At 46.3% G+C, this 288,358-nt stretch overlaps 1 long non-coding RNA gene across 2 annotated transcripts; it reads left to right on the plus strand.

The window, feature by feature from the left end:
• The first annotated feature begins 11,576 nt into the window (after positions 1–11,576).
• Positions 11,577–199,330, plus strand: LOC137528023 (uncharacterized). 2 transcript variants are annotated; one of them, XR_011023255.1, is made up of 4 exons: positions 11,577–11,693; positions 40,546–40,656; positions 76,569–76,730; positions 199,095–199,330. It is a non-coding gene; the product is annotated as an uncharacterized lncRNA (long non-coding RNA). The 2 variants fall into 2 exon arrangements; XR_011023256.1 differs by lacking the exon at positions 199,095–199,330 and adding an exon at positions 87,155–87,581.
• The last annotated feature ends 89,028 nt before the right edge of the window (positions 199,331–288,358 follow it).

Genomic DNA, 288,358 nt, shown 5'->3' on the forward strand with positions numbered 1-288,358 from the left:
TCTAATACATTTAGCCATAGCCCCTGAACCAGCATGCAGCAGATCAGGTGTTTCCGACTGAAATGTAATTGGATTAGCCGCATGCTTTTTACAGGTGTGTGATTCAGACACTACTGCAGCCAGAGAGATCAGCAGAACAGCCAGACTACTGGTATTGTGTAACAGGAAATAAATATGGCAGCCTCCATATACGCCTCGCTTCACGTGTACTTTAAGAGAATTTTAAAGAAGCGTTTCACACAGTTCCATTGCACTTAATACTGAATAACATTTGTTATTTATAGTTCTTTTTGTCTAGCAAAAAAAAGTTATGTCATCAAAAGGTCTGTACATCGTTCACGATCTGCTTCTATTCACCGTGCTAAAGCGATTTACCCAATTCAGATTTTATGAGGTCCAAAACATCTTCATGATTGCCACTCCACTCCACATCCACCCACTCTCCATAAAACAATCACCCAAAATGATCAGGAATGATTCTTTACTAATATTCTCTGTTTATGCATCTCTTCTAAGTTCTAATACCTTTGAGTTAGTCAGAGAGATAGTTAAAGCGGAGCTGAACTCAGAACATCCTGTCTGCTCTAAAGTATAAGCAACAGCATAATAACCTTTACAGAAAAAACATTTTTTATTTGTTACAGCTGATACAAATCCTGCAATAGATCTGTATCTGTGTCTACTTCCTGCTTTCATGGAAGCAGACATAGGGTTAACATCCCGTGCTTAGAAAGTAGCTGATCTGCCGAGGCTGCTGAGACTCCTGAGCTGGCACAGCTAAGAGATCAAATCACACTTGTGATTAGTCACACATGAGAGATAATTAGGCAGGCTCTCTAAATAGTGGATTTTTCTCTGTTTTCCTTATGTCCTGTGCAAGAGTTCAGGTCCACTTTAAAGGTTGACAGATGCAAATGTTGTGATCTTGAACAACAATCGACTGCCTGGGAGAAGTTGTGTATCTTTTTTGTACCATGAGATCTTAAAGCTCAGCAGTTTTATAAAATGTTCTGCTTTGTGAGACCTTGTTCACATCATGAATCGCAAAATTTTCAGCGTGTTTTTTTAGCACCTCCCTGCGCTTTCCTGCGCGTTGGGGATTTTTTGTTACGCACTTTTCTAAGCGCTTTTGCAGAGCGAATTGTTTTTTCACTTCCTGGCGTCAGTCAGGAAGTGAACTCTTGCACCCGGAAATGAATAAATACAATGTATTTATTCATGAAAGCGCTGGGGAAATTGCTATACGAAGCGCTTTTTCAAGCACTTTGCGATTTCTCTTTACCTTCCATTGAGGCAAATCGTCCCCAAAAACACTACAGGCAGTGCTTTGGTGAGTGGATTGGAATCGAACCACCCAGATGTGAACTCTCCCATAGGGAATCATTGCACAAGCGCTTTTATGGCGATTTTGAAAATCGCCAGTGCTTAAAAAACCCAAAAGTGCCCTTAGTGTGAAAAAGCCCTGAAATATGGTGTTTGCCAAATAAAGTTTTATGTAATTTTACAAAACATATTATAGGAGAGGCAGGGCTGGATTTGCCATAAGGCAGTGTAGGCATGTGCCTACAGGCGCCTGATTATGGAAAGTCGGCTCAAACCCCTTCCTCCTTATGCAGAGATTTGAGGTGATCGTAAATGAGAGGTCACTTGCCCAGCTCTCGGCATTCTACTGCAAAGATCTCCCTTTAGTCGGGGGCACCTCTACCTACTTAACCCTTAGGGTACCTCAGGCTCTGGATACCTGATACTACGAGGCACCTGTAGCTACCTATGACAGGCAGGGGAAATAAGGAAGTAGTGACAGCTGGGCCAGCCAGCACACTTACGGTTTGGCAGAGGTTTGTAGGTTTATGGAGGGCAAACTCTAGGGTGCCAGACATCTGTGCCTATAGGCTCCTGTGTTGTAAATCTGGGCTTGAGAAGAGGGAAGAATGGTCCTTCAAAATAAATCATAATGAATTATAACAACTGTCACAGGAGCCCTGGTGGCCAGACCGCAAATTGCCTTCCAATCGGTTTCAGCACATAGACCATGCAAACTGGGGTCGCAATCGGTGCATGGAAGTCGACTGAATTTGGGCAGTAGCCCAACCAGAAAGGAGCCTGTGAGGTATGGTAATTACAACTTTACACACTATTTCAGGGTATCTGCCACCACCACTGGTATGGACCAGTGGACCCGACTGACTGACTGGTCCTGCAAATAAAAACGGTTAAAACACGCTGTATTCTGTCTAGCTAGCAACAACAGTAGCGTCTCTTCAGAAGTCTGGGTTCAGTTTGTGTGGCTGAGTAGCAGGGTAGCGGAACAGTGAATGACTTTGATAAAGTCTTTATTCACGTGCAATATAAATAATTAATATATACAGACGATCATTAAAATCAGCAATTATCGAAACATTAATAGCCAGTATGAAATAATACAAAGGAGAAAATACTTAGGGTTTGTGGAAATATGTCCGTTTGTGGGAAAATCATAAAGTCCTTGGTTTCAATTTCAGCAAAATTCTTTGTTTCAGATCACAGCAAAGTTCAGACAAGATGGCCGCCAACCATGCGTCCTCTGGCTGGCAGCAGACCGTTCTCATACAGATGGAATTTAGAGGACTGACTTGCCCGGGCAGCTCTTTTACTTTTAATTGAGCTGTGTTCAAAGGCGGGCTTCCAGAGTCGGCCCCCGGGCCGGACTATGGTAATCACATCTGGGCAGGGGCTTTCACCAGCCCCATAACCCTGACATTTCTCTAGGCCGACCTACGTGGCCGGCACACAAATAATAATTACATATTATCGATCCCCAGAACCTACCGATTAATATGAGACCTTGGATGCGGATGCTAGGGCGTATGGTTACCGAGGGGCCCATAACTCTTTAAAGGATACCACAACTGACATGTGGCATAATGAGATAGACATGGGTATGTACAGTGCCTAGCACACAAACAACTATGCTGTGTTCCTTTTTTTCTTTCTCTGCCTGAAAGAGTTAAATATCAGGTATGTAAGTGGCTGACTCAGTCCTGACTCAGACAGGAAGTGACTACAGTGTGACCCTCACTGATAAGAAATTCTCCCTTTTTTTATCTCTTTCTTGCTCTCAGAAGCCATTTTCTGCTAGGAAAGTGTGTTATAGTTGAAATTTCTTATCAGTGAAGGTCACACTGTAGTCACTTCCTGTCTGAGTCAGGACTGAATCAGCCACTTACATACCTGATATTTACCTCTTTCAGGAAGAGAAAGAAAAAAAGGAACACAGCATAGTTATTTGTGTGTTAGGCACTGTACATACCCATGTCTATCTCATTATGCCACATGTCAGTTGTGGTATCCTTTAACCGAATGAGGTAGGATTATGATTTGTATACCGAGACGTTGGTCCAATTCCAACGGATCAGAATACACTCCTCCCACCTCTGGGTGATACTCGGTTTTCCTTTAATAAGCAGAAATCATAATTCCCATGCTTCATCATTTTAACCCCTGGAGACAGTTTGTCTGGTGAGCAGGAGTAAGCACCATTTGCTAGTCAATTCACATTGAGGTGTGAGCTGTGGGCTCATCCTGTCTTCCCCAAAGGCAGGGCACTGGCCTTGTGGTTCTTAATTAGCATCTGAGTGAGATCAGCTTGGACAACCTGAGTGAAAGCCCAGACCTTAGTCATATGCTAATTAACCACACAGGTCTTTCCAGTGAGCATACTTGCTCTCATGAAAAGAACTGTGCTAACACCTATGAAGACAACTGGGACCTCAGACTGGACTGCAGATGCTCCTACACAACCAATCTAGATTCTAGCACGTCAATGGCAATCGGTGCAATAAACCAATTGCGATCTCGTTTCTCACGGCTGTTCCATGACAATGCTGTAATTTATGGGATACACTGTGAGCATTGTAGAATTCTTCTATAGAAATCAGTCTAAGATTATGTCACCGCTGTTCTTGAGAGTTCCTCTCCGTTCAGTAGAATCTTGGGCAATCAGGAGTGCTGATCACTTTCCCTGTAATATTCAGCATTATTTCATGCCTAGAATGGATGTTTGGCTTGTCCCGTTCAGTCTTGGAATTCCCATAACACATTAGCCTCCATGACCTCGGAATTAACCCGGGCATCTGCTCCATCCAACCGTTCGTGCATCCTTCCTGCATCATAATTCTCCAGCTTGTTACTCCGGCATCTCCTGGCCTCCAGGTATCTCAGTGACCTCATTCGGCGAGATCTATGATTAAGCTGTTGCCAAACCTCGCCCTTGTTTCCCCGCCGCCGACACAGTACACAACGCTCTAGGTTAGAATTCCTAATTATGTCCTTCTCCGAGCCTCCTTCTCTAAGACACAACATATTTCCTAGGCGACAACGAACATGTGCTACTGTACCACTAACACTTTGTTTAGCTAATACATCTCCCCGCACAACAGGGCATCCCGGTGACATTACCTTTGCCGCGACCGCATTCCGCGCCTACTTAAGTCACTTGGAATAATGGCTCCTCTCCCGGCACTGTCGAAACTTTCCTGCCATTAATCCTTCTGAAATACCTTTGTTTTTTTTGTCCCAAATGCATTATTTTGCATTTATTAACATTAATGCGATGTTGCCACAACCTTGCACGTTTGTCTAATTTGCTTAATTCATTCATCATGGTGTTTACACTTCTCTCCCCACTTCATCGCTTTGAGGAAGGCGATGGCGTTACGGATGATAGTGTCAGCTACGGAAGGACGGACAACCCATCTTCTGTCTGTGAGGTCTAAAGATGCATACATTACCCTGTACTTGTAAAGTATCCCCTTCCCCCTGGGGGATTCATCATACAACTAGAAAGCAAAATATATTCGTAGCACTCGCTACAAAGGCCATTTCAGCTCCGTCATATCACTGAGCTTAGTCACTGGATGGGAGCATGGGGATTACACAGCACAGTATGAGTACAAGGTAATGCTTAGTCACTGGATGGGAGCATGGAGATTACACAGCACAGTATGAGTACAAGGTAATGCTTAGTCACTGGAGGGGAGCATGGAGATCACACAGCACAGTATGAGTACAAGGTAATGCTTAGTCAGTCACTGGATGGAGCATGGAGATCACACAGCACAGTATGAGTACAAGGTAATGCTTAGTCACTGGATGGGAGCATGGAGATCACACAGCACAGTATGAGTACAAGGTAATGCTTAGTCACTGGAGGGGAGCATGGAGATCACACAGCACAGTATGAGTACAAGGTAATGCTTAGTCACTGGATGGGAGCATGGAGATCACACAGCACAGTATGAGTACAAGGTAATGCTTAGTCACTGGATGGAGCATGGAGATCACACAGCACAGTATGAGTACAAGGTAATGCTTAGTCACTGGAGGGGAGCATGGAGATCACACAGCACAGTATGAGTACAAGGTAATGCTTAGTCACTGGATGGGAGCATGGAGATCACACAGCACATTATGAGTACAAGGTAATGCTTAGTCACTGGATGGAGCATGGAGATCACACAGCACAGTATGAGTACAAGGTAATGCTTAGTCACTGGAGGGGAGCATGGAGATCACACAGCACAGTATGAGTACAAGGTAATGCTTAGTCACTGGATGGGAGCATGGAGATCACACAGCACAGTATGAGTACAAGGTAATGCTTAGTCACTGGATGGAGCATGGAGATCACACAGCACAGTATGAGTACAAGGTAATGCTTAGTCACTGGAGGGGAGCATGGAGATCACACAGCACAGTATGAGTACAAGGTAATGCTTAGTCACTGGATGGGAGCATGGAGATCACACAGCACAGTATGAGTACAAGGTAATGCTTAGTCACTGGATGGAGCATGGAGATCACACAGCACAGTATGAGTACAAGGTAATGCTTAGTCACTGGATGGGAGCATGGAGATCACACAGCACAGTATGAGTACAAGGTAATGCTTAGTCACTGGATGGAGCATGGAGATCACACAGCACAGTATGAGTACAAGGTAATGCTTAGTCACTGGATGGGAGCATGGAGATCACACAGCACAGTATGAGTACAAGGTAATGCTTAGTCACTGGATGGAGCATGGAGATCACACAGCACAGTATGAGTACAAGGTAATGCTTAGTCACTGGAGGGGAGCATGGAGATCACACAGCACAGTATGAGTACAAGGTAATGCTTAGTCACTGGATGGAGCATGGAGATCACACAGCACAGTATGAGTACAAGGTAATGCTCAGTCACTGGATGGAGCATGGAGATCACACAGCACAGTATGAGTACAAGGTAATGCTTAGTCACTGGATGGAGCATGGAGATCACACAGCACAGTATGAGTACAAGGTAATGCTTAGTCACTGGATGGAGCATGGAGATCACACAGCACAGTATGAGTACAAGGTAATGCTTAGTCACTGGATGGAAGCATGGAGATCACACAGCACAGTATGAGTACAAGGTAATGCTTAGTCACTGGATGGAGCATGGAGATCACACAGCACAGTATGAGTACAAGGTAATGCTTAGTCACTGGATGGAGCATGGAGATCACACAGCACAGTATGAGTACAAGGTAATGCTTAGTCACTGGATGGAGCATGGAGATCACACAGCACAGTATGAGTACAAGGTAATGCTTAGTCACTGAATGGGGCATGGAGATCACACAGCACAGTATGAGTACAAGGTAATGCTTAGTCACTGGATGGAGCATGGAGATCACACAGCACAGTATGAGTACAAGGTAATGCTTAGTCACTGGATGGGGCATGGAGATCACACAGCACAGTATGAGTACAAGGTAATGCTTAGTCACTGGATGGGGCATGGAGATCACACAGCACAGTATGAGTACAAGGTAATGCTTAGTCACTGGATGGAGCATGGAGATTAGGCAAGTTGGGTTCACTCAGATGCATAGCATGGGTGCACAGTAATGGAGGTGCATGATCAGGTAGGACACAAAAGGAGGAGTACCTTGCCCAAAGGCTTACAATCTAGAGGGAGAGATAGGGACATGAAAGGTAGGGGACAAGAGTTCAGCTGTGGGTTTAGAGCAATTGTGAGGGGTGGTAGGCCAGAGTGAAAAGGTGAGTTTTGAGGGCCTTCTTGAAGGTGTTGAAGGATGGGGGCTGCCCTAATGGGTGGAGGTAGGGAGTTCCATAGTGTTGGAGCGGCTCTTGAGAAGTCTTGGAGACGTGCATGGGACTGGGTGATGCGGGGGACAGTCAGACGAAGTTCATTGGAGGAACGGAGGGAGCGACTTGGTGTGTATCTCTGAGCAAGATCAGAAATGTAGGTTGGACAGGTTTTGTGGACGGATTTGTAGGTCAGACACAATATCTTGAATCTGATTCTGGACTGGATAGGAAGCCAGTGGAGGGATTCACGGAGGGGAGCCGCCCTGGTGGAGCGATGGGAGGAGTGGATAATTCTGGCTGCTGCATTCATGCTGGACTGCAGTGGGGCTATTCGGGTCATAGGGAGACCAGACAGAAGGGCATTGCAGTAGTCGAGGCGGGAAATTATGAGGGCATGGATGAGGAGTTTGGTGGTGGCAGAGGTCAGGAAAGGGCGAATCTTACAGATGTTACGAAGGTGGAAGTTGCGGGACTTTGTGAGGTTTTGGATGTGGGGAGTGAAGGAGAGTGCGGAGTCCAGGGTGACACCCAGACAGCGGGCTTGAGAGGTAGGGAGAATGGTAGTGTAGTTAACAGTGACCTGCACATCTGGGAGGTCCAGGAATGACCGGGGTGGGAAGATCATAAATTCCGTTTTGTCTAGATTTAGTTTCAGGAACCTAGCGGACATATCATGTAAATGTTCGCAATTACATCCATACGTAATAATGATTTGTAAATTCAATTGATTTCATGCAATCATTTGTAATTTTGCTTAATTTTTGTGTAATTTTCACGTAATTTCATGACAAATGTAGTAGTGAATAGCAAACCCCCATACATGCTTTTCCCACCAAAATTGTTACATATGTAAAAAAAAATAGTGAGTACAAGTAAAAAAAATATATATATATATATTGATTTTCTCAAAAACTACAATGGCCTTGTAACGATTGGTGTCAGCACGCAGAGAGAATCTGATTATTGGTGATCTGCAGTATCAACAAGAATGCAGATATATACCTGATTATTGATGATCTGCAGAATCACCGATAATACAGATATATTGCTAACCTCTGGACACCTATAGGTATGTGAGTGTCTGGTGTAACAGTAATACTTTGAGTGATGCACCTGCTGAGCAGGTGATCATAGGCAGTAAAGGAATACTGCTCTTGAGGGCACAGGAACCTTCCAGCAGCCTGAGACTCTCCAAGGGGTGGAGTCAGGCTGAAGATAGAGAAGGCCAGAGAGTGAGTGACACCTGAAGGTGGATGTCACTATCTGGTCTGGAGACTATCTCTTAAGAGGAGAGATAGCTCTCGAGGTCGGGCAAGCCAGGTCGGCAACACACGGATAGATAAAGTACAAAGACAGAAGGCTGATTCGGTATCCTAGGCTAGCAGGGTCTGGCAACGGAATATCAGATATGCGAGGTACCGAATCAGAGATCAGAGGGATAGTCAGGAAAGCAATAAGTCATAACAGATATCAACAATGCCTAGTCTGGGTGTGAGGTCCTTGGTCTCTACACCCCGGAACTAGTCTGATGAATATCAGATAGATAACACAAGTTCCCTAGTCTGGGTGTGAGGTCCGTGGTCTCTACACCCTAGAACTAGTCTGATGAATATCAGATAGATAACACAAGTTCCCTAGTCTGGGTGTGAGGTCCGTGGTCTCTACACCCTGGAACTAGTCTGGTGAATATCAGATAGATAACACAAGTTCCCTAGTCTGGGTGTGAGGTCCATGGTCTCTACACCCTGGAACTAGTCTGGAGTATAACAGATGGATAACACAAGTTCCCTAGTCTGGGTGTGAGGTCCGTGGTCTCTACACCCTGGAACTAGTCTGAAGTATAACAGATAGATAACACAAGTTCCCTAGTCTGGGTGTGAAGTCCGTGGTCTCTACACCCTGGAACTAGTCTGGAGTATAACACAGATGATAATACAGTTCCCTAAGCTGGGTGTGAGGTCCGTGGTCTCTACACCCTGGAACTAGTCTAAGCATAAACAGAATAACAGTACAAGTAATCTGGCTCAGTGTGAATTCCCAGGTCCACCTGGTTCAAACACACTGTAGGATCTGACTAAGGTCTGAGTGCTTCCACGTAGTGTTCGCAACGGCAGACAACTTGAGACTGGCCAGCAGTAACTATATATGGAGTAGTGCTCTCCAGCACCACCCCTAATTGATCAACCAATAGTAACCTGCTCTGGAGTCAGCTGATCGGCGTGGTCAGCTGACTCTTCCTGCTTAGTATAAGAGTTCTGCCTCTCAGCGCGCACGCGTGTATTCCTAAGCCTGTGTGCACTAACAGACTCAGCCACACCAGACACACGCTGCCGCGTGGAAACCGCCGCGCTGGACGCGGAACCAGCCACCTTACTGTTGTTGCATGTGGCGACTTTTCCGCGTTCTGCCCTGTTACCAGACGCACGTTTCCGCGTGCAAACCGCCGCACTGGACGCGGAATCAGCCGCCTCGTCAGCACCACACGCGGCGGCTTTTCCGCGTTCTCTCACAGGCCTCAATTCACTAAGATCATGCTGGAGATAATAAGGCAAGAGAAAACTTACCTCCACATAAGAGAGAGTTATCTTATCTCTTCATTCCTTACGTTACCTCCTCTGTAGTTAAGTTACCTCCTCTGTAGTTAAGTTACCTCCTCTGTAGTTAATTTACCTCCTCTGTAGTTATTTTCACAGGCAGTTAATAAACAGCCTGTCTTTAACTCTGGAGTTATTTTAAGGATTGGAGAGTTAACTTAAAGACAGAAGAGTAACTTTAGGTTTGCCTGAGGTAAAATGTTTCCTGAATACGACATGCCTTTATCACCATGGTAACAACTCTAGAAACGTTATTAAACACAGGAGATAAACTTAGTGAATTGAGGCCAATGTATTTTTGAAAAAAATTGACTTGTCCCCACTATTTTCCTTAACATATTTAGCAATTTTAGTGACAATAGTGGGGACTTTGCTATTAACTGCTAAAGTCAGCACAAAATTACGTGAAATTACAAATGGTTACAGACTAAATTAATCATGATTTTTCCCGAAATTTTGCAGTACAATTTGCATCATAATTGCTTATTTGGATCATTTCCTTCAGCTAAATGATCTACCAACAGAGCCCACACATCTACAGACAATGGGCAGTGCTATGGGAAGTAGAATGTCGCCCCAGTATGCAAATTTGTTTATGGCCAGATTGGAGGAAAACTTCCTTTCAACTTGTGAAATTAAACCATGGGCTTACTTCAGATTTATAGACGATATCCTATTAATCTGGACAGCATCACAGGAAGAATTAATCAGATTCCACAAAAAACTTCTCAGAGTACCACAAGAACATCAAGTTAACGCTCAGCTTTTCAACCTCCCATGTCAGTTTCCTGGATACCACAATTTATATACAAGATAGAATTTTACAAACATCCATATACCGTAAACCAACTGACCGGCATATTTACCTAAAATGGAAGAGTTTCCACCCGGAACACACCAAAAAATCTATTGTTTACAGCCAGGCTCTGAGGTATAACCGAATATGTTCTAATTCAGAGGACAGAGACAGACAACTTATGTCACTACGTAAAATATTCATAGATCAGGGATATCATCCACAAATCGTTGATGATCAAATACACAGAGCAACTTTAAAATCTAGAGAGGAACTATTGAACTACACCCCAAAGACTGAAAACAACAGAATCCTAATTGTGGTAACCTACAACCCAAAATTAAAGACACCGAGGAAGATATTGAAAGCCATACAACCGATACTCCATAAAGACAAACGCCTGAAGGATGTTTTTCCTGATTTACCAATGCTTGCTTTCAGACAACCTCCCAATTTGAGACAAATGATTATCAGAAGTGCATTATCTACACCAGAAACTCCAGGCACATTACTCTGCAATATCACAAGGTGTGAGACCTGCCCTTTTATCTTGTGCACAAGCCAAATACAAATACCAAACTCACAGAAATATCATCAAATACAAGACCAATTTTCCTGAGAGTCATCCAATGCTGTATACATGATATGCAGCATAAAATGCTCCTCAAGAGGAATCTATATAGGAGAAACCGGACAAAAACTGCGCACAAGAATGAACCATCACCACTTTAAAATTAATGAAGGTAAAATGGACACACCAGTGGGCCAACACTTCTGTGAACCAGGACACAGCATGCAAGATCTAAAAGTACTTATTCTTAAGGGTAACTTCAAAAATGATCAATCAAGAAAAATTTCTGAGTACAAATTTATGAAAATGTTCAAGACATTAACAGAAGTTTTAAATTGTGGAACAGGATTCATGACACCTTATGTAACATGATTGATTTGGCTTCATGATCTTCAGAAACCTGCTGGATTTCATGTATGGTTGCACTAACTCACTGGCTCCACCCTGCTGATCACCTGACACCTAACGGATAAACAGTAACCAGCACAACTGTCATCTTCGTGTTTACCATTTATCTGCATCAGTGTTTTACTTCAGCTTACATCTGGGAATGTGCCTGAAGAAGGGGACTAGATCCCAGAAAGCTTGCATCTCTTTTAGTTAGCTATTAAAAGGTATTTTTTTTTTTTTTTACAAAACTTTGTTTTTTTTCTACCTATATAATTTGGATGTGAAATAACGACTATGGTAAATTTGTGTTCATCATTACTCCCAGTCCCTGCCCTGCTTAAAAGTATTAGATTTTAAATTGGTGTGATGAAAAAATAAGGCTTTCTCTAAGTTCTGGTGGAGGGCTTTAATTGGCCCTTCGCTGGTCTGATATTTGGGCCCTAAAAAGAGCAGAACAAGCCCAGCCCCTCGTTGTTTGTAGTTACCTCAGGCTTTCGTAGCCTCCATCCATAATGTCATTTTATATAAAGGTAGCTCAGGGGACTTCCTGTTCTACCACGTTGTGGTTGATCATGTGATCTTCATTGGCCAATGATAAAATGAGAAATCCCACTCATTATGTATAAGGCCCAGTTTTTTAGGGGGAAGCCAATTAACTTATCTGTATGTTTTTGGGATGTGGGAGAAAACTGGAGTGCCCGGAGGAAACTGAGGGCAGACACGGGGAGAACATACAAACTCCTTGCAGATGTTGACCTGTCTGGGATTTGAACTGGGGACCCAGCGCTGCAAGGTGAGAGTGCTAACCATTACGCCCCCATGCTGCCCATTTGCATGTCATTGACTATCCCTACTGCTGTCAATTTTCACAGCTAGCTACCAGTTTCCTTACAGAGCAGCTGTCAGCTATACTATCTCAGAAAAAAAAATATATAAGTAGATAAATACTTGCTCTACTTACATAACATATGTATTGCACTGTCCACATTTTGATTTTAGTGATTTTTCTACAGTAAAAAAATAGAGAATCCTTCTTAGCAGTTCCCATTTTAACTGTGGCTATTTTGAAGCCAATCCTGATGTCATTTCCTCCCTTACTCTCCTATGCCTGATTGTGTATGCATTGCCCGCCCTCCACTATAGAAAGTGCATTGTCTCCGCATGAGAAATATTGGCCAATCAGAGAGGCACAGAGGTGTGGGAGGGGGAAACAGGAGGGAAAGAGGCTTCAGCCAATCAGGGTGCATTAGTTAAGTCTGAGGGGAAGTAGAGAAGCAAAAAAAAGACAACCCAGCATGCCTTGCAACTTCCTTTGTGCGGCAATGCACCAAATAAGAGTCAGGTAAACTGGGGAATGATCATTTATCAACAAGAAAAGTAATAGTGATTTTAACTTTTGGATTGCCTGGTTAGCATCCTTATTACTTGTTTACCAGATAAAAATAAAGAATTGATTTTTAATTTTATGCCCGACAGTTACACTTTAATCAAGTTCTGACACTGACTGGGCCTCAGAGGAGCTCACAATGTTATGTCGCTTTGATAGTTTAAAATCAATCTGCAGGGATGGGAAATATCTCACCCATTTGTGTTTGATGGTGGGAAGACACCGGAGTATCCAGCAGAAACTCCCTCAAACTCCATGCATGTAGCATCTTAGCCAAGATTCAAACCTGTGATTCAATTGCTCCAAAGTAAGAGTGGCAATTACTAAACCACACCAAGCCACTATTATGCCCAGCATCAATCATCAAACTGGTTATATGATCATACTTTCCCTGCGCTTCACTAAAAGTTGTAAGCTAGTGATAGGGATGGTGTGTGCAGCCAACAAGCAGCCCCTACATCTGCTTCATGCTGGGAATAGGGCAGGTGCTAGCTCTGGTCTCTAGATGGAGATGCTGAGCTCTGGCTCATAGGGTGCCACCCACTGGTCTTCAGATACTCATTTCCCATAATGCATTGCAGTGTAACAGCAGCATGTCTGATGTACTGCTGGTAAATTCAGCAGTTTTAGAAGTCTGGGCAGTCTTATCAGGTAGCAGTTGAGTTTATTAAGATATGTTAATGGCAACAGAAGAACAGTTGCTCATTTTAAGCTTAATTTTTGCGATCGTTATCAGAATAAAATAATACAGAAGGAAACACTATGTATACATTTTAATCTGTTGTAATTTTGGATGCAAAATGTTTAATCTGATTATTTTATGAAGATAAAATATAAAATTCACAGCTTGTTTTTATTCTATTATTATTGTTATTAATAGAGTGAGATCTTTCGTACTTTCACAGCTCATGAGGGAGATGTGTTTATTTTTTAATACAAATCAAGGCTTCACAAAAAAATGAAAATACAATATTATCCGACGTCTAGCTTCAGGATACTCTGAAAGATTAAAACCGCGTGCGGCTCGAGTCCAATTACTGGAAGTGCGACCGCATATCGTTCCATTCCTATTTCGGATTCCGGATAGCCATTTCTAAAGAACGCACACTGCTTATTTGTTAAAATGACTTTTTAAGCTCAGGATGATAATCTTAGAACTGAATTCCAGGCACACACCTCAATATACGGCAGAGATACAATACATGTCAAATGTATTTCTTGTGAAAAGGCTGGTTATGCGGTTTAACTAGTCCTCTAGTCCAGAAAGCCTAACAACACGGCACAGCCTGTGAAACCAAACATTTACCATTGACTTCCTTAGTTCTGCAGTTGGATAAAACTACCCTCGGCCCAGCCCAAATGGCGGCACAGGACATGGATAGGTGCAGGGTGGGAGGAGGAGGAGGCATGGCAGCACAGGACACTGATAGGTGAAGGCTGGAAGGAGGAGACATGGCAGCACAGAGACACTGATAGGTGTAGGCTGGAGGGAGGAGGCATGGCAGTACAGGACATGGATAGGTGCTGGATGGAAGGAGGAGGCATGGCAGCACAAAGACACTGATAGGTGATGATGGAAGGAGGAGGCATGGCAGCACAAAGACACTGATAGGTGATGATGGAAGGAGGAGGCATGGCAGCACAGGACACTGATAGGGGAAGGCTGGGAGGAGGAGTCATGGCAGCACAGGACACTGATAGATGCAGCCTAGGAGAAGGAGGGATTGCAGCACAGGACACTGATAGGTGCAGGCTGGAAGGAGGAGGCATTGCAGCACAGGACACTGATAGGTGCAGGCTGGAGGGAGGAGACATGGCAGCACAGGACATGGATAGGTGCTGGATGGAAGGAGGAGGCATGGCAGCACAAAGACACTGATAGGTGATGATGGAAGGAGGAGGCATGGCAGCACAGGACACTGATAGGGGAAGGCTGGGAGGAGGAGTCATGGCAGCACAGGACACTGATAGATGCAGCCTAGGAGGAGGAGGGATTGCAGCACAGGACACTGATAGGTGCAGGCTGGAAGGAGGAGGCATTGCAGCACAGGACACTGATAGGTGCAGGCTGGAGGGAGGAGACATGGCAGCACAGGACACTGATAGGGGAAGGCTGGAAGGAGGAGACATGGCAGCACAGGACACTGATAGGGGAAGGCTGGAAGGAGGAGGCATTGCAGCACAGGACACTGATAGGTGCAGGCTGGAGGGAGGAGGCATGGCAGTACAGGACATGGATAGGTGCTGGATGGAAGGAGGAGGCATGGCAGCACAAAGACACTGATAGGTGATGATGGAAGGAGGAGGCATGGCAGCACAGGACACTGATAGGGGAAGGCTGGGAGGAGGAGTCATGGCAGCACAGGACACTGATAGATGCAGCCTAGGAGAAGGAGGGATTGCAGCACAGGACACTGATAGGTGCAGGCTGGAAGGAGGAGGCATTGCAGCACAGGACACTGATAGGTGCAGGCTGGAGGGAGGAGACATGGCAGTACAGGACATGGATAGGTGCTGGATGGAAGGAGGAGGCATGGCAGCACAAAGACACTGATAGGTGATGATGGAAGGAGGAGGCATGGCAGCACAGGACACTGATAGGGGAAGGCTGGGAGGAGGAGTCATGGCAGCACAGGACACTGATAGATGCAGCCTAGGAGGAGGAGGGATTGCAGCACAGGACACTGATAGGTGCAGGCTGGAAGGAGGAGGCATTGCAGCACAGGACACTGATAGGTGCAGGCTGGAGGGAGGAGACATGGCAGCACAGGACACTGATAGGGGAAGGCTGGAAGGAGGAGACATGGCAGCACAGGACACTGATAGGGGAAGGATGGAAGGAGGAGGCATTGCAGCACAGGACACTGATAGGTGCAGGCTGTAAGGAGGAGGCATGGCAGCACAGGACACTGATAGGTGCAGCCTAGGAGGAGGAGGGACTGCAGCACAGGACACTGATAGGTGCAGGCTGGAAGGAGGAGGCATTGCAGCACAGGACACTGATAGCTGCAGGCTGGAGGGAGGAGGCATGGCAGCACAGGATACTGATAGGTGCAGGCTGGAAGGAGGAGGTATTGCAGCACAGGACACTGATAGGTGAAGGCTGGAGGGAGGAGGAGACACGGCAGCACAGGACACTGATAGGTGCAGGCTGGAGGGAGGAGGCATGGCAGCACAGGACACTGATAGGTGCAGGCTGGAGGGAGGAGGCATGGCAGCACAGGACACTGATAGGTGCAGGCTGGAAGGAGGAGGCATAGCAGCTCAGGACACTGATAGGTGCAGGCTGGAGCGAGGAGGCATGGCAGCACAGGACACTGATAGATGCAGGCTAGAAGGAGGGGGCATGGCAGCACAGGACACTGATAGGTGCAGTCTGGAGGGAGGAGGCATGGCAGCACAGGACACTGATAGGTGCAGGCTGGAGGGAGGAGACATGGCAGCACAGGACACTGATAGGGGAAGGCTGGAAGGAGGAGACATGGCAGCACAGGACACTGATAGGGGAAGGATGGAAGGAGGAGGCATTGCAGCACAGGACACTGATAGGTGCAGGCTGTAAGGAGGAGGCATGGCAGCACAGGACACTGATAGGTGCAGCCTAGGAGGAGGAGGGACTGCAGCACAGGACACTGATAGGTGCAGGCTGGAAGGAGGAGGCATTGCAGCACAGGACACTGATAGCTGCAGGCTGGAGGGAGGAGGCATGGCAGCACAGGATACTGATAGGTGCAGGCTGGAAGGAGGAGGTATTGCAGCACAGGACACTGATAGGTGAAGGCTGGAGGGAGGAGGAGACACGGCAGCACAGGACACTGATAGGTGCAGGCTGGAGGGAGGAGGCATGGCAGCACAGGACACTGATAGGTGCAGGCTGGAGGGAGGAGGCATGGCAGCACAGGACACTGATAGGTGCAGGCTGGAAGGATGAGGCATAGCAGCTCAGGACACTGATAGGTGCAGGCTGGAGCGAGGAGGCATGGCAGCACAGGACACTGATAGATGCAGGCTAGAAGGAGGGGGCATGGCAGCACAGGACACTGATAGGTGCAGTCTGGAGGGAGGAGGCATGGCAGCACAGGACACTGATAGGTGCAGGCTGGAGGGAGGAGGCATGGCAGCACAGGACACTGATAGGTGCAGGCTAGAAGGAGGAGGCATGGCAGCACAGGACACTGATAGGTGCAGGCTGGAAGGAGGAGGCATAGCAGCTCAGGACACTGATAGGTGCAGGCTGGAAGGAGGAGGCATTGCAGCACAGGACACTGATAGGTGCAGGCTGGAGGGAGGAGACATGGCAGCACAGGACACTGATAGTTGCAGGCTGGAAGGAGGAGGCATTGCAGCACAGGACACTGATAGGTGCAGGCTGGAGGGAGGAGGCATGGCAGCACAGGACATGGATAGGTGCTGGATGGAAGGAGGAGGCATGGCAGCACAAAGACACTGATAGGTGATGATGGAAGGAGAAGGCATGGCAGCACAGGACACTGATAGGGGAAGGCTGGGAGGAGGAGTCATGGCAGCACAGGACACTGATAGATGCAGCGTAGGAGGAGGAGGGATTGCAGCACAGGACACTGATAGGTGCAGGCTGGAAAGAGGAGGCATTGCAGCACAGGACACTGATAGGTGCAGGCTGGAGGGAGGAGACATGGCAGTACAGGACATGGATAGGTGCTGGATGGAAGGAGGAGGCATGGCAGCACAAAGACACTGATAGGTGATGATGGAAGGAGGAGGCATGGCAGCACAGGACACTGATAGGGGAAGGCTGGGAGGAGGAGTCATGGCAGCACAGGACACTGATAGATGCAGCCTAGGAGGAGGAGGGATTGCAGCACAGGACACTGATAGGTGCAGGCTGGGAGGAGGAGGCATTGCAGCACAGGACACTGATAGGTGCAGGCTGGAGGGAGGAGACATGGCAGCACAGGACACTGATAGTTGCAGGCTGGAAGGAGGAGGCATTGCAGCACAGGACACTGATAGGCGCAGGCTGGAGGGAGGAGGCATGGCAGCACAGGACACTGATAGGTGCAGGCTGGAAGGAGGAGGCATGGCAGCACAGGACACTGATAGGTGCAGTCTGGAGGGAGGAGGCATGGCAGCACAGGACACTGATAGGTGCAGGCTGGAGGGAGGAGGCATGGCAGCACAGGATACTGATAGGTGCAGGCTGGAAGGAGGAGGTATTGCAGCACAGGACACTGATAGGTGAAGGCTGGAGGGAGGAGGAGACACGGCAGCACAGGACACTGATAGGTGCAGGCTGGAGGGAGGAGGCATGGCAGCACAGGACACTGATAGGTGCAGGATGGAGGGAGGAGGCATGGCAGCACAGGACACTGATAGGTGCAGGCTGGAAGGAGGAGGCATAGCAGCTCAGGACACTGATAGGTGCAGGCTGGAGCGAGGAGGCATGGCAGCACAGGACACTGATAGATGCAGGCTAGAAGGAGGGGGCATGGCAGCACAGGACACTGATAGGTGCAGTCTGGAGGGAGGAGGCATGGCAGCACAGGACACTGATAGGTGCAGGCTGGAGGGAGGAGGCATGGCAGCACAGGACACTGATAGGTGCAGGCTAGAAGGAGGAGGCATGGCAGCACAGGACACTGATAGGTGCAGGCTGGAAGGAGGAGGCATAGCAGCTCAGGACACTGATAGGTGCAGGCTGGAAGGAGGAGGCATTGCAGCACAGGACACTGATAGGTGCAGGCTGGAGGGAGGAGACATGGCAGCACAGGACACTGATAGTTGCAGGCTGGAAGGAGGAGGCATTGCAGCACAGGACACTGATAGGTGCAGGCTGGAGGGAGGAGGCATGGCAGCACAGGACACTGATAGGTGCTGGATGGAAGGAGGAGGCATGGCAGCACAAAGACACTGATAGGTGATGATGGAAGGAGGAGGCATGGCAGCACAGGACACTGATAGGGGAAGGCTGGGAGGAGAAGTCATGGCAGCACAGGACACTGATAGATGCAGCCTAGGAGGAGGAGGGATTGCAGCACAGGACACTGATAGGTGCAGGCTGGAAAGAGCAGGCATTGCAGCACAGGACACTGATAGGTGCAGGCTGGAGGGAGGAGACATGGCAGTACAGGACATGGATAGGTGCTGGATGGAAGGAGGAGGCATGGCAGCACAAAGACACTGATAGGTGATGATGGAAGGAGGAGGCACGGCAGCACAGGACACTGATAGGGGAAGGCTGGGAGGAGGAGTCATGGCAGCACAGGACACTGATAGATGCAGCCTAGGAGGAGGAGGGATTGCAGCACAGGACACTGATAGGTGCAGGCTGGAAGGAGAAGGCATTGCAGCACAGGACACTGATAGGTGCAGGCTGGAGGGAGGAGACATGGCAGCACAGGACACTGATAGTTGCAGGCTGGAAGGAGGAGGCATTGCAGCACAGGACACTGATAGGTGCAGGCTGGAGGGAGGAGGCATGGCAGCACAGGACACTGATAGGTGCAGGCTGGAAGGAGGAGGCATGGCAGCACAGGACACTGATAGGTGCAGCCTAGGAGGAGGAGGGATTGCGGCACAGGACACTGATAGGTGCAGGCTGGAAGGAGGAGGCATTGCAGCACAGGACACTGATAGCTGCAGGCTGGAGGGAGGAGGCATGGCAGCACAGGATACTGATAGGTGCAGGCTGGAAGGAGGAGGTATTGCAGCACAGGACACTGATCGGTGAAGGCTGGAGGGAGGAGGAGACACGGCAGCACAGGACACTGATAGGTGCAGGCTGGAGGGAGGAGGCATGGCAGCACAGGACACTGATAGGTGCAGGCTGGAGGGAGGAGGCATGGCAGCACAGGACACTGATAGGTGCAGGCTGGAAGGAGGAGGCATAGCAGCTCAGGACACTGATAGGTGCAGGCTGGAGCGAGGAGGCATGGCAGCACAGGACACTGATAGATGCAGGCTAGAAGGAGGGGGCATGGCAGCACAGGACACTGATAGGTGCAGTCTGGAGGGAGGAGGCATGGCAGCACAGGACACTGATAGGTGCAGGCTGGAGGGAGGAGGCATGGCAGCACAGGACACTGATAGGTGCAGGCTAGAAGGATGAGGCATGGCAGCACAGGACACTGATAGGTGCAGGCTGGAAGGAGGAGGCATAGCAGCTCAGGACACTGATAGGTGTAGGCTGGAGGGAGGAGGCATAGCAGCACAGGACACTGATAGGTGCAGGCTGGGTGGAGGAGGCATGGCAGCACAGGACACTGATAGATGCAGGCTAGAAGGAGGGGGCATGGCAGCACGGGGACACTGATACTGTAGGTGCAGGCTGGAAGGAGGAGGCATGGCAGTACAAGACACTGATAGGTGCAGGCTGGGAGGAGGAGGCATGGCAGCACAGGGACACTGATAGGTGCAGGCTGGGATGAGGAGGCATGGCAGCACAGGACACTGATAGGTGATGATGGAAGGAGGAGGCATGGCAGCACAGGGCACTGATAGATGCTGGATGGAAGGAGGAGGCATGGCAGCACATAGACCCTGATAGGTGCTGGGTGGAAGGATGAGGCATGGCAGCACAGGGACACTGATAGGTGCTGGATGGAAGGTGGAGGCATGGCAGCACAGGACACTGATAGGTGCAGGCTGGAGGGAGAAGGCATGGCAGCACAGAGACACTGATAGGTGTAGGCTGGAAGGAGGAGACATGGCAGCACAGGGACACGGATAGGTGCAGGCTGGAAGGAGGAGGCATGGCAGCACAGGACACTGATAGGTGCGGGCTGGAGGGAGGAGGCATGGCAGCACAGGACACTGATAGGTGCTGGATGGAAGTAAGAGGCATGGCAGCACAAAGACACTGATAGGTGCTAGATGGAAGGAGGAGGCCTGGCAGCACAGGGACACTGATAGGTACAGGCTGGAAGGAGGAGGCATGGCAGCACAGGGACACTGGTAGGTGCAGGCTGGAAGGAGGAGGCATGGCAGAACAGGGACACTGGTAGGTACTGGATGGAAGGAGGAGACATGGCAGCACAGAGACCCTGATAGGTGCAGGCTGGAATGAAGAGGCATGGCAGCACAGGGCACTGATAGGTGCAGGCTGGAAGGAGGAGGCATGGCAGCACAGGGACACTGGTAGGTACTGGATGGAAGGAGGAGACATGGCAGCACAGAGACCCTGATAGGTGCAGGTAAGAAGGAGGAGACATGGCAGCACAGGGACACTGGTAGGTGCAGGCTGGAAGGAGGATGCATGGCAGCACAGGGACACTAGTAGGTGCTGGATGGAAGGAGGAGACATGGCAGCGCAGAGACCCTAATAGGTGCAGGCTGGAGGGAGGAGGCATGGCAGCACAGGACACTGATAGGTGCACGCTGGAAGGAGGAAGCATGGCAGCACAGGGACACTGATAGGTACAGGCTGTAAGGAGGAGGCATGGTAGCACAGGAACACTGATAGGGGCAGGCTGGAGGGAGGGGGCATGGCAGCACAGGACACTGATAGGTGCAGGCTGGAAGGAGGAGGCATGGCAGCACAGGACACTGATAGGTGCAGGCTGGAAGGAGGAGGCATGGCAGCACAGGACACTGATAGGTGCAGGCTGGTAGGAGGAGACACGGCAGCACAGGACACTGATAGGTGCAGGCTGGAAGGAGGAGGAATGGCAGCACAGGACACTGATAGGTGTAGGCTGGAAGGAGGAGGCATGGCAGCACAGGACACTGATAGGTTCAGGCTGGAGGGAGGAGGCATGGCAGCACAGGACACTGATAGGTGCAGGCTGGAAGGAGGAGGCATGGCAGCACAGGACACTGATGTGTGCAGGCTGGAAGGAGGAGGCATGGCAGCACAGGACACTGATAGGTGCAGGCTGGGAGGAGGAGGAGACATGGCGGCACAAGACACTTATAGGTGTAGGCTGGAAGGAGAAGGCATGGCAGCACAGGACACTGATAGATGCAGGCTGGTAGGAGGAGACACGGCAGCACAGGACACTGATAGGTGCAGGCTGGAAGGAGGAGGAATGGCAGCACAGGACACTGATAGGTGTAGGCTGGAAGGAGGAGGCATGGCAGCACAGGACACTGATAGGTTCAGGCTGGAGGGAGGAGGCATGGCAGCACAGGACACTGATAGGTGCAGGCTGGAAGGAGGAGGCATGGCAGCACAGGACACTGATGTGTGCAGGCTGGAAGGAGGGGGCATGGCAGCACAGGACATTGATAGGTGCAGGCTGGGAGGAGGAGGAGACATGGCAGCACAAGACACTTATAGGTGTAGGCTGGAAGGAGAAGGCATGGCAGCACAGGACACTGATAGGTGTAGGCTGGAAGGAGGAGGCATGGCAGCACAGGACACTGATAGGTGCAGGCTGGAAGGAGAAGGCATGGCAGCACAGGACACTGATAGGTGTAGGCTGGAAGGAGGAGGGACTGCAGCACAGGACACTGATAGGTGCAGGCTGGAAGGAGGAGGCATTGCAGCACAGGACACTGATAGCTGCAGGCTGGAGGGAGGAGGCATGGCAGCACAGGATACTGATAGGTGCAGGCTGGAAGGAGGAGGTATTGCAGCACAGGACACTGATAGGTGAAGGCTGGAGGGAGGAGGAGACACGGCAGCACAGGACACTGATAGGTGCAGGCTGGAGGGAGGAGGCATGGCAGCACAGGACACTGATAGGTGCAGGCTGGAGGGAGGAGGCATGGCAGCACAGGACACTGATAGGTGCAGGCTGGAAGGAGGAGGCATAGCAGCTCAGGACACTGATAGGTGCAGGCTGGAGCGAGGAGGCATGGCAGCACAGGACACTGATAGATGCAGGCTAGAAGGAGGGGGCATGGCAGCACAGGACACTGATAGGTGCAGGCTGGAGGGAGGAGACATGGCAGCACAGGACACTGATAGGGGAAGGCTGGAAGGAGGAGACATGGCAGCACAGGACACTGATAGGGGAAGGATGGAAGGAGGAGGCATTGCAGCACAGGACACTGATAGGTGCAGGCTGTAAGGAGGAGGCATGGCAGCACAGGACACTGATAGGTGCAGCCTAGGAGGAGGAGGGACTGCAGCACAGGACACTGATAGGTGCAGGCTGGAAGGAGGAGGCATTGCAGCACAGGACACTGATAGCTGCAGGCTGGAGGGAGGAGGCATGGCAGCACAGGATACTGATAGGTGCAGGCTGGAAGGAGGAGGTATTGCAGCACAGGACACTGATAGGTGAAGGCTGGAGGGAGGAGGAGACACGGCAGCACAGGACACTGATAGGTGCAGGCTGGAGGGAGGAGGCATGGCAGCAGAGGACACTGATAGGTGCAGGCTGGAGGGAGGAGGCATGGCAGCACAGGACACTGATAGGTGCAGGCTGGAAGGATGAGGCATAGCAGTTAAGGACACTGATAGGTGCAGGCTGGAGCGAGGAGGCATGGCAGCACAGGACACTGATAGATGCAGGCTAGAAGGAGGGGGCATGGCAGCACAGGACACTGATAGGTGCAGTCTGGAGGGAGGAGGCATGGCAGCACAGGACACTGATAGGTGCAGGCTGGAGGGAGGAGGCATGGCAGCACAGGACACTGATAGGTGCAGGCTAGAAGGAGGAGGCATGGCAGCACAGGACACTGATAGGTGCAGGCTGGAAGGAGGAGGCATAGCAGCTCAGGACACTGATAGGTGCAGGCTGGAAGGAGGAGGCATTGCAGCACAGGACACTGATAGGTGCAGGCTGGAGGGAGGAGACATGGCAGCACAGGACACTGATAGTTGCAGGCTGGAAGGAGGAGGCATTGCAGCACAGGACACTGATAGGTGCAGGCTGGAGGGAGGAGGCATGGCAGCACAGGACATGGATAGGTGCTGGATGGAAGGAGGAGGCATGGCAGCACAAAGACACTGATAGGTGATGATGGAAGGAGGAGGCATGACAGCACAGGACACTGATAGGGGAAGGCTGGGAGGAGGAGTCATGGCAGCACAGGACACTGATAGATGCAGCGTAGGAGGAGGAGGGATTGCAGCACAGGACACTGATAGGTGCAGGCTGGAAAGAGGAGGCATTGCAGCACAGGACACTGATAGGTGCAGGCTGGAGGGAGGAGACATGGCAGTACAGGACATGGATAGGTGCTGGATGGAAGGAGGAGGCATGGCAGCACAAAGACACTGATAGGTGATGATGGAAGGAGGAGGCATGGCAGCACAGGACACTGATAGGGGAAGGCTGGGAGGAGGAGTCATGGCAGCACAGGACACTGATAGATGCAGCCTAGGAGGAGGAGGGATTGCAGCACAGGACACTGATAGGTGCAGGCTGGAAGGAGGAGGCATTGCAGCACAGGACACTGATAGGTGCAGGCTGGAGGGAGGAGACATGGCAGCACAGGACACTGATAGTTGCAGGCTGGAAGGAGGAGGCATTGCAGCACAGGACACTGATAGGCACAGGCTGGAGGGAGGAGGCATGGCAGCACAGGACACTGATAGGTGCAGGTTGGAAGGAGGAGGCATGGCAGCACAGGACACTGATAGGTGCAGTCTGGAGGGAGGAGGCATGGCAGCACAGGACACTGATAGGTGCAGGCTGGAGGGAGGAGGCATGGCAGCACAGGATACTGATAGGTGCAGGCTGGAAGGAGGAGGTATTGCAGCACAGGACACTGATAGGTGAAGGCTGGAGGGAGGAGGAGACACGGCAGCACAGGACACTGATAGGTGCAGGCTGGAGGGAGGAGGCATGGCAGCACAGGACACTGATAGGTGCAGGATGGAGGGAGGAGGCATGGCAGCACAGGACACTGATAGGTGCAGGCTGGAAGGAGGAGGCATAGCAGCTCAGGACACTGATAGGTGCAGGCTGGAGCGAGGAGGCATGGCAGCACAGGACACTGATAGATGCAGGCTAGAAGGAGGGGGCATGGCAGCACAGGACACTGATAGGTGCAGTCTGGAGGGAGGAGGCATGGCAGCACAGGACACTGATAGGTGCAGGCTGGAGGGAGGAGGCATGGCAGCACAGGACACTGATAGGTGCAGGCTAGAAGGAGGAGGCATGGCAGCACAGGACACTGATAGGTGCAGGCTGGAAGGAGGAGGCATAGCAGCTCAGGACACTGATAGGTGCAGGCTGGAAGGAGGAGGCATTGCAGCACAGGACACTGATAGGTGCAGGCTGGAGGGAGGAGACATGGCAGCACAGGACACTGATAGTTGCAGGCTGGAAGGAGGAGGCATTGCAGCACAGGACACTGATAGGTGCAGGCTGGAGGGAGGAGGCATGGCAGCACAGGACACTGATAGGTGCTGGATGGAAGGAGGAGGCATGGCAGCACAAAGACACTGATAGGTGATGATGGAAGGAGGAGGCATGGCAGCACAGGACACTGATAGGGGAAGGCTGGGAGGAGAGGTCATGGCAGCACAGGACACTGATAGATGCAGCCTAGGAGGAGGAGGGATTGCAGCACAGGACACTGATAGGTGCAGGCTGGAAAGAGCAGGCATTGCAGCACAGGACACTGATAGGTGCAGGCTGGAGGGAGGAGACATGGCAGTACAGGACATGGATAGGTGCTGGATGGAAGGAGGAGGCATGGCAGCACAAAGACACTGATAGGTGATGATGGAAGGAGGAGGCACGGCAGCACAGGACACTGATAGGGGAAGGCTGGGAGGAGGAGTCATGGCAGCACAGGACACTGATAGATGCAGCCTAGGAGGAGGAGGGATTGCAGCACAGGACACTGATAGGTGCAGGCTGGAAGGAGAAGGCATTGCAGCACAGGACACTGATAGGTGCAGGCTGGAGGGAGGAGACATGGCAGCACAGGACACTGATAGTTGCAGGCTGGAAGGAGGAGGCATTGCAGCACAGGACACTGATAGGTGCAGGCTGGAGGGAGGAGGCATGGCAGCACAGGACACTGATAGGTGCAGGCTGGAAGGAGGAGGCATGGCAGCACAGGACACTGATAGGTGCAGCCTAGGAGGAGGAGGGATTGCGGCACAGGACACTGATAGGTGCAGGCTGGAAGGAGGAGGCATTGCAGCACAGGACACTGATAGCTGCAGGCTGGAGGGAGGAGGCATGGCAGCACAGGATACTGATAGGTGCAGGCTGGAAGGAGGAGGTATTGCAGCACAGGACACTGATAGGTGAAGGCTGGAGGGAGGAGGAGACACGGCAGCACAGGACACTGATAGGTGCAGGCTGGAGGGAGGAGGCATGGCAGCACAGGACACTGATAGGTGCAGGCTGGAGGGAGGAGGCATGGCAGCACAGGACACTGATAGGTGCAGGCTGGAAGGAGGAGGCATAGCAGCTCAGGACACTGATAGGTGCAGGCTGGAGCGAGGAGGCATGGCAGCACAGGACACTGATAGATGCAGGCTAGAAGGAGGGGGCATGGCAGCACAGGACACTGATAGGTGCAGTCTGGAGGGAGGAGGCATGGCAGCACAGGACACTGATAGGTGCAGGCTGGAGGGAGGAGGCATGGCAGCACAGGACACTGATAGGTGCAGGCTAGAAGGATGAGGCATGGCAGCACAGGACACTGATAGGTGCAGGCTGGAAGGAGGAGGCATAGCAGCTCAGGACACTGATAGGTGTAGGCTGGAGGGAGGAGGCATAGCAGCACAGGACACTGATAGGTGCAGGCTGGGTGGAGGAGGCATGGCAGCACAGGACACTGATAGATGCAGGCTAGAAGGAGGGGGCATGGCAGCACGGGGACACTGATACTGTAGGTGCAGGCTGGAAGGAGGAGGCATGGCAGTACAAGACACTGATAGGTGCAGGCTGGGAGGAGGAGGCATGGCAGCACAGGGACACTGATAGGTGCAGGCTGGGATGAGGAGGCATGGCAGCACAGGACACTGATAGGTGATGATGGAAGGAGGAGGCATGGCAGCACAGGGCACTGATAGATGCTGGATGGAAGGAGGAGGCATGGCAGCACATAGACCCTGATAGGTGCTGGGTGGAAGGATGAGGCATGGCAGCACAGGGACACTGATAGGTGCTGGATGGAAGGAGGAGGCATGGCAGCACAGGACACTGATAGGTGCAGGCTGGAGGGAGAAGGCATGGCAGCACAGAGACACTGATAGGTGTAGGCTGGAAGGAGGAGACATGGCAGCACAGGGACACGGATAGGTGCAGGCTGGAAGGAGGAGGCATGGCAGCACAGGACACTGATAGGTGCGGGCTGGAGGGAGGAGGCATATCAGCACAGGACACTGATAGGTGCTGGATGGAAGTAAGAGGCATGGCAGCACAAAGACACTGATAGGTGCTAGATGGAAGGAGGAGGCCTGGCAGCACAGGGACACTGATAGGTACAGGCTGGAAGGAGGAGGCATGGCAGCACAGGGACACTGGCAGGTGCAGGCTGGAAGGAGGAGGCATGGCAGAACAGGGACACTGGTAGGTACTAGATGGAAGCAGGATACATGGCAGCACAGAGACCCTGATAGGTGCAGGCTGGAATGAAGAGGCATGGCAGCACAGGGCACTGATAGGTGCAGGCTGGAAGGAGGAGGCATGGCAGCACAGGGACACTGGTAGGTACTGGATGGAAGGAGGAGACATTGCAGCACAGGACACTGATAGGTGCAGGCTGGAGGGAGGAGACATGGCAGTACAGGACATGGATAGGTGCTGGATGGAAGGAGGAAGCATGGCAGCACAAAGACACTGATAGGTGATGATGGAAGGAGGAGGCACGGCAGCACAGGACACTGATAGGGGAAGGCTGGGAGGAGGAGTCATGGCAGCACAGGACACTGATAGATGCAGCCTAGGAGGAGGAGGGATTGCAGCACAGGACACTGATAGGTGCAGGCTGGAAGGAGAAGGCATTGCAGCACAGGACACTGATAGGTGCAGGCTGGAGGGAGGAGACATGGCAGCACAGGACACTGATAGTTGCAGGCTGGAAGGAGGAGGCATTGCAGCTCAGGACACTGATAGGTGCAGGCTGGAGGGAGGAGGCATGGCAGCACAGGACACTGATAGGTGCAGGCTGGAAGGAGGAGGCATGGCAGCACAGGACACTGATAGGTGCAGCCTAGGAGGAGGAGGGATTGCGGCACAGGACACTGATAGGTGCAGGCTGGAAGGAGGAGGCATTGCAGCACAGGACACTGATAGCTGCAGGCTGGAGGGAGGAGGCATGGCAGCACAGGATACTGATAGGTGCAGGCTGGAAGGAGGAGGTATTGCAGCACAGGACACTGATAGGTGAAGGCTGGAGGGAGGAGGAGACACGGCAGCACAGGACACTGATAGGTGCAGGCTGGAGGGAGGAGGCATGGCAGCACAGGACACTGATAGGTGCAGGCTGGAGGGAGGAGGCATGGCAGCACAGGACACTGATAGGTGCAGGCTGGAAGGAGGAGGCATAGCAGCTCAGGACACTGATAGGTGCAGGCTGGAGCGAGGAGGCATGGCAGCACAGGACACTGATAGATGCAGGCTAGAAGGAGGGGGCATGGCAGCACAGGACACTGATAGGTGCAGTCTGGAGGGAGGAGGCATGGCTGCACAGGACACTGATAGGTGCAGGCTGGAGGGAGGAGGCATGGCAGCACAGGACACTGATAGGTGCAGGCTAGAAGGATGAGGCATGGCAGCACAGGACACTAATAGGTGCAGGCTGGAAGGAGGAGGCATAGCAGCTCAGGACACTGATAGGTGTAGGCTGGAGGGAGGAGGCATAGCAGCACAGGACACTGATAGGTGCAGGCTGGGTGGAGGAGGCATGGCAGCACAGGACACTGATAGATGCAGGCTAGAAGGAGGGGGCATGGCAGCACGGGGACACTGATACTGTAGGTGCAGGCTGGAAGGAGGAGGCATGGCAGTACAAGACACTGATAGGTGCAGGCTGGGAGGAGGAGGCATGGCAGCACAGGGACACTGATAGGTGCAGGCTGGGATGAGGAGGCATGGCAGCACAGGACACTGATAGGTGATGATGGAAGGAGGAGGCATGGCAGCACAGGGCACTGATAGATGCTGGATGGAAGGAGGAGGCATGGCAGCACATAGACCCTGATAGGTGCTGGGTGGAAGGATGAGGCATGGCAGCACAGGGACACTGATAGGTGCTGGATGGAAGGAGGAGGCATGGCAGCACAGGACACTGATAGGTGCAGGCTGGAGGGAGAAGGCATGGCAGCACAGAGACACTGATAGGTGTAGGCTGGAAGGAGGAGACATGGCAGCACAGGGACACGGATAGGTGCAGGCTAGAAGGAGGAGGCATGGCAGCACAGGACACTGATAGGTGCGGGCTGGAGGGAGGAGGCATGGCAGCACAGGACACTGATAGGTGCTGGATGGAAGTAAGAGGCATGGCAGCACAAAGACACTGATAGGTGCTAGATGGAAGGAGGAGGCCTGGCAGCACAGGGACACTGATAGGTACAGGCTGGAAGGAGGAGGCATGGCAGCACAGGGACACTGGTAGGTGCAGGCTGGAAGGAGGAGGCATGGCAGAACAGGGACACTGGTAGGTACTGGATGGAAGCAGGATACATGGCAGCACAGAGACCCTGATAGGTGCAGGCTGGAATGAAGAGGCATGGCAGCACAGGGCACTGATAGGTGCAGGCTGGAAGGAGGAGGCATGGCAGCACAGGGACACTGGTAGGTACTGGATGGAAGGAGGAGACATGGCAGCACAGAGACCCTGATAGGTGCAGGTAAGAAGGAGGAGACATGGCAGCACAGGGACACTGGTAGGTGCAGGCTGGAAGGAGGATGCATGGCAGCACAGGGACACTAGTAGGTGCTGGATGGAAGGAGGAGACATGGCAGCGCAGAGACCCTAATAGGTGCAGGCTGGAGGGAGGAGGCATGGCAGCACAGGACACTGATAGGTGCACGCTGGAAGGAGGAAGCATGGCAGCACAGGGACACTGATAGGTACAGGCTGTAAGGAGGAGGCATGGTAGCACAGGAACACTGATAGGGGCAGGCTGGAGGGAGGGGGCATGGCAGCACAGGACACTGATAGGTGCAGGCTGGAAGGAGGAGGCATGGCAGCACAGGACACTGATAGGTGCAGGCTGGAAGGAGGAGGCATGGCAGCACAGGACACTGATAGGTGCAGGCTGGTAGGAGGAGACACGGCAGCACAGGACACTGATAGGTGCAGGCTGGAAGGAGGAGGAATGGCAGCACAGGACACTGATAGGTGTAGGCTGGAAGGAGGAGGCATGGCAGCACAGGACACTGATAGGTTCAGGCTGGAGGGAGGAGGCATGGCAGCACAGGACACTGATAGGTGCAGGCTGGAAGGAGGAGGCATGGCAGCACAGGACACTGATGTGTGCAGGCTGGAAGGAGGAGGCATGGCAGCACAGGACACTGATAGGTGCAGGCTGGGAGGAGGAGGAGACATGGCGGCACAAGACACTTATAGGTGTAGGCTGGAAGGAGAAGGCATGGCAGCACAGGACACTGATAGATGCAGGCTGGTAGGAGGAGACACGGCAGCACAGGACACTGATAGGTGCAGGCTGGAAGGAGGAGGAGACATGGCAGCACAGGACACTGATAGGTGTAGGCTGAAAGGAGGGGGCATGGCAGCACAGGACATTGATAGGTGCAGGCTGGGAGGAGGAGGAGACATGGCAGCACAAGACACTTATAGGTGTAGGCTGGAAGGAGAAGGCATGGCAGCACAGGACACTGATAGGTGTAGGCTGGAAGGAGGAGGCATGGCAGCACAGGACACTGATAGGTGCAGGCTGGAAGGAGAAGGCATGGCAGCACAGGGACACTGATAGGTGTAGGCTGGAAGGAGGGGGCATGGCAGCACAGGACACTGATAGGTGCAGGCTGGGAGGAGGAGGAGACATGGCAGCACAAGACACTTATAGGTGTAGGCTGGAAGGAGAAGGCATGGCAGCACAGGACACTGATAGGTGTAGGCTGGAAGGAGGAGGCATGGCAGCACAGGACACTGATAGGTGCAGGCTGGAAGGAGAAGGCATGGCAGCACAGGGACACTGATAGGTGCAAGCTGGAAGGAGAAGACATGGCGGCACAGGACACTGATAAGTTCTCAGTGCCTTCCTATTAGTGAAAATAATGTTGATTTGTGGAGTAATTGTATATCAAAATACTTCACATCCACCTCCATTCCACCCAGCACAGGAATGTACCAAACAGTTCACTTACACGGCTATTACTATCCCAATTATTCCATTAACTCTGAATATCTGACTATTTAAACTGAATATACTGTGAGTAAAACCATGCAAAAGGTTTATAGAAAACAGTGCCCACAACCTCCTCTCGTTCTCTCTTCCACCCGTCCTCGCAAGGAAGCTGTTTATCTTTAATGGACAGTAAGGCCATACATCATGTGTGAAAGATGGAATGAATGAAATGTCTTATCAGTAAAAAGCCAGTTCTCCAAAGAAAAATACTGTCATGTTTTTGATGTACTGTAGTCTATAAAATTTACGGAATCCTGAAGCGTGAATCTTCTATTTGTCTAAGGGGGCTCAATTTGGCTCCTTCAGTCCCTGCTAAGCACCAAAATAGATTCTCGGCCTCCCGAAAGGCTCGCTGTTAATAGTTATCCGGCATTCGGAACAATATCCCTTTATCCTTCGAGATGATGCTGTTTTTATTTACATGCTAATAACATAAATTGGTGTTTATCTGTCTCATTTTCCCCCCAGTTTCTGTGATTTCGCAAGGTACCGCCACCTATAATTGGAACAGATTTATCGCCATCCATCATATGGAAAATCTCTTCTACAAGGTTGCACGGCAAATAAGGATGGTTCCCTTTGTTGGGGATGTTTTGAATATTGACGGAACGTCAGTAAAATGATTCTGGAGGGTGGTTAAGATGTTGTAAGCATCCCCTACTGATCCTTGTTTCCAGATTATAATGGCAGCCCAATTACCCAAACAGAGCGATGCATAACATAGCGAAGGCTACAATTTTCTCTAGGGAACACAATGCAGAGGTTCGCTCTCGCTGCTACGGTAAGTGACTTAACGTAGGCTTTTGACAGCATGGAGGTAATCTATAATATACCAGCAGATGAAAATGAAATAAACAGGCAGTATTTCAAAATCAAGACCACATTTGTGCAGAAGGCTAGAGATCTTCTTTACTGATGAGGAACATGAGGGACTAGACCGCTCCTATCCCAGTTTCCAGGAGAAGAACATAAGGGCAGTGTAAACACTTGCAGCCCACTTCCAGGCAAACCTGTTGTCCCAGTCTGTGCAGCAGTAAGTTGGTGGGTTGTGGGCTGGATTTGGGTAAAAATCACATTCGCCAAAAATATCAGCCCTTCAGTTTGGGAACAGCTGAACTGAACAATAATGATGTTTGCAGGAAAACTCTGTGGGCCATTCCTTAATTCCCTAGTGGTATTGACGGATATATACGTTAAAACAAAACACGTATTGAACAGTATAGACATTTATACACAGTAATACGCTCCTGCACTATATTACTATACCCTTGCTTGACACATTTTGGCAAGTTACAGAAAAAAAAAAGGTTATAAAATGTAATTCTAGGGTAGTGAGGGAAAGAACACAAACAAGTCCGGGAGCCCAATCTGGTGCAATATCGTTAGTTGGTACGGATATGTTAAAAAACAATTGAGTATATACTCACAAAGCTGGGTTGCAACAAGGCAACCACTCGTATTCGCAGGTGGGGAAAAACCGCCCCCACTCGGCCTTTTGTTCCTTAGACGGTCGCTGCTCCCAGAAAAACAATTTTTTTCGTCGAGGTTCTCAACTAAATCACCCTCGATATAGGAAATATATGAGGGATATCAACTATGTTTGTAGCGAGTAGGAGGCGCCCGGTCTAAGTTATATCGTAATATCAGTTATATTACGATATAACTTAGACCGGGCACCTCCTACTCACTATGAAATTTAATTGGATCACTTTTTGCACAGAAATGCTGGGGAATATGAATGCCAGGGAGGTTAATAGAAGCAGCTGATTTTAAGTGTCTCCAATCCACCTGGTAATTTGGACGCCACATAGACCTCAATGTTTATAGTGCCTATAGAGGCACGCAGTGTATAATTTGTTAACTCTCAGCACTCAAATGCACGCAGCAAGCTGGAACTGTAATAATAATAAAAACAACTAGAGTGCACATTTTATTTGGTTGCCCAAATGGAGTATATTTGCTTCCAAAATGGTTTGCATGCAAACCATTCTGTACTAAACCCTTCCACCAGCGTTGAGGTTTCCTTGGTTTGAAAGAGTCCCTACTCTATCCACACTGGCCAGCAACTGTTTATTGCCTTTCCCCTTTAATCCTGAGCCCTTCATAGGATAAGCATAGTGTAACGATAGGTGTCAGCAACCAGAGAGAGTATCTGATCCTTGGCGATCTGCAGTATCCCCAAGAATACAGATATACCTGATTATTGGGGATCTGCAGAATCGCCAATAATCAACTATGTCTAACCTCTAGACACCTGAGTGTGTAAGTGTTTTTGTGCAACAGTAACCTTTGGACCACCGGGGTAGCAGGTGGTCCAATAAGTAGAGAAGACTCTACTGCAGTCAAGGACACCTGGAGAGGGAGTCCCTGACCGATAAGGAGCAGTGTCCCCTCTGAAGAGCAGGGGACCCCTGCGGAAAGGCTGGACACCCTGCGGGGGTGACAGCCAGAAAGTCAGACAGGCTGGGTCGGCAACAGAGTATCAGATATGCAAAGTACCAAATCAGAAATCAGAAGAATAGTCAGGAAAGCTACAGGTCATAACAGATATCAGAACAAGGCCTAGTCTGGGGTGTGAGGTCCGTGATCTCAACACCCTGGAACTATGCTAGAGAACAACACAGATGATATACAGTATTCCTAGTCTGGGGTGTGAGGGCCGTGATCTCAACACCCTGGAACTATGCTAGAGAATAACACAGATGATATACAGTATTCCTAGTCTGGGGTGTGAGGGCCGTGATCTCAACACCCTGGAACTATGCTAGAGAATAACACAGATAATATACAGTAACTGGCTAAGTGTGGATTCCCAGGTCCTCCTGGTTCCACCACACTAAAGGATCTGACTAAAGGTCTGAGTGCTAACATATAGGCATTCGCAACGCCAGACAACCAGTAACTGAACAGCAGGAGATATATATAGTAAAGCGCTCCACAGCGCCGCCCAGCTCCCATCAACCAATCACTGACTAAGCAGGGATCAGCTGACCGCCCTGATCAGCTGATCTTCCTCCTATTGGTATAAAGAGCTTGTCTTGCAGAGCGTGCGCGCGTAGCTCTCCATCTGTGTGCACTACTAGGTCCAGACAGCCCAGACACATGTTGCTGCAGGGAAACCGCCGCACTGGACGCGGAATCCGCCGCCTTACCGTCAGAACATGCGGCGGCCCCCACGCCATTCCTCCCATGTGCACCACCAGTTCCAGACAACCCAGACGCATGCTGACGCGGACAAACCGCCGCATCAGACTCGGAATCAGCCGCCTTACTGTCAGAACACGCGGCGGCTTTTCCGCTATTCCTCACACATAGCTTATCTTGCTTGTTAGTGCACAATTGGGCTATAAACAAAAATGTGCCGGCGGCAAATAGCGGTGGAGGGCAGATACTGTATCAGCTTGGGGACAGTTTAGGGACAGATACTGTGGCACAGATATTGAAGGTAGGGGGAAGGTAAGATTAGATATAGAAATACTGTAGGTAGAGGGAGGGTTAGTGTTAGCAGAAAGTTAGGTAAAGAATATCAGTAAAATTGTTAATATTCTACTTTACTTATTAGCCAGAGCTCAATAGTAGAATATCTGTATTTTACATTGCAAACTTTATGCCGGTTCGACCCGCCCCTATACTACATCATTGGGCTAAACTTTGACCCTCTACATCACAGTCAGCAGACACAGGGTTGCCAATCAGGCTGCACTCCCTCCTGGAGCCCCTCCTGCCCTACAGTATATAAGGCAGCAGCATCGGCCATGTTCTTACTCTGTGTGCTGCTGTATTAGTGAGAGAAGGCAGAGAGGTTGCTGCAGACATAGGGAAAGCTTAGTTAGGCTCTTGTTAGATTATTCCTTGCTGAAAAGCACCACCAAAACAGCTCTTTTAAGAGCTAATGTTCTTGTGAAGTATTTTTTTTTGTTTGGCCCATGACAGTGCATATACAGCCCTGTCTGTCGCAGCTGGCATTGCTAATTGCTATACTGTGCCAGGCCCAGCACATTCAGTGCCTAGTGTGACTGCTGCACATTGTATTATAATACCAGTCACTGCATACCTTTCACTGCACCTGTGTGACTGCACACTGTTTAATATTCCAGTCCATGCATACCTTTTACTGCACCTGTGTGACTGCCGCTGTTTTATATACCAGTCCATGCATACCTTTTACTGCACCTGTGTGACTGCCGCTGTTTTATATACCAGTCCATGCATACCTTTTAATTGCACCTGTGTGACTGCCGCTGTTTTTTATACCAGTCCATGCATACCTTTCACTGCACCTGTGTGACTGCACGCTGTTTTATATACCAGTCCATGCATACCTTTCACTGCACCTGTGTGACTGCCGCTGTTTTATATACCAGTCCATGCATACCTTTTCACTGCACCTGTGTGACTGCCGCTGTTTTATATACCAGTCCATGCATACCTTTTCACTGCACCTGTGTGACCACACGCTGTTTTATATACCAGTCCATGCATACCTTTTCACTGCACCTGTGTGACCGCATGCTGTTTTATATACCAGTCCATGCATACCTTTTCACTGCACCTGTGTGACTGCCGCTGTTTTAAATACCAGTCCATGCATACCTTTTCACTGCACCTGTGTGACCGCATGCTGTTTTATATACCAGTCCATGCATACCTTTTCACTGCATCTGTGTGACCGCACGCTGTTTTATATACCAGTCCATGCATACCTTTTCACTGCATCTGTGTGACCGCGTGCTGTTTTATATACCAGTCCATGCATACCTTTTCACTGCACCTGTGCGACCGCACACTGTTTTATATACCAGTCCATGCATACTTTTTCACTGCACCTGTGTGACCACACGCTGTTTTATATACCAGCAGTCAGTGCATCCATTTTCACTGCACCTGTGTGACTGCACATTGTTATACCAGCAGTCACTGCAACCTTTTCACTGCACCTGTGTGACTGCACATTGTTATACCAGCAGTCAGTGCATACCTTTCACTGTACCTGTGTGACTGCACACTGTATTAGTCCAGTCAATGCATGCCTTTCACTGCGTCTGTGACTGCACATTGTATTATACCTGGCAGTCAGTGCATACCTTTCACTTGAATGGATGGCAGACTTGCCCTCCATAACAGATTCTCGTTAAAGGATTTCAAGTGTATTTGTCTCATCATTATACAGCAGGGCCTTTAAAGAGTCCTCCTGTATTGTTATTTTTTGTCACTACCTCCCTGAGTCGGGACTTGCGCGCCATGCCTGCTGCCTTCCTTGGATGTGTGGTGGTAGCCATTCCTGCTCCTCTGCCCACAGCAGCCAGGTGTCCATTAAGGAAATCTTTGACCGGAAGAAGCCAATGTCTGCTAGTAGTCACCCCCTTGCCCGGCGTCTGACAGCTGGCTTGGCGGAACTGTTAGCTTGCCAGCTGTTACCATACAAGCTGGTGGACTCTGATACCTTCCGCAAATTTGTGGCGATTTTGACACTGCAGTGTAAGATACCAAGCAGCAATTCTTTTTCTAAAAAGGCGATACTCAAACTGTACCGTGATGTTGAAAGGTAAGTGGTGTCATCTCTGGCACACAGCGTTGGGTCAAGGGTCCATCTAACCACAGATGCCTGGTCTGCAAAGCACGGTCAGGGCAGGTACATTACTTATACAGCACATTGGGTCCTTCCTTGGATGTGTGGTGGTAGCCGTTTCTCAGGCTCCCACTCTGGACCGGAATCGAACTCTGATTCCCCGGCCATTACCCGTGGTCACTATGGTACTGAGAAAATAATATGGAAAGTTTATCACACATTTGAATTAATGGCAGACGTACCCTCCATAACAAATTCTCATTGAGGGAACTGAACAGACAGCAGAAAAAGTAATTTAAAAAAAAATAGATGAAGCAGTAAAGTCAAGTGTTGTACCGTGTTAGCCATGAGTAAAAGCAAGAAGTTTTGAATCAGGATGATACCATTTAATAAATGGTATCATCCTGATAAAAAAAAAATAGATGTAAGCTTTAACAATGGTAGAGAAAGAACCATCGAAAGTTGGTAAGGCAGTCAGACATTACCTGACATCACTGAGGAAAAGCAATCTCGCCATGGTGCGCACCAGTCCAGCACGGCCGTCACTATGCAAACAGCTGTTTTTGGTGCGTTACACAGTGAGTTTGGTCTGTCAGTGTGAAGCAGTACACTAATTACACTACCTGATTGATGTATACACATGCAAGATGTTTTCAAGCACTTTAGGCCTGCAATTTAGCATTCAATGTGATTTCTGCCTTTTAGGGATTATAACCCTGCTATGCGTCAAATCCATAATTTTCCCTGGGACTTTTGGGGTGTATCACACTCCGCCATGCCCCCCTCCAGGTGTTAGACCCCTTGATACATCTTTTTCATCACTTTTGTGGCCAGAATTAGTGTTTATAGTTCTGAAAGTTCACCTGCCCATTGAAGTCTATTGCGGTTTGCGATGATTCACCGGTTCGCAAACTAAAACGCGAGTTCGTGACATCTCTACAGATGGGACCTTTTTAATTTTTGGTCATCCATTTAGATTGATAGTTTTTGTTTTTTTTATAGCTCCGTTAGATTTGCAAGATCTATTGACTCTAGCTATAGAGTCAATTATAAATTACTTTGATTTGTTTCTGGAAAATTGATTAAAAATAGACACACATTTGATCATTTTATCAATCCAGCCTTTTAGTAAAACAAACAAAAAAGTTAAACAGCTTGATCCGTGTCTATCTACTTCTAGAACTCTACAATTCCCCCCCTATCTTTATTTTCCTGTTATGTGTGTTAGAGTCAAGCTTTTATTTGTAACCTGCTCTTCTTCTGCTGTAAAAGACAGTATGAATTTTATAGCCAAATACAATCTAATTTTTATATGCAGGCACTTGGCAAGTGAGACACACGCATTAACGTCATTTTCGCATAATCATTTTCAGTGAATGTACTATGCTGTTGGAAACCAAATAACAATTAATTAGCAATTATCCTCATCGAAGTTTTCAACACTCAACGCACTTTGCATTTCCTTTTTATCAGAGAACATTTTTCCTTTTTGTAATTTTTTTCATTTATTTATCTCTTAATCCGAAGAGAGATGATTATTAATATGAAAAGCAATCATTAAGGCGCCCGGCTGGTAAAGATGAGATTGAATGATCGTCTTGTGCGGTGGGCAGCATCACCTGGCAGCTTCCACCCTCTCCGAGGATCCCCAGAGCCAGAAGTATTTCTTGGATGTAGTAATGTGTGTTGCTGGGCGATGTTCTGTAACACATCTTTCCTACCAATATGCTGTTTTTGCCCTAACACTCCAGATTCCCACACAGATGGCTCTGAGAACAGTGCCTGATTCTTCTTGGAAGCATGTATTAATTTTTAATTTGCATGATTTTTTTTCTATTACTATTATTTAATCCCCAGATTTTCAGTTTAAAGTAAACTTTTAAAAAATGTAATTTCATATAGTTTTGTAATTTAACGTTGCAAAATAACAAAACAAGATCGTCTTTCGAGCAACTACGTCCCTGCAAAATGCTATAACTTTGTGCAGGGACGTAGCTACTATGCCCCTCCCTGTCGCACGTCCCCCCCCCCTTCGCACTCGTTACCGCAGCTCATTACTGTTAATCGGTAGCCGCTAGATCAACGCATTTCCCATTCATTGATCTAAGTCCCCGTGTGAATGAACGCCCGCCATCAATTAGATAGCGCCTTCATTCATAAAGACCATCCACGCAGTCCTTCCGGTTTGCGTACTAATAGTACGCATACTGAAGTCACCTCTCTGAGGACATCTTGCAGTCAAATTGTAAAATTACATCTACATTTTTTTTTCAATAAAGGATCCCTGTTTACTTTATTTTTACATTTTAAATTAACCCATGACCTCCCACACTCCACAATAGTTACCAAATTTTATTTTTTTTAAAATAAAAAAATGTTTACAAATAAAAAAAACATAAATAGTTACCTTAGGGACTGAACTTTTTTAATATGTATGTAAAGAGGGTATATTACCATTACATGGGCTTGTGATTAGTGATGGACGCAAAACTGAAAAAATGCACCTTTATTTCCAAATAAAATATTGGCGCCATATATTGTACTAGGGAAACATTTTAAACATTGCAATAACCGGGACAAATGGGCAAAGAAAATGTATGGCTTTTAATTACGTTAGCATGTATTATTTTAAAACTATAATGGCCAAAAACTGAGAAATAATGAGAAATAATGATTATAAATAGTGATTATAAAAAAGGCGGATAAGGGGGGGAGCGATAGTAGTACAAAATCGCATAGTGAGATCGAAAGGCAACTGAGTGATCAAAGAATGTATAGATGTTTATCTAATGACCCCACAGGACGCTTTAAGGCTGAGATTGATGAACTTTTAAATGATGCAGTAGATACAGGTATAATCAGCAAAGATCTAATGGGGGTCTTGTTAAAGGAGTCACCTAGGATCCCAGTGTTTTACACCTTGCCGAAGGTGCATAAAGATCTGTTTAACCCCCCGGAAGACCGATAGTGTCCGCGGTGGATTCTTTACTTGAGTCACTGGGGATATATGTAGATACGTGGTTGCAACCAATTGTAAAAGCTGATGAAGTGTGTCTTAAAGATACGACTCAATTTCTCAAGATGTTAGACCAGATTAATGCTAATGATGTTGATTTTCTAGTAAGCATGGATGTGGTGAATCTTTATAACAATATTGTTCATCGTGAAGCTCTTACATCTGTAAAAGAACGCTTACAGGGTGATAGCAGGGTATCTAATGAGATGCTTGTTTTTGTGATGTCATTGCTGGAATTCTGCCTCTCCCATTCTTATTTTAGATTTGGGGACAATTTTTACCTGCAGACCCTCGGCGTGCCAATGGGGGCCCCTTATGCACCGAGCGTGGCCAATTTGGTGATGTCTGATTTCGAGAGAACATATTTCATTGGTGCAGGGGCCCCCACTGGCATTAGAGGTTACTGTAGGTTTATTGATGACCTATTTTTTGGGTGGTCAGGTACAGAGGAGGAGTTGTGCCAGTTTTTTAGTGCAGTTAATGAGAAACATGAGACCATCAAATTTAAAATGGACTACAATGCCCACACTCTACACTTTCTTGATGTGGAGGTGAGGAAGAAAGTTTTTTTTTTTTTAAACTGATCTTTATTGGAAAGAAACTGACAAAAATGGCTATTTATTGGCCAACAGCTGTCATCCCAAGCCACTTGTGAATGGGCTCCCTAAGAGCCAGTATGTCAGAGTACGGAGGATTACATCCTCAGATGAACTGTACATGAAACAGGCACGACTTCTTACACAAGATTTTATTAAAAGGGGCTATAGTGAAAAAAGATGTGAGGAAATAGCAGCAGAGGTGGGTGGATTGGATCGAGAAGCATTGAGAACATATAATAGGGAGAAACAGGATGACAGAAATGAAGTTAATTTTGTGACTACATTTTGCAGAGAGTCTGCTGTTTTACGAGACACGATGTTGAAGTTTTGGCCGGTGATTGAGGCGGATGCCCAGCTGTCTCCTATATGTAGGACCCCCCCCAAGATTCGTATATAGAAAGGGTAAGTCCATCAGGGACCATTTGGTCCGTGCAGATATTGGGAGAACGGGTGGACCCGTACAAAGGTTTTATGGACCACCAAAAGTAGGCACCTTTCCTTGTTTACATTGCCAAAATTGTAATGGCATTATTAGGGGGGCAGAGGTCAGACATCCACGGCAGGGAACCCCAATACAACTAAGAGATTATGCCACTTGCGATACTAAGGGGGTGGTTTATTGTATAAAATGCCCCTGTGGGTTAGCCTATGTAGGTCAGACTAAAAGGGATATCAGGTCTCGACTAAACGAACATAGAAGTAACATACAAAACCCCAATAAAAACAAAAGGGGTGAGGAGGATAGAAATCGGGATCCCCTTTAGCAAGACATTTTAAGGATTTGGGTCATAATGTCAGTCAGCTGAGATGGTTGGTTTTGGAGGTAGTGCAATTTCATGAAAGTCAGGACCGCAGGACTGCCCTGCTTAGACGTGAGGCTTGGTGGATGGAGAGGCTGGGCACTCAGTCACCATATGGCTTAAACGAAGATTTCAGTCTCAGATGCTTCTTATGAATATATTTTTTGCTGTTCTCTGACCCTAAAAGGGTTAATGTATCTTTAAGTATGTGCCCGCCCCCCAATGATTTGGGTGTGGTGTGTTAAGGTTTGTTTTATATTCCACATGGTTTTACCAGATTATTTGAGCACTTGAGAAAGGGCCTTTGCCCGAAATGTTGTGCTTATCTGTATGCTGTATGACCGCTATGCACAAATAAATATTTTGTTGGAAATCATTCCTTAAAGGGTTGAGTCCTATATGGATCGTTATTACAAATAATGAGAAATAATGACAGGTGAAAATTGCTCTGGTTTTTTAAGGGGAAAAATCATTTCAGGTAAAGTGGTTAAATAGGAACTGTAGTGAAAATAATATAATGAATACAATTGCTTATATTTTACAATATTAATTTATAAAGTATTTAGTTGGTGTTTGCCCATTGTAAAATCTTTCCTCACCTTCATTTACATTCTGACATTTATCACTCATGGTGTCATCTTTAGTTCTGCCAGGTGATCAGTACAGAATGTTCGTTACTGAGCGTTCTGTGCACAGAGGGAGATACTGGTCTTTTATTTCAGGCTGTAAAGGAACAATGTGTGAATATTTTTGAAGCGATAATTCTTTTCTGTATCCAGTGTAATAACGAGGTACTGGAGACAGAACAGTGTCCTCACTCTCTTAGAATTAATGAGAGGAATGAAATATCACCATAGCATGCAACGGCTAATTACATTTGGATCAAACAAGTTCAAGAATTTGAAAAAGTATGGAACATGTTATCCATAGTCTAATTATTAGGGCTGTTCCAGGGTAATGCAGAGTCAGATAAGGGATTACGTTAATTCCTCACCTCAGTGAGAAAAGAATAGGCTCGTCTATAGAGCAGCGTCTTGTTTATGTTATGGTTCAATTTAATAGAAGTTGAATTAATCATTAGGTTGACTAACGAGTAATGAAAATTAAAGACCGTACTTAAGAATATCACAAGCAACTGTTGAAAAACGAAAGCTTAAAACTTGAAATTGAAATAGTTCAGTATTTTTTATTTATTTTTATATCTAATTAATTCTGGCAGTAAGCGTGTAAACAGGCTTAAGGTATTCACCAATCTGTCTGAACTGTTATAAATTCAACAATATTCAACAATAATTCTGTCTACTTAAAGCAGGAGGATCAGCCATTAGAGTTGGGCCGAACGGTTCGCCGGCGAACCTGGTTCGCGCGAACCTAGGTGGTTCGCGTGCGGGTACCGCACGCGAACTTTATTGCGGAAAAGTTCGCCCCATTGCGGTTCGCCCCATAATGCACTGAGGGTCAACTTTGACCCTCTACATCACAGTCAGCAGGCCCAGTGTAGCCAATTAGGCTACACTAGCCCCTGGAGCCCCACCCCCCCTTATATAGGCAGGCAGCGGCGGCCGTGGCCACTCGTGTGCCTGCATTAGTTAGAGTAGGGCGAGCTACTGCAGTCTCTCATAGGGAAAGATTAGTTAGCCTTAGCTTGTCCCTGGCTGCATACCTGTTCATTGATCCTGCCACTGCATACCTGTTCATTGATCCTGCCACTGCATACCTGTTCAGTGATCCTGCCACTGCATACCTGTTCATTGATCCTGCCACTGCATACCTGTTCTGTGAACCCACCACTGCATACCTGTTCTGTTCAGTGGACCCGCCACTGTATACCTGTTTAGTGAACCCGCCACTGCATACCTGTTCTGTTCAGTGGACCCGCCACTGTATACCTGTTCAGTGGACCCGCCACTGCATACCTGTTCTGTTCAGTGAACCCGCCACTGCATACCTGTTCTGTTCAGTGGAGTTTGGTGTGTCAGTGTGAAGCAGTACCTTAATTACACTCCCTGATTGATGTATACACATGCAAGATGTTTTAAAGCACTTTAGGCCTGTCATTTAGCATTCAATGTGATTTCTGCCCTTAAAACGCTGCTTTGCGTCAAATCCAGATTTTTCCCGGTGACTTTTGGCGTGTATCCCACTCCGCCATGCCCCCCTCCAGGTGTTAGACCCCTTGAAACATCTTTTCCATCACTTTTGTGGCCAGCATAATTTTTTTTTTTTTTCAAAGTTCGCATCCCCATTGAAGTCTATTGCGGTTCGCGAACTTTAACGCGAACCGAACCTTCCGCGAAAGTTCGCGAACCCGGTTCGCGAACCTAAAATCGGAGGTTCGGCCCAACTCTATCAGCCATACTATGCCAGGAAGAAAACCCAAAGACCCACTTATATAGGTAGATATATACTTGCTTTAGTTACATAACAGATGGATTGTACTGTCCACGTTTTGATTTCAGTGAATTTCATATAGTAAATAAAGAGAATTCTGTTTCAGGCAGGATACATTTCTTTTTCCCTTAGTAATTCAGTTATAAGTGAACATTTGTGGTTACCCACAATGCACTGCCACAAAATATGCAAATTATCCCTTTTCGCCCCTGTTAACCTTCCTGGCGGTATGCCACACAGGAGGATATCTCAGCCCCTGGTGGGGCGATTTGCACCATTCAAAGTGCTGTGCGCGCAGCTAGCACTTTGCTAGCCGCACGCACAGCTTGATCGCCACCGCTCTGCGGCGATCGCCCGGACGCAGCGGCGGAAGAGGCTCCCCCGCCAGAGCCCTGCGCTGTCCGGACCAATGAGTTCCAGGCAGCGCTATGGGCTGGATCGGAGGCGTCTGACGTCAGGACGTCGGCCGACATCCAGACGGAAGCCAAACAGGGGAACGCGTTATGTACACGTTCCCCTGTTTGCTATTGATGTCGGCGACGATTGCACTAGAGGGACACATGCGCCCCCTAGTGGTGTTTCATGTAGCTACCACTCTGGTAGCTTTACATGAAACCAAAAAAAAAAAAAAAAAGGGATTTCTGCCTATATGGCAGAAAAAATTAACCGCCAGGAGGGTTAAGCCAAGCAAGCATCCAGAACCGCAAGCCTATAGCTTTACGTTTTACACAAGCTTTTTGGTTCCTTTTTTCCCCTATACATTCCTAGTAGTTTGGGTCACCCTGAGCTGCTTGGTTACTGTGAGAAAACGCGGAAAAGCCGCCGCGAGTACTCAGAGTAAGGCAGCTGATTCCGCGTTCAACATGGCAGCATGGGCCTGCATCCACTAGCCTGACGGAGCGCGGGAAACCGCCGCATGCCCAGTGAACAAGGCGGCGGATTCCGCATGGGCCTACCACTAGCAGTATGGCTGAACGTGGGGAAACCACCGCATGGTCTGACAGCGGTGCGGCTGGCCCTGCGTTCAAACCTACAGATGCATTACAACACATGTCTGGTGTGGCTGGGACTGATAGTCCACACAGGTTCAGAAGAGAGACAGAGCCTTTATGGCAGTCAGAAGGGTGTCAGCTGATCTAGCCAATCAGCTGACAATTCTATCAGTTTTCATTGGTCCAGCACTTAGGGGAGGCACTGGAGAGCGCGTGGGTATATATACTGGGTGCTGGTCATTTCTCTGGTGTCTGGCGTTGCGATCACTATGTGGTAGCACTCAGACCTTGTCAGTATCTGTGATATTATCTGTGTTATTATCTAGACCAGTTCCAGGGTGTTGATGATCAAGGACCTCACACCTCAGTCTAGGGAAAACTGTATATTATCTGTGTTATTATCTAGACCAGTTCCTAGGTGTTGTTGACCAGGGACCTCACACCTCAGACTAGGAATTAGCTTTACCATCTAGTTATACTCAGACCAGTTCCAGGGTGTTGATGATCAAGGAGCTCACACCCAAGACTAGGCATTGTTGATTATTTGTTATGACCTTCTGCTTTCCTGACTACTCTTCTGATCTCTGATTAGGTACTTCGCTATATCTGATACTCTGTTGCCGATCTCGGCTTGTCTTAGGATTCCACATCTGTCTCTTGTCTCTGTCCCTGATCTGTCTGTCTGTTGCCGACCCGGATTGCCCGACCTCAAGAGCTATCTCCTCAGTCAAGAGATAGCTCACAGACCTGGGGGTGACACCCTTCCTTGATGTCACTCACACTCTGTCCTTCCCACTCCTAGCCTGACCCCTCCCTCGGGAGAGTCTCAGGCTTGCGGAAGGAATGTGTTATTGTGCAGTACTCCTTACTGCTGTGCACCTGCTCCTCAGGTGCAGTCCTCAAAGTATTTTTGTTGCACCAAACACTCTTATCACCCAGGTGTCCAGAGGTTAGAGATATATCTGATTATCAGTGATACTGCAGATCATCAATCGGGTATATATCTGTATTCTCGGTGATACTGCAGATCACCGGTAATCAGACCCTCTCTGTGTTACACCGATCGTTACAGTTACTCTGTTGTACTGGTCCAAGCCCTATCTCATACAGCCTTATCAATCCCTGCCATGTACTGATGAGGACCAAAAGTCTGAAACAGGCTGTCTACATGTGGGTTTGATATGGCTGTGTAAAACTTAAAGCTATAGGCTTGCTATACACCAGCGGTTCTGGATGCTTGCTTGGCTTAACAAGGGCGAAAAGGGATAATTTGCATATTTAGTGGTAGTGCATTGTGGGTACCCACAAATGTTCACTTATAGCTGAATTATTACAAATTTCCTTCTGTTTTAAGAATGCAATTACACCAAGCTTTGCTTTTTTAGTAGGAGGTCTTTTTGGTTCCTTTTATCCCCCTATACATTCTGAGTGGTTTGGGTCAGCCTGAGCTGCTTGGTTACTCTGTTTTTCCCTCAGTCTGAGGCTAAATCCCTGATGTCACTTCTTCCCTCAGTCCTGCTCCAATGTGATGAGTCCTTCTGGTTTGCATTGTAACCACATATAAGCACATGCATCAGATTTCAGCCTCAGTCTGCCACAGTGCAGTGTGTTCTGCCCAATCAGAGAGAAGCAGGAAGGTGGGAGGGGAAATGGCAAGCTTCCCACTTTCTCTCTCTCCCTTTGGCGATAAGGAGAGAACAGAGCCTAGATAACTGAGATAAGATAATTACAGCAGAGACATTCCTGGCCAGATTGGAGAGCTTGCAAGGCAGAGTGATATTCCTGGCAGCATTAAAAACACAATGCAGTGTTTAAATGGAATTTGATTTTGTGGCTGACAATCCTAAGCCCTGACAGCTAATGTCCTGTCTACAGGTCACACCAAGGTTGCCTCCTCTCTACACTACATTTTTGCCCTTGCCTTTTGAACTTCCTTTGGAATCTGTCAGACATTCAGAAGATATTGTGGGGCTTATGGCGAGAAATGCTATGAATAAATGTAACGCCATCACTGCTGATCTTCTCTTCACATGTTCCTCCAATACGATTGACTCAAACTTGCTTAGACTTCTCAAAATGTTGAGGTCTTGCCTACTACTTGTGAGAGGGGAGTAGTGGGGAGTCAGACATCGGGGGGCTGCCTTGTTGTGAAAGGGGGACTCCAGATTCCACCATAAGTCATCCTCAGAGGCCTACCAGTACCACCAAATGTGTGACAGTAACTGCTTCCCAAAGGCTAAGCACAAGGTAGGGAAAAGCCTTTTGTCCATAACGTTGGACCTGAGTGCTCGGTAAAGTGGAAGGCAGCTACCTTCTGCTGGTATCTTCCATGCTCAGCAGCTCCACTGTTCCTCCCTTCCATTGCTTGCTCCCCATTCACAGTTTTCCTTATCCATATATGCAGCCTCTTCTGCCCCATGCAGCGACCTCTCTTCCATGTCCAGCCTCCCCTTTAGGCCGCAGCTGCCCTAGGCCTTTGAGGCCTTCCTATAAATCCAGCCTCAACTATCCCACCTATTATTGAGCTGTTCATTTGTCTATGGTGAGACTAAAATAATTAGTACCCATTTGAGCTACTTTGAAAGCATAGAACTATAAAGATGGCCACACACTTGCCAATATTGTCCATCGATATCTGACCTATTCAGTCATTTTTATTTAATCTGCTAGAAACTGAAGACAAAAATGATTCCCGAGTGATCAATTTCTGTCTGAAATGAATCAATTCGGTCAGTTGCGGCAAATGGAAGATTTTGATTGATTGGCAGTGAGATGGGAGCACATAGCTAGATGCGTTCAATTGCAGGCTGACCAAAGCAGCAGCGGAGCTAGTTTCACCTTAATGCCAGCACCTCTTTCTGTGTGTTTTCTCCACTACCAGTGCTTCCTTCCGTGCCTTCCCTCCACTGCAGGGGCTTCCTTCTGTGTCTTCTCTCCTCTGCCAGGGCTTTCTTCCATGTTTTCTCTCCGCCACCAGGGCTTCCTTTCCGTGTCTTCTCTCCGCCACCAGGGCTTCCTTCCGTGTCTTCCCTCCACTGCCTGGGCTTCCTTGCATGTCCTCTTTCCACCACCAGGGCTTCCTTCTGTGTCTTTTCGCCCCCGTTGGGGCTTCCTTCATGTCTTCTCTCCCCCACCAGGGCTTTCTTCCATGTCCTCTCTCCACCACCAGAGCTTCCTTTTAGTGTCTTCTCTCCAACACAGGGGCTTCCTTCCGTGTCTTCTCTCCACCACCCAGGCTTCCTTCCATGTCCTCTCTCCACTGTCGGGGCTTCCTTCCATGTCCTCTCTACACCGCCAGGGCTTACTTCCATGTCCTCTCTACACCGCTGGGGCTTCCTTCCTTGTCTTTTCGCCTCTTCTGGGCTTCCTTTGTGTCTTCTCTCCCTCGCCAGGGCTTTCTTTCTTGCCCTCTCTCCACCATCAGAGCTTCCTTCCATGTCTTCTCTCCACCACCAGGGCTTCCTTCCGTTTCTTCTCTCCACCGCCAGGGCTTCCTTCCGTGTCCTCTCTCTACCACCAGGGCTTCCTTCTATGTCTTCTCTCCACCTCCAGAGCTTCCTTCCATGTCCTCTCTCCACCACCAGGGATTCCTTCTGTGTCTTTTTGCCACTGCCGAGGCTTTTTTCCATGTCTTCTCTTCACCACCAGGACTTCCTTTCTGTGTCTTCTCTCTACTGCCGGGGATTCCTTCCATGTCTTCTCTCCACCGCCAGGGCTTCCTTCCGTGTCTTCTCTCCACCGCTGGGGCTTCCTTTCATGTCTTCTCTCCACCGCCGGGGCTTTCTTTCATGTCCTCTCTCCACCACCAGGGTTTGCTTTCGTGTCTTCTCTCCACCCCCAGGGCTTCCTTCCATGTCTTTTTTCCACCGCCGTGGCTTCCTTCTGTATCTTCTCTCCCCCACCAGTATTTCCTTCCCTATCTTTTCTCTACCGCCTTGGCTTCCTTTCATATCTTCTCTCCAACCACCAGGGCTTCCTCCCATGTAATTTCTCCGCCGCCGGGGCTTCTTCCTGTCTCTTCACTCTCGGGGAGCTGTGTGTCATGTGACAAATACTAGAGGGCAGATACTAGAGGCCTCTAGTGGTCACCTAGGGTACTTGCCATGCTGCTCCTAGTGTTTGGTCTCTAGTGTTTAGTCAGGTGACACATCTCCCCTGGAATGAAGAGACAGGGAGAAGTACCAGTGGTGGAGAGAAGCCCTTCTGCCTCTACACTCTGCATGGCCCAGAGGGGTTTACTAGGAGACCTGGAGACCCAACAGGCAGTGCATACAGATTTTTAATAGACTCCATGCTGCAATTTTTTGAATATCAGAGGGCAGTGTGTGGAGGGATTCAATCAGATAGATCCCCCAATCAGATAATGACCTGAGAGGGATCTATCTGATGGACACATCCATCAGTGTATGGCCAGCTTAATGAGGAACTGTAACCAAGGCTGATACCCCCTTTCCCATGATACATCTTTAACTTTTCTTGAATAGATCCTGAGGGAGGGTCTGTATGGCTGATATTGTGGTAAAACACTTCCTACAGTGGGATGTCACCACCTAGTCCTGACTGTTTCCTGTCTGTGAGCCTTGTTGCATTGTGGGAAATAACAGCTGTTCCCAAGCAACCAGTCTCTCCCTCTGTGCACAACCTTTTAGCATATCACATTGTTGGGGGTCTGGCTATAGATAATGGCAATTGGTGCTGTGTTTTTTTTTACTTGTCTGCCAGTAGTAAAGATGATGACATGCAGGCTCATTGTGGATCAAACAATATGAACAAATTACCTGGCGAATATCAATTATTTCCTGATCTCTCTTTAGTTTAGTTTTTTAACTTCTCACTTTGCAATTTATTTTTTTACCTCTTTTTGCTAAAGTTCCTTTTTAAATCTCTCCATATAAATTTAGTTTTTACTTTCCAAAACATACAAGTACAAATAACAATCAATGTAACAGTTGGTTTGCTGTTGATTTTCAAGCCAATCTACCTTTTTAAGCAGTTCTCATTCCTATGGATACAACAGAGAGGTTTTCACTTAACTGTGGCACCTCTTCTGACCTCTGCCGCTTTTGTTAGTGTTACTGTGTGACCTCCACGAAGGTGCAGACATAGCTTATGCCACTAATACAAATAAAGGCTCATCTGAGGTCCTCACAGCCACTTCCTTACAAATCATGCCTGTTTCTATTCACTCCCAGGGTTCATTCCGTTCAATCTCGATTGTCTTTTTGTACAATGAAGGCATCCTCACATCACATAGCAAAGACTGATGAATTGTTCTGTTTAATTTAACCAGAGAGGAAAAAATGATATTATAAATGCCTCTTTTGGCAGTCTCGACTAAAAGAAAAACACAAAAAAGAATTTTACTTTTATTTAGTTACATTTAATCTAAATGTGTTTATCTAGTCTACTTGTTGTGCAAAGAAAGTTGTAAAGCAGACAATAGACTTAAAGAGGACCTGTAACCAAGGATTAAACGTCATCCCAATCAGTAGCTGATACCCCCTTTTCCATGAGAAATCTATTATTTTTCTCATATAGATCATCAGGGGGCGCTGTATGGCTGATATTGTGGTGAAACCCCTCCCACAGTGTGATGTCAGCACCTAGGTACTGACATCACACTGTGGGAGCCTTGTTGCATTGTGGGAAATAACAGCTGTTTACAACTGCCAAAAAAGCAAGCAGCATCTCCTTCCACTGATATCACCTGCCAGCAGTAAAAATGTCGCCATGTGATAAATGTCAGAATGTAAATCAGGGAGAGGAAAGCTCTTACAATGGCCAAACACTGACTAAATCATGTATACATAATTATTGTAAAAAATAAGCACTTTTTTTCATTACGTTATTTTCACCGGAGTTCCTCTTTAAAGTTGTACAACGATTGTACAATCTTCTCTCATTTTAGCACACCTGTCTAGTATAAAGGCCAGTACACACAATCAATGTCACCTGGCAGAGGTCGGAACCAGTCCCTTGGTACACATTACAGGGCCGAGGCTATGCAAACACATCACTTGATTGCAAGCGAGTGACGTGTTCTGTTCAATGCAGGTGGGCGGAGCAGTTTGTGAGTGACGCCGCGAGGGAAGGGGGGAGAACAATGCTATTGGCTGTTGCTTAGCCAACGTGATCCGCCAGGACTGATCACTGACCATACACATTGTGGGCTGTCATACACATTCTGCATTCTCAGCAGAGGCGGTTGTTACTGGCCACCTCAGACAAGTTTTATCTCACGTGTGTAGAAGTTTTAACCTCCCTGGCGGTAAGCCCGTACTGAGCTCGAACTATGCCGCACAGGAGGATTTCTCAGGCCCTGCTGGGCCGATTTGCATACTTTCTTTTTTGCAACACACAGCTAGCACTTTGCTAGCTGCGTGTGCACGCTGATCGCCGCCGCTACGCGCCGATTAGCCGCCGCCGCTTGTCGCGCGCGTCCCCCCCCCCAGACCCCGTGCGCTGCCTGGCCAATCAGACGGGGGAAGCCCTCCAGGCAATCACATTCTTTGAACGGGATTTCCTGATCGGAGATCGCCGGAGGCAATCGAAGAGGGTGGGGGGATGCCGCTGCACAGCTGCTATCATGTAGCGAGCCCTACATGATTAAAAAATAAAAAATTAAAAAACTGCTCTGCTGCCCCCTGGAGGTTTTTAATAGACCGCCAGGGGGGTTAAGAGTCAATTGTTCAAGTCAAGTTCTTCATGAATTCGCAGAACTTTTACAAAATTTCTTGTACCAGGTATTTTGCATTGAGGTCTGTGCTGCCGAGTTTGGGGCTATTTGCAAGGCCCCCATACATTCTGCCATCACCAAGTTCTGTACCTACCTTAGGGACAATCTGAAAAGACATTGTACTTTTTGAGAAAACTGATTTTCATAATCCAGATCTGGAGTGAGATTGTGAAATTGCGATTTTAATTGATGTTGTTTTGGACTTTATTTTTTTCTTGTTTGCACCTGACAAATGTTTTATTTACCTTATACAGACGAGGATGGAAATAAAGTAGAAAAAGATTGGAAATTGTGTAAAGACGTAACAGAGAATGGCCAGAAACTTTATCTCCTGATCATCATCCGCTGCTTGTTCCATACCCAAAAAATTTAAATTATGGTAAACTGTCACTAAATGCAATGGGGCATAAAAAAATAAGGGAAAACATGTTCATGCAAATGTCTCCCTTAAACTCATCTTGGTATTTGTAACAAGTATTATTCTGTGGGTTTTATGAGGTCAGAACCTATGAAATCTATGCTATCCAGCCACAATAATTTCCAGGAATATCTATTGATGAGATGTCCCCAATGTGGAGGAAATACTGAGAAATATTCTCTCTAGTACAGAGAAAAAACTGAAAACCACCATTAATGAGATCTCCCCAGTATGGTTAACCCCCCTCCTTCCTGAACACACACACACAAAACCAAGGATTATTCATTGCTGAGACCTTCCATGCATGGAGGAAATACCAAAGACTATCCATTGGCGAGATCTCCCCAGTGTGGAGGAAATTCCGAGGACTAAATCTCCTCAGTGTGGGGGAAAAACTATGGCCTATCCATTGGTGAGACCTTCCCAGTGTAGAGGAAAACTATAAACTATCCATTGGTGAGACCTTCCCAGTGTAGAGGAAAACTATGGCCTATCCATTGGTGAGACCTTCCCAGTGTAGAGGAAAACTATGGACTATCCATTGGTGAGACCTATCCATGTGTAGAGGAAAACTATGGACTATCCATTGGTGAGACCTTCCCAGTGTAGAGGAAAACTATAGACTATCCATTGGTGAGATCTTCCCAGTGTAGAGGAAAACTATAGACTATCCATTGGTGAGATGTCCCCAGTGGGGAGAAAATACTGAGAAATCATTCTTAATGAGCTATCCAATACAGAGAAAAAAATATGAACCATCCATAATTGAGACCTCCCCAGTATGGAGAATAAAACGAGGACTATCCGTTGGTGAATCCTTCCCATTGTGGAGGAGATATAGAGGACTATCCACTGAGTAGATCTCCCCAGTGTGGAGGACATTCTGAGAACTATCCACTGATGAGATCTCCCCAGTGTGGAGGACATTCTGAGGACTATCAACCGATGAGATCTCCCCAGTGTGGAGGACATTCTGAGGACTATCAACTGATGAGATCTCCCCAGTGTGGAGTAAAAACAGAGGGCTGTCCACTGGTGAGATCTGCCCAATGTGCGGACATCATCAGTTCCATGGGGACATGTGATTTTGATCACTGGAATTGGTTTGTTTACAGTAATTACGATGACCAGACTGTGTTGTAGGACCTGTAGCTATGACTTGCACCTTTCTCTACACAGCTGCAAATGAATAATACCATTTTCTGGTTTGCAGTTGATAATGTTGCAGCTGGAACTGAATGTGGTTGAAATTTATTAGCACAAGCAATAGTGGGCCACAAGCAAGAAATAAAGTTACCTTACCAGAACCGGTTATTCCAGGCCGATCCTCGCAATCTGGTGTGCGTAGGCAAAGAGAGGTGGAAGCTATTAAGATTGGATCAAGCGTATTTATTGTAGAACTTTCGACTTCTCGCATATGCTTTATTTGCATTTACATCCTCGGAGTTTGCTGAGCTCTTGCCAGATACCTGGTGTGTGTACGATGCGTTTGCCAGCTGCTGGGGGGATTTTAGTTCAACATTAAACTTTTCATGTAAGATGTGGGCGTTATGGTAACTAACACTCTATGGATGTATTATATAACAAATACTGAGAGTTTGCATGAGTTATACTTTGGTTGCCCTCGTACATTTCAAGAGCTTGGCTAAACAACATGTGGTTATGATGGGTGCTCCTCCTTTATATTAAAGAGACACTGAAGCGAAAAAAAAAATATGATATAATGAATTGGTTGTGTACTATGAATAATTACTAGAAGATTAGCAGCAAAGAAAATATTCTCATCCTTTTATTTTCAGGTATATAGTGTTTTTTCTAACATTGCATTATTCTATAATATGTGCAGATTACACAACACTCAGCATTCAAAATGATTCTTTCAGAGCAGTCTGTGAAGTAATGACCTCTCCTCTAGCAGAGAAAAAGTAAACAGTTCACTTACAGTTGAGATAATAAAAGTCAGATAACAGCCCTCTCCACGACTAACTTAGTCGGAGAGCTTAATGGCTTGTTTGCATAGAGATAACAACTGGAGTTTCTCAACTCTTCCTGTACTGAAAACAATTAGACTGATGTGTCTGATCTTAATGTTTTATTTCTTAGCTGTACTACACATACAAATCATAATATCATAATTTTTTTTTCGCTTCAGTGTCTCTTTAAGAATGCAGGACATTCAATAAATGAACTTTAAATGAACCTGAAATGAATAAAACAAACAAACAAAGAAAAAAAAACTGATGAGATAAACAAGTGTATTTATCCTCCGACTCCTAAAAATGACTAAAAATTACATTTTGTTTTAGTTATCCCATGGTTTTATTTTATATTTAAACATTTACAAAGCAGATGGAGTGTTTTGTTGTACCTGCTCAGTGGCAGCCTATTAAGTGTCCCTAAATGAAAATACATGAACTATTTACCTTTTTTTTTTAGCTCCCTCTGCTCTCAGGGCTGGTGCACACCGAGCGGCTTTTTCAGCGTTTCTGCAGCCGCTTGCGGCTGCGGATACGCTTGGTCAATGTATCTCAATGGGGTGGGTCATACCAGAGCGGGAGGCGTTTTGCAGAAACGCATACTCCCGGGGTGAGGCATTTTTTGCATTGTGGATGCGTTTTTGCCTCAATGTTAAGTATAGAAAAAACGCAAACCGCTCTGAAAAACAGCACTTCAGAGCGGTTTGCCAGGCGTTTTTTGTTACAGTAGCTGTTCAGTAACAGCTTTACTGTAACAATACATGAAATCTACTACACCAAAAACGCTTCCCAAAACCGCAAAATGCTAGCTGAAACGCTACAGAAAAAGAAGAAAAAGCGTTTCAAAATCTGCTAGCATTTTGCGGATCTGCTAGTGGATTTTGGTGTGCACCAGGCCTCAGTTGTATTCTGCCTGGAAAACATTTATGGCTGTAATTTGCTTATCAGTGGTGTTTACTATATTCCCGACAAGCTATCGACAAGACAGAAGCTGTCACTTGCAGGCCTGAAAATAAACTCTTTCAGGCAGCAAAATAAAACAAGTAAAACAATCTGGTTATCCATATGTTTGGCACTGTACATACACGTCTATCTCATCATGTCACATATCGCCTTGTGTACACTTTAATAGGTTAATGGACACAATCATGTAATAATGTCAAATGTAAAATACACGTGTACACATACTTATAAGACTGTTATGATCACGTCTGCAGCATGTACTGCAGTTTTACTGAAGACAAGCAGTTTTTTACTTCTTTACATGCTTTTGCTCACATAGTTTTGCCTGCAAACACACTGAGGCCTAGTGCACACCAGAGCGGTTCGGCAGCGTTTTGCGATCCGCTTGCGGGTGCGGATCCGCTAGGGTAATGTATTTCAATGGGCTGGTGCACACCAGAGCGGGAGGCGTTTTGCAGAAACACATACTCCCGGGCTGCTGCAGATTTTGGATTGCGGATGCGTTTCTGCCTCAATGTTAAGTATAGGAAAAACACAAACCACTCTGAAAAACTGCACTTCAGAGCGGTTTGCCAGGCGTTTTTGTTACAGAAGCTGTTCAGTAACAGCTTTACTGTAACAATACATGAAATCTACTACACCAAAAACGCTTCACAAAACCGCAAAATGCTAGCTGAAACGCTACAGAAAAAGAAGAAAAGCGTTTCAAAATCTGCTAGCATTTTGCGGATCTGCTAGCGGTTTTTGGTGTGCACCAGGCCTGAGTGTTGATTCCTTCTGCAATCCTTTTCATGCAGGATGCAATGCTTTGTCTGCCTTTTCCTGCTGTCAGCTTGTGACTAATTACCATTCACCTGTGTGGAAATCTGCATGTCTGCTCCCATTGGATGACCTCAGTATAAAGATCTGCTTCCTGCAGGGCTCCACGGGCTATCATGGTTTCAGATCAGTCTGTTACTCTGCCTGGGCCCCTTCGCTCCTAGATCTCGTGTGGACTGCACTGACTCCTGCGCAGGGGTCAGTGAGTCCTTCCAGTCCTGCTCTTGTTATCAGTAATTGTTACCTTGCTAGTCTTGCATCATATATTGGTTCATCGCCGATATATACGCATACTAGCGTGTTTGTTATTTTCCTTGTATTTGTGTTACGTTAATATATCAGTGTTGCTGATCTATACGTACACAAACTGTTTATATCCTGTGTTCAGTCAGTCAGTATCGAGCACGTTTCGGTAGGTTGCGCGTATCGTGATCACCCGTGCTTAGTTAGTTCAGTCCTGTTCCTGTTACCTTGTGTGGATTGCGCTCACTTCTGCGTAGAAGTAGCGAATCCTTCCTAGTCCTGTTCCTGTTACCTTGTGTGGATTGCGCTCACTTCTGCGTAGAAGTAACAAATCTTTCTGAGTCCTGTTCCTGTTACCTTGCGTGGATTGCGCTCACTTCTGCGTAGAAGTAGCGAATCCTTCTGAGTCCTGTTTCTTGTATTGTTCCAGTTCCTAGCTAGCGTTCCTTGCTTATGTTATATATTGGTTCATCGCCGATATATACATATGTTAGTCAGTCATTTGTAGCTTCATTGATAGCTGTAATCGTAATACGCTAGGAATATCGTATCCATTGTATTTAAGTATTGTTTGTGGTTGCTCGGATCTATGCCTGCTCTGTGCGCCACATCTCCTACGGGAGTCAGTCCTCTCCTCCACTACACTGGGGATATCCTGGTTCCTTGTGCTTGCGTGTGTGTCTCCTTCACATCAGGTTATGCATGTCGTGCTGACTGTGGAGAATATACCACCAAGTGTAACAAAGACATATATTTCTCCCATAGTAAAAATCTGACAGGTTTTGGTCTAGTCCATCTCATCATGGGGATTCTCTTTTTTTTTTTTTTTTTCAATAACGCTTCCTGAGTGGCAGTTGCTGAGTCACACTGCCAAATAGTGTGCAAAGGAGTAGGGGAGCTGTCTGACATCTTTGTATCGATCCTTGCTAGGGAGTTGTTTTGTAAAGAATAAAGGAGATATTTAGAATTCCCCATGAAGAGATGGACTAGTCCAATACCTGTCAGAATGTAATTGCCTACTGTAAGCGGCAGGGACATAAAAGAAAACTAAGTGCATTTTTTTTGCAGTAGTAATCTTTTAAACTTTTTTTTTATGAAGGGCGAAGTAATGTTTTTAGTAAGGAGAAGTAATGTCTCTCTTCCATTTTGTAAGTATGAAGGACATTTAGGGATCCCCAGAATTAGGAATGCTCAATAAGATTACACAGGATTGAAATTTTCACATTTCCAATCGGACATCGGATTTCCACAGATATGCAATTTACTGCAGCTCTGTAATTGTAACCCAATCCCAGAACTCGGAAGCATTGGACCAATCAGAAAATGCAGAACTTTTCTAAGCAAATTGGATTGCAGCGGGAATAATGGACCAATCACTGGACTAAGATACTACCAATTATTCCTGAGTCTTGCGATTGGCCTAAAATGTCTGCGATCTTCCAATTACAGCAGTAAAATTCTACTGTACATTCTCTGATTCTCAAATACTTCTAAGTCAACTCCGAAGTATTTGGCCGATCAGAGAAAGCAAAAAGTAAAAAAAAAAAGACCCCCTCGGAAATTTACAAAATCAGAAAATTGGTAATGGGCAGTGATAAAAATCGTAATTTCTGTAGAATCAGAAATCAGCATTTGCGACCATCCCTTCCCAGAATTTGTAACATGTACCCCCAGGGGCCAGGAATATGGTAGGTGGGTGGCAGGAAAGGTTATTTAAAGGGAACCCGACATGAGAAGGATATGGAGGCTGCCATATTAATCTCCTTTTAAACAATACCAGTTGCCTGACAGTACAGCTGATCTGGCATGTGTAGTGTCTGAGTCGAAACCCTGGAACAAGCATATAGCTAAACCAGTAAAACCAGTCAGCTGAGTCGGGGCACCTGATCTGCTTCATGCTTATTCAGGGGCTGTGGCTAAAATTATTAGAGACACAGGATTAGGAGGACTGCCAGGGAATTGGTATTGTGTAAAAGGAAATAGATATGGCAGCCTTCATATACCTCTCACCTCGGATTCCCTTTAAAAACATTTTGTTTGATTTTGAAGCAGAGCTGAGAATCTGGCAGCAATAACTTTACAGCTACAGCTTTCTGTAATCTGTAAATAAATAAATAAAAAAAAAAGAAATGGAAAACAAATATGCCGAACATTATACAAGAATGTAACCTCCTGCATTTTATTGTGCTGTTCTTTTATTTTAAATGTTAGGGCTGCTGGTTTATGCATGTGCTTCCCATAGCTGTGACAGTATATTACGTTAATAGTTCATTAAGGCCGATCTCGCCATAAATTGGGTGACACGGCCTGCTGGAGGTTAGAGTGGAAGTGATTTTCTTGTCTCCCGAAAGCTTGGCTTGCAGTTTGTAACCTGTTCTGCATCCACTTGCATAATACAAGGTGACTCGCACATCATGTAAATAATGACAAGGCAGTCAGGGAACGCCAAGACCCACCGAGGCGTCGCCGAGACTTCTTGTCCAAACAACAAAGCATTATGTTTAGCCCGCTAAAATAGTTCACTAAGGAGGACAGCTGTAAAAGTCCGTCCAATCCAGGTGGGGATGATCAATGAAATGCAAATATTTCTGCGGTCATGCAAATTTATGCACATTTTTATGAAAATATATTCAGCTTGAACATGCACCGATCAATTTTAATGCCTACTTGAGAAGAGTGAAAGGTGTGTGTGCTTCTGACCAGCTTCACCTGACTTATATACTGGCTGCCTCAAGTCTAATGAATAATTTAAACTGACTCTCGTCTAATTAAAATGGCAAAGTGTTTGCATGCTGCATTCACCTACCAGATTATGCAGGATCTAAGGCTACCTCCCTGCCACTCCTGCAGGAGTTGGCCCACGCAAATACTTGCATCTCAACAGGGGCACCGCGTGTAGGCCTCCTTGTGCTCCCAAGAGAAGAGCGGCACCGCAAACACCCCCACAATGCAACCATTGCCCGGGAGCGCCGCAACTGCCTCTCTGGCAGTTTCAACTGCCAATCAATTTCAACGTGGGTGGGACTTGTTTGGTCCATTTTCACGCTGCATGTATTAGTATAAGAATTTACATATATCTTCATGAACTCGGAAATATTTGCATTTCATTGATTATACCATTCACAGGTGTCAGGACAACACCCTTTGCCCATCCTCACTGTCAGCCTTTGCCCGTAATAGTGACTGTTGCTCAGCCGGGTACCAGGTACTAATAGAGGTAGTCGCATTTTTATCAACACAAAGTTATGTGATCCACAGGAACATCAGAACTGGACTAACCCAAAGCATGGTCTGCCAATCTTGATTCACCTAATGCCAAGTTGCATACAATTTCACATATGGGGTAACCCAGTAAAAAATTGTTAGGGCACCTTTCCTCATGGTAACGTCCATTGTTGTATAACAAGAGCAGAAAGTATTGTCTTGTGCCTTGATGAAGAGGATCCCCAATGGCCCTGAAAAAGTTACTCTTGAACGGTATGAGTTGTTGTTACTCATGTAAGATTACATGCATGTTTCGGGATACTATAGTGCCGGGTGTGTTTCCGAACACTGAAGAGGAGTCCCACAGGCAGGAGATTTGAGTGGGGGATAGTGGGGGAACGAGGAGATGAAGATGGAACTGGGAAAGTTTTATTGGATCCCCAAACTTTTTCGGTCAAGGGCCGGGTCAACATACTTCCGACTGCTGGGAGGCGGAGTGTACATGAAATGATGTAGAAAACATTACATTGAGCCTAGGAAGTATAAACTTTTACCTGTTAACAGTGTTGCTTGCAAATTTTCATCAGTCATTTCCGCATCGAACATGCTATTTTTAATTTCAAGAAATCTTCATGAAAAACAGGCTTGTATTTTTTGCGGTTTCTGCAAAAACGCGGAAAATCAATATTTTTAAGGCAAAAAAAACAATATTTTTACTTCAAGACAGCAAAAAAATATTTTACATTAACAATTTTTACTGCTGAGTGGGGGGTCTGTGAAAAAGCCTCAGGGGGCCGCATTCGGCCTGTGGGCCTTACTCTGAAGACCACTGATCTAATGCCTTGAGTAACTGACTTTTTTAAAAATCTCATTTCAGGTTGGTTTTTAAGGGAACTTGAGATAAGAGGCTGCCATATTTATTTTGTTTTAAACAATGCAGATTGCCTGGCTGTTCTGCCTCTAATACTTTTAGCCACAGCGTGACTGTGTTAGCTACATGCTTGTTTCAGGCGTATGATTCAGAAACTAATGCAGTCAAAAGATCAACAGGATGCCAGGCAACCAGTAAGGAAATAAACATGAATTAAAAGGAAATGAACATGGAAGCCTCCATATCCCTCTCACCCTGGGTTCACTTTAAATCAGTGGTCAGGGGCTCCTGCATACACCACTTCCTGCGGGACAGTCTTGTAGAGCTGCAATCTCTGATTTCCTCCTGCAGCTTTGTCCATGCCCCGCCCCTTTGCCATTCAAACAACATTACCATGCTGAGCCAATCCCACAGCAGCAGCCCCGCCCACAAAGCCTGCTGGTAAAGCCTTCAGCTGGGCCATGGAAAACCCATATGACCAAATTTCTGAAACAAAAAAAGGTTGTCGTTGAAGATTTATTTGGCACAGAAAGGTAACGTTTGGGTGCACTGCTTACTAAGCCATCAGACCAGACGATATATTTAGATGGCTGGAGATGGGCTTTAATTATACTATCTATTTTTTTTGCATGAAATTCTCCGGCGCCTCGTTTCCTTCTCTCTTTTTTTGTTAATTTTGCTGCTCTGAATTTCTAAACTTTTGAGAAATAATGGCTTGTGTGACATTCAAACTTCCCAGCAGCTGGCAGTGAGAGAAGAAACCATTGCGAGATGCTGATGTAACTTCATTAGCAAGGTAATTCTGGACCGGCTCCAAGCTACGGCAACAGAATATCTGCTTGTTTTATTAAAAATGGATTGCCTCAAATTTTGTTACGTCGATCAATGCCAGCTCGGAAAGTGGCAGCAGTTCCTGGCTTGTCATCATCCTTTTCTCATCATTTTCGAATGATATTCCAAACTTTGCTTTGTCTTCCAGATCCTTTCCCAGCTCTCTCGGAGTTGTTGAACTGTCGCGTGAAAGACAAATACTTGGAGTTATTTTATGACGTGCCAAATTTCACTTATGGAGAATTAGAAATGCCAACATTCATTCCAAAAGTAACCTAAAAGACCTAAAAACCCCTAAGGCCTGGGACCCGCTTGCTATTGCAAAATGCTCTAAAAAAAGTTAGTGTGTCTGCAAGCAATTTTGGCGCTTAGAGAGGAACTTTAGCCTCAGATTTAATGTCATCCCAATCAGTAGTTGATACCTCCTTTCTCATGAGAAATCTTTTTCTCAAATAGATCGTCAGGGAGTCTGTATGGCTGATATTTTGGTGAAACCCCTCCCACAGTGTGATGTCAGGACTATGGTCCTGGCACTTTCCTGTCTGTGAACCTCATTGCATTGTGGGAAATAAGGGTTTTTCCCAACTGCCAAGCAAGCAGTATCTCTCTTTGCGGAATGCTCATTTACTAAGAGTTCTATGCGCAGACATCACCTGGCAGGGCTATAGATGCTGTCCCCTGTGATAAATGTCACAATGTAACTCGGGGTGAAGAAAGATTTTACAATAGGGAAACTAAATTCAATGTTTGCCATAACTACTTCTTCAGGTGAGATATTACAGATTTGAATCACTTTTACTGTTAAGGACTTCTTTCTAAATGGATGGCAGAAACTTTTTCAGATTGGTTTTTGCAGATCATGTCCCCTTGTTTGTTGTACAAGCCTAAGGACAGAAAGCTCATCTGCCAAGCTTTTGTATTGCCCTCTGGTGTATTTATATATGCTAATCAGGTCACCTCTCAGTCGACTTTTTTCTAAGCTAAATAAGCCCAGTTTGTCCAACCTTTGTAAGTGAGATCTTCCATTCCTCTGATTATTTTAGTTGCCCATCTTTGTACCCATTGTAGTATGTTAGTGTACTTCCTATAGTGTGGTGCCCAAAACTTTATCCCATTCTGGCTGGAAAGTGTGCTGGTTAAGGGCTCTGCCTTTGACATGGGAGACCAGGGTTCGAATCCTGGCTATGTCAAGTACCTATTCAGTAAGGAGTTCAAGGCAAGACTCCCTAACACTGCAGGGTGGCCTCTTAAACGCATCCCACTGGCTGCAGATTATGAGCGCTTTGAGTCCGACAGGAGAAAAGCGCTATACAAATGTTCGGATTATTATTCTCGAGTCCAGATGTGGCCTTACAAGTGATTTATACAGAGGGAGTAGTGTATGCCCCTCCCCCTGCATCATGTCCCCTCCTCCTGCATCATGTCCCCTCCCCTTACATTATCGCATAAATCCAGATGTGGCTTCACAAGTGATTTATACAGAGGGAGTAGCGTGTGCCCCTCCCCCTGCATCATGCCCCCTCCCCCACATTATCCCATACTCCAGATGTGGCCTCACCAGTGATTATACAGAGGGGGTAGTGTGTGCCCCTCCCCCTGCATCATGTCCCCTCCCCCTGCATCATGTCCCCTCCCCCGCATTATCCCATACTCCAGATATTGCCTCACCAGTGATTATACAGAGGGAGTAGTGTGTGCCCCTCCCCCTGCATCATGTCCCCTCCCCTTGCATCATGTCCCCTCCCCTCACATTATCCCATACTCCAGATGTGGCCTCACAAGTGATTTATACAGAGGGAGAAGTGTGTGCCCCTCCCCCTGCATCATGTCCCCTCCCCCTGCATCATGTCCCCTCCCCCTGCTCATGTCCCCTCCCCCTGCATCATGTCCCCTCCCCCTGCATCATGTCCCCTCCCCTCACATTATCCTATACTCCAGATGTGGCCTCACAAGTGATTTATACAGAGGGAGTAGTGTGTGTCCCCTCCCCCTGCATCATGTCTCCTCCCCCTGCATCATGTTTCCTCCCCTCACATTATCCCATACTCCAGATGTGGCCTCACAGGTGATTTATACAGAGGGAGTAGTGTGTGCCTCTCCCCCTACATCATGTCCCCTCCCCCTGCATCATGTCCTCTCCCCTCACATTATCCTATACTCCAGATGTGGCCTCACAAGTGATTTATACAGAGGGAGTAGTACACTAGCATCTCAAGATTTTATTTCCCATTTTATAGTCTTCAGAATTGTATTTGCTGTAGTTGCTGCTGCTTGGGATTGTATACAGTTAATTAACTTATTATCAACCAGTATTCCCAAGTTGTTCTCGCAAGTTAATCACGTCGTATGTTTATACTAAATACAGGAATAAAAGTGATTTAAATTAGGAACACTGATTCAGTTAACTTGTCTCTTGAATTTTCTCACAGAGGTGTCCGTATGCAATTCACCTTTTCTCCTGAGTTCTCCCCCTAGGACGTTGTCACACGTTGTAAAAAAAAAAGTCTTTTAAACCACCAGCAAGCGAGAAAATACTCAAAATCATTTGATAGTACTTTTCACCAACTTTTGAGTACTCTTTCAATTGTAAAATGCTGAAACGTTAATATAAAGAGAATATGAATATTATCTCCTAGGAGATAACGCAGGCAACCTTATTCAGTTCACCTTTTTTCCTATGTTTTCTACGAGGTGATATGTCAAAAGAGGAAGTGGGTGATAGACAGTGAAAACAAAGCACAGAGACAACGAGAGCCCAGTAGTGCAATATGTCATTTCTTTCGTAAAGGAAGGCATTTTATATAAAATGTATACTCATAAAAGTGTTTTGTGTAAAGGGCAACCAACCATATACTGTAGATTAGCAGTGAGTCACAGCGCAGGTGTATTCTTCTTCTGGTATGTAACTTTTCCACTTCACCACCTGTGTGCGCTCCAAGTGCAAACAAAGCAAACAGGAATGCTTTTAGTGGAAAAATATACAGTATAGTCTTTTATTTTTGGATAAAAAAAGGGCAAAACAGGTGATTCCAGGTAACACACTTACTTCCAGAGGGTCCTAATCCACGTAGGACCCTCCCTTGGCATTCAACGCTTCCCACCCAATGTGGTACTCAGAACCTCAAAGAATTGACCCTTGTTCAGTGCTGCCCGCTCTTGTCCCTACTAGTTTCGGCGATTGCCGTCCTCAGGGGTTATACAAGAGCGGGGCGGGCATGTTCACTGTATATATTATATCTAAAATATTAAATTACCTGCTGGAAAATATCCCCCGGGCTCTCCGCAACGGTCGCCGCTCTGAGCGCTGTGTGACTTCCGGACTTTTTGGATATAAGGATTCTATCCTAACACAGCTGCAACTTTATTCTATACGACTAAGTGGGGCGCCACAGTTTACACTGCATAGAATAACCAACCACATAGAGCTGGTGATGAAGAACACAAGCCCATCTCCACTCGGGCACCTCCAGGAGTATCCAGATGTAAGGTGGTCGCACTCTTTAGAAAAAACAAACAGTACCAAACAGTAGTAAAACCACTGTAGACTATAACGTCCTCCCCTTTCTAAGAACAGGGGGAGGGGGAGCACATATAATTGAAGAGGAGCCCAGCAGGAATATAACTAAGTTAAAACTAAGACAAAAGTAAAAAGAATAAGAGGTGGCTTACCTCTCAGACGACACAATCAATTTTTAGAAAAAATATTCAGATTATTTTGCACAGGCAACGCACTTTGTGGGTACATAGCCACTTCATCAGGCCAGTAAAAGTGCAGCAAAATATCAACCTTTAAAGCTAGAGACGATTGTGTCATCCAAAAGGTAAGCCACCTCTCATTCTTTTTTCTTCTGTCTTGGTTTTAACTTAGTTTTTACCTTGTATGTCCTAGGTGATATGTTCTTGTTCACACCATATCCAAAAAAATCCTACTAAGCTACCAACAAGCAAGAACATACTCAGAATAATTTTGACAATACATTTCCAGCTACTTTTTGGTACTTATTAGTCCAAAGTGCTGAAAATTTATGTTAGCCTTCTGCCGCCCGCGTCATGCCAGGAGGCGTGGCCGCGGCGGCAGCGCCAGGACCGCCTAACGCCAATTGGCGTAAAGTCCTGGGGCTCTGTTTTGCATGAGATCGCGCGCATGGTGCGCGCGCATCTCATGCTCGGAGGGCGGAGCTCCGCCCCACCTTCGGTCTCCGAGCGGCTATTGCCGCTCGGGAGACTGTTAGACGGCGATCACGCCGTCTATTTACTAGGTGCAGCGCTGCAATGAGCAGCAGCGCTGCACTGGGGACAGCCGTGTGCCACGGCTGTCCCCATGGGGGACAAGAGAGCGATCGGCTGTCATAGGCAGAAGCCTATGACAGCCGATCGCCATAATTGGCCGGCTGTGGGGAGGGAGGGAGGGAGGGAGGGAAGGGGTTTAAAGCAACAGTTTTTTTTTTTTAAAAAGCAGCTACACAAATATTGATAAAAAAATAAATAAACATGGGGGGAGCGATCAGACCCCACCAACAGAGAGCTCTGTTGGTGGGGAGAAAAGGGGGGGGGGATCACTTGTGTGCTGAGTTGTGCGGCCCTGCAGCTTGGCCTTAAAGCTGCAGTGGCCAATTTAGCTAAAAATTGCCTGGTCACTAGGGGGTTTAGCCGTGCAGTCCTCAAGTGGTTAAACACAAGATAATAAATGATCTCCTAAGAGAAAACTTAGGAGAAAACGTGACGTGGATCGGGCCGTATGTGTGCAAGGCAAACTTTATTGGATTTGCATGATAACAGCACATTAACCCGGCAGCCTACAAAGATAATCTATTGTTTTTTTTTCCTGCAATATTCCAAGCTTTAAAGCAGCATTATTAGAGATAGTGCAGAAGCTGGGAGTTATCAGGTGAGCGCATCAGTGATTTCCCCTTTGACTTGTTAGCACCTTGCCTTCCTATTGCTGGTGACAGGCAGAGTGTTGGGACGGTTCCTCTTTAGGGTTGCTGTGTGGCTGCATAATTGCATCTCCAAAGGCTTTCCTCGGAGTCGGAGCTGAACAGTAATTGGTAATTAGGGTTTCATATGTGAGACACACTACATTAGCAAGAGGCATTGCTTCTTCCACGTATAGAACCCTGACAGGGAGCTACTAATAACGACATCAGCACTCCTGAAAAGTCTCACCTGTAACAACCACCCTGAACTACAATACTAATAATAATAACAATATAATGCCCTTATCTGTAATCATAATTATATCTATATATATATTCCCCCATATCTGTTGTAATAATAATAAAAATAACAATAATAATAATAATAATAATAATAATAATAATAATAATAATAATAATAATAATAATAATAATAATAATAATAATAATAATAATAATAATAATACAATATAATTTCCATAATAATAATAATAATAATAATAATAATAATAATAATAATAATAATAATAATAATAATAATAATAATAATAATAATACAATATAATTTCAATAATAATAATAATAATAATAATAATAATAATAATAATAATAATAATAATAATAATAATAATAATAATAATAATAATACAATATAATTTCCATAATAATAATAATAATAATAATAATAATAATAATAATAATAATAATAATAATAATAATAATAATAATAATAATAATACAATATAATTTCTATAATAATAATAATAATAATAATAATAATAATAATAATAATAATAATAATAATAATAATAATAATAATAATAATACAATATAATTCCCATAATAATAATAATAATAATAATAATAATAATAATAATAATAATAATAATAATAATAATAATAATAATAATACAATATAATTTCCATATTAATAATAATAATACCGGTAATAATAATAATAATAATAATAATAATAATAATAAACATTTGCAATATATTTGTTAAGGTTTTTTTTATTTTTTTGTATGTACTAAGTGTTTATAAGTTACTCTTGCACACTGTGAAGTCTATTGATTAATCCCTGTGGGAACCTGAAACAGATACCTCAATCTTTAATGCTTATAAAGTATAATTATTGTAATTATATATTTTGTCAAATATAAACATCTCCCGCAACATTATACAGGGAGAACAAAATGGGACTGATCAGTGGGATTTTAAGAGAGTCAATATATTTGTATATACACTGAGAAGTAGGTCATTTACAGGTCATCCATTGACTTCGTTAAGGTGAACAAATTTGCAGATGACACAACTATCATCAGCCTCATCGACAGCAATGAAGAGCATGCTTACCGCAGCGAGATCGGGAGACTATGCAGATGGAAGGACCTTAAGCTTGTCCTCAACGCGGCAAGAACTGTTGAGCTGTTTGTTGATTTCAGGAAACATCCCTCCACACTCTCCCCAGTCCTCAATGATGAGACCAAAGTCTCCAGGGTATCTGACATTTGGTTCCTTGGCACAACCATAACTAATGACTTAAGATGCAGGCAGAACACCACCACAATACAGAAGAAAGTTCAGCAGAGATTATATTTCTTATTCCAAATGAAGAAATGTGGTGTGTCACGAGAGCTGCTGACCAGCTTTTACACTGCTATTATCTAATCCATCCTCTGCTCCTCCGTCATCGTCTGGGACACAGGTGCAACGCCATTGACAAGTACAAATGCCAAAGAGTAACTAGCGCTGTGAAGCACCTTCCATCGGGCCAGCATTACAGAACCATCCCTTCCAGAACCACCAGGTGCAGGAACACCTTCTTCTCGCAAGCAGTCCTCCAACTGAACTCCAGTTCCTCCTGCTAGACCTGTCCACTTGCAGCACTCTAGCCATACTGGTCAGCAAAAATTTCCTTGCCACTCACTTTGAACTTAAGGGCATTCTTGTGTAGTACTTCTCCACACTCTATTCATTTAGAGTTCTCAATGATTGTCCCCCATACCCCAATGTATGGTTCTATGCATGTCTCAGTGCATATCTCCCATGTTTGTCAATGCTATGTCTGTCATGCTACCAATGCCATGTGAACCACAATTAATGGAGGGTTTTCAAGAATTCTGAATATATTTTTGTATCCCCTATTTATTGCTATAGCTGCTACAAACGCTTGCTGTAGTCACAATTGCACATATTTCTATCTTGATGCCCAGTTGCTGCTGATGAATATTATTATTATTATTATTATTATTATTATTTATTGTATGTATAAAGCGCCAACATATTACGCAGCGCTGAACATTAATTTAGGTATTATACTCAACAGCGATGCCCACGTTGTCCGGTATCCTTATAAGCCCAGGTTGTCTGCTTTCACCTGCTCCTCTGAGGTTGGGCACTGCTCTGCTCCTCTGAGGCTGGGGACTGCTCTGCTGCTCTGAGGCTGGGCACTGCTCTGCTGCTCTGAGGCTGGACACTGCTCTGCTGCTCTGAGGCTGGGTACTGCTCTGCTGCTCTGAGGCTGGGCACTGCTCTGCTGCTCTGAGGCTGGACACTGCTCTGCTGCTCTGAGGCTGGGGACTGCTCTGCTGCTCTGAGGCTGGGTACTGCTCTGCTCCTCTGAGGTTGAACACTGCTCTGCTGCTCTGAGGCTGGACTCTGCTCCTCTGAGGCTGAACACTGCTCTGCTACTTTGTGGCTGGACTCTGCTCTGCTGCTCTGAGGCTGGGTACTGCTCTGCTGCTCTGAGGCTGGGTACTGCTCTGCTGCTCTGAGGCTGGACACTGCTCTGCTGCTCTGAGGCTGGACTCTGCTCCTCTGAGGCTGAACACTGCTCTGCTCCTTTGTGGCTGGACTCTGCTCTGCTGCTCTGAAGCTTTACAATGCTTTGCTTCTCTGAGGATGGACATTGCTCTGCCACTCTGAAGCTGGAAACTGCTCTGCTCCTCTGAGGCTGGATTTTGCACTGCCCCTCTGAAGCCAGACACTGCTCTGCTCCTCTGAGGCTGGGCACTGCTCTGCTCCTCTGAGGCTGGGTACTGCTCTGCCACTCTGAAGCTAGACACTGCTCTGCTCCTCTGAGACTGAATTCTGCTATGCTCCCCTGAAGCCGGACACTGCTCTGCTCCTCTGAGACCGGATTCTGCTCTGCTCTTCTGAGGCTGAACATTGCTCTTCTCCTTTGAGGCTGGATTTTGCAATGCTCCTCTGAAGCTGGACACTGCTATGCTCCTCTGAGGCTGGGCACTGCTCTGCTTCTCTGAGGCTGGGCACTGCTCTGCTTCTCTGAGGCTGGGTACTGCTCTGCCACTCTGAACCTGGTCACTGCTCTGCCACTCTGAGGCTGGATTCTGCTATGCTCCTCTGAAGCCGGACACTGCTCTGCCACTCTGATGCTGAACTTTGCTCTTCCACTCTGAGGCTGGACATTGTTTCACTGTTCTGACATTGGTTGCTGTTATACTGCTCTGTTGCTCTTTTGTTGAGTTTTCTCCTGAAGTAGTGACACTTGCACATATTTCTGCTCTCAAAGCAAAAGAAGCAAAGAAAAAAAAGCAGCTCTGTGTCTCGCAGAAGATTTGTTGTGTCCCAGCTGTGCGCCGTTAACAGACTTACACTAACTACATCTCCACCTACGCGTTTCACATTACCGGCATTGACAGGAAAAATGCAGCTGTGTGATTCACGTTCTATTATTTAGCTTAGAAAATATGTCTAAATACATTACTTACAACTAAATAGATTTTAGTCAATACAGTTGTATGTCATATTTGTAAAGTGTGTCACATAAGAGGCTGCGTTTTCTTCTTTACAGATGCACAAAACAAAATGATATGAGTTTAAATGGCAACCAAGTTAAAGAGCCCAATTTTGGTAAAACTTGTATTGGAGAAAATGACTTCCTGTAATTAACGTTTTCTCCAGACTTTTCTCTTAAGAGATATTTTTTTCAACTTCTTTTTAAAATAATTTGTCAGCAGTTTGCAATTGGAAAAGTAACAAAAAGTAGACGACAAAGTAACAATTACAATTATTTTGAGTATTTTCCAAACTTTTAAAAGGCCATTTATTTGCAAGGTGTGAAGATATCCCCTAGGAGAAGCATATTATGAAATTGATGAGGGTTCCCGAGGAAAAAACAGCAGCTCTCAACTTTTCTTTTAGAAGCTGAAAAACTTTGTGAAGACCACAAAGGATTGCAGCAAATGAATTGATCTGGATTTTAGTTAGAAGGAGTAGAGTTAAGCTGAAATGAAAGGAATATGGGGGCAGCCATATGTATTTCCTGTTAAACAATACCAGTTGCCTGGCTGTCCTGCTGATATCTCTGGCTGCAGTAGTGTCTGAATCACACACCTGAAACAAGCATGCAGCTAATCAAGTCTGACTTCAGTCAGAGCACCTTATCTGTTGCATGCTTGTTCAGGGGCTGTGGGTAAAAGTATCAGGGGCAGAGGAAGGATGAACAGGACAGCCAGGCAACTGACATTGTTTTAAAGTAAATACATATGGCAGCCTCCATATCCCTCTTAATTCAGATCAACAGGACAGCCAGGCCACTAGACACCAGGGAACTGTATAGGGGAGGATGGGGGCCACTAGACAGCAGATAATTGTATAGGGGAGGAGGGCCACTAGACACCAGGGAACTGTATAGGAGAGGAAGGAGGGCCACTAGACACCAGGGAACTGTATAGGGGAGGGTGGGGACCACTAGACACCAGAGAACTGTATAGGGGAGGGTGGGGGCCACTAGACACCAGGGAACTGTATAGGATAGGGAGGAGGGCCACTAGACACCAGGGAACTGTATAGGGGAGGGTGGGGGCCACTAGATACCAGGGAACTGTATAGGGGAGGGAGGGGGGCCAATAGACACCAGGGTACTGTATAGGAGAGGGAGGAGGCCACTAGCCACCAGGGAACTGTATAGGATAGGGAGGATGGCCACTAGACACCAGGGAACTGTATAGGGGAGGGTGGGGGCCACTAGACACTAGGGAACTGTATAGGGGAGGGAGGGGGCCACTAGACACCAGGGAACTGTATAGGAGAGGGAGGAGGGCCACTAAACACCAGGGAACTGTATAGGGGAGGGTGGGGGCCACTAGACACCAGGGAACTGTATAGGATGGAGGAGGCATTAAACACCAGGGAACTGTATAGGGGAGGGAGGACCACTAGACACCAGGGAACTGTATAGGGAAGGGAGGGCCAGCAGACACCAGGGAACTGTATAGGGGAGGGTGGGGGCCACTAGACACCAGGGAACTGTATAGGAGAGGGTGGGGACCACTAGACACCAGGGAACTGTATAGGGGAGGGAAGACCACTAAACACCAGGGAACTGTTTAGGAGTTGGAGGGGGGCAATTAGACACCAGGGAGCTTTATAAGATGGCCAGTAGACATTGAGGTTGGCCCACGACTTGGTCCCAATGTTCAATTTCAGCTCACTTTGTATTTGAGTTTGACACCCCTGGCGTAGGGTATACTATGACCTCTATAGTTATTCACTTTGGTTGGATGAATATTTGAGGGCCCTCTTGTTGCTAAAAGGTTCTTCTAGATTCCAACATAAGTCTTTCCCATTTTACTGTTTCCCTTACCTTTCATGAGGAGTTATGAAAAGATGGAAGAGGCCCTTGTCCTTTAACCAGTTCACCCCCAAGGGTTTTTATCCTAACGGACCAGAGCAATTTTCAGTTGTCAGCGCTCCTCCCTTTTATTCCCTAATAACTTTATTACTACTTATCACAAGAAAATGATCTATACCTCGTTTTTTTCGCCACCAATTAGGCTTTCTGTGGATAGTACATTTTGCTAAGAATTTTTTTATTCTAAATGCATTTTAATGAGAAAAACAGAAAAAAAAGAAAAAAAATCATTATTTCTCAGTGTTCAGCCATTATAGTTTTAAAATTAAACATTCTCCTGTGGATAAAACAAACACGTTTTATTTGCCCAGTGGTCCCGATAATTAAACCGTTTAAATTATGTCCCTATCTCAATGTATGGCGACAGTATATTATTTTGAAATATAAGTGGTTATTTTTCTGTTTGTTCTGGCCATAATTACAAGCCCCTATGTAATAATTTCCCCCCATAAAATATAGAATAAAAAAAGCTGAGTCCCTAAGGCAACTATTTATTTATTTTTTTTAAGCTGATTTTTTTTTTTACAAGTGTTTTTTTTTGGGGGGGAGGGTTGGAAGTGTAATTTTATTAATGATGTGTATATACTTGAAAATGTATGTATTTTGTAGGTGTAATATACTTTTTGGCCACAAGATGGCGCTAGTGAACACTCATAGGACGTGTTTATGTGAATGGACGTAGCCGCTGTTCGCGGTCACGTCCATTCACTCCAGGCACTGCGATTGGGTAGAGGACCGTTCGGTCTTCTTCCCCAATCACCCAGCACGGGATCCTGACGGTAATGGCGGCGGTAGCGGCGCGCACACGGCGGTAACAGCGGCGGGAATGCGCGACGTATTAAAACGTCATGTTGCCGTTAATAGCGGTAAGCATGACGTTTTAATACGATAGGATGTCGGTAAATGGTTAAAGGGGAACTGAAGAGAGAGGTATATGGAGGCTGCCATATTTATTTCCTTTTAAGCAATACCAGTTGCCTGGCTTTCCTGCTGATCCTCTGCCTCTAATACTATTAGCCATAGCCCCTGAACAAGCATGCAGCAGATCAGGTGTTTCAGACTTTAAAGTCAGATCTGACAAGATTAGCTGCATGCTTGTTCTGGTGTCATTCAGATACTACTGCAGAGAAATAGACCAGCAGGGCTGCCAGGCAACTGGTATTGATTAAAAGGAAATAAATATGACAGCCTCCGTATACCTCTTACTTCAGTTCCCCTTTAAAGGACTTCTATCGTGAAAATAGTAAGCAGTTAAAATCTGACAGAACCAACAGGTTTGGGGCCAGTCAATCTCCAAGTGGGGGAATCTTAAGCTGGCCATACACTGGCCCGATTTGCCGCCGTTTCGACAGCAGATTCGATCACTGGGATCGAATCTGCTGCCAATCGTTCTCGCTACATGCCGAATTTCGATCCTTTTCGTCCGATCCCGTCGATCGCTCCGTGCGGAAAATTAGCGTCGATCGCCCGCGGGTAGGGAGCGCGTCACTAGCGGCGTTCGAGTACCCGACGACCGACGCAATAGAGCGGCAATACATTACCTGCTCCGCCGGTCACCGCTGCTCCGTGTCCACGCTGGTCTCTGGCATGCTTCAGTTCCTCCTGCCCGGCAGGTAATGTATGCGGGCGGGGGCAGCAGCAGCAGCACCACCACAACAGATTGTGATCAGTTTCAGGCTGAAATCTGTTCACAATCTGTTTGCAGTAAAGGTGGCCATACGATCCCTCTCTGATCAGATTCAATCAGATAGGGATCTGTCAGTTGGTCGAATCTGATGGCAAATCGACCAGTGTATGGCTACCTTTAGGGCCCGTTTCCACTGTAGCGGTACGAAATCGCCGGCGAATCACCGCAGGCAAATCGCATGCGAGTGCGATTCCGCATGCGTTTTTTGCCGCGATTTCGCATGCGATTTCGCATAGGTAAGGCTGTATGCGATTTTAACCATGTCACTGCCTGTGTGAATTAACATGGGTACCTATGCGAAATCGCATGCGAAATCGCGGCAAAAAACGCATGGGGAAAACGCATGCGATTTCCCTATTAAATACATTGTGTGCGATTCGCCTGCATTCCACACGCAGGCGAATTCTGAGGCCCCTACCCTGCAGATTTTTTCTGCACAGAAAAACGTGCGGGGAAACGCACAAGTGGAAACAGTCCCATCCACTTGTACTGACTGTGCGGATCCGCATGCGTTGCCCGCATGCGGATTCGCGATAGTGGAAACGGGCCCTTCGGGTTGTATTTCCTGAACAGCAGTTGCAAAATCTAACTGACAAAATAGTGTGCAAGGAAGTAGGAGAGCTTGCTGGTATCTATTTTCGCAGTTAAACTGTTGTTCAGAAAATGCTGTTGAAAACAAAGAAAGCTTTTGACTGCTTACTTTTAAAGGGAACCTGAACTGAGTAAAATTGTTTAAAATAAACACATGAGGTAACTTCAACTGAACATTACATAGTTACCTTGCCATCAGTTCCTCTCAGAAGCTCACCATTTTCTTCTGACAATTATCTTTTCCAGTTCTGACAACATTTTGTGAGAACTGAAATAAATCAGTTGCTGTCCGTTATATATCAGTTGCTGTCAGTTACAGCTGAGAGGAAAGCTGATGTACCAGATGATGTCCATGTTTTCCCATGTCTGAAGTGGGTGATGTTACAGTGTAACAGTGTGGTGACCAGAAAGCTGTTATGGGTAATGGACATTTTCAAAATGGAGGACGGAGAATTCCCTTGATCACAGGGGACAAACAGGATGCAGGAGAGGAGAAAGAGATTGAGGAGTAGACTACACGGGAGGTAAGTATGACTTGTGTATGGTTATTTTGACTTTTAATTTTCAGTTCAGGTTCTCTTTAAACTGTGTAAGGGAACTTGGAGGAGATGAGAGCTTTTCAGCTACTTCCCTTGCAAAGCACATGTCTAATGCCAAGAGGCTCGTAGCCTAAGCTAGTACAGGAAGAGAATGCCGCGCACTTCCTGTGGTCTCTTTCCTGGCCACACAGACTGCCGAGAGAGATAAAGGACGCCACATTATAGTTTGTCTCTTTAATAAATGTGCTCTGTCACTTTAAGTTTTTAAACTTTCCCACAATGACTGGGGGTAAAAAACTGTGGTAGGTAAGGATAGCAGCTCATCGAGTTGAATGGGTTTTCATGGACGGAGGGATTTGTGGGTTTAGAAACCTGAACGTTTGATGCAGGTTTGCCATTTGCCCACCAAACTGCATTGCAGAATGTAGACAAGGCACATACCTTTAAATTAAGCTTTTCTTCCGGTAGACTCAAAGCACTTCAGAAATGCAGCCACTTAGGGCGAGCTCCAAAGGCAAGCAAGAGCATTGGGAGACTTGCCCAAAGATTCCTTGCTATATGTCTAATTAACAGGTATAAATACATCGGAGGGCAATATAAAAGGTTGGCAGATGAGCTTTTTGTCCCTAGACTTTTACAAAGGACATGGAGGAAAAAACATTTTGGCCCTTTATTAATGAAAGGGTTCTTTACGGTAAGAGTGATTAAGATGTAAAAATGCATTGCCACACGAAGTAGATATGGCAAACTCTATATCTGCATTTAAATGGGGCTTAGATGCTTTCCTTGCGTTGAAAGACACCTATGGCTATAATTACTAGGTAATTTCTGGTGGTGTTGATCCAGGGATTTTATCTCATTGCCATCACCATTTTAGCCTTTTTGCATTGAAGAACTTGATGTAACAGCAACAAAATCTCTTTCAAAAATGAAAAGGACGTCCAGTTGAGATTATCAGGTATTCTCAAGTTTTTCTTTTTTATTATTATTACTATTGTTTTAGTTTTAAAGTAAACCTAAGAGGGGGTCAGCAATGTGCATATGAGATTTTTTCTTGTAGAAGACTTGATGCTCAGTTTATCTAGCAGTCTTTTGGTGCGGCTCTGGTGATATCCTGACAATGGCCTCTATTCATAAAGCATTCCCGCATGCAGTAATGCTCAAAACAGCTGACTTTACCGAGCACTCAGCAAAGTGTCCATTCATAAAAGCTTTTTTTTCCGCATGAAAAGCTGCAATTACCCAGCAGTGCGGGAAATTACCGCCTTGTGCGGAGATTATCACAACACGTCACTACATGTCAATTCATAAAGATTAGAGCAGGCGGAATAGGAATGGAGAATACCGACTGTTTAGATAATGCGATAACGGGCAAGATAACAGGCAAGCTAATGGAGAGACAGACCTCCCGGGCAGCAGCAGTGAGAGCAGAACAAACAAGGCATCCCAGAATACCCAGGCTGTGTTTTTTAACCCCTTGGGTACCTGTTTTCAGATATATTTCACATCAGAAAGCCTGCCATGTGTAACATTTCTTGAAGTTCCTCTAAGCTGTGGCAATTAAATAGATTGTTTAGAAAGACTAATAGACAGATTCAGGCCTGGTGCACACCAAAAACCGCTAGCAGATCCGCAAAACACGAGAGGTTTTTGAAACGCTTTTTCTTATTTTTATGAAGCATTTCACCTAGCGTTTTGCGGTTCTGGGAAGCGTTTTTGGTGTAGTAGATTTCATATATTGTTACAGTAAAGCTGTTATTGAACAGCTTCTGTAACAAAAACACCTGCAAAACCGCTCTGAACTGCCATTTTTCAGAGCGGTTTGCATTTTTCGTATACTTTACATTAGAGGCAGAAACGCCTCAGAAATCCAAAAAATGCCTCACCCCGGGAGTATGCGTTTCAGCAAAACGCCTCCCGCTCTGGTGTGCACCAGCCCATTGAAATACATTACCCACGCGTTTCCACAGCTGCAAGTGGCTGTAAAAACTCAACAAAACCCGTTCGGTGTGCCCCAGCCCTCAGAGAAGATTCAGGGCAAGGAGAGGCAGTTTTATAAAAAATGCACATCTAAAGGGAAGTTGGGGCTGCCTCCTTTATAGTAACTCTGTATCTGCACAGAGAAAATATAACAACTCAGCAGCACCGCCAGTTTAGTGCGGGAATTCCCGGACCTCTCATCGCAAGAGGCGCTATTCGTGACCTTGAGACTGTACTGTGTACTCCTGTCTGTTTATTGCCTGAGGAAGCGGGAATATACCCCTAAAACGCGTTGCGGTTCTGTTCATGGAGTATGTGAATAAATTGTCTTTATCTTAAGCGACAGCATCGAGTCTATTTCTGAGTGGCCAGTCCACTGCCGCCACCTGAATATTTTAAACATTTTAGCATACTTTATCCTTTTGGCGCCTCTGTACATCTACTTTTTTATGAATTAGCACACAAAACTCTAAAATACCGATGCAGTGTTTTCCCTCCAAGATTTTGTTTCCCGAAAATGTTTTATGAATAGAGCCCAATGTGTCTCTTGCCTTAATGCTAGCTGCTTTACTCATGGCCATGTGTGACACTGCATTTGTGTCTATTTTTCAGGCCTTTGCTGTCAGAGAGGGTTTATTCTACCCAAGGTTTATTCGGATGGTATACTGACCCGATCCATTGCTTTTTGTCATATTCAGGGAAATTAATCTGCTCATTCCTAGAAAGGAGCGTTTTCTGGCATCCTCTTCCTCATCCTTCTTCTGCTGCTCTGCAGTTCTGGAGTTAAAAGGATTTATTCCTGAAGTCTTCCAGACAAGACAGAATTTGGATATGCAGAAAGAAATTGAAACTACCAATGAGTAAGTCTAGCTTCACATTTTGTTGCATTACAATGTACATACGATGCAATAAAAAATAACATTTGTGGTAGCATTCAATTTAACCACTTTTTTCTACCACTACAGTATTTCTACATCCTCTGTGACTTCATCTAAGCCAAGAGGACGTAGATATACTATAAGTCGTGTAGCTGAAGCACAGCTGTGCACGATTGGGCATGGCTCCTGTGCAAAACCTCCAGCACTATCTAATGCAGCACTAATTGGTGAAAGGGAATCTATGTTCCCTGAGTCAATAAGATTGATTTTTACCATCAAAAATACTTTAATTTTCTAAGTTCATAGTGAAAAATGCCCACTGTAGCATTATTTCAGAATCAAATATCTTCACCGTAAATTGTGTCAGGAACGGAATTTAAATTTTGGGATAAACAGTAGAAATAGCCAAATAAAATTTGTGTTTTTATTATCTACAATAGCACTTTTTATTTTTAAAATAGAATTGGTAAAACTGAGAAATAATGTGTTTTTTACTATTTTTTTTTCTATTTTTCCTATTAAAATGCATTGTTGATGATTAAATAGGGACATAGCTAAAATTACAAAACTGCTCTAGTCCTTAAAGAGACACTGAAGGATTTTTACTAGAACATTAGTAGTAAAGAAAATATTCTCATTTTTATTTTCAGTTATATAGTGTTTTTTATAACATTGCATCATTCTCTAATATTTGCAGTTTATACTCTACTCAGTACTCTAAATGATTTTACAGAGCAGGCCAGGGAACTTTTGAACTGTCCTCTGCAGAGAAAAAGAAAATACAGTCACTGACAGTTGAGATAAAAAGCTTCAGAAGACAGAGCTCTCTGCGACTTTGAAAGTCGTGGAGCTCAGTGGCTCTTTTGCATAGATAACAACTGGAGGTTCTTAACTCTTCCTGGACTGGAAACAATATTAGTCTTATGTCTCTGCTCCTAATGTTTTATTTCTGAGCTGTACTACACATACACATCATTATATCATAAAAAAAACATTTGGCTTCAGTGTCTCTTTAAGGGGGAAACAAGGTCTGGATGCAAAGTGGTTAAAGGAGTTATCAGGGTAATTTTTACAAAATAGGTGCTACTTACCCGGGGCTTCCTTCAGTCCCAAGCTCCCAGCATGTCCCTCGCCGCAGCTTCGTCCCGGTCCCCGGCGATAACGTCAGGCCGACCTCCAGATCCAGAACTACTGCACCTGCGCAGTCTGCTTTGGTCCACGTGGTGGTGATTGACAGCACAAGCGCTCGCGCAGGCACAGTACAGGCTGACCTGGAGGTCGCTCTGACGTCATTGCTGGGGACCGGGAGGGAGCTGCGGCGAACGGCTGCGGGGAGAGCTGCGGCGAGGGACATGCTGGGAGCGTGGGGCTGGAGGAACCCCAGGTAAGTAGCACCTATTTTGTAAAAATTACCCTGATAACTCCTTTACGACAGACAAAGAAGCACACTACCCAAAGATGGATTAAGAGGAAAAGGAAGTCACTTTAGCTCATCCTTATGGTCATTTTGGTAATCTGAGGTGGGGGAGGAGTCAGCCCTAGGCAAGGTAGTGGCTTTGGCTTATCCTTGTGGTCTTTTCTGGTAATTTGAGGTGGGAAAGGGGTCAGTCATAGGTAAGGTTGTGATTCTGGCTCATACTTATGGCGAGAGAGGGGTCAGAGAAAGTGGCAGTTGGGCCACTTAACACCCAGTAGGTGACAGGCACCTGCCTGGGTTGCCTTGTGGGTGATCCTGCTTTGACCTTTCCTATGTGCACCTTGATTGACAAACATTTTGTGCGGCAATGCGTGTAATTGCATGTTTAGGATTCTAAAATTGGAAGAGAGTTTGGAGCAAGTTCAGGATTGTAAAATTGGAAGAGAGTTTGGAGCTAGTTCAGGATTGTAAAATTGGAAGAGAGTTTGGAGCTAGTTCAGGATTGTACAATTGGAAGAGCGTTCGGAGCAAGTTCAGGATTGTAAAATTGGAAGAGAGTTTGGAGCAAGTTCAGGATTGTACAATTGGAAGAGCGTTCGGAGCAAGTTCAGGATTGTAAAATTGGAAGAGAGTTTGGAGCTAGTTCAGGATTGTAAAATTGGAAGAGAGTTCGGAGCAAGGTCAGGATTGTAAAATTGGAAGAGAGTTTGGAGCAAGTTCAGGGTGGTAAAATTGGAAGAGAGTTTGGAGCTAGTTCAGGATTGTACAATTGGAAGAGAGTTTGGAGCAAGTTCAGGATTGTAAAATTGGAAGAGAGTTTGGAGCAAGTTCAGGATTGTACAATTGGAAGAGAGTTTGGAGCAAGTTCAGGATTGTAAAATTGGAAGAGAGTTTAGAGCAAGTTCAGGATGGTAAAATTGGAAGATAGTTTAGAGCAAGTTCAGGATTGTAAAATTGGAAGAGAGTTTGGAGCAAGTTCAGGGTGGTAAAATTGGAAGAGAGTTTGGAGCAAGTTCAGGATGGTAAAATTGGAAGAGAGTTTGGAGCTAGTTCAGGATTGTGCAATTGGAAGAGAGTTTGGAGCTAGTTCAGGATTTTAAAATTGGAAGAAAGTTTGGAGCAAGTTCAGGATTGTAGAATTGGAATCAGTTAAATTGCACGGCAACTAATGAGATATGAACTGTTAATAGATTTTAAACATAAACACGTTACCGTGCACAAAATAGGGTCTATCCCAACGCACTGCCATGTATCATTGTGTCAGTACCTTAGCAATTGCAAAACCACTTTGCACCTACACCTTGTTTCCTCCTAATGGACCAGAGCAGTTTTGACATTATAGCTATGTTCCTTTTTAATCTGCAATAACTTTATCCCTACTTATGACACCTAAATGAAACATATATCTTGTTTTTGTTTTGTTTCGTTCTTTCAAAACAAACTGGACTTTCATTGTAAAGCATTTTTTTCCCTAGAACAATTTTGTTTTCTATGCATTTTAATAGGAAAAAAAGAGGAAAAAAAATTAAAAAAACACATTATTCCTCAGTTTTACCAATTCCATTTGCACTACTGTAGATAAAAACACAAATTTTGTTTGGCTATTTCTACCGTATATCGAAAAATTTAGATTATGTTCCTGTCACAATTTATAATGAGGATATTTGATTCTGAAATAATGCTACAGTGGGTATTTTTCACTATAAACTGAGATAATAAAAGTATTTTTTAATGGTAAATGTCAATTTGTTTGGCTTAGGGAGCATATATTCCCTTTCACCAATAATTAGCGTTGCAGCAGATAGTGCCGGAGGTTTGCAGTGCACAGGAGCAATGCCCAATCATGCACAGTTGTGCTTCAGCTACGAGACGTATATCTACATCCTCTTGGCTTCGGATGAAGTCACAGAGGACGGAGATATACTGTAACTGAGGCTAAAGTGGTTAAGAAACGTTACCAAACACGGTGTAGGCATTTGGGATTTAAATAATCTAATACAGCAACAGCAACTAAGACCCTCCCTAAAATCACCCTCTAGCCAAAATGCTCGTTTTGTTTGGGAGACCGGAGAGGAAATTGTAATATTTATTAAAAACTCAAATAGATTATTCGAATATACAAAGAAATGAGTGAGATTAATGCCGTCACCTCTATTATATATTGGTAAATTTAATTTTCCAATTAACACAGTAGCTTCTTTTTTTAAAAACAAGCTAGGAGCGGATAATTATGCAGAATTTAATAAGTTTTTCTCCAAAGTTGTTTTGAACTCTTGGAAGTGTACAAAAGGGCACCTGCCTGATCTCATAAATATAATTTATTAAGACGCTCACATCCCTTCCGGAGGAAAACAGAATGAGCCATGATGAATTTATGTTTGCCTAAAGGGAGGGACGAGATATTTTTTACTTATTGGGCAAGTGATTGCGGATCTATTAAAAATGAGTTTTCTATTAAACTTTCACGGCATTCTTTCCTTATAATGATATTGCCGTCGGAGCCTCAGCTGCACGCGCCAGATGGAATTCTCTGCAAGCCTTTAGGGGCTCGCGCCTCAAAGACGAACATGCTAAATGTCTATTTAAACATTCATTTTAATTTTCTGAAAATATGAACTTGTTGTTTTGTGCAATGTCACGTCTTTCCACACTTTATCCTCATTTACTGGGGGTTGAAAAGAAGGGGGGAAATGATGGTCATTATGGCATTGAGCTTTATAAGTCATAAAATGTTATTGTGATAAAATTAAGGTGCTTCTCATGATTACCATTACTGTGTATTTACTGTATATAGCACTGAGATCTTCTGCAGCATTTTACAGAGTACACAGTCCTGTCACAGACTGTCCTCAGAGGAGCTCACACTCTAATCCTACCATAGCCATAGTCTAATGTCCTTCCATATTATTATTATGTATTTATATAGCACTGACATCTTCTGCAGCACATTACAGAGTACATAGTCATGTCACTGACTGTCCTCAGAGGAGCTCACAATCTAATCCTACCATAGTCATAGTCTAATATCCTACCATATTATTATTATGTATTTATATAGCACTGACATCTTCTGCAGCACTATACAGAGTACATATTCATGTCACTGACTGTCCTCAGAGGAGCTCACACTCTAATCTTACCATAGTCATAGTCTAATGTCCTACCATATTATTATTATGTATTATATAGCACTGACATCTTCTGCAGCACATTACAGAGTACAGTCATATCACTGACTGTCCTCAGAGGAGCTCACAATCTAATCCTACCATAGTCATAGTCTAATGTCCTACCATATTATTATTATGTATTTATATAGCACTGACATCTCCTGCAGCACTATACAGAGTACATAGTCATGTCACTGACTGTCCTCAGAGGAGCTCACAATCTAATCTTACCATAGTCATAGTCTAATGTCCCACCATATTATTATTATGTATTTATATAGCACTGACATCTTCTGCAGCACATTACAGAGTACATAGACATGTCACTGACTGTCCTCAGAGGAGCTCACAATCTAATTCTACCATAGTCATAGTCTAATGTCCTACCATATTATTATTATGTATTTATATAGCACTGACATCTCCTGCAGCACTTTACAGAGTACATCGTCATGTCACTGACTGTCCTCAGAGGAGCTCACAATCTAATCCTACCATAGTCATAGTGTAATGCCCTACCATATTATTATTATGTATTTATATAGCACTGACATCTCCTGCAGCACATTACAGAGTACATAGTCATGTTACTGACTGTCCTCAGAGGAGCTCACAATCTAATCCTACCATAGTCATAGTCTAATGTCCCACCATATTATTATTATGTATTTATATAGCAGTGACATCTTCTGCAGCACATTACAGAGTACATAGTCATGTCACTGACTGTCCTCAGAGGAGCTCACACTCTAATCTTACCATAGTCATAGTCTAATGTCCTACCATATTATTATTATGCATTTATATAGCAGTGACATCTTCTGCAGCACATTACAGAGTACATAGTCATGTCACTGACTGTCCTCAGAGGAGCTCACACTCTAATCCTACCATAGTCATAGCCTAATGTCCTACCATATTATTATTATGTATTTATATAGCACTGACATCTTCTGCAGCACTTTACAGCGTACATAGTCATGTCACTGACTGTCCTCAGAGGAGCTCACACTCTAATCCTACCATAGTCATAGTCTAATGTCCTACCATATTATTATTATGTATTTATATAGCACTGACATCTTCTGCAGCACATTACAGAGTACATAGTCATGTCACTGACTGTCCTCAGAGGAGCTCACACTGTAATCCTACCATAGTCATAGTCTAATGTCCTACCATATTATTATTATGTATTTATATAGCACTGACATCTTCTGCAGCACATTACAGAGTACATTGTCATGTCACTAGCTGTCCTCAGAGGAGCTCACAGTGTAATCCTACCATAGTCATAGTCTAATGTCCTACCATATTATTATTATGTATTTATATAGCACTGACATCTCCTGCAGCACATTACAGAGTACATAGTCATGTCACTGACTGTCCTCAAAGGAGCTCATAATCTAATCCTACCATAGTCATAGTGTATTGTCCTACCATATTATTATTATGTATTTATATAGCACTGACATCTCCTGCAGCACATTACAGAGTACATAGACATGTCACTGACTGTCCTCAGAGGAGCTCACACTCTAATCCTACCATAGTCATAGTCTAATGTCCTACCATATTATTATTATGTATTTATATAGCACTGACATCTCCTGCAGCACATTACAGAGTACATAGTCATGTCACTGACTGTCCTCAAAGGAGCTCATAATCTAATCCTACCATAGTCATAGTGTATTGTCCTACCATATTATTATTATGTATTTATATAGCACTGACATCTTCTGCAGCACATTACAGAGTACATAGTCATGTCACTGACTGTCCTCAGAGGAGCTCACACTCTAATCCTACCATAGTCATAGTCTAATGTCCTACCATATTATTATTATGTATTTATATAGCACTGACATCTTCTGCAGCACATTACAGAGTACATAGTCATGTCACTGACTGTCCTCAGAAGAGCTCACAATCTAATCCCAACATAGTTCAGTTCAGGATTTCTGAATCAATCCAACTTTCACCAGTGGAGATCTGTGAAAATGTGTAAAGGACACCCTAGGCGGGAGAGTGGAGATGTACTTACCCAAGGCTTCTTTCTGCCCCCGAAGTCTATCAGGTCTCTTGGTTTCCTTCCTGTTACCTCCGTTGTGCTGTTGCCCCTCTGAAAGCTTGCCGACCGGGATAGTCATGGGGTACTGCACTTGTGTGGCCCAACCACAGTCCTACTTTATTGCGCTGCCATGGCTGTGATTTTTCTCCGCATGTGCAGTTCTTAAAGACTTAAACTGGGCATGCACAGAACACTTCCAGCCATGGTAGCACCTGAGGAAACGTGCAGACAGGGGAACACACGCACAAGCAGCAAACTTTGAAGGGGGGCTGCAGCTCAACGGAGGGGACCAGAAAAACGCCTCACTGCTCTGCATCTGGTTATCCTCCTGGGCTAAGTTTCCCCCTTCCCTTTGCACCTTATACACTTTATAGGTCGCTCCCTGGCATTTTCCAGGTTTGGTTTAGACCAGTGGTCTTCAAACTACGTCCCGCGGGCCGAATGTGGCCCCCCAAGGCTTTTTCACTGGCCCCCAAACACAAAATGTATAACTTATAATAATGGCAGTATTTGTATAGCGCCTTTCTCCTGTCGGACTCAAAGCGCTTGCAAGGCAGCCACTAGAGCGCACTCAGTAGGCAGCAGCGTTAGGAAGTCTCACCCAAAGAACTCCTTACTGAAATAGGTGCTGGCTTACTGAACAGGCAGAGCCGAGATTTGAACCCAGGTCTCCCGTGTCAGAGGCAGAGCCCTTAACCATTACACTATCCAGCCATTGCTTATAGATGCCGCCCACTGCACTTTTTAATGTCTGCGTCCTGCATATAGAATAGCAGTGCTGGAACCACTCTTCCACATACTGTAGAAGACGGGGAGCAGTCATTCACTGGCATCCAGATCTGCATCAGGTGACACTGCTGTCCAATTGGATGGCAGGTTGTCACCTGGGTATGCTTCCCTGTCTGGTGCACAAAGACGTTCTTCAGAAATCGCATGACTGAACGGCTGCTGCTGGGAGGTCTCCTCCGGGCATGATTGGGGGAAATTAATACCTAGATTCAATATAATGTTTTTCAGCATCATTTTATGTATGTTCCGGCCCCCCAGCAGTCTGAAGTATGTTGACCCCGCCCTTGACCGTAAAACGTTTGGGGACCCCTGGTTTAGACACACAAAGACATATATTTGTACTGTTTGATATCTTGTTTTGCACATTGATTATTTTCTATTTTAGTATCATTATTTCACTATAGCACTTATGCATTGCACTAGCACCTTTACAGAACTGTGAACTTCACCATAAATGAGCCCGGGTTTAATCACACATAGGTTTATTTTGAGCCTCTGATGCTGACAGTACATGGTGGTTGGGCGGTATACAGTAATTATAAAGGTTACTGTTTCATGGCACATTTTTTTATATGTTTTATTTTTATGTGTTTATAAATGTATTGTGGCTGGATAGTGCAATTGTGGCTGGATAGTGCAATTGTGGCTGGATTGTGTAATGGTTAAGGGCTTTGCCTCTGACATGGGAGACCAGGGTTTCAATCTCGGCTCTGCCTGTTCAGTAAACCAGCACCTATTCAGTAGGAGACCTTTGGCAAGTCTCTCTAACACTGCTGCTGCCTATAGAGCGCCCCCTAGTGGCTGCAGCTCTGGCGCTTTGACTCCGCCAGAAGAAAAGCGTGATATAAGTGTTCTGTGTTAGTTTGTTATTGGACTATCATAAGGTATTGAATTAGCATTGATCATGTGATAATAAAGATCCTGTACATAATGTTTGCAAGCTTTACCTGAGTGGTGCTGTTTTCCCCGGGCCTTCTGTTCTTCCCTAGGTGTACATATGTTTCTAGCCCTAGCACACCCTTGATAGGCCAGGCCAGGGTGTGGACACCATTTCTTGTTTAAAGTGGTATGAAACTCAGCATTTCCTCTTTGTTCTAAAAGATTATTTACAGCATAAAATCTACTACCACAAAAAAAAATGGAGCAAAGCAGCATTCAAACAGTTAAACACAGCACTTTGTTCTTCAGTGAAAAACTCCTAAAAGGGAGTCTGAAGCCTAATAAAAAAAAAGAAGAAAAAATTGAAATATTTACCTAAGAAGAGGAAAGGCTTGGGGTCCTATAGAGCCTTCCCAGTTGTCAACTGCTCTCTACTCTCCCGGGTTGGGCTGGCTTCGGGCGGGTCTTTGGAAGCAATCGGGCCACACCATACTGCGCGAGTGCCCTCTCTTGTGCCTCCAAAGACTACCAAAGTCTCCCGCAGCAGGAGATTTAATCCATGAAGCCTGCGGTGGGGGCGAGGAGACTCACAGGAGGAGAGGAGACCAGGATCCAGAGCCTTCCCTCTCCTTAGGTATCTGATTTTTCTTTTAAAATAGCCTTCAGATCCACTTTAAAGGATACCCGAGGTGACATGTGACATGATGAGATAGACATGTGTATGTACAGTGCCTAGCACACAAATAACTATGCTGTGATCCTTTTTTTTATTTCTCTGCCTGAAAGAGTTAAATATCAGGTATGTAAGTGGTTGACTCAGTCCTGACTCATACAGGAAGTGACTACAGTGTGACCCTCACTGATAAGAAATTCCAACTATAAAACACTTTCCTAGCAGAAAATGGCATCTGAGAGCAGGAAAGCGATAAAAAGAGTCAAAAGTTCATAGATTTTAGCTCTGGCATATTTCAATGACGGTGTCATTGAGCAAAAACAATAAAACAGTTAAAGCTTAAACAGTAGATTTAAACATAAAATAAAACTGTGGAATATCTTATAAAGTCATTTTTAGGAGAAAGAAGAAGAAGATAGATACAATTGTTTATTTCATTGGTTTATTTTCACCTCGGGTATCCTTTAAAGGAAACATCAGGGAATAAAAAAAATATCAGATCTACTTATCTGAGGCTTCCTCCAGCCCCTGGAAGCCTATGTGTCCCTGGCTGCAGCTCTGCTCCCAGCTGTTCTCCCAGGGTCCCCTCCATAGCAGCCGCCTACCCGGCCAAGTTGGCAGCCTATGCCAATGCTCAAATGAGCTGCCGTGCTGCTCGCGATCGCGCTCCCATAACCAGGGGCCTTCTGCACAGGAGAAAAAGTACTGATATTTCTTATTACTTCTGGCCTCAACCAAAGAGGTGATAACATTATCTTTTGTTTACATGTCTTTGTTGCTACAATTAGTATCCAGCCAGCAGCGTGCTGACACTGAACTGCACACATTGCAGAACCAGAGAGAGCTGAGATGTGATCACTGGATACAGTATAATATATAAATATAGCAGCTATGCAGTAAAATGCAATAGCATCTTTCAGAGCAGATAAACTGTACTTTAGGAACTTGTAATTTGTAAACGGACAATATTACTTGTGCACAAACAAATACAATAACTGCATGGGTAATAAAAAAATAAGAAAACACATTTTAATTGAATGTTTTGTCAGAGTTTTATCTCACTTTAATATCCCCTGTTTCTTAGTGATGCCTTTGTTTCTCACTACGACTAAATATTGTCCGATGCAAGGTGGGGGGGATGAAGAGGGGGGGGGGGGGACAATGCCTTTGAAAATACCAATTGCTCAACACTGCGTTACGGTTATTCATTTTTATTAAAGACAGGCTGACTTTAGCAAGAAGGGAAATTACTGTGTTCATTAAAAATATAGGTAGGTTAATCTTGAAAATTCAGTCAGAGTTTGGCATTAATTAGTTTAGGGATCCTGGGAGTTTAGGTAGATGGTTTTTAAAATTAATCATAAAAAAAAAACAGAAACACTTTAATTTTTTTTCCAACAGAAATTTGTAAAAACAAAATGGAGAGGGAGACCTTCATTAAGAACTATCAAGGGATCCATTTTCTTCCGCAACTTCTGAATATAAGCAAAATAACAACCAAGGTGACCTTCTGGAGAGTGTTGTTTTAGCTCCTAGTTAAATTCATGACAGCTATTCGATAAGTCAAGATATATGCTGACCTTTATAATTATGACAGAATCAAGATACAAAGGAGACATGACAGAACCGGGGAACGTACAACGTATTGTACATCAGAGACACAACTAACTGTTTTAATTATGCCAGATAATACGTTGTCTGGGGTTGAAGAGGAAAGTTTAGAAGCTTTTTTACAGGAATTTGATGGCAAATTGTTTAGAATTTTGAGCACAGGTCCTCCTTACAGCTGATCATTTGTTGCCATCATTTTAGAAGAAATGTATGAAGGTCCACCAGATTTAGTATTTGTATATATTTTATTTGCTCATTAAAAAGTTGTTTGGCTGCAAAGATTTTTTATGTATATATTCCCCAAATATTCTAGTTGGTAGTATGACTAACTCCCTCAAAGGTACTTGTGTGTCCTGAAAAACTTGACTAAAAGCTTTACGTACATTAGAATAGACAGTGAGCTTCAGACTAAATAATCAGTGATTCCACCTACGATAAATTGCTCATTGTTGTAGAGTCCACTGAGATTGAAAAGAAATTCCGGCCTCGGGGTAAACACTTTGGAAAATTGTGTCTACCTCTACAGCACATGTCTGTAGGAGAATTTTTTTTAAAAAGGTGCTGTAATGCTGGGGGGGGGGGGGGGGGCATACTTTCTGACCACCCAGCGTAACTAGGCTAAGAGCAGGATAACAGAAGAGGCTACACAGGCTGCCCAGAGCGACTGCAGCTCTGGGCTTCCAATAATACGTAATGGCCACACAAGAGTATCACAAGAATTTATAATTACAGCTATCAATGTGATACAATAATCCGCGAACGCAATACGGAAAATAACAAACGCGCTAGTATGCGTATATATTGGCAATGAACCAACATATGACGCAAGACTAGCAAAAATAACAAACGCTGACTAGAATATGTATATATTGGCAATGAACCAATATATAACATAAATCAGGAAGACTAGCTAAATCTGGAGCAATACAGCAAACTGAGCTAGGCAATACAATACACTAGAAGGAGTACGTATATATGTCCCTGTGGGAAATATATAATGTAACTCCACAAGAAACTGAACTACAAAGTAGCAACACAAGGAACTATATTTCACGGTGTTCAGAGACCCAGTAACAGCCTAGTGTGAGCTGAAACTATGGTGGGCGGGGCACGCCTGCAGGAAGCAAACCTTTATACTGAAGTCATCCAATGAGAGCAGAGATGCAAATCTCCACACAGGTGAATGGTAATCAGTCACAAGCAGGCTGGCTTGATTACCATTCCCTAGCTGACAGACTATCACAAGCAATGCATGCAGAACTATGCTAGCAAATGCATGTAAAGGAATCAGGACTACTTGGCTGCAGTACCTCTGCAGGCAGCAGTACATGCTGCAGAAGCGATCATGACAGGTGCAAGTTTATTTTACTTATTCTAATTTACTTAGCCATTTTGCTGCTATGTGGTTCGTTTTGCACTCCCACTTTCCCCTTGAGGTACGTACACACGTGCATATTAATGCATGGCCAACCACCCAACATGACAAACCACACAACTTGTTGTTTGTGAAACCATTACATACACACGCGCTGACCAACTAAACAGTCAACTCATTTAAATACTGCATGCACACCGTATCGGCATTCAAAAAAACCTACAAGTCGTGCAAACAACTTGTACACACGTAGCCAACCTGCACGATAATTGGTCAGTTGATGCGCCGGTTGGATCGGGCAAACCGCCTCTTATCTTTTGCTTCTCTAGTCATTTGCCATGTGTACACACGCCCAACCTATAGTCCAACAGACAAGTTTGGACAATAGTTGGGCAGAAAAGTTGCACGTGTGTACGAGCCTTTAGCATGATGGTGTGTGAATAATAACAAGCTATTACTGGGCCAGAGAGTGTTCACACTGTGATCTGGGTGGTCTAGATATTCGGCTTGCAGAATTTACTGGCTGGATGTTAAAGAGACTCTGTAACAAAATTGTCAGCCTTATTTTTTCTGTTCTATAAGTTCCTATAGTTGTTCTAATGTGCTCTGTCTTACTGCAGCCTTTCCTAGTTGCACAGTGGCTGTGTTATCTCTGTTATATAATCTAATCTTCTTTCCTCTGTCTGGTCTGTCGGGCTCAGACAGTCAGACTGGAATGTGCTGTGCTGCTTGTGATTGGATAAAAGCTATACACACCCTCTCCAGGCCCCCATGCACACTCTGTATGACTCACACACTGAGCTACTCTCAGCCTATCACTTGCTATGTCTTTTGTTTTGTAAACACTGCCTAAAACTGGCAATTACAAGCCAGGATTGCAGAAGGGAGTGGCAGAAACAGCACAGAGGGGCCCAGGAGAACATAATGAATAGAATGGTATGCTTTTTATTGTAGGAATTTTACAGTACAGATTCTCTTTAAGTATTGGTGGGGAAATGTGTAAGTGGCGAGCTATTTGCCGTACAGAGCTAGAATCCTGAGTCAGATTCAGCATGACATTTATAGGCAAGGATAACTGACTTCCCCCATAAACTGTTCTTCGGCTTTTGTAGGAAAATACGATTGTGAGAATCTCTAGAGGTGACAACTGATGATGACATGAATGCTTTCATGTACTCTGTAAAGTGGTATAGAAAATGGGAAGCTCTACTTAAAGCATAATACTAAAAAGGTGTCTCATCCAACACCTTGTGGTGCATTCTCTAAAACAAATATATACTGTATACATCTTTTATTAGGGTTTACATGTGCTTTATAAATGCAGAATACAATAAGTCAGGGGCATAACTAAAAATCATGGGGCTCCCCAGCAAAACGTTGAGTGGCCCTCCCAATCTTCACACCCTTTCTCTTGCCAACCCTTGATGACCCTCACACCCTGGGGGCCATACTGGAAGGATCAGAAACAAATGTGAACCTCATAATACTCACATACATAAAAAGTACAGCCACAAAAACACCAGATCTGAACGATAAACCCCTTTATAGGAGGAATGGAAGGTTAGTTCTTGGGGCCCCCTAACGGCTCTGGACCCCCCTTCAGTCTCGGATGCTGCTCCACTCTCCTCCCCTGAAATAAGTCTGTAATCCCCCCCCCCCTTTGTTTAATTGAAATACAAGTGCTATTAAAAAAGTAACACCTCTGTGTCTCTCATTTGTTTGTATCTATTGAGTGACTGTGGATGTCCATCCATGTACAATGTTATAAAAAAAAACAACCCAAAAAACACTTCTATCGCACTTTTCTCCTGGCAGACTCAAAGCACCAGAGCTGCAGCCACTAGGGTGCGCTCTATAGGCAGTCGTAGTGTTAGGGAGACTTGCCAAAGGTCTCCTACTGAATAGGTGCTGGCTTACTGAACAGACAGAGCTGAGATTCGAACCCTGATCTCCTGTGTCAGAGGCAGAGCCCTTAACCATTACACCTTCCAGCCACTGCTTAACGATATGTAGGCAGGCATGGCCTTAGACAAGACAAATAACACTTATATCACGCTTTTCTCCTGGCGGACTCAAAGCGCCAGAGCTGCAGCCACTAGGGTGCGCTCTATAGGCAGTAGCCGTGTTAGGTAGACTTGCCTAACGTCTCCTACTGAATAGGTGCTTGCTAACTGAACAGACAGAGCCGAGATTCGAACCCTACTCTCCCGTGTCAGAGGCAGAGCCCTTAACCATTACACCCACTGTTCTTACCCACTAGACTCTGTGAATCTAAGACTAAGGGCCCTATGTAATTCACTTTTTCACCTGGGTTTTCCCCTAGGTGATATTGTCAAAACTTGTCATAAAATGCATTTTAAACTATCAGCAAGCAAACAAATACTCAAAATAATGTTGACAGTAGTTTTTCACCTACTTTTTGGTACTTTTCCCACTGCAAAGTGCTTAAAAGTTATTTTATATTGAAGATAAAAATGATCTCTTAGGAGAAAACTCAGGTGAAAAGTGAATTGCATCCGGGCCTAAGTGCCGGTCTCCACTCGTCAGTTTTTCTGCATGAGTTGTCTGGCAGCGCTGCATTGCTGTCAGTTGTGTTTCTGCATGAGTTGTCTGGCAGCGCTGCATTGCTGTCAGTTGTGTTTCTGCACGAGTTGTCTGGCAGCGCTGCATTGCTGTCAGTTGTGTTTTGCATGAGTTGTCTGGCAGCGCTGCATTGCTGTCAGTTGTGTTTCTGCACGAGTTGTCTGGCAGCGCTGCATTGCTGTCAGTTGTGTTTCTGCACGAGTTGTCTGGCAGCGCTGCATTGCTGTCAGTTGTGTTTCTGCACGAGTTGTCTGGCAGCGCTGCATTGCTGTCAGTTGCGTTTCTGCACGAGTTGTCTGGCAGCGCTGCATTGCTGTCAGTTGCGTTTCTGCACGAGTTGTCTGGCAGCGCTGCATTGCTGTCAGTTGTGTTTCTGCACGAGTTGTCTGGCAGCGCTGCATTGCTGTCAGTTGTGTTTCTGCACGAGTTGTCTGGCAGCGCTGCATTGCTGTCAGTTGTGTTTCTGCACGAGTTGTCTGGCAGCGCTGCATTGCTGTCAGTTGTGTTTCTGCACGAGTTGTCTGGCAGCGCTGCATTGCTGTCAGTTGTGTTTCTGCACGAGTTGTCTGGCAGCGCTGCATTGCTGTCAGTTGCGTTTCTGCACGAGTTGTCTGGCAGCGCTGCATTGCTGTCAGTTGCGTTTCTGCACGAGTTGTCTGGCAGCGCTGCATTGCTGTCAGTTGTGTTTCTGCACGAGTTGTCTGGCAGCGCTGCATTGCTGTCAGTTGTGTTTCTGCACGAGTTGTCTGGCAGCGCTGCATTGCTGTCAGTTGTGTTTCTGCACGAGTTGTCTGGCAGCGCTGCATTGCTGTCAGTTGTGTTTCTGCACGAGTTGACTGGCAGCGCTGCATTGCTGTCAGTTGTGTTTCTGCACGAGTTGTCTGGCAGCGCTGCATTGCTGTCAGTTGTGTTTCTGCACGAGTTGTCTGGCAGCGCTGCATTGCTGTCAGTTGTGTTTCTGCACGAGTTGTCTGGCAGCGCTGCATTGCTGTCAGTTGTGTTTCTGCACGAGTTGTCTGGCAGCGCTGCATTGCTGTCAGTTGTGTTTCTGCACGAGTTGTCTGGCAGCGCTGCATTGCTGTCAGTTGCGTTTCTGCATGAGTTGTCTGGCAGCGCTGCATTGCTGTCAGTTGTGTTTCTGCACGAGTTGTCTGGCAGCGCTGCATTGCTGTCAGTTGTGTTTCTGCACGAGTTGTCTGGCAGCGCTGCATTGCTGTCAGTTGTGTTTCTGCACGAGTTGTCTGCCAGCGCTGCATTGCTGTCAGTTGTGTTTCTGCATGAGTTGTCTGGCAGCGCTGCATTGCTGTCAGTTGTGTATCTGCACGAGTTGTCTGGCAGCGCTGCATTGCTGTCAGTTGTGCTTCTGCACGAGTTGTCTGGCAGCGCTGCATTGCTGTCAGTTGTGTTTCTGCACGAGTTGTCTGGCAGCGCTGCATTGCTGTCAGTTGTGTTTCTGCACGAGTTGTCTGGCAGTGCTGCATTGCTGTCAGTTGTGCTTCTGCACGAGTTGTCTGGCAGCGCTGCATTGCTGTCAGTTGTGTTTCTGCACGAGTTGTCTGGCAGCGCTGCATTGCTGTCAGTTGTGTTTCTGCACGAGTTGTCTGGCAGCGCTGCATTGCTGTCAGTTGTGTTTCTGCACGAGTTGTCTGGCAGCGCTGCATTGCTGTCAGTTGTGTATCTGCACGAGTTGTCTGGCAGCGCTGCATTGCTGTCAGTTGTGTTTCTGCACGAGTTGTCTGGCAGCGCTGCATTGCTGTCAGTTGTGTTTCTGCACGAGTTGTCTGGCAGCGCTGCATTGCTGTCAGTTGCGTTTCTGCACGAGTTGTCTGGCAGCGCTGCATTGCTCTCAGTTGTGTTTCTGCACCAGTTGTCTGGCAGCGCTGCATTGCTGTCAGTTGTGTTTCTGCACGAGTTGTCTGGCAGCGCTGCATTGCTGTCAGTTGTGTTTCTGCACCAGTTGTCTGGCAGCGCTGCATTGCTGTCAGTTGTGTTTCTGCACGAGTTGTCTGGCAGCGCTGCATTGCTGTCAGTTGCGTTTCTGCACGAGTTGTCTGGCAGCGCTGCATTGCTGTCAGTTGCGTTTCTGCACCAGTTGTCTGGCAGCGCTGCATTGCTGTCAGTTGTGTATCTGCACGAGTTGTCTGGCAGCGCTGCATTGCTGTCAGTTGCGTTTCTGCACCAGTTGTCTGGCAGCGCTGCATTGCTGTCAGTTGTGTTTCTGCACGAGTTGTCTGGCAGCGCTGCATTGCTGTCAGTTGTGTTTCTGCACGAGTTGTCTGGCAGCGCTGCATTGCTGTCAGTTGTGTATCTGCACGAGTTGTCTGGCAGCGCTGCATTGCTGTCAGTTGCGTTTCTGCACCAGTTGTCTGGCAGCGCTGCATTGCTGTCAGTTGTGTTTCTGCACGAGTTGTCTGGCAGCGCTGCATTGCTGTCAGTTGTGTTTCTGCACGAGTTGTCTGGCAGCGCTGCATTGCTGTCAGTTGTGTTTCTGCACGAGTTGTCTGGCAGCGCTGCATTGCTGTCAGTTGTGTTTCTGCACGAGTTGTCTGGCAGCGCTGCATTGCTGTCAGTTGTGTTTCTGCACGAGTTGTCTGGCAGCGCTGCATTGCTGTCAGTTGTGTTTCTGCACGAGTTGTCTGGCAGCGCTGCATTGCTGTCAGTTGTGTTTCTGCACGAGTTGTCTGGCAGCGCTGCATTGCTGTCAGTTGTGTATCTGCACGAGTTGTCTGGCAGCGCTGCATTGCTGTCAGTTGTGTTTCTGCACGAGTTGTCTGGCAGCGCTGCATTGCTGTCAGTTGTGTTTCTGCACGAGTTGTCTGGCAGCGCTGCATTGCTGTCAGTTGTGTTTCTGCACGAGTTGTCTGGCAGTGATGCATTGCTGTCAGTTGTGTTTCTGCACGAGTTTTCTAGCAGCGCTGCATTGCTGTCAGTTGTGTTTCTGCACGAGTTGTCTGGCAGCGCTGCATTGCTGTCAGTTGTGTTTCTGCACGAGTTGTCTGGCAGCGCTGCATTGCTGTCAGTTGTGTTTCTGCACGAGTTGTCTGGCAGCGCTGCATTGCTGTCAGTTGTGTTTCTGCACGAGTTGTCTGGCAGTGCTGCATTGCTGTCAGTTGTGTTTCTGCACGAGTTGTCTTGCAGCGCTGCATTGCTGTCAGTTGTGTTTCTGCACGAGTTGTCTGGCAGCGCTGCATTGCTGTCAGTTGTGTTTCTGCACGAGTTGTCTGGCAGCGCTGCATTGCTGTCAGTTGTGTTTCTGCACGAGTTGTCTGGCAGGGCTGCATTGCTGTCAGTTGTGTTTCTGCACGAGTTGTCTAGCAGCGCTGCATTGCTGTCAGTTGTGTTTCTGCACGAGTTTTCTAGCAGCGCTGCATTGCTGTCAGTTGTGTTTCTGCACGAGTTGTCTGGCAGGGCTGCATTGCTGTCAGTTGTGTTTCTGCATGAGTTGTCTGGCAGTGCTGCATTGCTGTCAGTTGTGTTTCTGCACGAGTTGTCTGGCAGCGCTGCATTGCTCTCAGTTGTGTTTCTGCACGAGTTGTCTGGCAGCGCTGCATTGCTGTCAGTTGTGTTTCTGCACGAGTTGTCTGGCAGCGCTGCATTGCTGTCAGTTGTGTTTCTGCATGAGTTGTCTGGCAGTGCTGCATTGCTGTCAGTTGTGTTTCTGCACGAGTTGTCTGGCAGCGCTGCATTGCTCTCAGTTGTGTTTCTGCACGAGTTGTCTGGCAGCGCTGCATTGCTGTCAGTTGTGTTTCTGCACGAGTTGTCTGGCAGCGCTGCATTGCTGTCAGTTGTGTTTCTGCATGAGTTGTCTGGCAGTGCTGCATTGCTGTCAGTTGTGTTTCTGCACGAGTTGTCTGGCAGTGCTGCATTGCTGTCAGTTGTGTTTCTGCACGAGTTGTCTGGCAGTGCTGCATTGCTGTCAGTTGTGTTTCTGCACGAGTTGTCTTGCAGCGCTGCATTGCTGTCAGTTGTGTTTCTGCACGAGTTGTCTGGCAGCGCTGCATTGCTGTCAGTTGTGTTTCTGCACGAGTTGTCTGGCAGCGCTGCATTGCTGTCAGTTGTGTTTCTGCACGAGTTGTCTGGCAGCGCTGCATTGCTGTCAGTTGTGTATCTGCACGAGTTGTCTGGCAGCGCTGCATTGCTGTCAGTTGTGTTTCTGCACGAGTTGTCTGGCAGCGCTGCATTGCTGTCAGTTGTGTTTCTGCACGAGTTGTCTGGCAGCGCTGCATTGCTGTCAGTTGTGTTTCTGCACGAGTTGTCTGGCAGTGATGCATTGCTGTCAGTTGTGTTTCTGCACGAGTTTTCTAGCAGCGCTGCATTGCTGTCAGTTGTGTTTCTGCACGAGTTGTCTGGCAGCGCTGCATTGCTGTCAGTTGTGTTTCTGCACGAGTTGTCTGGCAGCGCTGCATTGCTGTCAGTTGTGTTTCTGCACGAGTTGTCTGGCAGCGCTGCATTGCTGTCAGTTGTGTTTCTGCACGAGTTGTCTGGCAGTGCTGCATTGCTGTCAGTTGTGTTTCTGCACGAGTTGTCTTGCAGCGCTGCATTGCTGTCAGTTGTGTTTCTGCACGAGTTGTCTGGCAGCGCTGCATTGCTGTCAGTTGTGTTTCTGCACGAGTTGTCTGGCAGCGCTGCATTGCTGTCAGTTGTGTTTCTGCACGAGTTGTCTGGCAGGGCTGCATTGCTGTCAGTTGTGTTTCTGCACGAGTTGTCTAGCAGCGCTGCATTGCTGTCAGTTGTGTTTCTGCACGAGTTTTCTAGCAGCGCTGCATTGCTGTCAGTTGTGTTTCTGCACGAGTTGTCTGGCAGGGCTGCATTGCTGTCAGTTGTGTTTCTGCATGAGTTGTCTGGCAGTGCTGCATTGCTGTCAGTTGTGTTTCTGCACGAGTTGTCTGGCAGCGCTGCATTGCTCTCAGTTGTGTTTCTGCACGAGTTGTCTGGCAGCGCTGCATTGCTGTCAGTTGTGTTTCTGCACGAGTTGACTGGCAGCGCTGCATTGCTGTCAGTTGTGTTTCTGCACGAGTTGTCTGGCAGCGCTGCATTGCTGTCAGTTGTGTTTCTGCACGAGTTGTCTGGCAGCGCTGCATTGCTGTCAGTTGTGTTTCTGCACGAGTTGTCTGGCAGCGCTGCATTGCTGTCAGTTGTGTTTCTGCACGAGTTGTCTGGCAGCGCTGCATTGCTGTCAGTTGTGTTTCTGCACGAGTTGTCTGGCAGCGCTGCATTGCTGTCAGTTGCGTTTCTGCATGAGTTGTCTGGCAGCGCTGCATTGCTGTCAGTTGTGTTTCTGCACGAGTTGTCTGGCAGCGCTGCATTGCTGTCAGTTGTGTTTCTGCACGAGTTGTCTGGCAGCGCTGCATTGCTGTCAGTTGTGTTTCTGCACGAGTTGTCTGCCAGCGCTGCATTGCTGTCAGTTGTGTTTCTGCATGAGTTGTCTGGCAGCGCTGCATTGCTGTCAGTTGTGTATCTGCACGAGTTGTCTGGCAGCGCTGCATTGCTGTCAGTTGTGCTTCTGCACGAGTTGTCTGGCAGCGCTGCATTGCTGTCAGTTGTGTTTCTGCACGAGTTGTCTGGCAGCGCTGCATTGCTGTCAGTTGTGTTTCTGCACGAGTTGTCTGGCAGTGCTGCATTGCTGTCAGTTGTGCTTCTGCACGAGTTGTCTGGCAGCGCTGCATTGCTGTCAGTTGTGTTTCTGCACGAGTTGTCTGGCAGCGCTGCATTGCTGTCAGTTGTGTTTCTGCACGAGTTGTCTGGCAGCGCTGCATTGCTGTCAGTTGTGTTTCTGCACGAGTTGTCTGGCAGCGCTGCATTGCTGTCAGTTGTGTATCTGCACGAGTTGTCTGGCAGCGCTGCATTGCTGTCAGTTGTGTTTCTGCACGAGTTGTCTGGCAGCGCTGCATTGCTGTCAGTTGTGTTTCTGCACGAGTTGTCTGGCAGCGCTGCATTGCTGTCAGTTGCGTTTCTGCACGAGTTGTCTGGCAGCGCTGCATTGCTCTCAGTTGTGTTTCTGCACCAGTTGTCTGGCAGCGCTGCATTGCTGTCAGTTGTGTTTCTGCACGAGTTGTCTGGCAGCGCTGCATTGCTGTCAGTTGTGTTTCTGCACCAGTTGTCTGGCAGCGCTGCATTGCTGTCAGTTGTGTTTCTGCACGAGTTGTCTGGCAGCGCTGCATTGCTGTCAGTTGCGTTTCTGCACGAGTTGTCTGGCAGCGCTGCATTGCTGTCAGTTGCGTTTCTGCACCAGTTGTCTGGCAGCGCTGCATTGCTGTCAGTTGTGTATCTGCACGAGTTGTCTGGCAGCGCTGCATTGCTGTCAGTTGCGTTTCTGCACCAGTTGTCTGGCAGCGCTGCATTGCTGTCAGTTGTGTTTCTGCACGAGTTGTCTGGCAGCGCTGCATTGCTGTCAGTTGTGTTTCTGCACGAGTTGTCTGGCAGCGCTGCATTGCTGTCAGTTGTGTATCTGCACGAGTTGTCTGGCAGCGCTGCATTGCTGTCAGTTGCGTTTCTGCACCAGTTGTCTGGCAGCGCTGCATTGCTGTCAGTTGTGTTTCTGCACGAGTTGTCTGGCAGCGCTGCATTGCTGTCAGTTGTGTTTCTGCACGAGTTGTCTGGCAGCGCTGCATTGCTGTCAGTTGTGTTTCTGCACGAGTTGTCTGGCAGCGCTGCATTGCTGTCAGTTGTGTTTCTGCACGAGTTGTCTGGCAGCGCTGCATTGCTGTCAGTTGTGTTTCTGCACGAGTTGTCTGGCAGCGCTGCATTGCTGTCAGTTGTGTTTCTGCACGAGTTGTCTGGCAGCGCTGCATTGCTGTCAGTTGTGTTTCTGCACGAGTTGTCTGGCAGCGCTGCATTGCTGTCAGTTGTGTATCTGCACGAGTTGTCTGGCAGCGCTGCATTGCTGTCAGTTGTGTTTCTGCACGAGTTGTCTGGCAGCGCTGCATTGCTGTCAGTTGTGTTTCTGCACGAGTTGTCTGGCAGCGCTGCATTGCTGTCAGTTGTGTTTCTGCACGAGTTGTCTGGCAGTGATGCATTGCTGTCAGTTGTGTTTCTGCACGAGTTTTCTAGCAGCGCTGCATTGCTGTCAGTTGTGTTTCTGCACGAGTTGTCTGGCAGCGCTGCATTGCTGTCAGTTGTGTTTCTGCACGAGTTGTCTGGCAGCGCTGCATTGCTGTCAGTTGTGTTTCTGCACGAGTTGTCTGGCAGCGCTGCATTGCTGTCAGTTGTGTTTCTGCACGAGTTGTCTGGCAGTGCTGCATTGCTGTCAGTTGTGTTTCTGCACGAGTTGTCTTGCAGCGCTGCATTGCTGTCAGTTGTGTTTCTGCACGAGTTGTCTGGCAGCGCTGCATTGCTGTCAGTTGTGTTTCTGCACGAGTTGTCTGGCAGCGCTGCATTGCTGTCAGTTGTGTTTCTGCACGAGTTGTCTGGCAGGGCTGCATTGCTGTCAGTTGTGTTTCTGCACGAGTTGTCTAGCAGCGCTGCATTGCTGTCAGTTGTGTTTCTGCACGAGTTTTCTAGCAGCGCTGCATTGCTGTCAGTTGTGTTTCTGCACGAGTTGTCTGGCAGGGCTGCATTGCTGTCAGTTGTGTTTCTGCATGAGTTGTCTGGCAGTGCTGCATTGCTGTCAGTTGTGTTTCTGCACGAGTTGTCTGGCAGCGCTGCATTGCTCTCAGTTGTGTTTCTGCACGAGTTGTCTGGCAGCGCTGCATTGCTGTCAGTTGTGTTTCTGCACGAGTTGTCTGGCAGCGCTGCATTGCTGTCAGTTGTGTTTCTGCATGAGTTGTCTGGCAGTGCTGCATTGCTGTCAGTTGTGTTTCTGCACGAGTTGTCTGGCAGGGCTGCATTGCTCTCAGTTGTGTTTCTGCACGAGTTGTCTGGCAGCGCTGCATTGCTGTCAGTTGTGTTTCTGCACGAGTTGTCTGGCAGCGCTGCATTGCTGTCAGTTGTGTTTCTGCACGAGTTGTCTGGCAGCGCTGCATTGCTGTCAGTTGTGTTTCTGCACGAGTTGTCTGGCAGGGCTGCATTGCTGTCAGTTGTGTTTCTGCACGAGTTGTCTAGCAGCGCTGCATTGCTGTCAGTTGTGTTTCTGCACGAGTTTTCTAGCAGCGCTGCATTGCTGTCAGTTGTGTTTCTGCACGAGTTGTCTGGCAGGGCTGCATTGCTGTCAGTTGTGTTTCTGCATGAGTTGTCTGGCAGTGCTGCATTGCTGTCAGTTGTGTTTCTGCACGAGTTGTCTGGCAGCGCTGCATTGCTCTCAGTTGTGTTTCTGCACGAGTTGTCTGGCAGCGCTGCATTGCTGTCAGTTGTGTTTCTGCACGAGTTGTCTGGCAGCGCTGCATTGCTGTCAGTTGTGTTTCTGCATGAGTTGTCTGGCAGTGCTGCATTGCTGTCAGTTGTGTTTCTGCACGAATTGTCTGGCAGGGCTGCATTGCTCTCAGTTGTGTTTCTGCACGAGTTGTCTGGCAGCGCTGCATTGCTGTCAGTTGTGTTTCTGCACGAGTTGTCTGGCAGCGCTGCATTGCTGTCAGTTGTGTTTCTGCACGAGTTGTCTGGCAGTGCTGTATTGCTGTCAGTTGTGTTTCTGCACGAGTTGTCTGGCAGTGCTGCATTGCTGTCAGTTGTGTTTCTGCACGAGTTGTCTGGCAGCGCTGCATTGCTGTCAGTTGTGCTTCTGCACGAGTTGTCTGGCAGCGCTGCATTGCTGTCAGTTGTGTTTCTGCACGCGTTGTCTGGCAGGGCTGCATTGCTGTCAATCGATTTTCTGCATGTGAAAAATGCATTTAAGTGTGAACTAGACCATTAATTAACTTCTTAACAACCGCGTTACGCCAATGGGTGTCAACACAGTGGCAGCTCCAGGACCACCGAACGTCAATTGGCGTGAAGTCCTGGGGCGGGGTTTTTCAGGAGTTCGCACACTCGGTCATCAGTCTCCCAGCGTCGTTCGCCGCTAGGAGACTGTTAGATGGTGAAACCACCCTCTATTTACATTGTACAGTGCTGTGACCTATAACAGCGCTGTACTGGGGACAGCTGTGTGACATGGCTGTCCCCTATGGAGGCACAGAGAGTGATCGGCTCTCATAGGCTGAATTCTATGAGAGCGATCGCTGGGATTGGCTGGCGGGGGGAGTGAGGGTGGGGAAAAAATAAAAAAATAGGCATATTTATTAAAAAAAAAACAAATATATATTTGCCGGCTGCCAGGTCGGGCTCTTCTGCGCTCCATGGCCGGGCTCTTCTGCGTCCCACGCCGGCGCGCTGACGTCATCGGACGTCCTCCGGGCTGTACTGCGCAGGCGCAGAACTACTGCGCATGCGCAGTACAGCCCGGCAGACATCCGATGACTTCAGCGCGCCGGCGTGGGACGCAGAAGAGCCCGGCCATGGAGCGCAGAAGAGCCCGACCTGGCAGCCGGCCTGGCCAGGTCGGGTCGGCCACCGAAGACGACCGGAAGCCTCTGGAGCGGCGGCGAGGGCACCTCCTGCCTGCCACGGGCTGGAGGAAGCCCCAGGTAAGTGGATAGGGATTTTTATTTTTTTCAAGAGTTCCCTGAACCTTCCCTTTAACCCAGCTAAGGGTTGAGCATTCTGGGACCTCTGTTTTGCATGCTTTGAGACAGAACTCACATTTTAACTGATGTGCAGGAGGGTTTATTTAACTCACCCTTGTAGCCACCTCTGTGCACCACGCTGAATTTCAGCTTTCCAGCTATTTCCTCCTTCACAGCCAGAAGGAGGAAGTAGATTGAGAGCAGACATGGAATGCTGAGGCAGCGACAAGAGGGATTTACCGACCTGCTGCAATGTGCATCAGGTTTTATTTGACTTCTGTACAGAAGCATTCAGATCAAAGGTACCAATCGGAGCCTATTCATCTCTCCTCCCAACAAGACAGCACCTCCTTCAGTAAGTGTGATTTTAAAGTAAACCTGAGAGGGAAGAACAAGTTCTATTTTACTTACCTGGGGCTTCTCTCAGCACCCCATAGACTTACAGGTCTCTTGGTTCCCGCCAGGTGTTTAGTTATGTCGCTATCCCCCTCTGCGGGCTACTGAGTATGCACAGCACTGGCCATGCTCTTCCTCGATCATGCTCCCATGGCTGGGAGCATTCTACTCATGCACAGAATGCTTCCAGTCAAGGGAGCACAATTGAGGAGGCGCACGGCCTAGGCTGCGCATGCGCAATAACCCATGACTGGTCTAGCGGGCAAGCTTTTGGAGGGAGAGTAGCACGATGTAACCAGGAGGAAACCAATAGACCTTCAAAGCCCACCAACAGAAAGCTCTGTTGCCACCGTTCTGCCCCAATTATTATTATTATTATTTACATTATTGTTAATAATAAATATAGTTTTAAAGCCAATGGGTACCGGTTAAAAAAAGAAAAAGTCAGATACTCACCTAAGGAGAGGGAACGCTCGGTCCTAATGAGCCTTCCCTCTCCTCTCCCGGTGCCCTCGTTGCTGCGCTGGCTCCCCTGTTCGCGTCCGCTGCCGCAGGAACTTCGGAGGTCTTCGGGAGCACTCGGGCTTCCGAAGACAGGCCGCTCCATACTACGTACGCGCGAGTGCGTCATAGAGGGCGCTCGCGCATGCGTAGTATGGAGCGGCCGCGTCATCGGGAGCCCGAGTGCTCCCGAAGGCTCCCGAAAGCTCCCTTCGGCATGCAGAAGTGGCAGTATTTGGCCGAACTGGTCGAATACTGCCACGGGGGATCCTGCGCAGCACCGAGGGCACCGGGAGAGGAGAGGGAAGGCTCATTAGGACCGAGCCTTCCCTCTCCTTAGGTGAGTATCTGACTTTTTCTTTTTAAAAACGGTAAACATTCACTTTAAGTCAACAAGTCATACGATTTTATTATTGCAATATTGGAGACTTGTTTATTACAGCAGAAAACTGGGATTTTTTTTTTCCAGATTTAGAAAATGGAGGTAGAGAATTATATATTTATTTAAAAAGCTGCTGATTGAGGAGAGACTATGGATCTGTCACTAATGGAGGAACATAATAAACAGACATTACAGCAGTGCTAAAATGTTTTATACACAAAATAGTTGCAAGGTTATTAATTTTTATTCATGTACTTCACTTACTCTGCTGGAGCATTTCAATTGATTGGATGTTTGCTAGAACTGTATAAACATTACCTCACCCCCCCCCCCCCCCCGCCCCCTTTTGTTTACTTTTCCCTTTTGCTTTATGTCAACTTTTTCTATTAATTCTGAACTTCTTTTAGGCAAGTGCTGAATACAAACATGTCAGGCATTTCCATTTGTCAATGTACAACCAATTCCAATGATTTCAGCATGGGAAGCAGACAATTATTTTTCAGACAGCTGCGATGGAAATGTAATAACGTACATAGTTTTAATCAATCTATCAGCAAATCAAATGCCAAAAAGCAGTATTCTCAGAATGAAAATCAAAATATAATTACACTGTATTTGGGGAAATTGCTTTATACATGAAGATACGACTTTCCTTGGAGGGGAAAAAAAACAGATAAAAATAAGCACACATATAGATATATTTTTTTTAATTCCAGCAATTTTGTTAAATGATTCCCTGTGTAACTGAACACCGCTAGTAAGTTAAATATGAAATATAAAAAAAAAATCAGCAAAATGTATTACAAGGAAGTAAAGGGTATCGGCAATCAAACAGTTGTAGCAGTGGCATAGCAATAAAGGTTCATCCATTTTATTAGCTTTGTATTGGTGCTATGCTGATAATGAACACCTTTATATGTGCATTGCATAGCGGAAATCCTTGACAAACTGTCTCCTTGCTCTGATTACTCCTCTCTGACACTGCAGCTGTCTCCTCCCCTGCATACACCTCTCTGATATTGCAGCTGTCCCCTCGCCTGCTTACACCTCTCTGACACTGCAGCTGTCTCCTCCCCTGCTTACACCTCTCTGACACTGCAGCTGTCCCCTCCCCTGCTTACACCTCTCTAACACTGCAGCTGTCCCCTCCCCTGCTTACACCTCTCTGACACTGCTGCTGTACCCTCTCCCCTGCTTACACCTCTCTGACACTACAGCTGTCCCCTTCCCTGCTTACACCTCTCTAACACTGCAGCTGTCCCCTCCCCTGCTTACACCTCTCTGACACTGCAGCTGTCCCCTCCCCTGCTTACACCTCTCTGACATTGCAGCTTTCCCCTCCCCTGCTTACACCTCTCTAACACTGCAGCTGTCCCCTCCCCTGCTTACACCTCTCTGACACTGCTGCTGTACCCTCTCCCCTGCTTACACCTCTCTAACACTGCAGCTGTCCCCTCCCCTGCTTACACCTCTCTGACACTGCTGCTGTACCCTCTCCCCTGCTTACACCTCTCTGACACTGCAGCTGTCCCCTCCCCTGCTTACCCCTCTCTGATACTGCAGCTGTCCCCTCGCCTGCTTACACCTCTCTGAAACTAGAGCTGCCCCCTCCCCTGCTTACACCTCCCTAACACTGCAGCTGTCCCCTTCTCTGCTTACACCTCTCTGACACTGCAACTATTTCCTCTCCTACTTACACCTGCCTGATACTGCAGCTGCCCCGTCCCCTGATTACACCTTTCTGACACTGCAGCTGTCCCCTACCCTGCTTACACCTCTCTGACACTGCACCTGTCCCCTCCCCTGCTTACACCTCTCTGACACTGCAGCTGTCTCCTCCCCTGCTTACACCTCTCTGACACTGCAGCTGTCTCCTCCCCTGCTTACACCTCCCTGACACTGCAGCTGATCCCTCCCCTGCTTACACCTCTCTGGTGCTGCAGCTGTCCCCTCCCCTGCTTACACCTCTCTGGCACTGCAGCTATCCCCTCCCCTGCTTACACCTCTCTGGCACTGCAGCTGTCCCCTCCCCTGCTTACACCTCTCTGACACTGCAGCTATCCCCTCCCCTGCTTACACCTCTCTGACACTGCAGCTGTCCCCTCCCCTGCTTACACCTCTCTGACACTGCAGCTGTCCCCTCCCCTGCTTATACCTCTCTGACACTGCAACTACTTACAACTCTCTGACACTGCAGCTGTCCCCTCCCCTGCTTACACCTCTCTGACACTGCAGCTGTCTCCTCCCCTGCTTACACCTCTCTGACACTGCAGCTGTCTCCTCCCCTGCTTACACCTCCCTGACACTGCAGCTGATCCCTCCCCTGCTTACACCTCTCTGGCACTGCAGCTGTCCCCTCCCCTGCTTACACCTCTCTGGCACTGCAGCTATCCCCTCCCCTGCTTACACCTCTCTGGCACTGCAGCTGTCCCCTCCCCTGCTTACACCTCTCTGACACTGCAGCTATCCCCTCCCCTGCTTACACCTCTCTGACACTGCAGCTGTCCCCTCCCCTGCTTACACCTCTCTGACACTGCAGCTGTCCCCTCCCCTGCTTATACCTCTCTGACACTGCAACTACTTACAACTCTCTGACACTGCAGCTGTCCCCTCCCCTGCTTACACCTCTCTGACACTGCAGCTGTCCTTGGTATAGACAATTTGTCTTACTGTGGACTGATGAACAGCAAGGCTTTTAAAAGGTCCTTTTATAACCCTTTCCAGCTTTATGCAAGTTAACAATTCTGAATCGTAGGTCTCTAACCTCTAATCGTAGGTCTCCAATCTGCCTGGCATCCCTGCTGGTGCTGCCACTAAGTTCCAGGTCCCGACTTGATGACGTCATCAAGCTGGGACCCAACACTAGAGGCAGAGAGGGCAGGGATGCCTGGCAGAGTGGAGAGGAGCGATGATTGCTGGGGGGAATGCCAGGAAGGTGAGTCCTGGTCCTTTTCTTCCCCTCCTACCGCTGCTGCTTTCGATGATCACTACAATCAGCTGACAATCGTAGTGATCATGTGACCAGGAGCCAATTGTTATAGCTCCTGATCAGTGAGTGGAGATGTCGGCTGTCATATGACAGCTTAATCTCTCTTCTTGGGTGCGCTTCAGGAGTGCTCAAAGCAGTTGGCGTAAATCATACACCGAATCAGGTTTAGGCAGCCACAAGTGCGGTGTAGGATTTGAGCTCGGCAGTCCCCAGGAGGTTAAACAACCGAGAAAAAAAGTTTAAATTATATGAGCCCACCTCAGTGGAACATAATCTTGTAAATATTTTCTTTGGTCTGTGTGCGTAGAGAAGACTTATGATCTTCCAAATCAGCCAAATCTAAAGAAGCACTCAGTTTAGACCCCCTCTCCAACATATATTTATGTTTGACAAAAGAGTTTGGGCCAGGTACTGATGACAAAGCTGAGTATGGTCCCAACCTGGCTCCCTATCTGACAGTATCATGGTTTCACACTTTGGGCTTGATTCACTAAACCGCAAATTCGTGATCGCGCGCAAATGCAAAAATGCATGCGAAAATGGCCCTTATCACAGTTTGGTGAATCAAGCCCATTGTACTAGGGGGGGGGGAACGATGCAGTACCCAATTCCTTCAGTACATATGATCTAATCTGCAGATATTCATAGAACTTCTGCTGTGGGATCGAGTATTTGGCCTGTAGTTGCGAGAAAGTCAATATTTTAGACAGATATGGGTCATATAGATCTTAAATGGAAATGTCAGGCAAATTAAGGTAACTACCCGGGGCTTCCTCCAGCTCCTTGAAGCCATGTCTCTCATTGCAGTTCCTCTCCCAGCCACCGGTCAGGGGTCCCCGCCGGTACAGAGGCCGACCTCGAGACCTATCTTAATTTGCCTGACATTTTCTTTAAGGTAGTCTGGCCCCGTTAACCTCCTTGCCGGTTATCCCGAGCTCAGCTCGGGGTAACCTGCGCAGGAAGATTTCTCATGCCCCGCTGGGCCGATTTGCATAATTTTTTTCCCTACACGCAGCTAGCACTTTGCTAGCTGCATGTAGTACACGATCGCCGCCGCTCGCCGCCGATTGGCCGCTACCCGCCGAGCCGCCCCCCCCCCGCCCTAGACCCCTACGCAGCCTGGCCAATCAGTGCCAGGCAGCGCTGAGGGGCGGATCAGGGTTCCCTGTGACGTCCCAACGTCCACGACGTCGGTGACGTCATCCCACCCCATCGCCATGGCAACCGGGGAAGCCCTGCAGGAAATCCCGTTCTCAACGGGATTTCCTGCATACTCTGATCGCCGAAGGTGGCTATCATGTAGCGAGCCCTGGGCTCGCTACATGATTTAAATTTTTTTTTTTTTTAAAAGTGCGTCGCTGCCTCCTTACCGGATTTTTAAGACCGGCAAGGAGGTTAATGTAGTTGGTCCTCTATATCTAATCAGAGAGTTCTGTGGGAGGACTGGGTCGCCCTGTAAACGTGTTCGCTGAGAGGGGGTCCAGGATAGATTGTATGTATGGTTCTATGCCAGAGAGTCCATGTAAACTTGCCAGAGAGTCCATGTAAACTTGATTGCATTCAGGCATGTCCTAACATAGTTTAGTTCCCTGGTTGGTAGTCCTGAGAGGACCTCAATAGAAAATTGGGAGATTGACTTTTCCACCACTTCAGCCCATTTAGTTCTAAGATGGGAGGCGAGCCGCTCTGATAATTGTTGAAGGCAAGTAGTTTAGTAATATAATCTAAACTGTGGGACTGATAAAATAAAAACCTCCCCTAGTTCTATCGAGTTACAGACTACCCAGCAAGCTCATGGTGAACCAGAACTCCTAGGAGGGTGTAAGGGGCTACAAAGGACCAAAAAGCCCTCTTACTAAAATGTTATGCAAAATAAAAGTTTGCCTTCTTAAAACAGAAGGTATTAGGTATTATTCAGGTTGGAATAAGCATTTGATGTCTTCCACAATGCATCACTGCGGAATATGCAAATCATCCCTCGTTGTCCCTGTAAGCTAACCACACCCCGAGGACTGCTGGAATGCTCTTTTTGAATGAATGTATATGAAACCCAAGTTGTTCCCAGCTTCAAACTGGGCCAGTCAAAATAAAGAGGAATCAGAATCAGAAGAATAAGAATCAGCTTTATTCGCCAAGTATGCCAGAGACATACCCGGAATTGTTTTTGGAGCACGTGGCATGGCGTTTGTACATACATACATAAGACCTACATACATACGGCGTAGGGTGGGCTACATAAACATGAACATAAACATGAACATAATCAGAGGCATTCAAACAATCAGGGGAAATATGCATGAAAGAAAAACACAAGCTGTTATGTAGGGTTCGAGTTCAGTTGGAGTACCGCTTGGGGGAAGAAGGTACTCCAGCGTCTGATGGTTCTGGTGGGGACAGCCCTGTAGCGGCAGCCTAGTGGAAGGAGCTTGAAGAACCGACTGCCCGGGTGGGAGGGGTCGGTCGAGATCTTGGTGGCCCTCGTCCTCATTCTGGCCGTGTGGAGGAGATTGAGGGGTGGCAGTCCGATGATCTTTTCTGCAGTGCTGATTACTCTGTGGAGTTTGTACTTGTCCTTTGATTGGCTAAAACTGCATTTGATTTTTCATGCAAGCCAAATTTCTTAAGACCTCATTAACTACTTTTATCCATGTCTAATCTCCACTGCACTTCAAAGCTGAGCACTTCTTAGCTTCATGCACCAGACCCACATGGATGTGGCCTACAGCAAATAAGCCTTTTGAAGGCCCTTTCACTTTAATCATCCTTGACAATTGTCCTGCACGGTTTCCTGCACCTGCCATGTTTCTTTTTCATTCTCTTTCAGTCATTTTTCATCCTTCTAAACTATGTTTCCTGGTACGACCGGCAATTACAGCCATGAAGGCAATAGTGATTAAAATAATTTGGAGTTGGGGAAGACTTGAGGGCAATCACTTCCATAAATTGAATAGCCTTAGGCAGGCGGGTTACTTTTCCCTCCAACCCCTGTGCAATTCCTTTTTAATGAAAAACACTTATTAATTTAGGAAGGAGGATTAATTTGTATAATTGCTCAATGCCGCTACACCTGGTTCATAAATTAGATAATGCTGAAATATCTAATTATGTAACCTAATACTTAAATTCTCAGCGATGCTAGGCAGGGGGAAATTATATTAGCGAGACGATGGAGACGCGCGGACAAAGTTCTCACGAGAGATGTGATAATGTCTGGCGAAATATATCACTTCTGCTAATAGAAGTACGCGGCTGGTTTTCCAGGCTCCATTCTGAATGATGGATTCCCCGATTCTGGCTAATTAGTTCATGTCTTGTACATGATTTCCATCAAGAGCGTTAACAAGTAATAACTTTTTTTTGTCTTGCTCAAGCCAAACTTCACGAAAGAAGAAACTTTTGATGTTCTTTGAACAGAATGGCTTGGGGCCTACAGACTTTGGTCAGGTTTGAAATGATATCCTTGGCCCAGTTGTAAATATTTCCTTTGCTTTCTGGTATTGTAAAGTGGGGATAGGACTTGAGACTAATGACATGCTAATAATTGGTTGTTGTTGCAAATGTTATGCATTTTTATGCAGCCTGGAAATCAATCACATGCCTACATTTAACCAATAAAACCAAGCGGTATATATTTGCACAACATTTGCATCAACTTAGGATTAGTAGTACCTGAATGACCATCGTTACTCCTAACTGGGAACAATTCTAGAGCAAAATGTCTGATGAGATTTATTCTAATCATTCCTATTTCCTAAAGCTACTAAAGAAGGTTTTCTATTTCTATAGTTATGGCAAACTTTATACCTGCATTTAAAGGGGGCTTAGATGCTTTCCTTGTGTTGAAAGACATCCATGGCTACAATTACTAGGTAATGCCTAATGATGTTGATCCAGGGATTTTATCTAATTGCCATCTGGAGTCAGGAAGGATTTTTTTCCCTTTTGGGGCTAATTGGACCATGCCTTGTAAGGGTTTTTTCTCCTTCCTCTGGATCAGCAGGGATATGTGAGGGAGCAGGCCGGTGTTGTGCCTTCCTCTGGATCAACAGGGATATGTGAGGGAGCAGGCTGGTGTTGTGCCTTCCTCTGGATCAGCAGGGATATGTGAGGGTGCAGGCTGGTGTTGTGCCTTCCTCTGGATCAACAGGGATATGTGAGGGTGCAGGCTGGTGTTGTGCCTTCCTCTGGATCAACAGGGATATGTGAGGGAGCAGGCTGGTGTTGTGCCTTCCTCTGGATCAGCAGGGATATGTGAGGGAGCAGGCTGGTGTTGTGCCTTCCTCTGGATCAGCAGGGATATGTGAGGGTGCAGGCTGGTGGTGTACCTTCCTCTGGATCAGCAGGGATATGTGAGGGTGCAGGCTGGTGTTGTACCTTCCTCTGGATCAGCAGGGATATGTGAGGGTGCAGGCTGGTGTTGTACCTTCCTCTGGATCAGCAGGGATATGTGAGGGAGCAGGCTGGTGTTGTGCCTTCCTCTGGATCAGCAGGGATATGTGAGGGTGCAGGCTGGTGTTGTCCCTTCCTCTGGATCAGCAGGGGTATGTGAGGGTGCAGGCTGGTGTTGTACCTTCCTCTGGATCAGCAGGGATATGTGAGGGTGCAGGCTGGTGTTGTGCCTTCCTCTGGATCAGCAGGGATATGTGAGGGAGCAGGCTGGTGTTGTTCCTTCCTCTGGATCAGCAGGGATATGTGAGGGAGCAGGCTGGTGTTGTGCCTTCCTCTGAATCAGCAGGGATATGTGAGGGAGCAGGCTGGTGTTGTACCTTCCTCTGGATCAGCAGGGATATGTGAGGGAGCAGGCTGGTGTTGTACTTTCCTCTGGATCAGCAGGGATATGGGAGGGAGCAGGCTGGTGTTGTACCTTCCTCTGGATCAGCAGGGATATGTGAGGGAGCAGGCTGGTGTTGTGCCTTCCTCTGGATCAGCAGGGATATGTGAGGGAGGAGGCTGGTGTTGTGCCTTCCTCTGGATCAGCAGGGATATGTGAGGGAGCAGGCTGGTGTTGTGCCTTCCTCTGGATCAGCAGGGATATGTGAGGGAGCAGGCTGGTGTTGTGCCTTCCTCTGGATCAGCAGGGATATGTGAGGGAGGAGGCTGGTGTTGTGCCTTCCTCTGGATCAGCAGGGATATGTGAGGGAGCAGGCTGGTGTTGTGCCTTCCTCTGGATCAGCAGGGATATGTGAGGGAGCAGGCTGGTGTTGTGCCTTCCTCTGGATCAGCAGGGATATGTGAGGGAGCAGGCTGGTGTTGTGCCTTCCTCTGGATCAGCAGGGATATGTGAGGGAGGAGGCTGGTGTTGTGCCTTCCTCTGGATCAGCAGGGATATGTGAGGGAGCAGGCTGGTGTTGTGCCTTCCTCTGGATCAGCAGGGATATGTGAGGGTGCAGGCTGGTGTTGTACTTTGTTCTCTGGTTGAACTCGATGGACGTATGTCTTTTTTCAACCAAAATAACTATGTAACTAGATGTATTGTTTTCTGAGTTCCCATTAAAGATATCATTTCTTTTTGTTGATGGTGATGTCACAGGAAGCAAAATAATATCCTTCCTTATAGGGTGCAGATAAAAGCAAGCATCAGGCTGATTCTTGTAATAACTCAGGTCAGAAGAATATGGAGACTGCCATATTTATTTCCTGTAAAACAATACCAGTTGCCCGGCAGCCCTGCTGATCTATTTGGCTGCAGTAGAGTCTGAATCACGCCAGAAACAAGCATGCAGCTTATCTGATTAGATCTGACAATAATGTCAGAAATGCGGGCAAGCCCTGGACCTCTCACCTACAGGGAACTCACCCCCACCACCTCTAAACTGAATGCTAACTGCAACAAACACAATTGCTAACACCCAGCTAGAGCAATTCCCTGCCTTTATCTGATCAGCAGACGCCAGTCAGCCAATCAGGTGTACTATTATACATCCTTTGCCTGCTGTACCAAATCTAGCAGATATTGCATAAATTAGCATTCAGGTGTGAGGCTTCGGTTGGACGCAATTGTAGATTGCATCGGTTACAGGGACGCCCCGTGTAGGCACATCTCCCACACGGTCCCCTCCCTAACCACTCACCTGTCAACCACATCCTGGAAGCTGCAAAAAAGAAATTTTGCTCCATGCTCCACAAAATGCAGGTTTATTATGGTTTTCTTCCTATGCTGTAGTACTAGTCACACTGTGGCAGAGCGTTGTCTGATAAATATGAGGGTTATACTTCTTTAAATAGTTTCTGCTGAAAGTAGCAAATAGTGATGGGCGAACGGTGTTCGCCACTGTTCGGGTTCGCCTGGATTTTGGCCTGTTCGGGTTCTGTTCGGCACCCCCCGAACACCTCATGGTGTTCGGAAGGGTGCTCGGCCACGCTGCCCGAACCCGATCAGGCCTTCTGTGTTCGGCCGAACACAGCCGTGTCTGGCCGAACATAGCCCCCTATAGAGTCCCAGCATAAAGGGAGAGCATGCCCCGAGCGTGTGTGGGGGGGGGGTCGGAAATGCCCCCCACCCCTCCCCGCTAAGCTCTCCCTTCTGCCGGTACCCTATAATTAAATTTAAGTGCCCAAAAGTACCTGAGGAGGAGGAGGGCAGGAAGAGGTAAGCCGGAGTTCTTGGGCACTAGTACCATCTGGTACTTCCGCCCTCTCTTGACGCACTTCCTGTTAACATTTGAAGTCGTGACAAGAGTGCGCAGAAGTACCGCGATGACGCGTATGAGGGTACTTGTTATCATGTAGACGACGCGTACCCTCGTTCGCGTCATCGCGGTACTTCTGCGCCCTCTTGCCGCGACTTCAAATGTAAACAGGAAGTGCGTCAAGAGAGGGCGGAAGCACCAGATGGTACTAGCGCCTGTGATCTCCGGCTGCCCTCTTCCTGCCCTCCTCCTCCTCAGGTACTTTTGGGCACTTAAATTTAACATTATAGGGAACCGACAAAAAGGAGAGCTTAGCGGGGAGGGGTGGGGGGCATTTCCACACCCCCCCCCCCCCTGCGCGCTCGGGGCATGCTCTCCCTTTATGCTGGGACCCTATAGGGGCCCCAAAGGGACATGTTCGGGTTGGGTTCGGGGTTCGGCTCGAACATGCCGAACATCAGGGGCATGTTCGGCCGAACCACACCGAACCCGAACATCCAGATGTTCGCCCAACACTAGTAGCAAATTACATTAAAAGAAAAAAGAAGTTTAATTGGAACACACATCTGTTGAACACACTTTACATACTATAATAGACTGCATCTGTCTCCAATGCTGGGAATACACCATGAGATAGTTTGGCAAAAAGATGGTTCGACAGATAATTTCTGACAGGTCCGATCTTATTTTCAATCGTTTTTCTGATAGATTTCTCATAGAAGTGAATGGAAATTGATAAGAAAAATAATCGTAAAATCAAATGGACAGTAAATCTGCTGAAAAATCTCATTGTGTAGCACAGTGGCGTAGTGGTTAGCGCTCTAGCCTTGCAGCGCTGGGTCCCCGGTTCATATCCCAGCCAGGTCAACATCTGCAAGGAGTTTGTATGTTCTTCCCGTGTCTGTGTGGGTTTCCTCTGGGTACTCATGGTTCCTCCCACATCCCAAAAACATACAAATAAGTTAATTGGTTTTCCCCTAAAAATTGTCCCTAAACTACGATACATACACAACACGATACATACATAGACATATGACAATGGTAGGGACTAGATTGTGAGCCCCTCTGAGGGACAGTTTGTGACAAGACTATATTCTCTGTACAGCGCTGTGGAATATGATGGCGCTATATAAATACTTAAATAAATAAATATTGTGTATTCCCAGCATTAGAGCCTACACCCTGAGCGGCTTTCCACATATCTACAGGAATGCAGGGAAGTCTGTCTTGCAGACTGTACAGGTTGTTGCACGTCTGCAGGAGTACTGGGGATGCCATCTGCAGCCATAGAGGAAATCAAACTCTCACGCTGACTTCCTGGACTGCTAGAACCAGTGCAGACTTGCAGAGCAGGATGAGTTCATCACACCAGTAGCACAAATTACTAAATAACCGAATGCCGGCAATGGATTCATTTCATGTCAGAACTGGACCATGCGGAAATAGAATTCACAATACCTAGCATGTGCTGAGTGTGAGGCTGTGCAGCAATGGAGATGTCGGGAACATAGAATTTTCAGTTTGCGAATGCGAACTTCCGAAAAATGTTTGCGAACAGGCGAATCTGGCAAACCACCATAGACTTCAATGGGCAGGCAAATTTTAAAACCTACAAAGACTGTTTCTGGCCACAAAAGTGATAGAAAACTTGTTTCAAGGGGTCTACCACCTCGATGGGGGCATGCCGGAGGGGGATCCATGCCAACAGTCTCACTAATAATTACGGAGTTGAAGCAGAGTCAGGTTTTATTCCTTAAAGGGCAGAAATCCCATTATGCACAGCTCTGGGTGTCAGTGGGCTGTGGAGTGTCACACACAGAGAGATGCAATAGTACTATCAGAATACAGTGACATAATAATGCACTGGAGTGGATCTGTGCCTGGAACTTAATGAGGCAACAGCAGTAGTGAGCACACAGCTCTGGGTGTCAGTGGGCTGTGGAGAGTCACACACAAAAACTACAGGAGACCGATGTGCTAACCCTCAAAAGGGCTGTTTGAAGTGCTTTCACAGCAAGTGAGGAACAGGAACACAGGCCTAGCTAATGCTTTCCCTACCTACCTGCAGCAAGTCTGTCCCTGCTCTCACTAACAGCAGCCAGCAGAGAATGAATCCAATATGGCAACCACAACTGCCTTTTGATAGGGTGTGTGTGTGTGTGTGTGGGGGGGGGGGGGTAGCTGATTGGCTGCCATGTGTCTGCTGACTGTGAAGTAAGGGGTTAAAGTTTAGCTCAATGATGATGTATAGGGGGTGAATCAAACATGCCAAATGTTTGCTGTGAATAAGAACAGCCGATGTTCGCAGAATACTGCTCGCCGGCAAACTGTTCGGGCCGTCTCTATGCAGCAACAGGCTAATAACACACAATCCCTTTGACAATAGACACGTGTGTTAGAAGGCGACTATGGGGACAGAGTGGCCTTGTCTGATTGTGTGATTTATTCTTTGACTTTCAAACTCCACTGATCTTTATCCAAGCAAGCATGTGTGAGGTGTGCTGTAAAACCTCACTGATCTGTGGAGGCCCCGCCCCATAACATACAGCATGTAAAGGATCTGCTGCCAGCATCTCCACACTGGATGTCCCAGGAGACCTACACAGCATCCAGCAGGTGGTTGTTTCTTCTGTTCTGTATATTTGCTGTGAATGTTCTTTACAGCCAATAATCTGCTTAAAGCGGAATGAAACCCAGCATTTCTTCTTTGTTCTAATAGATTATTTACAGCATATTATATACAACCAGCATTTTTTTTTTACCAGAACAGCATTCAAAGGGTTACACACAGGCTTTAGAAGCTCCCCTGCTGGGAAAGCAGGCCGAATCCGGACTGGAGATAATGTTATCTTGTGTTTAATTGTATCAAGTGAGGAATGTAAACAAAACCCTTCTCTGATGCTGGGCATACATGGTAAGATAGTTCTTATCAATCAAGCCGCTGATTGCTCGATTGATAAAATCCAACCTGTCCGATCACTGCGGCGGATCAATACCGCGCTCGATCCCCGCGGGCGGAGAATAGAAAAAAACAAAACGCTGATAAGAAGCGCCCACGGGGACGAGCGGGATTTGACCCGCGCGCATGCGCGGACGAGCGGTGACGCGCAGGCATCGAGCCGCCGGCTCTATACCAGCGCATAAACGAACCATGTATGCCCAGCATGACACTGCAAACTATCATGAAGACAGTGAGACAATCAGAAAGCAGTTATGCTTAAGTAGAATATGAATAAAGCAGTTATGAATAAAATGCAAAGGCAGCTTTCAGAGCAAAAAAAGTGTACTTTGGGAACGTATAATTTCTAAATGAATAATAATACTTCTGCACAAAAGCAAATATGATAACCGTATGGCATATAAAAAGTAGGACAACATGTTTTCATTGAATATTATGTCAGGGTTTTATACCACTTTAAATATCCTTCAGATCTGGACTAAAACAATTTACAAACTAAACTAGGCTCTGAAAATGTGATGCAGCTCTCCATGGTGCTGAAAACACAGCTCATCAGTTTGCTATTATTTTCATTTGTCTGCATACCATGCTGCTGACATCTTCTGCAGCCCTCTATTTATTTATTTATTTATTGTATTTATAAAGCACCAATATATTACGCAGCGCTGGACATTAGCTTAGGTTACAGACAATATTTAGGGGTGACATACAGCAATATGACAATACAAGAAAGACCAGATCACACAGCACAGTATGAGTACAAGGTAATGCTTAGTCACTGGATGGAGCATGGAGATCACACAGCACAGTATGAGTACAAGGTAATGCTTAGTCACTGAATGGAGCATGGAGATCACACAGCACAGTATGAGTACAAGGTAATGCTTAGTCACTGGATGGGAGCATGGAGATCACACAGCACAGTATGAGTACAAGGTAATGCTTAGTCACTGGATGGAGCATGGAGATTACACAGCACAGTATGAGTACAAGGTAATGCTTAGTCAGTCACTGGATGGAAGCATGGAGATCACACAGCACAGTATGAGTACAAGGTAATGCTTAGTCACTGGATGGAGCATGGAGATCACACAGCACAGTATGAGTACAAGGTAATGCTTAGTCACTGGATGGAGCATGGAGATCACACAGCACAGTATGAGTACCAGGTAATGCTTAGTCACTGGAGGGGAGCATGGAGATCACACAGCACAGTATGAGTACAAGGTAATGCTTAGTCACTGGATGGAGCATGGAGATCACACAGCACAGTATGAGTACCAGGTAATGCTTAGTCACTGGATGGGAGCATGGAGATCACACAGCACAGTATGAGTACAAGGTAATGCTTAGTCACTGGAGGGGAGCATGGAGATCACACAGCACAGTATGAGTGTAAGGTAATGCTTAGTCACTGGAGGGGAGCATGGAGATCACACAGCACAGTATGAGTACAATGTAATGCTTAGTCACTGGATGGAGCATGGAGATCACACAGCACAGTATGAGTACCAGGTAATGCTTAGTCACTGGAGGGGAGCATGGAGATTACACAGCACAGTATGAGTACAAGGTAATGCTTAGTCACTGGATGGAGCATGGAGATCACACAGCACAGTATGAGTACAAGGTAATGCTTAGTCACTGGATGGAGCATGGAGATCACACAGCACAGTATGAGTACAAGGTAATGGTTAGTCACTGGATGGGAGCATGGAGATCACACAGCACAGTATGAGTACAAGGTAATGCTTAGTCACTGGATGGAGCATGGAGATCACACAGCACAGTATAAGTACAAGGTAATGCTCAGTCACTGGATGGAGCATGGAGATCACACGGCACAGTATGAGTACAAGGTAATGCTTAGTCACTGGAGGGAAGCATGAAGATCACACAGCACCGTATGAGTACCAGGTAATGCTTAGTCACTGGATGGAGCATGGAGATCACACAGCACAGTATGAGTACCAGGTAATGCTTAGTCACTGGATGGAGCATGGAGATCACACAGCACAGTATGAGTACCAGGTAATGCTTAGTCACTGGATGGGAGCATGGAGATCACACAGCACAGTATGAGTACAAGGTAATGCTTAGTCACTGGATGGAGCATGGAGATCACACAGCACAGTATAAGTACAAGGTAATGCTCAGTCACTGGATGGAGCATGGAGATCACACGGCACAGTATGAGTACAAGGTAATGCTTAGTCACTGGAGGGAAGCATGAAGATCACACAGCACCGTATGAGTACAAGGTAATGCTTAGTCACTGGATGGAGCATGGAGATCACACAGCACAGTATGAGTACAAGGTAATGCTTAGTCACTGGATGGAGCATGGAGATCGCACAGCACAGTATGAGTACAAGGTAATGCTTAGTCACTGGAGGGGAGCATGGAGATCACACAGCACAGTATAAGTACAAGGTAATGCTTAGTCACTGGATGGAGCATGGAGATCACACAGCACAGTATGAGTACAAGGTAATGCTTAGTCACTGGATGGAGCATGGAGATCACACAGCACAGTATGAGTACAGGGTAATGCTTAGTCACTGGATGGGAGCATGGAGATCACACAGCACAGTATGAGTACAAGGTAATGCTTAGTCACTGGATGGAGCATGGAGATCACACAGCATAGTATGAGTACAAGGTAATGCTTAGTCACTGGATGGAGCATGGAGGTCACACAGCACAGTATGAGTACAAGGTAATGCTTAGTCACTGGATGGAGCATGGAGATCGCACAGCACAGTATGAGTACAAGGTAATGCTTAGTCACTGGAGGGGAGCATGGAGATCACACAGCACAGTATAAGTACAAGGTAATGCTTAGTCACTGGATGGAGCATGGAGATCACACAGCACAGTATGAGTACAAGGTAATGCTTAGTCACTGGATGGAGCATGGAGATCACACAGCACAGTACGAGTACAGGGTAATGCTTAGTCACTGGATGGGAGCATGGAGATCACACAGCACAGTATGAGTACAAGGTAATGCTTAGTCACTGGATGGAGCATGGAGATCACACAGCATAGTATGAGTACAAGGTAATGCTTAGTCACTGGATGGAGCATGGAGATCACACAGCACAGTATGAGTACAAGGTAATGCTTAGTCACTGGATGGAGCATGGAGATCGCACAGCACAGTATGAGTACAAGGTAATGCTTAGTCACTGGAGGGGAGCATGGAGATCACACAGCACAGTATAAGTACAAGGTAATGCTTAGTCACTGGATGGAGCATGGAGATCACACAGCACAGTATGAGTACAAGGTAATGCTTAGTCACTGGATGGAGCATGGAGATCACGCAGCACAGTATGAGTATGAGTACAAGGTAATGCTAAGTCAGTCACTGGATGGGAGCATGGAGATCACACAGCACAGTATGAATACCAGGTAATGCTCAGTCACTGGATGGAGCATGGAGATCACACGGCACAGTATGAATACAAGGTAATGCTTAGTCACTGGATGGAGCATGGAGATCACACAGCACAGTATGAGTACCAGGTAATGCTCAGTCACTGGATGGAGCATGGAGATCACACGGCACAGTATGAATACAAGGTAATGCTTAGTCACTGGATGGAGCATGGAGATCACACAGCACAGTATGAGTACCAGGTAATGCTCAGTCACTGGATGGAGCATGGAGATCACACGGCACAGTATGAATACAAGGTAATGCTTAGTCACTGGATGGAGCATGGAGATCACACGGCACAGTATGAATACAAGGTAATGCTTAGTCACTGGATGGAGCATGGAGATCACACAGCACAGTAGGAGTACAAGGTAATGCTTAGTCACTGGATGGAGCATGGAGATCACACGGCACAGTATGAATACAAGGTAATGCTTAGTCACTGGATGGGAGCATGGAGATCACACAGCACAGTATGAGTACAAGGTAATGCTTAGTCACTGGATGGAGCATGGAGATCACACAGCACAGTATGAGTACAAGGTAATGCTTAGTCACTGGATGGGAGCATGGAGATCACACAGCACAGTATGAGTACAAGGTAATGCTTAGTCACTGGATGGAGCATGGAGATCACACAGCACAGTATGAGTACAAGGTAATGCTTAGTCACTGGATGGAGCATGGAGATCACACAGCACAGTATGAGTACAAGGTAATGCTTAGTCACTGGATGGGAGCATGGAGATCACACAGCACAGTATGAGTACAAGGTAATGCTTAGTCACTGGATGGGAGCATGGAGATCACACAGCACAGTATGAGTACAAGGTAATGCTTAGTCACTGGATGGAGCATGGAGATCACACAGCACAGTATGAGTACAAGGTAATTAGTCAGTCACTGGAATGGAAGCATGGGGAATAGGATTAGGCAAGTTAGGTTCACGCAGATCCATAGGATGGGTGTATGGTAATGGAGGTGCATGATCAGGTAGACATAAGTTGAAAGACCCTGCCCAGAGGCTTACAATCTAGATGATTGTACTTTACAGAGTACATAGTCATGTCACTGACTGTCCTCAGAGGAGCTTACAATCTAATCCTACCATAGCCATAGCCTAATGTCCTACCAAATTATTATTATGTATTTATAAAGCACTGACATCTCCTGCAGCACTTTACAGAGTACATAGTCATGTCACTGACTGTCCTCAGAGGAGCTCACACTCTAATCCTACCATAGCCATAGTCTAATGTGCTACCATATTATTATGTATTTATATATCACTGATATCCCCTGCAGCACATTACAGAGTACATGGTCATGTCACTGACTGTCCTCAGAGGAGCTCACACTCTAATCCTACCATAGTCATAGTCTAATGTCCTACCATATTATTATTATGTATTTATATAGCACTGACATCTCCTGCAGCACATTACAGAGTACATAGCCATGTCACTGACTGTCCTCGGAGGAGCTCACAGTCTAATCCTACCATAGTCATAGTGTAATGTCCTACCATATTATTATTATGTATTTATATAGCACTGACATCTTCTGCAGCACATTACAGAGTACATAGTCATGTCACTGACTGTCCTTAGAGGAGCTCACACTCTAATCCTACCATAGCCATAGTCTAATGTGCTACCATATTATTATGTATTTATATAGCACTGACATCTCCTGCAGCACATTACAGAGTACATAGTCATGTCACTGGCTGTCCTCAGAGTAGCTCACAATCTAATCCTACCATAGTCATAGTCTAATGTCCTACCATATTATTATTATGTATTTATATAGCACTGACATCTCCTGCAGCACATTACAGAGTACATAGTCATGTCACTGACTGGCCTCAGAGGAGCTCACAATCTAATACTACCATAGTCATAGTCTAATGTCCTACCATATTATTATTATGTATTTATTTAACACTGACATCTTCTGCAGCACATTACAGAGTACATAGTCATGTCACTGACTGTCCTCAGAGGAGCTCACAATCTAATAGGCTGACTATAGTAATAGTCACTTGATGAGGAGTATCCTGGATCAGCCAGGCCATTCCTTTTTCTCCTGTAAATCTACATTTCATATCTGGTAAACAGTTAGCACTGTCATCTGTCTCTCATGTTATTCCTCTCAGAACTTACACCAACGTGTTGGACAATCTCCTCCAACGACGTCACAGAAATTCTCAGGGCTACAAATATCTGCAGCTTATTCTAGTGGTGTGATTGGCCGGGGGGGGGGGGGGGGGGGGGATGTTGGATGTTCACCTTTGCAGTAACCTCTAATTTCAGCAGTAAATGTCTTCATTAGGCTGTGAAAGCCATGTGATAAATTCCCTTTGTGGATCACAACTTTTTGACAATCAAGACTTTTTATTTTATTTTTCTATTTAACGTAGCAATCACCGAAACTGAGTGCGTCCCGCTGTTCCCCTGATCAACAGCCATTCCTGTGCTAGCACCGGGGGAGGGATTTTCTTAGATGCAGAACGATAGATTAAATAATAATTTACAGTCTGTGGAATGTATCTCCTGTACGAGGGGAACATTGCACTGCTGAACAATGGAAGGAAGACCACATGTACGGCGGGTTTAGCAGCTCATATGTGTTTGTGAGGCCAGTCTCTGTATCGGCATTACATTGTATTGGCATTACATTGTATCGGCATTACATTGTATCGGCATTACATTGTATCGGCATTACATTGTATCGGCATTACATTATATCGGCATTACATCTGTGGGGAAAGAAGTTGCCTTTTGCTTAGGAGGATATCACGTAGATCATGCACCAGTGTAGCTATGAGGCAGCTACAAATCTCCTCTATATTAAATGTCTGTACACACGCTTGAATGATGTCGTCCGATGGGGAACGGCACCAAATCTCTTGGGCGATATCGCTGGGCCGAGGCAGTACAGATGAAGAGTCAGCTGTACAGCGGAAGATGCATTCTGTTGCTCTAGCTCTTGCTTTCGTGGGTCCCAGCACACTTTCTCAAGCCAAATCAAAGTGCCAAAAGCATAAGCACTCCTTATGCCAGCTTTAGATGCCAAGTGCCAAGTGCATACTAAAATTCATTATTAACTTCTTCGCGACTGCGTCAAGCCGATGGATGTGGACACGGCGCCAGCCCCAGGACCGCCTAATGCCTGGGGCAGAGTTTGCAGGGGATCGCACGCACCAATGTACGCGCATCCCTGCTTGAATGACGGAGCTCAGCTCTGCCATCAGCCTCCCAGCGGTAGGAGAATGTTAGACGCCGAAACCGCCGTGTACAGTGTACAGCATGCGATCTACAGCACTGTATTGGGGACATCCTTTTGACACTCCCCCCCCCCCCTCCGGGTAGACAGAAGTGATCGGCTGTCATAGGCTAAAGCCCATGACAGCTGATCCGAGGGATTAGCTGGCGGAGGAGGAGGGTGGTCCTGGGAAAAAAATAAACAAAAAGGGTAAAATATATTAGAAAAATAATAAAATAAATATTTGCCAAAAATAAATAAACACTGGGGGAGCAATCAGACCCCACCAACAGAAAGCTCTGTTGGTGGGAAAGAAAGGGGGGGGGGGGATCACTTGTGTGCTGAGTTGTGTGGCCCTGCAGCTTGCCCTTAAAGCTGCAGCGGCCCAATCAGTGAAAAATGGTCTGGTCTTTAGGGGGGTTTAACACTACGGTCCTCAAGTGGTTGATAATCATTCTAATTTGTCTTCATTGAGGTAACCAACCTCACCTTTATTCTATATTAATTCTTTTTAATGCAGTTTTAGCCTATTCTGGGTGCCTCTACCCCCCCCCCCCCCCCCCTCCTGTTCCTTAGGAGTAATTTCCCAGCTCAAATTATTGATTCAAAAGGTAGGCTGGCCTCCAAAGAATCCATAGTATTAGCAAATGTTTTTTTTTCTCTTTTAAAGTGAACCTTAAGTCACAAAAAAAATGAGTTTTACTCACCTGGGGTTTCCCTCAGCCCCCTGCAGCTGATCGGTGCCCTCGCCGTGTCTCTCCGATCCTCCCGTCCCTGCCGGCGGCCACTTTCGGTTTCGCCGACAGGCATGGGAACTCGAGTGATTCTTCACGTTCCCAGCCACAATATCGCCCCTATACTGCTACTGCGGCAAGAAAGGCAAAACCGGAAGTGGTCGCCGGCGGGTATGAGAGGATCGGAGAGACACGGCGAGGGCACCGAACATTTTTTGTGTGTGACATAAGTGCCTCTTTAAAGTGAACCAGAGACGAAGCACCCTTGTGTATTTTACCATAGAAATCAGTGGGAACATTAGAGAAAACATTTACCATGCTCTCTGTTCCATCCTCACTGCTAAAAGTGTCTGTTATCTAGCTGAGATAAGAATCCCGGACTGAGCATTGATTCTGGCTTTGCTATAATGACTCAGCTATAATGATTCCTGAGCAAAGCCAGCAGGGGGCAGGCTTGGACTTGAAGACAGCAAAGAACACAGTCTCAGCTATAATTATTCTGTAGCAAAGCCAGACCGACTGCTTAGTCGGGATTCTTATCTTAGAGGTGATAACAGGCAAATTAAACAGAGAACAATGTAACAAAGAGCAGATTAGGTGTTTACTGTCATGTTCCCACTGATTTATAAGGTAAAATACATGAGGTTGCTTCATCTCTGGTTCTCTTTAAAGAGACACTGAATCGAAAAAAAAATGATGATATTATGATTTGTATGTGTAGTACAGCTAAGAAATAAAAGATTACGATCAGACACATCAGTCTAATTGTTTCCAGTACAGGAAGAGTTGAGAAACTCCAGTTGTTATCTCTATGCAAAAAAGCTATTAAGCTCTCCGACTAAGTAAAGGTGGCCATACACTGGTCGATTTGCCATCAGATTCGACCAACAGATAGATCCCTCTCTGATCGAATCTGATCAGAGAGGGATCGTATGGCTACCTTTACAGCAAACAGATTGTGAACCGATTTCAGCCTGAAAACGTTCACAATCTGTTGTGGTGGTGGTGCTGCCGCCTTTCCCCCCCCCCCTCCCCCGCATACATTACCTGCTCCGCCGGCGCGACTCCAGTCCCCAGGTCACCGCTGCTCTGTCTGCGCTCTGGTCTCCAGGTCCGGCATGCCTCACTTCTTCTAGCCCGGCAGGAAGTTTAAACAGTAGTTGGCATGGGATGGGGACTCCAGCATGCGTCTGCTGCATATGGACAATGCTTTACACTGTCACTTTACATTTTTACTTTCAAAGAAGTAAAACAATAAATAGCAATCACTTCTATTTTGTTGGAGGAGGGGGGGGGGGGGTTAAATACTTTTTTCTTTGAATCTTTAGTTTCAAACATTCATTATCTGTTTGGACCTAGGCTTTCAGGGACCACCAAAAACATTTTTAACCACTTAATGACAGGCTGACTTATAAAAACGTCCTGCTAGAGCCTCTTAATGGCTCCAGGACGTTTTTATAAGTCAGACAGTGCTGCTGCTGCTGTGTGCGTGCAAGCGTGCACGTCGCTTTCCCGCGGGTGCACGTGCACGCTCCCGCACGTGCATGTGCATTCCCATGCACGTTGAAAATAGTGAAAAAAAAACACCATAGAAAAAATACACCTTTATTTCCAAATGATATGTTGTCACCATACTTTGTACTAGGGACATAATTAAAATCGTGTGATAACCAGGACAGATAGGCAGATAAAATGTGTGAGTTTTATGCACAGTAGCAGTGTTTATATTAAAACTATAGGGGATGAAATTGGAGAAATTGTGTATTTTTTCATTTTTTCCTTGCATTTCCCTTTAAAATGCATAGAAAAATAAAGTAATTACTGAAAACAAATATCAACCCCAAAAAGCGCAATTGGTGGTGAAAAAAACAAGATATAGATTATTTAATTGTGATTAGTAGTTATTAAGCTATTGGCAAAAGGAAGGGATGAGCACTGAAAGGTGAAAATCGCTCTTGTCCGTTAGGGTAAAAACCGCCTTGGGGTGAAGGGGTTAAGATTGTGGCATTTACATTTCTAAAACATACACTTTTGAGGCAAGAATTTAGATCTTCCATTAAAGAGAAACTCCGACCAAGAATTGAACTTTATCCCAATCAGTAGCTGATACCCCCTTTTACATGACAATTCTATTGCATTTCACAAACAGACCATCAGGGGGCGCTGTATGACTGATTTTGTGATGAAACCCCTCCCACAAGAAACTCTGAGTACCGCGGTACTCTGGGCAAACTGCCACAATGTAACAGGGTTCACAGACAGGAATTGGCTGTTTACAGCTGTCTCTAACAGCCAAAACAGCTAGAAACAGCTACATAACCTGCCCACAGTAACAATGTCACCATGTGATAAATGTCAGAATGCAAATCTGGGAGAGGAAAGATTTTACAATGAGCAAACAATGACTAAATCATTTATACATAATTATGGTAAAAATGAAGCACTTTTTTTATTACATTATTTTCACTGGAGTTCCTCTTTAAGTCTCACGTTAAAAAAAATTCAGAGGAGGCCAAACGTACATCTCATTTGCTTGCATGCAGTTACTGTTATGCTGTAGTTAGTATCCAGCATCTAGCTAGCATCTTCTGTAAGCCACAGCTTCTTAGCACCTTACCGCAGGTATGTATCTGCCACCATGTTTTGCCTCCATATATCTCCAGACATATCCCCAGCACAGGTCTGGCTGCTGTATGCCATGGAAAACTCATGAGAAAAGGACACACTGGACCTGATTCACCAGAATTCCCCAGGGCTGCTGAACAGAGAAGAACAGAGGTTGTTCAGCAAACATGCCGAGGACTTGAAGGAGTATGAAACTCAATATTTCCTTTCCGCTCTCAAAGATTAAACACATCAAAAAATCATCAAGAAGGGAACAGAAATGACTGGTATACAATTTCTAGAATGATTATTAACTCAAATTTCTACACCAATGTAAAGCTCATTGATAACATTATATGTGCCCTGCAAAATTATCAGATCATTGTCTTGCATATTGAGAAGCTTCTATGCCTTGTCCGAAACAGGCTGTCTGCATGTGGGGTTGGTGTGGCTGTGGAAAATTTAAAGCGGACCCAAACCAAACATTTTTTTTTTCAAAATATTTAGTTGCAGCACTGTGACACATACAAAGATAAATAAACACTCCTTCAAGCCTATGAGCATTTCAGTGCATGCTTTTCACCCTTCTCTTTTCATAACTAGGGTTATACAGGTGGCAGCCATTACTTCTGAGCTTAGTAGGAGGTTTTAGATCATGGGTGTGTTTGTCATCAGCTCCCCTCCCTCACAGGGGCGTGGTCTATGTGAAATCTCACACAAGCTGAGATCACCTCCCCTGTGACATTATCAGTAGCAGCCTGTGTTTTGTTTTTTATCTCCTCCACCAGTTTGCCGGATTCTGTCCCGGCAATATGAATGGAAGGGAGGGGTTCCTCCAATAAATGTAAAATATTTAATATTTGTCATCATCCAGCTTAAAAGAGGCCTCTATGTATTATTATTATTAGTTAGAAAATAGATTTTATTTCTGAAATCTTGTTTTATTAATTTGGGTCCACTTTAAGGCTTGCTATACACCAGTGGCTCTGGATGCTTGCCTGGCTTACAGGGGCGAAAATAGGTAATTTGCATATTCAGTAGTGGTGCGTTATGGGTAACCACAAATGTTCACTTATAGCTGAATTATTGCAAGTTTCCTTCTGTTTTAAGAAGGCAAATTACACCAAGCAAGCATTGCATTTTAATAGGAGGGCTTTTTGGTCCCTTTTATCCCCCTATACATTCCTAGTGGTTTGGGTCACCCTGAGCTGCTTGGTTACTCTGTTGTTTGATCAACTTTAGTGTTGGGCGAACAGTGTTCGCCACTGTTCGGGTTCTGCAGAACATCACCCTGTTCGGGTGATGTTCGAGTTCGGCCGAACACCTGACGGTGCTCGGCCAAACCGTTCGGCCATATGGCCGAACTAAGAGCGCATGGCCGAACGTTCCCCGAACGTTCGGCTAGCGCTGTGATTGGCCGAACGGGTCACGTGGTTCGGACCCGAACGCGCTCTGATTGGCCGAACTGTCACGTGGTTCGGGTAAATAAATACCCGAACCACGTCATATCTCCGCCATTTGTCTGTGGGTTTAGCTTTGGGTAGGCAGGCAGGGTAGTTCGCGCTCCAGCCACGCTAGCCAGGGTCCCCCCCAGTCATTGTGTGTCGCTGCTGGGAACAGTAGTACACCGCTCGTTCAGCCACACTATATAGCATTCTGTGTACTGTTCTGTGTCTGCTGGGAACAGTAGTACACCGCTCGTTCAGCCACACTATATAGCATTCTGTGTACTGTTCTGTGTCTGCTGGGAACAGTAGTACACCGCTCGTTCAGCCACACTATATAGCATTCTGTGTACTGTTCTGTGTCTGCTGGGAACAGTGGTACACCGCTCGTTCAGCCACACTATATAGCATTCTGTGTACTGTTCTGTGTCTGCTGGGAACAGTAGTACACCGCTCGTTCAGCCACACTATATAGCATTCTGTGTACTGTTCTGTGTCTGCTGGGAACAGTGGTACACCGCTCGTTCAGCCACACTATATAGCATTCTGTGTACTGTTCTGTGTCTGCTGGGAACAGTGGTACACCGCTCGTTCAGCCACACTATATAGCATTCTGTGTACTGTTCTGTGTCTGCTGGGAACAGTAGTACACCGCTCGTTCAGCCACACTATATAGCATTCTGTGTACTGTTCTGTGTCTGCTGGGAACAGTGGTACACCGCTCGTTCAGCCACACTATATAGCATTCTGTGTACTGTTCTGTGTCTGCTGGGAACAGTGGTACACCGCTCGTTCAGCCACACTATATAGCATTCTGTGTACTGTTCTGTGTCTGCTGGGAACAGTAGTACACCGCTCGTTCAGCCAGACTATATACCATTGTTTACTGACACTATATAGCAGACTATATAGCATTGTGTGTACACCGCTCAGCCAGACTATATACCATTGTTTACTGACACTCTGTGTACACCGCTCAGCCAGACTATATACCATTGTTTACTGCCACTCTGATTCTGCTGGGAACAGTAGTACACCGCTCGCTCAGCCAGACTATATACCATTGTTTACTGACACTATATAGCAGACTATATAGCATTGTGTGTACACCGCTCAGCCAGACTATATACCATTGTTTACTGACACTCTGTGTACACCGCTCAGCCAGACTATATACCATTGTTTACTGCCACTCTGATTCTGCTGGGAACAGTAGTACACCGCTCGCTCAGCCAGACTATATACCATTGTTTACTGACACTATATAGCAGACTATATAGCATTGTGTGTACACCGCTCAGCCAGACTATATACCATTGTTTACTGACACTCTGTGTACACCGCTCAGCCAGACTATATACCATTGTTTACTGCCACTCTGATTCTGCTGGGAACAGTAGTACACCGCTCACCCGCCACTGTATAGCATTGTGCTCTGTGTCACTGCTGACAATAGTGGTACACCGCTCACCCACCACTGTATAGCATTTCTGTACTGCCACTGTACTGCTGCCAGTCAGCGTGTACTTTAAGTGAAATGAGGAAGAAATCCGGTGAAAGAGGGAGGGGCAAGGGAAGAGGTGTTTCCCCTGACGGTTCACGTACAGGCCACAGGGGAGCACCCAAGAAAACCCACTCAATACTGCCCATGTTGTCCAGGACAACAACCCTCACAGATCCAAAAGAACAGGACCAGATAATTACTTGGATGACCTCTCAAGCGTCCAGCAGTGGGTTAAGCAGCACCAGCACATCACGCACGAGGTCCGAGTCCTCAGCCAGTTAAAGTCTGGGCTTTCTTTGAAGACTGCACTGAGGATGTTACCATGGCGATTTGCAAGGTGTGCAAGACCCGCCTGAGCAGGGGGAAAAGTATTAACAACCTCTCCACCACCAGCATGAGCCGCCACATTCTATCCAAACATCCCACTCTGTGGGCAAACGCGGCAGGACAGGGTACCACCGTACCACCAGCAACACTGCCTCCCTTGGGTTCACCAGACTCACCACCAGACCCGCCTCAGCAGCAGCAGTAGCCCAGCCATTGCGTGGTTCACAACATTCACAAACATCAGACGATGCTGACACTGTCACTTTCCGGACTAGTGCTCTTGAGGTCTCCCAGTGTTCATCAAACACAACAACCAACAGCCCTTCGGTGTGCAGTGCTACGGTTGAGTTGTCTGTCTCTGAGATGTTTGAGCACAAGAGGAAATTGCCAGCAAATGACCCGCGGGCCGTGGCAGTAACAGCCAGCCAGCATAGCCAAGCTTCTGGCCTGCGAAATGCTGCCATATCGAGTGGTGGAGACAAACAGCTTCAAGGGCATGATGTCAGTGGCCATCCCACGTTACGTGGTTCCCAGCCGCTACCACTTTGCGCGCTCTGCAGTGCCTGAGTTGCATGAGCACGTGGTCAGCTAAATAACCCGAAGCTTGAAGAATGCCGTTGCCTGCAAGGTTCACCTCACCACTGACACCTGGACAAGTGCGTTCGGCCAGGGTCGATACATCTCCCTTACCGCGCACTGGGTGAACCTTGTGGAGCCTGGCAGTGATTCCTCACCTGCTACGGCGCGGGTGTTGCCCACGCCGCAAACAGCTGCACCGCCGTCCCTCCCACTGGATAACAACAGCAGCACCTACCTCTCTGACTCCTTCTCCTCCAACGCATCTCAAAGCTGTACCTCATCCGGAAACGCTAACCCAGCACCAGCAGCAGTAGGATCGTGGAAGCAGTGCAGCACAGCTGTTGGCATGCGTCAGCAAGCGTTGCTGAAGCTGATCTGCCTTGGGGATAAGCAGCACACAGGGGAGGAAATTTGGAGGGGAATAAAGGAACAGACGGATTTGTGGCTGGCACCGCTGGACCTGAAACCGGGCATGAAGCTAGACACCTGGCACGAACTGGCAATGTACGCAATAGAGGTGCTGGCTTGCCCGGCAGCCAGCGTTATGTCGGAACGCTGTTTCAGTGCTGCCGGAGGCATCATCACAGATCGGCGTATCCGCCTCTCCACAGAAAATGCAGACCGTCTGACTCAAATTAAAATGAATCAATCCTGGATTGGAAACGACTACGCAACACTCCTGGACCCCAACCAAGTAACATGACCGATGAACATCTGGGATGGTTTAGCGTTTCCGGTCCCTGTTTATTGAACCTCTCATCTGTATTACATTTATGACTGCATGGCGGCAAAAAGCATTGCTGCTATATCCGCACGCTTTTTGTCCTCATGCAAGGCCTGGGTTGTTGTGTCTCACAAAGCGTGGCCTTCTCCTCCTGCGCCTCCTCCTGTTCCATCACGTGTGCTGCTGCTGCTGCTGCTGCTGCTGGGTTACCGTTGCCGGTCCCTGTTTATGGAACCTCTTATCTTTATTACATTTATGACTACATGGCGGTACAAAGCATGCTATCCGCACGCTTTTTGTCCTCATGCAAGGCCTGGGTTGTTGTGTCTCACAAAGCGTGGCCTTCTCCTCCTGCGCCTCCTCCTGTTCCATCACGTGTGCTGCTGCTGCTGCTGCTGCTGGGTTAGCGTTGCCGCGTGGTCCCTGTTTATTGAACCTCTTATCTTTATTACATTTATGACTACATGGCGGTACAAAGCATGCTCTCCGCACGCTTTTTGTCCTCATGCAAGGCCTGGGTTGTTGTGTCTCACAAAGCGTGGCCTTCTCCTCCTGCGCCTCCTCCTGTTCCATCACGTGTGCTGCTGCTGGGTTAGCGTTGCCGCGTGGTCCCTGTTTATTGAACCTCTTATCTTTATTACATTTATGACTACATGGCGGTACAAAGCATGCTCTCCGCACGCTTTTTGTCCTCATGCAAGGCCTGGGTTGTTGTGTCTCACAAAGCGTGGCCTTCTCCTCCTGCGCCTCCTCCTGTTCCATCACGTGTGCTGCTGCTGGGTTAGCGTTGCCGCGTGGTCCCTGTTTATTGAACCACTTATCTTTATTACATTTATGACTGCATGGTGGTACAAAGCATGCTATCCGCACGCTTCTTGTCCTCATGCAAGGCCTGGGTTGTTGTGTCTCAAAGCGTGGCCTTCTCCTCCTGCGCCACCCTCCTCCTGTTCCATCACGTGTGCTGCTGCTGGGTTAGCATTACCGGTCCCTTTTCCTGGAACCTCTTATATGTATTACATTTATGACTGCATGCCGACAAAAAGCATGTTACCTGTGCAAAGAAAACAGACATTTCCCGCATTTAAAAGACAGTTTTCCCTTTGAAACTTTAAAATCGATTTTCTCAAAAACTATAAGCTCTTTTTGCTAAATTTTTTTTTCCTCTTGTACCCACTCCCAAGGTGCACATACCCTGTAAATTTGGGGTATGTAGCATCTAAGGAGGCTTTACAAACCACAAAAGTTCGGGTCCCCATTGACTTCCATTATGTTCGGAGTTCGGGTCGAACACCCGAACATCGCGGACATGTTCGGCCTGTTCGGCCCGAACCCGAACATCTAGATGTTCGCCCAACACTAATCAACTTACACTACAAGTAATGTTTTTCTATGTATTTATCTGTACAGCACTGCAGAAGATGTTGGCATTTCAATAAGTAATCCTACCTAATAAAACCTAACTGTCCCTGCGTACTTCTGTCTCTGTGTCCTTGGGTCTGTGCTTTTTGCTACTGCACATGTGTGCAGCATGGACTGTTGGGACAGGAGAACGGGGCCAGTTAGCCGGTGTGTGCGCGTGCGGCTGGCGGTTGCACGCACAAGCGCACTGACATGCGGCGGTGAGAGACAGACCTAGAGCCCGTTTTTAAATGGACTTAGGTCTACTAGTTATATTAATAATTACATTATAACAAAGAAGACATTAAGATTTAGACCCAGCAGGAGAACTCAAGGCCAGATTTTTTTTTTTTTTTATCAACAAGCTGTTTAAAAAGTGACTTTTGTTTTATTTACCTTAAAAAGCCTTCAACAGAACCCTGAGAAGCGAGTTATGGAAGGCCTTGGAAGACAAAGGTGTCAAAAGACGCTCGATAGAAGATATCAAAAACGTTTGCAGAAAATGTGAAAATTATGTCTGGAGCAGCATTTATAAAGCTGACACTTCTTGAACAGTGAGAGGCCTCCGTCAATGAGGTGTCCTAAACTGACTCCTATTTATTGTCATGTTTCATGCTATTGTAAAGGCTGTCAAACCTACGCTACAAAAAATGCTTTTCAGATGCAATGCAACCTTTTCGTATCTCAGAATTTGCTGATGACCTTGCAGTTTTTGGTAAAGCAGCTTGTAAGCTGCACAAAAATCAGAATATCTGGAATGAGAAGATTCTGAGATGAAACTTTAAATTAACACTCTAAAACACAAAGCACAGCTAAAACAAAGGATCTTATACCAAACTACCGGTAGATAATGCTCAAAATTTCACTGTGTAGCCAGCAAGAACCGTTTCTAATTATCAACATTATTATTGTCTATAAACAAAATAAAGATTTCATGTAACAGAGATGAGACACTTGAGGAAAAGAATGACAAGCTTGGGCTCGATTCACAAAGCGGCGCTAACCCAGTTAGAGACTTTAGGCATGATAACCATTGCACCACGCTGGTGAAAAGCCAGTTTAGGCGTGATAAGTATAGGTGCGATAAGTTTAGGTGTGATAAGTTTAGGTGTGATAAGTTTAGATAAGTTTAGATCCCGCGCAAAGTCCCGCACGCAAAGCAGCGCCATTAAACTCTATGCGAAGTGCACCAGACTTTGCTAGCACAAAACTTTTGATCAGCTGTGCACTGCGGTGCTAACCCAGTTGGTGCTTAAACTTATCACACCTAAACTTATCACACCTAAACTTATCACACCTAAACTTATCACACCTAGGGCTCGATTCACAAAGCGGTGCTAACCCAGTTAGAGACTTTAGGCATGATAACCATTGCACCACGCTGGTGAAAAGCCAGTTTAGGAGTGATAAGTTTAGGTGTGATAAGTTTAGGTGTGATAAGTTTAGGCATGCTAAGTTTAGATAAGTTTAGATCGCTTGCAAAGTCCCGCACGCAAAGCAGCGCCATTAAACCTTATACGAAGTGCACCAGACTTTGCTAGCATAAAACTTTTGATCAGCTGTGCACTGCGGTGCTAACCCAGTTGGCGCTTAAACTTATCATGCCTAAACTTATCACACCTAAACTTATCATGCCTAAACTTATCACACCTAAACTTATCACACCTAAACTTATCATGCCTAAACTGAGTTTAGGCATGATAAAGGGCTTTTCACCAGCGTGCTAACTGTTAGCACCGCTTTGTAAATCAGGCCCCTAAACTTATCACACCTAAACTTATCACTCCTAAACTTATCATGCCTAAACTTATCACACCTAGGCCTCGATTCACCAAGCGGTGATAACCCAGTTATCACGCCTAAAAGACTTTAGGCGTGATGACCTTTTCACCACTGAGTTATCACCGATTTTTCCTGCTCTTCGCGCGAAGTTACCGCGCGTAAGCGCGTTCGCGCGTACGCGCGTAAGAGCGCGCGCAAAGTCCCATAGGGCTTAATGGGAGCTTCGCGCGAAGCGTCGAATGTTGCGCGCGCACTTACGCGCGTACGCGCGTACGCGCGGCAACTTCGCGCGAGTTTCTTCTTATCATGCCTAAAGTGACTTTAGGCGTGATAAGGGCCTTTTCACCATGGTGCTAACACTTTGCACCGCTTTGTGAATCGAGCCCCTAAACTTTTCACACCTAAACTTATCACACCTGGGGCTCGATTCACCAAGCGGTGCTAACCCAGTTATCACGCCTAAAGGACTTTAGGCGTGATGACCTCTTCACCACTGAGTTAGCACCGTTTTTGCCTGCACTTCGCGCGAAGTTATCGCGCGTAAAGTTTTGCGCGCGCACCCGCACAGGCGCGCGCGCAAAGTCCCATAGGGTTTAATGGGCGCATCGCGCGAAGTGCGGGGCGCTTCGCGCGCACGCACGCGGGAGCGCGCGCAAAACTTTACGCGCGGAAACTTTGCGCGAAGCCCTTCTTATCATGCCTAAAGTGACTTTAGGCGTGAAGAGGGCCTTTTCACCACGGTGCTAACACTTTGCACCGCTTGGTAAATCGAGCCCCTAGGGCTCGATTCACAAAGCGGTGCAAAGTGTTAGCACCATGGTGAAAAGGCCCTTATCACGCCTAAAGTCACTTTAGGCATGATAAGAAGAAACTCGCGCGAACGCAACACCCGACGCTTCGCGCAAAGCTCCCATTAAGCCCTTTGGGACTTTGCGCGCGCTCTCACGCGCGTACGCGCGAACGCGCTTACGCGCGGTAACTTCGCGCGAAGAGCAGGAAAAATCGGTGATAACTCAGTGGTGAAAAGGTCATCACGCCTAAAGTCTTTTAGGCGTGATAACTGGGTTATCACCGCTTTGTGAATCGAGCCCTTAGGGCTCGATTCACAAAGCGGTGCTAACCCAGTTAGCATGCCTAAAAGACTTTAGGCATGATAACCATTGCACCATGCTGGTGAAAAGCCAGTTTAGGCGTGATAAGTTTAGGTGTGATAAGTTTAGGTGTGATAAGTTTAGGCATGCTAAGTTTAGATAAGTTTAGATCGCTTGCAAAGTCCCGCACGCAAAGCAGCGCCATTAAACTTTATACAAAGTGCACCAGTCTTTGCTAGCGTAAAACTTTTGATCAGCTGTGCACTGCGGTGCTAACGCAGTTGGCGCTTAAACTTAGCATGCCTAAACTTATCACACCTAAACTTATCATGCCTAAACTTATCACACCTAAACTTATCACTCCTAAACTTATCATGCCTAAACTGAGTTTAGGCATGATAAAGGGCTTTTCACCAGGGTGCTAACTGTTAGCACCGCTTTGTGAATCAAGCCCCTAGGGCCATATTCTATTGCTGAACTCGCCAGCGCTAAGCACTGGCGAGTTCTTAACTTAGGCAATGGGGGCATCGCCTAATCTAATTAAACTTTAGACCCCCTCCAGGCGGAAAAGAACTCGCTTAGGCGATATAATCGCCCTACGCAGCTCTGCAAAGGCTCCCCTGTCATACGTACCGCCACCGATCAACCGACGCCTCTCGCTGCAAAATCCATTTCGAATCCGGCGATTTTCGGCGAGCGAGTGCGCATGTGTGGGGAGTGAGGCTGTGGTGCTAAAGGACAGCACCACAGCGTAAACCTCACTCCCCATCGCGCGGTAAAAGGGAGCATCGCTCAGGCTTTCGCCTGAGTAATGCTCCCTAACGATCGACCATCACGCAAAGGATATGGGCAATAGGATTTGCCGGTAATCCTCGCGCGATGGCAAGGTGATAAGTAGCTCGCATCTGCAAGCTACTTATCACCTTGAATAGGATATGGCCCTAAACGTATCACACCTAAACTTATCATGCCTAAACAGTCAACGATCATTAAGTCAAACGATGGACGAGCTAGATCGTTAAAAACTAACAATCTATCTTGGCGGATTTTTTTAAATGACGATCGTTAGCAAAAGTAGTACATCGTTAAGAAACGGTCGTTCGTAGTAGGCAAGACATGCGCACTTCGTTTTATAGTCACAGCACATTACATTTTCCCCTCGCATTGTAACGTTCGTTCTATGATTGTGCCCAGCAGTGACGCGTTGTATACTGCATGATTATAGCATCATTTTTATTTTAACAAGACAAAGTGTATTTTTGTATGTTTTGTCAACACTATATTATCTAGATTCTCTACTACATACCGTAGTACATACAGTATGACATAGAAAATTAGTTATGTCATATGCATAACGTTAGTTTTACAGTGTAACATACGTTATGAACCGTTCGTTACGTGCGGGCAGAACTTCCTATGATGTCACTTCCAGGAACAGTATGTGATGTTGTGCCGGATCGTTCTTTAACAAACAATCAGATCGTTACACACCTTTAAAAGCTTGGTCGTTCTTTTGTCAATTAAAAGAACGTTCGTCGTTCACAACGAACGATCGTTGTCATATGTGTGTACGTAGCTTAAAGGGGAACTTCAGCCTAAACAAACATACTGTCATTAAGTTACATTAGTTATGTTAATTAGAATAGATAGGTAATATCTTACCCACCCTGTTTTAAAAGAACAGGCAAATGTTTGTGATTCATGGGGGCTGCTATCTTTGTCATGGGGGCAGCCATCTTTTTGGTTGAAAGGAGGTGACAAGGAGCAGGAGACACAGTTCCAACTGTCCTGTGTCCTGATAACCCCTCCCAGCTGCACACGTTAGGCTTTAAATGTCGAATTCAAAATATATTAAAAAAAAAAAAAATTGCACCAAAACAGCAGATCGAGAGCAACAACATCAGAAATCCCATCATGCTTTGCACAGCATCAGGGGAAAAAAGCCCGGGCAGTTTTCTTCTGTGCAGCTAGAGATGAGCGTAATGAGCTAATTACGATTTTGCGAAATTTCGCGTAATTAGTGTAATTACGATTATGGCCGTAAGTACATAATCGTAATGAAGAAGGATTTCGCGAAATTTCGCGTAAGCGTAATTTTCGCGTAATTTTCGCATTACAGTCGTATCATGCCGTAATTTCGCATTAAACGCTACCGTAATTTCGCGTTAAACCGTAACGCTCCGTATAATATAAAAAAGCCGCCGACTTTAAGGGTTAATAGCAAAGCCCCCTTAAATGCTAAGAGCCTCAAATTTGGAGAATATATTAAGGAGATCAGGAGGAATAAGAGGAAAATTTTTTTTTTCAAAAAGACCTTATAGTTTTTGAGAAAATCGATGTTAAAGTTTCAAAGGAAAAATGTAAACATTTAAAAACCCGCCGACTTTAACGGTTAATAGCAAAGCCTGCTTAAAGTTTAGGAACACCAAATTCCCAGGGTATATTAAGGGGATCAGTGGGAATAAGAGGAAAAAAATTTTTTTCAAAAAGACCTTATAGTTTTTGAGAAAATCGATTTTTAAGTTTCAAGGGCGAAAATGTCTTTTAAATGCGGAAAATGTCAGTTTTTTTTGCACAGGTAACAATAGTGTATTATTTTCATAGATTCCCCCAAGTGGGAAGAGTTTTACTTACTTCGTTCTGAGTGTGGGAAATATAAAAAAAAACCGACGTGGGGTCCCCCCTCCCAGACCTCTTTAACCCCTTGTCCCCCATGCAGGCTGGGATAGCCAGAATGCGGAGCACCGGCCACGTGGGGTAGTGTTGGGCGAACAGTGTTCGCCACTGTTCGGGTTCTGCAGAACATCACCCTGTTCGGGTGATGTTCGAGTTCGGCCGAACACCTGACGGTGCTCGGCCAAACCGTTCGGCCATATGGCCGAACTAAGAGCGCATGGCCGAACGTTCCCCGAACGTTCGGCTAGCGCTGTGATTGGCCGAACGGGTCACGTGGTTCGGACCCGAACGCGCTCTGATTGGCCGAACTGTCACGTGGTTCGGGTAAATAAATACCCGAACCACGTCATATCTCCGCCATTTGTCTGTGGGTTTAGCTTTGGGTAGGCAGGCAGGGTAGTTCGCGCTCCAGCCACGCTAGCCAGGGTCCCCCCCAGTCATTGTGTGTCACTGCTGGGAACAGTAGTACACCGCTCGTTCAGCCACACTATATAGCATTCTGTGTACTGTTCTGTGTCTGCTGGGAACAGTAGTACACCGCTCGTTCAGCCACACTATATAGCATTCTGTGTACTGTTCTGTGTCTGCTGGGAACAGTAGTACACCGCTCGTTCAGCCACACTATATAGCATTCTGTGTACTGTTCTGTGTCTGCTGGGAACAGTGGTACACCGCTCGTTCAGCCACACTATATAGCATTCTGTGTACTGTTCTGTGTCTGCTGGGAACAGTAGTACACCGCTCGTTCAGCCACACTATATAGCATTCTGTGTACTGTTCTGTGTCTGCTGGGAACAGTAGTACACCGCTCGTTCAGCCACACTATATAGCATTCTGTGTACTGTTCTGTGTCTGCTGGGAACAGTAGTACACCGCTCGTTCAGCCACACTATATAGCATTCTGTGTACTGTTCTGTGTCTGCTGGGAACAGTAGTACACCGCTCGTTCAGCCACACTATATAGCATTCTGTGTACTGTTCTGTGTCTGCTGGGAATAGTGGTACACCGCTCGTTCAGCCACACTATATAGCATTCTGTGTACTGTTCTGTGTCTGCTGGGAACAGTAGTACACCGCTCGTTCAGCCACACTATATAGCATTCTGTGTACTGTTCTGTGTCTGCTGGGAATAGTGGTACACCGCTCGTTCAGCCACACTATATAGCATTCTGTGTACTGTTCTGTGTCTGCTGGGAACAGTAGTACACCGCTCGTTCAGCCACACTATATAGCATTCTGTGTACTGTTCTGTGTCTGCTGGGAACAGTAGTACACCGCTCGTTCAGCCACACTATATAGCATTCTGTGTACTGTTCTGTGTCTGCTGGGAACAGTAGTACACCGCTCGTTCAGCCACACTATATAGCATTCTGTGTACTGTTCTGTGTCTGCTGGGAATAGTGGTACACCGCTCGTTCAGCCACACTATATAGCATTCTGTGTACTGTTCTGTGTCTGCTGGGAATAGTGGTACACCGCTCGTTCGCCACTGTATAGCATTGTGCTCTGTGTCGCTGCTGGGAATAGTGGTACACCGCTCACCCGTCACTGTATAGCATTGTGCTCTGTGTCGCTGCTGGGAATAGTGGTACACCGCTCACCCGTCACTGTATAGCATTGTGCTCTGTGTCGCTGCTGGGAATAGTGGTACTGTATAGCATTTCTGTACTGCCACTGTACTGCTGCCAGTCAGCGTGTACTGTAAGGATAAGTGAAATGAGGAAGAAATCCGGTGAAAGAGGGAGGGGCAAGGGAAGAGGTGTTTCCCCTGACGGTTCACGTACAGGCCACAGGGGAGCACCCAAGAAAACCCACTCAATACCGCCCATGTTGTCCAGGACAACAACCCTCACAAATCCAAAAGAACAGGACCAGATAATTACTTGGATGACCTCTCAAGCGTCCAGCAGTGGGTTAAGCAGCACCAGCACATCACGCACGAGGTCCGAGTCCTCAGCCAGTTACAAGGAGCCAGTGGGCACAAAGCTGACACAACCGGCAGCGACACCACGCACACAACTGCCAGATAACCAGTCCGATGAATTACCTCAGGACACAATGGGGTATTCGCAGGAGCTATTCCCAGCCCAACAAACTTCCACCTTTCAAAGGTCAATGGAGGAACAGCCAGAAATGTTGTGCCTGGATTCACAACCGTTAACTGTGGGAAATGCACCGCGCACTGAAATACAAGGCGAGTCCGAAGAGGACTCGGAAACCCAAATCCCAGAGCAATTTGGGCAGGAGGGGTTGCAATTGCAGGAGGTCGGCCGACAAGATCTGGAAGACGACGTTGGAGTGTGCTGCGCAGAGGTTGTTGTGGGGAGCTCTACTCCACGGCGGTGGCCCACAATGACATATGACGAGTTTGAGGAGATGGAAGAGGAGGGTATGGACAATGTGGACAGAGACCCAGATTTTGTTTGTGAACGAGAACATCGCCGTCGTAGCAGCAGCACAGATGAGTCTGTTGAAGAACACACTGCTGCACGAGTTCGCCTTGTGCCACAAGGTAGGCGGCGCGCAATTTCAGGCACCACAAGCGTGGAAGTTCAAGTGAGAGGCAAAAGAGGAGCAAACAGAAATCGCCAGCAAGGAGGCAGGTGCTCCAAAGTCTGGGCTTTCTTTGAAGACTGCACTGAGGATGTTACCATGGCGATTTGCAAGGTGTGCAAGACCCGCCTGAGCAGGGGGAAAAATATTAACAACCTCTCCACCACCAGCATGAGCCGTCACATGCTATCCAAACATCCCACTCTTTGGGCAAACGCGTCAGGACAGGGTACCAGAAACAACACTGCCTCCCTTGGGTTCACCAGACTCACCACCAGACCCGCCTCAGCAGCAGCAGTAGCCCAGCCATTGCGTGGTTCACAACATTCACAAACATCAGACGACGCTGACACTGTCACTTTCCGGAGTAGTGCTCTTGAGGTCTCCCAGTGTTCATCAAACACAACAACCAACAGCCCTTCCGTGTGCAGCGCTACGGTTCAGTTGTCTGTGTCGGAGATGTTTGAGCGCAAGAGGAAATTGCCAGCAAATGACCCCCGGGCCGTGGCAGTAACAGCCAGCATAGCCAAGCTTCTGGCCTGCGAAATGCTGCCATATCGATTGGTGGAGACAAACAGCTTCAAGGGCATGATGTCAGTGGCCATCCCACGTTACGTGGTTCCCAGCCGCTACCACTTTGCACGCTCTGCAGTGCCTGAGTTGCATGAGCACGTGGTCAGCAAAATAACCCGAAGCTTGAAGAATGCCGTTGCCTGCAAGGTTCACCTCACCACTGACACCTGGACGAGTGCGTTCGGCCAGGGTCGATACATCTCCCTTACCGCGCACTGGGTGAACCTTGTGGAGCCTGGCAGCGATTCCTCACCTGCTACGGCACGGGTGTTGCCCACGCCACAAACAGCTGCACCGCCGTCCCTCCCACTGGATAACAGCAGCACCTACCTCTCTGACTCCTTCTCCTCCAACGCATCTCAAAGCTGTACCTCATCCGGAAACGCTAACCCAGCAGCAGTAGGATCGTGGAAGCAGTGCAGCACAGCTGTTGGCATGCGTCAGCAAGCGTTGCTGAAGCTAATCTGCCTTGGGGATAAGCAGCACACAGGGGAGGAAATTTGGAGGGGAATAAAGGAACAGACGGATTTGTGGCTGGCACCGCTGGACCTGAAACCGGGCATGGTTGTGTGTGATAATGGGAGTAATCTCATTCGCGCTTTAAGGTTGGCTAAGCTGACACACATCCCTTGCCTGGCGCACGTGATGAACCTAGTAGTTCAGCGGTTCCTGAGGACATACCCAGGCGTGCCCGATCTGCTGTTGAAGGTGCGTCGAGTGTCCAAACATTGTAGAAATTCCAGTACTGCTTCGGGGGCACTCGCCAAGATGCAGGAGCGCTTCAATCTCCCCCACCATCGCTTGCTGTGTGATGTCCCTACGCGCTGGAATTCTACGCTGCACATGCTAGCCCGCTTTTGCGAGCAGAAGAGTGCAGTGGTCCAGTACATGACGGCGCAGTACCGAGGCGCATCCGGCCAGCTGCCAAGCTTCTGTGGATCCGATTGGGCCAACATGTTGGATCTCTGCCAAGTCCTCCAAAATTTTGAGCAATCCACGTTGCTTGTGAGCAGTGACAACTCTTCAGTCAGCATTACCATACCACTGCTGTGTTTACTGAAGAGGTCGATGTTAAAAATCAAGGAAACAGCTGTCATGATGCAACTGGGGGAATCTGAAGGAGAAAACGATCAGCGTGATGGTACCAACATCAGGCCATCCGCCTCAGGGAACGCTGGCCCCAGCAGCTATGACGAAGAAGAGGAGGAGGAACAGCTGGAGTTGGAGCAGGAATTTCATGCCACCACTGACGAGGGCCAGAGCGGTGCACGTTGGACTTCCACAATTCAACGCGAATGGTCAGCAGAAGCAGACCAGGAGGAAGGTGACGACTATGATGCATCACAACAACTATCACAACGCTCACAAGAGGATGATGAGGATTCTGGTAGGACTCTGGCACACATGGCTCAATTCATGCTAGACTGCATTGAACGTGACCCACGCATTGTGCGCATTCTGGACAACACCAATTACTGGGTTTATACCCTTCTGGATCCACGGTACAAACACAATGTTCCAAAACTGCTTGAAGAAAGAGTCAGACAGGTCAAAATGGAAGAATACCAGCAGGCCCTTGTGGAGACTTTAGAGAGGAGATTGACATCCTCCCCCTCCTCTAGCCAGTTGTACGCAGACAGACTGACTTCCGCAAACCCAGGACGACCAGGAGGGCAGCAAACAACGCAAGCCGCAGCTAGTACCCAAAAGGGAATGGTATCGGCAGTGTCCTTGGAGTGGGAAAATTTTCTGACACCCATGCAGCCGCAGCCCACTGAACAGCAAGCGTGCAGATCCACCTCCAACACCGATCGCCTGGAGAAGATGGTCAAGGACTACATGTCAGATGGCGTAGCTGTGTCGAACCATCCATCTGCACCCTTCAACTATTGGGTATCGAAGCTAGACACCTGGCACGAACTGGCAATGTACGCAATAGAGGTGCTGGCTTGCCCGGCAGCCAGCGTTATGTCGGAACGCTGTTTCAGTGCTGCCGGAGGCATCGTCACAGATCGGCGTATCCGCCTCTCTACAGAAAATGCAGACCGTCTGACTCAAATTAAAATGAATCAATCCTGGATTGGAAATGACTACGCAACACTCCAGGACCCCAACCAAGTAACATGACCAATGAACATCTGGGATGGTGTTGCGTTTCCGGGCCCTGTTTATTGAACCTCTCATCTGTATTACATTTATGACTGCATGGCGGCAAAAAGCATTGCTGCTATATCCGCACGCTTTTTGTCCACATGCAAGGCCTGGGTTGTTGTGTCTCACAAAGCGTGGCCTTCTCCTCCTGCGCCTGCTCCTGTTCCATCACGTCTGCTGCTGCTGGGTTAGCGTTGCCGCGTGGTCCCTGTTTATTGAACCACTTATCTTTATTACATTTATGACTGCATGGCGGTACAAAGCATGCTATCCGCACGCTTCTTGCCCTCATGCAAGGCCTGGGTTGTTGTGTCTCACAAAGCGTGGCCTTCTCCTCCTGCGCCTGCTCCTGTTCCATCACGTCTGCTGCTGCTGGGTTAGCGTTGCCGCGTGGTCCCTGTTTATTGAACCACTTATCTTTATTACATTTATGACTGCATGGCGGTACAAAGCATGCTATCCGCACGCTTCTTGCCCTCATGCAAGGCCTGGGTTGTTGTGTCTCACAAAGCGTGGCCTTCTCCTCCTCCTGCGCCACCCTCCTCCTGTTCCATCACGTGTGCTGCTGCTGGGTTAGCGTTACCGGTCCCTTTTCCTGGAACCTCTTATATGTATTACATTTATGACTGCATGCCGACAAAAAACATGTTACCTGTGCAAAGAAAACAGACATTTCCCGCATTTAAAAGACAGTTTTCCCTTTGAAACTTTAAAATCGATTTTCTCAAAAACTATAAGCTCTTTTTGCTAATTTTTTTTTCCTCTTGTACCCACTCCCAAGGTGCACATACCCTGTAAATTTGGGGTATGTAGCATGTAAGGAGGCTTTACAAACCACAAAAGTTCGGGTCCCCATTGACTTCCATTATGTTCGGAGTTCGGGTCGAACACCCGAACATCGCGGCCATGTTCGGCCTGTTCGGCCCGAACCCGAACATCTAGATGTTCGCCCAACACTAACGTGGGGCTCCGCACCCTGACTATACCAGCCCGCATGGTCCATGGATTGGGGGGTCTCGGAAGGGGAGGGGCAGCCAAGCTTTCCCCTCCCCCTCCGAGCCCTTGTCCAATCCAAGGACAAGGGGCTCTTCTCCACCTCCGATGGGCGGTGGAGGTGGAGGCCGCGATTTCCTGGGTGGGGGGTTCATGGTGGAATCTGGGAGTCCCCTTTAAAAAGGGGTCCCCCAGATGCCCACCCCCCTCCCAGGAGAAATGAGTATAGAGGTACTTGTAGTACCCCTTACCCATTTCCTTTAAGAGTTAAAAGTAAATAAACACACAAACACATAGAAAAAGTATTTTAATTGAACAAAAAACATAACCACGAAAAAAGTCCTTTAATATTCTTAATTAACCATTAATACTTACCTGTCCCTTTAAATAAATGATCCCACGCAATATCCTCGGAAATGTTCTATCAGTTACAATGTAACAAAGTTATTATGTAACAACTTTGTTACATTGTAACTACGCCGCACCCGACGCCACTCGCCGCTCAGCCGCCGCATACGCGTCCGTGCAGGACGCTAAGTCCCCGCAGCTCCCGCTGTCCACCCCGCCCACATCTGTCACCCACATGTCACCCACATGTGGGTGACATGTGGGTGACATGTGGGAGAGGCGGGGAGGGCAGCGGAGCCGGCGGGGACTTAGCGTCCTGCACGGACCCGACAGAGCTCTGAGCTATATAGCTCAGAGCTCTGAGAAGCATCTTTGTATTTGGGCTCCAAGGAGCCCCATTGGTCCTTAGCAGACCAATGGGGTTCCTTCAAATCAGAAGGAACCCCATTGGTCTGCTAAGGACCAATGGGGCTCCTTGGAGCCCAAATACAAAGATGATTTTGAGAGCTCTGAGCTATATAGCTCAGAGCTCGAGGCGGCGGCGGTGAGTGACGTCGGGTGCGGCGTAGTTACAATGTAACAAAGTTGTTATATTGTAATAACTTTGTTACATTGTAACTGATAGAACATTTCCGAGGATATTGCGTGGGATCATTTATTTAAAGGGACAGGTAAGTATTAATGGTTAATTAAGAATATTAAAGGACTTTTTTCGTGGTTATGTTTTTTGTTCAATTAAAATACTTTTTCTATGTGTTTGTGTGTTTATTTACTTTTAACTCTTAAAGGAAATGGGTAAGGGGTACTACAAGTACCTCTATACTCATTTCTCCTGGGAGGGGGGTGGGCATCTGGGGGACCCCTTTTTAAAGGGGACTCCCAGATTCCACCATGAACCCCCCACCCAGGAAATCGCGGCCTCCACCTCCACCGCCCATCGGAGGTGGAGAAGAGCCCCTTGTCCTTGGATTGGACAAGGGCTCGGAGGGGGAGGGGAAAGCTTGGCTGCCCCTCCCCTTCCGAGACCCCCCAATCCATGGACCATGCGGGCTGGTATAGTCAGGGTGCGGAGCCCCACGCGGCCGGTGCTCCGCATTCTGGCTATCCCAGCCTGCATGGGGGACAAGGGGTTAAAGAGGTCTGGGAGGGGGGACCCCACGTCGTTTTTTTTTTATATTTCCCACACTCAGAACGAAGTAAGTAAAACTCTTCCCACTTGGGGGAATCTATGAAAATAATACACTATTGTTACCTGTGCAAAAAAAACTGACATTTTCCGCATTTAAAAGACATTTTCGCCCTTGAAACTTAAAAATCGATTTTCTCAAAAACTATAAGGTCTTTTTGAAAAAAAATGTTTTCCTCTTATTCCCACTGATCCCCTTAATATACCCTGGGAATTTGGTGTTCCTAAACTTTAAGCAGGCTTTGCTATTAACCATTAAAGTCGGCGGGTTTTTATGTTTACATTTTTCCTTTGAAACTTTAACATCGATTTTCTCAAAAACTATAAGGTCTTTTTGAAAAAAAAATTTTCCCTCTTATTCCTCCTGATATCCTTAATATATTCTCCAAATTTGAGGCTCTTAGCATTTAAGGGGGCTTTGCTATTAACCCTTAAAGTCGGCGGCTTTTTTATATTATACGGAGCGTTACGGTTTAACGCGAAATTACGGTAGCGTTTAATGCGAAATTACGGCATGAACGAAACGCGAAATTTCGCGTTGAAAATTACGCTTACGGTATTTTCAATTACGATTTTAATGGCAATTTCGCTACGCTAATTTCGCATCGTAATCGCAAATTTCGCATGCGTAATTATAGTAATGCGAAATTACGAAAATTTCAGCTCAACTCTATGTGCAGCTAAAAATGAGGCTTGTATAAGAGAAACAAAGTTCTGATGCTGTGAAACTGTTAAAGAAACACCAAGCCTTTTCAGTGCTGCTGAGTCGATTTTTAGTCCGGAGGTTCACTTTAAGGAAGAAGGTGACTAAACATACAGAGGTGATTAAACCTTCATCACTTGCTACAAAAATAAAATAAAAATAAAGGGTGGTGATAGCAACATGAAATGCATGCTAACCAACGCTAAACCTCTTTAAAATAGTTGTTGAGACTTTGATATTGTAGAAGTAAAAGAAACATGGTTGGGTGTTGGCTATGATGGTAACTTTGGAGGGTTACAAAATCTTTAGAAAACAAAGATACAATTAAAAAGGAGGAGGAGCATGTTTGTGGAAACTTCCTTATCTTGGGTTATGACGGAAGACTTTGAGGGTAACATTTGACCTGCAAATTAAGAGTTGTGAGCAAGGGGACAACTAAAAATATGCATTTTCAAAAGGCTTACTTAGTGTTCCTGGGCCGATATGTGACATCATGATGAGATAAACGTGTGTATGTACAGTGCAAAACATATTCATAACCAGGCTGTTTTACTTGTTTTCTTTTGCTGCCTGAAAGAGTTAATTTCTAGGCATGGAAGTGACAGCTTCTGTCTTGCCGGGAATATAGTAAACATCACTGATAAGCAAATGACAGCCATAAAAGTTTTCCTGGCAGAATACAACTTCTGAGGGCATGGAGAGATAAACTACATATGCATTTTTTAATGCGGCCCATAGATTTCTATCAGTAGCAAAAACGCTTGCGTTTCTGCTAAGTGAACACCTAGCATAAAAGGTATAAATAGATTAAAGGGCAATACAAAAGCTTGCCAAATCAGCTTTTCATTCCTAGGAAGGGTACATGATCTGCAGATGGAGGGGGAAAATGCCATCTATTTAGACAGGGGTTCTTTACAGTAAGAGTTGTTAGATGTGAAATATCTTACCACAGGATGTAGTTATGGCAAATTATATATCTGTATTTTAAAAAGGGCTCTAAAGAGGGCCTGGCTACTTTCCTTATTATTATTATGTATTTATATAGCGCCAACATCTTCTGCAGCACTGTACAGAGTACATAGTCATGTCGCTAATTGTCCTCAGAGGGGCTCACAACCTAATCCCTGCCACAGTCATATGTCTATGTGTGTATCGTGTAGTGCGTGTATCGCAGTCTAGGGCCAATTTAGGGGAAAGCCAATAAACTTATCTGTGTGTTACATACAGATATGTTAATTGTAAACTGGAGTACCTGAAGGAAATCCACGCAGATATGGGGAGAACATACAAACTCTGAGCAGATAGTGACCTGGCTGGGATACAAACTGGGGACCCGGCCGCCCCTACTTAAGCCCCTCCTGGGAGCCGGCAGCCCCTACTTAAGCCCCTCCTGGGAGCCGGCCCTCCCTACTTAAGCCTCTCCTGGGAGCCGGCCGCCCCTAATTAAGCCCCTCCTGGGATCCGGCTGCCCTTACTTAAGCCCCTCCTGGGAGCCGGCAGCCCCTACTTAAGCCCCTCCTGGGAGCCAGCCCTCCCTACTTAAGCCCCTCCTGGGAGCCGGCCGCCCCTAATTAAGCCCCTCCTGGGATCCAGCCACCCCTACTTAAGCCCCTCCTGGGAGCCGGCCCTCCCTACTTAAGCCCCTCCTGGGAGCCGGCCGGCCCTACTTAAGCCCCTCCTGGGAGCCGGCCCTCCCTACTTAAGCCCCTGGGTGGGATACAAACTGGGGACCCAGTGCTGCACGACGAGAGCATCAAGCACTACTCCACCATGCTTTCCTTGCATTGAAGCACATCCACAGCTATATAATTACTATAATTACTAGATAATTGATACCAGAGTTGATACCAGGATTTTAACTGATTGCAATCTGGAGTTGATAAGGGATTTTTCTTTTTTCTTTGAAGGATAATTGACCTTAGCCTTGTGAGGTTTTTCCCCCCTTCCTCTGGATACACTTGGATGTGTTTGTGGGTTCAGAAAAACAAAAATTTGCTTTCCTAAAACAGAAAGAATTTGCGATAATTCAGGTTGGAGTGAGCTCGAGATGTCTCCCAGGCACCACTGCTGAATATATGCAAATTAACCATTGTACCCTTAGAAGCTAAACACACCTCCAGAACCGCTGGAATGCAATGATGTGTCAGCTTGTTAACTTGTACAGAGCCATAATAATCCAACATGCATACAGACTGTTTCGGATTTTTTTTTTTTTTTTTTTTTTTTTTTTAGCCTTTCAGATTAAAATCACTTAAAAACCAGCCCTCACGCGGATCTCTCCATCAGGTTGGCAGCGATCTTGCCCTTCCTTCACTGTTCAATCATCATGCCGGCTTTTATTCAGTCTGTTCTTTATCAATAAAAAGAAAACAAAACATTTTAGAGCAATGAGCTCCACTCCTTTTGCTTCCACAATTCTTGCGCCTTCTCCTCTCCAACACCTTTTTTTTCTGCCAGGTACACCACATACAATCTTGCTAAGAAAATGTTGCACACTGCTTCAAGTGACAACTCCTCCTTCTGGAATACTATTAAGTTTCTTGCATCCCACAAAACTTCCTTAAGTACAGAGAACACAATCCACCCCTTCCTATCCTTCTCCTTTGCATCCAGTGACACTCCACCCATCACCATTGAAAGAGATGTGACCCTAACCTCCACCACCACCTCTAAAAATTTCCTCAACTTCCTCCGAAAACCCTTTGCAAAATCACAATCCCAAAACACGTGGTCCACATCCTCTTCCCCTCCACACCCTTCTCTTGGACACCTTCCTGAGGGAGTCATACCCCTCAATTTGCAAAAAACCCTAGTAGGGAGCGCTGACACCAGAGCCATCCAGACAACATCTTTTTGCCTGTTTGTTATTCCTTTAATACTCATTCTTTTCCATACTGTCTCCGCTTGTGCACTTGTCATTCCTTTTATATAACATATTATATCATTTCTTGTTATCCATTTTTTTATATTCTGCTTGTTTATGTCTGTTAAGGCTGCTCCTGCCATATTGAAATTGTCCAGAATTCCTTTAACTTTTTGGTAGCATGATGTAGTAGTGAATGCAACAGGCTTGCTCAAATCCTTAGCGACCCATCCCAACCTGTTCCACAACCATCCTCCCAAGTACCTCACAAAATCCTTCACCCTCCCCTCTGACTCCAACACTCTACGGACAGACACCAGATAGTGCAGAGACAAAAAGGAAGCAACATCAGGGAAATCCCAACCACCCAGAGACACACCCTTGTGAACCGTCACCCGTGCCACCCTCTCCATCTTTGAACCCCAGAAGAAGACAAACAACATTCTCTGCACCTCTTGCATCCACCTTTTGCCAGGAGGTAAGACCAAACAAAAATACAACAACAACGGCAATATCACAGCTTTCACCACCAACACTTTCCCTGAAAAGGACAACTTCCGCAACCTCCACAAATTCAACTTCCTTACCACTTTTCCTTTCACCTCATCCAAAGTCTTTCTACCTTTCATCTCTGCATCAAACACCACACCCAACACCTTGATCTCCTGACTCACCGTCACTTTCTCCACTTTCAAAGGTACAGGCCTCCCAAAGGAAACCAGTTGGGACTTCTCCCAATTCACAGCCATTCCAGACATTCCACAAAACACCTTCACATGCAAATTCACCCTGTCAATATCAGCCTGAGACCCGCCCACAAACGACACATCATCCATATAAGCCAAATACTTCACCTGCTCTCCACCACCACCTGGCACAACAAACCCTTTCACCACTTTATCCCGCTGGACATACCTCAGCAAAGGCTCCACCACACAAATAAAAGCCATAGGCGACAGCGGACACCCCTGCCTGACTCCGGACAAAACGGGGAATGACCTGGACAAAACCCCATTTACCAAGACTTGGCTCGAAATTCCAGTGTAAAAACTTCTAATAACTTTTAGGAGACAATCAGGGACCCCTAATTTTGCCATCACCCCGAACAGGAAGGAGTGTGATACTCTATCAAATGCCTTTTCCAAATCGATACCCTCAATGACCATCGGCACTTTATTTTCCTGTGAAAAATGTATCATGTCCCTTAACAAAACCAGGTTATCGGCGCTTCTTCGACCGGGGACCGCACAGGTCTGCCCCTCTCCAATCATAGATGCTATCACACTCCTTAACCTGTTTGCGACCAATTTCGCCACTATCTTGTAGTCCACATTCAACAGCGAAATCGGCCTCCAATTTTTTATCAATTTTTTGTCTCCTTTCTTATAAATCAGGGTGATGACTCCCTCCCGCATTGATGGGGACAACCGTCCAGAAGAAAAAACCTCCTGGACAACCTCCACCACTTCCCCACCAATGATAGGCCAGGCCCACCTAAAAAACTCCACTGGGAGCCCATCCTTACCTGGAGTCTTGCCTGTTTGCATGGCACCCACTGCCGCCCATACCTCCTCCGTGGCCACCGACTCTTTCAACTGCTGCACCTCCAACGGATCCAAACACTCCTCCAACACCTCATCACAATACTCTTCCATCTCCACATCCAACACAACATTCCCTCCTCCATACAAATCCACATAAAACTTCTGCACCTCTTCCACCACCTCGGAACCAACCACTTCCCTTTCATCCACCACCACTGACTCTAACACATCTCTACTGGACACCACCTTCTTAAAGAAGAAACGGGAGCAAGACTCCCCCTCTTCCAAATCTCTCACTTTCGCCTGAAACACAATCCTCTTCCCACGCTCCGTCAACATTCTCTTCATTTGCTGTCTTGCCTCCTCCAACTCTTCCTCCACCTCATACCCCCATTCCTTCATCTTCACCAAATACTGCAACCTTACTTTCCAACTTTCTTCCTCCTCTTTCTGCAACCACCTCTTCTCATATGATAGATTCCTGAAGAAGCCAGAAATCCTCCTCTTCACCCAATCCCACCATTCCAACAAATCCACAAAACCTCTCTTCCTGCGCACCCATCCTGCATATTCCACCCTAAATCTTTCAAGTACATCCACATCCTCCAACAACTCCACATTCAACTTCCAGACTTCCTTCCCAAACACCACTCTCTCCGACACTTCCAGGGAACAAAGAATGGCTCTGTGATCAGAAAAAGTGACCTGGTGATAAGAGACAGCAGAAACCAACACATACCTAGAAAGTAAAAAGTAATCTATGCGTGACTTAACCGTGCCCGTATCCGAAAAGTAAGTAAATTCCCTGTCCCTACTGCCTGCCGCCAAAGCTGCATCCTGCAGTCCAAAATCTGTCACAATCTGGTTGAGGATCCTACTGGTGGAGTCCAGCTTGGTCTCTCCTGACCCCACTCGATCCCCAACCGATCTTATACAGTTCAGATCGCCGGCCACAATGGTCTTAATGCGGCCTGGCAGATTGAACTTAAGCACCTCCAAGAACTCCACCCTCTCTTTTTTGTCTGCAGGAGCGTAACAGTTAAAAAGACGGTACTGGGAGCCACAAAAATCAAAATTCACAACCATCAATCTCCCAGGAATGATGACGGCATGTGACAAAACCTTAATGCTAGGATTATTAAACAGCACGCCAATGCCCTCATTCCTACTCTGGCAGGCAGGGGACCAGATGGCATTGCCCCCTGCCCATTCCCCAGAGCCAGGTACCGTCTTCAATATACACTCCTGCAGACAAAAAATATCTGCCCTAAAATTTGCGAGGTCCTGCAGGACTGCAGCCCGGCGGTATGAGGAGCCGATCCCCCTCACATTTACAGACAGCAGGGACAGCACCATCACCAAAAGACACCACGTGAAAAGCAACCTACACTCAGCCATCTTCATTTCTTAGGTGCTCTGGGACTCTTCCGTACACCCACAGTGGTGGGCTCCTGCTTTGTCTTTCTATTCCTCTTCTTTCTTTGTTTTTTTGATTCTGCTGTGTTCCAGTCCTCCGGACCAGAATCCCCAGCAGTACTCGGTCCCGGTGCCTCCGGGTTAACTCTCCTAGCTGGCCTAGTGTTCTTCCAGCTAGTAGGCACAGGAGACTGGGTCACATCCACCTTTAATTCACCCTCAGAAGTGTCACTGACGATCCTCATTTTTGTTACACGGGTGTCATCACTTTCAGACTCAGTCACAGCTTCTTTCCTCTCTTGATAAGGTGGTAGATAATCACTATCATTCTCCTCTATCTCCACCTCTTTTTCACCTTCCACCTTCCCAGGGTCTGTCAGGTCCATTTCAAACTCCTCCTCCTCATTTGCATTTACTCCACCTCCCTCCTCTGAGGTCATGACTGACATGCTGGCTGATTTCCCTCCTTTTTTTGAACTTGGGGAGTCGTTATTTTTGGAGGGAGATGAGGCAGTCCCTTGCTGGGATCTCCTCACTGCAGTGTCAGCTTTTGGGCTTTTACTGGATGCAGGGCTGGGGTTTACTGGCAAACTTTTAAGTTTCTTCTGCGAGAGAGCAGAAGAAGGGGCGGGCTTAGGAATCTCTGGCGGGTCAGCTGACTGCACAGCTGTTTCCCCGCCTGCATTCCTGTTATTCTCGCCGACTGAGCAGGCATCAGCAGCTGTGGCACTACTGCTCCCAGCGGACCTGCGGCTACTAGCGTCCATGGCGGGCCGCTGGGAGTCTCTGCAGGGTTCAGGCACATCTGCCTGGCTTTCTGGGACCAAGGGCGCGGCTTCTGTACTGGTGGCAGGGGTCAGGGAAGCCTCAGAATGCTCTCCACTGTCGCGCTGCGGGCCCCGCTCAGCAGAAACTAAGCAAGTGACGTCACCGGCGTCAGGGGAATCCCGATCAGCTGGAGAGCCGGGCACTGCTTCGGGGAGCCTCTCTGGGGGGGTTTCAGCCACAATATCACTTCCTTCAGCCCCAGCCTCTCTCACCACAGCGGGGGGACACGGGACAACACCAGGTACACATACATCAGCCTCTCCAGCCTTGCTCCCTGCCACGTCAGCAGCAGCCTTCTTACAGGCAGGAGCACCAGCGTTCTGCTCAGCGGGGGGACACACTGCAGAAGGAGGCACGGCATCCTCTTCACCCCCACTCCCCACAGCTTCATCATCATCATCCTCATCCACATGCTCAGCCAGTTTCCTTTTCTTGACACGCTGCAGCTTTGGCATCTCAGCCTGCTCAGCCTGCAGCATCTGGGAGTCAGTGACCTCTTCAGCAGAGGGGACAGGGGGGGTCACAGTAGCGGTTGGGCCCGTTTGAGCAGCACTGGTGCCCTCTCCAGCTACCTCAGAAAGGGGAGCTTCGGCGTCAGCCTCAGCGTCCCGGGGCTCCACACGGGTAGCCAGTGACCACCTCCTGCCCCTGCCACAGGAGCCAGCAGCAACAGCATAGGTATATATGCGGGTGTTCTCCCGCTTTTCACATTCTTTGGCCAAGTGGCCCGCTAGACCACACAAGTCACACACCTTCACCTTTTTACACTTGGAGCCTGGGTGAACCGGCTCCTTACAGTGCCTGCACCTCTCCTCAGAGCTGCAGCTGCCAGCACCGTGCCCAAAACTATAACACTTCCGGCAGTAGAGCGGCTGCCCAGTGTAGGTGATATAGCCTCTCTCACCGGCAATGGAAAAGACAGGGGGTGGGTGAACCACATCATGCCAGCTCCCTTCCTGCCTCTTGAACTCCACATTAAATCTCATCTTGCTCCTATAAACACCGATGTGATTATAGATCTTCTCTGCCCAACTCACATCTCTGAAGTATCTCTGCAGAAACAATCTCACAACATCAGGCTCCACAAACGGGTTATACATGTGAACATACACTTGTCTTGCTTTTTCATTAAACAGCGGTGTAACTGACTCCAGCCACTTAACAAAATCCTCCCTGCTCTCTCTATAGTCTGCCAGCACCCTTAAAGCCTCTTCCTCACTATACATTGTGACATCATATGCTCCTTGTGCAGGAAAATCCTGAATCGCAAACAAATTATTCTTTGTCATCTTCAACCCCTCCACCAGTACCTTGTCAATAAACGCCTTCGGTCCCTTACTCCTCCATTCCGCCTTCACGATGAAGCGTATTGAGTTACGCAGCTTTGGCATACCTCCTCCACTTGATGCAGCCGCCATCCTCTCCTCGTTTATCGAGGGCCCCCACAAGGAGGACCCTCAGAATACCTTCCGTGCAAGACCAAGTAAAGTAACAGTAACACCACCTAATCTTTGCCAAAAGTCCTAGAAGCCACAGACTGTTTCGGATTGTTTAATCCTTATCAATGCATGGCATGGATTAATTTGGCTCTATGGAGTAGGGCTTGTAAACCGAGAGGTACAGACTAACCAGCAAGCTCATGGTGACCCAGAACTCATTGGAGTGTGTAAGGGACTACAATGGTCCTAAAAGCCCCCTTACTAAGATGTTAAGAAAAACAAAAATTTGCTTTCCTAAAACAGAAAGAATTTGCGATAATTCAGGTTGGAGTGAGCTCGAGATGTCTCCCAGGCACCACTGCTGAATATATGCAAATTAACCATTGTACCCCTAGAAGCTAAACACACCTCCAGAACCGCTGGAATGCAATGATGTGTCAGCTTGTTAAATTGTACAGAGCCATAATAATCCAACATGCATACAGACTGTTTTGGATTTTTTTTTTTTTTTTTTTTTTTTTTTTTACCTCAGATTAGTCTTAATCTCTCCATAGAGACATAAATGCCCCTTAAAAGAGGAATCAGTCCAATCATCATATGGCGTTTATTTTTTTAAACTTTTTTCTTAGGTCATAAAAAATCAATATTCTCCAGAAATTAATTTTCCCCACACTCTTTCCTGTTTAGACACATAATACCCCATTATCCTCACAGTCATATCATCCTGATGATAATCTGACATGTTATAATAATACACCTGCATCCTTCTTACAAGCCACAATGGAAACCCATACCTCCTCGCTGTTATAGCGGTATCTTCTCCAAGCATCTCTCTTATTACAATCTTTATGCGTAAAGTAACATTATCCGACATACTTTTCCACAACTTATTCGTCTCTTCCACCACCTTCACAATCTCTTTAACACAACTTCTAGTTTGTATCACACAGTCCCTCTCAAGTGGCTCATAATACTGCCTATCCAGCCGCACACTGGGTATACTATGTTCCAATAACACAGTCTGATCACCTCCTTCTCTCCCAGACGCTGCAATGCATCTCCTGGGCTGCGGAGCAGGGCTGTCCGGCTGCCCAGCATCTTCCACCTGAACTTCCATCTCATCATCCGAATCTTCCAGTACAACATACGGATTAGGTGACAGGGGCACCTCTGGAGCACTCCCTACCCCCAACTTCAGCTTCTTACCCCCTCCTACTCTGCTTTCCTCCTCCTTCCTCAGCCTCCCCCTCCCTCCATGCCTCATCCTTGACTTCTGCTTCTCCCACTCCATCTTATCCTGCTCCTCCTTTTTATCCATCTCTGCACCCCAATCTATGGGCTCCTCTCCCCCCCGTGCCTCCTTTACCTCACTAGAACCTACTACCTTCGGCAGCAACACCGCACTCTGCTTCTTCTGCACCTTGGCCACACCCCCCACTCCTGAGGAACTACTACTCCCAGCTCGGCTACTCTGCACCTTCCCGCTGCCCATCCCACTGCTCACCTTACCTTTGCATACTGACTCCTCCCTCCTCTCTGGCTGACCCGCCTCCTCCCGCCGTCTCCCCCGCTCCTGGGTGACCCCCTGCCCCTCACTCACCCCCGCAATCACCTCCGCAGTCTTCCCAACACCGGACCCACTCTGCACAGCCACTTTCCGTGCCAGGGCCTCCTCCTCCTCCTCCCGCAGCACGGCTTGCACACAAGTAGCGTCACCCACCGGCTCCTCCTCCCCAGACACGTCACCATCTGCCGGTGCAGCTCCGCTCACTCTCTCTCCACGAGTCTCCTCCTCCATTCGCTCCACAGCCTGAACACAAGAATCATCACCCACGGACTCCTCAGCCGTCACATTCCCATCTTCCGCAAACAGATCCGCCTGCCTGCACGGACTCTCACCAGCCACTCCCACAATCACTCCAGCCACTCCCACACCAGTCACCTCCGCAATCACAGCCGCTGTCACCTCCGCCGCACGCTCGTCACTCACCCCAGTCTCCTGGTGGCCATCCTCCTCATTGTACTCATCACCCTCCTCACTCTCCACATCCAGCAGCCCAACATCCGCCTCCTCACCACCCAGCGTCACATCCATCACAGCCGCATCATCCAGCAACTCCTCCAACTCCCCAATCACATCGGCAACAGTATCCAGAGACGCCGAGAGCGGGACCACCTCACTGACGTCACCACTGTCAGCACCCACACCAGTCACCTCCCCACGCTCCACAGACACCTCCCCATTCGCTGCAGCCCCGCTCTCCTGACCACGCCCACCACTCTCTGCAGCAGTCACGTGAGACGCCAAGCCGGCAGAACCTCCGCCCTCCTCTGCCACCGGCCCGGACGCCTCCCTCCGCTCCTCAGCATCAGGTACAGTATCAGGTACAGTATCAGTAGCACGTAACACATCAGCAGCAGCAGCCAGCACAGAGCGCCCGGTGGTATTAGCACCCCAGCCAGCAAACATATTACGGCTCTCCCGAGCCACCTCAGCGTAGGAGAATAAGCTCCTCCCCCTGGTCATCTTACAGTCTCGTGCCATGTGCTCGGCCGACCCGCAGAGATCACACACACGGGGGGCCGGGCACGCAGAGGCCATGTGTCCCTTCAGCCTACAAATGCGGCAGGCTGCCTTATTGGGGCACTGGTCCCTGAAATGGCCATATAGGAAACAATATCGGCAATACTTCGGCTGCCCCTGGTAGTACACCGTGCATCTCTCACCTGCCACGGTAAAGACAGCCGGAGGGTGCACAGTGCCACCGTACCCATCAGAGTCTTTCTTCAAAACCACCTTAAACTTGATCTTACTCCGATACATCTTATAAGGGTTATACAGTTTCTCAGCATTACCAATATCCTCACAATATTGCTTCAAAAAGGTCCTCACTGTGTGCACTTCCATAAACGGGTTCAAACAATGGACAGTCAAATACTTCACCCCAGGGTCAAACATGGGAGTGATCTGGATCTTCTGCAGCACAGGATAAGTCCCCTCCAGAACCAGCTTCTTCCAATTTTCACACAGTGCAAGACATTTCTCCTCGGTATAAAGAGAAAGATCATAAGTGCCCAATTCCACAAACTCCTGAATGGCATAGATCTCTGTTACCTGTAGGTCTAGGATATCCAGCAGCACATCGACACAGACCGTCTTCAGACCGATTTCCTTCACCGCCTCCTTATCCACCTGAATTCGCACAGAATTGCGCAGTGGCGTTCTCCTGGGCTCCGTCATCGCAGCAACCAGCTAGATGACCTTCGCCCCTCTGATGTTCCCGGGGCCCCCAAAAGGAGACCCCCCACTAAACCTCCTGACTCAGAACCAAATACAGACACACTTGGTCTAAGCCAAAAGGCCGAGCGGCGATGCACAGCCTGATTCGGATTGTTTGATCCTCATCAGTGCATGGCATGGATTAATTTGGCTCTATGGAGTAGGGCTTGTAAACCGAGAGGTACAGACTAACCAGCAAGCTCATGGTGACCCAGAACTCATTGGAGTATGTAAGGGACTACAATGGTCCTAAAAGCCCCCTTACTAAGATGTTAAGAAAAACAAAAATTTGCTTTCCTAAAACAGAAAGAATTTGTGATAATTCAGGTTGGAGTGAGCTCGAGATGTCTCCCAGGCACCACTGCTGAATATATGCAAATTAACCATTGTACCCTTAGAAGGTTCTGGAGGTGTGTTTAGCTTCTAAGGGTACAATGGTTAATTTGCATATATTCAGCAGTGATGCACTGGGAGACATCTCGAGCTCACTCCAACCTGAATTATCGCAAATTCTTTCTGTTTTAGGAAAGCAAATTTTTGTTTTTCTTAACATCTTAGTAAGGGGGCTTTTAGGACCATTGTAGTCCCTTACACACTCCAATGAGTTCTGGGTAGTGTTGGGCGAACATCTAGATGTTCGGGTTCGGGCCGAACAGGCCGAACATGGCCGCGATGTTCGGGTGTTCGACCCGAACTCCGAACATAATGGAAGTCAATGGGGACCCGAACTTTTGTGGTTTGTAAAGCCTCCTTGCATGCTACATACCCCAAATTTACAGGGTATGTGCACCTTGGGAGTGGGTACAAGAGGAAAAAAAAATTAGCAAAAAGAGCTTATAGTTTTTGAGAAAATCGATTTTAAAGTTTCAAAGGGAAAACTGTCTTTTAAATGCGGGAAATGTCTGTTTTCTTTGCACAGGTAACATGTTTTTTGTCGGCATGCAGTCATAAATGTAATACATATAAGAGGTTCCAGGAAAAGGGACCGGTAACGCTAACCCAGCAGCAGCACACGTGATGGAACAGGAGGAGGGTGGCGCAGGAGGAGAAGAAGGCCACGCTTTGTGAGACACAACAACCCCGGCCTTGCATGAGGGCAAGAAGCGTGCGGATAGCAGGCTTTGTACCGCCATGCAGTCATAAATGTAATAAAGATAAGTGGTTCAATAAACAGGGACCACGCGGCAACGCTAACCCAGCAGCAGCAGACGTGATGGAACAGGAGCAGGCGCAGGAGGAGAAGGCCACGCTTTGTGAGACACAACAACCCAGGCCTTGCATGAGGGCAAGAAGCGTGCGGATAGCATGCTTTGTACCGCCATGCAGTCATAAATGTAATAAAGATAAGTGGTTCAATAAACAGGGACCACGCGGCAACGCTAACCCAGCAGCAGCAGACGTGATGGAACAGGAGGAGGCGCAGGAGGAGAAGGCCACGCTTTGTGAGACACAACAACCCCGGCCTTGCATGAGGGCAAGAAGCGTGCGGATAGCATGCTTTGTACCGCCATGCAGTCATAAATGTAATAAAGATAAGTGGTTCAATAAACAGGGACCACGCGGCAACGCTAACCCAGCAGCAGCAGACGTGATGGAACAGGAGCAGGCGCAGGAGGAGAAGGCCACGCTTTGTGAGACACAACAACCCAGGCCTTGCATGAGGGCAAGAAGCGTGCGGATAGCATGCTTTGTACCGCCATGCAGTCATAAATGTAATAAAGATAAGTGGTTCAATAAACAGGGACCACGCGGCAACGCTAACCCAGCAGCAGCAGACGTGATGGAACAGGAGGAGGCGCAGGAGGAGAAGGCCACGCTTTGTGAGACACAACAACCCAGGCCTTGCATGAGGGCAAGAAGCGTGCGGATAGCATGCTTTGTACCGCCATGCAGTCATAAATGTAATAAAGATAAGTGGTTCAATAAACAGGGACCACGCGGCAACGCTAACCCAGCAGCAGCAGACGTGATGGAACAGGAGCAGGCGCAGGAGGAGAAGGCCACGCTTTGTGAGACACAACAACCCAGGCCTTGCATGAGGGCAAGAAGCGTGCGGATAGCATGCTTTGTACCGCCATGCAGTCATAAATGTAATAAAGATAAGTGGTTCAATAAACAGGGACCACGCGGCAACGCTAACCCAGCAGCAGCAGACGTGATGGAACAGGAGCAGGCGCAGGAGGAGAAGGCCACGCTTTGTGAGACACAACAACCCAGGCCTTGCATGTGGACAAAAAGCGTGCGGATATAGCAGCAATGCTTTTTGCCGCCATGCAGTCATAAATGTAATACAGATGAGAGGTTCAATAAACAGGGCCCGGAAACGCAACACCATCCCAGATGTTCATTGGTCATGTTACTTGGTTGGGGTCCTGGAGTGTTGCGTAGTCATTTCCAATCCAGGATTGATTCATTTTAATTTGAGTCAGACGGTCTGCATTTTCTGTAGAGAGGCGGATACGCCGATCTGTGACGATGCCTCCGGCAGCACTGAAACAGCGTTCCGACATAACGCTGGCTGCCGGGCAAGCCAGCACCTCTATTGCGTACATTGCCAGTTCGTGCCAGGTGTCTAGCTTCGATACCCAATAGTTGAAGGGTGCAGATGGATGGTTCGACACAGCTACGCCATCTGACATGTAGTCCTTGACCATCTTCTCCAGGCGATCGGTGTTGGAGGTGGATCTGCACGCTTGCTGTTCAGTGGGCTGCGGCTGCATGGGTGTCAGAAAATTTTCCCACTCCAAGGACACTGCCGATACCATTCCCTTTTGGGTACTAGCTGCGGCTTGCGTTGTTTGCTGCCCTCCTGGTCGTCCTGGGTTTGCGGAAGTCAGTCTGTCTGCGTACAACTGGCTAGAGGAGGGGGAGGATGTCAATCTCCTCTCTAAAGTCTCCACAAGGGCCTGCTGGTATTCTTCCATTTTGACCTGTCTGACTCTTTCTTCAAGCAGTTTTGGAACATTGTGTTTGTACCGTGGATCCAGAAGGGTATAAACCCAGTAATTGGTGTTGTCCAGAATGCGCACAATGCGTGGGTCACGTTCAATGCAGTCTAGCATGAATTGAGCCATGTGTGCCAGAGTCCTACCAGAATCCTCATCATCCTCTTGTGAGCGTTGTGATAGTTGTTGTGATGCATCATAGTCGTCACCTTCCTCCTGGTCTGCTTCTGCTGACCATTCGCGTTGAATTGTGGAAGTCCAACGTGCACCGCTCTGGCCCTCGTCAGTGGTGGCATGAAATTCCTGCTCCAACTCCAGCTGTTCCTCCTCCTCTTCTTCGTCATAGCTGCTGGGGCCAGCGTTCCCTGAGGCGGATGGCCTGATGTTGGTACCATCACGCTGATCGTTTTCTCCTTCAGATTCCCCCAGTTGCATCATGACAGCTGTTTCCTTGATTTTTAACATCGACCTCTTCAGTAAACACAGCAGTGGTATGGTAATGCTGACTGAAGAGTTGTCACTGCTCACAAGCAACGTGGATTGCTCAAAATTTTGGAGGACTTGGCAGAGGTCCAACATGTTGGCCCAATCGGATCCACAGAAGCTTGGCAGCTGGCCGGATGCGCCTCGGTACTGCGCCGTCATGTACTGGACCACTGCACTCTTCTGCTCGCAAAAGCGGGCTAGCATGTGCAGCGTAGAATTCCAGCGCGTAGGGACATCACACAGCAAGCGATGGTGGGGGAGATTGAAGCGCTCCTGCATCTTGGCGAGTGCCCCCGAAGCAGTACTGGAATTTCTACAATGTTTGGACACTCGACGCACCTTCAACAGCAGATCGGGCACGCCTGGGTATGTCCTCAGGAACCGCTGAACTACTAGGTTCATCACGTGCGCCAGGCAAGGGATGTGTGTCAGCTTAGCCAACCTTAAAGCGCGAATGAGATTACTCCCATTATCACACACAACCATGCCCGGTTTCAGGTCCAGCGGTGCCAGCCACAAATCCGTCTGTTCCTTTATTCCCCTCCAAATTTCCTCCCCTGTGTGCTGCTTATCCCCAAGGCAGATTAGCTTCAGCAACGCTTGCTGACGCATGCCAACAGCTGTGCTGCACTGCTTCCACGATCCTACTGCTGCTGGGTTAGCGTTTCCGGATGAGGTACAGCTTTGAGATGCGTTGGAGGAGAAGGAGTCAGAGAGGTAGGTGCTGCTGTTATCCAGTGGGAGGGACGGCGGTGCAGCTGTTTGTGGCGTGGGCAACACCCGTGCCGTAGCAGGTGAGGAATCGCTGCCAGGCTCCACAAGGTTCACCCAGTGCGCGGTAAGGGAGATGTATCGACCCTGGCCGAACGCACTCGTCCAGGTGTCAGTGGTGAGGTGAACCTTGCAGGCAACGGCATTCTTCAAGCTTCGGGTTATTTTGCTGACCACGTGCTCATGCAACTCAGGCACTGCAGAGCGTGCAAAGTGGTAGCGGCTGGGAACCACGTAACGTGGGATGGCCACTGACATCATGCCCTTGAAGCTGTTTGTCTCCACCAATCGATATGGCAGCATTTCGCAGGCCAGAAGCTTGGCTATGCTGGCTGTTACTGCCACGGCCCGGGGGTCATTTGCTGGCAATTTCCTCTTGCGCTCAAACATCTCCGACACAGACAACTGAACCGTAGCGCTGCACACGGAAGGGCTGTTGGTTGTTGTGTTTGATGAACACTGGGAGACCTCAAGAGCACTACTCCGGAAAGTGACAGTGTCAGCGTCGTCTGATGTTTGTGAATGTTGTGAACCACGCAATGGCTGGGCTACTGCTGCTGCTGAGGCGGGTCTGGTGGTGAGTCTGGTGAACCCAAGGGAGGCAGTGTTGTTTCTGGTACCCTGTCCTGACGCGTTTGCCCAAAGAGTGGGATGTTTGGATAGCATGTGACGGCTCATGCTGGTGGTGGAGAGGTTGTTAATATTTTTCCCCCTGCTCAGGCGGGTCTTGCACACCTTGCAAATCGCCATGGTAACATCCTCAGTGCAGTCTTCAAAGAAAGCCCAGACTTTGGAGCACCTGCCTCCTTGCTGGCGATTTCTGTTTGCTCCTCTTTTGCCTCTCACTTGAACTTCCACGCTTGTGGTGCCTGAAATTGCGCGCCGCCTACCTTGTGGCACAAGGCGAACTCGTGCAGCAGTGTGTTCTTCAACAGACTCATCTGTGCTGCTGCTACGACGGCGATGTTCTCGTTCACAAACAAAATCTGGGTCTCTGTCCACATTGTCCATACCCTCCTCTTCCATCTCCTCAAACTCGTCATATGTCATTGTGGGCCACCGCCGTGGAGTAGAGCTCCCCACAACAACCTCTGCGCAGCACACTCCAACGTCGTCTTCCAGATCTTGTCGGCCGACCTCCTGCAATTGCAACCCCTCCTGCCCAAATTGCTCTGGGATTTGGGTTTCCGAGTCCTCTTCGGACTCGCCTTGTATTTCAGTGCGCGGTGCATTTCCCACAGTTAACGGTTGTGAATCCAGGCACAACATTTCTGGCTGTTCCTCCATTGACCTTTGAAAGGTGGAAGTTTGTTGGGCTGGGAATAGCTCCTGCGAATACCCCATTGTGTCCTGAGGTAATTCATCGGACTGGTTATCTGGCAGTTGTGTGCGTGGTGTCGCTGCCGGTTGTGTCAGCTTTGTGCCCACTGGCTCCTTGTAACTGGCTGAGGACTCGGACCTCGTGCGTGATGTGCTGGTGCTGCTTAACCCACTGCTGGACGCTTGAGAGGTCATCCAAGTAATTATCTGGTCCTGTTCTTTTGGATTTGTGAGGGTTGTTGTCCTGGACAACATGGGCGGTATTGAGTGGGTTTTCTTGGGTGCTCCCCTGTGGCCTGTACGTGAACCGTCAGGGGAAACACCTCTTCCCTTGCCCCTCCCTCTTTCACCGGATTTCTTCCTCATTTCACTTATCCTTACAGTACACGCTGACTGGCAGCAGTACAGTGGCAGTACAGAAATGCTATACAGTACCACTATTCCCAGCAGCGACACAGAGCACAATGCTATACAGTGACGGGTGAGCGGTGTACCACTATTCCCAGCAGCGACACAGAGCACAATGCTATACAGTGACGGGTGAGCGGTGTACCACTATTCCCAGCAGCGACACAGAGCACAATGCTATACAGTGGCGAACGAGCGGTGTACCACTATTCCCAGCAGACACAGAACAGTACACAGAATGCTATATAGTGTGGCTGAACGAGCGGTGTACCACTATTCCCAGCAGACACAGAACAGTACACAGAATGCTATATAGTGTGGCTGAACGAGCGGTGTACTACTGTTCCCAGCAGACACAGAACAGTACACAGAATGCTATATAGTGTGGCTGAACGAGCGGTGTACTACTGTTCCCAGCAGACACAGAACAGTACACAGAATGCTATATAGTGTGGCTGAACGAGCGGTGTACTACTGTTCCCAGCAGACACAGAACAGTACACAGAATGCTATATAGTGTGGCTGAACGAGCGGTGTACTACTGTTCCCAGCAGACACAGAACAGTACACAGAATGCTATATAGTGTGGCTGAACGAGCGGTGTACCACTGTTCCCAGCAGACACAGAACAGTACACAGAATGCTATATAGTGTGGCTGAACGAGCGGTGTACCACTGTTCCCAGCAGACACAGAACAGTACACAGAATGCTATATAGTGTGGCTGAACGAGCGGTGTACCACTATTCCCAGCAGACACAGAACAGTACACAGAATGCTATATAGTGTGGCTGAACGAGCGGTGTACTACTGTTCCCAGCAGACACAGAACAGTACACAGAATGCTATATAGTGTGGCTGAACGAGCGGTGTACTACTGTTCCCAGCAGACACAGAACAGTACACAGAATGCTATATAGTGTGGCTGAACGAGCGGTGTACCACTATTCCCAGCAGACACAGAACAGTACACAGAATGCTATATAGTGTGGCTGAACGAGCGGTGTACTACTGTTCCCAGCAGACACAGAACAGTACACAGAATGCTATATAGTGTGGCTGAACGAGCGGTGTACTACTGTTCCCAGCAGACACAGAACAGTACACAGAATGCTATATAGTGTGGCTGAACGAGCGGTGTACTACTGTTCCCAGCAGACACAGAACAGTACACAGAATGCTATATAGTGTGGCTGAACGAGCGGTGTACTACTGTTCCCAGCAGACACAGAACAGTACACAGAATGCTATATAGTGTGGCTGAACGAGCGGTGTACCACTATTCCCAGCAGACACAGAACAGTACACAGAATGCTATATAGTGTGGCTGAACGAGCGGTGTACTACTGTTCCCAGCAGACACAGAACAGTACACAGAATGCTATATAGTGTGGCTGAACGAGCGGTGTACTACTGTTCCCAGCAGACACAGAACAGTACACAGAATGCTATATAGTGTGGCTGAACGAGCGGTGTACTACTGTTCCCAGCAGACACAGAACAGTACACAGAATGCTATATAGTGTGGCTGAACGAGCGGTGTACTACTGTTCCCAGCAGACACAGAACAGTACACAGAATGCTATATAGTGTGGCTGAACGAGCGGTGTACCACTGTTCCCAGCAGACACAGAACAGTACACAGAATGCTATATAGTGTGGCTGAACGAGCGGTGTACTACTGTTCCCAGCAGTGACACACAATGACTGGGGGGGACCCTGGCTAGCGTGGCTGGAGCGCGAACTACCCTGCCTGCCTACCCAAAGCTAAACCCACAGACAAATGGCGGAGATATGACGTGGTTCGGGTATTTATTTACCCGAACCACGTGACAGTTCGGCCAATCAGAGCGCGTTCGGGTCCGAACCACGTGACCCGTTCGGCCAATCACAGCGCTAGCCGAACGTTCGGGGAACGTTCGGCCATGCGCTCTTAGTTCGGCCATATGGCCGAACGGTTTGGCCGAGCACCGTCAGGTGTTCGGCCGAACTCGAACATCACCCGAACAGGGTGATGTTCTGCAGAACCCGAACAGTGGCGAACACTGTTCGCCCAACACTAGTTCTGGGTCACCATGAGCTTGCTGGTTAGTCTGTACCTTTGTGGGTTCAGGAAAGTGTTTTTTCTTTCCTGGCTGAACTTGATGGACGGCAGTCAGTTTCTCAACCAAACTTTGTAACTGCGATCAATCCCATAGACTCCTCGTTGGGTTCTCATCAGCGTCTAAACTGACATTAAAAGAGGATTTCATCAAACACCGAGAAACCTTTTGTGAGATATTTCAGGTAACTCTGTGGGATAAGTTTGACATTTTTTACTGTATGAATTATCTCATGAAATGTTTTGTAGACAAAAAAAAAAGAAAGAAAGAAAGAAAATGCTGTGAAATGAGCGGTACAGAAACCGAGAGACGCATTAAAACAACATGTCTTCCGAGGGGCCGTTTCCGTGTTTCTGAGGCTTACAAAAAACAGAGAGAGAAATCATCTGTCACATTGTTGTTTTTCTACATAAAAACACTAAACTGCCGAAAGATCTCGTCTTATATTGCGGAGTGGCTTTGTAGGCATCGATTTTCGCTTCCCATACTTGTTTAAAGTGACGGCGGCATCTAAACAGGCGCCATCCCCACCGCTCCACGCTCGCGGGCTGTCATTTTCTCAAAAGGACATTCAAATTGTAATGTGAAGGCTTTGTAAATTGCTGGATCAACCAGGCTTTTATTTTCCACCGCTTCCCGAGAGCTCCTGGATTCAAGCAAAAGTCTCTTCAAAAGCCAACTCGATAAACAGTATTTATTTTTTATGAAGTTTACTAATGTCCCCTTTCGAATGCCTGCATTGCCAATGTCTACGGGGGAAAAAAACACAATAATTTTATTTCTTTTTTTTTAAGTTTATTTTTTATTTTTTTTATAAAAGCAGATGGAAAGTCAAATAAAACACCTCAGTGTATAGCAATTCCACAGCAATATCACTCTTTAAATGGAATCTGAAGTGAGAGGAAGGCTGCCAGCCTGCCATGTGATGTCATTTCCTGATCGTCACTTCCTGTATTTGGGCCTGGCGTCCTCACAGGAATTTAATTACATCACTGACAGTCACAAATGTCTTGGCACCCTAGACTTCACACTCCATGAACCTACAAACCGTCCTTAAAGGGAACCTGTACTGAGTAAAATTATTGAAAACAAACACATGAGGTAACTTCAAATGAACATTACATAGTTACCTTGCCATCAGTTCCTCTCAGAAGCTCACCATTTTCTTCTTACAGGGATCCCTTCCAGTTCTGACAATATTTTGTCAGAACTGAAATACACCAGTTGCTGTCAGTTATATATCAGTTGCTGTCAGTTACAGCTGAGAGGAGAACTGATGTGTCCATGTTTCCCTATGGCTCAAGTGGGTGATACTACAGTTTAACTGTGTGTTGAGCAGAAAGCTGTAATGGTGTAATGGCCATTTTCAAAATGGAGGACAGAAAATTCCATTGATCACAGTGGACAAACAGGACGCAGGAAAGGAGAAAGAGATTGATGAGTAGACTACACAGGAGGCAAGTATGACTTGTGTATGTTTATTTTGACTTTTAATTTTCAATTCATGTTTCTTTAAAGGGAACCTGAAGCGAGTAAAATTATTTAAAATAAACACATGGGGCTCGATTCACAAAGCAGTGCTAACCCAGTTAAAGACTTTAGGCATGATAACCATTGCACCATGCTGGTGAAACGTCAGTTTAGGCGTGATAAGTTTAGGCATGATAAGTTTAGGCGTGATAAGTTTAGGCATGCTAAGTTTAGATAAGTTTAGATCGCGCGCAAAGTCCTGCACACAAAGCAGCGCCATTAAACTCTATGCGAAGTGCACCAGACTTTGCTAGCGCAAAACTTTTGATCAGCTGTGCACTGCGGTGCAAACCCAGTTGGTGGTTAAACTTATCATGCCTAAACTTATCACACCTAAACTTATCATGCCTAAACTTATCACACCTAAACTTATCATGCCTAAACTTATCACACCTAAACTTATCATGCCCAAACTGAGTTTAGGCATGATAAAGAGCTTTTCACCAGCGTGCTAACTGTTAGCACCACTTCGTGAATCAGGCCCCTGATGTAGCTGCAAATGAATATTACATGCTTACCTCACCGTCACCGTCAGTTCCTCTCATATGGTGCCTTATGGTAAATCCGGCACTGTTAGGTCGCCAGAAGTACCCTCAATATTAAGTAGCCAGTGGTGCCCCCAAGAATTAGGTAGCTAGAGGTACCCCTTAGTATTAAGTAGCCAGAAGTACCCTCAGTATTAGTAGCTAGAGGTGCTTCCAACTTAAAGAGGAATTCCAGTGAACATTTTTACTGTGGGCAGGTGATGTAGCTGCTGCATGGTTTTTGGCAGTTGGAAACAGCTATAAACAACTATTTCCCACAATGCAGCAAGGATCCCAGACAGGAAACTGCTAGGAGTACGTACACACAATATCAGTCATACAGCGCCCCCTGATGGTCTGTTTGTGAAAATGAATAGATTTCTCATGTAAAAGGGGGTATCAGCTACTGATTGGGATAAAGTTCAATTCTTGGTCGGAGTTTCTCTTTAAGGGAGATCTTGTCAGTGTAATGCCGAGAGCTTGGTGAGTAACCTCTTATTTACGCTCTGCTCAGTGGTAAATCCGGCCCTGCGTCCTCAAATGAGGCATGCCGAGCCCTATGCGGGACTCTGCCTTTGACGTCTTCATATGTCTGGGTAGGTTGACGGCGCGCAGTAAGTAAGCTACCCCCTTTTGGCCATCTACCCCAATTGTCCTTTTGATAGGGAATACATGTGCATCTTTGGGTATGTACATACACACACCAACCTTTGATCATCAGTCACAATGGTTGGGTGGCTCCTGTTGGACACTTTGGAATTTTCAGATTTATTTATGTGCATGGGACGATTTGTTGCCCCTGTGAGTTTGGCGTCATGTGAGTACACGATTATGATTGCCCCATGCACTGATCAGGTGGTCACACCATGTTCCCAGCACACATCTCCCTCATTCTGAGGTTTTTGTAACACCCAGCTGTATGGAAGATCACTGGATACGGACCTTAGTGGGTTTTATGGCAGAAGCCCCTGTAGTGGATCATGTGAGCCTTCCTTATCACACAGAGAAGATCTATACCTCTGATTCGCTTCAGGGGGTGTCTCATCTGTGTTCCCCTGTGTACTGGAGAACAGTACAGTAGCTGGCCGCCTGGTAACCACACTTACAGCATAGCGCTAGGCATACCAAGACCTTCTTCGAGCGGTCACCATAGTAACGAGGAAGCCGGACCCAGACACAGGAAGTGATGTTCAGGAAATTACGTCACCTGTGCTGGGCCAGCGGATACCGGTACTGGCTCACTGATTGAGACTGTCTGAGCTATACTGATGGCAGGACACAGCTGGGCAGTTATATAGGCAAACTATCTGAGGGTCCTGGGCCTGCCACCTGGATAAGGTATACATCTTGGGGGGCGGACGGACACAATCAATGCTGCATATGCACAGGTATTTTACCTGGAGCTTCACAAAGGCAATACAACTCTGACAGGGGCTAATATACTGCTGGGAATTTTAGTGGGGCTTGTTGTAAGTTTTGCTATTGTCTATCTATACACTGTACACTTTTTTCACTTCCTGACGAAGCCCTTCGGGGTGAAACATGAAGAAGTTTGTATCGCTGTCGCTGTATATATTAATGCCCTTGTTTCTTCCCACACAGGAGTTATAGCAGCATTTCCTTCGGAAGCATAATACTGCTCTTGGTATTAACACCTGGAATAATATATACCAGGCTAACGGCCTCCTTGCCACTCTTGTTGCTTATCTGGAAAGCTGATAAGTATTTGCTTTACCCCTCCATGTGTGTGAGATAGCTACACCCCGCTCAGCAAAGACCCTCACATGCGTGTAGTGTACATGCTTTGTAAAGTGTTAAATGACATATAGTAACAGTTTACACTGACAAATGTGCTTTTATTGTAAATAAAGTATTGTTCAGTACAACAGTAGGGGTGTCTATAGGACCACATTTTGCTAATTGCATTCCCTCGTAGGTTTTTCAGACATTTTGTATCCTGATCTCTGTATCAAATGTGTTAACAATGGTGCATTTTGAGGCTTTGTAATTAAGTTGGAATGTTGCCACCATAATATTATTATTATTATTACAAATGCAAGAACCTCTAAGGTTGGAAACACAGAAACTGGTATTAGGGGTGTTCCGTTCATTGGGCGAAAGGGGGCGTGGTGCTCCGGGTGACAGATAGGGTGGGGGTTGTCAAAAGGCCTCCCACAGAAGAGGTCACCACCATGAGCAGGAGGGGGACGCAGCACAAGAAGGAGGGGTAGCAGGCCCAGTGGCGAGAAGGGGGGGGGGGCAGAACCCAAAGGGGGCAGTTTGCGAACCCAAAATTTGATGTTTACGACATCTCTATGCATTACCTGCCTTGTGGTAACACTAGTCACCTGTGCATTGCTGACCCCTATACCACCTCCATGCAGTCTGGTGTAGCTGCACTGCCTGCCTTGTGGTAACACTAGTCACCTGTGCATTGCTGACACCTATACCACCTCCATGCAGTCTGGTGTAGCTGCATTACCTGCCTTGTGGTTACACTAGTCACCTGTGCATTGCTGACCCCTATACCACCTCCATGCAGTCTGGTGTAGCTGCATTACCTGCCTTGTGGTAGCACTAGTCACCTGTGCATTGCTGACCCCTATACCACCTCCATGCAGTCTGGTTTAGCTGCATTACCTGCCTTGTGGTAGCACTAGTCACCTCTGCATTGCTGACCCCTATACCACCTCCATGCTTTACCTGCCTTCTGGTAACACTAGTCACCTCTGCATTGCTGACCCCTATACCACCTCCATGCATTCTGGTGTAGCTGCATTACCTGCCTTGTGGTAACACTAGTCACCTGTGCATTGCTGTCCCCTATACCACCTCCATGCAGTCTGGTTTAGCTGCATTACCTGCCTTGTGGTAGAACTAGTCACCTGTGCATTGCTGACCCCTATACCACCTCCATGCAGTCTGGTGTAGCTGCATTACCTGCCTTGTGGTAACACTAGTCACCTGTGCATTGCTGACCCCTATACCACCTCCATGCAGTCTGGTGTAGCTGCATTACCTGCCTTGTGGTAACACTAGTCACCTGTGCATTGCTGACCCCTATACCACCTCCATGCAGTCTGGTGTAGCTGCATTACCTGCCTTGTGGTAACACTAGTCACCTGTGCATTGCTGACCCCTATACCACCTCCATGCAGTCTGGTGTAGCCGCATTACCTGCCTTGTGGTAACACAAGTCACCTGTGCATTGCTGACCCCTATACCACCTCCATGCAGTCTGGTGCAGCTGCATTACCTGCCTTGTGGTAACACTAGTCACCTGTGCATTGCTGACCCCTATACCACCTCCATGCAGTCTGGTGTAGCCGCATTACCTGCCTTGTGGTAACACAAGTCACCTGTGCATTGCTGACCCCTATACCACTTCCATGCAGTCTGGTGTAGCTGCATTACCTGCCTTGTGGTAACACTAGTCACCTGTGCATTGCTGACCCCTATACCTCGGCTCTGCCTGTTCAGTAAGCCAGCACTAATTCAGTAGGAGACCTTTGGCAAGTCTCCCTTACACTGCTACTGCCAATAGAGCGCGCCCTAGTGGCTGCTGCTCTGCTCTGGCGCTTCGAGTCCGCAAGGAGAAAAGCGCAATATAAATGTTATTTGTCTTGTCTTGTCTTGTCTATACCACCTCCATGCAGTCTGGTTTAGCTGCATTACCTGCCTTGTAACACTAGTCACCTGTGCATTGCTGACCCCTATACCACCTCCATGCAGTCTGGTGTAGCTGCATTACCTGCCTTATGGTAACACTAGTCACCTGTGCATTGCTGACCCCTATACCACCTCCATGCAGTCTGGTGCAGCTGCATTACCTGCCTTGTAACACTAGTCACCTGTGCATTGCTGACCCCTATACCACCTCCATGCAGTCTGGTGTAGCTGCATTACCTGCCTTGTGGTAACACTAGTCACCTGTGCATTGCTGACCCCTATACCACCTCCATGCAGTCTGGTGCAGCTGCATTACCTGCCTTGTAACACTAGTCACCTGTGCATAGCTGACCCCTATACCACCTCCATGCAGTCTGGTGTAGCTGCATTACCTGCCTTGTGGTAACACTAGTCACCTGTGCATTGCTGACCCCTATACCACCTCCATGCTTTACCTGCCTTCTGGTAACACTAGTCACCTGTGCACTGCTGACCCCTATACCACCTCCATGCAGTCTGGTGTAGCTGCCTTACCTGCCTTCTGGTAACACTAGTCACCTGTGCATTGCTGGCCCCTATACCACCTCCATACAGTCTGGTGTAGCTGCATTACCTGCCTTGTAACACTAGTCTCCTGTGCATTGCTGACCCCTATACCACCTCCATGCAGTCTGGTGTAGCTGCATTACCTGCCTTGTGGTAACACTAGTCACCTGTGCATTGCTGACCCCTATACCACCTCCATGCTTTACCTGCCTTCTGGTAACACTAGTCACCTGTGCACTGCTGACCCCTATACCACCTCCATGCAGTCTGGTGTAGCTGCCTTACCTGCCTTCTGGTAACACTAGTCACCTGTGCATTGCTGACCCCTATACCACCTCCATGCAGTCTGGTGTAGCTGCATTACCTGCCTTGTGGTAACACTAGTCACCTGTGCATTGCTGACCCCTATACCACCTCCATGCTTTACCTGCCTTCTGGTAACACTAGTCACCTGTGCACTGCTGACCCCTATACCACCTCCATGCAGTCTGGTGTAGCTGCCTTACCTGCCTTCTGGTAACACTAGTCACCTGTGCATTGCTGACCCCTATACCACCTCCATGCAGTCTGGTGTAGCTGCATTACCTGCCTTGTGGTAACACTAGTCACCTGTGCATTGCTGACCCCTATACCACCTCCATGCAGTCTGGTGTAGCTGCATTACCTGCCTTGTGGTAACACTAGTCACCTGTGCATTGCTGACCCCTATACCACCTCCATGCAGTCTGGTGTAGCTGCATTACCTGCCTTGTGGTAACACTAGTCACCTGTGCATTGCTGATCCCTATACCACCTCCATGCTTTACCTGCCTTGTGGTAACACTAGTCCCCTGTGCATTGCTGACCCCTATACCATCTCCATGCAGTTTTCTTGTCATCTTGGTCCTGGCTTTTCATATGTTGAGGGGGTCCTATAGTCCCTACACCTTATAATAGCCAGGAATGTGCGGCTGTCATTGTGCATTACTGCCTTGCGCTATAAAATATCGTTACCTCCTCGCCATCTATAAATTACTGGACACTAAAAAGCGACATCAGCATTCTGTGGTTGGAAAGCATTGTTTCTGAGTCTTTATCTTTACGCGGCGTTCTGGGAGGGAGCGCGCCGCTTGTCCTCTTACAGAATGGAAATTGAATGTGCAGCGCTTGTATTTCAGCCTCTCTGGTGGAGAACAAAATATAATTGGTTAAGAGAAAGAAAGCAAAGTCATATTAAATTGTCACGCCGCCTGCTCTGCGGGGATCTCCGAGACGCCACCATTGACTTCCTTTCTGTTTCTCTGTCCTCAGGTCTGCTTGTTTTTCTCTACACAATATTTCAAAGGGGGGAAATGGAATGAAGGAAAAAGAGAAAAAGAAAACAAGAAAAATGAAATTGTAACAAGAAACACAAAGGGGGGAAAAGGCACCCAGTGATAGATAAAACTGCTAAAATAATAAAGAGAAACGTGGCTTACCTCAATAATGACACCTTAATTCACATATGAAGTTTAATTATTCACGGCAATGCATTTCGCGGGGCTAACGCCCACTTCCTCAGGCCTAATACAGTGCCAGAGATGTATCTAGAGCCAAAAATAAGGCACCTATTCAGTAGTGCTCGGATACCTCCCAATCACGGATTCTACCTATTCGGCCGTGGTTGAAGAAATATCCGTAAATGGCGTGATTAATTTCCGGATTTGAAATGGACTCATGAATTCGACCCGGATTTTTCCTGTGATTGAAGCAATCACGGAAATTCACGACTGTAATTGCGAAAAAACGTTTTAGCTAATAGCAAAGCTCCCATACATGCTACAATCACCAAAATTGCATGGATTATAAAGGTGAGATGTGGCTACAACTTAAAAAAATTCAAAAAGAACTTTTAGTTTTTGAGAAAATTGATTTTATAATTTAAAACAAAAAAGTATTTGTGATTAACCTACCAGGCGGTAAGCCCGAGCTGAGCACAGGCTATGCCACGCAGGAGGATTTTACAGGCCCCGCTGGGCCGATTCGCATAATTTTTTTTTGCAACACGCAGCTAGCCAGGCAGCGCTGAGGGGTGGATCGGGACTCCCTTTGACGTCACGACGTCGGTGACGTCATCCCGCCACGTCGCCATGGCGACGGGGGATGCCCTTCAGGAAATCACGTTCTTTGAACTTGATTTCCTGATCAAAGATCGCCGGAGGCGATCAAAGCGGGCGGGGGAACCTGCTGCATAGCAGCTATCATGTAGCGAGCCCTAGGCTCGCTACATGATTTAAAAAAATAAAAATTTAAAAAATACTGCTGCGCTGCCCCCTGGCTGTTTCTAATAGACCGCCAGGACAGTTAAAAAGCCACCAAAACCCCCCGACTTTAGCAGTTAATAGCAAAGCGCACTTACATGGTAGGGACACCAAATTCTCCAGATATGTTAAGAAGTACAGTGTGAACAAGAGGATATTTTTTGTTTTCAAAAAGACCTTATAGTTTCTAAGAAAATCAATTTTAAAATTTCAAAGGAAAAAAAGTATACATTTAAATGCGGTAAATGACAGTTCTTAGTGAAACAATTCCCGCCGACTTTAGCAGTTAATAGCAAAGGCCCCTTACATCCTAGCAACACCACATTTGCAGGATATGTGTTAAAAGGATAATGGAAAACAATATATATTTTTTTTTTAATTTTACATTTTTTTGTGTGTGCTGATAGTGGGAAATGTAAAAAAAATGGCGAAAGGTCCCCCCTCTCGAGCCTCTTTAACCCCTTGTCCCCCATGCAGGCTGGGATAGTCAGAATGCCGAGCGCCAGCCGCGTGGGGCTTCGCACCCTGAGCTATACCAGCCCGCATGGTCAATGGTATGGGAAGGCTCTAGGGGGGAGGGGCGGCCAAGCCTTCCTCTCTCCCTCTGAGCCCTTGTCCAATCCATGGACAAGGAGCTCTTCCCCACCTCATGTGCCCCAGGAGGAGGTGGGGGCGACGACACCCTGGGGGGGGGGGGGGTCATGGTGGCATCTGGGAGTCCCCTTTAAGAAAGGGACCCCAGATTCCCGCCCCCCTCCCAGGAGAAATGAGTATAGGGGTACAAAGTACCCCTTACCCATTTCTATAAAGGGTTAAGTGAAATAAAAACGCAACAACGAAAAAAGTATTTTATTATTCTTAACTAGCTGATTGCCCGGCGTTGCCCGGGTATGTATTTGGCTGGTGTCGGCTCCACCCACTTTTTCTAACCCTAACACACAATTACTCACTGACCAAGTTTGTGAGCTTTGCGGTCTTTGGTATCAATAATTTGCATTGAAATGAAAAAATCAGATTGGCTGTTTGTGGCTTCACACCCTTTTCTGAATTTGAGCCCCAGTCACCCAATAACCAACTGTACCAGGTTTGAGGCCTGTGCCATTAACAGTTCAAGAATGGTAACAATTAAATATTCCCCTTGAAAAGCAATAGGTGGAGCCTAATTTTGTAGGCTCCACCCACTTTTCTGAATATTAATCCCAGTCACCCAGTGACCAACTGTGCAAAGTTTAAAAACCCTGCCATTAACAATGTAAGAATGGCTGCAGTTTACATTTTCCCAGTGAAATTTGTTTTTGGCTCCGCCCACTTTTTGTAACCCGGACACAAAGTCACTACTCAATTACCAATTCTGTGAGCTCTGGGGTCCTTAGCATCAATCATTTGTATTTTCCCATGAAATGAAACAAATCTGATTCACCATTTGTGGCTCTGTCCCATTTTCTGAATTTGAACCCCAGTGACCCAATGACCAACTGTACCAGGTTTGAGGCTTGTGCCATAAGTGCAAGATTGGCAGCAATTTTAATATTCTCCTTGAAAAGTGACATGTGATTTTTGATTGCCATTTTTAGGCTCCTCCCACCTTTCTGAATATTGATCCCAGTCACCCAGTAACCAGCTATGCTAAGTTTAAGAACCCTGCCATTAACAGTGAAGAAGGGCTGCAGTTTACAATTTCCCAGAAAAATCTGTTTTTAACTCCACCCACTTTTTGTAACCTTGACACACAGTCACTACTCAATGACCAAGTTTGTGAGCTTTTGGGTTCCTAGGATCAAAATTGTGCTAATGTAAGCAGTTTATCCAGCAAAGAAATCTGCCTGTTTTTGGCTCCGCACCTTTACTGAATTTGAACATTTTTGCATTTTACCATTGAAATTAAACAAATCTAATTGGCTGTTTTTGGCCTGATCCCTTCAGAATTTAAACCCCAGTCTCCCAGTGACTGACTGTAGCAGATGTTAGGCCTCTGCCATTAAGAGTGCATGAATGGCAGCAATGTAAATATTCCCCTTGAAAATCAAAAGGTGAATTTTGATTGGCTGCTGTAGGCTCCACCCACTTTTCTGAATATTAGTCCCAATCACCCAGTGGCCAACTGTGTCACGTTTGAGAACCCTGCCAATAACAGAATGGCTGAAATCAATCTAACAAATCTGATTGGCTGTTTGTGGCTCCACCCCTTTAGTGAATTTGGACCCTAGTCACTCAATGACTGACTGTATCAGGTTTGAGGCCTCTGCCACTAACAGTGTGAGAATGGTAGCAATGGGAATATTCCCCTTGAAAATCAATAGGTACATTTTGATTGGCTGTTGTAGGCTCCACCCACATTTCTGAATATTCATCCCAGTCACCCAGTGGCCAATTGTGTAAAGTTTGGGAACCCTGCCATGTTAAAAATGTAGTTGTTGGCACCGCCCACTTTTTCTAACCTTGACATACAGTCACTCAGTTATCAAGTTTATCGGCTTTGGGGTCCTTGGTATCAATACTTTGTATATTCCCATTGAAAAATAAACAAATCTGGCTGTTTGTGGCTCCGCCCCCTTTCCGAATTTGGACCCCAGTCACCCAGCGACCAACTGTACCAGGTTTGAGGAATCTGCTTTTCACAGTATAAGAGAATGGTAGCAGATGAAATATTCCCTTTGAAAATCAAAAGGTGAATTTTTATTGGCTGCTGTAGGCTCCACCCACCTTCCAAAATCTTAATCTCAGTCACCCAGTGACCAACTGTGCAAAGTTTGAGAACCCTGCCATTAACGGTGTAAAAATGGCTGCAGTTTATATTTTCCCAATAAAAGTTTTTTGGGCTCCGCCCACTTTTTGTAACCTTGACACACAGTCACTCAATGACCAAGTTTGTGAGCTTTCAGGTTCCTGGCATAAAAAATATGTGAATGGAAGCAGTTTATTCACCAAGGAAATCTGATTGGCTGTATGTGGCCCCGCCCCTTTAGTGAATTTGGACCCCAGTCACCCAATGACTGACTGTAGCAGGTTTGAAGCCTCTGCCATTAAAAGTGTAAGAATAGCAGCAGTTTAAATATTCCCCTTGAAAATCAATAGGTGAATTTTGATTAGCTGTTGTAGGCTCCACCCATTTTCTTGAATCGTAATCGTATTCACCCAGTGACCAAGTGTGGCAAGTTTGAGAACCCTGCGATTAACAGTCTAAGAATGGCTGCAGTTTACATTTTCCCATTTAAATGAATGGCTGAAATTTGATTGGCAGTTTTATGCTCCGCCCACTTTTCCTGGATTTGTAACCTCGTTCACCAAGTGACCAACTGTGCCATGTGTGGGGACTCTGGCTTGATTACTGTGAGAATGGCAGCCTTTTACATTTTTTCCATTGACTTGAATGGGTGAAATCTGATTTGCTGTTTGTAGCTCCGCCCAGGTGTGCAGGGGGGCCGCGAGACCCCCAGAACATATCATCCCAGGTAGTAAGGGATCTGTGTACCAAGTTTCGTTCAAATCGGTCAAGCCGTTTTTGCGTGATCGCGGCACATACATACACACACACACACACATCCGATTTTATATTTATCGATTAACCGGAAATACTTACCTGTACCTTTAAAAATGTTCCCACGCCAATATCCTCGGAAAAGGTCCCACGCCAATATCCACTATCTTGCAATTTTCACCTAGATTGAAGATCTCCACCGGCCGCTGCCACACACGCCGCAGCACTCAGCTATACTGAGCGTAGCTGAGAGGGCATCCGCCTATGTGGATGCATTGCTGCCAGCTCCCGTTGTCCTCCCTGTTCCCCCACCTGTCACCCTCACCCATGCTGGCATTCCAATGGAAATGCAAAAAATTAATTTCTGCAGAATCCAAATGAGCATCCCTATTCAGAAGCACTCAGGGGAACGAGTACTTCCAAAGCCTGCTGAGAGGTACACAAGACACTGTCAGATGTGTGAATTCAACGGGGAACATTGGTGGAGCAACGGGATGGAGAGAGGACTATGAAGTCTCTATGGTGTCCAAAGCTTTCCCTCTCCATAGGTAAGTATCTAACCTGAACCAAATTTCCTCAATTCAGGTCCACTTTAGTTGCTTGAGTTAGAAAAAACAAAAACACAAGAACACACAACTTCTTTTAAGGGTTTGAGTCATACACAAGTGAACTGACTAATACACTTAACAATCAAAACTTCATACAGTCCTCTCAAACCCATTAGGAACAGGTAGGGAGATAGGTGATAAATAATGGCGTCAGGTTTACGCAAGCAACCGTAAAGGCTCACTCCGCGCTACCCTCTGGGAACAGGGCTGCAAACACAAACACCCTGTTAAACGGTATCACACTAAAGGGCGTAACTAGACTTAAATGACACCATGGGGCCCCCTTGGTCATTGAATCGCATAAGGGGCACATATTTGGGAGCCGGCAAATTGCAGCAGAGAGTGTTCTGCCGTGAAGCAGTGTCTAGAACCAGGAAAAAATGAGACAATCTCACTAAAGTCTGCATGGTCAGGAGGAGGTGGCAGGGGCGCCTTTTCTTTTTTTTTGGTAATTGGCGGCACTTACGGTTGGGGAGAGGGAGGGGTAGTGAATGATCCCACTCTTGGCCTTATTGGCCTTATCCACAAAATGCATCCCTCTGTTAGTGTCCAGTACTGGAGATGTGCTGGAGATATGGTGCATAATCTGGTGATCTTTCATCAACGGTTGTCAGAGATTGGCACATTTCTGGAAACAGGTAGATATCCACCACTGAAATCCCTTTTTGCCCTGAGACTTACCTCCTCCACTGCAACCTAACCCTTCCCAAAAGCCAGTCCTGATTCACCCAATAATCGGTACTTGAGCAATGGTTCCACTCCACTGGAAAACAACAACCCTTCTATCAAGCAGTGGTTCTCACAAATAAACAAGATAACTGAAATGAAAGTAATCATTCTGGCTTCTCAAGATAGAATTGAACAATATATAACAATCTGGTCTCAATGAGTGCCTTTTACAGATACCGGTCTCATAAGAGAATTACAAGTCTTCTGATTTCCTGTCCCCGATTACAACACAACACAGTAGTTGGCTTCAATTCTCCTCCCTGCTGGTCCTCAAGTAATGTTCGTTTGAGCTTTCTCTGTTTCTCTTTCTCATCCTGATTTTTTTTTTTTGGCCACAAAAGTGACTATTAGCCATTATAGATATTCGTTGACAATGATTACCGCGTGTTGTTACTATTTGATGGTATTACTTTTATGTTTGTTATTTCTAAGGCCATGATTCACTACCACATTCTTTAGCGTAGCATTGGCCTAATACGTTATAGAAGTGTTAGGTTGCTTTGCTGCCTTTGTCTTCTGGTGTTTTGTTTTTACTATTGTGCTAATTCACTAACTCCTATGGCCTTGTTATTCAACCTACTGCTCACGATAAGTTCTTTACACAAACAACAATCTGTATTGTATGTCTTCGCAGAGTGCCACATTGCACCATTGTCTTTTTATGATGTCAATACATATTTTTGAAGTGGAAAAAGTCCACACAGCTACCTTAGGTCAATGGCGTGCCTTTACAGCAATGAGCGGAGTTAGGAGGGCCTCTGTGAGCGATGAACAGAGTTAGAAGCGCCTCTATGTAGAGGCGATTCTAGCTCTGTTGATCGCTAATCATCATGTCATTGACCTGAGGAAGTGGGATTATACTCCACGAAATGCGTTGTCTGTTTTTGTGCAATACATTCTTCTTTCAAGCTTATAAGCTTGGATCGTCAATTTTAGGTAAGCTGTTCTTACTATTGTTTTGAAAATTTTTATACAATTTTGGGTGCCTCTCAATGCCCCAATACTAGAGACAGCAGTCTCTATTTTTATAAAGGGAATGACCACATTTGCGAAAGACCAGAGTTTAGCCCGAGCGTTCCCCACACATGCTGAGGGTGGTTGCTGTTCAGAAACCCTGGTTTGTGAGTACCTTTTTTTGGATAATCTTCTACCCCATTATTCTTGACATCCTGCACTATATTGGGCTCCTTCTCTTCTCTTATGTGTTCCATTTTCTATCTAGGTGACTGGATTCACTTCCTGCCATCAATGATACAATCTTACCAATTGTATGCAGTAGAAGGGTTATGCATATATTTTGTATGAATTCTTTAAGTAGTTTCTCGCATAGAGGTGGTAAGATTGTACAAGCAAGATTGTATGATTAGTGTACGGCACCTTTAGGCTCCGGAAGCTAATGCAGAGAGTGTGATGTATTTAAGTGGAATTCAAGACACAGAACATTTATATTGTGCTTTTCTCCTGGCAGATTTAAAGCGCCATAGCTGCAGCCACTAGGGTGCGCTCTATAGGCAGTAGCAGTGTTAGGCTAGAGCTGCAGCCACTAGGGGGGGCTCTATAGGCAGTAGCAGTGTTAGGCCAGAGCTGTAGCCACTAGGGGTGCTCTATAGGCAGTAGCAGTGTTAGGCTAGAGCTGCAGCCACTAGGGGGTCTCTATAGGCAGTAGCAGTGTTAGGCCAGAGCTGCAGCCACTAGGGGTGCTCTATAGGCAGTAGCAGTGTTAGGCAATAGCTGCAGCCACTAGGGGGTGCTCTATAGGCAGTAGCAGTGTTAGGCCAGAGCTGCAGCCACAAGGGGGGGGGGGGCTCTATAGGTAGTAGCAGTGTTAGGCCAGAGCTGCAGCCACTAGGGGGCGCTCTATAGGCATTAGCAGTGTTAGGCTGGAGCTGCAGCCACTAGGGAGCGCTCTATAGGCAGTAGCAGTGTTAGGTCAGAGCTGCAGCCACTAGGGGGCACTCTATAGGCAGTAGCAGTGTTAGGCCAGAGCTGCAGCCACTAGGGTGCGCTCTATAGGCAGTAGCAGTGTTAGGCCAGAGCTGCAGCCACTAGGGGGAGCTCTATAGGCAGTAGCAGTGTTAGGCCAGAGCTGCAGCCACAAGGGGATGCTCTATAGGCAGTAGCAGTGTTAGGCCAGAGCTGCAGCCACTAGGGGGAGCTCTATAGGCAGTAGCAGTGTTAGGCCAGAGCTGCAGCCACTAGGGTGCGCTCTATAGGCAGTAGCAGTGTTAGGCCAGAGCTGCAGCCACTAGGGGATGCTCTATAGGCAGTAGCAGTGTTAGGCCAGAGCTGCAGCCACTAGGACACTCTGAGTAGGCAGTAGCAGTGTTAGGTAGTCTTGCCCAAGGTCTCCTTACTTAATAGGTGCAGGTTTGCAGACCAGGAAGAGCCAAGATTTGAACCCAGGTCTCCTATGTCAGAGGCAGAGCCCTTGACCATTACACTCTCCAGCCAATTCCAGGTTGGTATTAGGACTTTTGTACTCTGACTCAGCTTCCTGTTTGTGCATTTTTGAACATCCTTTCATATCGAATTGAAGCTTAGACTAGGGTGGATGATGTCAGCTGCCTGCATGATCATTACTGTATAACTCTACTCTTTTCTTATACATGAAACTTTCTGGATAATGGTTCCCATATCCATAAAAGCATTCTGAATGGTCAACCTTTGCCCGGCAGCCCCTCCCATGTTGCATTGCAGCCTTCAGCCACAGTAGACTCCATTCAGACTGCGGCGATAATACCGTTTCAACTATTTTCTCCGATTCAAAAGAAGCGTCCCCTTTTCATGTGCTGACTCTTTCAAGCCACATTTTCAAGTCAATCTCCTGTTTTTCTTCTTCGTTTTTTTGGTCTCTGAACTGGCAGTTCAGGGCTGACCATCGAACATTGAAAGGCGTCCTTTATAAACAGACAATAATGAGGCAAAGATTATCATCCTGCTATATGGAAAATAAAACAGAGTTTGAATCACCAACCATTGAGTACAATGTCTTTTTCCCGACAGACAAATCTCTTAACTACCTCAAACAGCCAGAATTAAGCTCTGTCTCCTCTGTAGGCCAATGTTTTTTAAAACACGAAGAATAGGTTTACCATTGCACAGTGTAATTAAAGATGAAGCGCATGTTTCATGTATTCTTACATTAAGCCCGGATAATAAAATCCATCCACGACCTCATTTCAACTGTAGGCTTCAAGGTCTGGAGCTACAACAAGCAGCGAACTGGGAACAGAGACAATACTGTGTATATAAAGGCAATAGGACAAAATGCTGTCAAGTATGAATGTGGTCAGCAATAATGCAGTGAATAGTTTTTATATGTCAACTAACAACCGAAAAGTACCTAAAAAAGAAAAAAGGTAAATCAAAGTATCACTCCAACATCATCTTGAAAGCAGTGTTTATTTTTGCTGGTACGTTTGCACACAGTTGTTTAGGGAACTTGGCAAACAGATTACTCAAAACATCTCAAAAGGACCAGCGATGGTTCTTCTGTGGGCTTTGTCTCACAGTTCATTCTGTCGCCTTCATGCAATTCCAAACTGACTCAGTGATGTTGAGATCAGGGATTTGTGGGAGGCAAATTATTTCTTCCAAGACTCATTCTTCTCCTTGGTGACAAAAGTTCTTTATGACTTTTGTAGTCAATTTTAGGTCCCTGTCTTGCTGCAGAATATATTTAAGGACCAATCAGATGTGTCATTGTATCTGTCTGTACTGAAGAAGTTATGCATTCTGACCAAATCCAACTTCAGATAAATAAGTTCAACCCCTATTATGCACGGAACCTTTGCCAATCTTTACTGATTCCTGCTCATCCTTGTACAGATCTCCAAGCCTTGAATGACCAAAATACTTTCTGTTATATTCAGACAATTCAAATTTGGACTTATCATTCCACAAGACCTGCCAGAAGTTTTCTGCACAACATCTCTTGTGTTGTGTTTTCAAACATAGGCCAAAATGGATTTGTGTCCAAATTTCAACCAGGCTTCTTATCTGAATGGAAGACAGACGCAGAGTACCAGGGCGCCACTGGTTTGTGACAAGTCTTAGCTGCCATAGCCCCTACTCTGATTGCAAAAAGGGTACGTTAGAATGATGTATCTTATTTCTTCTGCACTAAGTTTCTTAGGTAAACTATTGTGTTTTGTATCGTCAGTGTCTTCTCCCATTTCTACCTGTAATGTTGTTGTTTCAAAAAGACCACCCCATTGTTTAATCTGTTAGCAGGGTATTACAGAAGTCCATGTTATATCAAAGGATAACTGAAGTGAGGAGAATATGGAGGGTGCCATGTTTATTTCCTTTTAAACAATACTAGTTGCCTGGCAGCCCTGCTGATCTATTTGGCTGCAGTAGTGTTTGAATAACACTAGAAACAAGCATGCAGCTAATCTTGTCAGGCCTGACAATTATGTCAGAAACACCTGATTTGCATATGATTGTTCAAGATCTATGGCTTAAAGAGAAACTCTGACCAAGAATTGAACTTTATCCCAATCAGTAGCCGATACCCCCTTTTACATGAGAAATCTATTCCTTTCACAAAAAGACCATCAGAGGGCGCTGTATGGCTGATATTGTGGTGAAACCCCTCCCACAAGAAACTCTGAGGACCGTGGTACTTCTGGCAGTTTCCTGTCTGTGAATCTTGTTGCATTGTGGGAAATAGCTGTTTACAGCTGTTTCCAACTGCCAAAAAAGCAAGCAGCAGCTACATCACTTGCCAGCAGTAAAAATGTCTCCATGTAATAAATGTTAGAATGTAAATCAGGGTTTTAAAAGATTTTACAATGGGCAAACACTGACTAAATCATTTATACATAATTATTGTAAAAATGATTTTTTATTACATTATTTTCACTGGAGTTCCTCTTTAAGTATTAAAGGCAGAGAATCAGCAGGATAGCCAGGCAACTTGCATTGCTTAAAATGAATTAAGTATGGCAGCCTCCATGCCCCTCCTGCTTCAGTTAAGCTTGTTAGAAAAGGTCATATGCAAGGAAGGTGCTTTGGTTTGAAGTTTACAGGAGGTGGTTATAGAGTGACTGCGTGAAATACATGGGAGATAGGAGTCACATTTTACTTCTTAGCAATGTGCTTGGGAGACTGAAGTTGTAGGGGTGTTATTGACATTTGTTATATGAGGGACGGAGGAAAATGATCGGTTCTGCACCTGAAATGAAAACTAACAGAGGCATGCAAAGTCCCACTGGGGCTAAATACATGACTTGAATGCAAAACAGATGCAAATGATGTACTAATTCTAATCTAAAATTAGTGTGGATTTGAAGCAATGAATGCAGCTAGCCACTAGTATACTTACGTTCAATAAGTATACTAGTGGCTATATATTAAATAATAATCTGTGCACACATTATTTACTGAAGCTAACACCCTCCTTTGCCTGTTTTGAGTGCTAGGTGTGTAATATAGTCCAGTTACTGGAGCTCTGCACATCCATGCAGATAGATGTTTTACTCATGTGTTGAGTTTTCTGAAGCGGAAGTTCATGAAGGATGTTACAGCAAACAGACAATAAGTAGGAGGGAAATTAGGTCTGGAGCTGAAAGATACAGCTGTGTGTAATCTGTATACAAGTGGTGATGAAAACTAAATCAATGCATTCATTTCACAAGACTGTTAATATAGATGAAGAAAGGAAGAGGACCAAGTACAGAGCCCTGAGCAACTCCATACAGACAGTGGGCATAGAAAGGAGATTTGGTCCAAAAAAAAGGAACAGTAGAAGTTTGTCCAGAGAGATTTGGTGATATTCAAGAAAGAACGAGGCCCCTAATATCTTAAAATGAGAGTTTTCACAAGAGTACCCTGTGGTCAACAGTATGAAATGCAGAGAGCAGACCAAGAAGGATGGAAATGGAATAATGGCTTTTGGTTCTAACTGTTAGGAGGTGATTGACTATTTTGGCAATGGCTATTTCTGTGGAATGGTTGGAGCGGATGCCAGACTGGAGATGATCAAACAGGGAATATTAAGATAAGTAATATGATAATTATCCTTGGACATGTCCAGTAATTGGGAAACAAAGGACAGAAGTGAAAAAGGGAAGTAATTGGAGGAGGTTCAAAGGATCTCAAATACTAGAGTAAGGACAACAGTTTTGAGAAATGGAGGTAAAAACCAGCAGTGAGCGATAAGTAAAAAAAATAATAATGCAGAGATTAGGAGGACGAGAAGGATGAGTATCTTGGTGGAACGAGGTGGAAAGCGGTAGAGATGCTGAAGGTTTATAGAGATGCTGACATCAAACCAACAAACAGTGCTGCTCGGATACCCCTTTTCAAAATACGCATTGGATTCGGATCCGGATACCCAGATATCCGAGTTCAAAATTTTCTGATCCGAATCGGATATCCGACTTTAGTATCCGGGGTATCCGGGCGGATCCAGATATCTGGATAAAAAAAAAATGGAAGTGGCCTCTAAATTGCTTTAAAAACGTTTTTAGGGTAAATGAGGCATGTAGCATCATTATTTTTTAAAGGGAAACACTAATTGATGATGTGGGGACTTCAAATTCCCCCTCCCCCCCCCAAAAAAAATGGCTGTCAATTAACATCAGGCCTAGGTTCCAGACAGCGGTTGTGCAGCCCACATTGTGTCCAACGTCCAACCGCACAACTGAGACATGACAGTTTTCAGCCCAGACACCTCCAAAAAATTACGCAGCAATTGTGTTTTGGGTTAAATATAGGTGATATCAGCACAGCAGCAGTGGCCTGTGGCACCGTGATTGCAGGGCAATGCAGCAGCAGCAGGTATAACATCTGCCAGGAGCATGCCGGACGTGGCACTTGGCAGTGGCACATGGCACGTGGCACTTTGCACTTGGCACTTTGCACTTGGCACTGGGCACTTTGCACTTGGCATGGGGCACTTTGCACTTGGCACGTGGCACTTTGCACGTGCCATGTGCCAAGTGCAAAGGGCCACGCGCCAAGTGCAAAGGGCCACGTGCCAAGTGCAAAGTGCCACGGGCCAAGTGCAAAGTGCCACGGGCCAAGTGCAAAGTGCCACAATAGACATGCCAATTGCCAAGAGCCACGTGCCAAGTGCCACGTGCTGAGTGACAGTCAGACAGCAGAGGAGAAGACACTAACTGTCACATTGGCACTGCTCAGCAGCACAGCAGTTCTGTAGTAAGCTAACACAGTAGTACTACTACTCTAACAACTACTAGTACTGACTGCAGTACTACAGTACTAATTACACAATAACACAGTAATCCTATTCCCTAACCTAACCTATACTGTAGCTAGCTAAGGCTAATAGCTGGCCAGCAAGCAGCAGCTGGCCTGGTCTGTGCACAGCATACACAGACACATAGCAGCTGCCCTGCAGCACACACTCTCACTGTCACACAATGAAATCAAGCTAATTAACAATACAACAATAGTGTAGTGATAGTGAAGGGGTTAATCATTGAACAGCTTTAGGTTTATCACTGTTTACAGGACTTGTTAGGCCAGCAGCACTGGAGCATGTCTCTCAGTGAGCATTCACAAGCAAGGACGAGATTTCTCATCATGGCAGCTCTCCTTATTATACAGGGGGGGCCTGGACAGGGTTCCTCTCTGTGATTGGGTGCCGGGGCTTAGGCTGGGAGCCCTCTGGTTGGCTCAATGAGGTCAGGTGGGGCTGGCCAGGGTTCTCTTCTATGATTGGTTGCTAGACCTTTTGCTGGGAGCCCCTGGGAGCCCTCTGATTGGCTCAATGATGTCAGCGACGTCATATTATTATTATTATTATTATTATTATTATTATTATTTATTGAATGTATAAAGCGCCAACATTATACGCAGCGCTGGACAATAAATATACACAATGATACAAGGATGACATACATAGGGTTATACACATAGAACAAAGTTATCCATACAAATTGTACAAAATACATGATCATGCAATATGGGCTGGTTAGGTAGGCCCAGTAATACAAGTACAGGCTGTCATTGGACAGGAGCACACAATCCTGTAGATTACACTAGGGAGTGGAGGACCCTGCCAGAGGATTACAATCTAAAGGGAGGGGTGGAAACACTAGGGGGGAGGGGCTGTTAAATATTCCTTAGAGAGTTACTGTGTGGTAGGAGGTGGGTAGGCCATCATAAAAAGGTTGGGTTTTGAGGGCTTGCTTGAATGTGTTGAAAGAGGGAGCAAGTCTGATGGGTGGTGGAAGGGCATTCCAGAGGGTGGGGGCAGCTCTTGAGAAATCCTGCAGGCGAGGATGGGAGTGTGAAATGCGTGGGGTGGTGAGGCAAAGGTCGTTGGAGGAACGGAGGGGGCGACTTGGTGTATACTTGTGAACAAGCTCTGAGATGTAGGTAGGGCAGGTTTTGTGCACAGATTTATACGCCAGGCATAGAATCTTGAAACTGATCCTGAAACGGATAGGGAGCCAGTACAGGGATTCATAAAGGGGAGATGTGGATGCAGAGCGGTGCGAAGAATGGATGAGTCTTGCAGCCGTGTTCATCACTGATTGAAGGGGGGCAGTGCGTTTCAGGGGGAGGCCAGAAAGGAGGGAGTTACAGTAATCAAGGCGGGAGATGATGAGGGCATGGATGAGCAGTTTGGTCATGTCCGGGGTTAAGAAGGGGCGGACCTTGGAGATATTACGGAGGTGGAAATTGCAGGCTCTGGTGATGTTTTGGATGTGTGGGATGAAGGAGAGGTCAGAGTCCAAGGTGACACCCAGACAGTGGGCCTGGGAGGTAGGGAGAATGGTTGTGTTGTCGATTGTGAGGTGGAAATCTGGGAGGGGTGCAGCAGCATGGGGTGGAAAGATCAGGAGCTCAGTTTTGTCTAGGTTAAGCTTTAGGAACCTAGCTGACATCCAGGAGGAAATTGCTGAGAGACACGAGGAGACCTTGTTTATGGTGGTGGATGAGAGATCGGGGGTATGGAGGTAAATCTGAGTGTCATCTGCATAAAGGTGGTAATTGAAGCCCAGGGAGGAGATAAGCTTGCCAATTGAGGAAGTGTATATGGAGAAAAGAAGGGGGCCTAGAACAGAGCCCTGGGGGACCCCAACTGAGAGGGGGGCAGGGGTTGAGGAGGAGCCATTGAAGGAAGTGGTGAAGGAGCGATTGGATAGGTAGGAGGAGATCCAGGCCAAGGCAAGACCATGGATGCCCATGGACTGTAGTGATTGGAGGAGGAGGGAGTGGTCAACAGTGTCAAATGCTGCAGAGAGGTCAAGGAGGAGCAGGATGGAATATCCTTAGTTACAGTATGTCAATAGTCGGATTTCTGTGGACATCCGCGGCATTGCCTGCAAACTATCTGGATTTTGGCCAAGGTATCCGGAATCCGAATCCGGGCGTATAGCTGAAAAAGTTCGGATTATCTGGGTAACCCTGATATCCGAAATCTTGCTGAGCAGCACTTCCAACAAACGTTGATTCTGGTGATACCTTTAACCTCCTTGCCGGTTATTCCGAGCTCAGATCGGGGTAACCTGCCGCGGAGGATTCCTCAGGCCCTGCTGGAAAAATTGCATAATTTTTTTTTATACACGCAGCTAGCACTTTGCTAGCTGCGTGTCACTTACGATCGCCGCCGCTCCGCGCCGATTCGCCGCTACCCGCTGCATCAGAGGGTGCCCCCCCCGAGACCCGTGCGCTGCCTGGCCAATCAGTGCCAGGCAGCGCTGAGGGGTGGATCGGGACTCACTCTGACGTCACGACGTCGATGACGTCGGTGACGTTCTCGCGCCCGTTGCCATGGCAACGGGGGAAGCCCTCATGGAAATCCTGTTCAGAACGGGATTTCTGGATGGGCATATTCGCCGGCGGCGATCAGCACATACGGGGGGATGCTGCAGGGAGGGGGAAGAATGTAGCTAGCGCTAGGCTAGCTACATGCTAAAAAAATAGAAATGCAAAAAAAACCACCCTCCCTGCCGTGCGCAGCACATTTTTGAACGGCAGGGAGGTTAATGACTAACTGTACATGTACACGGTTTATTGCCAAGCTTTCAAAACGTTAAGTTTCTTCTTCAGGCATTATACAGAACTGGATGAGAACTGGAACTTCCTGGCAGAAAATCCTTAAACAAACAAGAAATAGCGAAAGACAGGTTGAGATAAGTACTTCAGAAAATAGCATTGCTCTCTGACTAAATTAGTCAGAGAGCTCAGAGAAGATCTTTTGCACAGCTAACAACTGAAGTTTGAGTCCAACAGGAGAAAATTGGCATACAAATGTTAGGATTAATATTATTAGGAGGATGTTTCTTAACTCTTCCTGTACTGGAAACAATATGAGACTATTTTCTTTGCTACTAATGTTCTGTTTCTTAGCTGTACTACACGTACAATTCATAGTTACACAGTTTGGTTGAAAAAAGACATCCGCCAAGCCCCACTCATTATATCATAAGTTTATTTTCACTTCAAATTCCCTTTAAAGGATATCCCTGAGGTGACATGTGACATGATGAGATAGACGTGTGTATGTACTGTGCCTAGCAAGTGGCGGTTCCTGTCTGGGTCAGTACTGGGTCAGACTACAGTGTGACCCTCACTGATAAGAAATTACAACTATAAAATGCTTTACTAGCAGAAAATGGCTTTTGAGAGCAGGAAAGTGATAAACAGGGTCAATAGTTCATATATTTTAGCTCTGGCATACTTCAATGAATGTGTCATTGAGCAAAAACAATAGACAGTACAGACTTAAAAAGTAGATTTAAATATAAAATAAAACTGTGAATATCTTTAAAAGTCATTTTTAAGAGAAGGAGGGTAGATACAATTGTTTATTTCATTAGTTTCTTTGAACATCAGATTCCCTTTAAGTATCTTCTTCAGGCATGTTACAGAACTTTGGAATCTTCGGATTCTCTCCATGACTGATACTGGACTACATGGAAGGTTATTCTTGTATTCTGCAATTCATGATGACTCCAACACCCTCATTCTTTATTTTTTCTCCTGAGTTCTCTCACAGGAAATATTTTCTCATCTCCTTCTCTCCTACACAATACATTTTCAGCTCCTCAAGGCAAAACGTAAGTAAGAAGATACGCAACTTCACTAAATTTGGAACAACTTGTGTTTGAGCATGTTTTTCATTGTTTGCTGAGAGGTGAGAAGTTATTTTATTGATGAGGTGGGATAATAACTGCAGTGAGGAATGTTTATTGAATTCAGTCCATAGACTGAGGATAGTGAATATAGGTTAACATGTGCGTGTAAAAGTCACAGCTCTGGAAATGGCCTGAGGGTGTAGTATGGCCTGGGGGACAGAAAACCACACAATATGGCCAAAGCTGCAGTTCCGATTTGTATTGCAAAGCACAGATCCATATACACAGCTACTTGTCTTCTTTAAAATAGACATAATGCAAGTTCAGGAAAAATAAATAAAAAACAAAACAAAACAGATAAACAAAAAATAAGAACTATGGTGTTGGTACTGACAGCTGTCTGAATACAACTGAATAAACATGGGTCCATCGTCTTGTCAGTACAACACCAGTGCTGGTGTGATTGACTGATTGGTTGCTATGACCAGTTCATGTTTACTCTTAAAGGAATACTGTAGGAGGTCGGGGGAAAATGAGTTGAACTTACCCGGGGCTTCTAATGGTCCCCCACAGACATCCTGTGTTGGCGCAGCCACTCACCGATGCTCCGGCCCCGCCTCCGGTTCACTACTGGAATTTCAGACTTTAAAGTCTGAAAACCACTGCGCCTGCGTTGCTGTGTCCTCGATCCCGCTGATGTCACCAGGAGTGCACTTGTGCAGTCCCAGTATGGTCTGTACCTGCGCAGTACACTCCTGATGACGTCAGCGGGAGCGAGGACACGGCAACGCAGGCGCAGTGGTTTTTAGACTTTAAAGTCTGAAATTCCAGAAGTGAACTGGAGGCGGGGCCGGAGCATCGGTGAGTGGCTGCGTGGGCACAGGATATCTGCGGGGGACCATTAGAAGCTCCGGGTAAGTTCAACTCATTTCCCCCCCCCCCCCCCCCCTTTAAAGTTATTGAGCAAATCTTGTACAAACAGAAGTAGAGATTGGAAATTTATTTTCTAGTTCCTTTGCCTGAAACAGTGAAAAGATGTATAAGATTGCAAGTTTAAAATCCTGCAAATGCTCCCTGTTTTGTGTACAGTGCTGACATCACTGGCAAGATGACAGTTGGCATGCAGGTACAAGGTACAGGAGTCAGGAAAAGAAAAATACGTAACATAGGAAATTATCAGTGTGTCTCAGGTCTTTGAAGTGGGCCTGAAGAATTAATACTATAGATCAACCCACAGATCCACACAATCTGCTTTTAAATTTGTCATGATCTGATCAAAAAAATGAGTACTTAAGTTTACACTCATAATGGCCACCTTAAAGTGAACCCAAGGCAAACCCTTGAGTCTAAAAGTAGATACTTACCTACTAAGAGGCAAGCTTATGTATCCTAAAGAGGCTTCCTGCTTTCTACTTGCCCCTGCTGCATGCTGGGACCCTCTTTAAGATCTTGGCCAAGCTCCTATTTATGCACGGGCGTGGCCATGTTGCACCCGCACCTGCACAGTAGCACAGAGCCACTTGTACGGGTACGGTGAGTACGGCCATGCTTCTGCATGAAGAGGAGTATGACCTAGATCTTACATCTAACAAGCTTTTGTAGGTTGCGCAGTAGAGCGGACCCGATGGAGATCGGCTATTTCCGCCTATCTTCATGCGGAGAGCCGCAACAGCGCCCCCGCTGGAGCCAGGAAAGGTAAATAAATCAGCGCTTGTCAGGCTTGTCGAGGGAGGATTCCGGGACACTTCGGGGGAGCCAGCGCTGGATTGCCTGCAGCTACAGGGGTGGGGGAAGCCTCATTGGGACCCAGGTGAGTACCCCAAAGGGGAACTTTTTTTTTGTTACAGGTTCTCTTTAAGACGTCAGAGTCTTTAGCCAATAACTTTATGAGGATATTATATTAATATAGAGGAAGAGTCCAGGAAACCAAAATAATATATAGTTGATTTAAATGATCAGAAAGTAAAAAAATTCACAAACCTTCATAAATTAGTGCGGTACACCTGCAGACACATTTACTCCACTGACAGGGTAACGATACCAGGTTCACAACAGGAGTACAGAGTACAAGGTACATTTTCCTGTGGTTCCACCAATCTGGTATATCTGATCATGTGTGCTAAATGCCCCAATGTTATGTACGTGGGAGAAACTGGACAAACTCTGCGCAAACGTATGAATGGACACAGGCACACTATTAATGATACCAAATCTGGACTCCCAGTTGCTACACACTTTCGGTCCAACGAACACAGCATGGATGATCTTCGTGTCACTGCCCTGAAGGGCGGCTTCAAAACGTCAAATGACCGATTAATAGCAGAAACAAAATTTATAAATTCTTTCAAAGCTGTGCAGAAGGGTTTGAATAAGGACAACAACTTTCTATATTGGTATGAGATTGATGATATATGAACTGTCTCAGCCACCCTAGCTGAACTTGTGAACTAAGAATTTACGATACCTCTGGGTCAATCCTAAGTGAGCAATAAAGTAAACAAGGATCCTTATCTTACCCCATTTAGATGGTCTGTTTGTATTAAGGCATCTTCATGATGTATTTATGCTTAAAAAAATATCTGTTTTCCCTTTTGATGTTGCATGTATATAAGCTGTCTGTACCACCAGCTTGCAAACTAACAGGATGTAAACCTGACGAAGGCTGCAAGGCCGAAAGCTTGTTCATTCTTATTCATTTGTAGTTAGCCAATAAATGGTATCATCCTGATTTAAAACTTCTTGCTTCATAAATTAGTAGGAACAATATATCCCTCCACCAGCAATGATGTGGTAAAGGAGGCCCTCCTAGGGCTTGAAGTGCTGCATAGCTGTAATTTTTCTGTATCTTCAGCAACAGAAATATGGTTGTTAGCAATAAAAAATAATAATAATAATATAAGGAAGGTAGAACAATTTTCAAAGAATAATGACAACTACTGATACAACCAGAAGGTGACTTTATTCCCCATGTCTCGGAGTTCTCCTTTAATTCTGCATTTGCTGCACAGGAAGTCCTTGCCGATACAATGTGAGCTCCCCTCACCGGTAATGTTCTTGTTTACGGATCGGGTTTTTGAATACATTTTCGAGTATTTAATTGTTGAGCTGTAAAGCACTTGGAATGTGTATTTGGCTATTTTTCACATGATTAGGCAAGTTATTATGGGAAGATTGAAATGTTATCATGCGTTACTTTAAGTAGCAAACAGAAGTGACTTTGATAATAATGACCCTCACTTGATCAATTTGGCTGCTGGCGGAAGCTGAAGGCATTGTCCAAAACGCAACGTTTGTTTCCAGAAATGCAAAATAGATTCTGCTGCTTCTCCTCCAGCCGGGTAAACATATTATACGTAAAGGACTTTCACAGCTAGTTGGTGGCAAAAGCCTTAAAGTGAACTCAACAACAGTACTTTCTTTACTAAGCATTTGTTATTGTGTGCCCACTTGCTTGACATGGGGGGAGGAGGGGATGTTTCTACTAAAAATTAATACTAAAGTAACCAAATCAATCTATTTTAAGGTGTCTTGTCTGTGACGCAGTGGTGGAGGTGGTTGTATATTCAGGATCTGCGTCACCATCTTTGATGATACCGCAGCTGACCTACCCATTTGATGGGATATGCTCCCCATCACCCAATGGATGCAGAGATTAGAGCGTGTGTGTTATGCCCCGCCCTTCCTGTCCACCACGTTTACGGGCACAGAAAGCCTCCTGATTTATATAAGACTTATTACATAGCCCCCACCCAACCATTTGCTGCACGCCTCCAGAAAATGCAAATAATCAGTACCGTAGGTCTCCCAAAATACATGTAGCAAAGCCATTTCCACTTCAACTCCCCACCCTCCCCCCCCTCCCCCCCGACACACACTATCACCTAATATCACTCAGACTCCCACAGACCATTCCCCATGTATTAGTTTAATGTGGGTTGGGCTGGTCTGTGGCCAACAGCACACATTATTATTATTCATGGATGAGAATGGAAACCTTCCTTTACCCAAAAACTTTTCCCCAAAAGAAAATGGGATTTCCTGTTTGGCTTCCCCGTCGCCATGGCGGCGATCGGGATGACGTCATCGGCGTCATCCACGTCATGGCGTCTGGGGGAGTCCCGATCCACCCCTTAGCGCAGCCTGGCGGTGATTGGCCAGGGTCTCCGGGGGGCCCTCTAACACGGTGGGTAGTGGCGAATCGGCACAGAGCGGCGGCGATCGGCTTGTACACGCAGCTAGCAAAGTGCTAGCTGCGTGTAACAAAGCAAAAAGTGTGGAAATCGGCCCACCAGGGGCTGAGAAATCCTCTGCGGCAGCTTACCCTGAGCTTAGCTCTAATGCGGCGGGTAGTGGCAAATCGGCGCGGAGCAGCGGTGATCGGCTTGTACACATAGCTAGCAAAGTGCTAGCTGTGTGTAACAAAGCAAAAAGTGTGGAAATCGACCCCCCAGGGGCTGAGAAATCAGGCAGCTTACCCTGAGCTCAGCTCGGGATTATTGCCCAGGAAGTTAGTCTGAAAACCACTGCGCCTGAGAGGCTCCCTCTGATGTCACCAGGAGTGTATTGCGCAGGGCCAGTATGGTCTATGCCTGTGCATTAAGCTCCTGGTCACATCAGTGGGAGCGAGGTCACGGCAACACAGGCGCTGTAGTTTTCAGACTTTAAAGTCTGAAATTCCAGAAGTGAACCGGAGGCGGGGCCGGAGCATCGGTGAGTGGCTGCGTGGGCACAGGATGTCTGCGGGGGACCATTAGAAGCCCTGGGTAAGTTCAACTCATTTTCCCCCGACCCCCTACAGTATCCCTTTAATAGCTGATGTGTGGTTTGAGACATCACCAAGATAAATTACAGCAGAAACAGGAAACACTAGGAGGAGGGATGGGAGGAGAGATGGGCATCAGAGGAGCGGGAAGACATATTTCTGATAAGGAAGCAGCAGGAGGCTGTTAATGTGTTAATATGTGGTGGGAATGAGAGCCTTTATTTGCCGGTGTCCTTGCGAGTTGCGTTCGGTCGGTGTCCTTGCGAGTTGTGCTTAGCGGAAAAGGTCGCTGGAGGCCGAAAGGAACATGGGTAGATGCTGTGAAAAGGTCAGAGGCCACATAGTAGTTATTTGTAGTATTATATTAATGAAGCCTTCTGGCTTTGTTTACTAGCTTTGTTTTCTTCTGCAATGTTCTAATTTACTCCCCCCCTTTACTCCATTTCACTGCTTCTAAAAAAGCTTGTTTAAAACGCATGGAGCGATTATTAGATGTGATATTTTGTAATCTATATTTAAATATGAAAAAAAGAGTCTCTAATGAACAGGCACCCTGCATAGCATTATTTCCTAACAGTGTACAGATTATAATTACAATTAAGGCACAGTGATTTCTTGATACCTCATTAGAGAATTATAGCAAAAGTTCAAAGTAGCTTTTAGAATCAATCTTCCTGCATAATAGTTATTCATTTTCCAAATTGTGTTCCATACAATGCAGGTTAAAGCGCAATTCTCGCTTCCCTTGAAATAAAAAAGCTAAAATCTCAAGTAAACAATACAAAGCCTGGAACACAATATACGGTATTATTAGTGGACATACTCAGGGAAAATTAAACCCTTTGTGTTCAGTCCATGAGTGGCAAGTACTAATAGGTATAAAGGCTGTATGCGCCTACCACCACATGACTTTAACTGTCATTTATACCTATTCGAATAATTATGCAGCAGGGAGAGGTGGCTGTGCTTCCTAAGACAGGCTGCATTTGAATGGCCAACAGCATAAATGTGCTGAGCCTAATTATAGGCAGGGTTCAAAGCTTGCATTCAAAACAGATGCACCAAAATTAATGTAAGGATGTTAGCTTCCAAAAACAGTTTGCATGCAGATTGTTCTGTACTGGACCCTTCCACCACGATGAGGTCATCCTTCATGGAAGGGACCCTAACCTCTAATTAACAGACAGACATTGGGCTTGATTCACAAAAGAGTGCTAACTGTTAGCACGTCCGTTTTCGCGTGAATTTTCGCATTTTCGCGTGAATTTTCGCATTGCGCGCGATCGCGAATTTTCACGTGAAACGAAAACATCGCGCACAAACGCAAATTTTCATGCGAAATCGATGTCGTTTCCACGCGAAAATTCGCATTTGCACGCAAAAACATTATCGTTTCGTGTGAAAATTCGCGATCGCGCGCAATGCGAAAATTCACGCGAAAACGGCTGTGCTAACAGTTAGCACTCTTTTGTGAATCAAGCCCATAGTGTGAACCTGGGGGCAGTTGGCCATAAAATGGTTTATACATTTTTTTATAGACAACAGGGAAGAGATGGCAGCACTCATAAACCAGGCTGCATCTGAAATGACTACCAACAGAGGCATGCAGAGCCCCCTACAGGCAAATACACACCTTGTGTTCAAAACAAATGCCAGACTATGCAGAAAATCCCTAAACTCAGAATAATTACAGCACAAGATGAACCTGTACTTGCAAACTTCAGCGCTAAGTCCTGATGGTTTCCGAACACTGGCATCATGATAAACCAGGAAGGCTTTCCAGTCACAGAGACCCAATTCACAGAGTCTTAATGCACTTTTCTGTTTAGCTCTTTCATCTAAACACCATTGGAGTGGTCCTTATCACATTGATAGGGCGTTTCACCTCTGTTTCACTTCAGGCAGGTGGGGTGGGCAGTAGACAAGTAGCAGCTGTGTTGGATATAGGGGGATTTTATGTATTGGGTCCATTTGGAAGGTACATGATGTGAGTGTGTAATAGAGGCCTATATTCTTTGGGAACACATATATTACTGAGAGCAATATATTATAATGCTTGACATGTTCAGTAGCTCCTGATGAGTCCTTATGATGAAACATGTCGGGCGGGGCTTAGGCACGGAAGTAAGAGCCCAGTAAGAGATAGAAGGCATGGGTATACCAAATGGCGTCCCGATCTGGAGAGGTGACCGCAGCGCACACGGACACCACTGGCAGACACAGAAGGGAGACATAATGGCACCTGGAGCCCAGCCTGACGGGGGAGAGCCCGTGTTAAAACTCTGTGCCCTTGAATCAAGTCATCTTATTGTAAGTGCAATAGATTTTTATAGCTCAATAAATATATACGGTTTTACACTATGTGAGGTTTTTTTCCTACTTTACAGAAATAATCTGTGATGCATGGAGGTACTTATATGAGGAGGTAACCTTTTCAAGTGGATGATCCAGAGGAGGTGGGGGACGGCCCTAAGTGTCCCAATGTGCAACTAGGCCTGGTTAAGGTCATATAATCTGGTGAGTCTGTTTCCTTATGGTGTGGTGGTGGATAATCTTATGAAGATACCACAGACGGCAGATTACAAGCACACAACCATAGGGAAACGTGATTGGGACTCTCATTAGTAGCACTAGCACACAAATCCAATGTATTGGGTTGTGTAGGCGCTACCTTCTCTAAAAAGACTTTTTATTGTACACAGAAGGAGCTGCTCCAACTTTTATTCTTTTATTATTGTATTTGTACATTTTCAGGAAACTTGGTTGTAGCGCTCATCTCTATCACATTATTATAATAAAGCAGACAGCTCAGAATCCTTCACTTTACATTGCTGTCTCTAGTAACACTCCACTTAACGACAGCTCTTAGACCAGGTGACAATTCCTCACGCACTTTACAGTTGTTATCACTTGTATTCCTCTCTGTGAATTAAAATATGACTTTAAGGAGACTCTGTAAAAAAAATGTCATCCTTATTTCTTCTATCCTATAAGTTCCTATACCTGTTCTAATGTGCTCTGTCTATCTGAAGCCTTTCCTATTTGCACAGTGGCTGTATTATCTCTGTTATATGATCTAATCTTCTCTCCTCTGTCAGCTCTCTCGGGCTCAGGCAGTCAGGCTGGAATGTGCAGGGCTGCTTGTGATTGGATAGAAGTTATACAAACCCTCTCCAGGCCCCTGCACACTCTGTATGACTCACACACTGAGATACTCTCAGCCTATCACTTGGTATGTCTTTTGTTTGTAAACACTGGATAAAAACAGCAATTACAAGCCAGGATTGCAGCAGGGAGTGGCAGAAACAGCGAAGAGGGGCCCAGCCAAACATAATGAATAGAATGGTATGCTTTTTATTGTAAGAATTTTACAGTACAGATTCTCTTTAAGTTTAGGATTCGGTCATTAATTTAAAAATTCAGTCGTTAACTTGAGGAATCACTCTTTAACTTAAGGAGATAATCCTTGTTTTAGGGTTTGCCTGAGGTAAATTGCTTAGTGAATACTACATACTTCATGACTTATCACCATGGTGATAACAGTAAAACAGCTCAGTATCATTATTAAAGACAGAAGATAAGCTTAGTGAATTGTGGCCAATGCTTGTTTGCCTCTGATGAAGGGGTCTGTAGAACCGTGAAACAAACTCCAGGCTCATTAGTACCGCCCATTAGTATATTATTTATTATACTTTATAGACTTTTATGTTCTGGATTCCCAGTTGTTTGTTGTTTCATACATTTTATAAACTGTTGTTTACTTTGTCTCCTAAAAACTCAGTTACTCAGCATACAGGCGTTTTCCTTTGTATCAGTGGAGTGATATGGACCCCGGGGGACTTTCCACCCATGTGGACCCCTGTGAAGTTCCATCCTCTAGAGGCGGATTTATCTTTTTACTCCAGTAATATAAGTGCAATAGCACAACTATTCTTTGCAAATGAAAGGCTTGGTACCTTCTCGAGGAGCTGTTTGTTCTATTTGAGCAAAGTTTTTCCATCTAATTTCAAGATAATTTGTCTTAGCGTAAATATTTAGCCTTCCACAGAAAAAAACAAAAAAACAAAAACTTTCTTTCTTTCTTTTTTTGTATTTTACTTTGTAATCATGTATTCATAGCAATAAGTATTCACAGATTTGCACAGGGATGCATTATCACTTCTGCTTATAAAAGCACGGCAGGAGAAGCACTTGAGCTATTTTTTCCCCTCCTTGTTCTATTTTTAAAGCCAGTTGTCCAGTTGAATAAATACTCAGACAGGAATGTCATTTTCTAAAGTATATTTATTTTTAGAGACTTTTCGAGGTAAGCTCTCTTAACGATTTTAATGCACGCCTGCCTTACTTGCTTCTGACAGTTCTGAAAAATAAGCAAAATATGTGGAGTGCGATACAAATATAACTTCGCCCGGCTCTGGAAACAGCTCTCCTCTCACACAGGTTCCATGGAAATTTACATTTTTCTGTATATCCAGCCTCATTGTTCAGAGAGATGAGAGATTAAAACAAGAGGCGGTCATCACCCTATCCCACCTCCCATGTCTCCTACTTCTGGAAAGTTATTACTATATTAGCAAATACTGAAGATGTGACTGGGGGAAACATGGACCATGTAGTTACGAATATTCATAGCTGCCCTGGTGAGTAGACTACAAAAAGTATAGATTTTTGGAAGAGACACTCAAATTACTATAAACTGCCCCTCTTCTCTTAAAGTGAACCTCCAGACTAAAAATCGACTCAGCAGCACTGAAAAGGCCTGGCGTTTCTTTAACAGTTTCACAGCATCAGAACTTTGTTTTTCTTACATAAGCCTCATTTTTAGCTGCACAGAAGAAATCTGCCCGGGCATTTTCCCCCTGATGCTGTGCAAAGCATGATGGGATTTCTGATGATGTTGTTCTTGTTCTGCTGTTTTGGCGCAATTTTTTTTTTTTAATTTTGAATTTGAGATTTGAAGCCTAGCTCGCAAAGCTGGGAGGGGTGATCAGGACACAGGGCAGTTGGAACTGTGTCTCATGCTCCCTGTCACCTCCTTTCAACCAAAAAGATGGCTGCCCCCATGAAAAAGATGGCTGCCCCCATGAAGTCACAAACATTTGCCTGTTCTTTTAAAACAGGGTGGGTAAGAGATTATATTACCTATCTATTTTAATTAACATCACTAATGTAACTTAATGACAGTATGTTTGTTTGGGCTGAAGTTCCCCTTTAAAGGATCTTGTAAATTGGGTCTCTGGGGCTCTGGTGAGCCCTTCTCATTTATTGTGGTGACGTTTGCAAGTTTGCTGTGCTGAACTTTGCAAGCACCTGTTTATTCTATGATCAGTGGTGTAACTGAGACATGGCACAAGCATCGCACAAGTACCTCCAGCTCAAATGTCTCTGACTTAATCTGGCCATGGCTAGTGTTGGGCGAACACCTAGATGTTCGGGTTCGCGAACGTTCGCCGAACATCGCCGCGATGTTCGGGTGTTCGCGCCGAACTCCGAACATAATGGAAGTCAATGGGGACCCGAACTTTCGTGCTTTGTAAAGCTTCCTTACATGCTACATACCCCAAATTTGCAGGGTATGTGCACCTTGGGAGTGGGTACAAGAGGGAAAAAATATTTGAAAAAGAGCTTATAGTTTTTGAGAAAATTGATTGTAAAGTTTCAAAGGAAAAACTGTCTTTTAAATGCGGGAAATGTCTGTTTTCTTTGCACAGGTAACATGCTTTTTGTCGCCATGCAGTCTTAAATGTAATACAGAGAAGAGGTTCCAGGAAAAGGGACCGGTAACGCTAACCCAGCACAAGCAGCAGAACACGCGATGGAACAGGAGGAGGCGCAGGAGGAGAAGGCCATGCTTTTTGAGACGCAACATCCCAGGCCTTGCATGAGGACAAATAGCGTGCGGATATAGCAATGCTTTTTGCCGCCATGCAGTCATAAATGTAATAAAGATGAGAGGTTCAATAAACAGGGACCGGAAACGCTAACCCAGCAGCAGCAGCAGCAGCAGCACACGTGATGGAACAGGAGGAGGCGCAGGAGGAGAAGGCCACGCTTTTTGAGACACAACATCCCAGGCCTTGCATGAGGACAAATAGCGTGCGGATATAGCAATGCTTTTTGCCGCCATGCAGTCATAAATGTAATAAAGATGAGAGGTTCAATAAACACACAATAAACATACACAGAGTGGCAGTAAACACAATGCTATATAGTGTGGGTGAGCGGTGTATTACTGTTCCCAGCAGACACAGAGTGGCAGTAAACACAATGCTATATAGTGTGGCTGAGCGAGGTACACAGAGTGGCAGTAAACACAATGCTATATAGTGTGGCTGAGCGAGCGCTGTACTACTGTTCCCAGCAGCGACACACAATGACTGGGGGGACCCTGGCTAGCGTGGCTGGAGCGCGAACTGCCCTGCCTGCCTACCCAAAGCTAAACCCACAGACAAATTGCGGAGATATGACGTGGTTCGGGTATTTATTTACCTGAACCACGTGACAGTTCGGCCAATCAGAGCGCGTTCGAGTCCGAACCACATGACCCGTTCGTCCAATCACAGCGCTAGCCGAACGTTCGGGGAACGTTCGGCCATGCGCTCTTAGTTCGGCCATGTGGCCGAACGGTTTGGCCGAACACCATCAGGTGTTCGGCCGAACTCGAACATCACCCGAACAGGGTGATGTTCTGCAGAACCCGAACAGTGGCGAACACTGTTCGCCCAACACTAGCCATGGCCACCACTGCACCGATATACAAGCAGACAGAGACCCTCGGGAGAGAACAGATGCCTAGGTTAGTGTTTGTACACATACACCTATATATGGGCTCCCCCCTCCCTGTTTTTTTTCCCTGGATTTCTCTTTAACCATTTCACCCCAAGGCGGTTTTTACCCTAACGGACAAGAGCGATTTTCACCTTTCAGTGCTCATCCCTTTCATTTGCCAATATAGCTTAATCACTACTAATCATCATGGCATGATCTATATCTTGTTTTTTTCACCACAAATTGGGCTTTTTGGGGTTGATATTTGTTTTCAGTAATTACTTTATTTTCTATGCATTTTCATACACTATTTCTCCAATGTCATCCCCTATGGTTTTAATATAAACACTGCTACTGTACATAAAACCCACACATTTTATCTGCCCATTTGTCCTGGTTATCAAAAGATTTTAATTATGTCCCTAGTACAAAGTATGTTGACAATATATCGTTCGGAAATAAAGGTGTATTTTTTTTTTGGTGGTTATTTTTTTCACAATTTTCACGTGCACGTGCAGGGGGATGCACGTGCACCCGCGGGAGCGCGCACGTGCACACGCACAGCGGCAGCAGCACTGTCTGACTTATAAAAACGTCCTGGAGCCATTAAGTCAGCATGTCATTAAGTGGTGAAATAGATTTTCAGTACTTTACTGTTGAAAAAGTACCAAAAAGTAGGTGAAAAGGTACTATCAAAATTATTCTGAGTATTTTATTGCTTGTTATTGGTGATGATGTGACCGTTCGGCCAGATTTGTGAGATCAAAAGTAATGGGAAGGTAATTATTGATTGTTCCCATGAACGGTTTAATTTTACATACAGTCTCAAAAGAGTTTTAGTCGTATATATATGCTCGATTGAACGTGATCGAAGTATAGCACATTTTCCTGTTTTACACATTCATGGCAGGAAGTGATGTCAGAAATGATTGGAAGTTAATGATTACGAAGTACGGTTACTAGGAGAAGGGGGAAAACTACAATTCATGCCCCTGCCCCTCCCCCCCGCCAAACCTTTTGATAAGGCCCCCAATGTTCACCCTTTCCCTTGTCTAATTCTTGTGACCCTCTCAGCCAGGGGCTCCCAGCCATCATCTCCACACCCATAACAAGTGTAGCCACAAAATCACCTGATCTGAGGGATGGGCCCCTTCATAGGAGGAAATGAAGTTGAAGTTGGGACCCCCTTACAGCTCTGGGTCCCCCTGCAGTCACAGGGCTCCCTTCTAGTTATGCCCCTCCTGTGGAGGTATCCATTCAGAGCTGTATCTAACTGGAGGTGCCCGATGTAGAATAAATATGTATATGGTATATCCACTACAAACACTTCACAGGTATCCTACCTTGTGGATGCTGCAATCTGGACAAAGAGGATTATGGGAATATTATAAAATTCAAATCGTTTTTAATATTTGCACGATACAACGCGTTTCACGGCAATAGCCGCTTCCTCGGGTCAGTAACCGTGCTTCCATGAAGGAGTGTCTATGCGCCTCAGACGCCGTAGGAAACCTCCCGGTCTCCCTGTGATTTCATTTCCACAAGTCTGCATTGATATCCATTCAGAAGATTGCTCTAATAGTTGCACTGATGGGAATGGGAATAGTGGAAAGTTAAAGATTGAAACTTCACACTAAGGTGGGGGATGAGCCTCCGATTTCACATTTTCTAGACTAGAACATGTTAAAGAGACACTGAAGCGAAAAAAAATGATGATATTATGATTTGTATGTGTAGTACAGCTAAGAAATAAAACATTAAGATCAGATACATCAGTCTAATTGTTTCCAGTACAGGAAGAGTTGAGAAACTCCAGTTGTTATCTCTATGCAAAAAAGCTATTAAGCTCTCCGACTAAGTTAGTCATGGAGAGGGCTGTTATCTGACTTTTATTATCTCAACTGTAATTGAACTGTTTACTTTTCCTCTGCCAGAGGAGAGGTCATTACTTCACAGACTGCTCTGAAAGAATCATTTTGAATGCTGAGTGTTGTGTAATCTGCACATATTATAGAATGATGCAATGTTAGAAAAAACACTATATACCTGAAAATAAAAGTATGAGAATATTTTCTTTGCTGCTAATCTTCTAGTAATTATTCATAGTACACAACCAATTCATTATATCATATATTTTTTTTCGCTTCAGTGTCTCTTTAAGCAGTGTTGCTCGGATACCCCCGATCATGGACTCAAATAAATCCGGCCACGGCAGTCATAAAATGCGGATAAGCCGTGATTGTGATCCGGATTTGAAACTGATTGACAAATTCATGATCACGGGTTTGTGATCCGGATTTGACTTTAACATTAATAGCAATGCCCCCGTACATGCCCAAATCCCCAGAATTGCATGGGTTATAAAGGTGATCAGTGGCTACAACTTAAACAGTTTTTTTTTTTTTCAAAAATATCTTATAGTTTTTGAGAAAATCTAATTTAAATTTCCAATGAAAAAGTATTAGTGATTAAATCCACCAAAACCCACTGACTTTAACAGTTAATAGCAACACCCCCTTACATGCTATAAACACCAAATTTGTAGGATATGTCAAGTAGAACAGTGGGAACAAGGGAAAAAAAATTCCAAAAAGACCTTATAGTTTTTGAGATAATCGATTTTAAAGGTTCAAGGGAAATTTCGAAGGAAAAAAGTATGCATGTAAATGCAGTAAATACATTAACTGTCTTTTACCACATTTGTATGTATACTATTTTCCTCTGAACATTTAAAATCAATTATCTCAAAAACTATAAGGTCTTTTTGGGAAAAAATGTTCCCTTGTTCCTGCTGTTCTACTTAAAGAGAGTCTGAAGCGAGAATAAATCTCGCTTCAGACCTCATAGATAGCAGGGGCATGTGTGCCCCTGCTAAACCGCCGCTATCCCGCGGCTTAACGGGGGTCCCTGATCCCCCAAATCTCCTCCGTACAGCCGGGGAGCGCTTCCTGGTTGGGGCAGGGCTAACCGCCGCAGCCCTGCCCCACGCTCGTCTGTCAGACGCGTATCTCCGCCTCTCCCCCGCCCTTCTCAGTCTTTTTTCACTGAGAGGGGCGGGGGAGAGGCGGCGATGCGCCGCTGATAGACAGCGACTGGAGGCAGGGCTGCAGCCGTTAGCCCTGCCTCCAGGAGCTAACAAGTCTGCGACCAAGTGTTGCAGTGGGGGGTTTGGGGGTGAAGGGACCCCCGTTTAGCCGCGGGATAGTGGCGGTTTAGCAGGGGCACTCATGCCCCTGCTATCTATGAGGTCTGAAGCAAGATTTATTCTCGCTTCAGAGTCTCTTTAATATAACCTTCAAATTTGGTATTTATGTAATGTAAGGTAGCTTGGCTATTAAACGCTAAAGTCAGCTGCTTTTCAGCTTATAATCACGGCTCATTTTTCTGTGATTACGGCCGTGATCACGGGCCGAATACGTGAAATAACGGCCGCATCCGTGATTGAATTCCGTGATCGATTCACGATGTCGGATAGTGAAAAAATGTTTGTGAATCAGAGCTATGCCATAATCACGGATTGTATCCCAGCAACACTGATTTTCAGCCAATCAGGAGACTCAGAAGCACTAGACCATAGAATGTAGAATTTTCCTATCGGGAATTGGATTACTGCGGTCAGTTTAGAAGAGTCAGAAGAGTTAGGAAATATGGAGGCCAACTACAGCGCCGTTCAGCACCAAACCTGTGAACAGGGTCAGAGGGAACTCATTTCATGTGACTCTGATCCTTCCTGCTTTAGAATGAGGAAGTATGGAGTCGTAGGGAAACAAGGCATGGGTATCATAAGTGAGTGAACTCCCTCTGGCCCTGTCCGCTGGTTCAGTGCTGAATGGTGCTGAGGTGAATTCAGAATGATGTTCCAAATTCTAACATTAGTCTTCAGTAGTGTTGGGCGAACACCTGGATGTTCGGGTTCGGGCCCGAACCCCAAACTCAATGCAAGTCAATGGGGACCCGAACATGCCGCAATACGGCCCCCCTATGGCTGGCAGGGGTGTACGCGTCACGCGTACCCTCGTATGCGTCATCACGTAGAGAACGTGAGGTCAGAGAAAGGGCGGAAGTACCACAAGGGTACTACCGCTGAACCGCCCGCTGCCCGGCCTCAACGCGTCCTACTCGGACTCCTCCTCCTCACTCACACCACTGCCAGCCAGCCACTGCAGCAGCCACCACCGGTACTATTTAACGTTACGCAAACTTCTTTATGGGGAAGCGGGCAGAGGGGGGAGCGCTAGCGGAGGGGGTGGGGGGAATTTCCGCCCCCCCCCGCGATCGGGGCATGCTCCCCCCTTATGCCTGCGACCCCATAGGGGGGCCGTATTCGGCCGAACAGGGGCCCTGTTCGGCCGGGCATTGAGCAGTTCACACCATCAGGTGTTCGGCCGAACTCGAACATCACCCGAACAGGGTGATGTTCTGCAGAACCCGAACAGTGGCGAACGCTGTTCGCCCAACACTAGTCTTCAGCACTTGCTGCAAAACGTGGCCACCTGCTTACTTGTCTCTGGAAGCCATTTTAACCACTAAATAAGGTGGTATTCAGAGTCGTGCATTGTTTTGGGGGATCTTCTGCTAGAAACTTTTCTTTTTCTCGTGTCCCAGCGGAGGAAATTCAGCACTTTGATTTTTTGGCTGCTTTGGCATTGGTTGCAGTTGGAAGATGTCACATTTCATGGGGGATTCATTCCTTTTAGCGCAGCGAAGCTGAATATTGGCTTTATGTGAGCGATAAGTGCCGCGTCTCTAAAGGAAAACGCCAGCGTGAGCTTCTCCTGATTCCGTCTCGGGGACTCGCAGCTCGTTTGAAGAAGTGCTTTTTATGTACTAGTTTGTGTCGGTTTTGCAGCTTCCTACGGCTTCTTGCTTGAAATGAATCGCGACAGACAGTAAGGTAACTCAATGAAATATAGATAAAACCCGTGTTGTACCTAAAGATCATTTGCCTCCTGTGAAGATTCTGCTTATCACAGCTACATTTCCCTCTTACATATATTTCTATGCTTTAGTTGTGTCTTCCTACAGCTTAACTTTCATGCAGTAAATCATAATAAGTAAACATTAAAGCACAATTCCGCCTAAAGATATGGATGCAGGGTTTTACACCTTCACCTAGAGCTGGATTTCTGTAAAGGCCACATAGGCCCGGGACTTGAGCGCAAAGCCAAAAAGGGCACCTGGACATGGAAGAGGAGATGCTACATGTGAAAGAGGAGGCTGAAACAGGGGAGCAACACATAAAAAGGGAAACTGATGTCCAAGGAAGCTGTTTGTGAAAGAGAGGGGCTGCGGTACATGGATGATACACATGGAAGAGGGGGCTGCACATGGAATGGGAGGGGCTACAGTACATGGATGATACACATGAAAGAGGGGGCTGCACATGGAATGGGAGGGGCTACAGTACATGGACGCTACACATGAAAGAGGGGGCTGCACATGGAATGGGAGGGGCTACAGTACATGGATGATACACATGAAAGAGGGGGCTGCACATGGAATGGGAGGGGCTGCTGTACATGTATGTTACACATGGAAGAGGGGGCTGCACATGGAATGGGAGGAGGCTGCTGTATATGGATGATACACATGGAAGAGGGGGCTGCACATGGAATGGGAGGGGCTACAGTACATGGATGATACACATTGAAGAGGGGGCTGCACATGGAATGGGAGGGGGCTGCTGAACATGGATGTTACACATGGAAGAGGGGGCTGCACATGGAATGGGAGGGGGCTGCTACAGATGGATGATACACATGGAAGAGGGGGCTGCACATGGAATGGGAGGGGCTACAGTACATGGATGATACACATGAAAGAGGGGGCTGCACATGGAATGGGAGGGTGCTGCTGTACATGGATGATACACATGGAAGGGGGGCTGCATGTGGGATGGGAGGGGCTACAGTACATGGATGATACACATGGAAGAGGGGTCTGCACGTGGGATGGGAGGTGGGGCGCTGCTGCACATGAAAGGCAAAATAAAACATACTTGGCCTGGGGGCACAAAATAATAAATCCAACCTTGCCTTCACCTAGCAAAGGTTATGGTTGCCATTATTACTCCTCCATACCAGTTTATTCTTGGTGGGAAGTTTAGGAGACCTAGTGCTCCATCTCCGCACCCTCCATCCAGGAAGCAATGTCATTAGATCAGAGAACAGAACAGAGCTACAGAGACTAAGGACATCATCATGTGGGTGAAGTTTAATGTGTGGGAGGTTCAGGACACGTTGGTAGGGCCACTTGACACAGCATTTGAAGCCGGGATCAGAAGATCCTCATTTGATCTCTATACACAATTTTTACTCCATGTGCCCTCTTTGTTTATTGAATTTTTTTTTTACTTGTTTAATAAATGTCACACTATCAGAAGCTATTGTGCTTTCTCTTTGCTTGCGCTCTCACTCTATTGTGTCCTGGAATGTTATTAATTTCATAGCTTGCTCTCTGTTATACATTTTATTCATCGTGTATTCATCATTGTACTAGTGATGGGAAATCCAGCTCTTTTCAATGAATCAATTCACTCGATTCAACTCATTAAAAAGAACCGGATCATGAACCGAATCATTTGATTTATTTGGGAGGGTGTGGCTAGCAGTAACTCTTTGCTAGTCACTCCCCTCCCCTGCTAATTGGCCCAGACATGTATTATTCCTCCTCCTGGCTCCTCCTCCCTTAGCTGTGTGGCCCTTTTCCACTAGCTGTGTTTTTGCCAAAAACACAAAACGCATGTGTTTGTTGATTCTTAAGTGCAGCCTGTTTAAAATCATAATCCTGGGTGGCCATTTCCACTGCTGCATTCCGATTTTTTAAAAGACGGAAACGCATGTCTGTGCGACTATGATGCGTTTCAATGTAAAGTATAGGAACATATGGAAAACGCATAGAAATGCTTTTGCGTTTTGTATTGATTTAACCACTAGTATCTATTTTCAAAAACCAAGACAACACTTGCCGATCAGAAAAACGCGAATGCAAAAAAAAGCACAAAAAACGCACATCAAAATTGATCAAAAACGCAAACACATGTATTTGCGTTTTGCAGTGGAAAAGGACCCTGACTCATCCACTGAACTGATTCGGTTCAGAGTGATGAGTCGGATCACTCAACTCACAGGAAAGAACCAATCACTTATGAACCGGACATCACTATTTTGTACCAGTGTCCATATTTAATGTATATCATTGTCTGTATCATTATGTATCCCTTGTTTGTTTTCTTACATTGTACAGCGCCACGGAATATGTTGGCGCTTTATAAAGAAATAATAATAAATAGTATATATATTTTTTATGTTTGTTATTCAATATGCCACAGTAACTAGCCACTCCCCTGGTGAGTAGATGCAGCACAATTACCAATAGCAGTCAGCCACTGTCAGGGGGAAAGCTCCTGTCCTTGATAAGCTTCACTTCAACAGCACTGCGGAATATTGTACAGCAAGCGTCAAGAAGCCACTTACTGAAGCAGCTCCCCCAATATGGTTAGCATAGCGCTCGCTGCCCAGGAAGGTCTGGAGGTCCCCACAATCCTAACCTTCACTTCTGAGAATCATTTAAAGCAGAACGTTTTGTTTGATATAATACCATTTATTGGTTAGGCTAAATTTAAATTAATAGTGTAATTTTAAAGAGAAACCGTAAACAAGAATTGAACTTCATCCCAATCAGTAGCTGATGCCCCCTTTCCCATGATAAATCTATTCCTATTCACAAACAGATCAGCAGGGGGCTCTGTATGGCTGATATTGTGGTGAAACCCCTCCCACTGTGTGATGTCAGCACCTCACAGCACTGAGGTCCTGACATCACACTGTGGGAGCCTTGTTGCATTGTGGGAAATGACAGCTGTTTACAACGGGCAAAAAAGCAAGCAGCATCTCCTTTCAGTGACTTCACCTGCCAGCAGTAAAAATGTCACCATGTGATAAATGTCAGAATGTAAATCAGGAAAAAAGAAAAAAGATGAAGGCCGACACCATCCAGTAATTAAAGCTCAGTATTTAATTCAAAAAGACATCATGACATGTAAACGACGTTTCGGAGGAAGGACCTCCTTTCTCAAGTTCCTGTCAGTGTCTAAAATACATCATATCATACCCTCTATAAATACCTAACACCATGGAAAATCAACCAATCACATCCTTAGTGTCGCCTGTGGCGACCAATCCCCTCTCATCTCGCTCACGCGGACCTGATGGGGAACTATCGTATGCGTACAAGGTGTGCGCACAAACTGAAGAGCTTGCCAGGCGGCAGGGCGGAGAGACGCAGCAGACGCCACGCCCACGCATTGCCGACCTATAGGAAGAGCTTCCCGTGATGACAAATCATCTAGGTCCGCCCCTAACAGAGACGGACCTGATGGGAAATAGGATGCTCCCTCGGCGGCACCAAGTACCGCCCATAGGTCGTGCATGACGTACGCCAAGCATCTTCAAGACTACACGCTGTGTATTGCTCCTGTCCTTTATTGCCTGAAGAAGCGGGTCCTTGCCTGCGAAACGCGTTGCGACTTTTTACTGGGAGTAATTGAATAAACTGTATATAAGTTTTGAAAATCGACAGCCGTTTTGTCTGTTTATGGTTGGCTGGTCCACCACTGCAACCAAAACAATTTTAAACCTTTTAGCTACTTTTATCCTTTCGGCGCCTCTGTACACCTTTGCGCATCCAGAAGGGTGATCTACCCTACAATTTTCCTCTATCCACAGAGAGCGACGTCTTAATCCGGAGTGGGGACAGGCTTGTTCTCCCCACCTGCCTGAACAGTGGTTGCGTTGGAGGCAACCCTGGTTTGTGAGTATAATACTTGCATTTCATACTACATCCCATCCCCTTCCCCTATTAATACATACTACACTATATTGGGCTCTCGGTCTTCTATCTTTTATCTCTCTGCTGTAATCAATGACTAAAGCCCCATTCACACTACGGGAAAAAACAGTGTTTTCCAGAACACAGGAACATGCAAATCAGATGGTGAATGCATTCTATGTAAATAATGCATGATAGGAAGTGTTCACATCGTCAATTGGAACTCTAATGTGCATGGACTGGACTGCAAATGCAAAGTCCCGATCTGCTGCATTATTCTACAGCTACAAACACTGCAAATCACATGCAATAGAAGCCTGTGGGATCGGAGGGTGTCTGTTCCCACTAGGCTGGTTGCCAAATGGAAAATGTAAACTTGTCCCATGTACTCAATTTCCTGCCGCTGCTTGATTCACTGCAGGGGATCAGACACAAGCATGGGGCATCCCTTTGGTTTGTAAAAGACCAATGGGAATCCTACTGCAGCAGAGACATTCTCATTGGCTCAAGGTGGACCAATGCGAATGAATCCCCTCTGTTGCTAGGTAGAATTCACGTTCATTTATTACAATCCAGCAGGATCTCTGATTGGTTGTGGGGTGAGTCGGGATGGCGGTGGATAGGGCGGATGGTGGCGGAGGGTGTGCAGCGCTTCCTGTGGTGGATGTACTTACCTCAGTGTTCCACATCCGCTGCGTTTGTGTCGCAGTGTGAACCAACCCTTACTCTATAAGGGCCCTTTTCCACTAGCGGCGATTGTGATGCTGAATCGCAAAATCGCAAACCGTTGGTGATTTTTAAATCGCCACGGTTTCATTTTAGCATATGAATCACGGTAGGTAATTTCCACTACCGCGATTCATTTTTTACTCAAGCGCGATCCCGCCGCGGAGCGATTTTTGCTGCAATTTTGCTATGCAGTGCATTGCACAGCAAAATCGCGATCGCAAACACCGGGAAAATGTGTAACTTTGCAGAATCGCAATAACTAGCGTTTAGCTCGAACGCTTGCGATTGCTAGTGGAAAAGGGCCCTTACACTCTACTGCTACTATAAAAAGAGAAATAAACAGATGGTCAATGAGATTAGAAAAATCCCAGCTCTCTTCAAACTTAATGCAAAATGTATGCAGCTAAAGTACAGCTAATCAAGTGCTCTTCAGCTCCGTACTATGTGAAATAAACCTGCACTTAAAGGATACCCGCAGTGACATGTGACATGATGAGATAGACACGTGTATGTACAGTGCCTAGTACACAAATAACTATGCTGTGTTCCTTTTTTTCTTTCTCTGCCTGAAAGAGTTAAATAGAAGGTATGTAAGTGGCTGACTCAGTCCTGACTCAGACAGGAAGTGACTACAGTGTGACCCTCACTGATAAGAAATTACAACTATGAAACACTTTTCTAGCAGAAAATGGCTTCTGAGAGCAAGAAAGAGATAAAAAAGGGGAATTTCTTATCAGTGAGGGTCACACTGTAGTCACTTCCTGTCTAAGTCAGGACTGAGTCAGCCACTTACATACCTGATATTTAACTATTTCAGGCAGAGAAAGAAAAAAAGGAACACAGCATAGTTATCTGTGTACTAGGCACTGTACATACACATGTCTATCTCATTATGTCACATTTCAGTTGGGGTATCCTTTAAGCTGGAAATATTAGTATCTGATTGACAACAGCAACAACAATAATAATAATAATAATAATAGTCATGTATAATTAGTCTCTTCTGGTGATAGGTATCCATCGAGCCAACAAAAGCGACTAGACAGGAGACCCTCCAACAGTTGCTTTCTTTCTAGTATCTATACAGTTGTAGGGATTTTCCTGATATTTAGTATATAATGTGTCAGTATAGTACAGTATAAAATTCTTATTTTTCAGCATTTATATAGCGCCAACAACTTCCACCGTGCTGTACAGAGTATATTGTCTTGCTACTAACTGTCCTCAGAGGGGTTCACAACCCAATCCCTACCATAGTCATATGTCGATGTATGCATCGTGTAGTGTATGTATCGTAGTCTAGGGCCAATTTAGGGGGAAGCTAATTAACTTATCTGCATATTATTGGGAAGTGGGGGGAAACCGGAGTACCCAGAGGAAACCCACACAGACACGGGGAGAACATAATAACTCTGTGCAGATATTGCCGTTGCTGAGGTTGGAACTGGGGACTCAGAGCTGCAAGGCGAGAGCGCTAACCACTATGTCACCGTCCTGCCTGCACCGTCCTGCCAGCATAGTATAGGACAGTATATAATGGGTCAGTAACTTAAACAAAAACAAAAAAGACCCCAGGAGGAATTAAACATTTTTTTTAAATATGTTGAGCTTGTTGTCAGCTCTACTTAATGAAATATGTCTATGTTATGACTTTTTTTTCTGAGAAGTACAGCTTGCATAAGACCCCTTCCCTTTGATCTCAGCAGGATGTCTATCGGCTGTCCAAATGTCACCATTAAAATACTCAGCTGAGATGCTTATCTTTATTGCAACCTCTGTTCCCAAGAAACTCCTACAAATAGATTCTGCTTTGATTACCCCTCTAAAATCCTTTGGGATTCGCAAGAAAACAAGGCGGGGGAAGAGGGGGGGGGGGGCATGCAGGCACCCATAACTCAAAGCCAAAGCAATCCTCACATATCTATAAATCAGCTGTATCAGTAAAGGACCCAGAAAACAGAGACAGCTGCCACACTCCCGATTACAACCCCCAACCAGGAGCTAGGAACACAGGCCTCAAAGTTAAGGAAAACAACATTAAAGCAGTACTCTGCAATGCCAGGTCCATAAACAACAAAACAGCAGTTATTCATGATCTAATAGAGGATTCAGATCTAGCTTTAATTACAGAGACATGGTTGGATCAGAACTCAGGACCCACTCTCGCAGCTGCGGTACCAGACAATTACTCAGTTTTACACTGTGAAAGGCAAAACCGCAAGGGCGGAGGATTAGCTCTGTGCTTCAAATCCAGTTTGAATATTAAACCCCTCGCTGTAGCCCCCACCCACTCTTTTAAATGTCTAGCAGCCCAGCTCTCAGCTGGAAAAAAAATAAACATACTGCTTGTCTACCGACTAGTGTTGGGCGAACACCTGGATGTTCGGGTTCGGGAAAGTTCGCCGAACATGGCCGCAATGTTCGGCATGTTCGGGCCGAACCCCGAACTCCCCGAACATCCCGCTTTTGGGGGCCCTATGGGGTCGCAGGCATAAGGGGGGAGCATGCCCCGATCGCGGGGGGGGGGTCGGAAATTCCCCCCACCCCCTCCGCTAGTGCTCCCCCCTCTGCCCGCTTCCCCATACAAAAGTTTGACGAAAGTAAAATAGTACCGGTGGTGGTGGCTGGCTGCTGCAGTGGCTGGCTGGCTGGCACTATGAAGTGACTGAGGAGGAGGAGTCGGAGTAGGACGTGTTGAGGGAGGCCGGGCAGCGGGCAGTTCAGCGGTAGTACCCTTGTGGTACTTCCGCCCTTTCTCTGACCTCATGTCCTCAAGGCGTGACGCGTACCCTCGTATGCAGAGGACGTGAGGTCAGAGAAAGGGCGGAAGTACCACAAGGGTACTACCGCTGAACCGCCCGCTGCCCGGCCTCCCTCAACGCGTCCTACTCCGACTCCTCCTCCTCAGTCACTTCATAGTGCCAGCCAGCCAGCCACTGCAGCAGCCAGCCACCACCACCGGTACTATTTTACTTTCGTCAAACTTTTGTATGGTGAAGCGGGCAGAAGGGGGAGCGCCAGCGGAGGGGGTGGGGGGAATTTCCGACCCCCCCCCCCCCCCGCGATCGGGGCATGCTCCCCCCTTATGCCTGCGACCCCATAGGGGGGCAGTATTCGGCCGAACAGGGCCCTGTTCGGCGGCCAATTAGTAGTTCGGGGCGAACCCGAACTTAAAAGGCCGAACACCATCAGGTGTTCGGCCGAACTCGAACATCACCCGAACAGGGTGATGTTCTGCAGAACCCGAACAGTGGCGAACACTGTTCGCCCAACACTACTACCGACCCCCTGATGGCGGCTCAGCTTTTCTCAAGGAAATAGCAGAACTTGTATCTTGCATAACACTGAAACACCCTAGGTGGATAATTCTTGGAGACTTTAACACATGGGTCGATACACACTCTTCCCAATTTGGAACTAAGCTACTTCTCTCCATGAATGAACTGGGCTTCTCTCAAGCCGTCAACCTCCCTACCCACAAAAAAGGACACACTTTGGACCTCATTTTCCATTCAGAACTCCTAATATCCAATGTGGAAATTGATCCAGTAGTTTGGTCAGACCACCACACTGTCCACTTCTCCTTTACAGCACCGGCTACAAAACACCAAGTGAAATAACTAATAAAATATCATTCCTTGAAAGATTTGACACCCCAACACCTTCAGAACAGCCTCAATCTAGGTGGACTGACAGATCACAACTTCGACCTTGAATCCATGGTCCTTAAATATAACCACGATGTCTCAGCCGCTTTTGACGCCATAGCTCCCTTAAAGATTAAACGTTCCGCACCATTACATCATGCTCGCTGGTTTGACAACTCTATAAAGGAACTAAAGAAACAGGGACGCAGACTGGAAAGAAGGTGGCGCAAACATCAGTCTCCTGATGACAAACTTTCCCTAATTGCTCACCTGAAAAAATATCAAACGATGATTAACAAAAAGAAGTCCTTATTCCTGTCTCACGAAATTGCAAATGCAGCCAACAGACCTGCCCAACTCTTCCGCACGGTTGACAGTTTCTGCAATCCATCTTGCAGGAAATCCAGCATCAGACCTTCACAGGAACTGTGCGAGAAATTTGCCCACTTCTTCTCAGACAAAGTCTCCTCCATACGATCTGCCATTCAATTCACAGCCCCAGAAACCCATGCAGAGCCATATAACAGGTGCAAAAATAGCCTACCACCATGGTCTGATTTTAAGGTAATCACTGAAAAAGACATCTTGGATATCCTCTCAAACCTTCGCCAGATTACCTGCGATCTGGACCCTGGCCCCACTAAGTTCATGTTGAAATGCCCTGAACTATTTACACCGGCATTCCACAAAATAGTCGACGGCTCCTTACAAGAAGGGTGGTTTCCCTCTACTCTGAAAGAAGCAATCGTCAGGCCTCTACTCAAGAAACCATCCTTAGACCCAGATGCTCTAAACAGCTACAGACCTGTCTCAAACCTCCCCTTTCTGGGAAAAGTTATTGAAAAGGCTGTTTACCTCCAACTTGAAGCCAGGCTCTCCAGAAACAACATCCTTGACCCTCTTCAATCTGGCTTCAGGAAATATCACAGCTGTGAAACAGCCCTCACCCAGATTTGCAATGATCTGCTCATTGCAAGAGACAAGGGTCAATGTTCCATCCTGATTTTGCTCGACCTCTCAGCGGCTTTTGACACAGTCGATCATGAAATCTTACTCAACAGGCTACAAGAGTACTGTGGCATAGATGGCATTGTTCTCCGGTGGTTCAACTCCTTCCTGGCTGGCAGAACACAAAGGGTAGCCTTAGGGCCCTTCCTCTCCAACCCTGTACCACTAAAATACGGTGTACCTCAGGGCGCAATATTATCCCCTTTACTGTTCACCATATACATGCTGCCACTTGGAGAAATCATACAAAAACATGGCCTGACATCATTGCTATGCTGATGACACCCAGCTATATTTGTCATTCAAACCTGACGTCACAGACCCTACTCCACAAATAAACGCATGCTTAGCTGAGCTTCAGGAGTGGATGAATAATAATTGGCTAAAACTTAATGCTGACAAAACTGAGGTTCTTGTTATCGAGGGCCAGGGCTCAACAGCAAAGCAGCTCCAGTCTCAACCAACACCGCTAAGGATAGGGAGCTCAGACCTGAACAACTCAGACTGTGTGCGCAGCCTGGGAGTACTGATTGATGGGAAATTAAGCTTCAGGAATCAAATCTCAGCTGTTGTGAAACATTCCTTCTTTCACCTAAGGAATATTGCAAGGATTAAACACCTAATTCCTTCAGAGGATCTTCCAACCCTAGTTCATGCCTTCGTCACATCAAGGTTAGATTACTGCAACGTCCTCTACACAGGCCTGCATAAGAAAGACTTACGCCGCCTGCAATTAGTACAGAATGCCGCCGCAAGGCTGTTAACGAGCCAACCCCGCCATTGCCACATAACACCAACCCTGAGCTCACTCCACTGGCTACCGATAAAATGGAGAATTCTGTTTAAGATTGGCTTACTGACATTCAAATCCTTGCACAATCTGGGCCCTGGATACCTGAAGGACTTGTTGCAACTGCATCACACCCCCCACAATCTTAGATCAAAAGCACGTAACACCTTGGTCACCCCCAGAGTCCACCTCAAAACCTTTGGAGACAGAGCCTTTTGTCATGCTGCCCCTACACTTTGGAACTCCCTGCCACACCCAATCAGGACAGCCCCATCCCTGGAAACATTTAAGTCTAAACTGAAAACCTACCTCTTTAGACTGGCATTCATGAACATCTGACTATCTCCTCTGTAACACAACCCAGCCTGCAACCCTGTATTAATCTGAGACACAGCTATGCGCTTTGAGTCCTGTGGGAGAAAAGCGCTTTACAAATGTTATTGTATTGTATTATTGTATTGTATTGTATTGTAAATAAATAAAACACCCATTATATACCGTTACTATTTACCATTATCCAAACTGTTGATCCTTTATTAATGACTGTTTCTTCTTCATCTTTTCTCTGATTAAATCTGAGCATTAAACAAGCTGCAGCTGATGTTCTGTTGACAAAACCTTTTTATTTAGAGAAAGCTCTGCATGCGCTGTGTGCGAAAGGTCTAGGGAAAGTGTAGCTGGGAGGCAGCTCTGTCACTGCTGCGATAATCAGACAATGTGCCCCCTGGTGGCGATAAGGAAAAAAAATAAATAGACCTGCAGCGCCGCAAGATTGCATAATGCCCATTTTCAATTCTTCAAGAGCTTTGATGGAGCCAGTTTTAATTAGCAAACTTGTGATATCACAAGCAATTGTAATTCCAATTATTTGCTTGCTGGAAGGCAACTTTTGCTACTCCAAATTAGGAAGTCATGTAAATAGGCTAATTAATATACTTTGCCTTATGCTGCTAAAAAACCCACAAAACAAATATGTCAAATTGCAACAAGTAGTGCGCTATAGACTAAATATTTAAAGCTGAGAGTTGGGTCAACATATATTATAGACGTGACTTGTGGGAATTGCTGCTACTTATATGCCTTTGTCAGCAGAATAATGAGAATAGCGCCGAAAAAAATATAACAGGAGATTGGTAGGAAGATAACAGATATCTTTATGTGTGAATGGACCAAAGAGCTTAATGAATTAAATTCAAGCAACACGTAAAAGTGTTGTACTTTCACACCAAGTCAGCAGACACAGCACAACAGAAGGGTAACATCTGCACAAGAATCAGGTGTAAGCAGACATAGCACAACAGTAGGGTAACATCTACACAAGAATCAGGTGTAAGCAGACATAGCACAACAGTAGGGTAACATCTGCACAGGAATCAAGTGTAAGCAGACATAGCACAACAGTAGGGTAACATCTGCACAAGAATCAGGTGTAAGCAGACATAGCACAACAGTAGGGTAACATCTACACAAGAATCAGGTGTAAGCAGACACAGCACAACAGTAGGGTAACATCTGCACAAGAATCAGGTGTAAGCAGACATAGCACAACAGTAGGGTAACATCTGCACAAGAATCAGGTGTAAGCAGACATAGCACAACAGTAGGGTAACATCTGCACAAGAATCAGGTGTAAGCAGACATAGCACAACAGTAGGGTAACATCTGCACAAGAATCAGGTGTAAGCATACATAGCACAACAGTAGGGTAACATCTGCACAGGAATCAGGTGTAAGCAGACATAGCACAACAGTAGGGTAACATCTGCACAGGAATCAGGTGTAAGCAGACATAGCACAACAGTAGGGTAACATCTGCACAGGAATCAGGTGTAAGCAGACATAGCACAACAGTAGGGTAACATCTGCACAAGAATCAGGTGTAAGCAGACATAGCACAACAGTAGGGTAACATCTGCACAGGAATCAGGTGTAAGCAGACATAGCACAACAGTAGGGTAACATCTGCACAGGAATCAGGTGTAAGCAGACATAGCACAACAGTAGGGTAACATCTGCACAAGAATCAGGTGTAAGCAGACATAGCACAACAGTAGGGTAACATCTACACAAGAATCAGGTGTAAGCATACGTAGCACAACAGTAGGGTAACATCTGCACAAGAATCAGGTGTAAGCAGACATAGCACAACAGTAGGGTAACATCTACACAAGAATCAGGTGTAAGCAGACATAGCACAACAGTAGGGTAACATCTGCACAAGAATCAGGTGTAAGCATACATAGCACAACAGTAGGGTAACATCTGCCTAAGAATCAGGTGTAAGCAGACACAGCACAACAGTAGGGTAACATCTGCACAAGAATCAGGTGTAAGCAGACATAGCACAACAGTAGGGTAACATCTGCACAAGAATCAGGTGTAAGCAGACACAGCACAACAGTAGGGTAACATCTGCACAAGAATCAGGTGTAAGCAGACATAGCACAACAGTAGGGTAACATCTGCACAAGAATCAAGTGTAAGCAGACATAGCACAGCAGTAGGGTAACATCTGCACAGGAATCAGGTGTAAGCAGACATAGTACAACAGTAGGGTAACATCTGCACAAGAATCAGGTGTAAGCAGACATAGCACAACAGAAGGGTAACATCTGCACAGGAATCAGGTGTAAGCAGACATAGCACAGCAGTAGGGTAACATCTGCACAGGAATCAGGTGTAAGCAGACATAGTACAACAGTAGGATAACATCTGCACAAGAATCAGGTGTAAGCAGACATAGTACAACAGTAGGGTAACATCTGCACAAGAATCAGGTGTAAGCAGACATAGCACAACAGGAGGGTAACATCTGCACAAGAATCAGGTGTAAGCAGACATAGTACAACAGTAGGGTAACATCTGCACAAGAATCAGGTGTAAGCAGACATAGCACAACAGTAGGGTAACATCTACACAGGAATCAGGTGTAAGCAGACATAGCACAACAGTAGGGTAACATCTGCACAATAATCAGGTGTAAGCAGACATAGCACAACAGTAGGGTAACATCTACACAGGAATCAGGTGTAAGCAGACATAGCACAACAGTAGGGTAACATCTGCACAATAATCAGGTGTAAGCAGACATAGCACAACAGTAGGGTAACATCTGCACAAGAATCAGGTGTAAGCAGACATAGCACAACAGTAGGGTAACATCTGCACAAGAATCAGGTGTAAGCAGACATAGCACAACAGTAGGGTAACATCTGCACAAGAATCAGGTGTAAGCAGACATAGCACAACAGTAGGGTAACATCTGCACAAGAATCAGGTGTAAGCGGACATAGCACAACAGTAGGGTAACATCTGCACAAGAATCAGGTGTAAGCAGACATAGCACAACAGTAGGGTAACATCTGCACAAGAATCAGGTGTAAGCAGACATAGCACAACAGTAGGGTAACATCTGCACACAAATCAAGTGTAAGCAGACATAGCACAGCAGTAGGGTAACATCTGCACAAGAATCAGGTGTAAGCGGACATTGCACAACAGTAGGGTAACATCTGCACAAGAATCAGGTGTAAGCAGACACAGCACAACAGTAGGGTAACATCTGCACAAGAATCAGGTGTAAGCAGACACAGCACAACAGCAGGGTAACATCTGCACAAGAAGAATCAGGTGTAAGCAGACATAGCACAACAGTAGGGTAACATCTGCACAAGAATCAGGTGTAAGCAGACATAGCACAACAGTAGGGTAACATCTGCACAAGAATCAGGTGTAAGCAGACACAGCACAACAGCAGGGTAACATCTGCACAAGAATAAAGTGTAAGCAGACACAGCACAACAGTAGGGTAACATCTGCACAAGAATCAGTTGCAAGCAGACATAGCACAACAGTAGGGTAACATCTGCACAGGAATCAGGTGTAAGCAGACATAGCACAACAGCAGGGTAACATCTGCACAAGAATCAAGTGTAAGCAGACACAGCACAACAGTAGGGTAACATCTGCACAAGAATCAGGTGTAAGCAGACATAGCACAACAGTAGGGTAACATCTGCACACGAATCAAGTGTAAGCAGACATAGCACAGCAGTAGGGTAACATCTGCACAGGAATCAGGTGTAAGCAGACATAGCACAACAGCAGGGTAACATCTGCACAAGAATCAAGTGTAAGCAGACACAGCACAACAGTAGGGTAACATCTGCACAAGAATCAAGTGTAAGCAGACTCAGCACAACAGTAGGGTAACATCTGCACAAGAATCAAGTGTAAGCAGACACAGCACAACAGTAGGGTAACATCTGCACAAGAATCAGGTGTAAGCAGACATAGCACAACAGTAGGGTAACATCTGCACAAGAATCAAGTGTAAGCAGACACAGCACAACAGTAGGGTAACATCTGCACAAGAATCAGGTGTAAGCAGACATAGCACAACAGCAGGGTAACATCTGCACAGGAATCAGGTGTAAGCAGACACAGCACAACAGTAGGGTAACATCTGCACAGGAATCAGGTGTAAGCAGACATAGCACAACAGTAGGGTAACATCTGCACAAGAATCAGGTGTAAGCAGACACAGCACAACAGCAGGGTAACATCTGCACAAGAATCAGGTGTAAGCAGACATAGCACAACAGTAGGGTAACATCTGCACAAGAATCAGGTGTAAGCAGACACAGCACAACAGTAGGGTAACATCTGCACAGGAATCAGGTGTAAGCAGACACAGCACAACAGTAGGGTAACATCTGCATAAGAATCAGGTGTAAGCAGACACAGCACAACAGTAGGGTAACATCTGCACAGGAATCAGGTGTAAGCAGACACAGCACAACAGCAGGGTAACATCTGCACAAGAATCAGGTGTAAGCAGACATAGCACAACAGCAGGGTAACATCTGCACAAGAATCAGGTGTAAGCAGACATAGCACAACAGTAGGGTAACATCTGCACAGGAATCAGGTGTAAGCAGACATAGCACAACAGTAGGGTAACATCTGCACAAGAATCAGGTGTAAGCAGACATAGCACAACAGTAGGGTAACATCTGCACAAGAATCAAGTGTAAGCAGACATAGCACAACAGCAGGGTAACATCTGCACAAGAATCAGGTGTAAGCAGACATAGCACAACAGTAGGGTAACATCTGCACAAGAATCAGGTGTAAGCAGACGTAGCACAACAGCAGGGTAACATCTGCACAAGAATCAAGTGTAAGCAGACACAGCACAACAGTAGGGTAACATCTGCACAAGAATCAAGTGTAAGCAGACACAGCACAACAGTAGGGTAACATCTGCACAAGAATCAGTTGCAAGCAGACATAGCACAACAGTAGGGTAACATCTGCACAGGAATCAGGTGTAAGCAGACATAGCACAACAGCAGGGTAACATCTGCACAAGAATCAAGTGTAAGCAGACACAGCACAACAGTAGGGTAACATCTGCACAAGAATCAGGTGTAAGCAGACATAGCACAACAGCAGGGTAACATCTGCACAGGAATCAGGTGTAAGCAGACACAGCACAACAGTAGGGTAACATCTGCACAGGAATCAGGTGTAAGCAGACATAGCACAACAGTAGGGTAACATCTGCACAGGAATCAGGTGTAAGCAGACACAGCACAACAGTAGGGTAACATCTGCACAGGAATCAGGTGTAAGCAGACATAGCACAACAGTAGGGTAACATCTGCACAGGAATCAGGTGTAAGCAGACATAGCACAACAGTAGGGTAACATCTGCACAAGAATCAGGTGTAAGCAGACATAGCACAACAGTAGGGTAACATCTGCACAAGAATCAGGTGTAAGCAGACACAGCACAACAGTAGGGTAACATCTGCACAAGAATCAGGTGTAAGCAGACATAGCACAACAGTAGGGCAACATCTGCACAAGAATCAGGTGTAAGCAGACACAGCACAACAGTAGGGTAACATCTGCACAAGAATCAGGTGTAAGCAGACATAGCACAACAGTAGGGTAACATCTGCACAAGAATCAGGTGTAAGCAGACACAGCACAACAGTAGGGTAACATCTGCACAGGAATCAGGTGTAAGCAGACATAGCACAACAGTAGGGTAACATCTGCACAAGAATCAGGTGTAAGCAGACATAGCACAACAGTAGGGTAACATCTGCACAAGAATCAGGTGTAAGCAGACACAGCACAACAGTAGGGTAACATCTGCACAAGAATCAGGTGTAAGCAGACATAGCACAACAGTAGGGCAACATCTGCACAAGAATCAGGTGTAAGCAGACATAGCACAACAGTAGGGTAACATCTGCACAAGAATCAGGTGTAAGCATACATAGCACAACAGTAGGGTAACATCTGCACAAGCATCAGGTGTAAGCAGACATAGCACAACAGTAGGGTAACATCTGCACAGGAATCAGGTGTAAGCAGACATAGCACAACAGTAGGGTAACATCTGCACAGGAATCAGGTGTAAGCAGACATAGCACAACAGTAGGGTAACATCTGCACAAGAATCAGGTGTAAGCAGACATAGCACAACAGTAGGGTAACATCTGCACAAGAATCAGGTGTAAGCAGGCATAGCACAACAGTAGGGTAACATATGCACAGGAATCAGGTGTAAGCAGACATAGCACAACAGTAGGGTAACATCTGCACAAGAATCAGGTGTAAGCAGACATAGCACAACAGTAGGGTAACATCTGCACAAGAATCAGGTGTAAGCAGACATAGCACAACAGCAGGGTAACATCTGCACAGGAATCAGGTGTAAGCAGACATAGCACAACAGTAGGGTAACATCTGCACAAGAATCAGGTGTAAGCAGACATAGCACAACAGTAGGGTAACATCTGCACAGGAATCAGGTGTAAGCAGACACAGCACAACAGTAGGGTAACATCTGCACAGGAATCAGGTGTAAGCAGACACAGCACAACAGTAGGGTAACATCTGCACAAGAATCAGGTGTAAGCAGACACAGCACAACAGTAGGGTAACATCTGCACAGGAATCAGGTGTAAGCAGGCATAGCACAACAGTAGGGTAACATCTGCACAAGAGTCAGGTGTAAGCAGACACAGCACAACAGTAGGGTAACATCTGCACAAGAATCAGGTGTAAGCAGGCATAGCACAACAGTAGGGTAACATCTGCACAAGAATCAGGTGTAAGCAGACATAGCACAACAGCAGGGTAACATCTGCACAGGAATCAGGTGTAAGCAGACACAGCAAAACAGTAGGGTAACATCTGCACAGGAATCAGGTGTAAGCAGACACAGCAAAACAGTAGGGTAACATCTGCACAGGAATCAGGTGTAAGCAGACACAGCACAACAGTAGGGTAACATCTGCACAAGAATCAGGTGTAAGCAGACACAGCACAACAGTAGGGTAACATCTGCACAGGAATCAGGTGTAAGCAGGCATAGCACAACAGTAGGGTAACATCTGCACAAGAATCAGGTGTAAGCAGACATAGCACAGCAGCAGGGTAACATCTGCACAAGAATCAGATGTAAGCAGACACAGCACAACAGTAGGGTAACATCTGCACAAGAATCAGGTGTAAGCAGGCATAGCACAACAGTAGGGTAACATCTGCACAGGAATCAGGTGTAAGCAGACATAGCACAACAGTAGGGTAACATCTGCACAGGAATCAGGTGTAAGCAGACATAGCACAACAGTAGGGTAACATCTGCACAAGAATCAGGTGTAAGCAGACACAGCACAACAGTAGGGTAACATCTGCACAGGAATCAGGTGTGAGCAGGCATAGCACAACAGTAGGGTAACATCTGCACAAGAATCAGGTGTAAGCAGACATAGCACAGCAGCAGGGTAACATCTGCACAAGAATCAGATGTAAGCAGACACAGCACAACAGTAGGGTAACATCTGCACAAGAATCAGGTGTAAGCAGGCATAGCACAACAGTAGGGTAACATCTGCACAGGAATCAGGTGTAAGCAGACATAGCACAACAGTAGGGTAACATCTGCACAAGAATCAGGTGTAAGCAGACATAGCACAACAGTAGGGTAACATCTGCACAGGAATCAGGTGTAAGCAGACACAGCAAAACAGTAGGGTAACATCTGCACAGGAATCAGGTGTAAGCAGACACAGCACAACAGTAGGGTAACTTCTGCACAAGAATCAGGTGTAAGCAGACACAGCACAACAGTAGGGTAACATCTGCACAGGAATCAGGTGTAAGCAGGCATAGCACAACAGTAGGGTAACATCTGTCAAGGGATCAGGTGTAAGCAGACATAGCACAGCAGCAGGGTAACATCTGCACAAGAATCAGATGTAAGCAGACACAGCACAACAGTAGGGTAACATCTGCACAAGAATCAGGTGTAAGCAGACACAGCACAACAGTAGGGTAACATCTGCACAAGAATCAGGTGTAAGCAGACACAGCACAACAGTAGGGTAACATCTGCACAAGAATCAGGTGTAAGCAGACATAGCACAACAGTAGGGTAACATCTGCACAAGAATCAGGTGTAAGCAGACATAGCACAACAGTAGGGTAACATCTGTCAAGGAATCAGGTGTAAGCAGACATAGCACAACAGTAGGGTAACATATGCACAAGAATCAGGTGTAAGCAGACATAGCACAACAGTAGGGTAACATCTGCACAAGAATCAGGTGTAAGCAGACATAGCACAACAACAGGGTAACATCTGCACAAAAATCAGGTGTAAGCAGACACAGCACAACAGTAGGGTAACATCTGCACAAGAATCAGGTGTAAGCAGACACAGCACAACAGTAGGGTAACATCTGCACAATAATCAGGTGTAAGCAGACATAGCACAACAGTAGGGTAACATCTGCACAAGAATCAGGTGTAAGCAGACATAGCACAACAGTAGGGTAACATCTGCACAATAATCAGGTGTAAGCAGACATAGCACAACAGTAGGGTAACATCTGCACAATAATCAGGTGTAAGCAGACATAGCACAACAGTAGGGTAACATCTGCACAAGAATCAGGTGTAAGCAGACACAGCACAACAGTAGGGTAACATCTGCACAAGAATCAGGTGTAAGCATACATAGCACATCAGTAGGGTAACATCTGCACAAGAATCAGGTGTAAGCAGACACAGCACAACAGTAGGGTAACATCTGCACAAGAATCAGGTGTAAGCAGACACAGCACAACAGCAGGGTAACATCTGCACAAGAATCAGGTGTAAGCAGACACAGCACAACAGTAGGGTAACATCTGCACAAGAATCAGGTGTAAGCAGACATAGCACAAAAGTAGGGTAACATCTGCACAGGAATCAGGTGTAAGCAGACATAGCACAACAGTAGGGTAACATCTGCACAAGAATCAGGTGTAAGCAGACACAGCACAACAGCAGGGTAACATCTGCACAAGAATCAGGTGTAAGCAGACACAGCACAACAGTAGGGTAACATCTGCACAAGAATCAGGTGTAAGCAGACATAGCACAAAAGTAGGGTAACATCTGCACAGGAATCAGGTGTAAGCAGACATAGCACAACAGTAGGGTAACATCTGCACAAGAATCAGGTGTAAGCAGACACAGCACAACAGTAGGGTAACATCTACACAAGAATCAGGTGTAAGCAGACATAGCACAACAGTAGGGTAACATCTGCACAAGAATCAGGTGTAAGCAGACACAGCACAACAGTAGGGTAACATCTGCACAGGAATCAGGTGTAAGCAGACATAGCACAACAGTAGGGTAACATCTGCACAAGAATCAGGTGTAAGCAGACATAGCACAACAGCAGGGTAACATCTGCACAAGAATCAGGTGTAAGCAGACACAGCACAACAGTAGGGTAACATCTGCACAAGAATCAGGTGTAAGCAGACACAGCACAACAGTAGGGTAACATCTGCACAATAATCAGGTGTAAGCAGACATAGCACAACAGTAGGGTAACATCTGCACAGGAATCAGGTGTAAGCAGACATAGCACAACAGTAGGGTAACATCTGCACAAGAATCAGGTGTAAGCAGACATAGCACAACAGTAGGGTAACATCTGCACAATAATCAGGTGTAAGCAGACATAGCACAACAGTAGGGTAACATCTGCACAATAATCAGGTGTAAGCAGACATAGCACAACAGTAGGGTAACATCTGCACAAGAATCAGGTGTAAGCAGACACAGCACAACAGTAGGGTAACATCTGCACAAGAATCAGGTGTAAGCATACATAGCACATCAGTAGGGTAACATCTGCACAAGAATCAGGTGTAAGCAGACATAGCACAACAGCAGGGTAACATCTGCACAGGAATCAGATGTAAGCAGACATAGCACAACAGTAGGGTAACATCTGCACAAGAATCAGGTGTAAGCAGACACAGCACAACAGCAGGGTAACATCTGCACAAGAATCAGGTGTAAGCAGACACAGCACAACAGTAGGGTAACATCTGCACAAGAATCAGGTGTAAGCAGACATAGCACAAAAGTAGGGTAACATCTGCACAGGAATCAGGTGTAAGCAGACATAGCACAACAGTAGGGTAACATCTGCACAAGAATCAGGTGTAAGCAGACACAGCACAACAGTAGGGTAACATCTACACAAGAATCAGGTGTAAGCAGACATAGCACAACAGTAGGGTAACATCTGCACAAGAATCAGGTGTAAGCAGACACAGCACAACAGTAGGGTAACATCTGCACAGGAATCAGGTGTAAGCAGACATAGCACAACAGTAGGGTAACATCTGCACAAGAATCAGGTGTAAGCAGACATAGCACAACAGCAGGGTAACATCTGCACAAGAATCAGGTGTAAGCAGACACAGCACAACAGTAGGGTAACATCTGCACAAGAATCAGGTGTAAGCAGACATAGCACAACAGTAGGGTAACATCTGCACAAGAATCAGGTGTAAGCAGACATAGCACAACAGTAGGGTAACATCTACACAAGAATCAGGTGTAAGCAGACATAGCACAACAGTAGGGTAACATCTGCACAAGAATCAGGTGTAAGCAGACACAGCACAACAGTAGGGTAACATCTGCACAGGAATCAGGTGTAAGCAGACATAGCACAACAGTAGGGTAACATCTGCACAAGAATCAGGTGTAAGCAGACATAGCACAACAGCAGGGTAACATCTGCACAAGAATCAGGTGTAAGCAGACACAGCACAACAGTAGGGTAACATCTGCACAAGAATCAGGTGTAAGCAGACATAGCACAACAGTAGGGTAACATCTGCACAAGAATCAGGTGTAAGCAGACATAGCACAACAGTAGGGTAACATCTACACAGGAATCAGGTGTAAGCAGACATAGCACAACAGTAGGGTAACATCTGCACAAGAATCAGGTGTAAGCAGACACAGCACAACAGTAGGGTAACATCTGCACAGGAATCAGGTGTAAGCAGACATAGCACAACAGTAGGGTAACATCTGCACAAGAATCAGGTGTAAGCAGACACAGCACAACAGTAGGGTAACATCTGCACAGGAATCAGGTGTAAGCAGACATAGCACAACAGCAGGGTAACATCTGCACAGGAATCAAGTATAAGCAGACATAGCACAACAGTAGGGTAACATCTGCACAGGAATCAAGTGTAAGCAGACATAGCACAACAGTAGGGTAACATCTGTCAAGGAATCAGGTGTAAGCAGACATAGCACAACAGTAGGGTAACATCTGTCAAGGAATCAGGTGTAAGCAGACATAGCACAACAGTAAGGTAACATCTGCACAGGAATCAGGTGTAAGCAGACATAGCACAACAGGAGGGTAACATCTGCACAAGAATCAGGTGTAAGCAGACATAGCACAACAGTAGGGTAACATCTGCACAAGAATCAAGTGTAAGCAGACATACCACAACAGTAGGGTAACATCTGCCCAAGAATCAGGTGTAAGCAGACATAGCACAACAGTAGGGTAACATCTGCACAAGAATCAAGTGTAAGCAGACACAGCACAACAGTAGGGTAACATCTGCACAAGAATCAGGTGTAAGCAGACACAGCACAACAGTAGGGTAACATCTGCACAAGAATCAGGTGTAAGCAGACACAGCACAACAGTAGGGTAACATCTGCACAGGAATCAGGTGTAAGCAGACATAGCACAGCAGTAGGGTAACATCTGCACAAGAATCAGGTGTAAGCAGACATAGCACAACAGCAGGGTAACATCTGCACAGGAATCAGGTGTAAGCAGACACAGCACAACAGCAGGGTAACATCTGCACAGGAATCAAGTGTAAGCAGACATAGCACAACAGTAGGGTAACATCTGCACAAGAATCAGGTGTAAGCAGACATAGCACAACAGTAGGGTAACATCTGCACAAGAATCCGGTGTAAGCATACATAGCACAGCAGTAGGGTAACATCTGCACAAGAATCAGGTGTAAGCAGACATAGCACAACAGCAGGGTAACATCTGCACAGGAATCAGGTGTAAGCAGACACAGCACAACAGTAGGGTAACATCTGCACAGGAATCAGGTGTAAGCAGACACAGCACAACAGTAGGGTAACATCTGCACAAGAATCAGGTGTAAGCAGACATAGCACAACAGTAGGGTAACATCTGCACAAGAATCAGGTGTAAGCAGACATAGCACAACAGTAGGGTAACATCTGCACAAGAATCAGGTGTAAGCAGACACAGCACAACAGTAGGGTAACATCTGCACAAGAATCGGGTGTAAGCAGACATAGCACAACAGTAGGGTAACATCTGCACAAGAATCGGGTGTAAGCAGACATAGCACAACAGTAGGGTAACATCTGCACAAGAATCGGGTGTAAGCAGACACAGCACAACAGTAGGGTAACATCTGCACAAGAATCAGGTGTAAGCAGACATAGCACAACAGCAGGGTAACATCTGCACAAGAATCAGGTGTAAGCAGACATAGCACAGCAGTAGGGTAACATCTGCACAAGAATCAGGTGTAAGCAGACATAGCACAACAGTAGGGTAACATCTGCACAAGAATCAGGTGTAAGCAGACATAGCACAACAGTAGGGTAACATCTGCACAAGAATCAGGTGTAAGCAGACATAGCACAACAGTAGGGTAACATCTGCACAAGAATCAGGTGTAAGCAGACATAGCACAACAGGAGGGTAACATCTGCACAGGAATCAGGTGTAAGCAGACATAGCACAACAGTAGGGTAACATCTGCACAAGAATCAGGTGTAAGCAGACACAGCACAACAGTAGGGTAACATCTGCACAAGAATCAGGTGTAAGCAGACATAGCACAACAGCAGGGTAACATCTGCACAAGAATCAGGTGTAAGCAGACACAGCACAACAGTAGGGTAACATCTGCACAAGAATCAGGTGTAAGCAGACATAGCACAACAGTAGGGTAACATCTGCACAAGAATCAGGTGTAAGCAGACATAGCACAACAGTAGGGTAACATCTGCACAATAATCAAGTGTAAGCAGACACAGCACAACAGTAGGGTAACATCTGCACAGTAATCAGGTGTAAGCAGACACAGCACAACAGCAGGATAACATCTGCACAAGAATCAGGTGTAAGCAGACATAGCACAACAGGAGGGTAACATCTGCACAAGAATCAGGTGTAAGCAGACATAGCACAACAGGAGGGTAACATCTACACAAGAATCAGGTGTAAGCAGACACAGCACAACAGTAGGGTAACATCTGCACAGTAATCAGGTGTAAGCAGACATAGCACAACAGCAGGATAACATCTGCACAAGAATCAGGTGTAAGCAGACATAGCACAACAGGAGGGTAACATCTGCACAGGAATCAGGTGTAAGCAGACATAGCACAACAGTAGGGTAACATCTGCACAAGAATCAGGTGTAAGCAGACATAGCACAACAGGAGGGTAACATCTGCACAGGAATCAGGTGTAAGCAGACATAGCACAACAGTAGGGTAACATCTGCACAAGAATCAGGTGTAAGCAGACACAGCACAACAGCAGGGTAACATCTGCACAAGAATCAGGTGTAAGCAGACATAGCACAACAGTAGGGTAACATCTGCACAAGAATCAGGTGTAAGCAGACATAGCACAGCAGTAGGGTAACATCTGCACAAGAGTCAAGTGTAAGCAGACATAGCACAACAGTAGGGTAACATCTGCACAAGAATCAGGTGTAAGCAGACACAGCACAACAGTAGGGTAACATCTGCACAAGAATCAGGTGTAAGCAGACACAGCACAACAGTAGGGTAACATCTGCACAGGAATCAGGTGTAAGCAGACATAGCACAACAGTAGGGTAACATCTGCACAAGAATCAAGTGTAAGCAGACATAGCACAACAGTAGGGTAACATCTGCACAAGAATCAGGTGTAAGCAGACACAGCACAACAGTAGGGTAACATCTGCACAAGAATCAGGTGTAAGCAGACACAGCACAACAGTAGGGTAACATCTGCACAAGAATCAGGTGTAAGCAGACACAGCACAACAGTAGGGTAACATCTGCACAAGAATCAGGTGTAAGCAGACATAGCACAACAGTAGGGTAACATCTGCACAAGAATCAAGTGTAAGCAGACATAGCACAACAGTAGGGTAACATCTGCACAAGAATCAGGTGTAAGCAGACACAGCACAACAGTAGGGTAACATCTGCACAAGAATCAGGTGTAAGCAGACACAGCACAACAGTAGGGTAACATCTGCACAAGAATCAGGTGTAAGCAGACACAGCACAACAGTAGGGTAACATCTGCACAAGAATCAGGTGTAAGCAGACATAGCACAACAGTAGGGTAACATCTGCACAAGAATCAGGTGTAAGCAGACATAGCACAACAGTAGGGTAACATCTGCACAAGAATCAGGTGTAAGCAGACATAGCACAACAGTAGGGTAACATCTACACAGGAATCATGTGTAAGCAGACATAGCACAACAGTAGGGTAACATCTGCACAAGAATCAGGTGTAAGCAGACATAGCACAACAGTAGGGTAACATCTGCACAAGAATCAGGTGTAAGCAGACACAGCACAACAGTAGGGTAACATCTGCACAAGAATCAGGTGTAAGCAGACACAGCACAACAGTAGGGTAACATCTGCACAAGAATCAGGTGTAAGCAGACACAGCACAACAGTAGGGTAACATCTGCACAAGAATCAGGTGTAAGCAGACATAGCACAACAGTAGGGTAACATCTGCACAACAATCAGGTGTAAGCAGACATAGCACAACAGTAGGGTAACATCTGCACAAGAATCAGGTGTAAGCAGACATAGCACAACAGTAGGGTAACATCTGTCAAGGAATCAGGTGTAAGCAGACATAGCACAACAGCAGGGTAACATCTGCACAAGAATCAGGTGTAAGCAGACACAGCACAACAGTAGGGTAACATCTGCACAAGAATCAGGTGTAAGCAGACATAGCACAACAGTAGGGTAACATCTGCACAAGAATCAGGTGTAAGCAGACATAGCACAACAGTAGGGTAACATCTGCACAAGAATCAGGTGTAAGCAGACATAGCACAACAGTAGGGTAACATCTGCACAAGAATCAGGTGTAAGCAGACATAGCACAACAGTAGGGTAACATCTGCACAAGAATCAGGTGTAAGCAGACATAGCACAACAGTAGGGTAACATCTGCACAAGAATCAGGTGTAAGCAGACACAGCACAACAGTAGGGTAACATCTGCACAGGAATCAGGTGTAAGCAGACATAGCACAGCAGTAGGGTAACATCTGTCAAGGGATCAGGTGTAAGCAGACATAGCACAACAGTAGGGTAACATCTGCACAAGAATCAGGTGTAAGCAGGCATAGCACAACAGTAGGGTAACATCTGCACAAGAATCAGGTGTAAGCAGACATAGCACAGCAGTAGGGTAACATCTGTCAAGGGATCAGGTGTAAGCAGACACAGCACAACAGTAGGGTAACATCTGCACAAGAATCAGGTGTAAGCAGACATAGCACAACAGTAGGGTAACATCTGCACAAGAATCAGGTGTAAGCAGACATAGCACAACAGTAGGGTAACATCTGCACAAGAATCAGGTGTAAGCAGACATAGCACAACAGTAGGGTAACATCTGTACAATAATCAAGTGTAAGCAGACATAGTACAACAGTAGGGTAACATCTGCACAGGAATCAGGTGTAAGCAGACATAGCACAACAGGAGGGTAACATCTGCACAAGAATCAGGTGTAAGCAGACATAGCACAACAGGAGGGTAACATCTGCACAGGAATCAGGTGTAAGCAGACATAGCACAACAGGAGGGTAACATCTGCACAAGAATCAGGTGTAAGCAGACATAGCACAACAGTAGGGTAACATCTGCACAAGAATCAAGTGTAAGCAGACATAGCACAACAGTAGGGTAACATCTGCACAAGAATCAGGTGTAAGCAGACATAGCACAACAGTAGGGTAACATCTGCACAAGAATCAAGTGTAAGCAGACACAGCACAACAGTAGGGTAACATCTGCACAAGAATCAGGTGTAAGCAGACACAGCACAACAGTAGGGTAACATCTGCACAGGAATCAGGTGTAAGCAGACATAGCACAGCAGTAGGGTAACATCTGCACAAGAATCAGGTGTAAGCAGACATAGCACAACAGTAGGGTAACATCTGCACAGGAATCAGGTGTAAGCAGACATAGCACAACAGCAGGGTAACATCTGCACAAGAATCAGGTGTAAGCAGACATAGCACAACAGCAGGGTAACATCTGCACAGGAATCAGGTGTAAGCAGACACAGCACAACAGCAGGGTAACATCTGCACAGGAATCAAGTGTAAGCAGACATAGCACAACAGTAGGGTAACATCTGCACAAGAATCAGGTGTAAGCAGACATAGCACAACAGTAGGGTAACATCTGCACAAGAATCAGGTGTAAGCAGACATAGCACAACAGTAGGGTAACATCTGCACAAGAATCAGGTGTAAGCAGACATAGCACAACAGCAGGGTAACATCTGCACAAGAATCAGGTGTAAGCAGACATAGCACAACAGCAGGGTAACATCTGCACAAGAATCAGGTGTAAGCAGACATAGCACAACAGCAGGGTAACATCTGCACAGGAATCAGGTGTAAGCAGACACAGCACAACAGCAGGGTAACATCTGCACAGGAATCAAGTGTAAGCAGACATAGCACAGCAGTAGGGTAACATCTGCACAAGCATCAGGTGTAAGCAGACATAGCACAACAGTAGGGTAACATCTGCACAAGAATCAGGTGTAAGCAGACATAGCACAACAGTAGGGTAACATCTGCACAAGAATCAGGTGTAAGCAGACATAGCACAACAGCAGGGTAACATCTGCACAAGAATCAGGTGTAAGCAGACATAGCACAACAGTAGGGTAACATCTGCACAAGAATCAGGTGTAAGCAGACATAGCACAACAGTAGGGTAACATCTGCACAAGAATCAGGTGTAAGCAGACATAGCACAACAGTAGGGTAACATCTGCACAAGAATCAGGTGTAAGCAGACATAGCACAACAGCAGGGTAACATCTGCACAAGAATCAGGTGTAAGCAGACATAGCACAGCAGTAGGGTAACATCTGCACAAGAATCAGGTGTAAGCAGATATAGCACAACAGCAGGGTAACATCTGCACAAGAATCAGGTGTAAGCAGACATAGCACAACAGCAGGGTAACATCTGCACAAGAATCAGGTGTAAGCAGACATAGCACAACAGTAGGGTAACATCTGCACAAGAATCAGGTGTAAGCAGACATAGCACAACAGTAGGGTAACATCTGCACAAGAATCAGGTGTAAGCAGACATAGCACAACAGTAGGGTAACATCTGCACAAGAATCAGGTGTAAGCAGACACAGCACAACAGTAGGGTAACATCTGCACAAGAATCAGGTGTAAGCAGACATAGCACAACAGCAGGGTAACATCTGCACAAGAATCAGGTGTAAGCAGACATAGCACAGCAGTAGGGTAACATCTGCACAAGAATCAGGTGTAAGCAGACATAGCACAACAGTAGGGTAACATCTGCACAAGAATCAGGTGTAAGCAGACATAGCACAACAGTAGGGTAACATCTGCACAAGAATCAGGTGTAAGCAGACATAGCACAACAGTAGGGTAACATCTGCACAAGAATCAGGTGTAAGCAGACATAGCACAACAGTAGGGTAACATCTGCACAAGAATCAGGTGTAAGCAGACATAGCACAACAGTAGGGTAACATCTGCACAAGAATCAGGTGTAAGCAGACATAGCACAACAGTAGGGTAACATCTGCACAAGAATCAGGTGTAAGCAGACATAGCACAACAGTAGGGTAACATCTGCACAAGAATCAGGTGTAAGCAGACATAGCACAACAGTAGGGTAACATCTGCACAAGAATCAGGTGTAAGCAGACACAGCACAACAGTAGGGTAACATCTGCACAAGAATCAGGTGTAAGCAGACATAGCACAACAGGAGGGTAACATCTAGACAAGAATCAGGTGTAAGCAGACATAGCACAACAGGAGGGTAACATCTAGAGAAGAATCAGGTGTAAGCAGACATAGCACAACAGTAGGGTAACATCTGCACAATAATCAAGTGTAAGCAGACATAGCACAACAGTAGGGTAACATCTGCACAAGAATCAGGTGTAAGCATACATAGCACAACAGTAGGGTAACATCTGCACAAGAATCAGGTGTAAGCAGACACAGCACAACAGTAGGGTAACATCTGCACAAGAATCAGGTGTAAGCAGACATAGCACAACAGTAGGGTAACATCTGCACAGGAATCAGGTGTAAGCAGACACAGCACAACAGTAGGGTAACATCTGCACAAGAATCAGGTGTAAGCAGACACAGCACAACAGTAGGGTAACATCTGCACAGGAATCAGGTGTAAGCAGACACAGCACAACAGTAGGGTAACATCTGCACAAGAATCAGGTGTAAGCAGACATAGCACAACAGTAGGGTAACATCTGCACAAGAATCAGGTGTAAGCAGACACAGCACAACAGTAGGGTAACATCTGCACAAGAATCAGGTGTAAGCAGACATAGCACAACAGTAGGGTAACATCTGTCAAGGAATCAGGTGTAAGCAGACATAGCACAACAGTAGGGTAATATCTGCACAAGAATCAGGTGTAAGCAGACATAGCACAACAGTAGGGTAACATCTGTCAAGGAATCAGGTGTAAGCAGACACAGCACAACAGTAGGGTAATATCTGCACAAGAATCAGGTGTAAGCAGACATAGCACAACAGTAGGGTAACATCTGCACAAGAATCAGGTGTAAGCAGACACAGCACAACAGTAGGGTAACATCTGCACAAGAATCAGGTGTAAGCAGACATAGCACAACAGTAGGGTAACATCTGCACAAGAATCAGGTGTAAGCAGACATAGCACAACAGTAGGGTAACATCTGTCAAGGAATCAGGTGTAAGCAGACATAGCACAACAGTAGGGTAACATCTGCACAAGAATCAGGTGTAAGCAGACATAGCACAACAGCAGGGTAACATCTGCACAAAAATCAGGTGTAAGCAGACATAGCACAACAGTAGGGTAACATCTGCACAAGAATCAGGTGTAAGCAGACATAGCACAACAGTAGGGTAACATCTGCACAGGAATCAGGTGTAAGCAGACATAGCACAACAGTAGGGTAACATCTGCACAAGAATCAGGTGTAAGCAGACATAGCACAACAGTAGGGTAACATCTGCACAAGAATCAGGTGTAAGCAGACACAGCACAACAGTAGGGTAACATCTGCACAAGAATCAGGTGTAAGCAGACATAGCACAACAGTAGGGTAACATCTGCACAGGAATCAGGTGTAAGCAGACATAGCACAACAGTAGGGTAACATCTGCACAGGAATCAGGTGTAAGCAGACATAGCACAACAGTAGGGTAACATCTGCACAAGAATCAGGTGTAAGCAGACATAGCACAATAGTATTGTAACATCTGCACAAGAATCAGGTGTAAGCAGACATAGCACAACAGTAGGGTAACATCTGCACAAGAATCACGTGTAAGCAGACACAGCACAACAGTAGGGTAACATCTGCACAAGAATCAGATGTAAGCAGACATAGCACAACAGTAGGGTAACATCTGCACAAGAATCAGGTGTAAGCAGACATAGCACAACAGTAGGGTAACATCTGCACAAGAATCAGGTGTAAGCAGACACAGCACAACAGTAGGGTAACATCTGCACAAGAATCAGGTGTAAGCAGACATAGCACAACAGTAGGGTAACATCTGCACAGGAATCAGGTGTAAGCAGACATAGCACAACAGTAGGGTAACATCTGCACAGGAATCAGGTGTAAGCAGACATAGCACAACAGTAGGGTAACATCTGCACAAGAATCAGGTGTAAGCAGACATAGCACAATAGTATTGTAACATCTGCACAAGAATCAGGTGTAAGCAGACATAGCACAACAGTAGGGTAACATCTGCACAAGAATCACGTGTAAGCAGACACAGCACAACAGTAGGGTAACATCTGCACAAGAATCAGATGTAAGCAGACATAGCACAACAGTAGGGTAACATCTGCACAAGAATCAGGTGTAAGCAGACACAGCACATCAGTAGGGTAACATCTGCACAAGAATCAGGTGTGAGCAGACATAGCACAGCAGTAGGGTAACATCTGCACAAGAATCAAGTGTAAGCAGACACAGCACAACAGTAGGGTAACATCTGCACAAGAATCAGGTGTAAGCAGACATAGCACAACAGTAGGGTAACATCTGCACAAGAATCAGGTGTAAGCAGACATAGCACAACAGTAGGGTAACATCTGCACAAGAATCAGGTGTAAGCAGACATAGCACAACAGTAGGGTAACATCTACACAGGAATCAGGTGTAAGCAGACATAGCACAACAGTAGGGTAACATCTGCACAAGAATCAAGTGTAAGCAGACACAGCACAACAGTAGGGTAACATCTGCACAAGAATCAGGTGTAAGCAGACATAGCACAACAGTAGGGTAACATCTGCACAAGAATCAGGTGTAAGCAGACATAGCACAACAGTAGGGTAACATCTGCCCAAGAATCAGGTGTAAGCAGACACAGCACAACAGTAGGGTAACATCTGCACAAGAATCAGGTGTAAGCAGACATAGCACAACAGTAGGGTAACATCTGCCCAAGAATCAGGTGTAAGCAGACACAGCACATCAGTAGGGTAACATCTGCACAAGAATCAGGTGTAAGCAGACACAGCACAACAGTAGGGTAACATCTGCACAGGAATCAAGTGTAAGCAGACATAGCACAACAGTAGGGTAACATCTGCACAGGAATCAGGTGTAAGCAGACATAGCACAACAGTAGGGTAACATCTGCACAAGAATCAGGTGTAAGCAGACATAGCACAACAGGAGGGTAACAGCTGCACAAGAATCAGGTGTAAGCAGACACAGCACAACAGTAGGGTAACATCTGCACAAGAATCAGGTGTAAGCAGACATAGCACAACAGTAGGGTAACATCTGCACAAGAATCAGGTGTAAGCAGACATAGCACAACAGTAGGGTAACATCTGCACAAGAATCAGGTGTAAGCAGACATAGCACAACAGTAGGGTAACATCTGTCAAGGAATCAGGTGTAAGCAGACATAGCACAACAGTAGGGTAATATCTGCACAAGAATCAGGTGTAAGCAGACATAGCACAACAGTAGGGTAACATCTGTCAAGGAATCAGGTGTAAGCAGACACAGCACAACAGTAGGGTAATATCTGCACAAGAATCAGGTGTAAGCAGACATAGCACAACAGTAGGGTAACATCTGCACAAGAATCAGGTGTAAGCAGACACAGCACAACAGTAGGGTAACATCTGCACAAGAATCAGGTGTAAGCAGACATAGCACAACAGTAGGGTAACATCTGCACAAGAATCAGGTGTAAGCAGACATAGCACAACAGTAGGGTAACATCTGTCAAGGAATCAGGTGTAAGCAGACATAGCACAACAGTAGGGTAACATCTGCACAAGAATCAGGTGTAAGCAGACATAGCACAACAGCAGGGTAACATCTGCACAAAAATCAGGTGTAAGCAGACATAGCACAACAGTAGGGTAACATCTGCACAAGAATCAGGTGTAAGCAGACATAGCACAACAGTAGGGTAACATCTGCACAGGAATCAGGTGTAAGCAGACATAGCACAACAGTAGGGTAACATCTGCACAAGAATCAGGTGTAAGCAGACATAGCACAACAGTAGGGTAACATCTGCACAAGAATCAGGTGTAAGCAGACACAGCACAACAGTAGGGTAACATCTGCACAAGAATCAGGTGTAAGCAGACATAGCACAACAGTAGGGTAACATCTGCACAGGAATCAGGTGTAAGCAGACATAGCACAACAGTAGGGTAACATCTGCACAGGAATCAGGTGTAAGCAGACATAGCACAACAGTAGGGTAACATCTGCACAAGAATCAGGTGTAAGCAGACATAGCACAATAGTAGGGTAACATCTGCACAAGAATCAGGTGTAAGCAGACATAGCACAACAGTAGGGTAACATCTGCACAAGAATCACGTGTAAGCAGACACAGCACAACAGTAGGGTAACATCTGCACAAGAATCAGATGTAAGCAGACATAGCACAACAGTAGGGTAACATCTGCACAAGAATCAGGTGTAAGCAGACACAGCACATCAGTAGGGTAACATCTGCACAAGAATCAGGTGTGAGCAGACATAGCACAGCAGTAGGGTAACATCTGCACAAGAATCAAGTGTAAGCAGACACAGCACAACAGTAGGGTAACATCTGCACAAGAATCAGGTGTAAGCAGACATAGCACAACAGTAGGGTAACATCTGCACAAGAATCAGGTGTAAGCAGACATAGCACAACAGTAGGGTAACATCTGCACAAGAATCAGGTGTAAGCAGACATAGCACAACAGTAGGGTAACATCTACACAGGAATCATGTGTAAGCAGACATAGCACAACAGTAGGGTAACATCTGCACAAGAATCAGGTGTAAGCAGACATAGCACAACAGTAGGGTAACATCTGCCCAAGAATCAGGTGTAAGCAGACACAGCACAACAGTAGGGTAACATCTGCACAAGAATCAGGTGTAAGCAGACATAGCACAACAGTAGGGTAACATCTGCCCAAGAATCAGGTGTAAGCAGACACAGCACATCAGTAGGGTAACATCTGCACAAGAATCAGGTGTAAGCAGACACAGCACAACAGTAGGGTAACATCTGCACAGGAATCAAGTGTAAGCAGACATAGCACAACAGTAGGGTAACATCTGCACAGGAATCAGGTGTAAGCAGACATAGCACAACAGTAGGGTAACATCTGCACAAGAATCAGGTGTAAGCAGACATAGCACAACAGGAGGGTAACATCTGCACAAGAATCAGGTGTAAGCAGACACAGCACAACAGTAGGGTAACATCTGCACAAGAATCAGGTGTAAGCAGACATAGCACAACAGTAGGGTAACATCTGCCCAAGAATCAGGTGTAAGCAGACACAGCACATCAGTAGGGTAACATCTGCACAAGAATCAGGTGTAAGCAGACATAGCACAACAGTAGGGTAACATCTGCCCAAGAATCAGGTGTAAGCAGACACAGCACAACAGTAGGGTAACATCTGCACAAGAATCAGGTGTAAGCAGACATAGCACAACAGTAGGGTAACATCTGCCCAAGAATCAGGTGTAAGCAGACACAGCACATCAGTAGGGTAACATCTGCACAAGAATCAGGTGTAAGCAGACATAGCACAACAGTAGGGTAACATCTGCCCAAGAATCAGGTGTAAGCAGACACAGCACAACAGTAGGGTAACATCTGCACAAGAATCAGGTGTAAGCAGACATAGCACAACAGTAGGGTAACATCTGCCCAAGAATCAGGTGTAAGCAGACACAGCACATCAGTAGGGTAACATCTGCACAAGAATCAGGTGTAAGCAGACACAGCACAACAGTAGGGTAACATCTGCACAGGAATCAGGTGTAAGCAGACATAGCACAACAGTAGGGTAACATCTGCCCAAGAATCAGGTGTAAGCAGACACAGCACATCAGTAGGGTAACATCTGCACAAGAATCAGGTGTAAGCAGACATAGCACAACAGTAGGGTAACATCTGCCCAAGAATCAGGTGTAAGCAGACACAGCACAACAGTAGGGTAACATCTGCACAAGAATCAAGTGTAAGCAGACATAGCACAACAGTAGGGTAACATCTGCCCAAGAATCAGGTGTAAGCAGACACAGCACATCAGTAGGGTAACATCTGCACAAGAATCAGGTGTAAGCAGACACAGCACAACAGTAGGGTAACATCTGCACAGGAATCAAGTGTAAGCAGACATAGCACAACAGTAGGGTAACATCTGCACAGGAATCAGGTGTAAGCAGACATAGCACAACAGTAGGGTAACATCTGCACAAGAATCAGGTGTAAGCAGACATAGCACAACAGGAGGGTAACATCTGCACAAGAATCAGGTGTAAGCAGACACAGCACAACAGTAGGGTAACATCTGCACAGTAATCAGGTGTAAGCAGACATAGCACAACAGTACGGTAACATCTACACAGGAATCAGGTGTAAGCAGACATAGCACAACAGTAGGGTAACATCTGCACAAGAATCAGGTGTACGCAGGCATAGCACATCAGTAGGGTAACATCTGCACAAGAATCAGGTGTAAGCAGACATAGCACAACAGTAGGGTAACATCTGCCCAAGAATCAGGTGTAAGCAGACACAGCACAACAGTAGGGTAACATCTGCACAAGAATCAGGTGTAAGCAGACATAGCACAACAGTAGGGTAACATCTGCCCAAGAATCAGGTGTAAGCAGACACAGCACATCAGTAGGGTAACATCTGCACAAGAATCAGGTGTAAGCAGACATAGCACAACAGTAGGGTAACATCTGCCCAAGAATCAGGTGTAAGCAGACACAGCACAACAGTAGGGTAACATCTGCACAAGAATCAGGTGTAAGCAGACATAGCACAACAGTAGGGTAACATCTGCCCAAGAATCAGGTGTAAGCAGACACAGCACATCAGTAGGGTAACATCTGCACAAGAATCAGGTGTAAGCAGACACAGCACAACAGTAGGGTAACATCTGCACAGGAATCAGGTGTAAGCAGACATAGCACAACAGTAGGGTAACATCTGCCCAAGAATCAGGTGTAAGCAGACACAGCACATCAGTAGGGTAACATCTGCACAAGAATCAGGTGTAAGCAGACATAGCACAACAGTAGGGTAACATCTGCCCAAGAATCAGGTGTAAGCAGACACAGCACAACAGTAGGGTAACATCTGCACAAGAATCAGGTGTAAGCAGACATAGCACAACAGTAGGGTAACATCTGCCCAAGAATCAGGTGTAAGCAGACACAGCACATCAGTAGGGTAACATCTGCACAAGAATCAGGTGTAAGCAGACACAGCACAACAGTAGGGTAACATCTGCACAGGAATCAAGTGTAAGCAGACATAGCACAACAGTAGGGTAACATCTGCACAGGAATCAGGTGTAAGCAGACATAGCACAACAGTAGGGTAACATCTGCACAAGAATCAGGTGTAAGCAGACATAGCACAACAGGAGGGTAACATCTGCACAAGAATCAGGTGTAAGCAGACACAGCACAACAGTAGGGTAACATCTGCACAGTAATCAGGTGTAAGCAGACATAGCACAACAGTAGGGTAACATCTACACAGGAATCAGGTGTAAGCAGACATAGCACAACAGTAGGGTAACATCTGCACAAGAATCAGGTGTACGCAGGCATAGCACAACAGTAGGGTAACATCTGCACAGGAATCAGGTGTAAGCAGACATAGTACAACAGCAGGGTAACATCTGCACAGGAATCAGGTGTAAGCAGACATAGCACAACAGTAGGGTAACATCTGCACAAGAATCAGGTGTAAGCAGACATAGCACAACAGCAGGGTAACATCTGCACAGGAATCAGGTGTAAGCAGACACAGCACAACAGTAGGGTAACATCTGCACAAGAATCAGGTGTAAGCAGACATAGCACAACAGTAGGGTAACATCTACACAAGAATCAGGTGTAAGCAGACATAGCACAACAGTAGGGTAACATCTACACAAGAATCAGGTGTAAGCAGACATAGCACAACAGTAGGGTAACATCTGCACAGGAATCAGGTGTAAGCATACATAGCACAACAGTAGGGTAACATCTGCACAGGAATCAGGTGTAAGCATACGTAGCACAACAGCAGGAACGGACCTAGACCAAGTTGCGCCTGTGACAAGGTCAGGTTTTGGCACCTAAACTGCCATTCCCCATCCAAATTTTGCCGCCTTTTTAAGAATTCAACAAACTGCGCCTGGGGCAAGATACCCACTTGCCCCCCTTCCCCCCCCCCTAGATCCGTACCTGCACAACAGTAGGGTAACATCTGCACAAGAATCAAGTGTAAGCTCAAGTAAAAAAAAAAAAAAAACTAAAAAAAACACCGCTAAAAGATTGCCATTCATAAAACAGTGATGACCAGACAAAATCATCAAACTCATTTGAACATTAAATATATCATATTTTAAATTTTGCAAGGAACCCTTATACTTTTTGTCCATTTTAGATGTTGGAGGACGGGTTGAAAACTTTGGAGAAGTGTTAGATTCAACATCGGGATGGCAGATGATTGCCAACCATGCCATTGGTGGCTCCGTAGTACGGCAACCTCGGCTCTCGGCTTTCAGACATTATCCCCCCTCCCCCCATCCTTTCAGAACCTGTATAAGCCACAACCAATTCCGGGTACAAACGCCCGGTTTTTACTTGGTGAAATAAATTATACTGATTCTGATGATGCCATTTTGTGAACCATAGTCAGACTACATTTAAAGAGAATCTGTATTGTTAAAATCACACAAAAGTAAACATACCAGTGCATTAGGGGACATCTCCTATTACCCTCTGTCACAATTTCGACGCTCCTCGCCGCATTAAAAGTGGTTAAAAACAGTTTTAAAAAGTTTGTTTATAAACAAGCAAAATGGCCACCAAAACAGGAAGTAGGTTAATGTACAGTATGTCCACACATAGAAAATACATCCATACACAAGCAGGCTGTATACAGCATTCCTTTTGAATCTCAAGAGATCATTTGTGTGTTTCTTTCCCCCTGTTCTCATGCACTGAAGTTTTCAGGCTGCTTGTTTCTTCCTGCAAACAGCTTTGCCCTTGTCTGTAATTCCTCAGTATGTGAAAGCCCAGCCAGCTCAGAGGACGATTTATCCAGCTTGTAAAAGGTAAGAGAGAAGAGAGAAGCTGCTCTAATCTAAATAACACACAGGCAGTGTGCATAGAGGGGCCTGGAAGGAGGAGTTCATAGCAGAACCACAACACTGAAGAACTTGGCAGCCTTCCAGACACAGGCTGACAAGTCTGGCAAGAGAGAGATAAGTTGATTTATTACAGAGATGGTGATAGTAGAACGTGCTGCAGTAAGCCAGAACAGATTAGAATAGCTTTTTGAACTTGTAGGATGATAAAAAACAGGATGCAATTTTTGTTACAGAGTCTCTTTAATGTTTTTTCAATGCTTTTTTTATTTTTAAAATTGATGAAATTATAAATAATAATAATAATAAAAAAAAACATGGGAGGGATGGGGATTGACTGCTGCACTTTTACCTCTCTTTCTAACAGTATTTATGAAAAAAAAAAGGGGGAATGCAAGGGAAGGACAATACATTAAAGAACACACAATGAATGGAAGGGATTGTGAAAGGAAAGAAAGCTAAAGTAAGGAAAGGTAAGGAAAACAATGGAAAGTAATGTCAATAGAAAAGAAAGGTCAAGTAAAGGAAAAGAATGTTAGGGGAAGTAATGGATAACAAATTAAATGTATGAAAATGAAAGAAAAGGAGGGACAGGAAGCTTAATTGCTACGTAACTATGAAAAGGAAAGACAAGTAAAAAGGAAAGCTAAATGCAATTCTACATTTTATGTCTATATGTGAATATAGCATGGCTGAAATCTATGATTTGGATTTAAATATTGGTTTGGAGGTTGGCGGATTTATCACAAATATATTTTTTAAGGAAACAAGCAGGGGCAGTTACATTCCAACCGGCAGTTGTCACTAAGTTGTCACTGTCCCCCCTGGCTGAAACCAGCTGGCTCGGGTCCATAGGGATTCTACTGAAAGGTCAGATTACTTAGATCCTAGGTTCTCAACATGCGGTACGCGTACTCCAGGGGGTACTTCTGATGGGTCCAGGGGGTACTCGGGCTTGATATACTTAACCAAGAATAATACATTTAGAGATTTAGAAAATTATAATTCTTATTTAAACAACATCAAATTAGTATTTTAGCTAATTAAAAGCAATAATAAATGCTTGCACATTGTTTAGAACCAATTATCATGTACTATATATATTTGTCAAGGGGTACTTGTGATCATGTTTACTATGCTAGGGGGTACTCGATGAGTACAGGGTTTTAAAAGGGGTACACACTTATAAAATGTTGAGAAACACTGATTTAGATCATTAGTGAACTCCTTGTTTCCTGTTTTGTAGACAAGTAGTGATGCTCATCCAGATTTTCGTGGAATTAAAATTTCCGAATTTCCGATCGGCAATATGAATTTCTGAACGGAACTCGGAAATCGGATTTTTGCAGAAATTCTGCATTACTGCAATTCGGTCATTTTAGCCCAATCACAGCACTCAAAATAAAGTGGACAATCAGAGAATTGCAGAAACAACTCGGAAAGAATTGGCCAATGAGAGAATGCAAAAAATGACAAAAAAACAAAACAAAAAACTCTACTCGGAAATCTGAACTCGAAAATCGGATTTCTGTGGAAATACAGCATTACCACAACTCGGTAATTTTAGTCCAATCACAGAACATGGAGGCATTGGACCAATCAGAGGATGCAGAGTCCACTCGGAAGTATTTGGCCAATCAGAGAATGCAAAAGATGACCAAAAAAAACACTACTCGGAAATCAGAAATCCAAACTCAGAAATCGGAAATCGATCAGAAAGGAATCGGTAATCCGCAATGGCAGAAATCGGTATTTCTGCAGAATCAGAAATCGACATGTCCGACCATCCCTATAGACAGGTGCTATAATGATAAGCACCAGCTCATCAGTAGAAGGGGTAGAATAGGCATTGACCCCAATCCTCCTATTACAGTTAGACGTACTGGACACTAACAGATTTTGTACACAATGCAGCACTCATCATAACGCTCTTAAGAAGAATCTGAACCTTCTGAAAGGAGACGTGGTTGGTCCAGAGCTGGCCGACGGCCAGATGTGGTTTCCACACGTGCAACATGCCTGCAAGACTTTCTGGTTAACAACCACGTTAGTCCCTCTAATGTGAAGCCTAGACAGGTTGTTTCTGGAAGGTTTCTATTGGTGTGGACAGTGTGTGGGGTGCAAAATTTGTAGCAATCTTCCCTGTTAAACTCCTATGTCCGTTGATAAGGTGAGCATCAGATCAAGAAACTCTTGACCTGTGTGAGACAAAATATGCAGTCTGGAATGCCCATGTGGCCTCCAGTATGCGGGACGCCCAACTTGCATGGATAAGGAGAGATTTGGTGAGCATGTGAATCTGATAAACAAAGGATTCGCAGGACATTCAGTGTCAATAAAAATTTTTTTCAGTAAAACAAAAAGGATCCAACCATTAAAACGTTTGTGTCTTTGACAATATTAGAATGAACTGGAGAGGTCAGAATAGAATGAGGGAGGTATTGGAATTAGTGACTGAGTGGACAATCATTGACTCTACTTGGCCTTAAAGGGAACCAGAGAGGAAGCACCCTCATGTATTTTACCATATAGATCAGTGGGAACATTAGAGAAAACACCTGCCCTGCTCTCTGTTTCATTATTTACTGTTCAGATTGCTTCTTAACAGGCCTGATGAAATCCCTGACTGAGCATTCAGTCTGGCTTTGCTATAATGACTCAGCTATAATGATTCCTGAGCAGAGCCACAAGGGGGCAGGCTTGGGCTTGAAAAGACACCAGAGAAGACAGACTCAGCTATAATGATTCCTGAGCAAAGCCAGACTGAATGCTCTGTCAGGGATTTTATCAGGGCTGATTAGAAGCAAGCTGAACAGTAAATAATGAAACAGAAAGCAGGGTAGGTGTTTTCTCTAATGTTCCCACTGATCTATATGGTAAAATACATGAGGGTGCTTCGTCTCTGGTTCACTTTAATGCTGAGCTAGACATGAATTGCTTTATCACTAATGGTTGAGTGTTGTTAGCTGGCATCTCAGGTGGACCTCCATTACCATATAGATACCGTTTATATTTTATTTTTAGAATTAATTTAAGTTTATATATATCACTTAATATTTATGATTTTTCATCACATATGCTCATTGTATTTCTCATTGTTTATTATTTTTATATCTTAATTTTCACATTTATATAATATATTCAGTGATTGTGGTTTGTGGATACATCTAGACCACTGTTTCTCGACATTTTATTGGTATGTGTAACGATTGTGGAATCGTCTCCGTGGTCAGCGCACCAGACGTGCGCTAACGCGGCGGATTTCCTCCACAAGCGTATTATTGCGGACACCCAGGCTAGGTGCTATGCAACCGCAGAGGGCAATTCCCACCGGCAGATGGCGCTGTGGAGTGCAGGCGAACACAGCCGCTGCACAGCCACAGATGCCAAATGGGAATTGTACAGATCCAGGACAAGGTACAATCAGGCAGGGCTGGATAGCCCACAGGGAACAGAGCAAAGGGACAGAACCAATGTGTGCCCACCAAATTAGTCGCCACGCAGCGACGGCGAACACACAACGGCGGAAACAAAGTAGGAAACGCAATCGCAAGAATGACGATTGCCAATAGTGACACAAGACTGAGCAGGACAGAGCACAAGGGTAGCAAAGGCACAGCAAATCATACAAAGAGAAAGATAAAGAAAATAACAAACGCGAACACCGCACTCATTCGCAACAGTGCACGCGTTCGTGCGCGGTCTCCGCGTGTTACGCACAACAGAGACAAGCACGCCTAACTAACCAAAGACAGACAAACACGAAACAGAGAACGCGAGCGCTTGCTTAACGGTTACCTCACCGAGCCTACAGCAAGCGTTTTGAATCAGACAAGACAGACAAACGTGAAACAGGAACTAGGCAGAAAGGATCCACCGCTCTTTTGTCAGAGCAAGTGTGATCCAAGCAGAAACACAGATCAGAACGATCCACAGCCGCTACCGCTAGCGGTTAGTGTGATTCAGGAAGACAGATCAGAAGGATCCACAGCACTAGCGAAAAGTGGCTAGCGAGATCCAGGTACAGAGTAGCAGAACAGAAGGATCCCCAGCGCTAGCGAAAAGTGGCTAGCGCGATCCCAGAAGACAGAACAGAAGGATCCACAGCACTTGCGAAAAGTGGCTAGCGCGATCCCAGGAGACAGAACAGAAGGATCCCCAGCGCTAGCGAAAAGTGGCTAGCGCGATCCCAGGAGACAGAACAGAAGGATCCCCAGCGCTAGCAAAAAGTGGCTAGCGCGATCCCAGGAGACAGAACAGATGAGGTAGGCAGAAACAACCGCTGTTCCAACCTACACTCTAGACTCAATCAGAAGGATCCACAGCCGCTAACGCTAGGGCTTGTGCGATCCAAACACAAGACAGATGGAACAGGCAAAACAGATAATACAACCTGACTGGACTAGAAGGGGAGCCTAAAGCAACCCCCAGGAATTAACTATACTAGATAGCAATGGCTGACACTCCAGCAGTGTCCATCAGGAACAGACCATGGAAGGGAAATGTCCAGCAAAGCATTCTGGGAGCAGAATGCTTTTATAGTGCCAGTCATCACAGGAGGCAGGTAAGGGATTTGCATGACTAATGTATGCAAATTCCTCAGCAACACAAGCTGCACAACTGACAGAAGGTCTCCTTTCCAGAGTCCTGCAGCAAGCAAACCTAAACAATGGTCAAAAGGCTGCCTGCCTGCGCAGGCAGCTGAGCGGAATTTCACAGTATGTACCCCTTTTAAAACCCTCTACTCACCAAGTACCCCCTAACATAGTCAACATTATCACAAGTACCCCTTGACAAATGTATATTAGTACATGATAATTGGTTCTAAACAATTTCCAAGCATTTACTATTGCTTTTAGCTAAAACACTAATGTGGAGTTGTTTAAATAAGATTTATCATTTGCTAAAACTCTACGTTTGTTATTTTTGGTTAATTATATCACGCCTGAGTACCCCCTGGAACCGCCAGAAGTAACCCCTGGGGTACACGTACCACACGTTGAGAACCGAGGGACTAGACCATTTAATTTTAAATGGAGACAATGTTCAATCTGGGCTCTGTGTAAGATACCTGCATACTTGTTTCCAAACATATGAGACAACAATACATTTGTACCTAATCAAATCTACCATCAACCATTTTTCTAGGGACAAGTAGACCCAAAGATTTAGGGATGTTGAAACCCAGTCCATTATACATGCTATTATGATCAGTGTTGCTTGCACATTTTTGCAAAATCATTTTTGCATTGAAAATGGGCTGTTAAGCCTCCCACTTCTGAAGACATTTTCGACAGTCATTTTTGCATTGAAAACGCTGTTTCTATTTTTTATTTCGTAATATAGTAAAACATGCTAGGTGTATTTTCCCAACATAGTAAAAAAAAATAAAAAAATTCCAGATGCAAAAATTTGCAAGAAACGCAATAACGGTTATTTTTACATGGAAAATTAGCAGCAACCGTTTATATTTACCGCGAAAATTTGTAAAAAATCACAAACTTATTACAAAATAATTATTGAGGGCATTTTCACTCAAAAGTCAAATTTTACATTATTTCTGTGAAAATGAATGCACAAAGAATATCTGCATTTTCGCTCATCACCAGTGGTGTGTGCGGCTAATGAGTGCATTGGATTATGGATAATAAGCGCTGAATTTTTAGCATCCTTTTATTTTAGAATTTGGACTGGTCTGTGGTTATGACTGGCACTGATTTATATTACATTTTACACTTCTTATTTCTGCTGGTCACAGATTTTTTTTTTTTACCTTTTTATGTAATAAACTGTCTGGAAAATATGCATTGTATAAACTCTTATCAGGTTTCAGTGTGTATGTTACCAACTCTTAGACAATTTATTATGTGGCACCCTCTTCCTCTACTTAAAGGTCAATCAGCCTCCAGTTGTAAAAATATTGCAGTTACTAAAAAAGGCCAATCAGTGGATTAGTAACCTTTAAAACTAACTCAGCACCGGGCGGAGGGAAATGGTCCCTCCATAAAGTTTTCTGCTTTCTCATTAATTCTGGAGGAACTATTATTAAATATGAACTTTAAAGGTGGGATTCAGAGGTCCGTGAATGCAAATATGAACTTTCCTACCCTAAAATGATTGTGGAAGGATGGACTTTACATGGCTTGCATTGTGTGCTCATCAGAAAACATCACTTATTGTGGAGCTGAAAATGCATTTTAAGCTTGAAGGACATTGGAATTATTCGCGCCATAAATAATATTCGTGTATATTTAAAGGCCAATTTCAGAAAAGATTTCATTTTTATTTTAGTAGAAGAGACAGATCGTCTGTTTTTGAGTAATTTTCTCTGATCTTTACTTTTTGTTCTGTGTCACGGGCCAGGAAAATGGGACAAATCTCTCCAACGGACATGTCAATAATAATAGTAAAATAAATACAAATAATACAACACCATGCTACAGTTTTGGGAAGGTGTCAAAAAATGCTGTAAATAAAAAAAAAAACATTTTCACAACTATTAATGGTTTACATTTATCAATGAATAATACAAAGTGACTGCACAGATGAGAAATCTGATTCAAAACAATATTTTATGTGACTCCTCTTTGGCTTCAAAACAACATGAATTCCTATAGGCACAAAGTCAGGTAAGCACACGTGTGCAAATATTTACCTCTGTAGAGAAAAGTCTCTGGACAACCCAAAAGCAACCTGGATCCTGTTCCTGTGCACGCCCCCTCTGATAATATCTAACAAGAGCTTGTCAGTAACGTTCTTGTGGCTGCACCACAAAAAGTGTGCAAGTATGTCCGTACCACACAGGCATGAGTATAGTCTGCACAGTAGCACAAAGCCACTCGCGCATGACTTTTACCTCCATGCACAAGCAGCTACGTGCTACTGCACAGACACGGGGCGTACTCACGCATGCGCAGTATGGGTGTGCTTGTACATGGATGGGAGCACAGCCATGAAGAGGAAGAGTGTCCTAGCCAGCTGCAGTAAGGTGGAGAAGGACTTGGAAACCCTCCAAAGGCTTTCCACTACTTGGGTAAGTATCTATTTTTAACTTTTTTTTTTTAAAAGTACCTTTGAAATGGAACAATTTTGGAGCTGGATCATCCACAAGGCAGAGCATCCACAAAGAGGTCTTTCTCCGCACACAAGCGGCTTTGTGCTACGGCATACAATCCCATACTTGTCTTATCTATACCTGGGAACTTGGCTTCCCTGATTGCGTGCACACCAACATACCTGGCTTGTATTGGCTGCTGACCCCCATTTGGAATATATATATATATATATATATACAGTGGAGGAAATAATTATTTGACCCCTCACTGATTTTGTAAGTTTGTCCAATGACAAAGAAATGAAAAGTCTCAGAACAGTATCATTTCAATGGTAGGTTTATTTTAACAGTGGCAGATAGCACAGCAAAAGGAAAATCAAAAAAATAACCTTAAATAAAAGATAGCAACTGATTTGCATTTCATTGAGTGAAATAAGTTTTTGAACCCCTACCAACCATTAAGAGTTCTGGCTCCCACAGAGTGGTTAGACACTTCTACTCAATTAGTCACCCTCTGTCACAGGAGCCCTCGTGGCTGACCGCACTTAGCCTTCTAAACGGTGCCAGCGCACAGATCGTGCGAACTCTGGTCGCAGTCAATGCGCAGGAACCGTTAAGAATTAGCCGCAGACAACTCAGAAGGGAGCCTGTGAGACACGGGTAATTACAACGTCACCTACTGGTTCAGAGTAAACTGCCACCACCGCGGTTACTATGGGACCGTGGGGCCCACTAACTGACTGACTAATCCTGCGAATAAAACGGTTAAACACACGATATTCTGTCTAGCCAACAACAAACAAACAGTAGCGTATCTTCAGAGACCTGGGATCAGTTCTGTGTGTGCTGATAAGCAGGGTAGCGAAACAGTGAATGACTTGGGGAAAGTCGTTTATTCACGCAATATAAATAATTAATATATACAGACAATTATGAAAATCAACAACTATTAAAACAGTAATAGCCAGTATGAAAAATAAAAGAAGGGAGAAAAATACTTAGTTCCTGGAAAGATGTCCTTATTGTGGGAAGAATCATAAAGTTCTTGGTTTCAAAGTCCAGAGTTCAGAGTTCAGACCAGGTGGATGCCAGCATATCCTCAAGCTGGCATCTGATGAGTGCAAGATGGTTCAGTGTGGAGGACACTGAGTTTGGGTCCTCAGCCATTCTTATGCCCCTGCTTCAGTAGGAGGGAGTGAGGGCGGGGAGCCATACACCCCCTTAGAAGATGAGATGAGCCCTCCCCTTATCCTGGGGGCTAGAAATCATATCTACCCATATATGGGCTCTATCTCACAGAACCGTACAGGTCAGGGCAGATTTATTAACATTTTCAGGTCTGTCTCGATTTACCCAGCGCCCTGATACCAGACATGAGGGGTGGGACCCCTGTGGTATCATCAGGGCCTTTTCAAACTGCCTAACTGGCAGTCCTTACCTCAGAATGTTCTGAAACTTCCTCAGAACCAGCACCGGGGCTCATGCTACACTTCCCCCACGTTTGGCGAAGCTGCCATCTCAGGAACCCCAGAAATATGACAGATCTGGGAAGTTATGGATTTGCTATGAGACTCAGGTTATTCCCAGGCAAAGGCTCTTTGAAGTTTGGAGCAGCCAGCGAGGTGTCGCCTCCCCTGCTGGGAATGAGCCAGTGGGTCTGGCTTTTAGCCCAACTAGATTGCTTCTGCCATGGTGCTTGTCACCTTATACCTGATGGATGGGCCATCAGCACAGCTTGAAGCCAGGGACTCTCTGGGGCAGATTAGGCTCAGGCTCATTAGCATATCAAAAGAGCCATCCAGCCTTTGGAATGGTGCTCTCTTTGCTAAGAAAAGGACTTCAGCTGTCCCTACACACTCAACCCAGATTGTACCGTTTTGAAGCGCAATCGATGCAGGAATCGAGTGCGATCGTTCTTTTCTTCACGGGCGGTTCCAGGACGCGACTGCGTCCCCGCAATCGTCCGTGACAGCCCTCCCCCTTGTCCGTGGCTTAGCCACTCATCCGCAAGATGTGTGGCGGCGCCGCTAACCTGGCTGACGGGCCTCGAGTTGCCGGTACGGCGGGAAAACCTATTGGAGCCTGTGGCTCGGTTCCCCTGGACCGGTCGCGGTCTGCTACCCTCAGGGTTGACCCAACATGGACCGTTCTGGACAGGGCGTTTGTGCCACTGCAGTCGGACGTGGTGTCTGCCGGGACTGCTGACAACGGGCAGTGGGTTGGTTAGGTCAACAGCCAGCCCACGCAGGGTTCCCCTGCTGAGTGGCTGTGGACCTAAGGGAACCCCGCGGGAATCCCTGGACCTTCCCAGCTCCTGACAGACGGCACATGCCCTGCAGTAGTTGGCTACATCCCTGTTCATCCGGGGCCAATAAAACTGTTTCCGAATACCGGCGAGTGTCTTGCGGACACCCGAGTGCCCTGTCAGAGGATTACCATGTGCGGATTTCAGCACATGTCCCCTGAACGCACTCGGGACCACAAGCCACTTGGTATCCGCGTGGGATCTACCTGTAGGGGGCTGTACAGACTCACTGTACAGTCTCCCACCTTCCCAGTACACCTTGAAAGCGGCCCCGTCTGCGAGGGGCTCAGCGGCTTGCTGCCTGAGCACCTCCAGGCTTGGGTCACTTTGTAGTGCGGCTGAGAATATGGCGCTGTCAGTTTCAGCCAACTGGCTCATGTCACACGAGGCCAGCGGCTGAAAGGTCTCATCCCTGCGGTCAGAGGAGGGGGAGGAGGCCAGAACCCCCTCCACCTGTTCTGAGCTCGGGTTCTGAGCAGTGCAGCTGCGCGGTACTGCTAGCACAGGTACACTGTCAGAATGGCACAGACGGGCATTACTCAAATCATCATTGCATGCAGTAATGACATTGACAGGTATAGACATTTTTTCATTACAGACAGGTTGTACAAGAAACTCAGGTACAGTTACAGCATCATCACAACAGACAGCCTGTACATCAAACTCAGGTGCCTTTGAAGCAGGCACTATTGAACCTGGTACCCTTGAACTGGGCACATTCAACCCACCTCCCCCTGGTGCTCCCCCAAGTGTATAAAGTACCTGGTGGTGGGTGGAGAGTCCGCCTCCTTCCGTGAGCGACAAGGCGGTCGTGGCAGGTTCATAGTAGGACACAAGCTTGCCCAAATCAGTCCCCAGCAACACAGGGACTGGGAGATCCTTCATAACCCCAACAACCCTTTCGTGGACCCCTCCCACTCCCCAATCCAGCTTCACTCTTGCGTGGGCTATGTGGAAAAGGGTGCCCTCTACTCCAGTAAGGGCAAGGGATCGGCTGGAGCTGATGCTCTCCTTTGGCACAAGATGTGAGTGAACTAACGTGATGTCAGCTCCGGTGTCTCGAAATCCGGTGACAACTTTGCCGTTCACTCTAACAAGTTGCTGCTGGTCGGTTCGGTCGCGGATTTCCTGTCCGCGTGCAAACAGGACAAAATCTGATGATCCAGGCTGTGGTTCGCTGGCGGGTTGCCTCTGCTGTGGGTGAGGTACGGGTGGTCCAGGTGCTGGGGTGGTCTGCCTCCGCTCCGGACAGGTGAACTTCATGTGTCCCGTCTTGTGGCAGTAGTGACAGGTGACCTCTCCAGAGGCTGCAGGCCTGGGTGCAGCAGCTGCGCTGGGTGGCCTCTGTGGCGGACGGCTCACAGGGGCAGGAGGGTCTGCCGAGGTATTGGGCTGACCTCCTCTCCAGCTGGATGGGACAGTTCTGCGGTTATCAGCCACCCGGGTAGTTGCAAAAGTCTCAGCAAGGTCTGCAGCGACAGTTGCTGAAGCCGGCCTGCGTTCTAGCACAAACTGGCGTACATCAGCAGGGCAAATGTTCTGAAATTGTTCCAGGACTATCAAGTCCTCCAGGACATCATAAGACCCTTTGGTGAGGCCTAGTGTCCACTGGCGGAGTGTGGTGAGCAAGCTGCTGGCCACATCTCGGTACGAATCAGAAGGCTTTTTCTGCCAGGCCCTGAACTTTTTCCGATAGGCTTCTGGCGTCAGCTGGTACTTAGTAATGATAGCGTCTTTTATAGCAGCATAATCATTATCCTTCTCCGCAGGCAATTCTGCGAAGGCATCAAGCGCTTTGTAGCGCAGCAAAGGTGTCAGATGTCTGGCCCACTGGTCTTGGGACAGACGATACTGACGGCATGCTTTTTCAAAAGACCGCAAAAACAAGTCAATGTCTGTGTCTTTTTCAATATTAGCAAATTTAAATTTTGCACTTACGGGTGGTGCAGCTCCTTCAGCAGGGAGGCTGGGCGGTGAACTCCGGCTGGCCTGTAGCACTTTTGCCATGTTTAGCTCATGCTGTCGTTGGCGCTCCCGTTCTCGCTCAGCGGCATCCCTCTCCGCGTGGCGTTCTGCAGATTGGCGTTCCCGCTCCTCGCGGGCTTCCATGTACTGCATGTACTTGTCCAGGTCAGTCTCCATCAGCTTTTGTAATGCCTGCTGCATTACCGGGTCAGCACCCCTGGACAGTCCAGTACTGGCCAGTTCCGGGCGAGTATTTTCAGAAACTTTGGGGTTGGGGTCCACACTGACATTCTCCTGCGTAACTGTTGATGCAGGGCCCTCAGGATGCACAACCTCTGTACGGTCAGGAGTCTCAGTCTCTGGTTCCCCTTGCCTTGAGTCAGATGGGTCAGCGTCTACCTCAGCAGACACATCCAGCTCCTGCAGTTGCTGGGTATCCCATTGAAACAATTCCGTTACCAGGTCCCCTTGTTTCTTGCGGCCGACATCAATGCCTCTCTCTTGGCAAAGATTTTGCAGGTCCGCCAGGCACATTTTCTTGTAGTTCCCGGACATTTCCACGTCAAATAAAATAAAACTTTTGGGGAGGGGTACTGGCTACACAGTCTCTCTGTATATATAAAAAATATATTGCCTTCCAGCTACACCAACGAATTAGTTCGTTTCTCGATAGCGCTAGCGCTATCGCAGATACTTTCAGCACAACACAGGTCCCAACCGCTGCCTAACACTGTCACAGGAGCCCTCGTGGCTGACCGCACTTAGCCTTCTAAACGGTGCCAGCGCACAGATCGTGCAAACTCTGGTCGCAGTCAATGCGCAGGAACCGTTAAGAATTAGCCGCAGACAACTCAGAAGGGAGCCTGTGAGACACGGGTAATTACAACGTCACCTACTGGTTCAGAGTAAACTGCCACCACCGCGGTTACTATGGGACCGTGGGGCCCACTAACTGACTGACTAATCCTGCGAATAAAACGGTTAAACACATGATATTCTGTCTAGCCAACAACAAACAAACAGTAGCGTATCTTCAGAGACCTGGGATCAGTTCTGTGTGTGCTGATAAGCAGGGTAGCGAAACAGTGAATGACTTGGGGAAAGTCGTTTATTCACGCAATATAAATAATTAATATATACAGACAATTATGAAAATCAACAACTATTAAAACAGTAATAGCCAGTATGAAAAATAAAAGAAGGGAGAAAAATACTTAGTTCCTGGAAAGATGTCCTTATTGTGGGAAGAATCATAAAGTTCTTGGTTTCAAAGTCCAGAGTTCAGAGTTCAGACCAGGTGGATGCCAGCATATCCTCAAGCTGGCATCTGATGAGTGCAAGATGGTTCAGTGTGGAGGACACTGAGTTTGGGTCCTCAGCCATTCTTATGCCCCTGCTTCAGTAGGAGGGAGTGAGGGCGGGGAGCCATACACCCCCTTAGAAGATGAGATGAGCCCTCCCCTTATCCTGGGGGCTAGAAATCATATCTACCCATATATGGGCTCTATCTCACAGAACCGTACAGGTCAGGGCAGATTTATTAACATTTTCAGGTCTGTCTCGATTTACCCAGCGCCCTGATACCAGACATGAGGGGTGGGACCCCTGTGGTATCATCAGGGCCTTTTCAAACTGCCTAACTGGCAGTCCTTACCTCAGAATGTTCTGAAACTTCCTCAGAACCAGCACCGGGGCTCATGCTACACTTCCCCCACGTTTGGCGAAGCTGCCATCTCAGGAACCCCAGAAATATGACAGATCTGGGAAGTTATGGATTTGCTATGAGACTCAGGTTATTCCCAGGCAAAGGCTCTTTGAAGTTTGGAGCAGCCAGCGAGGTGTCGCCTCCCCTGCTGGGAATGAGCCAGTGGGTCTGGCTTTTAGCCCAACTAGATTGCTTCTGCCATGGTGCTTGTCACCTTATACCTGATGGATGGGCCATCAGCACAGCTTGAAGCCAGGGACTCTCTGGGGCAGATTAGGCTCAGGCTCATTAGCATATCAAAAGAGCCATCCAGCCTTTGGAATGGTGCTCTCTTTGCTAAGAAAAGGACTTCAGCTGTCCCTACACACTCAACCCAGATTGTACCGTTTTGAAGCGCAATCGATGCAGGAATCGAGTGCGATCGTTCTTTTCTTCACGGGCGGTTCCAGGACGCGACTGCGTCCCCGCAATCGTCCGTGACACCCTCATTAAGGACACCTGTCTTAACTAGTCACCTGTATAAAAGACACCTGTCCACAGAATCAATCAATCAAGCAGACTCCAAACTCTCCAACATGGGAAAGACCAAAGAGCTGTCCAAGGATGTCAGAGACAAAATTGTAGACCTGCACAAGGCTGGAATGGGCTACAAAACCATTAGCAAGAAGCTGGGAGAGAAGGTGACAACTGTTGGTGCGATTGTTCGAAAATGGAAGGAGCACAAAATGACCATCAATCGACCTCGCTCTGGGGCTCCACGCAAGATCTCACCTCGTGGGGTGTCAATGGTTCTGAGAAAGGTGAAAAAGCATCCTAGAACTACACGGGAGGAGTTAGTGAATGACCTCAAATTAGCAGGGACCACAGTCACCAAGAAAACCATTGGAAACACATTACACCGCAATGGATTAAAATCCTGCAGGGCTCGCAAGGTCCCCCTGCTCAAGAAGGCACATGTGCAGGCCCGTCTGAAGTTTGCCAATGAACACCTGAATGATTCTGTGAGTGACTGGGAGAAGGTGCTGTGGTCTGATGAGACCAAAATAGAGCTCTTTGGCATTAACTCAACTCGCTGTGTTTGGAGGAAGAAAAATGCTGCCTATGACCCCCAAAACACCGTCCCCACCGTCAAGCATGGGGGTGGAAACATTTTGCTTTGGGGGTGTTTTTCTGCTAAGGGCACAGGACAACTTAATCGCATTAACGGGAAAATGGACGGAGCCATGTATCGTGAAATCCTGAACGACAACCTCCTTCCCTCTGCCAGGAAACTGAAAATGGGTCGTGGATGGGTGTTCCAGCACGACAATGACCCAAAACATACAGCAAAGGCAACAAAGGAGTGGCTCAAGAAGAAGCACATTAAGGTCATGGAGTGGCCTAGTCAGTCTCCGGACCTTAATCCAATAGAAAACCTATGGAGGGAGCTCAAGCTCAGAGTTGCACAGAGACAGCCTCGAAACCTTAGGGATTTAGAGATGACCTGCAAAGAGGAGTGGACCAACATTCCTCCTAAAATGTGTGCAAACTTGGTCATCAATTACAAGAAACGTTTGACCTCTGTGCTTGCAAACAAGGGTTTTTCCACTAAGTATTAAGTCTTTTATTGTTAGAGGGTTCAAAAACTTATTTCACTCAATGAAATGCAAATCAGTTGCTATCTTTTATTTAAGGTTATTTTTTCGATTTTCCTTTTGATGTGCTATCTGCCACTGTTAAAATAAACCTACCATTGAAATGATACTGTTCTGAGACTTTTCATTTCTTTGTCATTGGACAAACTTACAAAATCAGTGAGGGGTCAAATAATTATTTCCTCCACTGTATATATATACTAGCTGATTGCCCGGCGTTGCCCGGGTATGTATTTGGCTGGTGTTGGCTCCGCCTACTTTTTCTAACACTAACACATAATTACTCACTGACCAAGTTTGTGAGCTTTGCGGTCTTTGGTATCAATAATCTGCTTTGAAATGAAACAAATCTGATTGGCTGTGTGTGGCTCCACCCCTTTTCTGAATTTGAACCCCAGTCACACAATAACCAACTGTACCAGGTTTGAGGCCTGTGCCATTAACAGTTCAAGAATGGTAGCAATTAAATATTCCCCTTGAAAGCAACAGATGAAGTTTGATTCACTTTTGTAGGCTCCACCCACTTTTCTGAATATTAATCCCAGTAACCAACTGTGCAAAGTTTAAAAACCCTGGCATTAACAGTGTAAGAATGGCTGCAGTTTACATTTTCCCAGTGAAATGTGTATTTGTCTCCACCCACTGATGATCCGGCGTTGCCTGGGAATGTATTTGACTGGTGTTGGCTCCGGCCACTTTCTAACCCTAACGCACAAACACTCAATGACCAAGTTTGTGAGCTTTGGGGTCCTTGTCATCAATAATTTGCATATTCCCATAGAAATGAAACAAATCAGGTAGGCTGTTTGTGGCTCCACCCCTCTCCAGCATTTGAACCCCAGTCACCCAATGACCAACTGTAGCAGGTTTGAGGCATCTGCTATTAACAGTGTAAAAATGGCAGCAATTTAAATATTCCACTTGAAAATCAACAGGCGAATTTTGATTGGCTATTATAGGCTCCACCCACGTCCCTGAATATTAATCTCAATCACCCAGTGACCATCTGGGCAAAGTTTGAGAACCCTGCCATTAACAGTGTAAGAATGGCTGCAGTTTATATTTTCCCAGTGAAATTTGTTTTTGGTTCCGCCCACTATTTGTAACCTAGACACACAGTCACTCAATGACCAATTTTGTGAGCTTTGGGGTCCTTGGCATCGATAATTTGTACTTTCCCATGAAATGAAACAAATCTGATTCACTGTTTGTGGCTCTGTCCCCTTTTCTGAATTTAAACCTCAGTGACCCAATGACCAACTGTACCAGATTTTAGGCTTGTGCCATTAACAGTGCAAGAATTGCAGCAATTTTAATATTCTCCTTGAAAAGTGACATGTGATTTTTGATTGGCATTTTTAGGCTCCACCCACTTTTCTGAATATTAATCCCAGTCACCCAGTAACCAGCTATGCTAAGTTTGAGAACCCTGCCATTAACAGTGAAGAAGGGCTGCAGTTTACAATTTCCCAGAAAAATCTGTTTTTAACTCCACCCACTTTTTATAACCTTGACACAGTCACTACTCAATGACCAAGTTTGTGAGCTTTTGGGTTCCTGGCATCAAAATTGTGCTAATGGAAGCAGTTTATCCAGCAAAGAAATCTGGTTCTTTTTGGCTCCGCCCCTTTACTGAATTTGAACCCCAAACACTTAACAACCGACTGTAGCAGGTTTGAGGCCTCTGCTATTAACAGTGTGAGAATGGCTGCAGTTTCAATATTCCCCTTGAAAATCAATAGGTGAATTTTGATTGGCTCTTGTAGGCTCCACCTACTTTTCCGAATATTAATCCTAGTCACCCAGTGACCAACTGTGTGAAGTTTGAGGACCCGGCCATTAACAGTGTAAGAAAAGCTGCAGTTTACATTTCCCCATGTAAAAAGTTAGTTGTTTTTGGCTCTGCCCACTATTTCTAATCTTGACATACAGTCACTTAATGACCAAGTTTATGAGCTTTGGGGTCTTTGGCATCAATAAGTTGCATTTTACCTTTGAAATTAAACAAATCTGATTGGCTGTTTTTGGCCCGCTCCCTTCAGAATTTAAATCCCAGTCTCCCAGTGACTGACTGTAGCAAATGTTAGGCCTCTGCTATTAAGAGTGTATGAATGGCAGCAATGTAAATATTCCCCTTGAAAATTAAAAGGTGAATTTTGATTGGCTGCTGTAGGCTCCACCCACTTTTCTGAACATTAGTCCCAGCCACCCAGTGGCCAACTGTGTCACGTTTGAGAACCCTGCCAATAACAGAATGGCTGAAATCAATCTAACAAATCTGATTGGCTGTTTGTGGCTCCACCCCTTTAGTGCATTTGGACCCCAGTCACCCAATGACTGACTGTATCAGGTTTGAGGCCTCTGCCACTAACAGTGTAAGAATGGTAGCAATGTGAATATTCCCCTTGAAAATCAATAGGTACATTTTGATTGGCTGTTGTAGGCTCCACCCACATTTCTGAATGTTCATCCCAGTCACCCAGTGGCCAATTGTGTAAAGTATGAGAACCCTGCAATGTAAAAAATGAAGTTGTTGGCACTGGCCACTTTTTCTAACCTTGACATACAGTCACTCAATTATCAAGTTTATCAGCTTTGGATTCCTTGGTATCAATACTTTGTATATTCCCATTGAAAAATAAACAAATCTGGCTGTTTGTGGCTCTGCCCCCTTCCTGAATGTGGGCCCCAGTCACCTAGTGACCAACTGTACCAGGTTTGAGGCATCTGCTTTTACCAGTATAAGAGAATGGTAGCAGATGAAATATTCCCTTTGAAAATCAAATGGGGAATTTTTATTGGCTGTTGTAGGCTCCATCCACCTTCCAAAATCTTAATCTGTCACCCAATGACCAACTGTGCAAAGTTTGAGAACCCTGCCATTAACGGTGTAAGAATGGCTGCAGTTTATATTTTCCCAGTAAAAGTTGTTTTGGCTCCGCCCACTTTTTGTAACCTCAACACACAGTCACTCAATGACCAAGTTTGTGAGCTGTCAGGTTCCTGGCATCAAAAATGTGTGAATGGAAGCAGTTTATCCACCAAGGAAATCTGATTGGCTGTATGTGGCCCCGCCCCTTTAGTGAATTTGGACCCCAGTCACCCAATGACCGGCTGTAGCAAGTTTGAAGCCTCTGCAATTAAAAGTGTAAGAAGAGCAGCAGTTTAAATATTCCCCTTGAAAATCAATAGGTGAATTTTGATTGGCTGTTGTAGGCTCCACCCATTTTCTTGAATCTTAATCGCATTCACCCAGTGACCAAGTGTGGCAAGTTTGAGAACTCTGTGATTAACAGTCTAAGAATGGCTGCAGTTTACATTTTCCCATTTAAAATGAACGGCTGAAATTTGATTGGCTGTTTTATGCTCCACCCACTTTTCCTGGATTTGTAACCTCGGTCACCAAGTGACCAACTGTGCCATGTGTGGGGACTCTGGCTTGATTACTGTGAGAATGGCAGCCTTTTACATTTTTTCCATTGACTTGAATGGGTGGAATCTGATTTGCTGTTTGTAGCTCCGCCCAGGTGTGCAGGGGGGCCGCGAGACCCCCAGAACATATCATCCCAGGTAGTAAGGGATCTGTGTACCAAGTTTCGTTCAAATCGGTCAAGCCGTTTTCGCGTGATCGCGGCACATACACACACACATACACACACATACATACATACATACATACATACATACATACATCCGATTTTATATACAGGGTCTTCTCAAAAAATTAGCATATTGTGATAAAGTTCATTATTTTCTGTAATGTACTGATAAACATTAGACTTTCATATATTTTAGATTCAAATACACACAACTGAAGTAGTTCAAGTCTTTTATTGTTTTAATATTGATGATTTTGGCATACAGCTCATGAAAACCCAAATTTCCTATCTCAAAAAATTTGCATATTTGATCCGACCAATAAAAGAAAAGTGTTTTTAAAACAAAAAAAGTCAACCTTCAAATAATTATGTTCAGTTATGCACTCAATACTTGGTCGGGAATCCTTTTGCAGAAATGACTGCTTCAATGCGGTGTGGCATGGAGGCAAACAGCCCGTAGCAGTGCTCAGGTGATATGGAGGCCCAGGATGCTTCAATAGCGGCCTTAAGCTCATCCAGAGTGTTGGGTCTTGCGTCTCTCAACTTTCTCTTCACAATATCCCACAGATTCTCTATGGGGTTCAGGTCAGGAGAGTTGGCAGGCCAATTGAGCACAGTAATACCATGGTCAGTAAACCATTTACCAGTGGTTTTGGCACTGTGAGCAGGTGCCAGGTCGTGCTGAAAAATGAAATCTTCATCTCCATAAAGCTTTTCAGCAGATGGAAGCATGAAGTGCTCCAAAATCTCCTGATAGCTAGCTGCATTGACCCTGCCCTTGATAAAACACAGTGGATCAACACCAGCAGCTGACATGGCACCCCAGACCATCACTGACTGTGGGTACTTGACACTGGACTTCAGGCATTTTGGCATTTCCCTCTCCCCAGTCTTCCTCCAGACTCTGGCACCTTGATTTCCGAATTACATGTAAAAGTTGCTTTCATCTGAAAAAAGTACTTTGGACCACTGAGCAACAGTCCAGTGTTGCTTCTCTGTAGCCCAGGTCAGGTGCTTCTGCCGCTGTTTCTGGTTCAAAAGTGGGTTCATGTTTCCATCTGCTGAAAAGCTTTATGGAGATGAAGATTTCATTTTTCAGCACGACCGGGCACCTGCTCACAGTGCCAAAACCACTGGTAAATGGTTTACTGACCATGGTATTACTGTGCTCAATTGGCCTGCCAACTCTCCTGACCTGAACCCCATAGAGAATATGTGGGATATTGTGAAGAGAAAGTTGAGAGACGCAAGACCCAACATTCTGGATGAGCTTAAGGCCGCTATCGAAACATCCTGGGCCTCCATAACACCTGAGCAGTGCCACAGGCTGATTGCCTCCATGCCACGCCACATTGAAGCAGTCATTTCTGCAAAAGGATTCCCGACCAAGTATTGAGTGCATAACTGAACATAATTATTTGAAGGTTGACTTTTTTTTGTTTTAAAAACACTTTTCTTTTATTGGTCGGATCAAATATGCTAATTTTTTGAGATAGGAAATTTGGGTGTTCATGAGCTGTATGCCAAAATCATCAATATTAAAACAATAAAAGGCTTAAACTACTTCAGTTGTGTGTATTTGAATCTAAAATATATGAAAGTCTAATGTTTATCAGTGCATTACAGAAAATAATGAACTTTATCACAATATGCTAATTTTTTGACAAGACCCTGTATATATATATATATATATATATATATATATATATATATATATATATATATATACAGTCGGAGCCGCACGATCCACAAGGCAAGTCTAGGCAGTTGCCTAGGGCCTGGAGAGAGTCTAGGGGCCCAGTGGATGCAAGCCCCCACCAGATCTAACTAAAGAAGCCAGGCGGTCATCAGCGCTGGGCAAACTCTTCTATCTTTCCCAGGGTCACATTTCCTCTTAATCCTTTTCTGCATGCAGATCCCATAGGCCCGGCCATGATAGAAGCCGTTCATAGCATGCTATACGTCTATGCTAGTGCCTGCCCCATGCTGCATCAGCTGTGATCCACCATTGTCCAGTATTGCTGATTATTGTGTTGTTTCTGCTGTATTGTTATACTGTATATTGCTGGCACTATATAACTCAGTGATAATAATATGATCCTGAATATACGAGTGAGCAGAGACCCCTCCTCCTCCTCCTCCGTCGGCCATTAGACAGAGCTGGGATTCATATTCCTCCTGCAGTCTGGATGTCACCTCACATCCAGCCTCTATGCTCCCTCTCAATTATAAACAGGAGCTGTTGTGTGCGGCTTGATGACATGATGTAAAGAAGCTTGAAAGTTGCAGCTTGGCAGCTGACATTTCATTGTAGACTAATGGAGGAGGATATAGTCCATGTTGTCATCGCGGTGCCAAAGGTGGTGTCATGACTCCCGTCATCCGACTGTTCCTGATTACTCTGCTGGACACATATCATGGTCATACAGTCACCATGCAGCAAGAGCAGCTATTATTCTACTCCATCTATATAGAAGGGAGCGTATATATACAGGATCTTCTCAAAACATTAGCATATTGTGATAAAGTTCATTATTTTCTGTAATGTACTGATAAACATTAGACTTTCATATATTTTAGATTCATTACACACAACTGAAGTAGTTCTAGCCTTTTATTGTTTTAATATTGATGATTTTGGCATACAGCTCATGAAAACCCAAATTTCCTATCTCAAAAAATTTGCATATTTCATCCGACCAATAAAAGAAAAGTGTTTTTAAAACAAAAAAAGTCATCCTTCAAATAATTATGTTCAGTTATGCACTCAATACTTGGTCGGGAATCCTTTTGCAGAAATGACTGCTTCAATGCAGCGTGGCATGGAGGCAATCAGCCTGTGGCACTGCTCAGGTGTTATGGAGGCCCAGGATGCTTCGATAGCGGCCTTAAGCTCAACCAGAGTGTTGGGTCTTGCATCTCTCAACTTTCTCTTCACAATAGCCCACAGATTCTCTATGGGGTTCAGGTCAGGAGAGTTGCCAGGCCAATTGAGCACAGTAATACCATGGTCATAAACCATTTACCAGTGGTTTTGGCACTGTGAGCAGGTGCCAGGTCGTGCTGAAAAATGAAATCTTCATCTCCATAAAGCTTTTTAGCAGATGGAAGCATGAAGTGCTCCAAAATCTCCTGATAGCTAGCTGCATTGACCCTGCCCTTGATAAAACACAGTGGACCAACACCAGCAGCTGACATGGCACCTCAGACCATCTCTGACTGTGGGTACTTGACACTGGACTTCAGGCATTTTGGCATTTCCCTCTCCCCAGTCTTCCTCCAGACTCTAGCATCTTGATTTCCGAATGACATGTAAAAGTTGCTTTCATCCAAAAAAAGTACTTTGGACCACTGAGCAACAGTCCAGTGCTGCTTCTCTGTAGCCCAGGTCAGGCACTTCTGCTGCTGTTTCCGATTCAAAAGTTGGTTCATGCTTCCATCTGCTGAAAAGCTTTATGGAGATGAAGATTTCATTTTTCAGCACAACCTGGCACCTGCTCACAGTGTCAAAACCACTGGTAAATGGTTCATGACCATGGTATTACTGTGCTCAATTGGCCTGCTAACTCTCCTGACCTGAACCCCATAGAGAATCTGTGGGATATTGTGAAGAGAAAGTTGAGGGATGCAAGACCCAACACTCTGGATGAGCTTAAAGAGGATCTGTAACATCAAAAGATCCCCTGGGGGGTACTCACCTCGGGTGGGGGAAGCCTCCGGATCCTAATGAGGCTTCCCACGCCATCCTCCGTCCCTCAGGGGTCTCGCTGCAGCCCTCCGAGAATAATGACGTCAATATTTACCTTCCTGGCTCCTGCGCAGGCGCTCTGACGGCTGTCGGCTCCGAACTACACGGAAATACCCGATCGCCGTCGGGTCTGCTCTACTGCGCAGGCGCAAGTTTCCGGCGCCTGCGCAGTAGAGCGGACCCGACTGAGATCGGGTATATCCGTGTAGTTCGGAGCCGAGAGCAGCCACAGCGCCCCGCTGGAGCCTGCAAAGGTAAATATTGAACTGACAGTCGGCTCTGTCGCCGGCTGTTCGGAGGGCTGCAGCGAGACCCCCGTGGGACAGAGGACGGCGTGGGAAGCCTCATTAGGATCCGGAGGCTTCCCCCACCCGAGGTAAGTACCCCCCAGGGGATCTTTTTGACGTTACAGAGTCTCTTTAAGGCCGCTATCGAAGCATCCTGGGCCTCCATAACACCTGAGCAGTGCCACAGGCTGATTGCCTCCATGCCACGCTGCATTGAAGTAGTCATTTCTGCAAAAGGATTCCCGACCAAGTATTGAGTGCATAACTGAACATAATTATTTGAAGGTTGACTTTTTTTGTTTTAAAAACACTTTTCTTTTATTGGTTGGATGAAATATGCAAATTTTTTGAGATAGGAAATTTGGGTTTTCATGAGCTGTATGCCAAAATCATCAATATTAAAACAATAAAAGGCTGGAACTACTTCAGTTGTGTGTAATGAATCTAAAATATATGAAAGTCTAATGTTTATCAGTACATTACAGAAAATAATGAACTTTATCACAATATGCTAATTTTTTTTAGAAGATCCTGTATAGATATATATATACTGTATACCTCACAAAAGTGAGCACCTCTTACATCTCTGTAAATATTTTATTGTATCTTTTCATAGGACGACACTGCAGATATGACACCTTGCATGAATGTGAAGTAGTTACTGGTTGTGTACAGCTTATACACCAGTGAAAATGTGCTGGGGTCATGTGACTGGTTAGTGTTACAAGGTCTCAGGGGTGACTGGGGAGCAGGAGGTGTGTTACATTCAGGGCCGGGCCGAGGCATAGGCTGGAGAGGCTCCAGCCTCAGGGCGCAGTGTAGGAGGGGGCGCAGAATTCATTCAGCTGTCATTCCTAATTGTGTTTGAAGCAGAAAGAAATAATACAAGGGGATACATGGCAGTGACTGCAAGCCAGATAACTAGATATTAAGGTGTTGGGGAGGTTGTGGGCCCTGTGGCGCCTCTTAGTCAATAGCAATCAGTGTGTGATGGCTGGGGAGGCAGGGATGGAGGGGCGCACTTTGGTGTCTCAGCCTTGGGTGCTGGAGGACCTTGTCCCGGCTCTGGTTACATTTGGTGTTATCACTCTCACACGCTCTCATACTGGTCACTGGAAGCTCAGCATGGCTCCTCATGGCAGAGAACTCTCTGAGGAGCCTATAGAGGAATTCTGCCCAATCAGACATTTTCCCTGCCCGGGGTCATGTGACTGGTTAGTGTTACAAGGTCTCAGGTGTGACTGGGGAGCAGGAGGTGTGTTACATTTGGTGTTATCGCTCTCACACTCTCTCATACTGGTCACTGGAAGCTCAGCATGGCTCCTCATGGCAGAGATCTCTCTGAGGAGCTTATAGAGGAATTCTGCCCAATCAGACATTTTCCCTCCCCGGGGTCATGTGACTGGTTAGTGTTACAGGTCTCAGGTGTGACTGGGGAGCAGGAGGTGTGTTACATTTGGTGTTATCACTTTCACACGCTCTCATACTGGTCACTGGAAGCTCAGCATGGCTCCTCATGGCAGAGAACTCTCTGAGGAGCTTATAGAGGAATTCTGCCCAATCAGACATTTTCCCTCCTGGGGTCATGTGACTGGTTAGTGTTACAAGGTCTGAGGTGTGACTGGGGAGCAGGAGGTGTGTTACATTTGGTGTTATCACTCTCACACTCTCATACTGGTCACTGGAAGCTCAGCATGGTTCCTCGTGGCAGAGAACTCTCTGAGGAGCTTATAGAGGAATTCTGCCCAATCAGACATTTTCCCTCCCCGGGGTCATGTGACTGGTTAGTGTTACAGGTCTCAGGTGTAACTGGGAAACAGGAGGTGTGTTACATTTGGTGTTATCACTCTCACACTCTCTCATACTGGTCACTGGAAGCTCAGCATGGCTCCTCATGGCAGAGATCTCTCTAAAGGGGCTTATAGAGGAATTCTGCCCAATCAGACATTTTCCCTCCCCGGGGTCATGTGACTGGTTAGTGTTACAAGGTCTCAGGTGTGACTGGGGAGCAGGAGGTGTGGTACATTTGGTGTTATTGCTCTCACCCTCTCTCATACTGGTCACTGGAGGCTCAGCATGGCTCCTCATGGCAGAGAACTCTCTGAGGAGCTTATAGAGGAATTCTGCACAAGCAGGAGGTGTGTTACATTTGGTGTTATACCTCTCACACACTCTCACTGGTCACTGGAAGCCGATCATGGCTCATCAGGGCAGTTAACTCTCTAAGGAGCTTAAAATAAGAATTGTAGCTCTACATAAAGATGGCCGAGGCTGTAAGAAGATCACATTAATTGCTAATGTCTCTTTGAACTTACTAAGTGTGTGCCCGCCCTTGATGGGTGTGTTTTAATGTTTATATAGGTGAATGATTTCTGTGTTTGGTAACACTTGATAAAGGCCGTTGGGCCGAAACGTCGTGCTGTTTGCTACTATGGTGCTAATAAAGCCAAAGCTATAATTGCAAAAATCCAGGTTGAGACCCAGTTACCTCTTTTTTTCTGTGTGTTGGCTTTCTCACCCTTGATGGATCAGGGTGCTACTGGTCGACTCCCTAGTATATAAAGTTTGTGGTAGAGCCCGAAGACACTGCTTTTTCTTCAGGTGTAAGAAGATCGCCAACAGCCTGAAACTGAGCTGCAGCACGGAGACCAAGACCATACAGCGGTGTGACAGGACAGGTTCCCCTCAGAACAGGCCTCCCCATGGTTGACCAAAGGAGTTGTGTGCACATGCTCAGCATCATATCTAGAGGTTGTCCTCTGTAATAGACATATGAGTACTGGCAGCATTACTTCAGAGGTTGGAGGGGTTGGGTGAGCCTGTCAGTGGTCAGACCATACGCCACACACTGCATCACACTGCTCTGCATGGCTGTTGTCTCAGAAGGAATGATGAGGAAAGATGATGCACAAGAAAGCCTGAAAATCAGGGATGTGCAGAAACTACGCCAGTGCGAATTTAACCACTTCCCAACTGAGGGGTTTTACCCCTTCAGCATCCGAGCAATTTTCTCCTTTCAGCGCTCCTTACATTCATTCGCCTATAACATTATCATTACTTATCATTACTTATCGCAATGAAATGAACTATATCTTGTTTTTTTCACCACCAATTAGGCTTTCTTTAGGTGGGACATTATGCCAAGAATTATTTTATTCTAAATGTGATTTAATGGGAAAATAGGAAAACATTTGGAAAAAAAAAACATTTTTCAGTTTTCCGCCATTATAGTATAATTAAAATCCATGTAACTTATATGCCCATTTGTCCCGGTTATTACACCGTTTAAATTATGTCCCTATCACAATGTTTGGCGCCAATATTTTATTTGCAAATAAAGGTGCATTTTTTTCAGTTTTGTGTCTATCCCTAATTTCAAGCCCATAATTTATAAAGTAACAGTGTTATACCCTCTTGATATAAATATTTAAAGATTTCAATCCCTAAGGTAACTATTTAAGTTTTTTTTTTTTATTGTAATTTTTTTTAATTTATTTTAATATTTAAAAAAAATATTGGTAACAATTGGGGAGTGTGGGAGTTAATTAGTTAAAATGAATAGTAAAAATAATTTATTTGTATGTGAAAAAAATGTTTGGGTGTAGTATTACTTTTTGGCCACAAGATGGCCACATTTTTTTAGGCGTCCTGCAAGTGTCGGAAGGACGCTTGCAGGAAGGGAGGCTGGGAAACTGAGTTTTTTCACAATGATCGCGCTGCTTCTCGTAGAAGCATGCCGATCATTGTGGGGGCAGAGATAAACGAACGGGAATGGATTTTCCCGTTCATTGATCTCCGGGCGAGCGGGCGGCAGCGTGCATGATCGCGGGAGTGCGAGCGGGAGCGCGGACAGCGGCGGCAGCGGCGGTAGCGGCGGGGGGTGCGTATATCTTCGCTCCGGGCGGGGAAGTGAAGTCCAAAGGAGCGTAGATATACTGTACCCGGGCGGCGAAGTGGTTAAGCATCGTAGCTCGCATCTACACATCGTAGCTTATGCCCAATATGCGTAGTTAACAAGTGTATTGCATAGTGAATTACGATTGCGTTATTCGTGTCTAATTTTCCGCATGTATGCTTACAAATGTACGCATTGGAAAGGGGAATGTACGCATAGAAGAGTTCCTGGAATTAGCATTTAAAGAGGAATTAATGTGTAAAATTTTCTGCATACGGGAATAAGCATCCGCATACACTATGCTTCGCACTACGCGTAATTACGTATTATAATGTGTAGTCTGCAAAATGCATATGAAACGAATATTTGATTTCGAAGCCGTAGTTTGGCGAAGCGTAATTACGTAAAACTACACAAGAGTTCCAGCGTAGAGAAGTTGGCTGAGTACGACCATCCCTGCTGCAAATAGTTTGCTGAAGACAAGCGGACTGAGGACATGGACTACTGGAACCTCCTATGGTCTGATGCGACCAAGATAAATGTATTTGGTTCAGATGGTGTCAAGAGTGTGGTGCTGCCACCAGGTGAGGAGTACAAAGACAAGCAAGTGTGTGTTGCCTACAGTGAAGCATGGTGGTGGGAGTGTCATGGTTTGTGGCTGCATGAGTGCTGCCAGCACTGGGAAGCTACAGTTCTCACCAGTGTCAACCCTTCTTTGAAATTCCGCTTCTGCCATCAACATGCTCCATATGTTCAAAATGATATTACTCTCTTACTTATTAAACTGCCATGAAATAAATATTTAGTTATCTTTGATTTAATTTACTTTTTAGCCAATTGTGCATGTTTAAGAGGGCCTGTAAGCTCAAATTGGAGCTTAACCATAAAATCACTACTTTTTTTGTGTTCTTTCTAATGTATGACTCACTCAGTAATACTCCAGTAACGCTAACATTTTTCCATTGAGTTGCACAAAGCAGGAAGCAACACTGAATGTATTCCCTGCAGTGATTAGCAACCTAACACACTCATCAGATAGGGGATGCGCTGACGGACCAGTTTGCTGAGGAGTTTTGGTGCGGAGTTTGTATTGTGGTGCAAGTGCTCCAGTCATGTAAATGGACCTTTTAGCACAGCCACGCCAAAATGATCTGACTGCTGTAGTGACATGCAGGGCAGTTTCTGCCACAAGGAATTTCAGGCCGTTGCCTAGAGCGCCAATGCGTCAGGGGCACAGTGTGGGTTTGCTCGCTAAAAGCTGCTCACCACACCTCCTCCTTGCCAGCCTATCAACATGAACAATCAGCAGGAAACATGGCGCGGCTTCTTGCTCTGCTCAAACCCCTCCCCTTCCACACCTGCACACAGTAATCTGTGACCTCTGACCGAATGTAGCACGTGCATGTCGCTCCGCCCACATGCCTGCCGCTAGTGCATGCTTACCCACTCCACCTTTGGCAGATTGTGACTGAAGGGTAATGATGGTGGTGGTGGTGGTGGGGGGGGGGGGGGGGGAGTGGTCCTAAAGCTGCATCACCCAGTTCAAGGAGAGAGAGCGGAGGCATCAGGTCCAGAATCAGCAGCACACAGCGGGCTTGATTCACTAAACCTTGATAACTGATAGCACGGCCGTTTTTGAGTGCATTTTTGCACAATCGCGAATTATTGCACAAGAACGGGCGTGTGTGAAAATTCACGTTTGTGTGCGCAAATGTGCAGTCGCGCAAAAATGCACGCAAAAATGGCCTTGGTATGAGTTATCACGGGTTAGTGAATTAAGCCCTGCATGTAGTAAGCTGCAGCATGCAGGAAAGCTGGCGGGGAAGTCGAACCAACAGCTGTATATACACTAGTGGCTTATCCATGCTGCTGTTACCGCGGGAACATCAGTGAGTGCGCAGTATGTGACTATCTCTGCCTCCTGCTGTACAGCTGTTGCTGCAATACTGAGGTGGTGGTGCTCATTGATGGTGGTGCGGAAACCGATCTCCAGTGTGAAATGACCTGACGACTAGACGTTATATATTTAAGAAGCGTCATTTCTTACCTTTTCAGAAGGACAAATCATTATTAAATGGAAAAAGTGCCGTTTTGTTCATGCACGGTAGACAACGCGTTTCACGGGTCTTGGCCCGCTTCCTCAGGTCAATACAAGTGCCTGTAGAACTTTTGTTCATGAATGTGAGTGCCTAATTTTTTTTTTTTTTTTTTGCCTGGGGTGACGAAAAGGCTGGAAACGGTCCTGGTGGCAAGCACCAGGATTGCATAATAGTAACATAATCATGTCTCTTTTTGTTTTAATGCGGAACTGTCGTGAAAATCTTAAAATTTAAAACACATACAAATAAGAAGTACATCTCTTCCTGAGTAAAATGAGCCGTAAATTACTTTTCTCCTATGTTGCTGTCACTTACAGTAGGGAGTAGAAATCTGACATTACTGGTTGGGTCTAGTCCATCTTCTCATAGGGGATTCTCAGTATGGCCTTTATTCTTAATAAAGACATTCCCTAAAAAATATTTATACAAAGATGCTGGCCAGCCTCCCTGCTCGCTGTAAACTATTTTGGCAGTTGGACGAAGCAATTGCCATTCACTAAGTGCTTTTACAACAAATAAAATCCTGAGAACACCCCTATGAGAAGATGGGCAAGTCCAAAATCTGTCGGTAATGTCAGATTTCTACCACTTACTGTAAGTGACAGCAACATAGGAGAAAGGTAATTTATGGCTCATTTTACTCTGGGAGAAATATACTTCTTATTTGTATGTGTTTTCAATGTTAAGATTTTTGCGACAGTTCCTCTTCAATAGCAAGTTTTTATGGCACAGATTTGTAGTGGTCTCACACTTCTTCATTAAAAAAAATAAAAAAATGTTAGTGTGGGGAGTCTACGCCTCAGTGCTGGAGAGAGAGAGGGTTTTTTTTTTTTTCATGTTTGGGTGATTATGTTGAGTTTAGAACTATTAGGAGTCTTGCTAAAACGTGAAGATGATAGAGTCTTTTAAGTTTTGGTAGTGTTATCTTTCTGGGTGGTTATATTAGAGGGAGGATGGCAAAGATATGAAGAGGGGTTAGTATTTTACTTTAGGTGAGGGATTACAGCTGGGATTCGACAAAAAATAATTGTTGTCTTTTGTCGGCTATACCCTGAACTGCAGTTCACTGACACATCCGGCGCAGAAACTCACAACCAGCTGTCAAACATCCTGAATCACACGTAGACCTCTGGAGTGCCCCCTTCTCATCTCTGCTCATAAATCAGAGAAGGGAATCTGAAATAAAACTTGTCAAAAATCCTGGCTATTTATAGATCTGAACTAAAGGGATCACCTTTTTTATCAACACAACTGGAATGTCACTTAAAACAAACCTTTTCAGAGCCCCCCAAACCTCCAACATCACCGCATCTTCTCTTTAACTGCGGCTTAGGGCATAAATAATAAGAAATGTAATAAGTCTGCTTTAACTCTGAACACATCATTCTTACCGTGTAGAACTGGCCAATTTAGAGTCGCAGGCAACATGGGTGGACGGGTGGTACTGGGGGTGGAAGCACCCAAAAATAGGTAATGTAAAGAAACAAAAATATGGTGGAGGGAGGGTGTCTTTACCCTTCAAGATGGAAGAACCCAAACCACAGGGTTAATGTAAAAGGATTAAATAATTTATTCAGCACGATTAAAAGGACAACACGTTTCACGGGTCTCAGCCCGTGAAACGCGTTGTCAGATGATTTCTGGCGTCCATGCTTGTGACCATATTTTAAAGGCACTTGTATTGACCTGAAGAAGCGGGCTGAGACCCATGAAACGTGTTTTAATGGTGCTGAATAAATTATTTAATCCTTTTACATTTCCCCTGTGGTTTGGGTTCTTCCATCTTGAGTGGTAAAGACACCCTCCCTCCACCATATTTTTTTTCATCACATTACCTATGTTTGGGTGCCTCCAACCCCAGTGCTATACATAACATCTCCTTTGGAGGTGTTCACCTTCCGGGTGTGGTGTTTTCTACAACCAAGAAGGACCAACCAGGAGTGCGACCATCCAGTTCCAGTAGGACCTGGAATACCGAGTGGGGACAGTTATTTCCCCGTTGGTGATATATGGTGGTTGCAGGTACTGCAACCCACCTTTGTCAGTATAAATACTCTTGTACTACAATCTAACATCTAATACCCCACAATACTGCGCCATTTGGCTCCTGGTCTCTCCTTCTCATACAGGTGACCGTGGTATCCCCACAGTGACCACCTTTTCTACTAGGTGGATGGATGGACATTGGATAGATAGGTGGATGGATGGACATTAGATGGATAGGTGGATGGATGGACATTGGATATATGGATGGATAGGTGGATGGATGGGTTAACTCCTGAAATCTCTATAATTCTTATAAATACATGTCCGAACGTACAGGTAGCCAGCCAGGAAGGTAATAGATGTGATACATTCCCCTACTGCCATCTCTCTGCTTCTCCCCATGCCCAGGTGACCCCCAATGAGATAACATGTATGCCTAGACAGAACATTAAAGTAGAATGCAACTGACCGCTAATTGGCCACACTGGGTTGTCCATTACCCTTGAAGGCACATTAAACACAACAAAAATGCCATTTCTCTGCCACTGGTTTCTTCAAAAAGAAAACAAAAACAATTAATTGGTTTCAGATAGATTGATAGATAGATAGATTGATAGATAGATAGATAGATAGATAGATAGATAGTAAACAATGAATACAGATATATGGCGATGTCTCCCTTCGGTTGCCTCTCCTCGTAGAAGACAATTTACAGTTTAGATTTAGTGGTCTTCTCAGCATTCCAGGTAACACTTCCATCAAACATTTGTGTCTCTGTGGAATAAATAATATTTTGTGAAACATTTTTGTTGTGCGGATGATTGACAGCTGTGTGCTGCATATTTATGAAGAAATATTGAAAATATATGTATTCATGAATAGTTTATATATAATAAAAGAAAACCTCAGCTCCTTGATATATAAAAGTCCAAATATATTTTAAAACAATGAGATTTACTTGTGTCACCGATATTTCCCTCTGCTGACAGTTGTCATTCTCACTTTGAATTAAGGCGCAGGTAGTTTTATACTTAGTCATAATTCTGGAATATCTTCTGAGGCTCTTACTGTGCCTCTCCTCCCGCTCTATCGCTCTCTCTCTCTCCCCCTCTCACTCTGGTTCTTTCTATCTCTACCAACCCCCCTCTTCTTCCATTCCCTCTACCTCCCGCTCACTCTCTCTCCCCCTCTCTCTATCTCCATCATCCCCCCTCTTCTTCCATTCCCTCTATCTCCCGCTCTCTCTCTCTCCCCCTCTCTCTATCTCCATCATCCCCCCTCTTCTTCCATTCCCTCTACCTCCTGCTCTCTCTCCCCCTCTCTCTATCTCCATCATCCCCCCTCTTCTTCCATTCCCTCCACCTCCTGCTCTCTCTCCCCCCTCTCTCTATCTCTATCATACCCCCTCTTCTTCCATTCCCTCTACCTCCCGCTCTCTCTCTCTCCCCCTCTCTCTATCTCCATCATCCCCCCTCTTCTTCCATTCCCTCTATCTCCCGCTCTCTCTCTCTCCCCCTCTCTCTATCTCCATCATCCCCCCTCTTCTTCCATTCCCTCTATCTCCCGCTCTCTCTCTCTCCCCCTCTCTCTATCTCCATCATCCCCCCTCTTCTTCCATTCCCTCTACCTCCCGCTCTCTCTCTCTCCCCCTCTCTCTATCTCCATCATACCCCCTCTTCTTCCATTCCCTCTCCCTCCCGCTCTCTCTCTCTCCCCCTCTCTATCTCCATATCCCCAGCTCTCTATCTCTCTCCCCTCTCCCTCTCATTCTCTCTATCTCTAGTATCCCTCCCCTTCTTCCATTCCCTCTACCTCCCCCTCTCTCTCTCTCTCCCCCCCCCTTTCTATCTCCATCATCCCTCCCCTTCTACCATTCCCTCTACCTCCTGCTCTCTCTCTCTCTCCCCCCCTCTCTATCTCCATCTCCCCAGCTCTCCATCATCCCCCCTCTTCTTCCATTCCCTCTCTCTCTTTCTCTCTCTCCCCTGCCCTCTCTATATCTCCATCTCCCCAGCTCTCTATCTCTATCAACCCCCCCCCCTCTTCTTCCATTCCCTCTACCTCCCTCTCTCTTTCTCTCTCTCTCTCTCTCTCTCTCTCTCTCTCTCCCCCTCTCTCTCTATCTCCACCTCCCCAGCTCTCCATCATCTCCCCTCTTCTTCCATTCTCTCTCTCTCTCTCTCTCTCTCTCTCTCTCTCTCTCTCTCTCTCTCTTTCTCTCTCTCTCTTTCTCTCTCTCTCTCTCTCTCTCTCTATTTCTCTCCCCTCTCACTCTTGTTTTCTCTATCTCCATCATCCCTCCCCTTCTTCCATTCCCTCTACCTCCCACTCTCTATCAAAAAAAGACTGTAGGATTAGTGGGCACCTTTAGGGAGATTAGTTAGAGTTTGGCACACAATTGAAAATCTTATATAGTAGCATATTACTGGCTCCAATCCATTTCTGTGTCAACACCCCCTTTAGCACTATCCTCAAGTTTGTCCAGGTGTGTAAGGTAGATAGGAGGGCACAGAACCACTTACCTTCATAAACAATTCAAAATAGCCCAGTTGGCTGCAAATATTTTACAATGTGTTTCATGGGACACTGCTGCTTCATCAGGAAAACGGTGCCTAAAAAACAGAAGTATGCAAAAAATATAAGGAGTTATGTACAGGGTTCTGTTTCTTCAATATCCTGGGGAATAAAAACAGCTCTTCTGATCACGGATTGGGGTATATGTTGTTGTTCTGATGACTTATTATTGGGCACCCTGTTCCTCCTTAAAGGACAACTGACCTGTGATGATTTGCTCAGCTGCCTGTGCAGGCAGGCAGCTTTTTGACCATTGTGTAGGTTTGCATGCTGCAGGACTCTGGAAAGAAGAGCTTCTGTCAGTTTTGCAGCTTGTGCTTGCTGAGGAATTTGCATACGTTGTCATGCAAATTGCCTGGCCACATTCATTGGAGGTGTGTACTATAAGTACTATGTGTGTCCCACAATGCTTGGCTGTTCATAAGGATTTCATCCTATGTAATACTCCTGGTGGGGTGTCAGCCTTACTCTCTGTTTGAAGATCAGCTTAGAGTAATTCCTGGAAACTGTGCTAGGCAGATTTCCCTAGTGCATTTAGGATTGTTTATCTGTTTTGTTTGTCTGTTGCGATTGTCCTGTCCCAGCGGTGGTCGATAGGAAGTCGTTCTGATCTCTGTTCTTGGAGCATAGCTGGTGCAGCGGTTGCTACCAGCTATCTCTTCTGTTCTGCCTCTCTGGATCGCGCTAGCCACTTTTCGCTAGTGCTGTGGATCCTTCTGTTCTGTCTCCTGGGATCGCGCTAGCCACTTTTCGCTAGCGCTGTGGATCCTTCTGTTCTGTCTCCTGGGATCGCGCTAGCCACTTTTCACTAGTGCTGTGGATCCTTCTGTTCTGCTACTCTGTACCTGGATCGCACTAGCCACTTTTCGCTAGTGCTGTGGATCCTTCTGTTCTGCTACTCTGTACCTGGATCGTGTGATCCACTTTTTGCTAGTGCTGTGGATCCTATCTCTCGCTTGTCCCTGTTTTCGTGTGTCTGTCTTGTCTGCTACGACCGCTTGCTGGAGGCTCGGTGAGGTAACCGTTAAGCAAGCGTTCGCGTCCTCTGTTACATGTTTGTCTGTCGGTGGTTAGTTAGGCGTACTTGTCTCTATTGTGCTTATCACGTGGAGACCGCGCATAACCGCGTGCACTGTTGCGAATGAGTGCGGTGTTGGCGGTTAGCTAGCGTTTGTTATTTTCCGCATCTTCTCATTGTATTATTGGCTGTGCCTTTGCTACCCTCGTATTCTATTCTGATCTGCCTTGTGTCTCGTCTGGCGATCGCACCTCTCGCGATCGCGTTCCTATTTCATATCTGCTGTTGTGTGTGCGCGGTCGCAGGGTGGCGACTGGATTGGCGCACACACATACAACCTGTCCCTTTGCTCGTTCTCATTCGCAATCACCTCTCTTGCGATTGCGTTCTGCGCTTCGTACAATTCCTGTCTGGCATTTGTGGAGGTACAGAGGATTAGTTCCTCTGCACTCCCCTGCGCCATCTGCCGATAGGTATTTCCCTCTACGGGTGCGTAGCACCTTTTGCTGGGTGCCTGCAATTACACGCTTGTGGAGGATTTCCGCCGTGTCAGCGCACGCGTTGTGCGCTGATCACGGAGAAAGTTCCACAATCGTTACATGACCCCAACACCACCTGTGGAAATAAGCACATAGCTGTATTACTTACCACCTGCTATTTCACTGTGACCACTCCTTTCTTTTGCAGTTCTGTTCCGCTTTGGCAACCGTTCAATTGCAGACATGTAATTTCCAAAATGACCCCAACCCTGGATTCACTTCCGAGTCATTGCTTCCTCTCAAGCCCAGTTCTAGTGCTTGTGATCTGAGCTGAAACCTGCAGTAAGACTATACAGTGGGTGCCAAGGAGGCGGACTAGTGGAGTGAAAGAGGCTGACAAGGGGCAGGACTGGGAGTGGTTAACGATGTAAGACTGCCTCTTCCTGTTTTTACATTTGAATTTTAGGGAAAGTCAAACTTTTCAAACATTATTACAGAGACCGGGAGGAGCGGAACGATGACACGCAAGCACACACGGGGTATGTATCTGTCTTACCAATATGCCCCTTTGCTTATTATGATAACTTAGCTCCAGATCAGTAATCCTTTAATTTTACTGTCACCTTCTCACTCTCGTGTTCCCTTCCTTATTTTTCTCCATTTCTTTCTCTGCTTCCCTCCCTCCTCTCTACCTTCTTTCTCTTTCTCTCTCTCCTGTCCCACTCTCCTCTCTTGTTTTCTATTTGCATATTTATATTCTCTCTATTCAGTCACTGCCACAGTCCCCCCTCGGTTCCTGCTTGTCTCTCACTCCCTTTCTTCTCTTGTCGGAGCACAAGGTGCGTGGATGGAAGCAGGTGCTGCGGCAGTGGCTGGATTGGGGCCAGTATAAAGTAACCTTGAACTGTGTGTTATGGCCAGAAGCAATATAAATTCATCTCACCTCCTACATCTAATTACTCTCTTATGCCTGCCATAATCACAATGCTGAACACACTCGCTTGTCTGAGTGGGAGAGCAAACTGAATGCTCAAAGTCTGCAACAGTCAGCGCTGCAAAATATCTGCATTCAACTGGTTGCAGAAAGAAAGAATATACAGGGATAAATACAACAGATAGCTATACAGATGGATAGGTAGATAGGCAGACAGGCAGACGGACGGACGGATGGATAGATAGATAGATGGATGGATAGACAGATGGATGGGTAGATAGATAGATAGATAGATAGATAGATATGAGATAGATAGATAGATAGATAGATATAGACGGATAGATTGACAGACAAAATTAAGGTGGCCATACACTGATAGATTTGCAGCAGATTCGACCATCAGATAGATTTCTGTCAGATGCCCGTCAAGTCGAATCTGACAGGGATCTATCTGATGTGTGCCACACACTAGGAACAGATTTCCAATAGATTTCAGAATTAAATCTATTGGAAATATATTAAAAATGGATCTAAATGCATTAATGCACCATTAGATCAAATGCAACTCTACGGGCAGCAGATCAACCTAGATTTTCCATCCTGTCAGATAGATTAAATACAATGAAATTGATTGAAATCTATTGCAAAATGATCAATTGTTACATAGTTACTTGGGTTGAAAAAAGACATACGTCTGTCGAGTTCAAACAGAGAACAAAGTACAACACCAGCCTGCTCCCTCACATATCCCTGCTGATCCAGAGGAAGGCACAACACCAGCCTGCTCCCTCACATATCCCTGCAGATCCAGAGGAAGGCACAACACCAGCCTGCTCCCTCACATATCCCTGCTGATCCAGAGGAAGGCACAACACCAGCCTGCTCCCTCACATATCCCTGCTGATCCAGAGGAAGGTACAACACCAGCCTGCACCCTCACATATCCCTGCTGATCCAGAGGAAGGCACAACACCAGCCTGCTCCCTCACATATCCCTGCTGATCCAGAGGAAAGTACAACACCAGCCTGCTCCCTCACATATCCCTGCTGATCCAGAGGAAGGCACAACACCAGCCTGCACCCTCACATATCCCTGCTGATCCAGAGGAAGGTACAACACCAGCCTGCACCCTCACATATCCCTGCTGATCCAGAGGAAGGCACAACACCAGCCTGCTCCCTCACATATCCCTGCTGATCCAGAGGAAGGCACAACACCAGCCTGCTCCCTCACATATCCCTGCTGATCCAGAGGAAGGCACACACCAGCCTGCTCCCTCACATATCCCTGCTGATCCAGAGGAAGGCACAACACCAGCCTGCACCCTCACATATCCCTGCTGATCCAGAGGAAGGTACAACACCAGCCTGCACCCTCACATATCCCTGCTGATCCAGAGGAAGGCACAACACCAGCCTGCTCCCTCACATATCCCTGCTGATCCAGAGGAAGGCACAACACCAGCCTGCTCCCTCACATATCCCTGCTGATCCAGAGGAAGGCACACACCAGCCTGCTCCCTCACATATCCCTGCTGATCCAGAGGAAGGCACAACACCAGCCTGCACCCTCACATATCCCTGCTGATCCAGAGGAAGGCACAACACTAGCCTGCACCCTCACATATCCCTGCTGATCCAGAGGAAGGCACAACACCAGCCTGCACCCTCACATATCCCTGCTGATCCAGAGGAAGGTACAGCACCAGCCTGCTCCCTCACATATCCCTGCTGATCCAGAGGACGGTACAACTCCAGCCTGCACCCTCACATATCCCTGCTGATCCAGAGGAAGGTACAACACCAGCCTGCACCCTCACATATCCCTGCTGATCCAGAGGAAGGCACAACACCAGCCTGCACCCTCACATATCCCTGCTGATCCAGAGGAAGGCACAACACCAGCCTGCTCCCTCACATATCCCTGCTGATCCAGAGGAAGGCACAACACCAGCCTGCACCCTCACATATCGCTGCTGATCCAGAGGAAGGTACAACACCAGCCTGCACCCTCACATATCCCTGCTGATCCAGAGGAAGGCACAATACCAGCCTGCACCCTCATATATCCCTGCTGATCCAGAGGAAGGCACAACACCAGCCTGCTCCCTCACATATCCCTGCTGATCCAGAGGAAGGCACAACACCAGCCTGCACCCTCACATATCGCTGCTGATCCAGAGGAAGGCACAACACCAGCCTGCTCCCTCACATATCCCTGCTGATCCAGAGGAAGGCACAACACCAGCCTGCACCCTCACATATCCCTGGTGATCCAGAGGAAGGCACAACACCAGCCTGCTCCCTCACATATCCCTGCTGATCCAGAGGAAGGCACAACACCAGCCTGCACCCTCACATATCGCTGCTGATCCAGAGGAAGGCACAACACCAGCCTGCTCCCTCACATATCCCTGCTGATCCAGAGGAAGGCACAACACCAGCCTGCACCCTCACATATCCCTGGTGATCCAGAGGAAGGCACAACACCAGCCTGCTCCCTCACATATCCCTGCTGATCCAGAGGAAGGCACAACACCAGCCTGCACCCTCACATATCGCTGCTGATCCAGAGAAAGGCACAACACCAGCCTGCTCCCTCACATATCCCTGCTGATCCAGAGGAAGGCACAACACCAGCCTGCACCCTCATATATCCCTGCTGATCACGAGGAAGGCACAACACCAGCCTGCTCCCTCACATATCCCTGCTGATCCAGAGGAAGGCACAACACCAGCCTGCACCCTCACATATCGCTGCTAATCCAGAGGAAGGCACAACACCAGCCTGCTCCCTCACATATCCCTGCTGATCCAGAGGAAGGCACAACACCAGCCTGCACCCTCACATATCCCTGGTGATCCAGAGGAAGGCACAACACCAGCCTGCTCCCTCACATATCCCTGCTGATCCAGAGGAAGGCACAACACCAGCCTGCACCCTCACATATCGCTGCTGATCCAGAGGAAGGCACAACACCAGCCTGCTCCCTCACATATCCCTGCTGATCCAGAGGAAGGCACAACACCAGCCTGCACCCTCACATATCCCTGGTGATCCAGAGGAAGGCACAACACCAGCCTGCTCCCTCACATATCCCTGCTGATCCAGAGGAAGGCACAACACCAGCCTGCACCCTCACATATCGCTGCTGATCCAGAGGAAGGCACAACACCAGCCTGCTCCCTCACATATCCCTGCTGATCCAGAGGAAGGCACAACACCAGCCTGCACCCTCATATATCCCTGCTGATCCAGGGGAAGGCACAACACCAGCCTGCTCCCTCACATATCCCTGCTGATCCAGAGGAAGGCACAACACCAGCCTGCACCCTCACATATCCCTGCTGATCCAGAGGAAGGCACAACACCAGCCTGCACCCTCACATATCCCTGCTGATCCAGAGGAAGGCACAACACCAGCCTGCTCCCTCACATATCCCTGCTGATCCAGAGAAAGGCACAACACCAGCCTGCTCCCTCACATAGCCCTGCTGATCCAGAGGAAGGCACAACACCAGCCTGCACCCTCACATATCCCTGCTGATCCAGAGGAAGGCACAACACCAGCCTGCTCCCTCACATATCCCTGCTGACCCAGAGGAAGGTACAACACCAGCCTGATCCCTCACATATCCCTGCTGATCCAGAGGAAGGTACAACACCAGCCTGATCCCTCACATATCCCTGCTGATCCAGAGGAAGGTACAACACCAGCCTGCACCCTCACATATCCCTGCTGATCCAGAGGAAGGTATAACACCAGCCTGCACCCTCACATATCCCTGCTGATCCAGAGGAAGGTACAACACCAGCCTGCACCCTCACATATCCCTGCTGATCCAGAGGAAGGCACAACACCAGCCTGCTCCCTCACATATCCCTGCTGATCCAGAGGAAGGCACAACACCAACCTGCACCCTCACATATCCCTGCTGATCCAGAGGAAGGTACAACACCAGGCTGCTCCCTCACATATGCCTGCTGATCCAGAGGAAGGCACAACACCAGCCTGCTCCCTCACATATCCCTGCTGATCCAGAGGAAGGTACAACACCAGCCTGCACCCTCACATATCCCTGCTAATCCAGAGGAAGGCACAACACCAGCCTGCACCCTCACATATCCCTGCTGATCCAGAGGAAGGCACAACACCAGCCTGCTCCCTCATATATCCCTGCTGATCCAGAGGAAGGTACAACACCAGCCTGCACCCTCACATATCCCTGCTAATCCAGAGGAAGGCACAACACCAGCCTGCTCCCTCACATATCCCTGCTGATCCAGAGGAAGGCACAACACCAGCCGGCTCCCTCACATATCCCTGCTGATCCAGAGGAAAGCACAACACCAGCCTGCACCCTCACATATCCTGCTGATCCAGAGGAAGGCACAACACCAGCCTGCACCCTCACATATCCCTGCTGATCCAGAGGAAGGCACAACACCAGCCTGCACCCTCACATATCCCTGCTGATCCAGAGGAAGGCACAACACCAGCCTGCACCCTCACATATCCCTGCTGATCCAGAGGAAGGCACAACACCAGCCTGCTCCCTCACATATCCCTGCTGATCCAGAGGAAGGCACAACACCAGCCCGCTCCCTCACATATCCCTGCTGATCCAGACCAGAGGAAGGCACAACACCAGCCTGCTCCCTCACATATCCCTGCTGATCCAGAGGAAGGCACAACACCAGCCTGCTCCCTCACATATCCCTGCTGATCCAGAGGAAGGCACAACACCAGCCTGCACCTTCACATATCCCTGCTGACCAAGAGGAAGGCACAACACCAGCCTGCACCCTCACATATCCCTGCTGATCCAGAGGAAGGTACAACACCAACCTGCACCCTCACATATCCCTGCTGATCCAGAGGAAGGCACAACACCAGCCTGCTCCCTCACATATCCCTGCTGATCCAGAGGAAGGCACAACACCAACCTGCACCCTCACATATCCCTGCTGATCCAGAGGAAGGTACAACACCAGGCTGCTCCCTCACATATGCCTGCTGATCCAGAGGAAGGCACAACACCAGCCTGCTCCCTCACATATCCCTGCTGATCCAGAGGAAGGTACAACACCAGCCTGCACCCTCACATATCCCTGCTAATCCAGAGGAAGGCACAACACCAGCCTGCACCCTCACATATCCCTGCTGATCCAGAGGAAGGCACAACACCAGCCTGCTCCCTCATATATCCCTGCTGATCCAGAGGAAGGTACAACACCAGCCTGCACCCTCACATATCCCTGCTAATCCAGAGGAAGGCACAACACCAGCCTGCTCCCTCACATATCCCTGCTGATCCAGAGGAAGGCACAACACCAGCCGGCTCCCTCACATATCCCTGCTGATCCAGAGGAAAGCACAACACCAGCCTGCACCCTCACATATCCTGCTGATCCAGAGGAAGGCACAACACCAGCCTGCACCCTCACATATCCCTGCTGATCCAGAGGAAGGCACAACACCAGCCTGCACCCTCACATATCCCTGCTGATCCAGAGGAAGGCACAACACCAGCCTGCACCCTCACATATCCCTGCTGATCCAGAGGAAGGCACAACACCAGCCTGCTCCCTCACATATCCCTGCTGATCCAGAGGAAGGCACAACACCAGCCCGCTCCCTCACATATCCCTGCTGATCCAGACCAGAGGAAGGCACAACACCAGCCTGCTCCCTCACATATCCCTGCTGATCCAGAGGAAGGCACAACACCAGCCTGCTCCCTCACATATCCCTGCTGATCCAGAGGAAGGCACAACACCAGCCTGCACCTTCACATATCCCTGCTGACCAAGAGGAAGGCACAACACCAGCCTGCACCCTCACATATCCCTGCTGATCCAGAGGAAGGTACAACACCAGCCTGCTCCCTCACATATCCCTGCTGATCCAGAGGAAGGTACAACACCAGCCTGCACCCTCACATATCCCTGCTGATCCAGAGGAAGGCACAACACCAGCCTGCTCCCTCATATATCCCTGCTGATCCAGAGGAAGGCACAACACCAGCCTGCTCCCTCACATATCCCTGCTGATCCAGAGGAAGGTACAACACCAGCCTGCACCCTCACATATCTCTGCTGATCCAGAGGAAGGTATAACACCAGCCTGCAGCCTCACATATCCCTGCTGATCCAGAAGAAGGCGAAAACCCTTACAAGGCATGGTCCAATTAGCCCCAAAAGGGAAAAAATCCTTCCCGACTCCAGATGGCAATCAGATAAAATCCCTGGATCAACATCATTAGGCATTACCTAGCAATTGTAGCCATCAATGTCTTTCAACGCAAGGAAAGCATCTAAGCCCCCTTTAAATGCAGGTATAGAATGTGCCATAAGTACTTCCTGTGTCAATGCATTCCACATCTTAATCACTCTTACTGTAAAGAACCCTTTCCTAAATAAATGGCTAAAACGTTTTTCCTCCATGCTCAGATCATGTCCTCTAGTCCTTTGAGAAGGCCTAGGGACAAAAAGCTCATCCGCCAAGCTATTATATTGCCCTCTGACGTATTTATACATGTTAATTAGATCCCTTCTAAGGCGTCTTTTCTCTAGACTAAATAAACCCAGTTTATCTAACCTTTCTTGGTAATTAAGACCTTTCATTCCACGTATCAATTTTATTGCTGAATTCCATATTCCAGATGTGGCCTTACTAGAGAGTTAAACAGGGGCAATATTATGCTAGCATCTCGAGTTTTTATTTCCCTTTTAATGCATTCCAAAATTTTGTTAGCTGCAGCTGCTTGACATTGAGTACGATAATTTAACTTGTTGTCGATGAGTACTCCTAAGTCCTTCTCCAAGTTCGATGTCCCCAACTGTATCCCATTTATTTTGTATGGTGCTAGACCATTAGTACGACCAAAATGCATGACTTTACATTTTTCAACATTGAATTTCATCTGCCATGTGTGTGCCCATATAGCCATCCTATCCAGCTTCTGTTGCGGTATGTCCCTATCTTCCTGTGAGTTGATGATTCTGCACAATTTTGTGTCATCTGCAAAAATAGCAACATTGCTCACTACTGCATCTACTAGGTCATTAATACTGCACACATAATTATTGCACACAGATTCTTCCTCAGTCCTTGCATCTTCAACTTTTGCACCACACTTTTGTGGGGAACAGTGTCGAAGGCCTTTGCAAAGTCCAAGTATATCACATCTACAGCATTCCCAATATCCATATTAGCATTTACTACCTCATAAAAGCTGAGCATGTTAGTCAAACAGGACTTGTCTTTAGTAAACCCATGTTGATGCTGAGAAATAAGATTATTTTCTACTATGAAGTCATGTATAGTATCTCTAAGTAACCCCTCAAATAGTTTGCATACAACTGATGTTAAGCTTACAGGTCTATAATTTCCTGGATCTGATTTTTTGCCCTTCTTAAATAATGGAAAAACGTGAGCTGTACGCCAATCCACTGGGACTCTGCCAGTTGCAAGAGAGTCACAAAAGATAAGATAAAGGAGTTTAGCTATAACTGAACTTAATTCCCTTAGGACCCGAGGATGCATGCCATCTGGGCCAGGTGCCTTGTCTATTTTTAATTTATTTAGTTTTGCCTTCACTTCTTCCTGCGTTAAGTATTTAATATTACAGTTAGAAGATTGAGACTCTTCCGCCTCTGTAATTTGCAACAGTGCTGTTTCCTTTGTGAAGACAGAAGCAAAGAAAGCATTTAATAACTCTGCCTTACCTTGGTCATCCACCATTGAGTTCCCACCCTCATCCTTTAGGAGTCCTATACAGTCAACCTTTCTTTTTTTAGAGTTGATGTACTTGTAAAACTTTTTTGGGTTAGATTTGATATCCCTAGCGATTTGATTTTCAGCTTCCATGTTTGGCTGATTTGAAAGATTTCCGATCGATTGATTCTATAGAACCGATTGATGGCTGAAATCGACCAGTGTATGAGCCCCTATAGATGGAAAGGTAGATAGATAGATAGATAGATAGATAGATATGGAAGATTAGATAGATAGATAGATAGATAGATAGATAGATAGATAGATAGATAGATAGATAGACAGACAGACAGACAGGCAGGCAGATAAGAGTTGATTCACAAAGCAGCGTTATGCTGTAATGTATGGATTTCAGCATGTTATATGAATGCACAGCTCATACATAATGGCTTATGTGTAAAGCATTACAGCTCAAAACCTAACATCTGTCAAATATCTAATGCATAAAACAACAGGCAGTATGCAAATAACATGAGCAACATTTGTGCATTTTCCTGTTATTTTCTGTGCTGCACATTTAACTGATGCTATGTTTGGAATGGCAAGACGTTAGGCTAGTAATCTGTAATGCGTATTTTGTAACCCATGCGTTGCAGGATTGCACTTAGTGCTTAGGAAGGAAGGAAGGAAGGGAGGGAGGAACTGAGGCAGGAAGGAACGAGGGAAGAAAGGAAGGGAGGGAGGAAGGAAGGGAGGGAGGAAGGAAGGGAGGGAGGAAGGGAGGGAGGGAGGGAGGGAGGGAGGAAGGAAGGGAGGGAGGGAGGAAGGGAGGGAGGGAGGAAGGAAGGAAGGGAGGGAGGGAGGGAGGGAGGGAGGGAGGGAGGGAGGGAGGAAGGAAGGAGGGAGGGAGGGAGGGAGGAAGGAAGGAAGGAAGGAGGGAAGAAAGGAAGGGAGGAAGGAAGGGAGGGAGGGAGGGAGGGAGAGAGGAAGGAAGGAAGGAAGGAAGGGATGGAGGGAGGAAGGAAGGGAGGGAGGCAGGAAGGGAGGGAGGGAGGGAGGAAGGGAGGAAGGAAGGGAGGGAGGGAGGGAGGAAGGAAGGGAGGGGGGGAGGAAGGGGAAGAAAAAGAAAGATCAGAATGGACTGCCATGCCCAAAATGTGTACACCTGACTCCTAAACTGTAATCAATAGAATCAACCAAAATTGTTTTTTTATCTAAATAAGCTCACATATTTATTCCATTGTGAAAATCTTGTTTTCCCTCCATTGCTTTTTGTGTGTTTGTTTTCCCCAGTGGTGGTGGTAGGATTTGTGTTTGGGGTGCGCAAATCAAACTGTACGACGTCCGTTTTGCAGCGTGAGAATGATTGGTCACTTGGAGTTTGGGCCAGGCTGCACTAAGTCTTTATTAAGAACAGTGAATCAGTACAAAGAGGGTGTGGGGGGGAGGGGGGGTGTACCGGAATTGGTCTTGGCTCATACAGATTCTGGAAGGAGGGGGAGAGAAGGTGGGGAAAATGTCCAAAAGCCATAGTACAGCTGTCTTGGTTCTTGGCTTTCGGACATGTCCTCCCCAGCTCTCCCTCTCCTGTCAGAACCTGTATGAGCTAAAACCAATTCCGGGTGCAACACCCCCTTTGTACTTTGCGAAATGAATGATTCTGATTCATGGAAATCATCTGAGTGATGGTCATTCCACAGCAAGGGCCAGCAGCTGTGAGATAAAACCTTTCACTCACTAGGGCATTATTTGGAGTACTGCACATAATGTTGTTACCTTCTCGTTTCTGAAAACATTTGGTTACGTAGAATACAAATCTCTAGTTTGAACAACATAAATGAGATTGATCCCTTTTTGGACCTTGATAGCTTCTCTGATGGGTCAACTGCTGGACGGCATTCCTCCAAATCCGATTTCCAGAACCTATACAAACGCATACATGAAAAAAAAGGTGACTGGAAAAAAGGCCAGAGGGGATTGCCGTTCTACGATAGTAAAATTTCGGTAATGTATACCAATATTTTACTATGGCTAAACCTAACCGTACTCTCACAAGATCCCTCCCTCTACTAATGTCTAAACCAACCCCCTGGTGGTGTCTAGCCCTAAGCCCCCCCCCCCCCGTGTTGCCTAACCCTAACCCCCCAGTGGTGCCTAACCCTAACCCCCCAGGGGTGCCTAACCCTAACTGCTCCGGGTGGCACCTAAGAGAGACCTGAAAGCCCTCTTCCCCGCCAACCCCGCTATGCAATGCCAGTATTTGCATTTCTGCAAACCCCGGCACCCAGGATTAGGGATGATCGGAAAGAGCAAATACCGTTCCGCCGGAAATTACGGATTCCGTCAGTGTTAAATTCTGGCACTTTGAAAATTCCGCCGGATTTGTATGAAATTCCGTGGAATTCCGGATTCCGTCGGGAAATTGAAAAAATCGCTAAAGTTACCTTGTTTATCCCATAAACCCTATTAACTGGTCCTCTTCCTCCCTCCTCTCTCCTCCTGGAGGGAGGAGGGTCTCATCTTCCAGGGAATTGTACTATTTCAAAAGCCAGATTACATACCGTGGCTGGGAATTAAACCCAGGTCTCAGTGTGTGGTCGGTAACTCACCTAACCACTATACCACCAACAACACTACATGCTGAAGCCAGCCTAGCAAATTCCCCGGAATTTTAAAATTTTCCGCGGAATTCCGTTTTATAGTTATAGCAATTCTGTTCCGACCATCGAAATCGGAATTGACCAAATTCCAGCTGTAATCACGGAATTTACAATTCCGCGGAATCAAGCGACCATCCCTACCCAGGATTCTAGTGGGCATCGATATTT

The sequence above is a fragment of the Hyperolius riggenbachi genome, chromosome 8, assembly GCF_040937935.1.
Source record: "Hyperolius riggenbachi isolate aHypRig1 chromosome 8, aHypRig1.pri, whole genome shotgun sequence".
NCBI lineage: Eukaryota > Metazoa > Chordata > Amphibia > Anura > Hyperoliidae > Hyperolius > Hyperolius riggenbachi.